The sequence below is a fragment of the Dermacentor andersoni genome, chromosome 11, assembly GCF_023375885.2.
Source record: "Dermacentor andersoni chromosome 11, qqDerAnde1_hic_scaffold, whole genome shotgun sequence".
NCBI lineage: Eukaryota > Metazoa > Arthropoda > Arachnida > Ixodida > Ixodidae > Dermacentor > Dermacentor andersoni.
Window position 1 is genome coordinate 43,581,600 of NC_092824.1, and position 288,358 is coordinate 43,869,957.

A 288,358-nucleotide genomic window follows, 5' to 3' on the forward strand; every position below is an offset into this window, starting at 1 on the left:
AATGGACTGTGTCATATTCTAAAAATGCCGAATAGTTGCAAGAACGTGTGCAAGTTTCAAAAACGCGTAATAAGTTTCAAGAACGTACACTCAACCACGACGGCCGAAATGGAAAAAAGGATTCTTCGCAATCCGCGATTTCACGCTGACGTATCGATCCTAAGGTTCTGGCTCGAAATTCAAAAATAAAAGTTTAGCCGTAATTTTTTCTTTTAATTATCGGCGAAATACCGCCAAATGAGCGATACTAGGGTTCTTCGAAAATACTTTATCAATCGAAACTGGTCCACAGTTTGGCCCTTTATGGTTGTCGCGATTACATGAGCCACATCTAGTGCGAAATCAACATGCTGCACTAAATTTTGGGGTACAGATTTGTGACAGGATATATGAGGACTAGTTATATGTCGTCTAAGGTGTTGCAACGTGCCTCAGGCGAAGAGCTTTATTGCTGTGCTACTGGAGGCCTGCTGCAATCTGGGTCATTTTCGTACTATAAAAACATTTATATTCTGTCGAAAACAATAGGAACGGGTCAAGTTTCGTCCACTTGTCGTTGTCTCTTAGTTACAAAAAGACTTCTTGCAAGTATATTCTAAAAGTAACAAGTTACATGTGATTCATTGCAGTTAGGTTAATGTTTGTCAAAAGGAACCCTGAAACGGTTTTTGCCCTACTCAATACAGCCTAGATATAGGGAGTGTCACTCAGAGAATGATTTCCAACAAGAAAATAATGTTTGCGTGATCTATTAAAACAGTTGCAGGTGAATAAACACTACTGCTCTCTCAAACCTGAAACCTCAACTTTCTTTTTGTGCGGCCATGGCTACGTCACGCCTTCTTCGTGCAAAAGGTCGTGAGGAGACGCGAGTGTATTATACCTTCGATGTATTCGAACCGAGTGTGTTCCGACGTCTCTTTCAGGCACAGTTTTTCTCATCGTATGACATCCTATGAACCAACATCGTATGAACGCACCGCTCCGATCTCGGATGCCACGTTGAAGTGATAGCGACCTCAAATTAATGTTTACGAGGAGCGCTCGCATTTTTGACAGCTTGCAATCTCTACTGTTTACGGCAAGTGCCATCGGACCCCTACAGTCGTAGCTCCAGCGCCGATTAGTCATCTCTAGCGGTCGCGCGACCACGTTTACAGGCAGCAACTGCAGCAGCAGCAAAGCAAGCATCATTGTAGGTAATGCGGATAGATAGCACGTCGGTTTGCTTTATTCTGGAACTCATATTGAGACAGAGAGCTGAGGTTCTCGACCTTAGCCGCTGTGGGTGCGTGTGCAAATCGCAAAACTTGGGAGTGCCGGCTGGTGCAGCAGTGTTTACAGCAATGCTGCTATCCGAGGGAGTAGCCGACTTTCTTCGAAGAGCCGGCGTGGTTCAGCGTTCCGGCCGTTGCTTTTCTGATATGCCGGAGATGCAATGTCCCGAACTCTGGACGCAGTAGGTTTGTCCAAGAAAGACCGCAATATGCCGGCTTTTCATGCAACATTGCAGCGGAACGCTAAATATATCAAATCATGCAGCAGCAGGCAGTCATTTCCGTGACCAATAAATTGCTTTCGAAAGATTTTTACGACCATCAGGGTACGGTTTGGTAAAAATAAGCCTACAGAAGCACAAAGTGCTTTCCTTGCCAAACTATGTGTAATATCTTATTAAGGAAATTGCTTACACGGTTGAAGTGCTCACAAGAACCCAATCGGTTTGACATAACGTGGAATGAAAAAGTGCAGGGATTGGTGTTGAGCTAATAACGCGTATTTTCAAGCGACATAAAAATGTGGGACAGTCGGAACTTTCATGTCTCGTTTAGCTAACCGTATATTGTCCAGCTAACGGTATATATAGGTCACCTTCTGCAGCGATACAACACTGGGATCTTCTGAGAAGGCTTGCTGTCGATACCTTGAGCAACGTCGGTTAAATGCTGCGGCAGGCTTCAGCTATCTTCTCCTGTAAGACTTCTGGAGTTGTCGTTTCTCTCATGCACAGGTGATCTCTAATATACCCCCACAAGAAAAAGTCAAGAGGGTTGACGTCGGGTGACCTTGCCGGCCACATGACAGGTCAGTTCTTCCCTATCCTTTGCCTTGGAAAGGTTGCGACATTGCGTCAATCTGGGCCAGTGGCATGTTGCAGCAGCAGTCTTCAGCCGGCCCTTCGAGGAACTTAGTTACATACCTCTTGCCGGTCAGAGTGTTGTTAAAAAATACTGGGCCAATGATTGTGCTGCAATATATTCCGCACCAATCTTTAAAAGACCACTGATATTGGTGGTGGGATCTTCCTAGCCAGTGGGGATTTTACTCACTCCAATAGTGTGAGTTGTGGATATTTACTTGGCACTTTCGGGCAAAGTTCGCCTCGTCAGTCCAGAGTACCTTGGTGAGAAAGTGAGAATCCTGCACCTCCCGAATCAAAATCCAATTCGCAATGTCGAATCTCTTTTGGAGGTACTTAGACTCCAGGCATTGATGCAACCGCAGTTGATAGGGGTGCAGTTCAGCTGTTTCCAAATCCTCCAGGTAGTTGGGTTGGACACACCGAGCTGTGCGCTCACACTACGCGTGCTAGCATGCGGATTAGCCGCCATTCAAGACAAAACGTTATAGCGAACCTCATTATTTATGACTGAAGCTCTCTGCCTCTTTCTTGTGAAGCTGCGGTTTGCTTCAGCCACTCGTAGGTATTGAATATTGTCATCGGCCTCGGTCGCGTACCCTGGTGCCTGCTTCGAAATATTCTTTCAGCGTGTCGTCTATGCCTGCCTGCAACTCCTACGGCAAGGATCATGTCTGTTTTTTCCTCGTTGGAAAAGAAGGCATCACGAAATTGCTCGCGCTTGAACAGCCGATGCACGATAGTCTGTTTATCGTGGTCTGAAACTACTACCAACCCCCGTAAGGCTCGGTTTCAAGAAACATGCGCGCTTCAAGCGGTCGTCGGACATCCTAACATTTTTTGTTCCTCTTTGTGTGAATTTTAAATCGCGCGAAGCGCGGGAAGTCGTTGTTTTCGTGCGTCCGTTGAGCTCACCCCCGCTCACCCTTCCCACTCGCTCAGCGACATAAAAAGTCGGATCGCAGTTCGTCATCTGCTTCGGTTCTCGTCCGAAGTATGAAGATGGGAAAGATAAGACAGAGAGGCTCGATGAGGCGGGCAACGAACGCAAGACGCAGGGAACCAGGGCAGCTTTCTTGTACACGTTCGAAAAGCCGACGTTCGATGTCGCCTCACGCGGCTGGACTAGATTGGCCTAGGCTTTTCGTACGTGTAGTACAGCATAGCGGCCCAGGTCAGCCAAGCACTTTGAGCATTAGTCAAGGATGGCTAAATCGAGGCATCGCATGTGTTGCGCGGCTGTGTGGTATTCTAACACCGGGAATCGCAGTGCTGCGAAGTTTTTCAGATTTATTTTTTCAGCAGGTATCCATTTTGCACGAATAGACCAGTTCTATGCAAGCCTCAGTGGACTGACATAGGAGCAGTGTCGCTTGATCGATTCGTCATGATGACAGCCCATCTGCATGCTGTAGGTAAAATACTTGGACTGAAGGGCTTGAGGGCGTGTTTGTTGGGCTATACATTTTGTGCACTCTTTGTCGACACATACAACCAAGGCTTATGTAAAGAAAGAAAAAAACGGCTGTGATATTTTATCAAATTTCAAGAGCAATGATGGCAAAATGGTGGACGCATGTAGTTTCTTATTGTGTTTTGATGCATCCTTATTAAGATATCATGCCGAAGAGGGTAAAGCTCTCTATTTTATCTGAATTTTGGAGCGTAGACGGTACCTTATGCATTGTTACCTTGTTGCTTTAGGTACAGCTTGGCTGTGCGGAAGTTTTCTAGGTCCTGTATTACAGACGAGACGCAATGTTATACGTTTTTCGGGCAAAAATGTATTTAATAATATCAGTAATACAACTGTAGAGTATTTAATGCTCATTAGGTGCGAAGTCGTAATACCCTTTGCCACGTAGAGTTCTTTTAAGTTTCTTTTTGTGAAATATTGGTTCCTTGCGTTGCAGTGCTGTCAAAATAATGTGCTAATACTCGCCGTGCTTTTCTGTATATATGAATATTACGCAAAGTATAACGACATGGAGATTACATTCCCTTCTAAGCGCCATAGAAATATGCTCCCTCATTCAGCCTGTAGTTCACATAATGAGAGCAATTATAGGCTACTTCCTGTTCGTGCAGTTGCATGTAGCCTGTTTAAATTTCTGTGGGTCCTTACGTGTGACACCGTCAATGAAATACATGTATCGTACTCTTACCTTCTTTCTGTAAGCCAAAAAATGTGTCGCCGTCATAACATACGTGATAGTCAAGTTCCGTGTGACCAGCCCGTGTTGGTTAATTTTCGCATTGGTTTGGATCTTCTGGAATCGATATTTGCTGATTATGTACAAGTTTCAGTTGTGAATGAAAATTGCTTCTGCAGATTGGCGATTTCACACTGGGCGTAGTTCAGCCTTTATCAAGCACGGAATATGTGAATAAGAACAATAACGTTATACTTTTACTTGTGTGGAGTTGTGTTGTGTTGAGAAATCGGCCAGCTTTAGTTGGTCCACTTCCAAACACGCTAACAAAATTTACTATTGATGGTTCCAGGAAGTTATTTTCTTCACACTACCCCCCCTCCCCTCCCTATATCTTTGGACTAGTTGAACTGTAGCCCTGAATTTTACCACGCGTAAGGAATTTCAAAGCGACTAGTTTCAGCAAATGACGAGATGTAATATATTACCTGCGAATATTGATACTTAACGACGGCTTGCTAAATGAATATTTTTCAATGTACTCGATTGGCACTGGTGTGTACGAGTGCTGCCCCAGGGCTTTAAAAGATGAACAGAAGCTTTCAAGGTAAACGCGACAGAAAAAGAAGCGTTTCGTAAACACGGCCCACTTCAGTGGGTTCTGCTCCACGTTTTGGCCGATGACACGTATGTCAGCCTATTGCTCGGTGAGCTCTCTTCTTTCTTCTTCTTTTTCCAGTTTCTGTTATTGACAGTTACGCCATTCTGACGTTCCCTGGGTACTTTCTTCATTACTGTTCATCCTGGCCTCATGAGTGCCCCTGGCACCTCAGAAAAACAAGCGACTAGCAAGTCGCCAGCCCAGTTCACTCCAAGCCTGCAATTGAACTGGATTCTGTCTCGTTGAAAACACCCCGCCATCTCACTTACCTATTTATTTCCACAACTTCGATATCGTTATCTCTATTGTTACGCCATATAAGCTAATTAGGGGATGTACCCGCTATCTGTACGTAAGCGTCAGGTAAAGGTACCTCTGGCACTGTGCGGTGTGCCAATCAGCACCATACGGGATATCTCGCGCAAACCTACACCCTTTGTCAAACGCTGCACTATTCCCGACCATTTTTATGTTTAGCATGTCCTCATTTAGCCCACCTGCTACTACTGCAAGGTTGCGTCCCTGTGCACTATGCGTGAGCTCTTTTCTAACTTGCTCCATGACCGAGCCCAATGTCTACTCAGGAAATGTCCCTACCGCAACTTTTTGTCGTCTCTCACCCGCGACACTATCGCCTCTGAACACCTAGTCAAATTTCATTCTGCAGTGATCATCACGTTTTCACTCCCTCCTGCTGTCCAGGCCTCTTCCTCTCTCTGCTGACATATTGTAGCTTGATATTGCAATATTTTTCAGCCAGAGGCAACCCTCGACAGGAGTGGTCACGTTTCATTAAAGGCGCTCCACGGCAATGCTTGAGAGCCTTAGCGACTGTGGCAGTCAAGGGGCAGCGCTGAACTGCGCTCCGTTGAGTGGATGGGGAGGAGTTCTTTGAGAGTACGGGGGTTAGTGTGCTTCTGCAATCGATGTACGTTTTGCGAGAACGCTGCAAAGTCTTAATTGAAAGTTAGTTTAGTGCGAGATTTTGAAGGCTCATCTGATATTCCAACGAGAGACTTCCCTCAATGATTAACTGCGATTAGCTCTGGAAGTGCGTAGTTACGCTGTGCCGTCATGAGTGGTGCACATTCTGAATATCCTCGATTTTTTTCTACCCGTAGATATATTCTCTTAAAATTTATGGCTCCAGAGCGTACGTGCGTTGCATTGTTGTTGCTGCTGCGTCACTGCATGGCTCATGCGATGCTTCGTATTCCGAAAGACGCCTTGTTGCCTTGCAGCGACCTATCTCCTCTTTTTTGTCATTCCTGTATAAGTTTAATATTTCTGCGTACAAAAAGATTAAGCCAATCAATATGAGATATTTAATAGCGCGATTTATTAGAAGGAAGAAGTGATAAAATGGCAACAATTTAATGAAGTAGTTGAATATTGATACAATTGCGGATGACTCAGTGAATGTGAACCATGTCGGCCCGCGAAACGCAGCCACCGAAAAAACATGCGAAGCACGCCTAGTAGTAATGAACTCACATCTTTTTTATCAACGTTGAACGCGACTACTGCGGCCACTTATATGTTGCCCACTAGGCATGGCGCAGCAGCAACACAAAAAAGGCAGCGCTGCTTGGGGGCGCTGCATTTTAGCAACTTTAACATTGTATCGCTCCTCCCCTCTTAACATATATGCTACGGGGAGTACTTGATCACTGGTTTTCGAGTTCTTGTGCTACGGTGCAACATTGGAGTGCAAGGCGCAGCCATGACAGGGTTGTACACGGCGCAGCTTCTTCCAGACACACTTCCCGGCGATTGTTCCTCACGTAGCACGTCAGGTGCTGCTGGGAGATGGCTGGTTCTTTCTCTTGAAGGACATCTGGAACTGCTGGAGAATGGATTTTCGGCTGGTCCAGTTCAGGAGAAGCTGCTGCTCCAACATAACGAACTGGCGCTGTCTGCGCAAGGCGCAAGTGATCATTGTGTCGGCTCCATGTCCAACCGTCTTGACAAAGGACATGGCCGACGGTGTATTGACATCCGAAACACTGGCAGGTACCTATGGTGTACATGTTGCGGAAGTTTCTCGCAGACACTTTATCTCCTGGTTGGAGTATTGGAGCCTGCCGGCACCCTCTGTCGGCATTCAACTTCGGTTTCATTTGTTTTAAAATCACCGATGCTTGCAGGCTAGGCCGCAGATTGTCAATCCACCGTCGGCCCATGTCCTTTGTCAAGACGGTTGGACATGGAGCCGACACAATGACCACTTGCGCCTTGCGCAGACAGCGCCATTTCGTTCTGTTGGAGCAGAAGCTCCTCCTGAACTGGTCCAGCCGCCCATCCATTCTCCAGCTGTCCCAGATGTCCTTCAAGAGAAAGAACCAGCCATCTCCCAGCAGCACCTGACGTGCTACATGAGGAACAATCGCCGGGAAGTGTGTCTGGAAGAAGCTGCGCCGTGTACAACCCTGTCATGGCTGCGCTTTGCACTCCAATGTTGCAACGTAGCACAAGATCTCGAAAACCAGTGATCAAGTACTCCCCGTAGCATATATGTTAAAAGGAGAGGAGCGACACAATGTTAAAGTTGCTGAAATGCAGCGCCCCCAAGCAGCGCTGCCTTTTTTGTGTTGCTGCTGCGCCATGTCTAGCGCACAATATATAAGTAATCGCAGGAGTCGCGTTCGACGTTGATAAAAAAGATATGAGTTCATTACTACTAGGCGTGCTTCGCCTGTTTTTTCGGTGGCTGCGTTTCGCGGGCCGACATGGTTCAGATTCGCTGAGCCATACGCAATTGTATCAATATTCAACTACTTCATCAATTTATTGCCATTTTATCACTTCTTCCTTCTAATAAATCGCGCTACTAAATATCTCATATTGATTGGCTTAGTCTTTTTGTACTCAGAAATATTAAAGTTATACAGGAATGACAAAAAAGAGGAGACAGCTCGTTGCAAGACAACAAGGCGTCTTGGGGAATGCGATGCAGGGCATGAGCCATGCATTGACGCAGCAGCAACAACAATGCAACGCACGTACCCTCTGGAGCCATAAATTTTGAAAGAATATATCTACGGGTAGAAAAAAAATAGAGGACATTCAGAATGTGCACCACTCATGACGGCACAGAGTAACTACGCACTTCCAGTGTCAATCGCAGTTTCTCGCTGAGGGAAGTCACTCTTTGGAATGTCTGATGTGCCTTCAAAATCTCGCACTAAACAAACTTTCAATTAAGACTTTGCAACGTTCTCGCAAAACGTACATCTCTTGCAGAAGCACATTAACTCCCGTACTCTCAAAGAAGTCCTCCCCATCTACTCAATGGAGCTGAGTTCAGCGCTGCCCCTTGACTGCCCCAGACGCTAAGGTTCTGAAGCATTGCCGTGGAGCGCCTTTAATGAAACGTGACCACTCCTTTCGAGGGGTGCCTCTGCCTGAAAAATATTGCAATATCAAGCTACAATATGTCAGCAGAGACAGGAAGAGGCCTGGACAGAAGGAGGGAGTGAAAACGTGATGATCACTGCAGAATGAAATCTGGCTAGGTGCTCAGAGGCGATTGTGTAGCGGGTAAGAGATGACAAAAAGTTGCGGCAGGGACATTTCCTGAGTAGACATTAGGCTCCCTCATGGAGGAAGTTAGAAAAAAGGTCACGCATAGGGAACAGGGAAGCAACCTTGCAGTAGTAGCAGGTGGGCTAAATGAGGACGTGCTAAACATAAAAATTGTCGGGAATAGTGCAGCGTTTGACAAAGGGTGTAGGTTTGCGTGAGATATCCCGTATGGTGCTGATTGGCACAAAGCATAGTGCCAGAGGTACCTTTACCTGACGCTAACGTACAAATAGCGGGTGCGTCCCCTAATGAGCTTATATGGCGTAATAGCAGAGAGAACGATATCGAAGTTGTGCAAATAAATAGGGAAGTGAGATGGCGGGGTGTTTTCAAGGAGACAGAATCCAGTTCAATAGCAGGCTTGGAGTGAACTGGGCTGGCAACCTGCTGGTCGTGCAATTGCCTTTCTGAGGTGCCAGAGGGCGCTCGCGAGGCCAGGATAAACAGTAATGAAGAAAGTACCCAGGGGAACGTCAGAATGGCGTAACTCTGCATAATAGAAGCGAGAAAAAGAAGAATGAAGAGAGCTCACAGAGCAATAGGCTGACATAGGTGACATTGGCCAAAGCGCGGAGAAGAACCCGCTGAAGTATGCCGTGTTTGCGAAAGGCTTATTTTCTGTCGCGTTTATCTTGGAAGCTTCTGTTTGTTTTTTATAGCCCTTGGGTAGCGCTCGTACATACTAGTGCCAAGCCAGTATAATCAAAAATATTTATTTAGCAAGCCGTCGTTAAGTATCAATATTCGCAGGTAATATATTACATTACGTCATTTCGTGAAACTAGTCGCTTTGAAATTCCTAACGCGTGGTTAAATTCAGGGCTACAGTTCAACTAGTCCAAAGATATAGGGAGGGAGGGGGGGTAGTGTGAAGAAAATACCTTCCTGACACCATCAATCGTAAATTTTTTAGCGTGTTGGGAAGTGGACCACCTAAAGCTGGCCGATTTCTCAGTGACCCAAAACTCAACACAAGTAAAAGTTTAGTGTTATTGTTTTTATTCACATATTCCATAGTGGAAAAAGGCTCACCTACGGCCGTGCGAAATCGCCAATCTGCAGAAGCAATTTTCATTCACAACTGAAACTTGTACATAATCAGCAAACATCAATTCTAGAAGATCCAAACCAATGCGAAAATTAAGCAACACGGGCTGGTCACACGGAACGTGACTATCACGTATGTTATGACGGCGACACATTTTGTGGCGTACAGAAAGAAGGTAAAGTTGGATACATGTATTTCATTGACAGTATCATATGTATAGACCCACATAATTTTAAACTGGCTACAAGCATCTGCACGAACAGGAAATAGCCTATAATTGCTCTCATTATTTGAACTACAAGCCTAATGAGGGAGCATATTTCCATAGCGCTTAGAATGGAATGTAATCTCCGTGTCGTTATACTTTGCTTAATATTGACGTATACAGAAAAGCACGGCGAGTTTTGGCACATTATTTTGACAGAACTGCGACGCAAGGAACCAACGATTCACAAAAAGAAATGGGGTTTATTGCAGCTCGTTCGGGGGATCGCAGGTAGCTCTAGATCACGAGTCCTAGCGCTTCGCATCAACAGCCCGAGCTCGTGTCCCGCGCCGCAGCGGTGGCAGTCCGCACAGTGCCACATGCATATTACCCACTACACTTAATAGAACTCTACGTTGAAAGGGGTAATACCACTTCGCACTAAATGAGCAATAAACACTCTATACCTGTATTACGGATATTATTAAATACATTTTTGCCGGCTAAACATATACCATTGCTTCTGGTCTGTTATATAGGTGCTCGAAAACTTGCACACCGCAAAGCTGTACCTAAAACAACAAGGTAACAGAGCATAAGGTACCGTCTACGCTCCAAAATCCAGATAAAACAGGGAGCTTTAACCTTCTTCGGCACGATATCTTAATAACGATGCATCAAAACGCAAGAAGAAATTACATGCGTCCATCATTTTGCCGTCATTGCTCTTGAAATTTGATAAAATATCACAGCTGTCTTTTTTTCTTTACTTAAGCCTTGGTTGTATGTATCGACAAAGAGTGCACAAAATGTATAGCCCAACAAACACGCCCTCAAGCCCTAAGTATTTTACCGACAGCACGCAGATGGGCTGCCGTCATGACGACACTGCTCCTAAGTCAGTCCACTGAGGCTTGCACAGAACTGGTCTATTCGTGCAAAATGTATACCTGCTTAAAAATAGTGAAATACTTGTGCTTACCAGCTCTCATTAATAAATCTGAAAAACTTCGCAGAACTGGAATTCCCGGTGTTAGAATACCAAACAGCCGCGCAACACATACGATGCCTCGATTTAGCCATCTTTGCCTAATGCTTGGCTGACCTGCTTCCGTGCATCTTCCAGTTGTTTGTTGCCCGCCTGATCGAGCCTCTCTGTCTTATCTTTACCATCTTCATAATTGGGACGACAACCAAAGCAGATGACGAAGTGCGATCCGACTTTTTATATTGCTGAGCGATATAAAAAAATCCTATTAAGGTATTCATTCTTTTTCGACCCACTGCCGCCCGATTCGTGGCCATACCCCGTAGTGGTTTGTGCTATAACTACAGGCACCAAACCAAACAAAACCAAGCGACTGACAAGTGTGAGCGGCGGTGTAGTCGACGGACGCACGAAGACGACGACTTCCCGCGCTTCGCGCGATTTTATATTCACAAGAAGAGGAATAAAAAATGTTAGAATGTCCGGCGATCGCTTGAAGCAGGCATGTTCGTTCAAACCGAAACTAGCATTCGCCTTACGGGGGTTGGTGGTAGTTCCAGACCACGATAAACAGACTATCGTGCATCGCCTGTTAAAGCGCGAGCAATTTCGTGATGCCTTTTTTTCCAACGAGGAAAAAGCAGACATTATCCTTGCCGTAGGAGTTGCAGGCGGGCATAGACGACACGCTGCAAGAATATTTCGAAGCTGGCACCCGGGCACGCGACCGACACCGATGACAACATACAATAGCTACGAGTGGCTGAAGGAAACCGCAGCTTCACAAGAACGAGGCAGAGAGCTTCAGTCATAAATAACGAGGTTCGCTATACCGTTTTGTCTTGAATGGCGGCTAACCCGCACGCTAGCACGCGTAGTGTGAGCGCACAGCTCGGTGTGTCCAACCCAACTGCCTGGAGGATTTCGAAAACAGCTGGACTGCACCCCTATCATCTGCGGTTGCATCAATGCCTGGACTCCAGGTACCTCCAAGAAAGATTCGACTTCGAATTGGATTTTGATTCGGGAGGAGCAGGATTCTCACTTTCCCACCAAGGTACTCTGGACTGACGAGGCGAACTTTTCCCGAAAGTGCCAAGTAAATATCTACAACGCACACTATTGGAGTGAGTAAAATCCCCACTGGCTAGGAAGATCCCACCACCAATATCAGCGGTCTTTTAAAGATTGGTGCGAAATATATCACAGCACAATCATTGGCCCAGTATTTTTTAACAACACTCTGACCGGCAAGAGGTATGTGAGTGAGTTCCTCAAACGGCCGGTTGAAGACTTCTGCTGCAACATGCCACTAGCCCAGATTGACGCAATGACGGAACCTTTCCAGGACAAAGGATAGGGAAGCACTGACCTGTCATGTGGCCGGCAAGGTCACCCGACGTCAACCTTCTTGACTTTTTCTTGTGGGGGTATATTAGAGATCACCTGTGCACGACAGAAACGACAATTCCAGAAGCCTCACAAGAGAAGATAACTGAAGCTTGCCGCATCATTTAACCGACGTTGCTCAAGGCAGCGGCAGGAAGCCTTCTCAGATGATCCCAGTGTTGTATCGCTGCAGAAGGTAGCCTATATATACGGTTAGGGGAACAATATACAGTTAGCTTAGCTAAGACACGCAAAAGCTTCGACTGTCCCTCATTTTTATGTCGCTTGAAAATACGCGTTATTTGCTCAACACCAATGCCTGCACTTTTTCATTCCACGTTATGTCAAATAGATTGGGTTCTTGTGAGTACTTCAACCGTGTAGGCATGAGCATAACAAGATATTACACATAGTTTGGCAAAGAAAGCACTTTGTGCTCCTGTAGGCTTATTTTTACCAAACCCTACTGTGATGGTCGTGAAAATCTTTGGAAAACAATTTGTTGGTCGCGAAAATGACTACATGTGGCTGCACATTTTCCATACATTTAGCGCTCCATTGTAATGTTGAATGAAAAGTCAGCATATTGCCGACTTTCTTGGACGAACCTACTGGATGCAGAGTTTGGGACATTGCTTCTCCGACATATCAGAAAAGCAACGGCCGGAACTCTGAAGCACGCCGGTTCTTCGAAGAAATTCGGCTACACCCTCGGATAGCAGCATTGCTGTAAACACTGCTACACTAGACGGCACTCCCAAGTTTTGCGATTTGCTCACGCACCTACAGCGGCTGAGGTCGAGAACCTGAGATCTCTGTGGCAATATGAGTATTCCAGAATAAAGCAAACCAACGTGTTATCTATCCGTGTTGCCTATAATGATGCTGGCATTGCTGCTGCTGCAGCAGCTCCCTGTAAACCTGTTCGCGCCACCGCTAGAGATGACTAATCGGCGCTGGAGCGACGACAGCAGGGGTCCTATGGAACTCGCCGTAAACTGTAGCGATTGCAAGCTGTCAAAAATGCGAGGTCACTATATCCACAACGTGGCATCCGAGATGGGAGCGGTGCGTTCATACGATGTTGCCAAAGCACATTAACAAGGCACAGTAACACTGTGCCTGAAAGAGATGTCGGAACGTACTCTGTTCGAATACATCGGAAGTAAAAAACACTCGCGTCACCTCACGACCTTTTGCACGAAGAGGCGTGACATGGCCATGGCTGCACAAAATGAAAGTTGAGTATTCAGAGGTTTGAGAGAGCAGTAATGTTTATTCACCTGCAACTTTTTAATTGATCACGCTAACATTATTTTCTTGTTCGAATCTTTCTCTGAGTAACACTCCCTATATCTAGGCTGTATTCATTAGGGCTTAAACCGTTTCAGGGTTCCTTTTGACAAAAATTGACCTAACTGCAATGAATCAAATGTAACTGGTTATTTTTAGAATATACTTGCAAGAAGTTTTTTTTTAACTAAGAGTCAACGAGAAGTGGGCGAAGCGTGACCCGTTCCTATTATTTTCTGCAGAATATAAATGTTTTTATTGTACGAAAGTGACCAAGATTGCAGCAGGCCTCCAGTAGCACAACAATAAAGCCCTTCGCCTGAGGCACGTTGCAGCACCTTAGACGACATATAACTAGCCATCATATATCCTGTCACCAATCTGTACCACCAAATTTAGTGCAGCATGTTGATTTGGAACTAGATGTGGCTCATGTAACGGCGAGAACCATAAAGGGCCAGTAAAGGCAAACTGTGGACCAGTTTCAATTGATAAAGTATTTTCGAAAAACACTAGTATCGCTCATTTGGTGGTATTTCGCCGATAAATAAAAGAAAAAATAACGGCTAAGCTTTTATTTTTGAATTTTGAGCGAGAACGTTAGGGCCGATACGTCAGCGTGAAATCGCGGATTGCGAAGAATCCTCTTTTCCATTTCGGCCGTCGTGGTTCAGTGTACGTTCGTGAAACTTGTACAAGTTCTTGCAACCGTTGGGTATTTTTAGAATATGACGCAGTCCATTCTGACTGATGCATGTTTTACTATGCCGCAACGCACATCCTTGCAACGGACAAATCTGTGCCGTCACGGAGTTCTGGTGCGAGAGTTCCAAGGCGGCGTCACCACCTGACTTTCGTCCTTGCTTCCTTCCTGCTGCATCTTCTTGTGGTAAGCATGAGCAGTCTGTTATAGCGGAAAGGTAATACACTAAGGCATCCCAAATTATTTTTTTCTTTGCGTCTTTTAACGCCTAGACTCCTTTCACACTTTTATTCCTTATTTTATCGTTCTATGTTTCGATCAGCCTTTGATGACCAGTGTCCTGAAGCAGTGCAAAAAAATTATCGAACTCCAAGCGCTCCATGTCAGAAAGGCCTTTATTGCTTGCCTCGCGAAGCAACTTGCAGCAGCCGGCGTTGTGTCTAAACCCTGGACGTGGCCCTGCTGCTGAACACTCTCTAACCAACGTCTAGTTAAGCGAAACCGCCAGGAAGAGAGGGAGATCCCTGGAATCTGGCAAAGTTCAAGAAGATGTCTTCGAGGGTGTTCTCGCCGACCAGGACGTGTTCAAGGGGGAAATTTTGCTGGAGTTGCCCCACCTTGATGAATAGCTCGCTCCAAGGTATTCGCTCCATCAGGTGGTAGCCGAGCAGATTCTGGACGGCAAAAGAAAAAAAAAAAAGAAAAACAGCCGTTCACGTACGACGTGCAGGCACCACGCACAACAATGAAACAGAAATGTTACCATTGGCATCGGAAGAAAAACGATAGGCTCTTAACCACGATGTGCAATAATTTCGTAAGACACCTACGTGATCCCATAGAAGGTGTCGGTGTTGTGCAGGACCATGTTCAAAAAAAGATAAAGACGGATTATTCCACACGAATATTACCAAGTGCATGTTCTTCAAAATTTTGATCAAAACCCACCAGTTGATGTCGTTTAGTCGGTCACAGTCAATAAAGTAATTAAAATTAGGTAACATACTCATTACCTGTTGTTCAAGTTGTCAAGACGTCAATCGAGCAGTTGCAGCTAATCGCTAGAAAGGTTACAATAGTGCGTTTTCAACAAGGTACACATGCCCTACACACAAAAAATATCACGTGCCCGCGTGCACGAGATTTTACATTAGCGGGCAGGTTTTTGTGGCAATTTGCAGAAAGCTACGGAGCGCGCAAAAAAGAGAGCGCTTCTAAAGAATTCCACCTATTCACATGCCTTAGCTTAAGCCGGAGAAGAAAAAACCCAAACACGTTGTTTTCAACAGGAAAATAATACATAACGTACCACTGAGTGCTAATTATGACCTATTTTCTGCTTTTATCTTCCTCGTCTGTGTAAATGCGAATCCATTACACGTGATTCTACAACCCATTCCAGTATCTGCTCCGAAAAACCAAGGAGACTGTCAAACGCGGTCCTACTGCTTGGCACAGTAACGGATGTGGAGAACATCTGCGCTCGTATCTTTCGCTTCAAGCCTACAGCAAGTTATCCGCGGTCATTGCGCTATCAAACAGTTTGAATTGGAAAGCAAAGGATTCACCTCAGGCCATCAAACATTCTGAATAGAAAAGCAAGCGATTTATCTCAGGTCATCAAACAGTCTGTATAAGATATCAAGTGATTAATCTCAGGCCATCAGACAGCCTCAACCGGAAAAGAAACAATTCATCTCAGGTCATCAAAGAACCTGAATAGGAAATAAAGCGATTCATATAAGGCCACGAAACCGTGTAATTAAGAGTGAAAACGATTGATCGCAAGCCATCAAACAGTCTGAAAAGGAAAGCAAGCAATCGAACACTCTGAACAGGAAATCTAGCGATTCATTCCCGGTAAACAAACACATTGATAAGGAAAGGGAGCGATTGATCTCAGACCATAAAACAGTCTGAACAGGAAAACAAGCGAATCCTTTAAAGCTCGCCGCTCAGGAAATTGAGTTTGGTACATTTATTTGATGTTGAAACACGATAATCGCTCGGAGTTGCTGGCGCGCCTTGGTTACAACAAGAGTGCATTGCCGTGCTCGGCCCCTCATTTCGCCTTGTTTCGATGGCCATTACGCAGCTCTACACTCCTGCGATTGATGTTGTTTAATTATGACAGGAACTGGAAAGATCGGTAATCATATTTAAGCACCTAACTAGATGTCATAAACGGAAAATTACTGGCAGTTTTCAGCAATACTCCAAACAACGTTTGCTGTTTTTTACCTTTGTAACAGAAATCATCTGTCTGTACACTTGGTACATCATGTATAAAAAGCCATGAGACATAACATAAGGTATCATTTGCTCTATGAGCCTCGGGAAATCAGTGTCCACATTGATTTTTTTCTGATAAGCGTGTATACGGCGCTGAACCTTCATGTGCTTACCTTGACATGTAATCTCATAGCATTATGCCTCGAGATAGACATATCCTCATACATTGTTACTCATTCTTGTAGAGGTAGAGATATATCTCAACTTCTGCACATACCAACCAACGGTTATCACGAGAAATAAAGTGGCAGTTAAAAGCTATCAAACAGAAATCTACAACATGTATGAGGAAATAGGTTAAACCACATTTGTGACCTGCCAAGCATGCATACATGCTGCCACGCAGGCTTATCGTAGCCACGGCGAAATTCACAAAGCTGTTTTCTTCGTAGTGCTAATACCATCAGCCGAATGCCTTCTGCTTATGTAGTGTCCAACATCACAATGTCGTGCTATCTGCGCTAACAAATAGAATTACTGCGTAAGAATGTTCTTATGTGGACGCACGACTTGGGCGCGTTGCAGGAACACTTTCAAGAATTTGCCATTACAAATGGTAAGGGCTTACAGAGAAAAAGGCAAATTGGTACATGAGAAATGCCCAAAGTGAAATGAAAAACTGGCTACCTACATATTAGGGCTCTGCGTATTGAAAGAGGCCGGAGCGAAATTACGGCCTAGAGGAATAATTTACAGAAAATGTCCTTGATTTGATGACAAACGCGTATTTCGTTCGGTAATGCGTAATAATGTCAGACGCGTGCCACTTTTCAGATTCACTATTCCCTATGTGCGACTCACGCGATGTATGGCGGCTTGACCTAAAATGAGTTCAAAACAACGCTTTTTGCGACAAAGTCGAGGGGACGCGACGTGTAGGTGGCACAGTTGCCTTAAGAGAAGATTTGTATAATTGTATAAATTGTTTTAGGAAGAGGTACACAAAGACTATCATACTTGCCATCGTGGTACGTAGCTCTTATCAGGCACTCTAAACATTACTGACAGAACAGATGCGCGCCAGATAAGCATGGCGGTTCTGCGAGATTTTATAATAAAACCAGGGTGCTTGGCCTGTTACCAGGGATATAGACCATAACCGCTCAAGCAGATAATGCCAGCTTAGCATACTGGTGACGAATTATCTATTAAACAATAAATCGGGGATACCGTGCCACTATCTGGTGCATCGTGCGTTGCCATACGGACACATACGTCTCAGATTACCATATATGGTGCGAGTGAAACTGATGAAGAAAACTCGTAGTAACGGACCGTTAACCAGGTACACCGAGCATCAAACATACCTACTGAAGTATGCTGACGAAGCGAACATATTTTTGACATCAATGGTTCTAATGAAAGCAGAGACTATGGTAAAAAAGTACTTCGGTAATTTGGCATTCACCTTCCAATAAAATACATTTTTGTTTACTTTATCGAAAACAAATTAGGTACGTTATTTCTAGGTCCAACAATTTTATTGATTTCTGTGCTATTGGTAAGCACTTCCAGAGCTCTAAAAGTACATAGTTGCCTTGATGGATATTTTTCGTATTTGGTACCACCAAAGCGTTTACTGGAACAGACACACGTAAAAAGATTTGCCTCTCTATCTGATAAAAGCTTTGGCTTTCTCTGCAAGGCTGCCAATCTGGCACCAGTGGAAATGATGTTGCAGATGTATTATGCACTTAATTACAATTTTTATCTTATTGCATGTTATTGGGGAAACCACCACTACTAACAAACAACAGAAACTGCTCATTCTCCACGAGAGAGCTTTAGGGCACCTTCATGCATGGTTATTATTGCAGACGAAAATATTTTTCCACGCAGCCGCTATATAGCTCGTATGAGTTGCATTAAGCGAATCAGGTCTTCTATTTTGGCTTGCTGCAGTAAATTAGCCCCAATAGGGTATAGACTAAAGACCACACGATTCCTAACGAATATCTTCTCCGGTCACAAATGCTAGTGGTCACTAAATTTCGTACTATAGCAGAGAAAAGGTAACATTTCTCTTTGTCGCAACTTTTATTAAAGTGGAAAGGAAGACAGTTTTGTGCTTGGAGTATATGAAATGCAGCTAAACACTAAAATATTACTTCAAATTTGTGTTTTTCATAGTACGATAGTACTGTAATGCTGCGAAAAAAAAAAGATTGAACAAGAAAACGACGATTTTCTCTGACGAGAGCGACTGGATTTTAACGGCTATCTACCCGATATATCAACCTTGTTAACTTTCATCGGTAAACTACCACGCGTAATCCACCACCGTTTTGATGGCGGCTGGATAACCTGACCACACTGAGCAGCTCATCAACCACCTGATCTTTGCCGAAGCCACCACCTTGCTGGACTACCTGCATCACCGCTGGTGGTTGATATGGGACGCGGTGAAGACAGAACCCACATGGTAAGAGCTCTAGCGGACGCTTCGTTACCACTTTCAGCGGCAGCTTCTTCAAGGCAAAGCCAGCCCCTGTTCCAGGCCTTCACTTTCGGAGTAAAATCCGCGAAGGATGTGGACGAGTGTCACAACCACTACAAACGGGTGAGCAACTACTACCATCGGGACGGAGAAAATCGGCTTTCAAACGCTGTTTTTATGAAGGGCCGCGGCGCTAATGAGGTTTCATTACCACGAATATACGCTTAAAGCGTGGGATTGCTTCGCGTCCAAAATAAGGAGCGTTTTGGAGGATTCCGTCACGAAGAAGAAAACAGAGCAGACGCTCCATCAAAGAGCGCAAGTTGCAGGCGACAGGTGCACCATGCGTATAGAAGTCATACTGAATCCCTGCAAAGATGCAATATCAGAGAAGGACAAAGTTGGCCACCTGTTCAAAGTAATCGCCAAAGATGTTTGCAATTTACTCATCAGCAAGGAGACCCTCAACTCAGTCGCCGACGTAATACGGCACTGACGCACTTTCGAGGCCCTCAAGTCGCGAAGCATCAGATCAGAATTTCGCCCGCTTCCAAACGATACAACTGTTGCCAGCGTAGGGGACTGCCCATCACTCGATGTCCCGTCGACTATCAGGCAGACCATGCGGGGGCAGCAGAGTCGACGCGTACAAATGACCGACGGCATATGTTTATGGGACGCTCAGCAGTTTTAGCGTCTCACACGTGCTCCTCTGCCCATTGCTGGAATAGGTGTGGAACACTAACACCTGAGGCCACCATTACGAATGCAGCGTAACTACCTCCAGGAGCTTAGTTACTTCCGTACTGCTGCATATCCGCCTCGTTACTCTGCTGTAAACCTGCAGCCAAACGAGCGATCTTATCGTCCTGACTGTCCGCCTATCCAGCTTTAGGTTTAGTCGGTTTAGTCGGCGTGATTGACAAAACGTGGGGCAGTGACCTTAAAATTTTCATACTTCCGGCGGTGACGTACGATGACATCAATAGAACAAAAATCAAATAATTAAAAGGTATCTTTGCGCACTGAACTTTCTCACAAAGCTTGTCCCGCCAGCGTTATCAGTTTCTTGATAAAGCGTAGCCGCTCGTCGGCTGGAAATGACTTATCATGCCACGAACGTTTACTCGCGACGAAGCAAACTCAGCGGTGATTGATCCCGGGCTTTTCAGACGCTTCCTAAAAGACAGTCATGGTTGTTTCTTCTTTTTTTTCTTTGTTTTTATAGCTGTGGAGCGAACTGGCTCGGATAATCGTCGGAAACACTTCGTAGCAGCTTTAGCTCGGGCCTAACTCCGATGTCGCCCATTCAAATACAGGTAAAACGCAGAAACGCTTTTCTGATATAACCACTGGGCCGGCTTTAATGAAATTTGTTGCAATTGAAAGAGGATGTTAAACTCTAGTGACTGTTGGAAGCGGCATTTTTTTTAATTAGTTCTGCATGTTTTAAAAGGAATTTTAAAAAATTGAGACGATTGAAAAAAAAAAAAAATCGAACCACGAAACTTATAAATTGGATACCCAGAATGGATATCCCAGTTCGGCTAACTGCATCCATGAGAGCATCGAAAGCTGGCAAAGTTGATATGTATATTTATATCTTTGGTGAGTTTGTTACGTTGTTTACAAGGGTTTCGCAAAAGTTATTTTCATAAATTAGTGGTACTTCTGAGAGACATGTACAATGTACCAATTTCCGTCCGCTTCAGATGTACATTTAGGTGCGATTGAAGAAATTGTGAGTTCTTTTTTGATTGCTGAGGTACAGATAGTGCCGTTTTCTAAAAATATGAGATTTTTACCAATCTTTAAAAAAAATTGTGACGATATGAAAAAGAATTTACAACAAATAGTAACTATATTTATTTCTTTATTTTAAATGCAACAAACCTCTTCGAATTTGGTGATGTGCTTGCCGAGGAAAACGATTTCTCAATTTCCATGTATTTAGATAGGAGGCCCGTCCTAAAGATTTTTCAACGTCGCGCAACGTCTGCGAGAGACACCGTCGTGCACGGCTTTTCATTTTCACCTACAGGTTTCCATGAGATACCCCGTATTATTTCCATAAGAGTTTTGCTTTCCGCACTGATGGGCTACCGTAGCAGCTGCAAATTGAGAAAATATCTGCTTAGATATTGAGATGGACGCATAACAACTTGGTTTTGCACTTTGGGGCAGCAGGTGTGACATAACAATTGTGCGAACTGTTTCTGTGTCGTCGTCCGTTAGCATGCTATGGCCGGAGATGCTCACAATATCACGTCACATTTACTGGTCATCGGGCCAGGTACGCCTTTGGACATGACATATACATTACTTTAGTTGTCAAAGCACTGAGCCGTCACGGTTATCCCAGTGTGTGAGAGATGACCACTGTTTATGACTATTGTGCAGTAATACATGCAGTATTTGTCTGTTCTTCATAATGTCTACCACGTGGCCGTTCTGATTTTATAATATAGCCGCGTTGCAGACTAGCAGATATCGAACGCCAAAAAGGCTGCTCACGTACTCAAAAGCACCGCGCACAACTCCTCACTCTTACTTTCATTCAAGAGTTGTGCGACTGTCGAGGACACCATTAAGGAATTTTGGCAGTTCGAGGAAGGGGACATTCGGCACATGCATCCTCATTGCGCGAAAATCGGTATCAGCCTTTGAATAATGACACCCTAGAGTGCATTGAAAATGACGTGATTGAGTCCGCGTCGCAAATTTCAGACCCATGCCTCAAACTAAACATCTCACTTTTGTGTGAAGTCGCCTGGGAGTTGCCGGGCGCTAGCATCGGCCATAAGACCTAATGCCATCACCATCATCAGCCAGGTTAAGCCCACTGCAGGGCAAAGGCCTCTCCCATATTTATTCAACTACCCCGGTCATGTACCAATTGTGGCCCTGTTGTTCCTGCAAACTTCTTAATCTCATCCGCCCACCTAACATTCTGCCGCCCCCTGCTACGCTTCCCTTCCCTTGGAAACCAGTCCGTAACCCTTAATGACCATCGGTTATCTTCCCGCCTCATTACATGTCCTACCCATGCCCATTTCTTTTTCTTGATTTCAACTAAGATGTCATTACCACGCGTTTGTTCCCTCACCCAATCTGCTCATTCTTCTTTCCATAGCTCGTTGCGTCGTCTTCAAATTAAGTAGAACCCTATTCGTAATCCTCCAGGTTTCTGCCCCGTAGGTGAGTACTGGTAAGACACAGCTGTTATACACTTTTCTCTTGATGGATAATGGAAACCTGCTGTTCATGATCTGAGAATGCCTGCCAAGGACACCCCAGCCCATTCTTATGCTTCTGATTATTTCAGTCTCATGATCCGCATCCGCGGTCACTACCTGTCCCAAGGACATGTATTCCCTTACCACTTCAAGTGCCTCGCTACCTATCGTAAATTGCTGTTCTCTTCCGAGACTGTTAAACATTACTTTAGTTTTCTGCAGATTAATTTTTAGGTCCACCCTTCTGCTTTGCCTCTCCAGGTCAGTGAGCCTGCATTACAATTGGTAGCCTGAGTTACTAAGCAAGGCAATATCATCAGCGAATCGCAAGTTACTAAGGTATTCTCCATTGACTCTTATCCCCAATTCTTCCGAATCCAGGTCTCTGAATGCCTCCTGTAAACGCACTGCGAATAGCATTAGAGAGATCGTATCTCCGTGCCTGACGCCTTTCTTTACTGGGATTTTGTTGCTTGCTTTATGGAGCACTACGGTGGCTGTGGAGCCGCTATAGGTATCTTTCAGTATGTTTAGGACCTATTGCACCTCTCTTCATTCTCGCCTTATTTCGTACAATCGGGTTTCAGTCGAACTCTTTCAAGAGCAAATTTATTTTTCCCAAAATTTGGCCACAGGGCCAACGTATGGTATGTCGTTTTTAACTTCAAGTTATCTTTAAGTTAGTGCTGTCCTGAGATTTCCATCGGTTTCACCTTTCCGAAGGTACCCGCATTTCTGTCCGCATCTGCTCATATTTTAGAGAGATTTTTGATAGACGTTGAATCCATAGCACGGCCATGCTGCTCATAATTTTTATTTTGTGAGGTCCTCTGCAAGCCTCTTTATTTTGCCGTTCATGAACTTCCTGCATTCACTATGAAGCAAAGCCATTTTGACGACTACATTCCCAAGGAAGTCAGCAATCGGGCAACGGCCAATGGATTGAAGCCATTGAATCAAATTTACCGTTGACAACCGTTTTTTCCCACTTCGACTATAACTATTGCATTACTTAATTAACTTCCCAGTGTAGAAGATTATGCGGATTCCACGCACTGTGCAAATCCATGTAAGCGAAGCTCGTTGTGCAGTTTTCTTATATTGAGGATATTTAGCGGTGATGGTGACTGCGAATGTCTCATTTCTTCAGCGTTTTCTACAATAGGAGAGTAGTGAGTTTATGTTAAACGTTATATTGCGTGTACCACTTATGTTTGCGTAGTACACAGAACATACCGCGAGACGTGCCGTGAGGCTTTGTTGCGCTCCTTTGTTTATAACCTATTAGAAAGTTGAGCATTGTCATTGCCTCAAAGGGCACATCGCCTCGCGGGAGAAGTGTTGTGCAGAATTATGGGGCTGTACGTGCTAAAACCAGAATCGGAATTTTAGGCACGCCGTAGTAGTGGACTCCAGAAAATTGGACCACCTGGGGCTCTTTACCATGCACCTAAATAAAAGTACACGGGCGTTTTTGCATCTCGCCCCCATCGAAACGCGGCCGCCGTGGCCGGGATGCGATGCCACCACCGCGTGCTAATGACGCTCTTTACGCCGCACTTTCGTCTTACGCGTGGTTGTGAACTGTAGTGAAGGGCACGAGGGTAACATGCTTGCCCCAAATAAACCATTCGCGATAAAATACGTTGGTGGCCTAGTCGGTTTGCATTCATGATATACTGTGTAAATGCGACTGAACGGTGACGTAGAAAGAAACAGATGCGCCAATCATGGATCCAAAACCACCAACGTCTTTTAAATATTTTAGCACTGTCTCTGGCTGTCTGTTTCATTTTACGTCCTCGTTTAGTCGCGCTTGCACATTCTATTTGGAATAACCCTTTGTTCGACGGTTGGACATATGTCAAAGGCCCACAATACGAACCACCTTCCAGTCGGTGTCAGCTTGAAAAGGGGGGAACTAAGATGAAACGTTTTCAAGCGGATAGGCTTTTAATTGTAATAAGGATATCTTTAATTGAAATTTCCTTCCTTTCCATGAGGTGAAAGCCGACTAATAAGCATTTAAATTTTATTGACCTTTAAGGCCTCCTGCTATTATAAGGTTGCTGCCTTTTCCAACGTCCTAAAATAAAATTTATTTTTTGAATAATAAATTATTGCGTTAAGTGTGTAAAGACGTCACACACACAAAAAAGAGCTAGTCCAGTTCCCAGTAATGACTAAATGAAAATGTAGCACGCCTATACTGTCACTTTGTAGTGATGCGAAAAACAAGGCAGTTCCAAAAGAGTGAGTTACGAATCTAACTCATTATAAGGCGAGCTTGCACTGGAAGAAAATAACGCACAGTAAATTGAACAGGCCTCAGGCATTGACACTCTGACACTTGCAGGTCTGGGCATAGCCTAACCCTGCACTGTTACAGCAGATCTATCCCGAAATTCAAACGTCACACACTTCTGCGCTTTGCTCAGACTTTGCCAACTTAGAACACGTGCACTGGCGGTGCCCCGGGTTACGATGCGATGGATGTGCTACGTCGTGCAAGTGGGAGACTGCCCTACGCAGTCCCAATTTTGAAGCCCAACTATGGGCAGTCCAACGGGCCTGCGACGTGGTGTTGATGCTAGGCCTTTCTGTCCCGATGTGTGCGCCGCCCCCCACGTGCTGGTGCACGGGCCGATGCCCCTCAATAAAGTTTTACCATCCATCCATCGTTTCATCATTCGAGTGTTCAGATTCGTAACCTCTAGATACGGAGTAAGTTGAGAAGTTATATGCGTAATGAACGAAGCTAGGTTAATTAACATTTCAATTATTCATCTTAGGTGGCTAAAGCTAATGAGCAGTTTGGAGCCCGCCCTCAAGTTTACCTAGCTGAGCAAAAAAATTTTTGATTGAAGATTTTTCTGTAAGTGCTATCCGAACAAATATTTTGCAATTAAATGCTTTCTGAAAGTGTGACTGATGCAGAAAAAGTGCTTCTGTAAACTCACAGAAATAACGACGCTTCAGGAAGGGACACAAAAGAGGAACCACACATTCACTGCGCTAAGAACTTGAAGCGTTGTTCTTTCAATGACAATAAACCAACAGTCAGTCAATCCTTGCAAACCAGTAAAGTCAGCCTGATCGCACCTAGGCTTTTGTGATGTCATTAAAGGTGTGGCTCCGTGAGAATGTTCCTTGTGGCCTGCCGGCTTGCGATTTTTATTGACGCTGTTTTTCAAAGGCAAGCAGTTGAATGTTTTTTGTCAATATAGCAGCGAGCGTGTGCCACCGAAAGCTTGCTTGGTTGCCGAAGCGATGCACGACGCAATGATGGTGCAGATTTAGCGCGTCGCTGGTATCAAGACAATGCGCTTCTGTCGAGGGAAGAAAGATGACGAAGTTGAACAGCTCGGCAGCTGCCCAGGGAGCCGTGCTATTGATGACGGTGCCATCGTGATAAAATCTGCGGCATCGATATTGATGGCTCAGGCTTTTTTTTGCGTTCATTTCGATTTCAGAAAGATATAATACTACAAATACAATGTGATTAGTTCTTGTCTCGTAGATTTGCATATAAATTAACTCTATATCCTATTCATTCCCGAGAGTAGCTATAAGCAGGTAAAGCTCACTCCCTCGCTAGCTAGCGCATACTCACAAACAGGGGCACGTGTATACACAGAGAGAGAGAGAGAGAGAGAGAGAGATGCGACACATATTCGCCCGCTAATACATTTGCATGCGCCCACGCATGCACATACGGATAAAAATGGACGCACGTATGTACACAGAACTACACACACACTCAAAGGCACGTATGCTCACACACGTACAGACTCACTAGTGCGCGCCCATATTCAAATACGCAGACACAAACATGCGTTCTCACGCAAATAAAGTGCACGTGCATGTAGACTACGTCTCCTTCCCTGCTGGCTCAAAAAAACATGCGCGTGCAAACAGACCGAATGACACTCACTCTGCGATTACCGTTCAAACTCCAGTTATTATATATCGCTTTACGGCTTAAATTTGGCGCTTCTTCAAGTCAATGTGCCCACTGCCCAGAGGATGCAATGCCATTTGCTCTGGTGGTACGAAACAACCGCCCATTCCAGACCGAAACACTGCTTTAACGCCCCACCGATGTTCCGACTAAGTGCGATAAATGCATATGTTCTTAGAGGGGACTACCCGCTCGGCGCAGACATTGAAGCTTGTTGATACTCGGCCGATATATTGAAATAGAATTTTCCAAAATCGCGCCCATTCAGTTACGCATGTTCATTGTCGTGAAGTTCTATGGAAAGGTGGAGTTGCAAGATCCAGAATTCCTGAACATGTCCATGCTACAAAGGAGGATAGTTTTTTTGAGCCTAGTGCATGCGCATGCTTGTTGCCATGTTGTCCAAGGAATAAAGTCTGATATTAAAAGCGGTGACTTAACAAACGAGCAACCCATTGCTACGTTTCAAAAATAAAAATAAATATATATTTCCAAGAGCACTCTTGGAAAAAGCAAACCCGAATGTTCAGTCTTGGGTTTCGGCCATCTGGGGTGAAACTATCGAACTCAGTCCTACGGGCCGCTAAAATGAAAACGTCGGGCAACACGACATCGAATAACTGCTAGCATGAAGCGGAATGATAGGTGCCGGCGATTAAACCACTCAACCAGGGGTTCCATCAGTACCGCAATGAGACGCTCGGGTTGTTATATATACCACGTGAATTTGCACAACTGTGTTTCAAAAATCGCCTGTGGGAACGGTGTTACGCCCAGTGTAGAGAGTTGAGATGGACACTAAGCGGAAGCTGAGTTTCCGGACAACATACGCTGTAGCGGCTGTTACAGTAGCAGCCATGCTTTTATCACAGCTGCCGTTTTTGTCTAAAAAATCGAGTACAAATTTTCCTCGTTTCCATAAGCTTCCATTGCTGAATCTTCAACCTCTCGGGGAACCAAATTCTTGCTTTCCACAGCGCGATCACGGCATTTGTCTTGTGTGGATTGTCGTCTAGAACATGTCTGTCACCTGCCTTTTTCAGTGATCGACCTGCAGCTTTAATTATTCGCGAAAAACTCACTCGTTTTATTTAAAACGCACTAGCTTTGTGCCGCGGCCGCTTGAGACGCTAGTTCGTAGGCGTCCAACAATAAATTAATTATGAAGAGCAACTGAGGAATATGGAAGAAATTAAATGGGCTGGGAGAGTGTTGAGGTATTTGTACCAAAAAACATTGATTCACACTGGAGGAAAAGAACTGGAAAGCTTACGAGCAAGTATGCGGCTGGTACGGTGAGTAGCACATCAACAAGCAACGTCAAGCGGAAAGTCAGAGAGGCTGAAATAATCTCATGGATGGCGCCAATGAAATAGAAACTTGCCGTGAGTAACTACTTAAGAGGCAAAAAGAAAATCAGGAAAGAAACAATTTATATTGACTCAAAGGGAAGCCTGCCGCAATTATGCGACGAATATGTACGACGAATATGTTACCCTGTTACTGCCTGTTCACGGGGAGGCGGGACTACTCAAGCTACCGTTATGCAGCTTTTATCCTGTAATCTCCACCGCTTACGTGCGTCAGTGTACTTATGAGGTAAAAAAAAAATTCAATATGTATCATTTCTGCCAGCCTTCATCTGTAAACTAAACAAGCATCATCGGTATATTTGTTCAGAAACCTTCCGTTTGTAAGGTGCTCCTAAACCCTTGTGAAGGAGAGCCGACACATCCGTCAGGCCTTTCATTCCTTAGCCCGGACTCCCTCCTTTGTAACAAAAGGCAATGAAGCTTCTCTGCATTAACGTCTGAGTGGTATAGCAACCAGCTAAGCATATCTGTTTCGTGCGAAAGATCAAAAAACGATAATTGGCGGTGCATCCATCCTTTGAAAAAGATTGACGATGTATTTGCTTTTGATTGGCATTGTTATGGTGTTCACACAATTTCAGTGCACCATCCGTCCGTCCGTCCGTCCGTCCGTCCGTCCATCCATCCATCCATCCATCCATCCATCCATCCATCCATCTATCCATCCATCCATCCATCTGTGCTGCTGTTTCCACGCTATCTATGCCCCTGGGTAGACCAGGAGCGGCGCATTCCTACATGCCCAGCGCTCCAGGCTGGCAGCAAAGAACTTCATTGAACGTCGGTACATACCCAGTCCCGCATCTACAGGGACCCATGATGGCGTGAAAGAGGTTCGTTGAAGAATGGCATGTGCACATTACAGCGTACTCAGTGACGCAAGTTTGTTCGGCGGTTGCTTTCGAACCCCACAGCTGCCCAAAGCGCTGTCTATTCAACAAGGGACTCCAATGCCTCAGGTATCCAGGAAAGTCGATCGTTCGGTCGGTCGGTCGGTCGGTCGGTCGGTCGGTCGGTCGGTCGGTCGGTCGGTCGGTCGGTCGGTCGGTCGGTCGGACGGACGGACGGACGGACGGACGGACGGACGGACGGACGGACGGACGGACGGACGGACGGACGGACGGACGGACAGACAGACAGACAGACAGACAGACAGACAGACAGACAGACAGACAGACAGACAGACAGACAGACAGACAGACAGACAGACAGACTGCGAAAAGTACGTAAGCACGCGAATTACTCTTAAGAACTTTAACGCATTAAATGTAGCGGAAATACGTAGAATGATATACGGATACATACAGACAGCGCAAATTGGATGGAGTTCCAAAACAACCGTAATAGCGCCTAAACCAGGATACCTTGTTGTCGTCCTTGAGCTGGGCTGTGGGGAAGACTTCTGCCACAGCTTTCTTGAGCTTGGGCGCGTCTGCCGCAGCCGTGTGCTTGAGCAGGAACTCGAGTCGGTAGCCCTGGCCGAACTTTTGGCGCAGGCGCTGCAGCGTGCCCAGACACATCGCTTGGCCGTTGACCATGATGGTGATCCGGTCGCATGAGAACTCGCATTCGTCCATACTGCAGATTGGCGAGAGTCGTGAGAAGCACTGTATTATACTAAACGTATATTCGCTAGAATTCAGAGGAAGATTGAGCTTGGGGCATACTCCAATGTTCTCTTTTCATATACACATACGAGGCAAAATGATTTTATGGTTTAATGCGATTTGATGAAATGAACGGTGTTGGAGAGAGGAAGCTCATCTCTACTGACTGCTGCTGGTCAAATTTTATTTTAGAGCGTATAACTCTTTTTAGAAAGAATCGCCAAGAATTAGTAAATTAAAACTACATGCATGGAACAAAGGTTGTAAACAGGGATAAGGTGCCTCAGAAAGACTGGCCAACGTTTCGATAGGAGGACCTATCTTCGTCAAAGGCGGCCTCGTCATCCTCGGCATGTTAGTTTTAAAGGGTTAATGCAGTGACGTCACGTGCGGGCGTTGTCGCTGGCGGCTGGTTTTAAAGGGAGAGATTTCAGAGGTAACGAGCGCTGTCGTCCGACGTCTGTGAGCTTCGTTCTCAAGACGAAGGGACAAGAGCGGGAGAGTGGGAACGCGAGGAGAAGAGAAAAGCAGAAAAAAAGAACAAGAAAGTGAAAGAACATTTTAAGAAAGACGGGGGCCAGGGGGTGCGCTGGGGAGGCGAGAGGTTAGGAGGCATTCCGGGGTGTCGTTGGGGGCATGTTCTTGTGGCATTAGAAGAGCCGGCCAGGCGGTCAGTTCACGAGTAACACTAAAGAAAAAAAAAACATGAGTTGAAAGAGTGACTTGAGTAGCATGGCAGCAATACGTCGAGTAATGTTGAAGTAGTTAAGATGGCGACGAGGAGTGTGCGGTGCTATGTATGGGCTGACTGAAAGGCAGCGGCATGGTCTTGCAAGGGCCATTGCCCCAGTCGCTCAACGTAGGTGTCACTACGGCGGCATCCACAAATGGCGATACCCTGGGTTGAGGTGCCAAAAAGGCATATTGACTTCGGTAGGTGTTGGTGAGGGTGTTTCAAAAATATATACAAAAAAGGGAAAAGAGAAGAGGGGGGGAACCGAAACCGGAATAACAAATAGGAGGGTGACGTGCGCAGAAGCAAGCGGGGGCAAGTGTACATGTACACTTGCACGCAGCATGATGTAGGGACAAACTGATTACTGCCTGTAAATACTTATTCCAGCCCGATTAACAGACATAAAAAATCAAGTTAAGCTTCATTTTATTTTAACGGCTATTTGCGCTTACAGTTGCTTGTTTACCCATGCCCTTCAGCCGCCGAAGCGCTGTCGAGACGTTGGGAAGGCGCTGTTTTAGCTGCATCGTCGTGAGCCTCAAGAACTGGAAACTTGCAGTGCCCTGATCCTCAGGCACAGACAATCGCAATTTTTTTACTCACACAGCCTTCCAGATCCGCTGCCTCTGCGTGCAGTTCCTCTGACTTCATATTTACGAAGTCTAGCGATAATAGATAAGTCCCCTAAATAAATATACTTAATAAATTCATGGCCCCAACACGATGGTTTGTCCACTGCGATCCTATAGCGGAGAAAATGACTTCATGTGCATATTATTTCACATACGTTCTGCAACTACCACGACAGCAAAGGTGGAAAGGTATGGGTAAACTTTATGCCTGCCAATAATCTGACTTGAAATTAATAATGAACGATTGCTAGGAAATGCGCCAAAATGAAAGTCAAAAGTAGCCAGAAAGTAGCAGAGAGCCAACCCATTCTTTCTGCCACCAGGCAGTCTCCTAAAGTAGCAATCTGGAGCAATGTAGCCACCAACGGCAACATTCTCCAGGATAGTCCGCGGCGCTCGTAAGTTGGTGCATACTCAACAGATGGAGATAGTAGTCAAGTATAGCCACGGAGGAAGCAAGCATTCACGCAGGAACTACTCTCGAGAGTTGTCTAATTATGCAGAAGTATTGCGCCACTTCCTCATCTCCACGTATACAGGTGTTATTATCAATGCCATCAAACTTGATTCGACCACTGTAAACCCTTATAAACCCTTATCGGTTGTTGTCAACCTTGCTGGATTGGACTAGACCCGACCCTTATTAGCTTTTATCGCTTGTTATCAACCTTATCTCACTCAATCCAAGTTTTCTCCTTATTATCTGTCTTTATCAACCCCGTCAGACACGATCCTACCCGTACAAGCTCTTATAGGTCCTTATCAAAATTATCGGACTTGATCCGACTTTTAAAAACCTTATCAGTACTACTTATTAACTTTATCCGAATCACTCCTACCATCCTAAACCTTTACCGAAATTTAGCGCCTTACACACCCACGTTAAACCATTATTGAGCGTCATAAGACGTATATACCCCCCCCCCCCCCCCGCCCCCTTCACTTCTTGTTTTCGGATATCAACTGATTTAGTGCTTATCTGTCTGTCTTGCGCGACGTGAAGTGCGTGAGCCCTTAGAAATTGGTAGCATGACGGTCTGTGTAGGAACGCCCCGACGAAACGCCGTTCTCGCGACCACCGATACGCGTCAGGAATTTGGCGTGTTTGAAATTCAATATTGGCAACATCGCAATTTTCCTGCTGTCTACAATGCTCCAAGTCAGCTCTATATGTAATCCCAGAGTTGGCTTTATTTACACGCTCACCAAACTTTTCAAGACAGCCTTCGCAGAAACTGCGGTCTTTTTTACATTCGTTTTAAAGCGAGAGTTTTAATGCCCCCCTTACTCCGAAAATCCAGGGTCGTCGGCGTTGCTCCTGCATTGACCATGTTTTGATGGTGGGCGAAAATGTTCCACTAATCACAGCGGGACGCGCACGCCGTGTACGCCATCCGGTTCCTTGCAGCGCCACCAGGTCGCACTGACTTCCGCACATCCGCGGAGGCGACCGCGCAAGCGCGCAGCGTGCGCATGCGTGAGACCACTCAAGGTAGACGAGGGGAAGGATTAGAATGGAAAGGAAATCAAGTAGCTCGACAGACAGTGTAATGTAGGTGCTAACGATAATGGAGGATGTCCAAGGCGAGTTTCTGAAACGGATCAAAGAGCTAGAAAATTAGCTCAACATGGAGCGAGACGCACCGAAGGCAGCAGAAGAAACACTTCGAACATTCGACGAAAAACTGAGCAGGGCCGACATCAGGAACGGAAATGGTAGGGACGATGGGACGCCGTTTCCCGGCGTGACCGAACAGGATTGGGAACAATGCGCGGGGAATGCGCGGAACGTACGGTGGCAGCAGCTAGAGAGAGCCTCACCTACCTTGAAGCGGCCACAAAAGAACAAGAGGAACGAACGGTGTCCGTGCCCCGTGTCAAACCTGAGTCAGAGTGGGCAGGAAAGAGCGCCTACCATGCGCACGCTTGACAATTCGTTCTGCTTCCTTGCTGTACAGATTCCCGTTCTTCTTGGCACGTGGCTATCTGCACCAGCCCGGGGATATGCCGACATCGCTGCAACATCACCGTGCTCTGTGGCAGCAAATTGGACCAAAGATTTTAACGCTCTCGACAACGTTATACTGCGACCAACGCCACCTTGCGGCCCCGGCACATCATCGGCGTCAACCGAACATAGAAAAGCCTGCGGTTCCAACGACTTCTTCAGTGGGCAGGAAAGAGTGACTACCATGCGCACGCTTGACAATCCGTTCTGCTTCCTTGCTGTACAGGTTGGTGACTGTCCTTCCTTGCACGCTAAACGTACCAGCAACATTTGTACGCTGCTCTTCACCTGCCCACTAGTGTTAGTTTCTACAGTATGTGATTGTATTCATCTTGTTAAACTTTTGATTTAGCAGGCGACATTGAGTCAAACCCGGGACCAACTGATACTAATCCAAATGCTGATGTGCTAGCTGCTATTGCTGCCCTGTCTGAAAAATCGGATGCCCGTCACAGTGAGTTGATGGATACTTTAACACAGCTTAAGGGGAACCAAGTTGAGCTAGAGCAGAAAGTATGCGACCTTACTAACAGGCTTGCGGCTGTCGAATCCCAGGTACTGTCGCTGGACAGTGAACATGTTCCTGCGCTCAACGATGCCATATCCGAAGCAGTTCATGCGGAGTCAGGTGCAATAAATTCACGATTAGACGACCTCGAGGATCGCTCCCGTCGAGATAACCTGATCTTTTTCGGTATCCCGGACACTAGCTCTGAAACATGGGCAGAGTCTAAAGAACACATTCGAAAAACTCTTCCAGAAAAGCTGGATCTATCTTTTCCCGACGAAGGTATTCGTCGTGCTCACAGCCTGGGCTCGTACGTCTCGGAGAAATGTCGACCCATTATAGTTAAATTCGGTTCTCCCGAATTAAGAGACAAGATTATGTCGCAACGTATAAAGTTCAAACATTCTAAAGTATCATTCAGTGAAGACTTCTCTCGCGCCATACGCCAGTCCCGCAAAAAGTTGGCTGATTTCGGTAAGGCTTCGGGAGAGAAGTATCTCTTCCGGTTCAACCGATTGTTCAACAAGAAAAAGTGCTACGTCTATTGTTCATGCACCAATCGTGTTTGTGAAGTAGATGTTGCCGAAAGTCGTTCCAGCGAGAACAGTGGCACATCTGTGTCGGCTTCCACGAATACTATCGGGAATGCCTCGTTTGCCGCTAGTACTTCATCGCTGTAGCTAACTGCTCGCCCGGTGGCTAAACCAATTTCCTCCCTTTTTTTCCAATGTGCGCAGTGTGCGTAGTAAACATGATGACCTGTCTTCAGTCATTGACTCGTGTTCAGCTGACGTTGTTATCTTGACTGAAACTTGGCTCTCGAGTGATATTGCAGACTATGAAATCTTTGAATGTGAAAGAGTTTTCAAATTTTTTCCCCGTAATCGCATCTCGCGTACTGGTGGCGGAGTGTTGATCGCTGTACGTGACGGCTTGAGTTGTTGTGGTATAGATATTGCTACTCGTTTGGAAATCGTGTGCACGCGTGTCACTCTCGGATATCGTGATCTCATTTTTTGTGTGTGCTATCGCGCCCCGAGTTCGCCCTTAACATTTAATTCAGATTTATATGACGTATTAAATGAGTTAATTGTCCGGTTCCCCTCATGGCCACTCTTCCTTCTTGGTGATTTCAATTTTCCGGCAATTAACTAGCATGACTCTCCTCCCTCATCTGACTGCTCATCTGAGTGCTCTCTCTTCATCAACCTCTGTATGGATTTTAATTTTAAGCAACTTGCCCTTCAGCCTACAACATCTACTGACCAATCTGCTAACATTCTTGACCTCCTTCTCACTACTACACCGCAGCTTGTTTCATGTTTCAGATATTTACCTGGTTTGAGTGATAATTGCCTCATTTATTTTGAACTGAGCGTATCTGTTCCTGCTACCAAAACCCCAAAAGTTATCCGAGACTATAAAAACGCTGACTTTGAATCTATAAACCGTGAACTAATGGATTTTGTCACTGACTTCATTCCAAGTGTCCACACGCGCAACATTGATGAAAATTGGACCTTATTCAAAGATAAAGTCAATCTTTTAATTAATGAATTGATCCCTCAGAAACGCATTATATCCAACTTTCATGCCCCGTGGTTTAACGCGCGTCTGCGGCGCCTACTGAACAAGAAAAAAAAGACTATTCCGGCGGGCGAAGGCAACTCAAACGGCCGAACGCTGGCATGCTTACGCCACCACTAAGACGAATTATAAACAAACTTCGTATGAAGCAAAACAAAATTTCTACCAGCACACGCTCACCCTCCTTCTTAGAGATGATCCGAGGAAATTTTGGAATGTGGTCAGCGGGAATAAGCCGAATACAATAGATCTTTGCGATGATCATAACACGCCAATACACCAGAGCGACTGCTGCAAAGTGTTAAATGATTTTTTTGCCTCCTGTTTTTCTTCTACCTTGCCGAATGTTTGTCCTCATCCTTGTACATCTGACTTTTTGCCCATGGATCCAATACTCATTGATTCGGTTGGTTTGACATGTTTGATTGAAAAACAGAAGATTTCATCTTGTTCAGGCGTCGACGGCATTACAACGAAGGTCTTGAAAAGTACATCTACCTGCTCATCATTGATTCGTTATGCAATCTTTGAACAGTCATTACAGAGTTGTACCATCCTTCCTGATTGGAAGGTGGGGAAGGTGGTTCCATTGCATAAATCCGGTAGTAAAGCTTCGATACTAAACTATCGGCCCATTTCATTAACCAGCGTTCCCTGTAAACTTCTTGAGCACATCATTTATTTTCATGTTATTGCCTTCCTAGAATCTCACAACTTTTTCACTTGATGTCAACATGGCTTCAGAAAATTGTTTTCGTGTGAGACACAGGTCCTATCTTTCACTAATGATTTATTTCGCGCTATGGATGCTAACGTTATTGTGGATTGCGTTTTTTTAGACTTTGCTAAGGCGTTTGACACTGTTTCTCATGATCTATTATTAATTAAACTCGGTGCTCTTAATATTACCGATCAGGTAATAGGCTGGATTAAATGTTTTCTTTCCAACCGTAGTCCATATGTCTCAGGTAATGATTATGACTCGCCTCTTGTTTCCGTAACTTCTGGAGTACCTCAAGGTTCTGTGTTAGGTCCTCTACTGTTTTTAATTTACATTAATGATCTTCCTGATAACGTTATCTCCCATATAAATCTTTTCGCAGATTACTGTGTGCTTTATCGTTCAATTACTAATCCCTCTGATGAAGCATGTTTGCAATCGGACTTAAACGCAATTTCTTCATGGTGCAGCGAATGGCTCATGACACTTAACACCACTAAGTGCAAACACCTGCGTATCTCCAGCCGTCCTCCTGAACACACCCCTCGCTATCTTCTTAATAACACTCCCTTATGATCTGTCTCGTCGTACAAATACCTGGGTATTCACTTAACACACAATCTGTCATGGAAAATGCACTTTACCTACGTATCTAACCAGGCTAACCGCACGCTCGCATTCCTACGGCGCCATTTCATAGCTTCTAACAGCGTCGTTAAGCTTCATCTATATAGGACGTTAATTAGACCTAAACTAGAATATGCTTACTCTATTTGGGATCCTAAACAGATAACCTTAATTAACGTTTGAGAGTCTGTTGAGAACCGCGCCGCCCATTTTATTGTTTCAAATTGTTCCCGAACAGCGAGCATATCTGCAATGAAATCTGCACTTGGTCTTCCCGTTCCTTCTCTGCGCCGTAAATATTTTCGCTTATGTCTTTTTCACGGGATTCATTATGCCAACCCTATTCTCAAACGTAAGTTACTCCTCTCTCCATCTTATATATCTTCACGCACTGACCACTACTTCAAGGTAGGAATACCGCAATGGCGAACTAGTTTTTGTATAAGTTCATTTATTCCTCGAACTGGAAATGACTGGAACCACCTCCCTGCCTTCATGGCTGCCATCACCGACGTCAACAAATTTAAGAAAACTGCCGCCGATTTGTATGGCCCCCCCCCCCTCTCTGTAATGCCACTGGCCCTGAGAATATTCAAATAAATAAATAAATAAATAAATAAATGAGAGAAAGATGGCAAAGAGATGCAAGAGACCTCCGCAGTAGGAAAGAGTGAAAATGTGATAACACCCGGTGACTCAAATCTGACTAGGTGCTCAGAGGCAATTGTGGAGACGGTGAAATGAGACAGTGAAGTAGCGGTAAGGATGTTTCCAGGGCGAACAATAACTTTGTCATTGAGCGAGCAAAACGAAACCTCGCAGAAATGCACACGGACGCAACCTTGTAATAGTAGCGACTGGGCTAAATGACGTCCCAGTGCTTGGCGAAGGAAGAAGTCGACTTGCGCTGTTGTCCCCTTAGGTTGAGATTGTGGTGTGTACGGAGCTGCGTGACCGTAACACACAGAGAGCGACTGCAGTCACTAATGAGGCGATATGGAGGGTGAGCCAAAAGAAAGATTTCCAGGTTGTAAAAGCCAACAGGGAAGTGATAAGGTAGGGTGGTTTCTAACGAGACGGAATCCACTTCTATCACATGCCTGAGCAAGTAGTGGGCTGGCGACTTGCTGGTCGCACAGTTGCTTTTTTATGGGTCCCACGGGCGTTCAGGAGGTCAGGAAAGAAGTAATGAAGAAGGTTCCCTAGGGTAACCTTAGACTTGCATGGCCGTAAATAATAGAAAGGGGAGGAAAAGAAGATAGAAGAAAGCTCGCCATGCTATAGGACACGTAAACGTGCAGGGCGGGAGAAGAAAAAATGTGATTAGAGATTCTGGAGCAGTTATATAGACAACAAATAGTCTTGCATGCGATAGCCAAAGTGCATCCGAGAGACTCAGAAAGGCCGTTATTCATTGAGAATTATATTTCAGGAAGGTTCGGCAGAACTAAATTGAAAAAAAAAAGAATGGGGTATCCGAATGGTCATACATTTGCGAGCCAAAGGGGAAAGAGTAAATTCAAACTGTCTAGAGCACATTAAGTTGTAAGCACAAATACTGGCAAAAATGCTTCGCTGGGCGTAACGTATTTATGGGCGAGAAAAATCGCAAAGAGAAGAACCAAGGGTTAGCTGGAACGCCTAAATGCCTAACGAGGAAGCAGCTCAGGGAGTAACCACAAACATATCATATTGAAATTGGGGCTAAGTATTGAAGAGAGCAACGAGCGAAGTGAAAATTTTAACGCTAAACAAGTAACCAATATAGTGACAAGAGTCGAGAAAGAACGTGGACAATGGCCAACCAAAGAGTCGAAAAATAGTGAAACACTAACTGTAAAGACGACAGAAATACAGAAAGAGAAGCAACAGGCTTGTTGGAAAGGAAAAATGAAAGCGAGAAGCTTGTAAAACCGTGAGACACGAGAAGCGATTGATGAATGACAGAATGAATCACGAGAGCACAGGCAGTCAAGAAGCGCTGTTGCCGCTAGATGGCGTAGACAAAAAATGGGAAATATACCGGCAGAGAAAAGATCCATGGTTCAAATACGGGTTCAAGCAAAGATACAATGCTAAAGTGAACGGTGGTTGTCAGAAATGCGTGAGAAAAAGGCCGCCCCTATAATATATCAGAACCCCATAAACTTACTAGGCACTAATTCTGGAACATCACAACAAATCCTAGACGAAGGCGGAAACCAACTGGAAGGGTTGCTGAATTAAATTACACCCTAAACACAGCAGCCGATTCATTCCAAAGCGGCTTTAAGAAAGTAGAGCATGAACGAGAATCAAAGGGAAAAGGAGCTCGTGCTGAAGAACTTAAACTGGACCAAAGCCGAATAGAAAAGGCAAGGCTCCGCTAAGTTGAATGACGACATGGTACGAACATGCGAAGAATGCCTGTTAATACTACTTGATAAAAACATAAAAAATGTGAGTGAGCAAGTCGCAGCGGCTGCCCCAGGTAACGGCGTTTGCTAAGAAAGACTGTAGGAGCACGCTAGCCGCGTCCCCGCTCTGCTGCAGCATCTGCTGCCTTGCTAACCATGGCCCCCGCCGATGTCCTCAGTGACGTTATACCTGCTGCCTTGAATCTCTGCGACGCAGATACGGTGACCGATCATGACTCTTGGTCCCGCATCGCTCCAGGAAGGTGGCTTCCCCATGCTCACACCGCGTTCGTACCTCTGTCAGCCGCGAGGTCCAACACGAGGAACCATTCTTTCTTGTTGCTGCCACATTCCCGGTGGCGACCAACAAGGAACCCTATAGGGCTCCTTTTTGTCAACCCTGTTAACCCTGTGTGTTGTGAACCTTGTTGTGAACCTTGTGAACCCGATGAGAGCGGCGAACGCGTGAGCCTGCTCCGGTCCCCATGAAAATGGCGTGTTCGTCTTTAGAAGATCTGTCAAAGGCCGAGCAACGTTTGTGAAGTTTTTTACGAAACGGTGAAAGTAAGAACACAGGCCAACGAAGCAGCGCATGTCAGAGGCAGAACGTGGCACAGGTAAACTGCGTATGGCGCGTATTTTTTCCGGACCTGGTCGGACACCGGGTGCGTGAACGATGTGTCCCAACACGGTGATCTGACGGCGCCCGAATTGACGCTTCGTGGTGTTCAGTTAAAGACCGGCTATTCGGATGACTGCGAGAATCGCAGTGAGTCGGGCAAGGTGGCTGCCGAACGTGGGAGAAAAAACAATAACGTCGTCAAACTAACAAAGACAGGTGGTCCATTTGTAGCCTCGCCGAAGAGAGTCCATCATACGTTCAAATGTCGCAAGAGCGTTGCAAAGGACAATGGGCATGATGTTGAGCTGATATAAGCCATTAGGCGTGATGAAGGCCGTCTTCTGGCAGTCTATTTCATCAACTGAAATCTGCCAGTAGCCCGATCAAGATCGATGGACGAGAAGTATTTAGCTCCGCGCAAGCAGTCTAAGGTGTCATCGATGCCTGGTAGTGGGTAGACGTCTTTTCGCGTGATCCTGTTTAAGTGGCAATAATTGACGCCAAAACGCCAGGCACCATCTTTTTTTTTTCACAAGGACGACATGCAAAGCCCAAGGGCTGGCTGATGGCTCGATGACGCCTTTGCGGGTCATTTTGTCCACTTCTAATTGGATGACTCGATGTTCAGCATGCGATGAACTATAGGGATGCCGGCGAATAGGATTCGTATCTCCCGTGTTTATACGGTGGTGAACAACAGATGTTTGGACTAATGACCTGTCGCTGAAATCAAAGATGTCACTGTACGATTCAAGCAGGAGTCGTTGTCCGTGGCCTGTGCAGAGGTGAGGGCAAGTGCAATTATTTTCGCGAAGTCATCCGTTAAGGAACCACAGCTGTCAGCTACAATTGGTGCTAGTAAGCCACTCTCGTCATTTAGACTCTCAATGTCAAATTCCGAACTACTAGAAACGCTGGCCAAGAACATGCCGGCCGGATGCACTTGAAGGCACAGGCTGAAATTAAGAAGCGGTAGAACGACGTCGTAATTAGCAACCGTGATCAACGTACGCGGAAATTCTACGTTCCGGTTCGAAAGCACGTCGATTATGGGGTGCAGCACATATTCACCGTCAGGAACCTGTGGCTGGCCGGTCAAAGTGACGTAACTGCCTCGGGTGACAGACGCATATATTGAAGCGAGCAGAAGCACGGTAAGGCGGCACTCGGAGCTTCGGCGAGTTGAGGCAGTTCTAACTGAAGAACACCATTCGCGCAGCTGATGAGAGCAGAATGAGTGGATAAAAAGTCTAATCCAAGGATGACGTCGTGAGGGAAGTTGTCGCTCACAGCAAAGAGAACAGAATTAGGGCGGCCGGCTATAATTAAACGCGCAGTACACATTCCAAGAACAACCAGCACGCCGCCGTTGGTCCGACGAAGCACTCGGGCAGCTGCTGGGGTGAGGACCTCCTTTAGACGTCTACCTAGGCTAGCACTCATCACAGATACGTGGGCTTCAGTGTCGACGAGTGCTTGGACAGGTACGCCGTCTATTTTGACGTGAATTACACTTCTTGTGGGCACAGACAGGATTTGCTGCAGTAGTCGGCAATGCAGCACCACCTCCGAGGGCCACATTTCCTAGTTTTCCGAAAGGGTGCGGCCTAAACCCACAGGAGACGAAAGGCGACGTGGCTTCGACGAACGGGAAGATGGGCGACGTGTTTGCGGTGAACGAGACTAGTGGCCGCGCGGCGATGGTGAGTGGCTGTACCACGTGTTCCGAGCACTGTTGGCGGCGCTGTTAGACTCGGCGGTGGGAGAAACATTGCGGGTATTTCTATCAAAACGGCTCAAGTTGGTCGGCGTGCGTGGTGTTGAGGGCCACGAGTTGCGACAGTGTCGGGCAACAAGACCATTGCGGTGACAGGTGAAACACATCGGCTGGTCGTCCGTAGTTCTCCGCTCAGTCGGGTTGCGACAACGTGGAAAGAAGCGTCGGGGTGGAGCGGAAATAGCTAAAGGGTGTTTGTTAGCTCTGGGATTGGCGACAGCACACACAGACTGCAAACCAATGTTTTCAAGCTCCTGGCAAACGATGGCTCGTACGAGGGGAATTGAAAATGCGGTAGCATCAGGGCTACGCGAACAGAAAGCTGCGGGCGCCATCGCATCCCGTTTACATCTAAAGATTCGCACCACGTCCTCTGATGGTGACGCATGCGGTGATCTTCACATGTCAACGTTGCGGCACTATTGTGAAGTCTGGCGAATGGCTGCAAGGCGCGTCAGCTTTTGGCCTGCTCGAATTGTCGGCCCTCTTTAATGATTGCGTCAACTGTAGAGCAGCTCTAGCACATGAACAGCAATGCCCTTAAGCACGTGCCCGACCTTCTCATCTTTCGTGATGTCGTTATCGGCCTTACAACAAAGTGCCAGCACTTCCTGGATGTAGGAGACATAGGACTCCGTGGGGAATTGGGCACGGGAGCCCAGCTCCTGCTTAACGGCAATATTACGGCCGGCTGGTCTGCCAAACAACTCTGTCAATTTCTCTTTGCGTTGGTCCAAGCAGGTTAGCTCCGCTTCATGGTTTTCGTACCACACCTTTGCCGTGCCTCTTTGGTAGAAAAACAGGTTAGTTTGCATAAGCGCAGGGTCCCATCTGTTGATTTTACTGACGCGTTCGTACATGGCCACCCACTCTTCAACGTCGGCGCCATCGGCCCCGCAGAAAGTTCCAGGATCCTTGGGTTGCACAACGTCAACAGAAGATGACAGCGACGTAGCTGGCGACGGTGACGTTGGAGGTGGCAACGACGTTGATCCCGCGTGCTCAGCATCATTCATGGTGCGGACGGTGATGCGACGTCCACATCGGAGCTCCGTTTTGTTACGTTTCGCCTACGACGCGCGGTATAACCGGCGTGGATGCAACGGGCGCCGGGGCTTCGTTCAAAGCGGCGGACATTTTGACCCGTTCAGCGCTGCCGCAACGCCTCCCGCCAAGTGCGTCCAGGCATGTTTCAATGCCACGTGTCTTCGTCTGTCCGTGTGTGTGTGTGTGTGCATGTTGGTGCCCACGCTTGTCAAAGCGCGGCAGCCGGGGAGAGGAGCTCCCCAACTGTGAAGCGAGGAGGTCTGACCGGCGCCGGCCCGGCGGATGCGTCACTTCTCGTCTCAACGTGTCCGTGCGTCGCCGTCACGTGGGCCTCAACCCGAGCCGTTCCTTCTTGCCCTCGACCCCGAGAGTTAAAAGCAGCTGCCCCCGGAAACCACGAGAGAGGCTCCGATTTCTTCCATCGAGTAACGTGGTCTCCCGTCTCTCCACTTCGGTCGACCTGACCGGCCGCTTTGTTGCGATGCTATAATAAACAAGTTGTTCTGTTAGCAGTCGGCTCATCCTTTGGCAGGACCTTCGGATGCTTCCAGCTGTGCCCGAGGCCGCCAGGCCAACGCTACCCTTGGGGCTTGCGACGCAGTTGCAACAACTGTTTACCAGCGGTGAGATCGCGACAATGGAGGCCAGCAGCGAAGATATGCGGTCGACTGTATGCTGAGCAGCACAACGACCACCCGGGAGCAGTGCAACGAGCCCTGTGTGATGACTGGTTGCCTGCAGCGGAACGACTGCGCTGAATTCTTGGCTGCGAGGTTTGGTGAGTGCGGGACTTTCTTCTTCTGAGTTCTGCCAGGCTTTTGTTAGTGTCAGAAACAGAGCTGGTAATTGTGGTTGTCGTTGCTGCCGGGTTGCAAGACAATAGTAGGCAGTAGAGAAAGCAGCATTCAGAGCAGCCATGGATTGGAAGTCGTTGCGCAAACCGAGATTGCTGGAGCTTGCAAGAGAGTTGCGTCTGGATGTCTCAGACAAACTCAGAAAACCAGAACTGCTAAGGGCTATTCTTGAGTGAGAAGCTGAGGATGACGAGCTGTCGGAATGCCTTGAGACCATTGAGGAGAGGGCAAAAAGACAGGAGCGCGAACGTAAAGAGCAAAAAGAGAAAGACGAGCGCGAACGTAAAGAGCAAAAAGAGAAAGACGAGCGCGAACGTAAAGAACAAAAAGATAAAGAGAAAGAAGAGCGCGACCGTCAACACGCTTTGGAAATGAAGCGTCTCGATGTAGAGATGGAACGCGCTCGTAATGCAAGTCAGGCACACGGTGCAGGAGAACGAGTATCGTTCAAAATGACTGACCTGATGCGGCCGTTTAAGCTTGGAGAGGACATTGGTTTGTTCCTGGTTAACTTTGAGCGAACGTGCGAGAAGCAGGGGTTCTCTCAGGAAACGTGGCCACAGCGCTTGCACACTTTGTTAGCCGGCGAGGCGGCCGACGTAGTCGCTCGCTTGAAGAGAGAGGAGGCAGAGGATTTCGACCAAGTGAAATCGAGTCTGCTAAAAAAGTACAGGCTTTCAGCGGTGGCGTTCCGTCGGAAGTTTCGGGAAAATGAGAAAGGCAGAAGTGAGTCATATACAGAGTTTGCCTACAGGCTTATGTCAAACGTGCAGGAGTGGCTCAACGAAGAGAAAGCGTTTGGTGGCCACGAGAAAGTTCTGCAGTGTTTCGGGCTGGAACAGTTTTATAGTCGGTTACCTGAGAACGTGCGGTAATGGGTCTTGGATAGGCCAGACGTTAGTACGGTGGCTAAAGCCGCCGAGCTAGCCGAGGAGTTTGTAACGCGTCGGGCTCGCGGAGCTAAGGACGGTCAAAAGGGTGAATTTGGCTCCAAGTTTGAGAGGCCGAAGTTCACGCCCATGAGAGCAACGGGGGACACAGGTAGTGCGGATGCGAGTGAAAGCAGTCCGACCGAACGTAAGGAGACGGCGGCAGCCGAAGCCGAACGCAGAAAGCGGTTCGAGACGAGGCAAGCGCGCGTGTTATACGTGCCTGAAGCCGGGTCACTTTTCGGCGTAGTGTCCACAAACAAAAACAGAAGTCGTGTTTTTGTCATTATGCAGCACTGGCGAGAACATGAAGCTTCTCGAGCCTTACATGCGAGACCTCCTCGTGAACGGGAAAGAGTGCCGAGTTATTCGTGATTGCGCAGCTACAATGGATGTAGTTCACCCCTCTTACGTAGAACCCGATATGTTCACGGGCGAGTGCGCATGGATCAAGCAAGCCGTGGAAGCTCATAGCGTGTGTCTGCCCGTAGCAAAAGTGCTTATTGAAGGACCTTTCGGAGCACTTGACCGCAGTGTCATCGATGCTGACCGCCCCCCCCCCACCCCCCAGTACCCGTACCTATTCTCGAACACGTGCGATCACCTCCTGCGCGAGAAGGGGCTTTTGTTTGGTGAGGCTAGCGTTCAGGCCTTAACCAGATCGAGAGTTCGGGAGCTCGCTGCAAAGGCGGTAGTTGCGGGGCCGACGTTGTCGAACAATGAGAAAGGGTCAGAGGCGCAGCAAGCTGATATTCAGAGCACGTCCGAACTGAATAAAATTGAGCCTGTAGTGTTGAAGGCACCAAATACTGGAGAGGAAATGCCCGACACGGGAAAGTTAGAAGAGCTATCTGCAGATTTGCTCATCGCGCCTACGTCAGATGGACTTAACTGGTTGCTAAAACTCAGCCGGTCACCTTTGATAGCCGAGCAAAAAAAGGATGGCAGCCTAGAAAACATGCGCTGCAATGTCAAGGAAAGTATCGCCAAGAAAAATGCTCGTTTTGTGGAAAGAAGTGGGGTCCTGTACCGGAGGTATCTACACCGCAGGGGAGTGGAGTTCGATCAGCTGATCGTGCCTCAGTGCTACCGTCAGGATCTGTTGCGCTTGTCGCATGGAGGTTCGTTGTCCGGACACCTTGGAGTTAAGAAGACTAAGGACCGTCTCTTGCAAGAGTACTGTTGGCCAGGGTGTTTTCGTGACGCAGAACACTTTGTGAGGACATGTGACACCTATCAGCGGGTGGGCAAACCAGGGCACAAATCGAGGGTGCCGTTGAAGTTGGTACCTATCATTACGGAGCCTTTTAGACGGCTCGTTATTGATACAGTGGGACCTCTGCCGGTAACAACCACGGGGTACACACGCATTTTGACTGTGATCTGCCCAGCGACAAAGTTCCCTGAAGCAGTGCCGCTTAAAGAACTCAGCTCAATTGAGATAGTCAATGTACTACTGTCCATATTTGCGCGAGTTGGTTTTTCTGCGGAAATCCAGTCAGATCAGGGCACAGTGTTTACTAGTGTTTTGACGACAGCCTTTCTCGAAAGGTGCGGGGTAAAGCTGTTACACAGCTCAGTGTACAAGCCACAGTCGAATTCCGTTGAGAAGCTCCCCCCCGTCATGAATCGGGTGTGGAGAGCATTGTGGTTTGAACAACAAACTGACTGGGAGCTGTGTCTGCCTGGGGTGATGTTTGCATTAAGGACCGCGCCGCAAGCGGCTACGTGGTTTTCGCCAGCTAGGCTGGTGTACGGTCGCTCGCTGTGGTCTCCGCTTCGCATGCTTCGAGACGGATCACTGCCCTCTCCAATGGCTGCAGACCATCTCTTCCAAAAATGGTCGCCTCCTGCGCTGGAGCCTCGCTTTGCAACAATATTCCTTTGAGGTGCGTTACAAAAAGGGGAGTCTCAACGGTAACGCCGATGGCTTAAGTCGAGGCCCCTAACGTAGGAATCAGCCTCAAACTTGTTTGTTACTGATGTTTTCTTCCTGAGGCAGGATTTTTAACATATTGCTTTTGTTTAGTGTTTCAAAGTGATGATGTGCTTCCTAGTGCAATTTTCCAATTTGTGGACGCGTTCTGATTGCTGCAAGACTACTGTAAGGAACTAGGCAGTAGCATAAAAGGGCAAAGAGCCTTGCAGGGCTTAGTGAGGGTTGTGTCGTGCTTGCTGACTGAGCGGTTGTGTTTCGGCGTAATTCTAACTCTTGCTGGGAACGAGAACAAAAATGGCAACTCTCCCGAAGTCACTTTGCAGTGTCCTGTGTGAACCTGAACGTGAGAACGAGGCCTTCTCTGTGTGCTGCGCTCAAGAAACGCCGAGGGACGACCGACTTCGGTTACCAGCATCATCGAGCGACATCCCTCCGGACAGCGGATGCAGTCCCCTGACCATCGGGATCTCCTTCTCCCGGCGGGGCGCTTTGTTACGTTTCGCCTACGACGCGCGGTATAGACGGCGCGGATGCAACGGACGCCGGGGCTTTGTTCAAAGCGGCGGACATTCTGGCCCGTTCAGCGCTGCCGCAACGCCTCCCGCCAAGCGCGTCCAGGCATGTTTCAATGCCGCGTGTCTTCGTGTGTGCGTGCGTGTGTGTGTGTGTGTGTGTGTGTGTGCATGTTGGTGCCCACGCTTGTCAAAGCGCGGCAGCCGGGGAGAGGAGCTCCCCAACTGTGAAGCGAGGAGGTCTGACCGGCGCCGGCCCGGCGGATGCGTCACTTCTCATCTCAACGTGTCCGTGCGTCGCCGTCACGTGCGCCTCAACCCGAGCCGTTCCTTCTTGCCCTCGACCCCGAAAGTATAAAAGCAGCTGCCCCCGGACGCCACGAGAGAGGCTCAAATTTCTTCCGTCGAGTAACGTGGTCTCCCGTCTCTCCACTTCGGTCGACCTGACTGGCCGCTCTTTTGCGATGCTATAATAAACAAGTTGTTCTGTTAGCAGTCGACTCATCCTTTGCCAGGACCTTCGGATGCTTCCAGCTCTGCCCCACGCCGCCAGGCCAACGCTACCCTTGGGGCTTGCGACCCAGATACAACAGTTTCCAGCCGTGGTACGCCACACCTCTCACCAATATGTTACGGGGATCTTGCGAATATATAAAAACTATATTTACAATATATATAGAGGATGAGTCAGAGTAGCTAATGGCTGACCACCAACAACAGGCAGCAGCCAGCGTCTCCAACCTTCTTCTTTCTCTCTGTTCTCTCATCCTTCCGTAAGAATATTGCTGGCGTGGCACTCTTCCGGCCTGCCCTAGCGAGCGCGTCCTTTTGCCGCACCTCCTGTCTCTAGATTGCCCAGTTGATTTCTGCCCTTCCTGGTGTGGTGGAGGTGCGGGCGGACAAGTGCCTGGATATCGTAGCCGTGTATGCGGATTATTCCGCTGCATGCAAAACTTGCTTGTTACGACGGAGCTGCCAGGAAGTGCAATTGTCGCTCCCCTCCCCATCCATCGACCACTCCCAGTACACGAGCTTCGCAAACTCGGTCGACAGGAACATTTCCGTCAGGAGTCATCATCATCATCATCAGCCTGGTTACGCCCACTGCAGGGCAAAGGCCTCTCCCATACTTCTCCAACAACCCCGGTCATGTACTAATTGAGGCCATGCCGTCCCTGCAAACTTCTTAATCTCATCCGCCCACCTATCTTTCTGCCGTCCCCTGCTACGTTTCCCTTCCCTTTGGATCCAGTCCGTAACCCTCAATGACCATCGGTTATCTTCCCTCCTCATTACATGTCCTGCCCATACCCATTTCTTTTTCTTGATTTCAACTAAGATGTCATTAACTCGCGTTTGTTCCCTCACCCAATCTGCTCTTTTCTTATCCCTTAACGTTAGACCTATCATTCTTCTTTCCATAGCTCGTTGTGTCGTCCTCAATTTGAGTAGAACCCTTTTCGTAAGCCTCCATGTTTCTACCCCGTAGGTGAGTACTGGTAAGACACAGCTATTATATACTTTTTTCTTGAGGGATAATGGCAACCTGCTGTTCATGATTTGGGAATGCCTGCCAAACGCACCCCAGCCCACTCTTATTCTTCTGATTATTTCCGTCTCATGATCCGGACCCGCCGTCACTACCTGCCCTAAGTAGATGTATTCCCTTACGACTTCCAGTGCCTCGCGGCCTATTGTAAATTGCTGTTCTCTCCCGAGACTGTTAAGCATTACTTTAGTTTTCTGCAAATTAATTTTTAGACCCACTCTTCTGCTTTGCCTCTCCAGGTCAGTGAGCATGCATTGCAATTGGTGCCCTGAGTTACTAAGCAAGGCAATATCATCAGCGAATCGCAAGTTACTAAGGTATTCTCCATTAACTTTTATCCCCAATTCTTCCCAATCTAGGTCTCTGAATACCTCCTGTAAACACGCTGTGAATAGCATTGGAGATACCGTATCTCCCTTCCTGACGCCTTTCTTTATTGGGATTTTGTTGCTTGCTTTATGGAGGACTACGGTGGCTGTGGAGCCGCTATAGATATTTTCCAGTATTTTTACATATGGCTCTTCTACACCCTGATTCCGTAATGCCTCCATGACTGCTGAGGTTTCGACTGAATCAAACGCTTTCTCGTAATCAATGAAAGCTATATATAATGGTTGGTTATATTCTGCACATTTCTCTATCACTTGATTGATAGTGTGAATATGGTCTATTGTTGAGCAGCCTTTACGGAATCCTGCCTGGTCCTTTGGTTGACAGAAGTCTAAGGTGTTCCTGATTCTATTTGCAATTACCTTAGTAAATACTTTGTAGGCAACGGACAGTAAGCTGATCGGTCTATAATTTTTGAAGTCTTTAGCGTCCCCTTTTTTATCGATTAAGAATATGTTGGCGTTCTTCCAAGATTCCGGTACGCTCGAGGTCATGAGGTATTCCGTATACAGGGTGGCCAGTTTCTCTAGAACAATCTGTCCACCATCCTTCAACAAATCTGCTTTTACCTGATCCTCCCCAGCTGCCTCCCCCTTTGCATATTTCCTAAGGCTTTCTTTACTTCTTCCGGCGTTACCTTCGCGATTTCGAATTCCTCTAGACTATTTTCTCTTCAATTATCGCCGTGGGTGCCACTGGTACTGTATAAATCTCTATAGAACTCCTTAGCCACTTGAACTATCTCATCCATATTAGTAATGATATTGCCGGCTTTGTCTCTTAACGCATACATCTGATTCTTGCCAATTCCTAGTTTCTTCTTCACTGTTTTTAGGCTTCCTCCGTTCCTGAGAGCATGTTCAATTCTATCCATATTATACTTCCTTATGTCAGCTGTCTTACGCTCGTTGATTAACTTCGAAAGTTCTGCTCAGTTCTATTCTAGCTGTAGGGTTAGATGCTTTCATACATTGGCGTTTCTTGATCAGATCTTTCGTCTCCTGCGATAGTTTGCTGGTATCCTGTCTAACGGAGTTACCACCGACTTCTATTGCACACTCCCTAATGATGCCCACAAGATTGTCGTTCATTGCTTCAACACTAAGGTCCTCTTCCTGAGTTAAAGCTGAATACCTGTTCTGTAGCTTGATCTGGAATTCCTCTATTTTCCCTCTTACCGCTAACTCATTGATCGGCTTCTTATGTACCAGTTTCTTCCGTTCCCTCCTCAGGTCTAGGCTAATTCGAGTTCTTACCATCCTGTGGTCACTGCAGCGCACCTTGCCGAGCACGGCCACATCTTTTATGATGCCAGGGTTAGCGCAGAGTATGAAGTCCATTTCATTTCTAGTCTCGCCGTTCGGGCTCCTCCACGTTCACTTTCGGCTATCCCGCTTGCGGAAGAAGGTATTCATTATCCTCATATTATTCTGTTCCGCAAACGCTACTATTAACTCTCCCCTGCTATTCCTAGTGCCTATGCCATATTCCCCCACTGCCTTGTCTCCAGCCTGCTTCTTGCCTACCTTGGCATTAAAGTCGCCCATTAGTATGGTGTATTTAGTTTTCATTCTACCCCTCGCCGATTCCACGTCTTCATAGAAGCTTTCGACTTCCTGGTCATCATGACTGGATGTAGGGGCGTAGACCTATACGGCCTTCAATTTGTACCTGTTATTAAGTTTCACAGCAAGACCTGCCACCCTCTTGTTAATGCTACAGAATTCCTGTATGTTACCAGCTATATTCTTATTAACCAGGAATCCGACTCCTAGTTCGCTTCTCTCCGCTAAGCCCCGGTAGCACAGGACGTGCCCGCTATTTAGCACTGTATATGCTTCTTTTGGCCTCCTAACTTCACTGAGCCCTATTATATCCCATTTACTGCCCTCTAATTCCTCCAATAGCAGTGCTAGACTCGCCTCACTAGATAACGTTCTAGCGCTAAACGTTGCCAGGTTCATATTCCAATGGCGGCCTGTCCGGAGCCAGTGATTCTTAGCACCCTCTGCTGCGTCGCAGGTCTGACCGCCGCCGTGGTCAGTTGCTTTGCAGCTGCTGGGGACTGAGGGCCGGGGTTTGATTGTTGTGTTCATAGGAGGTTGTGGCCAAGTACTGCACCAGGGTGGCGAATCCTGCTCTGGTGAGAGAGTGCGTTACCGTTTCTGGTCACCGGGATCAGGCCACACTCCAGGCCTGTTTGTGCAATTTTATCAACACGCGGACTTTTTTTTTAATCCGGTGGAAAATTGCCGGCACCGGGATTGGAACCACGGACCTCTGGCACGCGAGGCGTGTGTTCTACCTCTACCAAGGTGGTATTTAAATACCAAGTGGTATTTCGCGTGGCGGCCAAAGCCCCTCGTGAATGCATTCACCTGTACTGGATGCCGTTTCTTGCGAAGCCGTTTCGACCACGCCCACTTCAGTGCGTACACTGCGGATGCTATGGTCACACTGCTGCGGCCTGTGCTTTCCCGGAAAGGATCCTGCGCTGCGGTGGGCAACATTGGACAAACTCCTGCGAGCAGCGATAGCCTCGATGCTTTCGCTGCGGAGGACCCCAACCCGCAAACGCAACGCGTTGTGCGCGCTGCCAGGGGGAGCGCAAGGTACAAATATTGGAGGACACTTAAGCTTCGCCTTCAAGAGTGGAACGCGATAGCGTTATCGCACCCCGTTTTCGCCGCCTACTCATTCGCTCGGCATGCTCTTGAGTCACACAAAGACGAAACGTGCGCCTGAGCAAGCGGAACGAACCAAAGAGCTCGGTGTCTCGGAGGGAGAAACGATCTACGCGAACCAAACGTCGTCATCGGCATGGACAGCCGGGCCGCGACGCGCCATGAAGGCGGACGTGATTGTGGGGCTGACGCCTCGATGGGATCGTCCTCTATCTCGCTTGGGAACACCACGCAGACGCAAACTCCTCGCCAGCTGTACGGCACACATTGTAGAGGATGCTTTCCCCTCGGACACGCTACCGCGCAGCGATCACGTCAGAGGCGTCCCGCATCAGACGCTGCACCTAAATCGCGCTGTGAGCAGAAAGAGGAGGCGCGACACGCGGGCGAGTGGCGATCCAGCTGTCGGGGCGGCGCCGCACATTGCGAGGAGCGGGTATTCTGTGTTTGCCGCAAGAGGGCTCTGCGTGCGCGCCAAGCGCAGGAGAAATGTAGCGGAAACGTACTTCGCTACGCGTTTAACTGCGATTTCTGCAATTTACATGCTCATAATTACCGATATACACCGCAGTATAACTTTCTACGGCACGTTTCTAAGGCAACACCGCATTCACTAGAGGCGCTTTTGTCCCGCTATGAAGCATCGAACTCGTGGCTGAATAATAGCGTCTCCTCTCATACTCCGGAGGCCCTGGTTCAATTCCCACCCAGCCCATCTTTCAAGTCGTTTATATTTATAAATTGCCTTGTGCTCTTTTTGCTCACGGCCAACGCCACCGACGCCGACGACACTTGCTTTTCTGCGACACGAGCTCCTTAACGCTATCGCGTTAAAATCGGGTGTCTGCGGGCCCTGGTCATCTATTTTGACGAGCCCACAGTGCGGCTTGAGGCTTCTGAGACTACGGCTATTAGTTGCGCTGTTCTGCATTCCTACCCTACCCAAGCGTGACGGATAGCCATTGGCACTTGCGGGTCATCGGCTTCAGTATCCGAATCTTTCATCAAGCAATAAATAACCCTTGAATCACTGGATCTGGTGCCACGCCATCTCGCAACGTGAGCTATCTGAGAATCAGATGAAATAGGAAGGCTTACATCAAGCTGTCTTATGCCTCAGTGTCTGCGGCGCAAACCAAGGATGCCTCTACTCCGGCCTCTAGACCTACTGCCTGTCCTCAGCATCGGACAGCAGTCTAGACCGTGCCTTCCATTCTGGTAGCGATGACTCCACATGCTGCCGTGAAGAATTCGCCTGCAGATGCGGCAGTTCTAATGCCATCCCTTCAGGGAGAGATTCATAGCTTGAAGCTGCTCCTGCATTGTGCGATTGCCCTCCTACCGGAGGACAACGCCCTACGCGTCTTCTACTTTGCGACAGGTGGCCACGCCAAACAGAGTGGCCAACATGGCTAACCACCGGGGGAAATGCCGCCGCCAGCCGAAGGCGATACAGCGCACTCGTTGCGGCGGCAGCAAGCTGGCCCCTTGGAGCCTTTCCTACGAGGCGATTACGATCTACTTTCCGTGCAGGAAGTTAGTGTGCCGGCTGAGGCCGTTCGACTCCTCGGCTATATCGGGTACTCCAGTGTCAAGATGTGCTCCTTGGTCTCCTGCTCTGTAACCCTTTGCCTGGACGCCGGACATCCACACGCTTCCCCACGCTCAGCTGTCTAGTGCGCTGCTCTATTCGTCATGCCGAGATCCCTGCTGCTGACGTGATAGCGGACCAATGGTGTGCTATACGATGACTATGCGGCTTGGATCTACGGACACTACTTCGGCGAGCATTCATATGCACCCCTAGAGCCATTGGCACAATCGCTGCCTGTTGCGACTGTGTGTCCATCTAGGACAAACCCGCCGTGGTTGCTCAGTGGCTATGGTGTTGGGCTGCTGAGCACGAGGTCGCGGGATCGAATCCCGGCCACGGCGGCCGCATTTCGATGGGGGCGAAATGCGAAAACACCCGTGTGCTTAGATTTAGGTGCACGTTAAAGAACCCCAGGTGGTCAAAATTTCCGGAGTCCTCCACTACGGCGTGCCTCATAATCAGAAAGTGGTGTTGGCACGTAAAACCCCAAATATTATTATCTAGGACAAGAACACGTACTCTACGACGACTGCAATGCACATCATGCAGCCCGCGGTAACCGCAGCTACAACACCCGTGGCAACACTGTGGTAGGTGCTACACTTCAGGCCGACCTTGTCACCATAAACACCGAAGAAGATACTTGCGCAGGGGTACCCGCAGCTTCAACTTAAGAACTATCGTCCACCTAGGCATTACAGCAGAACGCTGTTGGTACATTTTTACCATGGCTCCTGACATCTGGGGGTCTGATCACCTTCCAATCTTGCTTACGCCCTCTTCCGCTCAATCCTACATGCCAAAGTCCTGTACATTGATCGAAGGGGATGCCTTCCCGCAGGTCTTCGCCAACAATTCCAGCGGAGAAATTCTGCGGGCTGTTCAAGACAGTATAGCAGCGGCCACTACCTGGGTGACTATACAGCCGTCACATCCACTACCGGACCTGCCGCTGCTTAATCTGTGGACCGCACGACGCCAAGCAGAGCGCCGCGCCCTCCAGGCCAACCGTCCTGAGCGCTGGACTGCCTTCTGCCGGATAGACGCCGCCATTCAACGTCAGGCCTACCTGAGGCGTCGGCAGATTTGGCAGAGTGTCTCCCCAACCATCCCAGATGTCGTCACAGTTCCAACCAGTGCCAATTTCTACGCTCGCTCCTGCAAGGTGCCACGATACACCAACCAATTCTGTTCGTCGCGATCACCTTGAGGACTGGCTAGATGGCTCTGACAGAACGACTATCGCACCACTTCAGATACCTGTCTTGGCGGATACCTGTCACCGGTGGACCGGGGCAGTCTCCAAACCAGAGCTTCCTGCTCCCTGCTGGGCCACCACCATTCCTGGACAAAGGAGCAGATTGCAGTCCTGTCTGCCAAGGTGCCCACCTCCCAAAGGCCCGTCTCCCTCACCTCAGCAGCCTGCAAGGTATTGGAGTCTGTAGCATTGGTGCGCCTCGAGTGGATCTCCCGAGCTCTCGACTTCCCCCAGGAACAACAGACTGCGTTCCGTCGTCACAGTGCACTGCTGACTCCATCGCGGACGTCGTATAATCCTTGCAGGATGTCACAGGTTCTTGCGAAGTAACACCATGGTGCTTTTTGATGTGGAAAGCACTTTTCATGACTTGCCCTACACGGTCATTGGGAGCTCTCTACATGTCTTGGTGTTACGGGAGGTCCGCGACGTTTCGCCATGGCATTTCTCACAAGGATGGGAAAGGCTGTGAGCTCCCAACGGGCAGTTGTTTCCGGAGTGCCGTGGAGATCTGTCCTTAGCCCCTTCCTTTTCAGCTTGCCTTTGCGATCTCGCCCTTCCGCCGTCCCAGCGGACTACAAAAATCGCGCTTCATCTCCGTGTATGTCGATTATGCAGCTCTATAGACGCAGGGTACCACTAGAAGCCCACCAGTCATTCGATTCGGTTCTGCCAGCAGCGAATCCTGGAGGAAGTTGTTTCTGTATTCTACTTCTATACAGTGGGCGTCTCCGTATCGTTAACGAAGACGAAGGCACTCCTCGTCTACCCCAGCGTGGTCATACGTCGCCGAGCAATCGAGTAGTCCGGCTGGTCCTTGGTGGCAGCCACATATGATGGAAACTGGCCGTCACCTACTTGGGCGTGTAGTTAGACCACCAACTCTGATTGAGTGTCAGTGGCCCAGGCGTTCTTCACCAAATGCTAAAAGTACAACAAGTGGTTCATCGTCTCCCGTTCCGCTGCACAGTATGCACGCAACACTAGGGTATCCATCTATACGCCACAGTGGTTATGTCCGGGATTGTTTATGCGCTCCGCTCGTGGTCCTACTACGTGCTCTCGTTCACCGCCTGCAGTTCCAGAACCGGAAAGCCTTCCGGATGATTCTTTGCTCGCCGAGGACCTTGGGCATCGCTGCCATGCTGCCATCCTAGCCGAGGCAAACACTTGGTAGCTGTCCCTACTGCTGCTAGAGCGTAGTCTCCATTACATTCACAGGCTACATCGTGCCCCATTGGCACGGTTTTGCTCTCGAGAATGCGATGCCGACCTCTCTCACGCATGGGCAGCTGTTGCGAGTTGTACGAGGACGTTGTCGGCCGTCCTCCTACGCTAGCTATCCGGCCACCTTCTCGGCACCATCAGCCACTGTAGGTTTCTACTATTCTGGAGGGCCTCTCGAAAAGGTTGTTCCCATCCCGTGCCTTGTACAAAGCTTCGATGTTTCTGATGAAGGACCAGCTCGACGAACATCTACACACCCAGCTCCGTCCTTGCAGACTCCGATACATGCAGCCTCCTGCGTGATACCTTCCCTTCGGCGCTCGGGAGTGTGCCGGCTGCCTTTCGCGACAAGCTCCACTGCTGCTGAGGCTGCAGGCTTCCTACTGGCTGCAAACCTGCTAGTACAGGACCCCCAGGATTCTCCGGTTTTGATCATCTTCGACTCGCAAACGGCGCTCCTGGCTCTTTATCGGCCGAACACCGCCGACCTTGGCGTTGCCCTCCTGGCGGAAAAGCTTCGCGCCCTTGTTTCGAGTGGCTTGAAGGTGTCGCTAGGGTGGGTGCCCTCTAACGTCGGCGTCCAAGACAACGAAGAGGCTGACACGCTGGAAAAGGCAGCACACCATGCCACTGTTCCAGTCGGCCCCGCTGTAGCTACTTTCTATTATGCAAGGTACACGTTGCAGCGGCACCTTACGGCGCTCCACACTGATTGGCGGGCCGCCAGCAGTCGCCCTTCCCGTCCGCTTGCTGTTCGCAACCTCGCAAGGCAGGAGCGATGTCTCCTGCTACGCCTACGGATCGGCCCCTCCTGAACGACATCCTGGAGGTAAAGCAAATGTATGACTCCATCCCCGGCCTGCTCCAAGCGCGGCGAGGGCGAAACCATTGACTACCTACTTCGTTTCTGCCCCACATTCCCTAAACAGAGGGCGTGCACTCTACGCGTCATTCCGGGGCCTGGGGCTCACTGCGGTCTCCGCAATGCAGCGACTGTTTCCCGGCTGGCCCCACGGCTCCGCCTTCAGGCACCTTGTCACGTTTCTGGAGGAAACGGGGCTGGCGTGCAAATTGGGAATGCGCCGCCTGCCTAACGCTGACAGCCAAGGGCTGTGTAATCGCCTCAACCTTCCCTTTTCTTTCTTCTTTATAGCCCCCTCCCGTTCCTCAAGGCGCTGGGTCACGCTCTCTAAAGGCACTGAGCACATGCTGGTGGGCTAGTTGGTTATACATGATTACAAAGAAGGCGCCAAATAAAACAACTACCTGGCGCTTACATGGTTGTCTCGTGTCTCCATCCTTCGTCTGTTGTTTTATTTGGCGCCTTCTTTGTAAACTCTCTAAAGGGCTGCCGAAAATAGCGCCCTTTTCTCTTCACAACCACATTCTCTCTCTAATACGTGTGTCACCGCGAGGGAAAAAGCGCCGGAAGAGGAAGGCGCCTGGTGGTGAAAAAGAAAATAGCCATGCTCTCTGTGATATACCAGGCATCACACCATCGAGATCAATGTATTATCGACGACCGCGTTCGCGGCATTTCCGTCTGTGTTTCGACGCCGCGGGGCTCGCTGTGCATGTTCGTGGCGTCCATATTAAAACATTCTTTGCGTAATGCACAAAATGGGAATAGCACCTATATACTTGTGCGTAACCGGTGTTCGCGAAGTCAAATGTCAATGTAAGATTTTTGTACTCCCAGTACAACAAAATCATATGGTTCAGACATATTCCCCTAGTGCAAATGCGGGGGTTTAGCCCAGTGGTCAAGGTATCCGGCTTCTGGGCGTGGCATCGTGAATTTGAAAGTCACCACTTCCAACGTCTGTCCTTTGGAATTTACTTCATTTTACACATTCCTTTCATCATATCGACTCACGCTACGTGACAAACGGGCGGACAGGTTGTCTCGTTGGGTAGGCAAAGAAATGTTTACGAATTCGAAATCGGAGCAGAGACCCTACCCTCTCCGCGAAGTAGGAGAAGATAGTGAAGGAAGTCACATTGTATTTTTTACTGCAGCAACCGCGCTTTTAGGGCACAATGGCGGTTTTATTATTGTGCTGTATGCCCATGCGTGCACTGCCCCGTAGGTCTCGTACCGTAGTAAAGGTGGTGTCTGTGTAGGATTGCGTTTGTCTCCGTGTTTTCTTCGGCTTTGTTGTCGCCGGATGGGACTGGAAAATGTAAAAAGCTTGAAAACAGCGTGCATACAACGCCGTACATCCCGCACTACACCACGGACGAAGGACGATTTGGGAATCAATTTGCAGTCTTAGGGGGATTCATGCTAAAGTGCCGTCACAGACTGATGCTGGTGTTCTTCAGAATATGTACGACAAATGCCTTGCAAATAAGTGACAACTGGACAGTGTTGCTGCTTTCGACAGCTGTCGATGCATTTGTGGCACGTAAGACAGCCCTGTGAAGTGGCGGTAAAGAAGCGGCTGCTGTGAGTAATTAAGAGACGAACCTTCCTTAGCTGGATATCTGCGTTTTCGTGGGACACAGGGAAGTGATGGTTATCGGATGCCGTTCAAGAGTGAACAAGGTTGATAGCGGAAAGTTGATGGTAGCACGAAGGCCCGGTCAACGCGCTAGGCGCACGCATATGCGCCTACTGTTAGGTAACGTGCGTAGCTTACCCCAGAACTCTGTTTCCATTGAAGCTTCACATACCGTGAGAACAATACACCTCAGGCTGCTATCACTGGGTGTAAACGCATGGCGACGTTCTCTACTGCTGGCCTCTTCTGCAGCACGCTGCCGCTCGTCACATCTCCGTGGTGCGGGCCGCCAAAAACACGTTCAATAAAGCAAACCATTTCCTATAACGTCACTACTAGCAAGCGTGTTTGTTCTCATAAAAAGCAAGAGGGCTAGTCATACCTCGCGATGTCCGTAAAGTCTGCTGCCGCGCATCCCCTGTGCATTGTCGCAGCGAAATGAGAATGCACATATTTATCTTCAGAGGAGCTGGCAAAAGTAGCGGGGGCGAAGGGGGGGAGGCCTCACAGTCAAACATGCGGAGTTGTCTATGAACTCCATTCAACGCTAGAGCCCGGTACTACGACGGCATAACTTATGCAATGGTATCATGATTGGTTCTGTTGGTCGGATCACTACGGCGCGCACACATCCGCGCAGCCTAGCGTGGTTGTGCGCCGAAAGCGAGAAATGTAAACAAGAGAGCAGGATCTGCGTCGACAAGAAGGCGGAGTAGCGCCAGCTTCCGGCGTCACTTAGTTTCACAAACAATGACATCAGGGTCTCTCCGCATTTATTCCTTCCTCTATGTTAATGCCGGAAGTTCGCTTTACTCCGCCATTTTGTCGGCGCAGTTTCTCTACTCTTTACATTTTTCGCCTTCACCGTGGATCTGCTTCAGGCTACCCGGACGAGCGCGCCACGTGGCGATTCCATCAACGAATCCAAACACGATGTACCATCGTCTTGTCGGCAGAGCATTGTGCTCTAGCGTTGGAAGAAGTTGACAGCGAACTTCGCAAATAAGACCATGTAGCCGGTCCCTGCTACTATTGGCGCATATTGTGAAAATGAATCTGCGCACTCTCCCTGCGCTACGAGATTACGCAGACGATGACCGGCAGCACACTTTACGCACGTGCATAATAATCCATCGACCTATGGCTAGCCCATCAGTAGTTTAAGTTAACAAGCACGCGTGTGAGTCCTGCCTTGAGGCATTGTTTCGGATTGTTGAACAAGTTCCAGGTGGTCGCACAACGCAGCGATATAACGAGCTACAGCGCTCGCCGTCGAGAGAACTCGGTTAGATGCATGACTGCGTCTTGAGGCGCGTTCTTCTCACGGTAAGTGAAGCTTCCCGAAACAAAAAAGACGCAGTTTCGCCTAAAAGACGAAGCATCGGTTGCGATATCAAATTAGTAGACAGTTGTACGAAATCAGGATACTAGTCTATAAACTCGTTGTCCTAAAATCTTGGAAACATTATCTCAATAACTGAATTAACAAGCATGGTGTCAGCGCGCACAGGCAAACATGAACACATTCCATTGGATGAGTGCGGACACTCCTTGTTAAAGCGCTGTTCTGAGCAAGCGCGGCAGCAGCAGCGAGCGAAGAGACTTTCGTGTGGTCTATCGCTTAAACGCAAGAGCGGCGTGAAAACAGCGTGCACAAAGGTGTGAGCCGTGTGCAGATCACCTCTAAGACACGACGCACGCGACCGCGCGAGAACAACTTTATTGAATCATAAATCTGAGTGGTGCCGTTCAAAGTACGCACTTGTTGGCCGAGCGAAAGCCGCGCTGTCTCCCCGCTTTCCTCCATCGTGCGGGAGGGAGCCGCGAGCGTCAGTTCTCCTTGCGCCCGGTCGCGAAATTCGCAGTTGCTGCCGGACCACTACGCCGCCCCCCCCTCCCTTCCATCTTCCCACAGTCGTTCACGCGACAGAAGACAGTGCGTTTCATCATCATCAGCCTGATTACGCCCACTGCAGGGCAAAGGCCTCTCCCATACTTCTCCAAGAACCCCGGTCATGTACTAATCGTGGCCACGTTGTCCGTGCAAACTTAAATTCTTCCGCCCTCCTAACTTTCTGCCACCCCCTGCTACGCTTCCCTTCCCTTGGAATCCAGTCCGTAAGCCTTAATGACCATCGTTTATCTTCCCTCATTGCATGTCCTGCCCAAGCCCATTTCTTTTTCTTGATTCCGACTAAGATGTCATTAACTCGCGTTTGTTCCCTCACACAATCTGCTCTTTTCTTATCCCTTAACATTACACCCATCATTCTTCTTTACAGAGCTCGTTGCGTCGTCCTCAATTTAAGTAGAACCCTTTTCGTAAACCTCCAGGTTTCTGCCCTGTACGTGAATACTGGTAAGATACAGCTCTTAGGCACTTTTCTCTGGAGGGATAATGGCAACCTGCTGCTCATGATCTGAGAATGCCTGCCAAACGCACCCCAGCCCAATCTTATTCTTCAGATTATTTCAGTCCCATGATCCGGATCCGCGGTCACTACGTGCCCTAAATAGATGTATTCCCTTACCACTTGCAGTGCCTCGCTACCTATTGTAAATTTCTGTGCTCTTCCGAGACTGTTAAACATTACTTTAGTTTTCTGCAGATTAATTTTTAGACCCACTCTTCTGCTTTGCCTCTCCAGGTCAGTGAGCATGCATAAGAATTGGTCCCCAGAGTTACTAAGCAAGGCAATATCATCAGCGAATCGCAAGTTACTCGGGTATTCTCCATTAACTTTTACCCCCAGTTCTTCCCAATCCAGGGCTCTGAATACCTCCTGTAAACACGCTGTGAATAGCATGTTTACAGGAGGTACTCGGAGCAAACAGTGCGTGTGCGCTCCGCTTTCTTCGTTTGCGCGCACCAGATTTAGCCGAGATCATCGGCTTTCCTCGCGTGGTTTGACTCCCACATACAGCATACGGCGCGCGGCGAATGTCATCGCTCTTGGACTTAATGTGGAAAATCAGGGCAACGGCGACGGCAAAAATTTGCCTGGAGTGTCCATATAATTGCTATCCTGATAAAATCTGTTGTAGCTCACGCGCAGTGGCCAACAGTGTATACGCGTACTACATGCGTGCTTCCAGCGCGTTGACAGGGCTCGCTAGGCGCGACCGACCATTAGCCGTTTTATGTGCGCGCAGACGTAGTTTTCTGTCGAGTCTTGTTCACCCTTACACCGCGTCCGCCTACGTTCTGTTCACTGCCACTCTATGGCGCATTGATGTATGCGGTAAGCAGGGTTCGCGCCTTTATTACTAACAACAGCGCCTTCTCGATCATCCTTGCGTACCACGAGTGCATCGCCAGCTGCCAAAAGCGGGTACGCTGCACAACTGTCATTGACCTGCAAGTCGTTTATCGTACGTTCTGAAGCACAGCGGTTTCAGTCCGTGATGGCACGACAGCACTGTATCCACCGAAGATAGCAAGAATACTCCCAGATCCTCCTTCGACAGTAGTGCGGTACGTGGTGTACAGCGTTGTATACGCGCTCGTTTCACGCTCTTTGCTTTTTCGAATGTCACCTGGCCAGAACAACAGCCGGCAAAGAACGGTCTAGCTAACACGGCGGCGCAAGACACGGGGACTAACCCAAACTTTGATATAGGGCGACTTTACCAGGGTACGAGATCTACGGAGAAGCACACACATGAGTCTAAGCCATCGTAACAAAACCGTCATTCTGCCCCGCAAGATGGCCGCTACAAGAAAAAATACCACGTGACCTTCTCCACACTACTGTTCTAGTGCGGAGACTTGGTAGGGCTTCTCCTCAGTTCCGTCCACCGTGAGTATCGCGCACCCTTGGTTGTTTCTTTCGAGGGATCTAGCGAGCTCTGTCGACGCGGCGGGCAAGCAACATGAACGACCCGGCATTTCGGCAGCAGGAACTTTCAGGTCGTTCAATACGCCGACCGCTCCAGTGTGAACGTGGCAAGAAAGCGAGTGCACTAAGAGTTACAGGCAGCAAAATTGGCAGGTTAATAATTTTTTTTAATAATAGTAAGAGGCGGGGGGCAGCAGTGCAACGATGTCTCGACTGATAAGCCTTAGCTATGATTACAAGTTGTTGCACAGCAGAATGGTGAGCGCTAGGTATCGCATACATTCCTATATTGTTTATATGTGAGGGCCGTACTGGTTACTGCCAATTGAAGCTTATTTTCTTCATTAGTTCATGCATACTGGGTGCGTGAACAAATAAAAGTGAAGTCAGTTTTCAAGTCCCTCTGTCGGTGTCATTCAAACCCACCCTAATCCTTCACGTTCTTAACAGATGTGACTGCCGGCATTAAAAGCCTAGTTATGTTGCCCTTAGGACGCAAAGTCTTCATATGTTTCAAAGCACACTTGCACGTAAGGTGAAATAAGCTCCAACATCAAACAAGCTAAATAACTGTTCGCGTAGCTGCTGAAGTGGTGAACCCTAGATGAATTTAAACATTTGCCCAAAGCAGCTTATAATCACGATACAGCTTCCACTTCAAGGTTCGACGTCATACTTGATTCTGTGTTATTTCGTTGACAAAAGCTAGCCAGCAAACTGAACCCTCCCAGCAAACTGATGGCTACCGGTGTGACAGGCCGACATTTTCTGAACATGTAGGCTTCTCGGAACGTTTCCCTACCAATTTACAGATACCTTGATTTATATACATTGAGCAGCACGCTCCAAAAACAGAGTGCAGTTTCCAAACGTCAGTATGATGCGACAATGAACACTTGTGAAACTTCAGGAAGAGTCATATTAACCTCCCACATAAATGTAAACAAATAAATTATGAAATCTAAATTGTTGACACTCACACTAATGAAAAACAGGTTTCTTTTCCTCTCAATGTCGCACATCTCGTGCTAGGCATTATGATGTTTGCAGAAATCACTCGATCAGAAAAGGTTCGAAAAACAGTTTCCTCTGTGCTCACACCTCAGCTTCATTCTGCACTGACTTCGTTTGCCTGCGACTAACAAATCGAGCACTCGTTTGCTCCTCGCTCGAATACAGTCATTTTCCCATTGGCTTCGCTGTGTGATAACATTGCCTACACTTTGGCAGCACTCACTTGTGTGACGTAAGTACGAAGGTAGTCTGCGTGCGTTTCTTGATCTCCGCGATGGCTCTGAAGATCTTGTTTCTGGACACGACATCCACCCCCGCGTATGGCTCGTCCAGAAACACGAACGGCTGCAGTCCCAGCAGAGCGGCACCGATGGACAACTTTCGGCGGTTGCCTCCGCTGGGGAATGGAGAAAAAGATTAAATTATGGGGTTTTCCGTTCCAAAACCACTTTCTGATTATAAGGCACGCTGTAGCGGGGGGCTACGGAAATTTGTAGCACCTGCGGTTCTTGAACGTGCACCTAAAGCTAAGTACAGGGGTGTTTTCGCAATTTCGCCTCTATCGAAATTGCGGCCGCCGTGGCCGGGGTTCGATCCCGCGACCACGTGCATTAGCAGCCCAACAATATAGCAACTAAGCAGCCACAACGGGTTAAGTAGAGCGGCACCAACCACTATGCATTACTGAAAAAGTGTAGAGGCGGAGGTAATGTTGGGGGCCTCTTTAAGGGACACTAGGGTAAATCGCTTATGTGCAGAGGGAGCGATGCGCTCACCTACCTCAGAAGCAGTGTGCGTGTTCCTAACCAAGCTGGGTATCGATAAAATGTTTATTGCTTATTCTGATCTAACGAGCGAATTTCCCTACTTCTGCTTAACAATTTCAAGTCAGTCAATAAGGATGCCTCGACATTAGACAGATTACAGATTTCTTTTGTCAACTTCAGTGGCGGAAATATTTGTTCGGACAATGTCAATGTGTTTGCATCCGCTTGAAACGATTTACAGTACTGCGGTATTGTACTTTGCTCATTAAGCACAGAGTCATGTGCTCTTTCTGCCTCTATGCTACCGCCATCGTTGAGGTGCACCATGTACGCTAACCTTGTGGCCAAGTGCTGGGTCCGCGCGCCAAATAACAGGTGAACCACTGCGCCGTCCTTATGCCTCTTCAACTGCCTCCTTGTAACTTACATGGGTTATTATTTGAGCTAGTTTGATTTTCATTTTAGATTGTGTGGTACAGCGCGAATTTGGGACAAGGGACACAAGAAAGCGCATGTCCTCGCCTTTTCTTGTGTCCTTTGGCCCTGATTCGCGCTGTACGACACAATCTAAAATGTCTCCTCGTATCGCGATGCCGCCCATATTTGTCAGTTTTCTGACAGAACCACCATGAGTTCCCAAACTTTTTGTGATGTTTCTAAATTACAGGCTCCCCAATCGGCCCAAAGTTCATTTGAACGCGGCACCGCATCCATCAAATATTTTCAACAAGCGTTTATGGCTAATAACAAACAGGGTATAGAAAGTGAAGACGAACGAAGGCCTACACACAAACACAAGCGCTATGTGCGCCTTCCTTGTCTTCATTTTCACGCGAGAACGTTAAGGAGCTCGTGTCGCAGAAAAGCCGGTGTCGTCGGCGTTGGTGTCGGTGGCGTTGGCCGTGAGCGAAAGATCCCGGAAAGCAGTTCATAAATAAAAACAACTTGCAAGATGGGCTGGGTGGGAATAGAACCATGGTCTTCAGAGTGTGAGGAGGAGACGCTACCACCCAGCCATGAGTTCGTTGGTTCAAACGGGACAAAAGCGCCTCTAGTGAATGCGGTGTGGCTTTAAAAACGTGCCGTAGAAAGTTATACTGCGGCGTATATCGGTTTGAGCATGTAAATTACAGAAGTCACAGTTAAGGGCGTAGCGAAGTAGGTTTCCGCTACATTTCTTCTGCGCGTGCCGCCCACGCAGAGCCCTCTTGCGGCAAACACAGAAGACCTCCTCCTCGCAATGTACGGCGCTGTCCCGATAGGTGGTGCGCTACTCGCCCCCTTCTCGCCTTCGTCTCGTTTCAGCGTATAGACGTCAGACTCTGGAGTTTTGCAAGACGCGTAGCGCCAACTGGCGGTGCGAAGAGGCAGTAATTGAGTAGTGCGAAGCCCGAATCCCTTGCTAAGTTGCAGCTAGCGGCTGCGAAACAACGATTTGACTAGATTATGGTCCATATTGCGAGCCTTTTGTGCATTTAACGCCCAGACAGAGAGCTATGAATTTCTCCGCTAGTAGGACGCGCCGCCGAACTGCCATAAAACGCTTGCTGGCTCACTCAGGCTCACTCGCCAGACAGATGGTGGAAGCGACGGCAACCTCGATAGATCCGCGCGCTACGAAGAAACGCCGCAATCGATGCTTCTGTAAATTGCCATGAACTTGAAGGACTGTATAACAAGGTTGAGTTTAACCGATTTCCATCGCGATCGCATGAAGGGCAAAGGCGAGCGCTGGGTACGGGCCGTTGAACGTGTTGGGTAATCAAATTACTTGCATTCCCCACAACACGGCGGCTCGCATGAGAAAGCGCCATAATGTTGTTCTGCTGTAATAGTGCTTCGTAGCCTTGACGGAGGACCGTGGCAACCAAGCGATAACTCAAGAATCTACTGCCGCCACTTCGTTGGCAACAGAAAAAAACAACGTTGCGAATCATCCTGCTGATGTAGCATCAATATTTTCCGTCCGCCTCTGCTTTACTCAAGTGGAAGGGAGAGATTCGCCAGGCCAGTTCAACCAAGCAATTTGTTTCGTTTATGAGTTTAAAATCCGGTTCTAGGGCATCGTTGTGTCGTGAGTTAATTTCTAGTTTCGGTATATTGTAAGTCCTGCGCCGGTACAACAAGCACGTTTCGCAATGTGCTGAGCCTGCTCGACTACGTTTTTGATATATGAGCAATAAAGTTGCTGTAAGAGCACTGTATGAGTAATTTCGAAGAAACGCACGTGTGTAAACAAAATGTTGCGTTTATTTACATATACTTGTGCGCATGTTTTGCTTAAGGCGTCTGCGAAAAGTTCAAAGGTACTGAGCGATGCTGTAGCTCCGGCGAGACAGAAAGATGCGGCGCGCAGGCATCGTAGAAAGCTTACTTTCGTTATTTTCGCACGCTGTACGTTTGCTGCCTTGGAAAAGGTTTTCTATTTCCTGCCCTGAAAAAGGCGATGGAAGGGTTTACTCTCTGTAAATAATTGCAAGAACAAACATTACGATAAAATGCAAAATGATACTTAAGTCTTGTGTTCAGGGCGTCTTCAATATGAACCAATTTGAAATGCTTAGATGTTTATGCTGATATTGCTAAACCAACCTGATGCTCTCTGCCCTCGCGAGTTGCAGCACGCCGAAATAACACCCGAGACTTCTTTTATATTGTACACGTACTTCGCCCTTTCCGAAGCGTGGTGAGGCGGACGAAGCTTTCCAGGTCCTTGGTTTTTAGGAAACCGTGCCTCAACACAACCGAAAGAGCAGGGTCCATTATGCATATGCAACTTCGCCTGCGGACAGCTCTTTTTGCACTACTCAGTTTGCGCCTAGGCTGCGATGGGGGCGCTGGTGACGGGTTTTTTCGCAGCGCCACCTGGGCAGAGTCTGAGGTCTATTGGGGCCGTGCGGGGACTGGTGCGAGGCGCGTCGCGGCCCGGCTGTCCGTGCCAATCACCACGTTTGGCTCGCGTAGATTGTTTCTCCCTCCGAGACACCGAGTTCTTTGGTTCGTTCCTTTTGCTCAGGCACACGTTTCGTTGCTGCGCCGAACGCTACGTTGCTCGGCGCTCACCGCGTGATTGGTGGGTGCAAAGTCCGACTCGGGGCGCCTCGTACGTGATCGCTGCGCCGTAGCGCATTGTCTTACACCCTTTGGCGGGTCGACGAGAACGCTGTCGCGTTCCACTCTTGAAGGCGAAGCTTAAGCGTCCTCCAATTTTTTCAGTCCATTGTTTGTTATTAGTCGCGAAACGACACAAGCTTGCCTGGTTTTCTAATCGGCTCGCTTAAGCTTTATTTTTACACGCAAGCATAACTGGCCAGCTCTTCAAATCGACTGTGTTTTTCTGAGACAACAAAGGAAACGAACGGTGAAAGCACCAGAAAGTCAAGAAAATCGTGCGCCTGGGTAGTACAAAGGAGCGCGCTAAGCTCGCGGTAAAGCACCGCCACCTAGAGAAACGCGCAGGTAACGTTCAGCGAAGTACAGATGGAGAAACGAGGCCAAGCGGAAGGTAGGCGATGCGCGCTGGGTAGACCTCCTCTGGCAGTTCTACTGGTTTTCTTTGCGATGCATAGGTGGTGGGTTTGTCTCGTGGTAACGTCGTCCTCGCGCGCCGTACACTGTGTGTTCGAGTGAAAGCGTGCGATCGTGAGGCGAAGGTGGCGGCTCAATCTCGCGTGCGCGCTGGGTGAAAGCGCGGCGTATTCCGTCGCGAGCATTGCGCCGTGACACCGGGTTGAAGGGACCGGGGGCGTATTACTTCGGCCGCGCATGATAGCGGGCGCTTTATGTTGAAAACAATCTGCTTTGGATGCACAAGTCTACGGCCCGTAGCTTTGCGTGTGCTGTGTTCTCACCGATGAGTTTGCGTTGAAGCGATAGAAGCACGAAGGTCACTTCGCTCGCTGCTGCTGCCGCGATTCCACAGCGCCAGCGTTTTGACAGTCGGTGTCCGCGGTGAATGTTTACAACGGGGGCGTTCTACTGCGGCGGCTGATGCGTCTGGCGCGGCTGCGCCAGCCCTGTATTGAACACGATTTGTGATGCTGACTGTATAGGCGTCAAGGCGCACCAGTGATCGATAGCGTCGTGTGCGCCACAGCACCCATACGCTTGCGCGTCACCGCCGTTCGCGAAGTGAAACATCACTTCTGGCGATAAGGCAGAACGCAACCGCTGTCTTGCACTTGGTTTTTAAAATTGAATATATTTACTGCTCTTTCACGAATTTTGTTATCCGATCGTTCACAATAATAGGACGCAACAAATTGTCAATGTCAGTGTCAATAGTCCAAATTTTTGAAGAAACCAAATGTGCCCTACTTGTCAATAGTCAATAGTCACTATTGTAAATAACACTATTTTTCGAGTAGTTTTCGATTTCAAACGCCAACTTCCTACAACAAAAGGAATATTCGCGCAGAAATACGATACAATTTATTCACGCGGGCATGCTATGTGCCTAAAAAGTGCCAAGTTATGTCCTTCGCGATCTGCGAAAATTGTCGTCTACGCGAACAAACTGTCATTTAATCCTAAAGTTCCACTCGCGTATTAAATAAAGCTTCGTAACAGAAACACACTAACCTAGCGAATACTAGGACGTGAGTATCGTTCTATATTTACTGCATCAACCGTCTTCTACTATCAGAAGGCAGTTCGACCAGTATACTATTCTACTCGTCTCGGCCCCATTAGATTCCCATTCAATTCTTTTTTGAAGAGTAGTACTCGCACACGCCTGATTGTAAGAATGCTAGCTACATAAATTCAATCGCCGTGCGCGAACCTGTACACGCCGCACTCCTTCGATGCGTGCTCGTCGAGGTCAACGACCGATATGATGCTGTTCACCATGGCCTTCAATTCGCTTTCAGGGATGCCTCGCAGTCGACCGACCAGGTACAGGTACTCGTACGCGTTCAGCCTGTCCAGTAGGCCTCCGAGCTGGAAGCAGTAGCTGACCTGCGACTGCCACTGCGTGGCAAGGGGACAAGGGAAATCAAAGTTATTTCCTCCTCAACGCCAAACAAATTAGAGGGCTGAGTACATAAAAAAAGAATGCAAAGAAATTGAAACAGACCAAAATACGTCCCAAACGAGTTCTAATCTGACACTGATGTGTCATCATCATCATCATCATCAGCCTAGTTACGCCCACTGCAGGGCAAAGGCCTCTCCCATACTTCTCCAACTACCCCGGTCATGTACTAATTCTGGCCATGTTGTCCCTGCAAACGTCTTAATGTCATCTGCCCACCTAACTTTCTGCCGCCCCCTGCTACGCTTCCCTTCCCTTGGAATCCAGTCCGTAGCTCTTAGTGACCATCGGTTATCTTCCCTCCTCATTACATGTCCGGCTCATGCCCATTTCTTTTTCTTGATTTCAACTAAGATGTCGTTTACCCGCGTTTGTTGCCTCACCCAATCTGCTCTTTTCTTATCCCTTAGCGTTACACCCATCATTCTTCTTTCCATAGCTCGTTGCGTCGTCCTCAATTTCAGCAGAACCCTTTTCGTAAGCCTCCAGGTTTCTGCCCCATATGTGAGTACTGGTAACACACAGCTGTTGTACACTTTCCTTTTGAGGGATAGTGGCAACCAACTGTTCATGATTTGAGAATGCCTGCCAAACGCACCCCAACCCATTCTTATTCTTCTGGTTATTTCAGTCTCATGATCCGGATCCGTGGTCACTACCTGCCCTAAGTAGATGTATTCCCTTACCACTTCCAGTGTTTCGCTACCTATCGTAAACTGCTGTTCTCTTCCGAGACTGTTAAGCAGTACTTTAGTTTTCTGCAGATTAATTTTCAGACCCACCCTTCTGCTTTGCCTCTCCAGGTCAGTGAGCATGCATTGCAATTGGTCTCCTGAGTTACTAAGCAAGGCAATATCATCAGCGAATCGCAAGTTGCTAAGGTATTCTCCATCAACTTTTATCCCCAATTCTTCCCACTCCAGGCCTCTGAATACCTCCTGTAAACATGCTGTGAATAGCGTTGGAGATATTGTATCTCCCTGTCTGTCGCCTTTCTTTATAGGGATTTTGTTGCTTTCTTTTTGGAGGACTACGGTGGCTGTGGAGCCGCTATAGATATCTTCCAGTATTTTTACATATGGCTCATCTACACCCTGATTCCGTAATGCCTCCATGACTGCTGAGGTTTCGACTGAATCAAACGCTTTCTCGTAATCAATGAAAGCTATAAATAAGGGTTGGTTATATTCTGCACATTTCTCTATCACTTGATTGATATTGTGAATATGGTCTATTGTTGAGTAGCCTTTACGGAATCCTGCCTGGTCCTTTGGTTGACAGAAGTCTAAGGTGTTCCTGATTCTATTTGCGATTACCTTAGTAAATACTTTGTAGGCAATGGACAGTAGGCTGATCGGTCTATAATTTTTCAAGTCTTTGGCGTCCCCTTTCTTATGGATTAGGATTATGTTAGCGTTCTTCCAAGATTCCGGTACGCTCGAGGTTATGAGGCACTGCGTATACAGGGTGGCCAGTTTCTCTAGAACAATCTGACCACCATCCTTCAACAAATCTGCTGTTACCTGATCCTCCCCAGCTGCCTTCCCCCTTTGCATAGCTCCTAAGGCTTTCTTTACTTCTTCTGGCGTTACCTGTGGGATTTCGAATTCCTCTAGGCTATTCTCTCTTCCACTATCGTCGTGGGTGCCACTGGTACTGTATAAATCTCTATAGAACTCCTCAGCCACTTGAACTATCTCATCCATATTAGTAACGATATTGCCGGCTTTGTCTCTTAACGCACACATCTGATTCTTGCCTATTCCAAGTTTCTTCTTCACTGTTTTTAGGCTTCCTCCGTTCCTGAGAGCCTGTTCAATTCTATCCATATTATAGTTCCTGATGTCCGCTGTCTTACGCTTGTTGATTAACTTAGAAAGTTCTGCCAGTTCTATTCTAGCTGTAGGATTAGAGGCTTTCATACATTGGCGTTTCTTGATCAGATCTTTCGTCTCCTGCGATAGCTTACTGGTTTCCTGTCTAACGGCGTTACCACCAACTTCTATTGCGCACTCCTTAATGATGCCCATGAGGTTGTCGTTCATTGCTTCAACACTAAGGTCCTCTTCCTGAGTTAAAGCCGAATACCTGTTCTGTAGTTTGATCCGGAATTCCTCTAGTTTCCCTCTTACCGCTAACTCATTGATTGGCTTCTTGTGTACCAGTTTCTTTCGTTCCCTCCTCAAGTCTAGGCTAATTCGAGTTCTTACCATCCTGTGGTCACTGCAGCGTACCTTGCCGAGCACGTCTACATTTTGAATGATGCCAGGGTTCGCGCAGAGTATGAAGTCGATTTCATTTCTAGTCTCTCCATTCGGGCTCCTCCACGTCCACTTTCGGCTAACCCGCTTGCGGAAAAAGGTATTCATTATCCGCATATTATTCTGTTCTGCAAACTCTACTAATAATTCTCCTCTGCTATTCCTAGAGCCTATGCCATATTCCCCCACTGACTTGTCTCCAGCCTGCTTCTTGCCTACCCTGGCATTGAAGTCGCCCATCAGTATAGTGTATTTTGTTTTGACTTTACTCATCGCCGATTCTACGTCTTCATAAAAGCTTTCGACTTCCTGGTCATCATGACTAGATGTAGGAGCGTAGACCTGTACAACCTTCATTTTGTACCTCTTATTAAGTTTCACAACAAGACATGCCACCCTCTCGTTAATGCTATAGAATTCCTGTATGTTACCAGCTATTTCCTTATTAATCAGGAATCCGACTCCTAGTTCCCGTCTCTCCGCTAAGCCTCGGTAACACAGTACATGCCCGCTTTTTAGCACTGTATATGCTTCTTTTGTCCTCCTAACCTCACTGAGCCCTATTATATCCCATTTACTACCCTCTAATTCCTCCAATAACACTGCTAGACTCGCCTCACTAGATAGCGTTCTAACGTTAAACGTTGCCAGGTTCAGATTCCAATGGCGGCCTGTCCGGAGCCAGGTATTCTTAGCACCCTCTGCAGCGTCACAGATCTGACCGCCGCCGTGGTCAGTTGCTTCGCGGCTGCTGGGGACTGAGGGCCGGGGTTCGATTGTTGTATTCATATAGGAGGTTGTGGCCAAGTACTGCACCAGGGTGGCCAATCCTGCTCTGGTGAGAGAGTGCGTTACCGGTTCTGGTCACCGGGATCAGGCCGCACTGCAGGCCTGTTTGTGGAATTTTCTCAACACACGGTTTTTTTTTTTATTTTCCGGTGGAGAATAGCGCGGCACCGGGATTGGAATCACGGTCCTCTTGCAGTGGAGACGGATACTCTACCGTCCCCGTAGGAGTTAAATTAAAAATTAATTTATGGGGTTGTACGTGACAAAACCACTTTCTGATTATGCACGCCGTAGTGGAGGACTCCGAAAATTTCGACCACCTGGGTTTTTTTAACGTGCACCTAATTCTAAGTACACGGGTGTTTTCGCATTTCGCCCCCATCGAAATGCGGCCGCCGTGGTCCCCAAGACAGCGAAGTAGTACGGACAGCTCGTACGTGACGTCGCAATTACAACTTACCACACTGTGCTGCTCCTGCAGCATGGCGGCTGCAATGACGTCAGTTCATCATATTGACTCCCAAAGTTAACCTGGGGGGGGGAGGGGGGTATTCTGTAAGAGTGCACCTAGTGGACTGTCCATTTAGGCCGCTGCTGATTCGACGCAGCTGTACGAGAGAGGAGGAGACGAGCGGCCCTAGCCAATCAGCAGCGGTCCAAGTGGACAGTCCACCTAGTCGACTCTTACAGAATACCCCCGCCCCCTGCTTCAATGTCATAGAGACGCTGCCAGAATGCTGGCTTCTATGCCAGATACACGGCTGAACCGGCAGAACGATCGTAGTAGACGCTAACAGATGCAGCTTCCCACCGTGCTGGTGGGAACAACATGGCGGCTAGGATGACGTTAGCGCAAACCATGGAGGCCTGGCGCTCATAGGACGTAAAGGACTTGTTCGCTCAGTCACGGTTCTGCTAAACTGAATCACGCCATGATCGCGCTCGATCGCAGCAGCATGCGTTCGAGCGCGGTCATGGCGTGCTGATCTCAGTGACGGCTCACACGCAGAATACGGTGCAGGAACACAGGTACCAAAGGTGACATCGTGCCGAATACTCGGAGTCATCATAAATCACAACATCAATGCCAACTCTAGCTTTACAGAATATAAACAAATTGCAGAAACCTCACGTACCTAATACGACGCATAATTAACAAAAAAAAAAAAACGGACGTGGACAAGGACAAGAAACACAACGCTTGACTGCAATCGTGTTATAGTAAGGCTCTCTACACCCTCCCGTTCCTAATGCTAAGATAAACACAAATTAGAAAACCGAAATCTTCACTCAACACCCTTCACAAGGCCGTCCTATGTCTACCAATATCAGCGCCTTCAACACACAGACGGGCCCCTTTCACACTCTCGCCGAACTAACAGAACAACACCGAGACAGACAAGTAGCGCGCTTGTCTTCTAAAGAACAAGGATGCAGCATCTTGATACCAGTAGGATTGCCCTCGTCCGTCCAGCTGACACAAGTTAATCAAAGCCCTCAGCCACACCGCAACGTTGCATTTCCACACATACCGACCAATATGGTGCCACACCTACATGTCTGCTTGACGTCAAGCACAAACAAAACTTCATTACAGAGACCGGAAATGTATCACGATATAGAGGGACACGGCAGGCTCTAAAATGGGGTTGCACGCGTATGCAATATATGAACCCTGGCAAACAGCACCGATCGCCCAAACAGCTGGGCCGCTTCCAACACTCCTAGCACAGCCACTCCAGAAATTCAGGCGAGATGTCATACAAGAAGCTTCTCTGCTCCTTAGCTCCAGCCTAACCAACATTTATATCGGCTCCAGTCTAGTCATTTGCAACATGCGATGCCGACTTCTGGAAACCAACCTACATACCATTCTAATAGAGTCCTGTAACCGCGACCAGAACATTACAATGACACTGAGTTGGGTACTTGGTCATGCTGGGATCTAGAGAAATGAGTTGCTTCATCAACGTGCCGGCGAAGTTAACCACAGTGCGCCCACGATTCCCTGGCCAATACAACGACAGCGGAAGACTTCACCATGTCCGAAGAGCAAATATCTGAACATCACAAGAACGTCAGCGAAAACTGCGTTATTTTATCCCAACCATACCTTTCACTGAACACGGAACAAGCACATCTCCTTCGCAAAGTTCATCCTAATCCTCTCCTCACCCCCTTAAAGCTCAGCAACTTCGCATGGCTAGCCCAGCGCACTGCCCCAAAAGTCCGCGAATATCAGATACAGAACACAATCTGCACTTATATAACACTGCCATTACCTTTCCTTATTTCCTTTAGCCTCCCCTCCTATCTAGAGTGATTGGCTTCAATCGAGCTCGACGGATTAACACGGGCCTCAGCGGCGCATGCGCACTTTTTTACTGTCCCTTAGTGGTGGCTTTAAATAAAGCTTTTTTCCTTCCTTCCTTGCAGTAGCACGGCGCCAGCTTTCACCCTAACCGGTTAAAGGCGCCCTGCTCTCGCCAGGGCCCTCGACCATCGCTTCGAGATCAGTGCCGCTAGTGGCCACCTGGTAGTCCGCCTCAGGAACATTCGGACTAAAGTCACGCTAACATGGTAGCAAACCAAGTGGATGGCGATGGCCAGCAGTGCCTCTCTGTTCGTAACGGCTATTTCTTGACTGTACACGGCGCGGATATTTTTTTCCTATGCGCAAATGTAATAAAAGGCAACTGCTCAAGCAGGAGGTCAGGATTGTGACGTAAAAGAAGGCTCGGTGTGCTGTGGTCTACTGCAGACTATGGAATATCGCACCCATAAGGGTGTTTTCTCGTGTCTCTAACAGACCCCTTTACACCCATAAGAAGATGTGTTCGGTCGAACTAGCACACCCATTTGAAGGATTTTTTTTTAATTTCACCCTTTGCCTCGGTGCTTGTGTTGCCTTATTGCACACTGTTTTATTTTAACAGAGGTGTATCTTATTCTGTCAGTTCCCAAGTGTTTCGGACATCCGCCAAAGTGATCCAGATGTGTCTTCCGACACTTATATAAAGTTATTACGCATTTGTAAAAAAGCACTGCCACGAAGTCTACATTTCAGCTGTCCACCGACAGATTCTCAGCCCATTGTGTTTCCTTTAGAGCACTCCAGTAACACCACTCCAGTAACACAAACACATAATGCAGCACTTTAAGAGTGCAGTAGCGCCTCTAGAAGCGTCTGACAGGTTGACGTCATGCTCTTCAAAAATGTAGATTATCAAAAAATCAGCACCAAGGCGAAACGAGTGGGGGAAGGCGAAAAGCAGGGTAGGAAATAAAAGGAATTTTACGGCACAATCCATCTATGATGACTGTCGGCAGTAATGCGATTAGCATTCAAGCAATCTAGCGACACATGGTATTGTGAACTCAGGTTTATTTATATTCTGTAGTATTCATTCATAGACATCCGTTATTTGGGCTACAAGCCACCTACACTATACCTTATGTCGGCTTACTTAACCACGAAAAAAGCATGCCAAAGGCGCTGTTGTTAATGACGGCATCACGACAACTCTATGACAACGGTGCATTGACGACGATCGAATGACGAACTATCATGATTAGTGATAAGAGCATAGAGTGAAACTTTTGTTTCTCACGCGGCACTTCCGGTTCTCCTCCTGAGACGACTGGAGACGAAATTTACTTAAATTACTGCACACCAAAGCACAGAATCGTGCTTCACCACGTGAGCACGACTGTCAAAATTCATGAAAACCCTTAAGTAGATATCGGAAGTAATGACGTCTTAAATGGCGTCACACACAAGAAGGAGTCGTGATATTTCATCGGCTATTTAATAGAACACAGTCGCCTTGCATAGACTGGAGATCTTCCTAGCAGAGTGAATGTGACGTCACTACCTGCTCGCTTGTTTCTCGTCTCCTGGCGCGCACCTGCTCGCTCCCTCGCTCGCTTGCTCGCAAAAGATGCGCGCGCGCGCGTTGCATGCTCTGACGTCAGCATTGGAGAGGGCGCATGTGGTGCGCTTTGTGCGCCGCTCGCTAGATGGCTCCGCCGCGCAAGGTGGCGCCCTCTGCTCTTCCTCGTTAAAGCCCCTTAAACTTCGTAAAGTAGTGCCACTCTTTGAAGAATGCCGTCTTCTCCTCGCGCGCTCTGGCCGAGGCCGACGCCGCGTCGCTATTGGCCAGTAGCATCATGTGGGCCCTCGCGCCGTGCATCAGCGCCATTTTTGCTCGAGAAGAGTCTACGGAGTGGCGAGGAGTGCATGTTGGAGCCGTTGCTACACGTGAGCAGAGTAGGCGGCGCCACGGTCGAGGAAGGAGCTTGAGAGAGAGGAGAAACGAGGAGGAGTGAAGGTGGAGGAGGAGAGTGTCACTACTTTACGAAGTTTAAGGGGTTTTATTCCTCGTCACCCTCCATTGCTCGTCGCGCGGACATCGCGCCAGGGGAAAGACGCTCGCTCGCTCAACCTAAACAACAAAAACGCCGAGGTGCGAGTGCCACTAAGAGAAACATATATAAAATATTTGCGTTGCCTACAACTTTCACTTATTTATTTATTTATTTATATAAATATATATTTATTTATTCACTTACAATACTTATGCGCTCCATCGAGAGCATGGCTGCTGGGCCATGCAGTCTATGTTCAAGTATTCAGTACGAAGGAATCAAGTATAAAACATGGTTAGAAACATACAGGCAGAACTGTTACTTGAAAAGTGCGATTAAAAAAGTACTATCATCCAAGCACGGTAATATAAAATGTACGCTGTGTTTAGGAATACAAATGCATGTTTCCACATAACAGTTAAGCAACATGATACGCAAACAAATAGCATTAAACATCACGTAAGTGACCAGCTACACATTAATGGAAATGAACGGAAATGGAACACTTAACGCGTCAATATATTATACAGTTGTGGGTAGAGATGCGCTAATTACGTTAAGACTTGACAGAGAAAAGAAACGATTTGAGAAGAAATCTCTAAGCTCTGAATTAGCAGGAAGAGTCTAAATTTAAAACAGTAATAAAAATTTATGCGTCCACATAACCGCTACTAACGAAAAAAAAGAAGGGGACGTCGAAATCGCGACAACGCAAAATTTGTGAGGATGACTCATGCGATTACAAATTATTTTATTGACACACTGCTGCTTCTACTTGCGAAGTAAATTTTGTTAACAATTCGATGTTGGTTACAGCAGGATCAATTCGACTCCACTCAGGTACTGCGAGAGGGAAGAAAGAGTACGTGCACGTCTCGTTGTTGCATGTGTATTGTGTTAAAGTCTATGCATGTTAATTACATGCTTTCTGAACCTTACGTACTTTCTGAGCTTCAGAAAATGAAATGTACCTCGACGCGTTTATCTTATACTTATTCTTTAGTAGCTGATAAAACAAATTCAGGTGAGCCTGTATTGCTCTCGTAGATAGCGTTCATATTCCAGACGGCGTTCGAAGATTAGTCGCAGAGTCTGCGCATTTATATTTATTGCGGATGAATCTCATAGCCTTTCTTTGGATTACCATTAATTTTTTATGTTAGTCATGGAATGGGGAAACCAGACTGTGTTTGCGTATTCGAGAATTGGCCTTACGAACGTCTTGTAGGCTAGTAGTAGGACTGATGTGTTGGAGAGCGCAAGGCTTCTTTTGAGGCAGGATAATTTGCGTAGTGGTCCTGCGGTGATATTTGTAATATGTTTATGCCACCTGAGGACTGAAGGCAATATAAGCCCTAGATATTTATCTTAGTCAATTTTAGTTAGCGGTGTGCGATTAATTTCATAAGTAATCTTTTGACGGCCTTGTTTTTCTTGTTACGCCGCGGTAACAGATGTTTTTACGTTTTCATTTTATTTCATTTAGTTTGTGGAAGTGCCAAAGAACAGCTATACGCTTTACCATTGGTACACTTGCATTACACAAAGAATATAAAGCAGAACAACAGAAAGGAAAATCTCGAACTACAGTACTACACAACGCCACAAAAAAAAAAAAAATTCGAATTAGTCAAGGACAGAAATCTTACAATGAGGAAATAGTAGAGCTGAATATATCAAGATCATGACGTATGGCATTGTCTTGGCTTACAACACGTGATATAGCGTTAGAGGTGCAAGAATAATTCACGTAGAAAATGTTAGGATTACGCAGGTTCTCGCGAGGCATATAGAATGTCACAGCTGACAGTAGCGTCCATTCACATCTGCAAATTACGGTAACAAATAGCTAGAGTATTGAGGGGCGTATTAGGTGCGATGTGGTCGCTATTATTAGTCATTTCGCTAGAAATATCGCACTCACCGGCGAACAGTATTGCAACCAATTTTCGCTCTGATGTGATTAATATAGTTCAGGAAGAATAATGGCCCAATAACGGAGCCTTGGGGAACTCAGGAAGCAACTGCAACAATGTTAGCATTTTTTCGCAGATTACAAATTGCGAAAGATTGGTTAGAAGTTATTTTATTCAAGCTGAAAGAAGCCTTTTGCAACAGAACTTTCGACATCAACAATGAATTCGCCATAGACAACCAAATGCGTCAGATAGGGCAAAATGATATCAGTCTGGCCACGCTGACAGAGTGCAAACGCAACATCGTGGACTAGTTCTGTCAGATGGATCACTGTTGATAAACCACTGTGAAAGCAATGTTGGTTGGCAGGCAAGAAGCCAATGTTCATTAGAAGAACCGTTATCTGGTTTAAGATTACGTGCTCTAGAACCTTACAGGACGTACTAGTTTAGGAAATCTGTAAAAATTTGAAATTTCGGTGATGTCCCTTCATTTAAGAACCGGCATTATTTTTGCAATTTTCAAATTGTTTGGTGTCCTTGCATTCGCAATTTGCGAAAAAATATGCAAATGCGTCTATTGCACTATTCCACATACTTCTTCAGAATGTCCTCAGGTATGTTGTCCAGACTGTCGCATTTTCGACGGTCAAGTCTAAGTAGAAGATGAAGTATTCCGCCGTTTGTGATGTCTAATTCGGCAAGGTTTACACCATGTGTAGTTCGAATATGGGAAATAATGTTAATGTCTACAGTAAATGTTGATAGAAAAAAATTATATGCATTGACCTTAGCAGTTTCTTCCACTGGGAGGTGGTGACACGCTTCTCCATAATTGGCGCGAAAGTGACTCCAGAACCTTCCGGTATGAAGACTAAGTAATTCTGCATTAAAGCGTCCCTCAAACACTTTTTGTCGATGTAGAGAAAGCCGTGTGAAGTGAAAATGGGCTCTTTCAAAAACACTTTGCCACAAAAAAGTACTTCAGGGCGCTCAGCAGCCTCGGAGTTATTGGCAGTTAAACAAGGCCTCACCTCTGCTCCCGTTCCTTCTTCAATGCCTTGCACTGCGAAAGTTACGCCGTAGTTGGACGGGCCTACAACGCTTCGCCTTCTAAATGTCACCGTAGTGCGCCGTTCGATCTTTCTTTTGGATATTAACGGAAACGCCACGGCTTCCGATTTTGGTGCCTACGACGCGCTAAACATTAGCCAAATGCGGTTGTCCTCAGAGAGCCAATTTGCGATTACCCAGTGAACTCTTGGCGGCACCCCGCGTCGGCTGCGGTATATACGCTACGTAGCCGACCAGAGCTACTAATAGCAGCCGTGGATTGTATTCCGCTTTATTACGGGAGAAAGCGTGCAGAAAACAATTAAAAGGCAGGCTTCTGTTGACAAGACGGCGTTTGAGAGAAAGGTGACTTTGCGATCCGCTTGCGAGCTCCACGAAGCGCGTACGACACCAAAAGTGGGCTTAGATGTTCGCAGCAGCGTATGCTACCGGAGACTATGTCATTTCACCAAGAGCGACGGGTGGTTCGGTGCCCCTTTAAAGTAATATTATTTTGCCTGTGTGGCTTCGAGCTTGAATTCCACGATGGCATTGAGAAGTTTCGTCACTCTGGATTCGTCACCTCCTTTAAGTTTGACGCTTCTACACAATCTTTTGCGACGGCACTTCGCCTGAATTACATCTCGGGTGATCCAGGGATCATTTTACAGCGCAGCTCTCAGGGGCTTGTTCCTGTCTTGAGCAACTGCGTCCCTCGGTGTACCTTGATGTCCCTGGACGTAACCGAGTCAATGAGCACAGCGAAGGATGAAACAGTGAAGGCGGAGTGCTGTGCGGATGAAAGATGGCGATAGCGAAGAAAGCGCGAGGACGATATCGGAGGAGGACGGCATGGCGAAAGCATGAGAAAACAAGCGTAGTGCTGCGCAAGGCGTGTTCTACGGCTATACTCAACACGATATGGAGCCAGAGCAAAGGGTGTCGTCCGTTCACCGATGACGCCATCGATAAGTCATGCGGCGAGCGCGTCCGCCGATACCATATGTAGAAAGAAAGCGTTGCATGAGCAGAAGGGCTTTAAACCGCGCCCACGTGTCATCAACGTGCTGCCTCTTGCGATTTACAGATTAGCGAACCAGTCGCGCCGCACACCGCTCCGTTCACAACGTGCCGCATGAGACAGATTCCCCACGCCAGCCAATGTATCACGACATGGAAACATGTATAGAACTGCACTCAAATTGGCGGCTGCTTGGTTTTACTAGGCGCGTAGTTTGTGAGGCCGCAAAGGACGATATATTTTACCATACGCCAAAGGGAATTTACTTCGGCAGAGACATAGGAACCCATAAGGAAAAGCAAATAGGAAAATGAGCAGTAATACCATCAAGTGGTAGCACGCATACTGGTACGTCATGGTCAGGTATGCCACGAATGACGCCAGTTCGTACATAATCATTTAGAAATGATAGCTGGCTAGTATTAGGGCAAGAATGCTTTCAGTAGTTGCCTGCGAGCGGCTTGGACGTGGAAGAACCTGATAAAGATTGAAAAGTTAACATGACATGAAATAGTGGATCCGAGGCTGTCGCCGAGTAGTACATAGCATTACATTTATTCTCACGAAAATTCAGATCACCCATGAGGGTGACGCGTGAACTTCGCACGTGGCGTTGCGTGTAGTCGTGAGTGGCTCTTATACAGCATGCCAATTTGCAAAATACCGCTTCAACGCCTTTTATTACATGGGGAATGGCAAAAGCAAAACATTTTTTTACTTATGACACCACTCCGCTCCTACGTGTAGGAGGATCCTTCCGAAAGATGGAGTAATTTGTTGCGGCGAACTCAGGATCAAGAATAACGGACGTGAGCCCCGTTTTTTTTATAGATGCTGCATCAAATTCGAAATCAATTATGAAGTTTTCATGTGCTTGGGTTTTATTGTCCAAGCTCCAGCATTTATGCATGACAACCATGTTGTAACGACGGCAGTGTGATGAGGACGGCATGAGCGCATCGGGATCACGACAAATGTATGACGCGACGATGATAGCGTGACAACCATATAACGACAACCGCATGGCGAAGCTTATATTATGTCCATGGTACGGCTACAATTGCATGGTGACGACCATACGGCAATGGATGCATGGCAGAAACTGTCCTTACAGGCAATGACAACGCTGGTATTGACAATGGTGGCATTATCGCGGTTCTAGGACAGCAGCATGTGATTGCGATAAAATCACGAAGAAACGATGTCGATAGAATCATGAAGGCCGCTATCGCGACGACGACATCAAAAACCATGGAAAGGCGTTTTTGAAGTGACGACTACGGTGAAATTACTGCGTGGTGACGGCGGCGTGAGTCAACTTCATGACGACGACCACGTGACGACGGCACGATGACAGTGGGTGGACGAAATTACAGCGACGAAAATGGAATGACCGCGAGGCATCCCCCCGACCGTATGACAAAGAATGCATGACCACCACTTTATCAAGGCAATGACGACGACGACGACGACGATGACGACGACATGAGAACTGTGTGACGAGAGTTTGGTTGACGAGTGCGTGGCGATGACGGCACGATAACTGCACGATGACAATGAGAGGGATAACGACGCGTGTACAAGAATGGTGGCGTAACGACTACGGCACGACGACAACCGGGTAACAAACCTGGAATTCCGACGACCAGAATGACATGACAACGACGGTAGTGCGACTGATGTGTAACAGCGTCTGTTTGAGAAAGACGCATTGACGAAGATGGCTTGGCGATGGCGCAGCAGTTACGATTGAATGGCGAGTGTCTTGTGATAATAAAATGACGAACAAATGATGTCGACAGAACGATGAAGGCTGTACGCCGACGTTGGAGTGACGACTATGGTATTAATTGATACTAAAGGGCTAGTTGGCGCGCCGTGATATTGAAGAAGCGCGCTTCATTCTGGCACGTTATGCACACATAAAAACGACATGTATACAGGCGCTGGACTTCGACTACAGCTTTCTCTGACAAAGCCCGCCGCCATTATTCCTTGAGCGGGAAACCAAAAAATGTGATTCTTGTTTTTACGTTGAGTTTTGTTCATGCGCCACTGCCGTCAGGGCACGTGTGCTTATTAAGGGACACTACAAAAGGCGGGTCTTTGAGCAATAGAGCAGTAGTTTCAGTCCAGCGCCTGTGTGTGTCCTATTTATATGCGCGCTACGTGTAATATTTAAGTGCGCTGCTTCAATATCATACCCATCGGATTGTTATTCTGGTGTAATGACGATGCTAAAAGGACTGCATGAAGGCGACGTTATGAAGACAGTGGAGTTACGACGGCGGCAGTGACGACAAAGGCATGACGACAGTCTGATGACGGAGTTAGGAGGAGGGCGACGAAACGACCACGAGCCACCCTTGCGACTCTATGGCAACGAATCCACGATGATTGTACGAAGGCGAAGGTGGAATGACAACAATGAAACAAACAAGATCAAGATAGCACCACGTCGACGAGCGTATACGTAGTGGCCCATGCAGACGGGTTTCGTTTAGCGTACTCAACTTATAGCGTACGCTATACGCTATAGTGTAGCGTACGCTAAGCAGCGCACGTTTTCTACAATCTTAGTTGACCAGCGTTATTTTTTGATCTCAGAGGCCATATGCCGTCGTTGCAGCTATTTCCCAACTGTAGCAAAAGGTGGCGGTAACATCATCAGTGCCGGTAACATGGCATTTTGGCAGAGCTCCAGAATGGCTTCAGAATAGGTAGGCGTTTGGATGATAACTTGTTTAATCTTACTCAGTGTATTGAAATATCAAAAACAGAAATCAGACCGTTGTATGTGGCCTTTTTAGACATTACGGGAGCCTACGACAACGTAGACCGCAACATTTTCTGGGATATTCTGGAAAGGGAAGGTTTAGGTAACGATTGTCTACAGATTTTGAGAGAGAATTACCTAGAAAATACCGCTTGCGTTGAATGGGAAGGGATGAGGACCGAGGAGAAAGTTCGTATCAGCAAGGGACTGAGGCAGAGGTGCGCTTTATCCCCGCTGCTGTTTATGATGTACATGGCGAGGATGGAGAGGGCGCGAGAAGGAAGTAAGGAAGTAGTAAGGAAGAGTAAGTAAGGAGTAAGTAGTAGGAGTAAGTAGGAGTATGTAAGTAGGAGTAAGCAAGTAAGTAGTAAGAAGTAGTTGGAAGTAGGGGTAAGTAAGGAGTAAGGAAGAATGAAGTGGGGTTTAATCTCTCATACAAACAGGCGTGTACAGTAATAGAGTAGCAACTCCCAGGTTTATTTTATACGGACGACATTGTGTTGCTAGCTAACAAGCAAAGTGATTTGCAACGTCTAGCTAATATCTGTGGAGAGGAAGGCAAAAATTTAGATTTGAAATTTAGTGTTATAAAATCATGTGTTATGGTATTCAATGAAAACAGTGAATAGACAATGGAGATACAGGGCCAAGAAATACCTCGCGTAACAGAATATAAATAACTTGGTATTTATACCAAAATATTTGGCACCTCCGGTACCGGAGGTGCCTGTGCGTGACAGTCACGTACAAAGGGCCGCAGTGGCTTCTAATGAGGCGATATGGAAAATGATCCGTGAATATGGCTTCGAGGTTGTCAATGTAAACCGGGAAGTGAGAAGGTGTGTTGGTTTTAAACGAGACGGGATCCACTTCAATTACGGGCGACTTGGTGGTCACGCTGTTGCTTTTTTAGGGGTCCCGCGGGCGCTCAGGAGGCCAGAGTAAGTAGTAATGAAGAAGGTCCCAAAGGGGAACCTCAGAAGGGCATCACCGTCAATAACAGAAAAAGGAGGAAAGCAAGAAGGAGAGCTGACCATGCAATAGGCTACATAAACATGCTGCGTGGCCGAAGAATGGAAAAGTGGGCTGAGATTCAAGAGCAGTTAAATAGCGAACAAATAGGGGTGTATGCGGTTACAGAAACGCACCTTAGAGACTCAAAAGAGCCGCCAGTTATTGAGAATTATGTTTGAAAAGGGTGCAACAGAAATAAATCGCCAAGAAAGGGAGGGCGAGTCGGAATGCTCATCCATCAAGGAGCCAAATGGACAAGAGTAAATTCAAAATGTCAAGAGCATCTCTGGTTATCAGGTACAATGCGTGGGAAAAAACCTTGGCTGGGCGTACTTATGTGTGGACCGGAAATAATTGCACAGAGAAGAACTAAAAGTTAGTGGAATGCATAAGCGCTGATATTAAGGGTTTCGGGAATGCTGCAGAAATTCTCCTATTAGGTGAGATGAATGCCCACATACAGGATTTAGATGGCTATACCGACAACTACGGGAAGTCAGTGCTATACCTTTGTGAGCAACATAACCTTGTTATCGTGAATACAGGGCCTATGTATGAAGGGCAGATCACGTGGGAAGTGGGAAACCGGCAATGAACCACTGATTACTGTCTGATGACAGAAGGAATTCATGATAAGTTGAGAGAAATGCTCATCGATGAGGAAGGGTTCAGCAGCATAGGGAGTGGCCATAGACGCATCATTTTGAAAATGGGACATGTAGTTGGGAAAGAGAGCAAGGAGCGCAGAATGGCCAGTCCAAATTTGAACGCTGAACAAATAGAAAATATAGTCGCTAGAGTCGAGGAAGAACTTGGCAAATGGCCAAGTAAAGAGTGGGAATATGGTGAGCTTCCAAGTGTAATAACGACAGAAATACGGAAAGAGAAACAACATATTCGGTGGAAAGGAAAAAAGAAACCGAGAAGCTGGTGGAACAGGGAGACACGAGAAGCGATCGCCGAACGACAGAAAGCATCTCGAGAGCACAGGCAGGCAAAGAAGGCGCAGTTACCGCAAGATGAAGTAACCAGTAAATATACCGGAAAAAAAGTCTATGGTTGAAATACTGGTGCGAGGAAAAGTAAAAGGTGAAAGTGAAAGTTGGTTGTCAGAAATACGTGAGAAAAAGAAGGCCGCAGCAAGAATATTTTGGAACCACATAAAATTATTGGGCAGGAAGTCAGCAACAATATAACAACATATCCTAGACGAAGGTGGAAAGAGACTGGAAGGAGAAGCGGCAATAAAGTACATCCGGAAAGTAACAGCCGAATCTTTCCAAGGCAATGACGAGGTTGTATTTGAAGAAAAAAAGGGCATGAAAACCCAAGTCGAAAAGGAGCTGGTGGTTACAAATTTCAACTGGAAGAAAGCGGAAGATAAAATTCCTAAGCGCACAGCCACAGGGCTAGACGAGGTCCCCGTTAGGCTGATTAATGAACTAGGACCAAAAAGTAAGGAAGCTCTGGCGAAAGCAGTGGCAAAAACTTTAAAAGATAGACGAATGCCAGACAGTTGGCGACAAAGTAGGATGAATTTAATCTAGAAAGGTAAGGGCGAGAAAAATAGAATTCACTGGTACAGACTGTTGACCATTACATCGGTGATATACAGGCTAGCAATGCAGGCAATCAAATTAAAGCCTCAAGCATGGGCAGTGAATACAGGCATTTCGGGAGAGCTTCAGAATAGCTTCAGAATAGGTAGGCGTTTGTATGATTTGTTTGTTCTTACCCAGTGCATTGAAATATGAAAAGTAGAAAACAGGCCGTTGTGTGTGATTTTGAGACATTACAGGAGCCTATGACAACGTAAAGCGCAACATTTTGTTTGATATTCTGGAAGGGGAGGGCTTAGGTGACGATTGTCTACAGCTTTTGCAAGGGATTTACCTAAAAAATACCGTTTGCATTGGATGGCAAGGGATGAGAAGCGAGGGGAAAGTTCATATCAACAAGGGACTGAGGCAGGGGTGCCCTTTATCCCCGTTGCTATTCATGATGTACATGGTGAGGATTGAGAGGGTGCTAGAAGGAAGTAATATCGGGTTGAATCTCTCGTACAAACAGGCGGGAAACGTACTAGAGCAGCAGCTCCCAGGTTTAATTTATGCGGACGACATTGTGTTGCTAGCTAACAAGCAAAGTGATTTGCAACGTCTGGCTAATATGTGTGGACAGGAAGGCAACAATTTAGGTTTCAAATTTAGTGTTAGAAAATCAGGTGTTATGGTATTCAATAAAAACAGTGAACAGACTGTGGAGATAGAGGGCCAGGAAATACCTCGGGTAACGGAATATAAATACCTTGGTATATGGATAAACGAAGTAAATATATATTTGGAAACACAGGAAAAAACAATAACAGTGAAGGGGAAGAGAAATTCAGCAATAATGAAGCACAGTGCGCTATGGGGATACAATAGGTACAAGGGCCTCCGAGGTATGCGGAAAAGTGTAATGGTTCCAGGACTTACTTTTGGAAATGCGGTTGTTTGCTTTAAATCAGGGGTACAATCAGGATTCGACGGGAACCAAAGTTTAGTGGGTCGCCTTGCATTGGGCGCTCACGGGAACACTATAAATGAAGCTGTGCAGGGTGATATGGGCTGGACTGGCTTTGAAGTTATGGAAGCTCGCCGTAAGATTGAGTATGAAGAACGGCTGAGGAATATGGAAGAAAGTGAATGGGCTGGGAGAGTGTTCACGTATCTTTACAGGAAAAACATTGATTCACAGTGGAGGAAAAGAACTAGGAAGCTTACCAGCAAGTATGCGGCCTGTAGGTTGGGCAACACAGCAACAAAGTAGGTCAAGAGGAAAGCCAGAGATGCTGAAATAATCTCATGGGTGGTGGCAATGGAAAAGAAACCTGCCATGAGTAACTACTTAAGAGGAAAAAAGAAATCACGAAAGAAACAATTTATGATAACTCCAAGGGAAGCTCATTACTTTTCGAAGCGAGAACTGGATGCCTTAGAACACGCACCTATAAAGCGAGGTATAAGAAGGAAGAAGAAGCATGTGCTTGCTACGGTAATGGTGGGGAAACTATGGAGCATGTTTTATTAGAATGTGAAGACGTCTACCCAGCGGTCGATTTAGGCAGCATTGGCCTCCTTGAAGCCCTTGGTTTCAGCGGGAACAGTGGTAAGGTAAACATGTCCGCAATAGGCATTAGTAAGAGGCGATTGGAGGATTGGTGGAAGAAAAGTAGGGAAACTACAAAGACGGAGGCGTACAGTATCACAGGTCGCAATAGGGGATCAGAGAATTCGGGTGTGGTAGTTCACAGTGTTTTCTTCTTCTTTTTTCATTGTTTAACGTTTAACCTACGTAGTACATTAGGCAGTATGATAGCAAGAGCTTGGTGGCGCAACCTACCGCCCTGTTCCAAAGGGAACGTTCAGAACATCCATCCATTTATCCATCCATCCATCCATCCATCCATCCATCCATCCATCCATGCATCCATCCATCCATCCATTTCTTTCGTTAGGCTTCGACTTGTTCAAAACGAGAAGCGATCTCGAAAACACCACGAGGTCATCCATAATGATCTGTCGTCGAAGTAGCCTGAGACTAAGGGAAAGCTGTTTACACAATCATTTGCTACGAACGAAGTGCATTTTACGAAAGCAACGCCAAATTCAATTCGAAGCGGGCAGCCGGGACCGCCGCCATGTTTCACGCAAACTCCGGAAACCACGCAAGAACGCTAACGCTAACTCGTTTGCGTTGCGTAAGCCCGATATACCCGCTATTTCGTTTAGCGTTCAGCGCATGCGCAGTGACCACCCGCTATTCTTTAGCGTACGCAATGGTATAGCGTACCCTATACTAAAAGTGTCTAAAGAAATCCTGGTTTCAGGAAGTAAAACCCCAGAATTAATTTTAATTAACTTGGGGTACTGAGCATGTGTAATAGAATATATACACACACACACACATATATATATATATATATATATATATATATATATATATATATATATATAAATGGATAGACAGATATTTCACGGTATGTCCTTCCACTTCACCATCGGGAATGGTAAGTACACGTACAGGGTTGACATACATAGCCTACTGTGACAATAAGGCGTACTCGAACAATGACTTGGCTCAAGCTACTGCAAAATAGACACTTATGGCTTTTAATACGTCAGAATTCTTATGGTACTTCACGCACTTCCCGTGGGCTGTCCATCTACATATCTATTTATCTATCTATCTGCCTCTATCTATCTACACACCCATCTATCCATCTTTCTATCTACGTATGTATGTGTGTTCATATCTAACCGTTTTCCCGCCCACCTGCCTCACTGGGTAGTCCGCGGTCGAATTGTTAGCGCATAGGGCTGCTTTGTTACGGTAACAGGGCCCGAAATCAACCATCGGAACAACTTGGATCGCTGAATATACGCCAATGTCTCCATACTTGTCACTCCTCCACGAACTTCCCTCATGCCGACATGGGTCACTGTAAATGCTAAAACTGGTGGGCACCACCATTATAAGAAACTCTCTGACGCCCACTTGGAGTACTGGGTTTGTGCCACTTGGTCTGTGCTGGTCTCCAATGAGCATATTCGCTGCCAACTTGGACCACTCAGTATGTGCTGCTCTCCATGAATGCCTTCCACGGCAAACTAGGCTGGCTAGGTATAGGTAACTGGGAATGTGGCACTCCACAATGACGAGAAATGATCCAATGAGCTTCCCCGATTCGGAGAGGAACCAAACCCACGTCACATGCGTTGTCAACGACAACAACCCAACGACGGCTTGCACCGACTGCGATAAAAATGCACAAGGTATGCGCTGCTCTTCAATGAACCTCTCGCCAAGTCGGACAACTGATTTTGTGCCACTGAAGTTGCGAGAAGCGAGAAAACAATTCTTAGCGTTCCGAGGCAGCTGCGTGCCAAGCTTATCGCCTCGGAGGTCATGCGTGGATTTCTCGGCAGTGCCAGTGGACAGCGCAGCGCGTCCAAAAAGAAACGCGAGAGAGGAGTCCGGTTCTGGCATGAGGCGTTTCTCAGTGTTCCTGTGCGCTATGTGTTTTGCAGCTCACGCGCAGGCATCACGGGTGGCGTTAGATGGCCCTGAGTGTTCCTAGGGAAGCGCGAAAGAGGAATCCCGCGGCAGCAGACGTCTCATGCAGAACTCGTTTCGACGGTGGCAATGCGTTGTTTCGCTAAATTGTCACGTAGTACCGTAGGCACCGAGGTCCAAGCTACGGATTTCCGTATCGGCGTCCTCGTCGAAGTGCGCAAGTACCGGTGGCGACTGCATGCGTTGTTCGTGTTCTTGAATACATCCGCCTGCGGAGTTTCCCACTTGAACTCAACATCACACTTAGACTCCTTAGAATGACGTTTGGCGTACCACCTACCTTCGCCCGCTCTGCTATCACAATGGAGGGGCGGGCCACTCCTACCGCCGAAGCCCATACCGCCGAAGCCCATATCGCGAGACGGGCCTAGGAGCGTTTGCCGTCCACGCGCCACGCCCGCAGCGTGGTGAGCGGCCACGTGATATGGCCGACTACATCACCCCAACGCAGTGGAGACTACAACGACTTTCCCGTTCACTGTCGCCAGGACGCCACCTGTCGCCGCTGCGCCGACCACATGCAGGCACAACCCGGGGCCGGTCCGTAAGTCCGTATGCGGAAAACTAGAAGCACACAGCGACGGAGGTGCGGTTTCTGTGCGTAGAAATGCCGAAGATCCTCCGCCACCGACGACAACGCCTCAATATCTTTATCTACGGCGCAGCAAGGACACGCTGCCATCCCGACGAAACCTTGAAGAATATGCGGACGAAAGAAGATCTGACGACGCGACTTTCCAGCCACAGGTGAACACAACGAAGCCGTTATCCGACGCCAAGGCCTAACTGCAACCATCGACCGCGGCGCGCACCTCCCGCTGAGGCCTCGCTGCCGCGGATGCGTGGAAGCAAGCGCCATCTGCTGCTGCCGCAAAGAAACCAGTGGCGCATGCGGAGAGCGCCTCCCGAGCTTTTGCTTACAGACACGGTGGAACCAAATATCACTGAGAAAAAAGTACTGCGATTGGAATGTTAAACATTGATAGTCAACGTGAGGAACTTGTAGCTATTTCGGCCCCGAGGTGGCGCTGCCAGCCGCAGTATTGAGGTGCTGTCTTGAAGGGAGGAACTTGCTGGAGTATGCGGTGTCTCATTCCGGAATTCGGCGAATCTCACCGGTGCGCACCGGGGTGTCCTGATGCGCCGTCTCATCCAACCGTCGTCGCCCCAGAGCATGCCGGTGCAAGTCTGCGCGATTTGCAGAATTTCCCCTAAAACGTAGCGGTTGTGACATCTTTCCGATTCCGCAATAAATACTGACGCATGCAGTCCGAAAAACACAGCCTAGGACATCTCTGTCTACTTCTCGGAAGAAACCTGCAATTAAGCGCTGATTTGGGTACCGCCAAACGGTGGTTAATAAAGCGCAAGACTTATTGGCCCGTTCCTGGGGCGAGCATCGGCGGCCGCGGTGTAGCCAAGCAAACGGGCACAGCGAAAGATGAAAGAGCGGACGTGGAGCGGGAGATCGAAGAGACGTGCCACGAACCGCGCAGGCCAATGAGAGCGGCCTGTTCAGTGGCGGGCGCGCGGGAACTGGTTGGGCGATTCGATGCGTTGTCTTATCTGGTCTCAGCCGGAGCGCTTATTTTGTACTATTGTCCGCTCGCGTAAGTTATATCTAGCGCATGTATGGTTTCCTTGGCTTGGTCTCATTCGCGCTTACTTCAACTGTCACGGCTTACGGTTGCTTTTTACAATGATGAGTCAGTCGCGCGACTCTTCGCTCCGTTTGCAACGTGCCGCACGACACGCGTTGTCCACGCCAGCCAATATATCGCGAAAATAAATACACGTACAGAGCTGCGCTCAAATTTTGCCTGAGTAAGCATCGTTATCTTTGACGAATATTTTTTTTCAAGCTCTGAATACGACGACTTGTAAATAGGGGTCGTCGACGTGTTAGAGATCAAGATTACAGCGAGCTGTAATCTGTCCTTAAACATCTTACTGTTTGCTAATTACCGTATTACCGAATCTGTGAACGCCATTCGCGAAGCTGCTAGCGACACTGGATGAGTTTTTAGTATCTACAATGCAAGTGAAAATTTCTTCCGGTCGCATGAATATTTTCCCGGAACCCGCCGTGGTTGCTTAGTGGCTATGTTGTTGGGCTGCTAAGCACGAGGTCGCGGGATCGAATCCCGGCCACGGCGGCCTCATTTCGATGAGGGCCAAATGCAAAAACACCCGTGTACTTAGATTTAGGTGCACGTTAAAGAACCCCAGGTGGTCCAAATCGCGGAGTCCCCGACTATGGCGTGCCTGATAATCAGAAAGTGGTTTTGGCACGTAAAACCCCATAATTTAAAATTTTCGCGGAAAGGAAATGGTCAAAACATTGCAAGTTAACGCTTATCGTCCTACCAACGCTTTAAATCAGCTGGTTAAGTAGTAAATATAAGTCACTGCAGTATTACCTCTGATAAAACTCTGCGCCGTCAGATGTAGCTGCGACAGTTGCTGCTGCCGTATACCTTTTCAATAAACTAGCCTCCAGCAAACGGCAATTTTTTTTTCTTGCAAACGCGCTAAAACTCTCTATTACAAGCACCCGCTCACCTTACGAACGTCTCCGCTGAGCTTGGCCACCAGGGTGCAGGCGTCGCCGTACGAGACGCTGATCAGCGCGGCCAGCATCTGAAACGTGGTGGTCTTGCCGGCGCCGTTCACGCCGAGCAGGCCGAAGCACTCGGAGGGCCGCAGCGCCATGTACATGCCCCGGACGGCGTGGAATTGGTAGTAGCGCTTGTGCAGACTCCACGCGAGGAGCGAGTGGCCTCCGAGCCCTTCTTGCTGCCGTGCAGCGTTGACGCGCCTCTTCTCCTCCTCGACGTCTTCCTCGGCGGGAAACTCCCTGGGCGCGAAGGAGTCTCCAAAACCCCGGTAGCCGGATGTCCGGAAGATCGCGATCGCCAGGAGTAGCAGGCCTTCGACTAGCACGATCAACAGCTCGTAGCCTATACCGTCGTAGCTAAATTCCAGCAGACTGGCGTGGCAATTTGTTAAAAATCCAGGCACTGTAAAACAGCAAAGTTTGAAGGCCAACTGCAACGAAGTTGCACATTCTGTAAAATTTGTTTTATAACCTGGTAGTGTGTGCCCATGAACCATACTTAGCGGAGCAGCAGGGCTGGTAACTCTATAGTGTTGTTTTCAGAGGCCTTTAAGCAACACCTATGCATACGACGCGTGTATTTGGCGGTTGTCGTTAGGCCGCGAATCTCAACGCTACGCCTCCAAGCTTTTTCAGCGCGCTCCTTCTGGCTCGCGTCACCACAAACCTGAGACCACGTCACCCAAAGAGACCAATCGAAGCACGCCCTTATCCGGACGTCTCTACGGCGAGCGGGCTCGTCGCGACACCTCACGACAGGTGCGCTATCTACGCTAGGGAGAGAACGCGTGCAGAAACAGCTACGCGCAAGTGTTGGAGTACGCCAGGGGCAGCACACTCTCAAGTTCAGCATATCGCCACAGAGGGCAAGAACTGCCGACCGCGTGGCATTGCTAACAAAACAAGCAAGTATACAGCCATTTGAAGTCTACCAGCTTGGACCCAATATTTCCTGATATAGGCGCCATTGTAAACCCAGTTCTAGTCTACAAGTTTTCTCCCACACACTTATCGAAGCGTTTTTATTACATGACAAAGAGTACAAGATCATCATTCCTAACTATACATTGTACTCTTTATTAGTAGCTGTATTGTTGTTGCTTTTTTTGCCACTCTAAACGCGAAACAGCGTTCAGCATCATCGACAACTTACATGAACTCTGATCTTGATTTACAATTTTTTACCGGTATGTTCCCGTGCGCGGCAGACACGGAATCCTTGGTTCGTGCGCTTAAACTGCATGCTTATTTTATGCTAAAACTAGTTTATCGCGCTTTGATACCTCGCGTAATTTCACTTAGGGAAACAAGACGCGTTGCGAAGGATGTAAGCCCGAAACCTAGGTTTCGATCGTGAGCCATGCGGAACACGTCCACATCGAAATTAAAGCCGGATTCCGCAGTCACTGACGACGGCAATAACCGGTGAGCCGTTTATCATCACTGCTTGAATCTTTATGTAATAGTCGTTTCGTTAATTTACAGGCGCACACAAGCTAACGAACTAGCTCCTGCATTACATATGGGCAGTCAAGACCCTCCATTGCTGTTTCCAAAACAAACCTTTAGCTGCGGTGCCGTCGCTATACGCACACACTAACGAAACAAAAAGCGATATAGGAACGCGCTTAACATTTTTCATCTTACTGTAGCCGTGGCTATAGGCGACTTCGTCGCGTTATCAATATACCTATTTTTTTTTTTCGAGTCCGCCAGCACCTTCCTTCGTAAAGAAAACAGAATAACCTTTTGGTAACTCGAAGTGAAGACACTGAATTGAATGTATTAAACAGATGCACACACGATAATTCACCCATATTTTGTGCTCATTGGTTCCAAGTGTTTTCGCTGCTTAGTTTGGTTTACCTTAGGACATTTATTTTTCCAGTAGTGAAGTGGTGCATCACATTCCTGCAGAAAAAGACTACAGCAGTTCTAATAGCTTCATGTCCCGCCAGCATTTGCTTGTGGGGCCAGCAGTGTGACCTGTTCTAGCCTACAAATAAGCGCAGAAATCGTCTCATGTGCGACCTTAATATTACTTCGCTGTTGATGTGCATTCTATTTAGGCAGTCATCAATTTTGTGGACATGGCAATATTTATTTAACATGCAGCTTCAGGACCCTATGATATACAGTGTACATTTGCATGTCATACAGTCACAAACCATTCCATACACAGGGTGTTCAAAATTAAGCTTTGTGGTATTCTTAAAATTAGGCACTGGAAGGCACGCGAAGACCACCGGCGCAAATGGCCATCAGTAGAGGCTCTTTCGTCTCCTGGTAATCAGAACGCGCCAGCTACGCGATGGCCAAGGCACCGTGGCACGCCGAAAAGCCAGCAGGGCGAGCACCGCACGTAGCAGCGCACTTGGCCCCTAAAAACTGCCCAGATGAAATTTTTCTTAGTAAAAAAAAAAGATATGTCCGCTTCCTCTTTGTGTAGCGCCACATTTGGTATTCCTTCGTAATTTACATGCGCTTCCGCTGCTTATTATCGTACCACTGTGGAAAGTACAGTCACCCTTCTAGAAGGTTGTTCTTTATTCTATGTTATGGGCTCGCACTCATGTTCTGCCATCGCACATTGGGGCGGACCAGCCTTGTGAAGCGATATTATCAGGGAGCGTACGTGTGAGCTCGGCTAGTCGCGGAGGTCCCGCCAAGGGGCCGTGCGCCTTGTCATGCGTCACTACCAGGTAGTGATAATGGCTGTGTTTCCTTTCTTTTCAATTTCGGCAATAAAATAGCTGGTGTTGCAAATATTGCGGGGCGCCACCGCTCGTATCTGAAACGTCAAACCAGGGTGCTTCAATAGACAGTATTGAAGGACCTTGATCAAGCTTAGCACGGAGGCCTCGATATTGTCGCGGGTGAAGTACACCTAGACTGGTCGGAATTAGCATCTTTACTAACAGCTGCTCAAAACTGGCCTGCTCATCTTTTCTCCTATCGCCCGCTTTCAAAGCACACAGGCTCGCACATGGAATGTGGCATTACTCCCTACCCCAAGGTAGCATCGTTCAGACGCTAAAAGAAACGTAGGAAAGTTATGAAGAAAGTTGTGGCTGAACAAATGAAACAAGCATAATAGGTCACATGTACGCCAGAGTAACAAGCACATGCAGAATAGCTGTAAAACAGTTGCAGAGTGACCTGCCGAACGTAAACCAAAATCTCTCCAGGGGTGGGTCACAAGGTGGGAAGCAAGGTTTCACCCTGGCGACATAAAGAACTTCAGGTTGGGGCTGATGACGGGAACCTCTTAATTTGCCTTCTGCAACAGCCTCATAGTTAACCTCGCTGAGTCGCCGCAGAACTATGTACGGACTATAGTACCAACGTAATAGCTTTTCCGAATGACCATGCTTTCGGAAAGGAGTCCACATCCAAACCACGTCGCCTGGATTGTACGTAACCTCTATGTGGCGAAGAGTGTAGCGGCGGGTGTCTACCGTTTGACGACACTGAAGCCGACATCGTGCATGCTGACGGGCCTCGTCCTTGCGCCATATTGACAAGTATATCTGTTTATCTTCCTGGGCTAAGATCAGCCCAGCTCAGAGCTGGGTTGAACAAATGTTATCGCTCAGCGCAGAAAGTGCCTGCACGCATCGGCACTTTAACGAATCTTATCCATTTTTCTCTATGTTGTCACCGACAATTATGTAATCTGATTGTATGCGCGACGCGAATTGTGTGCTACTATCTGGAAGACAGGTGGTCACCAGTAATTTCTCTGGAATATTCGATGACTCATCTATAAAAGCCGACGCGCTTCACCCGCTGATCAAATTTTCGACGATCGCCGACTGTGTTCGCCGCTATCCATGCGCTTTGAGTATATCCCGTTTTTCTTGAAACCGGTTCGCCCAATAAAGAGTTAGTGTCGCCAATTGCAATTTCGCTACTGTGTTCTTAACCACCACTACCACGTGAAATCTGGCGGAGGTGAGTTGCGTTCATGTACCAGATGAGCCCAATTAGCTGTGACCAAAGCCCGGAGCAGGAAGAAGCACCAACGTCGTTCCGGACTATCGAACACGCCGCAGGCTGAAACACCTGCCCTAACTAAACCTACCTGAGACAACCAAGCTTATTGTGGCCTAGTCTACAACCCCTGTGACAGCCCCAGGGTCCTTAATCGTGCTGCAACAGCCCAGGAAGCCACCGAACTCCCGTGGGCCATCGTTTCAAGACCCCGATAACTGGCTGCAAACATACGAAAGAGTCGCTGTCAACAACTGGAACGCTGATGACAAACTTTGGCATGTGTACATCGCCTTTGAAGACGCCATGGCTTTGTTACCGAGAGCCAACTCCGACTACGTGGAACCTGCTCTGCAACGGTACCCTGCATACCTTCAGGAGCGTCCTGTGCAAAGAGAGAGCCCAAGCTCTACTTAAACCTGCTTGCAACTGCAAAACAAGGACATCGCGATCCTTCTGCAGGAAATCACTCGCCCCTTCCGCCGCCCCGACCTTGACACTTCTGAAGAAAAGAAAGTTAGATTTTTGATGCGGGGCGTGAAAGAACAACTATTAGCCTAATTGATGCGCAACCCGCCCAAAACTGTCGCTGAGTTTCTTTCGAAGACCACAATAATCGAGAAGACGCTTGAAGTATGCACCAGGTAATATAACCGCCCTGCGCTAACAACAAACTGCGCCGAAGCTCAAGAGCTAGACGCCGATGACCTACGCGAGACGATCAGAACGGTCGTACAGGAAGAGCTGCAGAACTTGTGCCTAAGGTCGCAGTCCCAGGTGGCCTCGATCGCTGGCATAGTTAAGGAGCTTCAGCGGTACTGGCATCGCTGCCATCCCAGATGGAAGCGATGTCATACGCAGCCATTAGCCTTCGTCAAGGTCTCCTTTAGCGCGCGCGCCGGGGTCCCGAAACGCCGCAATTCAGTCGCCAACCGCCGCCGCTGCCAGCACACCTGCCCATCGCCAAGCGCAGCTACCCGAGAAAGCTGGACATTTGTCGCGCCACCGAACACCGCCCGCTATGCTATCACTGCGGGGCAGCCGGGCAAGTGTAACGCTCATGCCCATATATCACGACTTCGGACTGCGAGCGTTTGCCGTCTCTAAACAGCGCCTACAGCAGGGCGAATGACCACGTGATCTCGCCGACCACCTCACCGCCATCATCTGTCGCAGCAGCGACGACCATACACTGGTCCAGCCCGGGGCCGCTCCGTCAGCCCATATCCGGAAAACCAAGCAGCAAGGGATGGAAAGGCGGATGCTTTTCGACGAAATGGAGAAGGTCCTCCGCCACCGACGGTGACGCCGAAGAGACTATTTCGACGACATAACAACGACACGCGGCAATCCCGACGAAGACTAGAAGCGAAGAATGCACCGACGTGACAATGCGACGTACCAGCCACACGTCAACGCGACACAGCCGTGATCCGACGCCAAGATCTAACTTCAACATCAAACAACGAGCCACTGACCACGACGTGTTGCTGGACGGCCACACAGTCACCGCGTTAGTAGACACAGGAGCCGAGTAGCCCGTCATGAGTGGACCCTTCACCACCCAGTTGAAGAACGTCAAGACTGCGTGGAAGCCCTCATATACGGACCACTGGAGGACACCTAATAACTCCGACTGGAATCTGCACTGCGAGAATTACCACTCATATCTGGACCTACCCTGCTAGGTTCGTTATCTTCGAAAAGGGTTCACGAGACGTCATTCTCGGCATGAACTTCCTGAACCAACACGGCGCGTTCATTGACTTCAAGTCGAAGTCGATAATGCTATTCGAAGATCAAGCGATCCCGCCGAATAGTGCTCGTAGTGACCATGCCTTCAATGTGCTCGAAGATCAAGTCAACATCCCACCTCGCTCCAGCATTGTCGTTTCCGTTGGCACCGTAACACTCGCAGACGTAGAAGTCGTCATCGAGTGTGACCGACGTCTGCTGCTCAACCGCACAGTTTCGTAGCAACAGGAATCGCTCGACCGCACAGGGTAAGGTGAAAGTGGGGCTGACAAGCTTCAGCCAAAATTTCAAGCATGTCAACAAAGGCACGACAACCGCATACATCGAGGAAATTGTGGCTGCCAGCAACACATTTGTCCTTTAGGATTCTGCCGCATCTACCCCGACGACTATAGTTGCCGAGCCATACTTCCACATAAATCCAAGTAGCTCCACGAGTAAGCAGCTGCAGCTCAGCAGTCTTCTCCTACGATACAAAGACTGTTTTTCGACGTCATCGAGAACTACACAAATAGCAGTTGCAAAGCATCGCATAATAACCGAAGAGAGCGCTCGACCACACCACCAGACCCCTTACCGAGTTTGGACACGTGACGCGAAGCTAAAAGGCAAGTCGACAAAATACTGCACGACGACATCGCACAGCCGTCGGAAAGCCCGTGGGCACCTCCTGTAATCTAGAAGGAAAAGGACGGAACCCTAGGTTTCGGCGCCGATTATCGTCGACTCAACAAGATCACGAAGAAGGACGTATACGCCCTCCCACGGATCAACGACGCATTGGATCGATTCTGCAATGCTAAATTATTCTCGTCGATGGATCTCAAGACCATGCTAATGAAAAATATAAGCCGACGAGAGGGATCGCGAAAAGACCTTCCTCACGCCAGACAACCTGTATGAGTTCAAGGTCATGCCCTTCGAACTGTGCTTAACGCCTGCAGCGTTCTGGTGCGCGATGGACATGGTATTAGCAGGATTGAAGTGGCAACCCTGTCTTGTTTACTTGGATGACGTCGTCATGTTCGCCGAAAGACGATCACCTTAGACGGCTTGGGACAGTACTAGAGCCATCAAGTTATCAGGGCTCAATTTGAAGCGGAAAAAGTTCCACTTCGCTTAAGACGAGCGTCTATTTTCGGACCACGTCATCAGCAAATGTGGAGTCTTTGCCGTAAGTCTCTCTTCTCATTTGTCGTAGCTGCGGGAACTCTATGAAGAGGTGCACTTTCGCACAAGCTGCCTCGACAGCCACAAGGTTGCAGCATCAGAATACGCGGTCATACTTCATCGTGTACTTATGCGCTCACTCCCCGAAGATATCACCTATCTATGTCGTCACTGCAGAAGGACACTCAAGCCGTCTACGGCGCTGCTCCAAGGTCGAGACTACATGACGTGCGAAAGGTCATGAAGTCCCTGTAAGTGCAAGTCGAGAGCAGACAGCCAAGCCTCCCGTTCAAGGTCCCTACCAGAAAGCGTCCTCGCGAGAAACGTGCGATGCAAACCGTGTCTAACACCGCAGCTACGATGAGCATTAGCGCTGGCTGCAAGATCTGCATCGAATGGCCATACCTGCTATGTACTGTGCTATCACCGGGACCACGCCTATGGGACTGCCCGGTAACCTGTCACCCGTCGAAATTACACGCTGGCGAACTCGCAAGAATTGTCGTTTTAAACGCGGCTTAGGAGGACACGTTGCATGAAAGGACTACAATGCAGCGTGCTCATGTGGAAGTACTGCACGAAACACCAGTTTTCATATGGGCAAAATAGATATTTTCATATGGAACAAGAACATTTCCACATGGAAAGAAGACAGCAAGAGCCTATCTGCCGAGAGCAGTAATAAACTTGTCAAGCGGAACACAACTGAGTTACCGGTTGTACGCCTTCACCTTTCCTGATGCAAATGGCCACAGCGTGGGCATCCGGAACGCACAATTCCTCCTTGCTTCGGTTACTGCTTGACACCAGCTGCCAAAGAACGTTCATTTCAGGTGACTTGTCTAAAATGTTCGGCCTGGATTCCCTCGAGGCAGAAGGCCTCCTTGTGCAGACGTTTGGGGCTTCTAATTTTTCCCGCCATTGCAGCTGTCGAAGCGTCAGGCCCAAGTTACATAGTCGTTTCAACTCCCACGACATCGTGGTAGGCTCGTTGGAAGTACATGAAGTCTGCACCGTGAACACTACAGCCATCGGTAACGATTTCTCGGCACAGTTGGATGAACACAAATGCTTACCGCTGAGGAGCATAACTAGGAAGGAGCATCGACTAGATTGCTGGACAAGACGTCTACAAACAGAGGGAAAGCTGCACATCCGTACTAGCGACGCCCTTCTCGCGGCGCATTCTGCGTTGCATTTTTTTCCCTCCGCGGCTGATCTCATCATTTGAACTTCACCTGTCCTGCGGTGCAAGCCCACTGACAAACGGCGCAGCCATCTACATACGTTACCAGATCAAAGAAGGAAAGTTTAACGTTCAGCTGCTCATAAACAAGTGCAGATTGGGTGAGGGAACAAACGCGAGTGAATGACATCTTAGTTGAAATCAACAAAAAGAAATGGGCATGGGCAGCACATTTATTGAGGAGGGAAGATAACCGATGGTCATTAAGGGTTGCGGACTGGATTCCAAGGGAAGTGAAGCATGGCAGGGGGTGGCAGAAAGTTAGGTGGACAGATGGGATTAAGAAATTTGCAGGGGTAACATGGCCCCATTTAGCACATGACCAGGGTACTTGAAGAAGTATGGGAGATAGATTTGCCCTGCAGTGGGCGTAACCAGAACGATGATGATGATGATGGTAACGATGATGATTATAATGATTATGATGATAATGATGATGAAGAAGAAGCAATTGCGGGGTCGTACTGCCGAAAACTACCTCGTTGTCATACGTAGAGCTTCTTGTGTACTTGCTAGCTGTCATGCTGTGGAGCTATCTTGAGGAATTCCAGAAACATCGAGATGTTAGGATTTTTTGGAGGGACTCATCAATAGCCCGACATTGGATTGCAGCCGACGCTAATCAATGGGAGACTTTCGAAAAACCGTATTCTCGAAATACAACGCCTGACGTCGGTATATCCTTGGAGGCGCTGCAGGCCACGGCAATCCAGTAGATGCGCGCTGACGCGTGGAAAGAGCCTTGTCATTTCTGCTCGATACTCTCGAGGGCCAGTTCTTCGTTGTTGTGACAGCCTAATTCGCAATGGCCTGCGAAAATACGTTCTGCTCCTTTACCGGATGCCCTTTCTAGCGAAACCAGTAAAGTGAGATTAGCTTGCCCCGCGGCAGTAAGGGAACCTCCTCCGCTCCTACACGAGCCAGTGCTTGAGGCTGCAAGCTTTGAATGCATCCCCGTTTACTCCGACTAACGGGATGGCTCACGAAGTTTCTTGGGAACGCTTCACCCCAAAAGCCACTGAAGGCGCTGGAGTTGCGTCAGGTGGATATCTATGCATTGCGGCTTCCCCAGTACTACGCATTCGCGAGCGAAGTCCCGGCCCTAGAGTAATGATAGCAAGCTTCGAATGCTCGCAATGTGCCGACATTACAACCGTTTATAGACCATGACAGATTGCTTCATGTAGGAGGCCGGCTGCAGCAGGTTAGCTGGTAGGAGTTGAAGCGCCCGATCTTGCTTCCGGGGATCACTGACTCACCGAACTCTTGGTTGATACAGCACAACTACGACTATGACATGGTGGAGTTCAACTCACTCTCCTGGATCGTCAGAACCGCTTTTGGATCTTCAAGGGGCGTCAGAGGAAAGAATCAGGGAAGAAACAAAGGTTCTACGTAGTGGGAATTTAGTTCTTTGTGCCACTCTACTGCCGCGCTCAAGGACCGTCGACTTCCTAAGTTTACATCGTTGCCTATTCGTGTGCTGGGACGAGGGCAGTACACCTGCAGTGCGCCGCATATATTACAGCGCAAGCATTTTTCCAGACCTTCAGGGGATTTGCAGCAGGACGTATAACTGCTGCCATCGTGCACTCCAACAGCGCGAAAGCATTCCGTTGCGGCACCGAGCAGCTGTGCATTCTGTTCGAAGAGAAAATCCAGGAATAGGCCAGCTCTCGCTGAATCCAATGGCGCTTCATTGAAGAATGTGCGCAGCTGTTGGGAGTCCTTGGGGGGGGGGGGGGGGGCGTAATCCGGACAATTAACGATGCACCAAAACACTGCCTGGGGCGGGGCACTTCCACTTACAACGAGCTAATCGCCGTGCTTGCTGAAGTTGAGGCGGCAGTTCATTGTCGTCTGCTCGTTTAACTGTCGTGCGCTCAAATTTGATTCAGAAATCATTGAACGCGTCCAGAAGAAATATATCAGTTCGTCAAGCACGGTTATTGTCCTTCTGGATACGGACACAGATACTCTGAATGTCTAGGCGCACCGAGGGCCACTGGCTATAGCCCCACCAGGAGGGCCACCAGTGGAGGGCCACTGGTTATAGCGCAAACGAGTGCGCTATAACGTAAACGCTTCCGCGTAACCCGCGTTCACGAGATAAGACGTCAATGTAATTTGTAGCCTTCCGATGCACGCGGTCACGATTTTCGACCAGCCACTGCAATCTAAGCAGTGAGAAGCGGGCCAATCACAGACGTCGGCACCGCCCTGCTCATGAAGGTTATCTACATTCATTGAGCTAGCTCGGTCCCACCGAAACCCTTTTCACTTCAGCGTGCTGCTTGCCTGTTGTCAGCAAAATAGATTCCTTTAAAATCATGTCAAGCAAGGCAATGCTGTTCGCTTCGAAACCAAACAAAGGTGACCTCCTATAAAGAAGGAGATCGTATCATTGGCCTGCTGAAACAACGCTGCAGGTCCCCTACAGACGCTTGCCTCGGCGGTTACGTAACATTGCCGTCAGTAGACTGCAACAAAATAAATGGAATAGTTTTACATTACGGGGCCCCCATTATTAGCTATTTCAGAGTTCATTTCCTGGGTTCTGCAGAAGTCTGGATAATGATGCTTTAGGATTGACTTCCTCTTACAGACGCCTCCTCAGAATGGTTAGGATGCGTCCCTAAATATTTCTCTGCCACAGATTGTTTTGTCCACCAAGCTTGTATTTTCTGTGCATTATGTCTTGCACATCACTTTCTAAGTGTCTCTCTTTTAATATATCCGTGTGGCAGCACTCAGATCTTAGCGTTGTTCCTGTGCTCGTTATGTAAATGATTGATTGAATGATAGGTTCATTCGTATTAACTTGCTCGGCAGCTTAAGAATCTGCTTTTCTTTAATTCTAGTACATGACTCGGGCGTTGCTAGTGACCTGTATGTAATTCCTCTGTCGTCTACCAGGCAACTGCTTCCTATGTCTGCCAATTTTTTATGTATACTTAAAGTTCGTCCTTTCTTCTCTCTTCTACATATTAGGTACCTTGGCGCCACATTCCCAGCATTGCCACATTGCCACCCTTTCCCTCTTCCACAGGTTCTACTATTCGACGCTTAATCGACTACCTTACATTGTTCCCACAACGCGCCGGTCACGACACATTGGTAATCCCCAGCATGTAGCACAACAACATTCGCGCACAACTACATTTTCAGCCTCATTTTCCTACCGAGCATCTAAAGACAGGAATGGCCTTCCTAATGAAATCGCTACCATCGCCTGCTCTTCAGAATTTGCTCAAGATATAACAACTTTTTTTATTTAGAGAATTGAATGCAATATAACATTTGTTTGTAAATTGTTATCCCCACTGCTTACGTAACACCCCTACTATGGGGTCTTTAAGGAAATAAAATTAAATGAAATGAGAGACGGCGCCGAGCCGTAAAACTGGTTTGATTTCTAGTTAGTAGATGGCGCGACACCATTAACACCACTGATGCGTTGACGATGTAGAACGCTATAAAGGCCTAATTGTTTGCTGCATCATTAATATACTACCCCGCTCTAGCATGGTACGTGATGAGGGTAGCGAGCAAACTCCAAATAGACGCCGAGCAGACGCTGCGCCGCAGGTGGACGTTTATGATGGCGTTCGCCCTTGCTGCTTGCTAGGGAGGCTGCAAGGTAACTGCAGGGAAAGCATACAGGTGAAGCGAAGCACCGCTGTCGCATCCATGTAAACGACGCTTATGGCTATTGCGTCAAAACATTTTTCTATCAACCCACCTAACATGGAGCATGTACGGACAGGATGACAAGCAGACACTGAACAGACGACGCGGCGCGGATGGGCACATCTCGAGGGACATTCAGCTTTTCTTTCGGTTGAGAATTCGGTTAGCTTCTACAGTGCTGTAAGGAACTACTGAGATAGAGTATAGAGGCTACGTACTATGTTTTGATCGCAGCGCAAGTGATGCGCTGTGGCTGCGCATCGACGTAACATATTCCTCCGCGTCTACGATAGTAAATAGGTATAGATCTCTAGCGACTAATAATGTCATAGATCGTTCATGTTTTCTGATGTAGAAGCAGGTGACATAATTTTATGGCGGATTACATGGTGCGTGCTTAATATCTCTAACATATGACGCACCACTCTTTCGCTGCGGATTCGAACAGTGACAGAAGTATGTCTAGCTTTCGTAGCGTCGCCTGTTATGCATGGAACGGAGTATATAGTCTTTCAGCAACTCTTGATCATCTGAAATGTGTACATTTTCGTGTCAAGTTCTGTCTTGCTTGGATTACTGTTAGAGGGACATGTTCTAACCTATAAAGTCAAGGGTCTCACGAAAACTGGTCTCGTAGGTTAAGAGGAAGACTCATATGGGAAACAACAAAAATAAATTTTTTTCTTGCTGAACGAGCTTTCAGTTGTTATTTTTGTACGCGCTGCAGACCTCACTGACGAACGCGTACCCCATATCCCTTGGTAGGCCTGGCAGACAAATCGCTTTCTTTCATTCAATGTTACAACGTGATGAATCACAAGACAGGACATACTTGACATTATGGAAGCGTGTCCCAGCGCCACAGCACGATGAGATAGGCACGCGGAATTTCGAAGACTGCCACGGCCCATAAGAACTTTCCTAATAATCAGAAATAAAAAAGCGCGTGCTTATATTTTATAAGTAAATAGTTGTTATGTGACCCGCCTAATGTGCCAAGCACTAGGCGCGAGGGAAATTCCTAAAATTTTTTTAGTCTTTAGTGTTTAGGGGGAAACTGAAACGGTTTTCAATTTCCATGAATTTCCGGGGTTGGGAAGAAACGACCTAATAATTTACGGTTCTGAAGTTTTTTTCTTCGTTTTGTTAATAAAAGGGGTGGAAATCGCTTTCTAACCCCCTCCCCCCCCCGCGGACACACCCCCGTCGCTTCCCGGAGCGCCGAGTGAGGAGGCAGCCGGAAGAGAGAACCGCCGACAGTGTTGTCATTCCCGGGGATGACCCCTGGCTTGGAGATTGCTCAAATCCCTCACCGGCTGGAGAGCAAGCCTACAACCATCACGCCATCACGCTGGGTATCAGCGAAGAGGCCCTTGCGGAGCTCATCGCCGACCAGTTCACGCTGGCTGTACAACGAACTGCAGCCATACTGCCTGTAGGACAGCCTTCAGTCAGCTGCCTGCACAACCACCACCCGGGGTCGACGTCGAGCCAGGTTACGGCTATCTGCCAGGACCCGCTGACGCTATGCGACCTCCATGTGGCCCTGAAGAGGGGGAAGTGCCGCAGAACACCTGGAGACGACGGAGTGACGACCCAAATGCTCCGAAACCTGGCCGCCAGCGGGCAGCAGTGCCTGCTCGACTGCTACAACGACATCTGGTGGTCAGGCCAGGTGCCGGAGACATGGCGCACAGCCATCGTGGCCCCCATCCTGAAGGCTGGAAAGCCGGCTGGAAACGTGAGCTCCTACTAGCCTGTCTCCCTCACCTCCGCCACTTGCAAGGTGATGTAGGCAATTGCTCTTGTCCGACTGGACTGGGTGACCCGTGCTGATGGCTTTCTGACCGATGAGCAGACGGGGCTGCGGCGGCGCCGATGCAACGCGGACTCCATCGCGGATGTGGTCTCCAAACTGGAAGGGGCCAAGGCGTGCGGTGACACCCTGCTCCTGAAGCTTATCGACATCAAGGGGGCCTTCGACGGCCTGCTCCACCCAGTCGTTCAGCAGGCCCTGGACCTACTTGGCATCAACGGGAACTTGCGGCGGTTGATCTCGTCGTTCCTGCAGGAACGCACCTTCAGGGTACGAGTGGGCCGATCGAGGAGCTCCCCTGGGCTGGTGGCAGCGGGCGTCCCACAAGGGTCGGTGGTGAGCCCTTTCCTGTTCAACCTGGCCCTGGCCCGGCTTCCTGCTGCCCTGCCGATCGACCCCCACTACCCTGTGAATGCCCCCATCTACGCAGACGACATCCCCCTGTGGGTGTGAAGTCCCCCACACAGCCACCGCAGCGTGCGCTCGGCCCTGCAAAGAGCCCTCGACACCAACGCTGCTTACCAAAGCAGCATTGTCCTTGCCATATCGGCAAGGAGCACCCCAGAACAGCCGCCCGCCACACAGCTGCCCGGTTGCACCTGGGAGGCGTCCATTTACCCTGTAGCACGGCAGTGACGTACCTGGGGCTGCGCATTGATCACCGGCTGTGCTGGCTGCCTGCTGTCAAGACCCTGCATGTCCAGGTCCTCCGGGACCGCAAGGCAGTCTCCCCATTTCTTGCCCGAGGACAGGGCTGTACCACTGGTTGGGCTCTGGGGCTGTACGATGCAGCAGCCACCTCACGCCTGCGGTACGCCCTCTCATTCGTGGCACTACCACCTGCTCGTCTCAAGAATCTGGAGCTGCAGCATCGGGCCGCGATTAGGCTCTGCCTGGGCGCTCCCCGCAGCTCCCAAGTCGCTGCAACCTTGGGCGAGGCAGGAGCAAGACTCCTGTCACTCCTCCTCCTGCAACAAGGGCTACGCCATGTTGACCGCCTCCACCATGGCCCAGACGGCAGTGCCCTGCTGTCCCGACTGCGCTCCCGGCCCCATTAACAGGTGGGCAGACTCTGTGGGCTGTGCGAGGAGGTGATTGGGAGGCCTCCAGCGAACAATACACAGCTGCCTCCTCCCCATAGACCACCCATACCCACCACCACAGAGCTGCCCGGCGTTTTCAAACGGCGCTCCCCGACTTGTGCCCTTCAGCAGACGGCTGCCTCCCTCCTGCATGAGGACCACGGAGAACATCTGCAGACTTACGTTGACGGCTCGGCCCTGCAGAAGTTCCGATGCCTGGGGCTTCCTTCTGCACGGCAGGAAGACATCATCTTCCCTGGTCGCAACGAGCTACCTGCCCTCCTAAGTTTAGTCGAGTACCTCGACTCGTTGGGGCTCTCGGAGAGACTCGAATTTTCTGCAATGACGGATAGCCTGACGGCTATCCAAAGCACTCCAGGCTATTCTACCTGCCCCAACCAACTGGCCCCTGTTGGATCACCACCCCCTGGCCTTTCACCAGGTTACCATTCCTGCCAGACCCACTAGGCCCTACCTGCAGGACTGCTCAGCCGCTGCCGTTGCTTTAACCCCCTACTCTCCTATCTCCTTTGCTCCCACTATCCCCCCACCCCTGTTGACGCTGAGCCGTGCTCCCGCAAGGGCTGCAGAAAATATCGTCAACCTTTTCTTTTCCCTTCAAGAACCACTTTTCTCTTCCCGGGAACCGTGCTGCCGAACCGGCGTGCTGGCATGTGCTGGCATGTTTCTTTCCGTCCTGCGCTTTACTAAACGACGCTACGAGAGATCTGCCGCCGCTCACGTTTGTTTTCTTTTGCGATTTTCGTAAAATGTTCTTCCTTTCTGTACTACGTGAGTGCCTAGAGCCAAGGGCGCCCAACATGCCCTCGTTCTGTGTAGCACTCGGCTGCGCGAACACAGGCGGGCGAGACGATGTGGTGTTTCATATGTTCCCGATGGACAAGAAGCTTGCAGCTCAGTGGGTCCGCGTGGTGAGGAGAGATCATTTCGTGCCGACGAAATCAACTGTGCTGTGCTTGGACCGTTTCCGCGACAGTGATTATCATCGGAGCTTGACAACGATGCGTGCAATCGGTATTCCAGTTTAATCGGCGCGACTGAAGCCCGGCGTTGTTCCGTCTATATTCTCCCACAAAAGAAACACCTCGTCAACTCCTAGAGCGGCCTTCGCCAAGAGGAGAAAACGTCAGGTAAGGGTTTTAATGTGAGCACGGGCAATGTTTTAACAGGTGATCACCTGAGTGTCGAACAAACGGCCTTAGAGCGGCCTATGACGAAGCGAGGTGGAAGTACAGCCAGAAATATGCACATGCTTGCAAAGTGCTTGCCGTTTTCATTAGGTTTTGCCACTCCGCGTTGTCACGGAACACTGTACTACAGTCGTTTGTTCGGCGCTATTTTGATATGGTGAAATAACCGGCCGGGGGTATGCTTGCGCATTCAGTGATATTTGTTATTCGTCCTACCACGCGGTGCCCGCAGGTTTAGCTGTTCAGCATTCGTGTTCAAATCGCACGACATGAGGCGTTACGGTAATATTTTCATGCTCGCGTTAGAGTAGTTGAACTCGGTGTGTAAAAACTTCGTTCTGTAGATTTCGCACTCACAGCTTGCTACTAGAAGCGAAATGCCGCAAAAACGAGCGTCGGCACAGCCGCGCCCGTGGCAAGGTGAACGGGCTCAAATAATGAAGTAACGATGTGAGGTATTCAACTTGTCAGCGTTCGACGCGGTCTAGCCCAATACAGGCATCGCTGCTGGACAAAAAGTTTTCTTGCCCTTGTACCTAGAGAGCTAGCTATGCATCACGCATGGCGAAATTATTACTTGAATGTAATTATATTGCATTACTCATTACTGTCTTATTACGCTCATTGATTTGAATGACATTGCCAATTAACGCTTCAAAAAAGTAATGGTATTACTTTACGATTGCTTCCAAAACGTTTTCATGCATACAAGAAGCAAAAAGCAAAGTATAAAGGGACGCCAACCTTTCTTCAAGGTAACATACACTTGCCAACATTTCATACCCTCCTCCTCATGTTCCTCCACGACACCTCACCACACTACCAACCTTCTGGCGCAGTACACAGCTTACCGGTGCATATTTACCGCAAATAATGAATTACTTTAGCCATGAAATTAGACAAAATAATTGACATTACTATATCACTAGAGAACTAATCCATCACATAAATTACTGAAAAAGTATTTTACTTATTGTAAGTAATCTAACTGCTGTCATGTATGTTGATATGCTGAACTTCATGACATCCATGCCTTGCACTCCTTCAGGTACTAGCAGAGCTCCTTGAGAACCAAGCCCCTGAAGAACCTGTTCCACTACCATCACCAATCGAAGATTTTGAAGCAGCCAGTGTGACACAGGCAGATAATGTTGAAGAGTTTGAAGCAGCAATTGTGGCACAGGCAGCTGATGTTGAACAGAATTGCCCCGAAAGTTCAGACAAGAGCCTTCATGTTCTGATATAACCAGTAACATCTTGCACGCCGTCACAAGCAGACATAAAAAAAGTGCCACTTCATTTCACGTGGGACGCACACAAAGCCTCGGGGTGTTTCAGTCGGTAAGATCGTCTGACACTAATCTGCTTCTTTCTGCACATTGAAGCAATTCATGTTTTCATGAAGTTAATTTTATGAATAAGAATGTGCAGCACAGTTTTTAAGTAACAGCCTGAGCTGCAAATTAATTTGAAATGATTGGGTTCCTGGAAATTCTGTACACCTTATGAGAATAATGGTGGGATAATAATGGCATATGAAATAATACCATAAACGTTTCAAGAAGTGTTTTTTCTTTTCAGGTGTCCAGGTTGGCAACTTCATGGTAGATGTCGCTACTCAGGTGATGAATGTGGCAGAGCCATGTTATGAGAGTGACAGCCTAAGTGACAGTGAACCTGCTTCTGATCTCGACGACGATTACAGTCCTGACAATGACCCTTGCCACGAGTATGTTATGCTATTCTTACTGTTGGATAGCCTTTGAGATGTCTGCACTTTCTGCAGCCTGTGGTGTATGCCTAGTTGTGTAAATTACATGCAGCTCTCCTACAAGTTTTCAAATGATCTAAATATTTTCCATTCGTTGAAAATCTCATATTTCTCTCTCAGGCCCGACACCTGTGCTGACTCTTCGCAAGAGGGTAAAATTTTAGTTTAAAAAAGGCACCTGACAGCATTGTTTCAAGTCTGCCACGCATGCCTTGCTCCTTGCACATACAGTCTTCGCTGTGAAGGGACACTTGCAGAGGTGTGTGCTCAGTGTCCACTGGGACACCAGCTATGCTGGAGGAATCAAGACGTTGTAAACCAGCAGCCAGTGCTAAAACTGAAGCTTTCTGCTGCCATTTTGTTTTCGGGCAATAACCCTGCTGCAACTTTGAGGATGCTGGCTTCTATAGGTGATGAAGTTGTTACCGACAGGACCTTCTTCAACATCCAGCGTATTCACCTTTGGCCGGCAGTTGACAAAGTAGGGAAGCATGTTGAAAAATGATGCGTATTTTATTATTTGCACTGCATTTTCTCACTACTTTGAAATATACTTCCTGGATGGTTGGAGGAAACAACAAGAGCAGCTATTCGAAAATTTCCGTGGCCAAGAAATGGAGCTTGCAAGGGATGGGCGGGCTGACTCCCCTGGCTTCAGTGCCAAATTTGGCACATACTCTTTGACGGATGTTGCAAAAGTGCTCCACGTAGAGCTTGTCCAGCTTTGTTTTAACTTTTTCTAGCGTTCTTAAAAGACTTCACAAGGCCTACATACCACTAAATGTTGTGCTGCTGCAGTGGTTCCTGCTGCTTGAGTTTATTTTGCGTACCAACATGTTCTCTCAGAGGGTTAAAATATTTTTATAATTACAGTCAAATGTGGTAGGCGGCAGCTGCCACATGGAACAGGAGGGTCTTAAGCGCAGCCTTCAGTTCCTAGAAACCCATAGTATCTCTGTGAAGACTCTTGTGACTGACCAGCATGCTCAGATCAAGGCCTATATGCGAAGAGAAAAACCAGAAATCAGGCATGAGTTTGATGTCTGGCATTTCGTAAAAGGTATCTTGAAGCAACACATTTATATGCTGGGTTGAAAATATTGGCGCTTGCTATATGTATTGTTATAAAATATGGACACTGAATGTCTGACTTTGCATTGTGCATTTCAGGTGTCTCCTAAATGTGACTGCCATTTCAAAGGGACATGACTGCAAAGAACTGCAGCCATGGGTGAAGTCAATTCAAAATCATTTGTATTGGGCAGTCGCAACCAGCCATTCCCACCGCAAGCAGATTGTTGCCCAGTGGTTGTCACTACTAAATCATATTAAGGATGTGCACATACACAGAAGTACAGTATTCCCAGCATGTCTACATGAGGAAACTGAACGCCGGAAGTGGCTCAGTGAGAGTAAGTACTATCAGTGAAAATGTAGGGAAATCATACGTTACTCAAAACCATTGCAAAGCTTTGCATGTGTATTTTGTGTCTAAGCGTGTAAAGGAGGTTTATGGTATCTTAGTCATTGTATAATGTAATAGCAGTGTGCGAAAAAATCTTGGGTCTGTCCAATTTTGTTCTTTGCCATTGTTAGCTCATATTGTGCAGGTATCCTTTGCTCAGTTCACTATTTGTGGTCTACTATTTCTGCCTCAACTGAAACGACAGCTGATTCAGAAGTTGTCGTAGCAGCTAGCACAGTATTCCTTGCATAAATGTGGTGATCTTTTGCATGTACACGTTCATATACTATTAGGCTCATGCCACTTTAGTGCAACATAGGCATTTCTTGTTAGTGAGGTTTCATTAAGACTGTCTAACTTCCATGGCTCAACTTAGGACTGGTTTGTCATGTGTCTAAATGAGAAAGTGTGTGTGCCATATTTTTCAGACTTTAAGGCATTTGAAAACTCCAAGCAATTGCGGCTTCAAAGCCGCTCTTATTGGACATGCCCAAGCTATCAACATCGCATCAGACCAACGGTCTTGAAAGTTTTCATGGACTTTTGATACATTTTGCTCTAAAGTATTGCCAGTACTCATACCTTGGAATGACGGCAAGGTAAGCCTCATTATTTTCAGCCTGCATTTACCTTCTTATGCAACCTACCAAGATGCAAGTGATCATTGTACTTTTGCACATGCTCACTTGCTGCAGTATGATGGACATTATCAAGGCAGGAGCATCGTTTATTAAATACATATGTTTGGTACAGGCTCGTATTCACATGGTTTCTCGATCACCAACAATGTTGTGGAAGCAACCAGCTTTACGCTACAAATTTCTACTCGGGAGATATTGAGCACACAAGGGTAGGGATGACAGGCTTGCTATGGCATACATTCTTCGACTGCCTAGTCAAATAAACTTCAAGTAAAAATGATTACATTGTCAACCAGCACCCCAAATGAAAAAAAGACTTTCAGATCTACTCACGACGTACACACTCATCGTCTCTACATACTGTGCTAGTCACTGAAGCAAATGTGTTATTACATGGGGGCGGGGGGCAGTATAGAGCCTACCACGCCCTACTATGTGACTCATGCATTGTTCCCAAAACAGACATTCTAAATGATTACAGGTGTACACGTAATTCACACATACCTGCTATTACTGTGTATTTGACCATAGTCCATCATTTCAGAACCCAGCTAGCCGCCTTGCACCACAATGAAAACAGTGAAAGAGGCCAAGCATGCAGAGTTGATGGTAAAGCCAAGTTGAATGTAAAATATCCAAAGGCTACAGGGGGCAAGGGAATTGCTTGCCCTGTAAAGGAACGGACAGTTCACAGCAGGTGAAAGTTATTTTACTTGTGCGTATTAACACCACTACTTCATGGTAACATCAAATGCTTTCCCAGAATATGTGAAGATGCTTTTGGACCTCGTGATGTTGAAGGCAAGAAACTCGCCATCACGGTTCACGAAAACTCGGCTCCCGAAGACCCCGCTACCATTGGGCAGCCAGTTTCCTCAAGTTTACAAGGAAGATGCTGTGAGACGGAGGAGAACAAGGTTCAGTAAGTAACGTCGAGAGCTCATTCACTGAGAACAGAAAAATGGGCTTTGCGTGTTGGTGCAATTGCCTGATGCATTGTAATAAAACATATTCCCAGCCTGCAAATCTCCCTACTAAACTTACTGCCGTGCTTGCAGCAATTACGCAGAAGTCCAGTGACTTTGTAGCCATTTCTTTCTGGTCTCATTTATTTACCTCTGCAAACTTACTCTAATTTGAGACATCTCTTCAGGTACTATGTGTAGTCAGAGAGCAAAGACGAAATATCAAGCAACATTGTGGGCACCTACCTAAACTGAATGATGCTTACTGGTATAGTGTGTCAATCTGCAATTTTACTTGACAATTTACACTGAGTTTAGCAAATGCTCCATATTGATGTTTGCATAGGAACAATGTTATTCCTCACTTGTATTTAAAAAAGCATAACTACATAGTGCGTTAGTGCCAGCAAAGTTTATCTTTTTACATGGCAGTAACACTATGGGTGCCGGAGGGAGAAACCTTTCAGCTGCTGTTAGTACACATACTCCTACAGATCACATAATAATTTGAAGGTTCAAGAAATGATTTCATATCTTGCGGATTTAAGTACAGTGAAAAAAGGGTTGCACTCTGATGAATACATAATGGCAATGGAAAAAATTTCATGAAATGCTCCTTGGAAACACGCAAAACAATTAAAATTGAGAAAAACTAACTTGCTGCATATTATATAGCATTTCATTAATACATTAGCACATCTATGTGCACTCACCTAAATGGAATCCCAGAAATGTTTGAAGCCTGTATACGAGCCAGTTCTGGACGGGTATTTCTTGCGGACAACTTCAAGCACACAGCTTGGCAGAATTCGACGGTTGTTCTTTCCTAACCTTTTCCATACTAGCCAGAGAAACTGGCGGTATGCTGTATACCTCAACTGCCTGTAAAAATTTGCTTTTATATCACTCTTTTTCCATTGGCTATATCATTTTCACACCTGTTTGTAAACTTCTTGCCTTGTCCAGCCGGTTCGACCTCTTTCTGGGCAAGTGCCACTTCCAGTACTGCCCTGCTGAGGCACACAGTCCTGAATAGTCTTGAAATTCTTACGCACTGCGTGCGCTTCTGTTTATTCCTAATCTCTTGCACCTCCTGGCAGCACAAGCCGTTCTCTTCAGCTTCCATCAATGCGCAGCACATGCAGGCGTACCTAGTTTAATGAAAGCCTGATTAGGTCCACATTGACGCACTAGAAAAATGCGAACACATTCAGCCATGAACGTCTGGTAACACAGTTTTAGCGTAGCCGGATAGCCTTACGACAAATGCAGATACGCGCTGTTGCTAGCGTCGCTATACTCCGTTTCATACATCAGGTGCAGCGCAATGGAGGCTAGAGATACTTCTTGCAGTGGCTGTGTTCGCACTTAGAAAGACTTCGGTGTTTCTTGACCCGATTTTTGTGAAAATCTTTGTTATATAAACTCAGTTCTTAATGAAAAAAAAAAGAATTTACCCATAGAAACAATCCGTGTACTTATACGGCTGCTAACACGTTGTTTTAAATCAATTTGTTTTCCGGTATTTTTTAATTGCAGCCCGTCGCGGCAGCTTCACGTGCATGCTCGCGCGAGCAAACGCCGCTGGCACGCTGCGAAGCATAGACGGAAACGCGCGGAGTAATAAATTTTGGTGACCGGACTTCTTGCGTAGCTTCCAGAGCGTTGCACCCTAGGTATGAAATGGAGTATAGGCTTGCCTAACGATATTCGACGTACGGTTGCAGTTACCGTAAGGTTACCGTGTTTACCACACGGCGGTGCTAAAACTGCCTGATATCTGTATGTCAACACTAGCATACAGCACGCATGCCCATTCTTGATGAAGCCACAATCGCAAAGTCGTCGAACCATAGTATGAATATTGCACATTTAATCCCCCTGGCCATCTCTGGATGTGTATGATAAGCAATTTCCATGACTGTACCTCGCAGCACTATATGTGCGCGCTTTGAAACGCGGCACTTATGTTCGCGATCGCGTATAAACACACTAAAAACCACATGACTTTAGACAAGTAGCGGCAAGGTGCTTGACATCCCGGAATCGCACCCGTGTTTACAATCTATTGAGAAGTTAGTGCTTCGGCATTCTTCCACCAGCAAGTTCCCAGTAACACTTTAGCGCGGTTTTTCTGCCGTCATTGGAACGTGGAGCTACATGAAAAAAAAAAAACATACGTACTAGCTAAGATTTCCAACGCGTGAGAAGGTGCACACATCGCTCTTGCTGTTGGCACACTCAACATGTCGTTGCTGCCGTTGCCGCCATCATTTTTTGTATCGGCTGTCGGTTCGAACATGTACGGCGAAAATACAAGCCGTCCAAGACAGCGAGGACGTTCCATAATGCTTACAACTCAGCTGTGAAGCCAGAACAGAACAGCGTGCTGCGCTCTGAAACGGCGGCGCCGACCGGCAATCCCCGTGAATGACGTCACAGCGGTCCCGACCAATCACGGGCAACAGCGGCGTTCGCGCGATGCCCTGAGGCGCTGGTGCCTGTTTTCTTGCGAAAAACTGCCGCTTGCATTTGTTTCCGTCCTTTTTTAACGCGATATTCGTGTTCAGTTGATTCAAAATTGTGGAACCCCGCCGGGAACTCATTTTTTTTCGAAAAGTGTTTCAGCTTCCCTTTAAGGCATGGCGTCCGTGGTCAAACCGTAGAACGCGGTGCCGAACTGACTAGTCACCACCTTTCATTTACTTTATATATATATATATATATATATATATATATATATATATATATATATATACATACATATACATATATCGAGCACATACTCTGGGGCACTTAGTGTCGCAACTTGGCCGTAAACGGCCAGGAACACAAAAGGCAAAGTGGGAGGAAGACCAGAAGAAACTTGTGGCTTTAAAACAATATATTTCTAGATTCCGAGGGAAGAGGCCTTTTTGGCTTCCATATTCTATTTCCTCCTTCGTTATTATTAAACATTGTGTTCGCTGACACAATATAGGTGAATTATCGATATTATTTGCGGCATCTCTAGTTAACCAGGGGTGCTATGCAGGATGCGCCGAGTTTGGCGAAACTCGGGATCTTCACGAGCTCTGGCGACACCCCAAGATGAAAACACAAATGGTACCGAGACACAGTTTATCTTTCGACAAGCCTCCAGTTTCATTGGTTTATCTAGATTCACTCTGGGTGGCTATCATTCCTTGGGCGTTTACTTCTGGGCAGTCGACAAACTGGGGCTCACGTGATCATACCGTCGGTGCATGGTCGTGCCTTCTTTCACTTGTTATCGTTCCACCGAGTGCATTACATGCAAAAGCAAATTACGAAACAAATGCATTTAGTACAATATTATTAGTAACATGAACTTGGTTTAGAAGCATCTTAAAGCTTGCAAGATGTACACTGAATGTGTATTAAACTAATTTGTAATTTAGCACGCTTCGCATTTCACCACGAGGGAACGCTGTGGTGGCGTCATCATATCCATTTGCCGGTCGAGCATGGCGGGTAAACATAGGCCCAGTGTAAACAAACTCGTACAACGAGCTTGGAGTGCGCGACGTAGTGATCAGGCTCGACGATGACCACTATTTCTTGGATAGTTCTGTTCCTCCGTGAGCAATCTTTCCGTGCACCCTGTAAGACTTCCAATAGCTTCGGCGATTTTACAGATCGTAACGCGCACCTACTGTTCACGGCGCAATGCTTAAGAAATAACTTGTCCGGTGCTGCTTTTGCGAGTGCGTTGAGTTCCTCCACTCTGCGTGATTGCGAGCGTCACGAATATTACATAGTGTGTGCAAAAGGAAGACAGCCTATATAGCTACGATGCGACAAGGAGGCGGTGCCGACGATGGATCTCGATACCAACACAGTGAAGGAGACATCGACAAATTGCAGATAAGTATATTTCTACTGTTTCATATTAAGCATAATAATAGTGCACGGATTAAGTCACTTTCGTAGTAACGAACTGAATGTCCTGCAGTTTAAAAATGGCATTGAGAGCCAATGAGTGTTCTTGCTTTTACATGTACGCGGGCCCGCGAAAATATGGAAAAGATAAAGGTAACCTTCACTAACTTAGTGATATAACAGAAGTTCATCAGTGACATTCAGCCCCCAGAATCTATGGAATAGTATCTTTATCCAGGTGAAATATCAATAGCAGGTACTGATATAAAGCAGGAAACTAATACAAAAATTTCACGGGTTGAATAGCACATGGAAGACATTACCGAATCGTGATCGCCACGTTACCGATATCATTGAAAAAAGTTTAGATTCATTGCATTCTACCGGTTATGCAATATGGGACATAAACATGGAGGTTAACAAAGAAACTTGAGAAGTCCAGGACTGCGCAGAAAGCAAAGTAACAAAAATTGTTGGAGATAGCATTCAGGCAGGAACACAGTGGCGTAGTAAACCGTGGCAACTGATATGCTAGTTTAGATTAAGAAAAAAAATGGAATTGGCAGGTAGGCCATGCACGTCTTCAATCGCTTGTTGCCAATTCATAACAGGTGATTACATAAGCGTGACAGAATGGATGTCAAGGAGAGAGAACTGCAGCCGAGGATGGTAGAAAATTGTGTAATGGGAGAAAAATATGATGTTTGTAGGCATAGGATGCAATCAGCTCGTATAAGACGGGATGTAGGGTGAGGCTTTTGTTTTGCAGTGAACAAAAATAGGTTTCTGGTGCTGACAGTAGAGACTGGTGAAGGTGCGGGTACACCTCAGCTGCTGGCACACTAATCAACACGACAATTGGCTCAGAAAAAGACAACCCCAGTTATGTAAAATAAAGCAACGTCCGAGCACGTTGTTTTATTATGCATACTACACTAAATGCTTCCATAGTAAAGGGCACTTAGTACCAATAGTGCAACAAGCATTTTTCTTTGTAAATAATAGTTTACATGCGGTTGATTCATTGCAATAATCCACTTTCTTTTGCAGTAAAATATTCTGCTGCTGGAGGCACTAAACAGCCTGGTGGCAGTAGGCGAGTGCAGGAACGTGCTCTTGAGAGTGTGACATAGGTCCAGAGGGCTGCTCTGTAACAGTAGTATCGGTGCCCTCACTGCCCTCCAGTTGAGCCCCCAGAAGACACCTTATAAAGGAGCTTTTAGTTTATTGCTTTGTTTATTATTCAAAAACATTAATAAAATTATTGCAGTAAACATTGTGCTGTGCATATTAGGACACTTGTAACATGCACTTGGTGTCTCTTCAAAATGGACAAAAACGTAAGACAACCTGTGCTACTCATGGACCATGTAAATGAAAAATATACTAATGCAGCATACACGTTATTGTGCTGTTTCTTCTTTTATGTGCAAGAATAGAGTGCTTGTTCATTAGCCACAAGTTGAATGGTGTGTGTAATTCACAATGAAAAGACAGGAAACAGCAGGAGCTTAATAATGCTATCACCTATAGACTGTGCATATGACTGCAACACTCCCCGATTCAAACGTGCCACTACATGCGTATTCAATCGCATATTCTTTAACAATGTCATATATTTGCATGTACTAATTTTCACACAGCTTAAGCCCTTGCATAGCTCACTTTTGATGTATCATTTCATTGGCCAAATAATTATACACTTTGTCCTTTTGTGTTGTATGAAAAGCGGCATCTTCTACAGTCGGATACAACTTCAGAAGACGAGAGAGGCCCCGCCCAGATGACCAAAGCGCAGCAGCCGATTGCCTCCACGTCTAAAGAAATAGTCCCTCTCCAACGAGCGGGTATTAGTGCGCCAGGCGGCACGACGTCAGTCTAGAGTGCGTGCCCATTGGTGAAGGCTTGTGTTCACTTGCCTTTAAAGTGCAGATTCCGCGGCCTCCTAAAGTTGTATCCGACTATAGAATCACGTAATGCCGTGCACCAGTTGCATAGACTTTAGCAACGTGATAGCACACAGTGATCAGGAACAGAAATCTATAAAGGCATCCAAGCAAAGCTGGCTGGCCATGCTTCCATTATGAGGGGCTGTGAAAAGGCATCGCCAAATATTCCCACGACGTCCTTGAAAAATAGATGGGGTTTGGGACTTTTTTAGAATCAAAAACAGATTACAGTGAATGCTGTGTACCGCGTTAAAACAAACTGAGCTTGGTTATGTGCACAGCATGTAATGGAAGCTTGTGCTTCACATAGGAAACAAACTGCTCCGTCCAGTACAATTGTCGAGTTCGGTGTGGCACCAATTATGTCATTAGTGTCAACATACAAATTATTTTTGTATGACGGTTCTTTCAATCAGTGCTTGTATTACATGAGCAGGTGGATTTGAAAGCAAAGCTTTGTTTGCAAACCTTCAGACTTCCATAATTGTGTGGCAAGGCACTGGCACGGTGACGAATAGCTCACACTTCCTCGGTCCTGCACCAAAGAGGCCCAATGCTCTATTTGAAGTTGGATCGCGCAAAAATTCGACAGTACACAAAGAAGAGTAACACACACAGCAGAGCGTTCTGCTGTATGTATTTCTCTTCTTTGTGTCCCGTCGAATTGTTCTGCAATTCAACTTCAAGATTCTATACCAATACGACAAGTCTTCAACCTCACCAATGCTCTAGTTATTAAGCCACAATGGCGCACATCTTTGAAATGGCCCAACACGAATTAGCTCTCCAACAAATCACCACAAGCATAAAATTTTGCTGCACAGGTGTATGCACGTGCCATATTCTGTACCACTAAACTCGCAGGAAGCAAAGGGGCAAGCATTAGCCAGCCTTACTGCTGCCGTTACCATCATCGTCATGACACGAATGGAAAGACAGTGCCAAGTTTCAGTAAAGGGAGTGTCGGAGAGAAAGCGAGGCCTACAATAAAAATAGCGGTTGCAAGACGTGTTCAATGCCAAAATATGCTGCATGTCGCTCATCCTACTTTGGCACTGCCGCAAGCTTTTACTCGTTTGAGCATATAATGTTTTCTGTAATGATTGCTCTAAAGCTGTCTATTTGCTCTGCAATTCTTATTTTTATCATGGTAGGTTAAACACCCACTTTTCGTTGGCATCTGCACCACATTTCTCCCTATGTGTAATTTTGCCTTGGTGGTTCACGGCATCTTTACTCACACCGAGGTCTGTAGAGCATTGGATCTGCATTGTTCTACTGCTTAGGAATTAGAGCCCCATTATGAAACGAAAATATATGATTTATCCATCCAGTTTAACTCTCCCCCCCCCCCAAAGAAAAAAAACATACACTGAACCTCTGGCGCATGCATCAACAGTGAACAGAACAATCTGAAGTATTTTCTTCATCCAAGCCAGCATACTAAGACTCTCAATGCATATTCACTTCGCCACAAATGCATAGGCACAACCGGCTTGGCGCAACATCCGCATCTCGTACTGCAACAAATTGTGCAATGCCTCGCTGACGCATGACCAAATTCAGCCTTATGCATATTAAGCAACTTCACCAATGAAGAACCCCAAGTTCTCTATGAGATTAGCATTCATACGTTAACCTCTTTCCCAAGAAAGTGAGCCATATAGAAGGCACCCTGACAGACAAGTTTAACAATGGGCAGAAAGTCAGCAACCAGCGAAAAAGTATCATAAGCAGCCGCATGTGAGATGTCGGTAACACAAAATTTAAGTCGGCGACACAGAAGTGACATATTTGGCAATATGGCGTGTCTAGACATTGCTTCAATGCTAATTACAGTAAGCTGACATTGCAGACGCCTTAATTCCTACGTACTTTCCTTTGACACACCCGACTACGTTCGTAATGTTACCGCGAAGTAGAAAGCATTCTTCTATATATGCCCGCTCAGCCGCAGTCTTCGGGAAAGCTAGCCGCCGCTTACGCACTGCCGCATGATAAGCGCGTCAGACATTTCCGGAAAAGCGGCTAACAGTAGTTTGATGACGTCCAATGTAACGCTCGGCGCCGACGCTTCCCTGAAAACTCCCAGTCCCTAGAAACGCAGGGCGCAGAGGACTTGCTCTACGACGGTGAGCTAATGAAGCCCGCCACGCTGTCTCCGCAGACGAGAGTCTTCGCCTAGGTCGTCACACAGCCAGCGCACTGATGTCTTAGACATGCGAAAATGACGCTGAAACTCCACGTCGGTCGTGTAGGTGAACGGGTCCAGACGGCTATACGAACGCTTGCTGCCGCTGGATGCAATGACACAGGCTACTGCTGCCGCCGCCATGTTCCCGAGTTGAATTCGGAGGGGGTTTCGCGATGTACGAGCTTAGCACGAGTTCGCCTGTCAATCAAAAACTAGAGGTCACGCCCCGCGCGAGGCATGTAACTCTTGTGCGCGCACCCACCACCGTTCGGCCACGCCCAACTTATCTTCCGGCAACAGCGACGCGGTGTCGAGCTGAGAGGCATCAACTATCTTGACCGCCGACATCAAACACGCACAACGCAGTGTCATCGGTGATGTACTGAGCCACACTATCAAAAACAAAGCGTTGACTATCGCTGGCTTATGCATACATATCGGGCTGCGATGGCCCCACAACACGGTTTCGTTGCCTGCATTGTGGCGACGTAGCGCACAGTAAATAATTATCGGCACGTCACTGTAGCTGCTTGCAAGGCGTCGATGCGCCGAGGGGACGAAGATGCTGAGGAGTGCGTATCGCAGCAGTCGTTTGAGATGGCTGCTCTGTCATCGGTGGTGTATCGGAGCCACAGCGTCGTAAACACGATCAGCGTCTGAGAATCGCTCGATTTTCTAGACCCAGTTCAATGGCATTTCTTCGTCACAAGCACTGCGTACTCAACATTTCCAACACCTTCCTCCGTTCGAAGTTTCATTTCATAACTGCACACAAGAGCCCCCCCCCCTGACAAAATGCGATTGCTGCGGTGTCGTTACGATATCGATCTGCGATCGCTGCTGGCTCCAGCAGAGGTAATCCGCAATCACCTTGGACTGTACAAAACACTCAAATACTGTGTACATGCGCTCAGAGGCACTTTCACTGGGCAAGCGATGACAAGCGATTAATTGTGTCGCTGGGAAGCACACACTTCTTCGCAATGTGTCGCAGAGGCTTCGCGCGCAAAGGTAAACTGGTACATTTTCACTGAACTGCGTCACTACGGGCCCTAAAATTACGTACCGCCATTTTGCAGCGACAGCCGTTGCTCCCGTACATGCTCCCTTAATTATGACTAATGTGTTGTTTTTAGTTGATAAAGCGGGAGCCTTAATATCCTAGTGAAACGCCTGCGATGAACAGCCGTATCGCGGCGCTGCGTTTCTGTTCCCCTAATAGTGGAAGAGCAGTCATGACCCTCCATGGGCCATGAGTGACTTTATTGAGGATAGCACTGCAGCGCCCCTAGGCGACTTCTCACCATAGGAACTCCCTCGTGCGTGTGACCCTCTTGTACCCGCTTCTAAGCTTTCGCCTCACTGTCGCCACTCGCGGCAAGAAATGCAAAATTTAGCAATTTGCTCGATCTCCGTTTGTCATCAGAAATTTGTAGCATTCAAAACGAAAAATAGATACTTAAAGAAATAAAAATGTTCGTTATTTTATTCGTTGTATTTTAAAGTATTCGTATGAGTGAAAGTGTAGGTGCAAGAATGTGCCGCATCTACCCTGTTCGCATTCTATGGAGGATAGAAAGATAGTGCACGAAAGAGGAGGCACGCCCTTGACGCGCCCGTGAAAGGCGTGGCATGCGGCTCACGGCAAGTGTACAGACAGACAGCGGGACAGTCACGGTATTGCTAAGTTGAGATAATCCGTTGATAACAATACGCGGCGCTGGCGCGTTTCGTTGTGCAGCCTGCTGCGCTTGAAACGTGGAAACAGCGTGCCGCGCAGGGTGCGCTCATGTCATACGCGGCTTTTTGCCTACATATTTTTTTGCCTGCAGCTTTTGCGCGTTACGCGCTATCTCCGTTCACTGACTGCCGTCGAGCAAACTCGGGTGAAACTCGGGTGAACGAGAAACTCGGCGCATCCTGCATAGCACCTCAGGTGTGGAAAGCACCTTTCGGAGGAAAGAAAGTATGTATAGTCTATGAGACTTGGCTTAGAAAAGTATATGCTTTTGCTGAAAAAGCTGTTTTGTAAAAGAAAGAAATAGTTGTCCCCACGTTCCCCACTAAAATAATAAACTTCTCGTTACACCCAGCTGAACATGACGACTGAAGCGCCGAAGTATGCAGGGCTTCTTAAAATTACCGATGAAGGGCTGCACACTACACCCTACTGTCAAGCAGCCAGAAAGGGTTTGTCTGCGTAAAGAGGAAAAATATATATACTGCACCATGCTTTTCGTCAAGGGCACCAAATGGCTGCAGCAGCTTGCACTGCTCGCTCTGGGTTATGTCGTTCCACACCTTGACGAGCATGGACAGCAGCGCATAAGGACCAAAGAGAATCGCCACGTAGTCCACGGTGTTTGATAATGTCAGCCCCCAAATAATGGCTCTCGCTATTACAGTCGCTGCACCTGGAAACCAAAGAGGCGCCACAGGATTGTGAAGTTCGCTTGAGAATGAAATCCCGGAGGATCCACCGAAATATCTAGCGCAAGGGAAAGTAAGATTAGCTTGTCAGTATCAGTAGTTAGGCATATGCGGCACAATGAGGCAGGCATGACCCCGGAGATTACAGCGGGCAATCTCGGAGGCGACGTAGTAGGCGAATTCAGTACTGGGGAACGCCGCAAAGTGGGCCAAGTGTCATGACCTGGAATGCGTTCGTGCATTGAAAGTTAGGTAAAAATGACCTATTTGACCGGGGGTCAGACGATGACGCTACTTCTAAAATACGGCGATTTCTTTCTTTATAAGCCGCATAGGTTTCTGTCCTGGTTTTCTGTGGCCTGTCGGGGACGCGGTAATTTGCTACCATTCGCTTTACGCGTGACTTCGCTCGGCTCAGCTGGAAGCAAGGCTAGCCTTCGAAACCTATTTACGAGGCACAGACGTTGTGGTATCAATCACCAGAAAAAGATTTGGCAAGGGTCACTTGTCGTTTTGCCCATTTCGATGCTCTTTGTTTACTGTGCACGCATCCCGCTCACACCCAGGTCCATGAAGTGGCGTTTATTGTAGCGCACCTGTAACCGACCACGTTTAGACCAATTCTGTCGAGCCGTACCTTATTAACCTATCCCATGATAGCTTTGCGCCACCATTTACACGAATACAATGTTCTCTGAGTGTCCCTGCATATGCTCCCAGAGAGAGGAGAGTTTCACCTCCGTTTTTCTTACGCCGCTCACACCGCTACTCGCCAAGTGCCATCACGTGGCCTATCGTGATGTCAGATATTCTACCACGCTGCAGAAAAGCCAACTTAACGGAGGCGACGCCGACTTTTCGTGGCCTTCAGCGCTATCAACGTCGCAATCCACAGCTTCCGCAAACGAATGACATGAATGACATTTCGTGACATAAATAGTATGACGTGACACGAATAACATGCACGCATGACGTATCGTATGACATAAATGATGTGACGTCATGAATGACGCAAAACGTAATGACATCACATGACACGCGTGGTATGAAAAGAATGGCATTGCATGGATAGCATGATACGCAAAGATGACATGTATGGCATGCACGCATGACATTAGGTGCTGGGCGGTATCGAACATACAAGTATCTTAGATACTATCTCAGATCCTAAATCCTTCTTCGCGCCTAAACAGACACTCGGAACAATGGTATGTGCCACGGCCACGCACAAACTACGGCTTTCAATCTTTAAGGTATTGCTTGTCGAAGACATTAAATAAATTCAAGATTTCTTAAGAAAACGTTTGCACACTCTCTAACACTTCTGTTTTAATCATGCTGTGTTAAATATGTTTACAGTTAAATTTCGCTTTTCGTAAAATATGTTTTCTGTGGATATCAAGTTTTCTCATGTGACACCGACGTTGAAATGTATCTTTCTTTTGTTGCCATGCTGCCTTAGTGAACCCGGGACGTGGGGCTAGTCAAGCTTTTTTTAATGCAGCTTTCTTTTTTCCTCGTTCCAACCACTCACCTGAAACTCCATGTATGTGGTAAATGAGTAAACAAGAAATGAACTTGAACGTCACGACCATACACGACTCAACATGGCACGACGCCTTGCCCGAAGCGGCACCGCTTTGGATCTGTCAAATTGCCGTCCTGCACTTTTTCGTACCATCGATCCCAACCTGCACGACGTTTTGAGTCGGCCAATGATGCTTCGACAACAAAGTATTGGCGACAGCGTTGTTTCCAAGATCCATTCTCGATATCTTGGCCCATTAGGCCTAACATAGGCGGCTGTAGACCGTTTCATTGGCGAGGAGGTACGTAGCCTCGAACAAGCACGCAGTGGCGCCCTCTTTCGCGAACTGGTATGTTCGAATGGCCGTTTCTGCCAGCAGCAGCTTCGAAGGGTAGCGGTGTCATTGTGAATTAGTTCGGTTCTTGCATGTTTCATCTCTTATTGCTGCGATTTCGAACGACTCAGCGGCAATGGGTTACTATTATGCTTATTCGACTGCAAAAAATATTTCTCGGAAGCGAATGTGAACTCCATCTTCAGCCGCGGTGACTCCGTGGAGTCCAGCATTGCCGGCGTAAACAGAAAGCAGCAGAAGCCCTCAACTTCGTCCGGTGTATGTTCAATCTTTTTTTTTTTTTTAGTCAGCGCCCGGCGACTAACTCGGCACACATAATCAAACTGGGACTGAAACGAAACGTGCGTAACCGAGTCGCTGACCTATAGTGCCAATGGACGATGTAAACCGTTTCTTCGTACACGCACTATAAAGTTATTCTGTTCAAATGTGTTCTAAGATGATCATTCTTAGCCACCAACGTTCAGGTGAAGGTTGAGCAGGGACGTATTACGAAATATTAGATACCAACGAAGAGAAGGAACGTGTGTTGTTTGTCGTTCAGTAACGAAAAGCGTACCTATCACGTACCACCCGCCTGTAGTTCGCAAGAGCTTTCCCATGCTTCCGAATTTTGGAACCAGGCTGTCTGGCCGACGCCGCCCAACGCATGCTGCATTACTTGTTGCCGCGCGCCTGTTGCAGTAGTGAAGTTGTTCCGTTTTCAGCTCTCTCGAGTCGGCGAGGTGGCCTTGCACAGGCACCACTAGACACCCGCGAGTAAGCATATTCTTAATGCGTCGCGTGCGTCTGGTTCATCACGCTATATTCGCGGCCACTGTCGCCAGGTATTTTATCGACTACTCCATGTTAACTGCCTATCCGGTGGAGTTTATTTCACAGTTCTTTTTTAAAGCGTCGCTTTCTTTGCCTTTTGTCTCAGCTTTCCGGGCGCTGCTGCTGCTGTTGTGGTCTAGGGGCCTTGTAACGTAAAACTATTCCAATCTGTATTTATTGCGATCTCCTGAGGCCAAATTTACACTAGCACGGACGCAAGCATAGGGCAGTAACACGCAGCGTTGTTTGAAAAGCTCAATCAAAGTCGGTTCTACTTCAGAGGATGTCACTTTCTTTTGCTTTCAAAGCGAATAGCATTGACTATATTGAGCAGTTTTTCTTATCTGATTGGCTGAGACGAGGCGAGGAGCTCGCCTCGTGGAGGGAGTACCGATGGGGCCGGGCTGGGCCGAGCGAGCACAGTGAAAATAGATAACCGGATGAGGAGGTTGGTGCGGGCTTCTTCGACAGGCCCGCTTCCCCTTACTTAGCTTACGGTGGCTGGGCGAAAATCGCGGCGGCGCGCAACGGAAGGTTAGAAATGCCGCCAAAATTTATCCTCAGCAAAGACGAATTGGCAGGGCGATATCGCATACGTGCCGAAAGGTCTCAGTAATGTCATACTGCGAAGCAATTTTTTTTTGTACTCAAATAAATCCACGCTTCATGGCAGCTTCGAGCAGTGAGCGCGACAGCGGTCGGCGGACGGCCATCTCCTATTCCTTTCGTGAAGGGGCAGTCTCCGGCTATTCAGGAAAAAAATTTAGTTCTTTTCGGCATATTAATGCATCTTTAACGCGTACACGTCACTTTGACGCGGTGAGTTTTCGCAGTTTTGTGACATCGCGTGCCAGGCAGGTGAAGTGGGTGCAGCCCGAAAACTTTTGACCAATAATCCGAGGGTTAATGGCTAAAAGGAGTCGAATCAGGAGTAACAACTTTGTTTTGTTCGGTGCACTGATGCATAATTAGTGTGTACGCGTCATATCAGATGGGGAGCCATCGCGGTTTTCGTGACGTCGCGTGACATGCGAAGGGGGGGAGGGGGGTTGAGAAAAGTTTTTGACCAACCTGAAGGGCTGATTGAAAATTCGGAAAAGAAAAGTTTGGAATAGCTTTACGTTGCAGCACCGCAAGTCACCTTCACGCGGTTATTTTTTGTGGCTTTCTGACGTGGCGAGACATGCAGGCGAAGTAGGCGCAGCGCGTCGACGTTTGTCCAACAGCAATTGGTCAAAAGGCACCTATTTTACTAAGGGCAAGAAAAAGGCGTCGAATCAAAAAATATTTATGTGAAGTTCATTCAATAGTATTCGTTGACCACATAAATGAAATGGAGCGTTTTTGTGGTTTTAGTGACGTCACGTGACAGACAGGTACGGTGGGGCGTGGGTAGAAAATTTTTCGAGGAATCAAGGAGGGCTGACTGCAGAATTGGAATAGAAATTTTTAGAACAGGTTTACGTGATAACACCCTAGCTTGCGCATGCCTCTGGTTTTCATGCAACATCTCCAGATGACGCTCGCCTCCGCGCATCCCGACCGGCACCCGCGCGGTTGTGCGTTTCGCAGATTGTGCGTATTAAAGCGACAGCGTTAAGGAGCTCGTGTCGCAGAAAAGCCGGTATCGTCGGTGTCGGCGTTGTTGGCCGTGAGCAAAATATCCCAGAAGGCAATTCATAAATAAAAACAACTTGCAAGATGGGCTGCGTGGGAATCAAACCAGGGTCTCCGGAGTGTGAGGCGGAGACGCTACCACTCAGCCATGAGTTCGATCGTTCAGAGCGGGCCAAAACGCCTCTAGTGAATGCTGTGTTGCCTTACAAACGTGCCGTAGAAAGCTAAACTGCTGAGTATATCGGTAATTATAAGCATGTAAATTACAGAAGTCGCTGTTAAACACGTAGTAAAGTACGTTTCCGCTACATTTCTTCTGCGCTTTCCGCACATGCAGAGCCATCTTGCGGCAAACACAGAAGACCCCCTCCTCTCAATGTACGGTGCTGCCCCGACAGGTGGCACGGCACGCGCGCATTGGGGCTGTGCGGGGACCGGTGCGAGGCGGGTCGCGGCCCGGACTCCCTCTCCCCTGAAGACGCTTCGCCGTGCCCCCTCACGGATTGCAGAAGCAAGCGTCCATCCTTTCTTTAGATCGCTATCTATCTCTCTGCCCATGCCGATCACGATGTTTGGCTGGCGTAGATCGTTTCCCCCTCCGAAACACCGAGTTCTTTGGTTCGTTCCGCTTGCTCAGGCGCACGTTTAGTTGCAGCGCCGAACGCTGTGTTGCTAGACGCTCAGCGCGTGATTGGTGGGTGCAAAGTCCGATGCGGCGCGCCTCGTAAGTGATAGCTGCGCCGTATACGCACTGTCTTACACCCCTTGGCGGGTCGACGGGAACGCTGTCGAGTTCCACTCTTGAAGGCGAAGCTTAAGCGTCCTCCAATTTTTGCGCGTGCGGGGCTTGATTTCCTATGCGAGAAAAATGCAGGTGCTGGGCTGTGGAGGTTGTATACTGGGCTGTGATAGCGTAAATATTAGAGCCCATAGGTATTGTAGATTATTGTAGATAGCTTGAAGAGAGAGCTTAGAGCTGGCGTCTCTGCCGGTAGTGTTGGTGATGCAGCACGCTGTCCTGCCACGTCCGTATGTCGAATGTCCGAACGCTCCTTTCCAGCACTAGAATGCGCAGCAGCAGTCCCCTTGCTGACTAGACGTTGAGAAAATGTTCCTCTGTATATTTCTGCCGTGATACGATGTGCCATGTGAGACAATGATAATGGTCAACCCTATCAATGATTATGAACAACGACGCACAACGCCTCAAGCAAACACGCCTCCCTGTGTGTTCAGTGGACTACGCAGACAAACAGCGGTGGTGCCCGCAAGGTATCGCTTAACATCTACTCACCACTGTCATATTGGACTAAACGCTGCAAAAATTGCACATTCGCCGGCAACATTATCGCTAATTATCGTGAATCAAAACAAACAGCTGAGAAGAGGTTTATTGGCGGCTCCTAAGGCAAAAGCGCAGCGACTGGGAACGGCGAGACAGCCCGAAGCACTGTCCAAAAAAGGAGACAGTAATCAACAGCGCGAGCCGAGCCGAGCCGCGCGTTGGCGATGTGTCTGTGCCGCGAGGCGCGTCTTCTTCTTCACAATCTCCCCCCGGACAAAAAGAGCCATCCTGGCGCCTTAAGAATCAGGAGGCAGAGGGTCGTGGTAGGGCTTGAGACGCGAGACGTGGACAATGTCACGTCCACGCCGGCGCAAGTCTTCAGGTGGTGACAGTGGCTCAATTAGAAAATTCACCGGAGATGTTTGCTCCAAGACTCGGTAAGGCCCTTCGAATTTTGGGACGAGTTTCGAGGAAAGCCCCGGAGTCTGGAAAGGCACAGACAACCACACAAGAACGCCTGGAGCGTAGGTGGTGTTCGGAAGCGTGTCGGTGCGGTTTTCTTTCTGGCGCTGCTGTTGCTCGGCCGTAAAGGAGCGCGCTAGCTGGCGCCACTCTTCGGCCTGTCGGGCCACGTCGGACCCAGGTAGACACTCGGAGGCGTCAGAACGGTATGGAAGGAGCGTGTCGATGATATGCGTAGGCTGGCGGCCATACAGGAGGAAGAAAGGTGAAAATCCCGTAGTGGCCTGGATCGCGGTGTTGTACGCGAACGTGATGAATGGAAGGATGCGGTCCCAGTTACCATGATCAGATGCCACGTACATCGACAGCATGTCACCAAGTGTGCGGTTAAATCGCTCTGTGAGTCCGTTAGTCTGGGGATGGTATGCCGTGCTTGTCCGATGAATAATACGGCATTCCGAGAGCAAACTTTTGACGACTTCGGAGAGGAAGGCGTGACCTCGATCGCTGAGGAGTTCTCGAGGTGCGCCGTGTCGAAGCACGAAGCGATGTAGAACGAAAAAGGCTACATCCCGTGCCGTAGCACTTGGTAAAGCAGCAGTTTCGGCGTAGCGTGTCAAGTGGTCAACAGCAACTACGATCCACCGATTGCCGTCTGGCGTCATAGGAAGCGGGCCGTACAGGTCGATGCCGACGCGATCGAAGGGTGTGGCAGGGCACGGGAGCGGCTGCAAGGCACCAGACGGGCGTAAAGGCGGCGATTTGCGGCGTTGACAGTCAAGACAGCACCGAACAAACTTTTGTACAAAATTGTACATGCCGCGCCAGTAGTAACGGTGGCGAATTCGTTCGTACGTCTTGAAGACTCCGGCGTGGCCACACTGTGGATCGTTGTGGAAAGCGGCACATATTTGTGACCTTAAGCTGCGGGGAATCACCAGAAGCCACCGACGGCCTTCAGTAGAGTAATTGCGTCGGTGGAGCAGCTGGTCACGAATGGCAAAATGAACTGCTTGGCGTCGGAGGGTTCGGGATACAGGGATGGTCGATGATCCAGAAAGATAGTCGAAAAGAGAAGCGATCCACGGGTCACGACGTTGTGCGGTGGCAAAGGAGTCCATGTCGAGAGAAGACATGGAGTGTGCGGAAGTTGTTCCGCAGGCCGAGTCTGGAGGTAAAGGTGAACGAGACAGGGCGTCGGCGTCGGAGTGTGTTCGCCCACTGCGGTATACGACGCGAATATCGTACTCCTGGATGCGTAATGCCCAAGGGCTAGGCGGCCAGTGGGATCTTTCAAGTTGGCAAGCCAACAAAGCGCGTGGTGATCTGTGACCAAGTCGAATGGGCGCCCGTACAGGTATGGTCGGAACTTGCCAAGTGCCCATACTAAGGCCAAGCACTCTTTTTCGGTCACGCTGTAATTGGCCTCAGGCTTCGTCAGCGTGCGACTCGCATAGGCGACTACGTATTCGGGGTAGCCCGGCTTTCGTTGGGCGAGGACGGCGCCGAGGCCGACCCCGCTGGCATCTGTATGTACTTCAGTTGCAGCTGACGGGTCGAAATGGCGAAGAATAGGTGGGGAGATGAGAAGACGACGCAGCGTCGCAAAGGCGGAGTCACATGCAGGGGACCAGGAGGAGAGGGTGGTGTCACCGCGCAAAAGCTGAGTCAATGGCGCCATGATAGATGCGAAATTCCGAACAAAGCGCCGGAAATATGAGCATAGGCCCACAAAGCTCCGAAGTTCTTTGATGGTCTGAGGCTTCGGAAACTCAGCGACTGCTCGAAGTTTTGCAGGATCGGGTAGAACGCCGTGCTTGGACACAACGTGGCCTAAAATGGTTAGCTCTCGCGCGGCGAAGCGGCACTTCTTGAGCTTGAGTTGGAGGCCAGCGTTCGTTAGACAGGTCAAAACAAGTCTGAGGCGGAGCAGGTGAGTCGGAAAATCAGGCGAGAGAACCACGACATCGTCGAGGTTACACAGACATATGGACCACTTGAGGCCACGCAGCGTGTTGTCCATGAGTCATTCAAAGGTGGCAGGGGCGTTACAAAGCCCGAACGGCATTACGTTAAATTCATATAAGCCGTCAGGCGTAATGAATGCGGTTTTCTGGCGATCGGCTGCAGCCATCGGTACCTGCCAGTACCCCGAACGCAAGTCAAGGGACGAGAAGAATTCTGCTCCCTGAAGACTGTCGAGGGCGTCGTCGATGCGCGGCAGAGGATAGACGTCTTTGCGCGTTACCTTATTTAGCCGACGGTAGTCGACGCAAAAGCGAATAGGCCCGTCCTTCTTGCGAACGAGAACGACAGGCGATGCCCAGGGACTGTGCGAAGGTTGAATAACGTCACGGCGCAGCATATCTTCGACTTGGGTGGTAATGACACGACGCTCTTCGGCCGAGACGCGGTAGGGTCGTTGACGTAACGGGTGATGTGAACCGGTGTCAATGTAGTGCTGCACTTCCGACGTGCGGCCCAAGTGAGGTTGTGAAACCTCGAATGAACTTCTAAAGTGATGCAGCAGATCAAGAATGTCGGCGCGTTAGGCAGGTGTGAGGGTATCGGCGATGGCACTCGAGAATGCATCCTTGGACGTCTCTTCAAGCGCGGAAATCGAAGACGACTGGCCGGAGTCGACATCCAAAGGGTCTCCGGGGACGTCAACCAAAGACGAAGAGTCGAGGAGTTCCCCGATGCCAAGGCATTCACCAACGAGCAATGTAATAGGCGCACAGAGGGGATTGCAAAAGTATATATTGCTACAGCCGCCAGCCATGTCAAGTGTTGCGAAGGGTAGTCGGAGAGATTTACGGCTCATGAAGACGTCGGAAGGTGTGAAGAGGACCGTTGCATCAGTTATGGCATCGCAAGAGACGGGTACGAGAGCGAAGGAGCCAGGTGGAATATCTGTGTCCTCGCGCACGGTAAGTTTAGAAGGGCGGTCACAATCTTCGTGCAAGGGTGCGTCACAAGGGGAAAATTCAACTTCGGCGCGTGCGCAGTCGATCACGGCTTTATGACGGGATAAGAGGTCCCATCCGAGGATGACGCCATGCGAGCAGGTGGGAAGAACAGTGCACTCGACGATGTAAACAATGCCGTGAATAAGCACACGTACAGTACAGGCTGCGTGCGGAGTGACGTGCTGCGCGCTTGCCGTACGAAGCGACAGTCCAGAAAGTGGCGTGGTCACCTTGCGCAGCGAACGGCACAGTTTGGCGGCTATCACAGAAACGGCAGCGCCGGTATCCACAAGAGCGAATGCAGGAACACCTTCTACACTAATTTCGACCACGTTAGCAGGACAGGCGCGAGGACTTAGACAGTTCGAATGGGGCGCAGTTCTTGCCTCGTGAACTGCGACGTTCAGTTTTCCTGGTCAGGTGGTGCGGGTCGCCGACGCATTGGGGAGAGCGAGCGTCGGCGAGGGGATGGCGAGCGACGCGAAGGAAATTCTGGAAGGTCAGCACGAGCATACGGTTGGGGGGGAGGAGTGGCGTATTGGCGAAAGGGCTGGCTGCCGTACTGGAAGGGCCGAGAGGCGTCGCCGAACGCTTGAGGCCGACGTCGGCAATATCGGGCGACGTGCCCAGGAGTGCAGCAAGAATAGCAGATGTGACGATTATCAGGCGTCCTCCAAGGATTAGCTCTCGGTGCGGTCCAAGATGCAGCATGGGCTTCCGGTGGCACCGGTTGGGAATGGGTCGCGAAAGACGCAGGCGGAGGCCTGCGTCTATCGCCACGCAGGCAGTACGCAGGCAGAGGCCTGCGTACTGCCTGAGCGTACGTAAGAGGCGCGGCTACAGGCAGGACTGGCTGCGCATAGGTGGGAGGGGTCGCGACAGGCTGCACTACCAGAGCAGAGTTGAGATTCGTGGCTGCAGGCGGCTGATGGTGTGCGGAAGGGACAACTTGTGTGACCTCTTCGGAGATGAGAGTGCGGAGCGTGTTTGGAAGACGGGAGGTGGGCTCCTGAGTGAAGGGGACTAAAGAAAGTTGGCGGGCAACTTCCTCACGCACGAAGTCCTTGACCCGTTGAAGTAATTTGCATGGGTCGTACCTGCTGTCAAGGCTTGCCACCAAGTCGTCGCTGCCCAGAGCACGCCGAGTCGAAGCGCGTTGCTTCCGTAACTCATCATAACTTTGGCATAGGCTGACGACTTCGGACACAGTGCGCGGATTCCTGGCTAGAAGCATCTGGAAAGCGCCGTCATCGATGCCCTTCAGTATATGGTGAATTCGCTCAGCTTCGGGTATTGCCGCGTTGACTCGTTTAGACAGGTCCACGACGTCTTCAATGTAGCTCGTGAATGTTTCTGCCGTCTGCTGTGCTCGGGCGCGCAAGCGTTGTTCAGCGCGCAGTTTGCGAACAGCGGGTCGGCCGAACACTTCTGTAAAGGTTGTCTTGAAGATTGACCATGTGGGTAAGTCACTTTCGTGGTTGTGAAACCAGAGTTAGGCAACACCAGCCAGATAAAAGATGACGTGGGTTAACTTCGCTGGATCATCCCACTTGTTGTGCGCGCTCACCCGCTCATATGACGCCAACCAGTCTTCTACGTCTTCGTCGTCTGCACCGCTGAAGATCTTGGGGTCGCGTTGTCGTGCAACGCCGGTGCAAGTGACGGACTGTGGCGTCGGCGCCGTTTGGGATGAGCTGTCGGTCATGGCGGGCGATAGCGTTCTTGATCGCAGCTCCAGGGTTACAAGCGACGGGGTTTGAGTCCCAGCACCTCCACCAATTGAGAAGAGGTTTATTGGCGGCTCCTAAGGCAAAAGCGCAGCGACCGGGAACGGCGAGACAGCCCGAAGCAGTGTCCGAAAAAGGCGACAGTAATCAACAGCGCGAGCGGAGCTGAGCCGCGCGTTGGCGATGTGTCTGTGCCGCGAGGCGCGTCTTCTTCTTCACACAGCATACAAAGCATTGCTTACATCGATACCCAAAGTGCGTGGGATCCACATAATATTTTAATGGTGGATGTCCTCGCGCCAGGTAAAAAGTGCTTCGAAAATTGTGCCGGGAAAATTTTAGGGGCATCTCAATTCAGTTATCTGAATTGAGATATACGCTGGAGCGCTACAGAGCCCGACACACAGAAAAATCTCCATTTCTTGTTCTCGTACATTTGTCTGCTTGGATAAATTGTCGGGCTACTTACTTCGTGGAAGCGTAATCCCCTAGCATGCCAACAACTAAAGCTATGACTTGTGGTAATTGAGGGCGGCCTTCTTGGCTTCTACTCACTGTGGTGCTAAGGTGCTATTCTGTCAACGCTATTTTGTAGTGATGCCTCTTTCTGTCCTAATGCCTCTTCGAAATAAATATAAATCGAAAAAGGCATCACTACAAAATAGCCCTGGGCATCGGCGACTTCGGACACGTTGTCGAATTCACCACCTTCGCAGGTCTGAATGGCCCAGGGAGCTGCTAATTGCCTCTCGATAGCTGAAAATGCCGTCATTGTAGAGTTCGACAGTATAAGGGAATTTGCCGATGTCTAAAATAGCACCCCTGGCTTCGTTAAAACCCCGAAAACGAAGAATCTCACCGATGGTCATCTCCTTCATTACAGATAAGAAAGACAATGGAAAACTCGCCTGACGTCTCTAGCGAAACAGAATCACAGGCAAGGTGCCATCTACACCACCTGATGATGATGGTGATTGTGTTTTTACGTCACAAGAACCAGTTCTGGTGACAGAACGCCGAACACTTTATGGAATGAGATGACAATGTATGGTTCATGAAGTCGAGCATGTAACATGCCAGTAAAGCGGCCGAAAATTGGTCATCGTCCAATTACGACATATTGTCATGTGAGGTAATGGCGGCATTTTGAGACAATTAGAGAGGTCGTAGCAGCCATCTCGGCCTATCAGAGAACACAACATAAGAAATGACAATAATGCGGGATTCCAGAATAATAACGTGGCCTGCCTTATCAGCCGCCTAGTTTTTCTTGGCTTGTACGCGGCCACTTTCTCTCATTATGGAGATTCAACGCACTCCTCCTCCGCTGTGGGAGACCGAATATTGAGACACTCCAAGGCCACCTAGATAGCACAAGGTCTCTACACTCTGTTTTGTGATGTGACGCTGATAGGGCGGACTGCCATAGAATCTAATAGGAATGCTGCTGAGAAAGCCGCGTTGATTTTGTGGCTCCCGCTGTCGTCACACCGGGCTTGGTAATCAAAATTTCGGCCTAGCAGCATGACGTCATAAAGCAGAGTACATGCCCTGGGACGTCTAGGTGGTGTTCCGCACCCTAGCCTTCATAACCATGCCTCTACCGCAGCTCCTTTTTTCTTCTGACACCTGTCGATGACAGGAGTAGCCGGGCAGCACAGATAAGCGCCAACCAGCAGGAACGGTTCTTTAGCACGTCCTTTCTTTGCTCGACATTGGAATCCTTCACCTTGTGGCAAAAAAAAAATCAAGCAAAAAACATGCTCTCGTGCATCCCCTTTTCGGTCAGAATCACCAGACAAAGGAAGCTGATAAAGTCGTACGGAGATGACAGCGCTATCTGCTTGCCAGCGCAAGCTGAGAAGCAACTCTGCCTTGCCAGCGTGCTTCTGTTGGTGGCATCAGATATCTCGAAAGTGCCCAGTAATGTACGAGGTCTGTTAGAAAAGTATCCGACCTTTGGCTGAGCAAAAAAAAACTGGCATAACTGGAGCGTTGGAAACCTAATCACCCTCAAAGTAGTCTCCTTGGTACTCCACACACTTCTCCCAGCGGTGCTGCCGTTGTTGGAAGCATTGCGAGAAGGCCTCTTTCGGAATGATGTTTAGCTCAGCTGTCGTTGCAGCCATAATGTCCTCTCTTGTCTGAAATCGCGCTCCTTTCAATGGCCTCTGGATTTTGGCAAACAGCCAGAACTACAGGAGTCTGGTTTCCCCCCCCCCCCCAAAAAAAAGATCTGAATCAAGTGCGAAGAGTGTGCAGAAGCATTGTCGTGATGGATGGGCCAATTTCCTGTTGACCACAACTCCGGTCTCTTGCGCAGCACAGTATCACGTTAGGCGACGGAGTACAACCCTGTAGTACCTCTTTGATGATTCTTTGACCATGTGGCGCGTACGCGTGGTGCACCACACCACGGGAGTCAAAGAAAGCAGTCAGCATCACTTTGACGTTGCTGCGCACTTGGCAGGCCTTCTTTAGTCTTGGTGACGTGGAATGTCTCCACTGTGACGACTGGGACTTGGGTTTCGGGTTGTACCCGTACACCCAAGACTCGACACCAGTGATTATGGTGTTCATGGAGTCGGGGTCACTGTTTGTGGAATCCAGCATGTCCTGTGAGACTTCAAGACGAAGTTGCTTTTGCTACACCGTGAGCAGCTTCGACCATGAATTTCGCCGCAACTCTTTATGGCCAAATCTTCGGTCATAATGGAATGTGCAGGAAAAGTGCTGATGCTCACCTCTTCAGCAATTTCTCGGACAGTGACACGACGGTCCCGCATCACCACAGGGTTCACTTCGCCAGTGACCTGGTCATTTCGGCATGTTGATGGTTGACCGGAGCGCGGCTCGCTCTCCAACGATGTGCGGCCGTCTTTCAACCAGCTGTACCACTCCTTAATCTGTGTGCTGCTCATAGCATCGTCACCGAAAGCTGTCTGAATCTTCCGAATGGTTTCCGCTTGGCTGCCGCCCAGTTTCTGACAAAATTTGATGCAGTAGCTCTGCTCCAGTCTCTCCACCATTTTCCTTGCCATAAAAAACAGATAAGAGCACTGCGCACTAGCTCACTCAAACGCTGCATCCCAGCGAATGACGCTATCCGTAGGCGGGAAAAAAGTTCGCGCATGTGCACGAAGGTTCAAGGTGGGCTGATGCAAGCGCGCTTGTTTCATATCCATCAGGTGTTCGCAAAAACATAGGGTCGGATACTTTTCTAACAGAACTCGTATACCCATCCACAGCGCACATCTCCCACGCTCTAGAATCCCTTGTCAGGGGCGCAACTTGTCGAGTCATGTACCGTGTGCTATTAACGCTTCAACGCGGACACCGTCGCTCAGAATTTGTGTTCATAAAGTCACTGTTTTAACGTCTAATTGAACGGGTCTAGAAGTGGACTGTTGGGCTGCTAAACAAAATGATGTCAGACCTTCGCAGACTGCGTCCGCTACTTTTTATGTTTGAATATCACATCAAGACAAATAAATAGCAGTGCTGAAATATTTTGCACACAACTTATACATGTGTCATTCATCTTCTGATCCAATGTTTAATAAATCGAAATCAGTACAGACGCGCATAAAAGAACGCTAACAAACATTTACTGTGACATTTTTTTATAATTTAACGTTCTGACCGGGGTCTAGTTTTGAGTTTTTCTCAGCTCTTGATAAAGGTGGGACCGCGGCCGTAATGTTCTACGCGTTTGTTTTTTGTTTTGCTACGTGCGACTGCACTTTTGATAACTTATACAGTACGGTATTGGATGAAGTATTTGCTTGATATATATATATATATATATATATATATTGCAACGGGGATGTTCGCCTAGCAGAAGGGTAACTAGATATAGGTTGTAGCGCTAGGCGTAAACCGGTCGGCGCTATATCGTAACGGGGAAGCCAGCGCTTCTCGTCGTCTTCTCTTGCACCAGCACACCAGCACCATGCCCACTGCCCAGTACCTTCAGTACAATCACTCCCCGCCGAAAGAGTAGCCATCCTGGCGACTTAAGGACAGGAGAACACAGGGGGGTCATGGCACTGCTTGAGCCAGGAGACGTGGACAATTTCCTGGCCCCGACGACACTGGTCGGAAGGCGGTTCGAGTGGCTCGATGAGGTAGTTGACCGCGGATGTTTTTTTCAGTACCCGATAAGGACCGTGGTACTTGGAGAGCAGCTTGGAGGAAAGGCCTGGAGGAGTAGAGGGCACCCACAACCAGACCAGCGAGCCAGGCGCAAAGCACGGAGCCGTATTGGATGAATCGTTGCGAAGCTTTTGGCGCCACTGGTCCTGGGATGTGAACGAACGAGCGAGCTGGCGACATTCTTCGGCGTAAGAAGCCGCTCTAGAAACAGTCGTCCACTCCGAAGCATCTGGCCGGTAAGGTAGAATCGTGTCCATAGTGCATGAAGGTTCGTGTCCGTAAAGGAAAAAGAAAGGGGAGAACCCAGTGGTGCTTTGCGTGGCGGTATTGTAAGCGTAGGTGACGAAAGGTAGAATGCGATCCCAATTCGAGTGGTCAGATGAAGCATACATGGCCATCATGTCACCAAGGGTGCGGTTGAAACGTTCTGTCATCCCATTAGTTTGAAGATGATATGCTGTGGTAGTGCGGTGAATGATGCGACACTCCTTTAGCAATGCTGAAAGGACGTCAGAGAGAAAAACGCGACCGCGGTCGCTCAGTAATTCTCGAGGTGCTCCATGGCGTAAAATCAGATTGTGAAGGATAAAACTGGCGACGTCTTTTGCTGTGGCAGATGCTAGGGCTGAAGTTTCAGCGTACCGCGTGAGGTGGTCGATAGCAACGATAACCCAGCTGTTGCCGCTGGGAGTGTTGGGAAGCGGACCGTATAGGTCAATGCCGACGCGGTCGAACGCGCGCGCGGGGCATGGTAAAGGTTGCAAGGGGCCGGTGGCATGTTGAGGTGGCGTCCTGCGTCGTTGGCATATGGGGCATGACCGGACGTACTGGCGAACGAAGCGGTACATACCGCGCCAGTAGTACCGAAGCTGGAGGCGAGAGTATGTCTTTAATACACCAGCGTGGCCGCATTGTGGGTCGTCGTGGAACGTGGCGCAGATGTCGGAGCGGAGGAACGGGGTATAACAAGCAACCACTTACGGCCGCTGGAATTGTAGTTGCGGCGGTACAGCAGGTTATTCCGAATGATGAAGTCCGTGGCTTAGCGACGAAGCGTCCGAGAGATCGGTGCTGGCGACTGGCTGGACAGGAAGTCAATAAGTGAAGAGATCCATGGGTCTTTGCGCTGCTCTGATGGCAAGTCGCAAATGTTGAGGGCGCAGGCACAGCAGGTAGAAATAGACAAGTGGACAGGACCAGAGGGCAGGGGTGACCGGGATAGAGCATCTGCGTCTGAATGCTTTCGGCCTGAGCGATAAACAACACGGATGTCGTACTCTTGTAGGCGCAATGCCCAACGGGCAAGCCGACCAGTTGGATCTTTTAGTGAAGATAACCAGCATAGGGCTTGGTGGTCGGTCACGATGTCAAATGGACGCCCGTACACATAAGGCCGAAATTTGCCGATAGCCCAAATGATGGCCAGACAGTCCTTCTCAGTGACCGAGTAGTTCGCCTCGGCTTTGGTAAGGGTGCGGCTGGCATACGCGACGACGTACTCTTCGAAGCCATCCTTGCGTTGTGCAAGAACAGCGCCGAGCCCGACACCACTAGCGTCCGTATGGATCTCCGTTGGAGCAGAGGGATCGAAGTGTCGCAGTACTGGAGGCGAGGTGAGAACGCGTCGTAGTTCTTGGAATGCGTCGTCGCACGCCGGGGACCAGGCTGGTAGGTCAGAACGGCCGGTGAGAAGCTGCGTCGAGGGGGCGATGATAGAGGCAAAGTTACGGACGAAGCGTCGGAAATATGAGCACAGGCCGATGAAGCTGCGAAGCTCTTTCATGGTGGTTGGTTTAGGGAACTCGCATACGGCGCTAAGTTTTGTGGGGTCCGGAAGGATACCGTCTTTTGAAACTACATGGCCGAGAATAGTAAGCGTACGAGCGCCGAAGTGGCATTTCTTCAAATTTAGTTGCAGTCCTGCAGTGGAGAGGCGCGCAAGTACCTGCTCAAGGCGGTTGAGGTGCGACGCAAAGTCGGTGGAAAAAACCACAATATCATCTAAATAACAGAGGTACGTTTTCCACTTCAGCCCTCGAAGAATGGTGTCCATCATTCGCTCGAAAGTGGCAGGCGCGTTGCAGAGGCCGAACGGCATGACAGTGAATTCATATAGCCCATCAGGCGTTACGAAGGCTGTCTTTTCACGATCGGCGTCTGCCATTGGCACTTGCCAGTACCCGGAGCGCAAATCGAGCGACGAAAGGAATTCCGCTCCCTGCAGACAGTCCAAGGCATCGTCGATGTGCGGCAGAGGATAGACATCCTTGCGCGTTATTCGGTTAAGGCGGCGATAGTCGACGCAGAACCGAATGGAGCCATCTTTTTTTTTAACGAGGACAATCGGAGATGCCCAGGGACTGTTAGAGGGCTGGATGATGCTACGCTCCAGCATGTCGTCAACGTGCTGGTCGATGATACGGCGTTCAGCAGCCGACACACGACAGGGACGCTGGCGCAATGGCGTTTGTTGACCGGTGTCGATACGGTGAACGACTGCGGACGCTCGACCCAAGGATGGTTGGTCAATGTCAAATGAGGAACGAAAACGTTGGAGGAGTTTGATAATTTCTGTTTGCTGCGCAGGTGTGAGTTCTGCGTCGACGGCGCGAGCGAAGACGTCTACAGGGGCATCAGTCGCGGCGGGATTAGTGACGGAACAAATCGGAAGTGATGCCGTATCGCCAAACATGGTGGCCGGAAGAACGCTATCGAAAGCTTCAGCGGTACCCAGGCACTCGCCGCGGAGTAGGGATGATGGGCAGGCGGACGGATTGCGCACGTAAAGGGCAGCAGAACCGTCGCAAAAAGTGACGACAGCAAACGGAAGCAGAAAGTTCCGGCGGCGCGCACAAGTGGCCGACGGTGTAAAGAGAACAGATGAGTTCGCAGCAGAGTTACAGGACACAGGAACCAGAGTGGCGGAGAAAGGTGCGATATCGATGTCAGAGGCGGCAACAACTTTAGGAGAAGAATGGTCGTCAAGGTCGCAGCACGGCACTGATAACGTAAGTTCGGCACGAGCGCAGTCGATAAGAGCTTGATTGACAGATAGGAAATTCCATCCAAGAATAACGTCGTGTGAGGAACGAGGTAGGACGACAAATTCTATAGCATACATAACGCTTTGAATGACAACCCGGGCTGTGCACGACGCTGAAGGCTGAATGCGATGCGAGGTTGCCGTACGCAGAGAAAGAGAGGTAAGGGAAATGGTCACTTTGTTCAAATTGCGGCAAAGCTTCTCACTAATAATAGAAACGGCGGCTCCGATGTCGATAAGTGCGTGTACGGTGACGCCGTCTACGGACAGTTCAATTTCGTTCGCCGGGCTAGAATGAGGCCTTGAAATGTTCGACGTAAGCGCAGTTCTTGTCTCTGGAACTGCGACTGTTAGTTTTCCTCTCGGGCTGGGCTGGGTCGGCGAACCATCGGGGAAATGGATCGGCGACGTGGGGAAGGTGACCGGCGTGGATCGAAAGGGAGGCGACTGTAAGATGAGTCCGGAGGAAGGCTAGATGGGTCCTGACGCGGAAGTCGAGCAGGCCTGTAGCTTGAGGCGCCCCCACTTGCAGGTAAACGGGAGCTGCGACGGCGGCAGAATCGTGCTACGTGGCCCAGAAAATGGCAGAAATAGCATATTGGCCGGTTGTCAGATGTACGCCACGGGTTGACGACAGGGGCTCCAGCGGCCGAGTAAGGGACGACCATCGGGCGTGAAGGTGGCGGCGGCACATGGAAGGTGCCAGTGGCCCGGTAGGCATCAGGAGCCGGAGGAGCGTAAGGCCGGGCGACAACGTCAGCGTAAGTTAGCGGTCCAGCTGCAGGCTGCGGAGGAGGGGCAGATGGCAGCGCCGCGGCAACTTGTGTCTGAATGACGTGGCGAAGCGAGGGAGCCAAGGTTGTCGACGGCTCGGGTATGCTGTTCGCCAGAGAGAGTTGGCGTGCAACTTCCTGACGGATGAACTGCTTTATCTGCGGCATTAAAGCAGAGATGTCGGCAGCGTCGCGGCCGAAATCCAACGGAGATAGATCCGTGGTGTCCTGCTGAGCAGCGCGCGTTGATGCACGCTGCTTGCGCAGCTCGTCGTAGTGCTGACAGAGCTGTACGACCTCGGCAATCGTCCGCGGCCACTTCGCGACGAGCATCTGGAAGGCTTGGTCATCGATGCCTTTCATGACGTGCTTAATCTTGTCAGCTTCGTCCATAGATGAGTTGACGCGCTTGCATAGCGAGAGCACGTCTTCAATATAACTAGTGAAGGTCTCCTCCTGGCGTTGAACTCGACCACGCAAGCGCTGCTCAGCGCGAAGCCGGCGAACGGTGGGACGGCCGAAGACCTCTGCCAAAGTTGCCGTGAAAGCCGACCAGGTGGTAAAATCGGCTTCATGATTGCGGAACCATAGGTTTGCCACGTCGGTCAAGTAAAAGATGACATTTGTGAGCTTATCGCGGTCGTCCCACTTATTATAAGCGCTTACACGGTCATATTCGGCGAGCCAGTCTTCCACGTCGTGGTCGTCTGTGCCGCTAAATATAGCCGGATCGCGCTGCCGGATGACGCCAGAACAGACGATGGCGGGAGGCACGGGAGCAGCAGCCTGGGACGGTCCCGGTTCATCCATTGCAACAGCTGGTGGTAGCGTTCGGCTGCGGAGTTCCAGGATGTCGAAGAGAAACCCAGCAGCTCCACCAAATGCAACGGGGGTGTTCGCCTAGCAGAAGGGTAACTAGATATAGGTTGTAGCGCTAGGCGTAAACAGGTCGGCGCTACATCGTAACGGGGAAGCCAGCACTTCTCGTCTTCTTCTCTTGCACCAGCACACCAGCACCATACCCACTGCCCAGTACCTTCAGTACAATATATATATATATATATATATATATAGTTGCGTGGAGCAGAGGGGTTTAAAATATATTTACAGGGTACTGAGAACGCGTTCTGTGGCAAAGAAGGTGGAAAAGGTCCCACGCGACATCAGCGTGCGTCATCTTCTGTACTGTACTCCGCTTCGTCTCTGGCAGTGCTTCGTGACATGACCCCCGGCGGCGAAGGCCCAATTCTGGTGCTTGATAGATCGTCCAAGTAGTATCGCTTGAGGCAGGTAACGCGAACGTCATCGGTCAAAGGTCGAGACTTGGTGGAATCGAGAGGCGTGGTTTCGTGTGATGTCGGTCACTTGGTGCAAATCATGGTGCAGGCCACCAGAATAGGCGAAATCAACTTTTTGCAAAGGCCAACTCGCCGTGATGGTGTCCAACGAAGGTGAAGGACCATAACATCAGGATTAAAGTGGACATTGGGGCAGCGGCCATCATAGAAGCGTCGTTGCTTTTCCTGTGAAGCGTTAAGGCGCAGGCGGGTAATAAGGCGTGCCTCTACAGCTCTGAAGATGGCGTCACGGGCGTATTCTAACGATGTGTCAAGAAGGCCAGGAAGGAGCATGTCAAATGGCTGCGTAGGGTTTCTTCCGTACAAAAGATCGAATGGAGAAAAACCCGTATTCATGTGGGAAGGATGTACAGGCAAATGTTTTAACAAGCACGTATTGGGTAGTTCTATTCAGATGGTCTGTGATGCCATATTAAGGGGGGTGGTACACCGTTGTGAGCTTGTGTTTTAGAGCAAAGGAGTGCAATAGGTACTGGACAACTTTTGATAGGAAATCGCGGCCCTGGTCTGTGGGGAGCTGTTGAGAAACACCGCGGTGACTTATAAGGTATTCGAGGACAAAGTCTGAGACGTCGGTATTTCCCCTGGTCGGAGGGGCCCGAATGATCGCGTGCCAGGTCATGTAGTCGGTAGCGACTGCCATCCACTTATTTCCGTATGCATATAGCGAGACAGGGCCAACAACGTCAGAACCAACCCTAAAGAATGGCGTCAATGGTACGTCAAGGAAGGCGGGGAGCTGGCTATACTGCAGGTTTCTTGTTGCGCAGGCATTGTTCACAGCAAAGGACGAAACGACACGTGGCACGGTATGCCAAACACCGTCATATGTCCTAGCGGCCCGGAGGTGACCCCGAGAAGGAACACCATGTAGCTGCCCGAAGAGTGTTCGTAGCATATGTGAGGAAATAACCAAGACCAGTACCGTCAAAGTGCATGTTGATGATGATGATGATGTTTGAGGTTTAATGGCGCAAGGGCCAGGTATGGCCAAAGAGCGCCATGCTAGTGGTAATGAATATGTCGTGGTCTGATGGGCTCTGTGAGTTTAATGTGACGTGGCTGTAAAGGGGCCTAAAAGAGTTTGTGTAAATTGCATAAAAATTACACGTAATAAAATATGGCAATGATTAATGACATGTACTATGATCACTAAAATGCATTAAAAAATGATGCATTATATAAAATATGCGAGATCCTAAAATTGTCTAAGAGCACTACTGCCTCGCCAGAGCCCTTGAAACGCAAGGGCCGAGAGGCATGCGCCATACGAAATAGTTATCACAGCGGCATCCTCTGGAGAGAGGAGACGCTATGAACGTATAGGGCTAATTACATGTAACACAACCTCTTTCAGGAAGTCTAGGACTGCGTTAGTGTCAAAGAGCGGTTCTGGGCCGAGTAACGTTACAGGATGAAGGGGAATGTGCTGCCGATATGCTAACGGAAAATGTTTCTTTCTGTGAGATTCGGCTTTTCGACACTCCAGGAGGATATGGAGGACGGTCAGCCTCTCACCGCATCTCCCACAGGTTGGGGGCTCATTTCCAGTGAGTAAAAAATTGTGGGTGCCAAATGTGTGTCCTATTCTCAGACGACAGAATAGTACATCTGTTCGGCGTGATATTGTTGCAGAAGGCCAGAACCCTAATTGTGGCTTTATTGCGTGCAGTTTATTACTTGTTTCCATGTCCCACGAGCGTTGCCAGTAGTCTCGCAGTTTTCTGCGCAAGAAGGGCCTCAGAGCTGTGACAGGGACTTCAGCGGTAGGATTTACAGAATACGATGCAATTGATGTGGCCATCTGGTCCGCCAGAACATTGCCTTCGATGCCCCTATGCCCCGGCACCCAGCATATGATGACACGCTGGTTACATATATACGTTTTACATAGGACGGAATATAGTTCATTGATTACTGGGTTTTTGTGCTTAGAAAATGACATTAAGGCCTTCAAAGCACTTAGGGAGTCCGTATTTATAACTGATTTCTGCAGTTTCGATTTCTTTATATAATTTACAGCTGACAACAGTGCGTAGGCCTCAGCCGTAAAGATACTAGTTTCCGGATGCAGACTTCGATGCGTCTGTGTAGAACTCCGCGCAGGAGTACTTGTACTGGAGTTCCAGGAAATGCATTCGGATTTCGATATCTGGGGCTTCCTTTGTAACTTGTAGGAAAGATATATCACATTGTACCAGCTGCCACTCCCAAGGAGGTAGCAGCTTGGCTGGATGCATTAGACGAAGCTCGAAGAGTGGGACATGCATTTCTTCACTAAGCTCCCTCACATGCAGCGATAAAGGTTGTTTTACGGAGGAACGATTGCGAAAGAGTGTAGAATATGTCATATCGTTAACGGTATTAAAACACGGATGTTGAGGATTAGAATGCACTTTCAGAAAATATGTTTGGCTGATGTATGTTCTATGCAGATGAAGTGACCACTCATTTGATTCTACGTATAAACTTTCAATGGGACTTGTTCTGAAAGCGCCCGTGGCTAAGCGGATTCCTAGATGGTGGACCGGATCTAGCATCTTTAGCGTGCTCGGGGCGGCAGAATGATTGATCACGGCACCATAATCTAATCGTGACCGAATCAGGCTCTCATAGAGATTCATTAGGCACGTCCTGTCACTACCCCACGTGGTCTTCGATAGAAGTTTCATTAGGTTCATTGTTTTCAGACATTTTTCTTTAAGATGATTAATGTGTGGGATGAAATTGAGTCTGTTGTCCAGTATAACACCTAGAAATTTGTGTTCTTTGTCTACAGGTATCTGTTGTCCACACAGTTCTAAGCAAGGATCCGGAACCAGGCCTCTCTTTCTTGTAAACAGAACACAAGAACTCTTGTGAGGATTGATATTAAATCCTTTTTTCTCTGCCCACTGTGACACCTTCTTCAAACCATGCTGTACCTGTTTCTCGCAGACTGTGAGGTTGCAGGATTTGAAACCTATTTGTATATCGTCTACATTCACGGAATAGAAAATAGCTGGTAGTAAAGATGCACGAAGCGTGTTCATCTTTACGACAAAGAGCGTGCAGCTGAGTACGCCACCCTGGGGTACCCCAGTTTGCTGTATAAATGTACGCGAACGTGCAAGACCTATTTTCACTCGAAATGTACGGTTCTCTAGGTAGCTCTCTATAGTATTTAACATATTGCCGCGGATACCTAGCGCGGAAAGATCGCGCAGGATTCCGTACCGCCAGGTTGTGTCGTACGCTTTTTCCATATCCAGAAATACAGATAAGAAAGATTGCTTGTGCACGAAGGCATCGCGAATGCTCGCTTCGATGCGCACGAGATGGTCGGCTGTAGATTGCCCTTCCCTAAAACCGCATTGAAATGGGTCAAGTATTTTACTAGACTCTAGGAGATGTATCAGACAGCGATTGATCATTTTTTTGAAAAGCTGACAGAGGCAGCTTGTAAGCGCCTCTGTCTATGGGACGGTAGCTAGTGAGCAATGAAGTGTTTTTACCATGCTTCAAAACAGGGATCACAATAGCCTCCTTCCGCTTCGATGGGAGATAACCAGCAGCCCAGATAGCATTGAGAAGTGTAAGTAGCGTGATTTGTGTGTCGGAGTGCAGGTGCTTAAGCATATCATACATGATTCTATCGGGGCCCGGTGCAGAGCTCCGACATACTGACAAGGAGGCTTTAAGTTCAGCAATGGTAAAAGGGCGATTATAAGGATCGTTTGGCGTGCATTTCCGATTCAGAGGCTTGAGTTCTTCTATTTCTTTATATTTAAGGAAGTTCTCTGAATAGTGAGTGGAGCTAGACACGCGCTCGAAGTGTTCACCCAGAGTATCAGCCTGGTCTTGCAGGGTATTGCCTTGTGTGTTTACCAAATGGAGGGAGTACGTTTGTCGCCCTCTTATGCTATTTACCCTGTTCCAGACTTTGGCGTCATCTGTATACGTGTTGATACCCGATAAAAACTTCTGCCAACTGTATTTTCTGGCCTGTCGGCGGGTTTGCCTGCCTTGTGATTTTACTTTTTTAAAGTTGATAAGATTCTCCGCAGCGGGGCAAGCGCGTAGCAACCCGCACGCTTTGTTTTGTTTTTTTCGAGCGATCCTACAATCGTCGTTCCACCACGGTACACGCCGTTTACACGCCAATCCATTTACTGCATATATGCATTTAGATGCGGCATCTATAATGAAGGCTGTAAAATACTGTACAGCAGCATCAATTCCTAAAGAAGACATGTCATTCCATGAGATGCTAGTGAGAGTTCGGAACTTCTCCCAGTCGGCTGTATCGATCTTCCACCTAGGAGCCTGTGGTAGATATTCGTTTTCTTTATATGTTCTCAGCAGTATGGGGAAGTGGTCGCTCCCGTAAGCATTGTTCATAACTTCCCACTCGAGTTCAGGCAGTATACACGGGGAAACTAGGCTGAGGTCAATTGATGAAAATGTTCTGTTTGCGAGAGAATAATGTGTGGGTGCCTTCTTATTCAGCAGGCATGCACCAGGAGAGAAAAGGAGCTGTTCAACAAGACGACCTCGCGCATCTATACGAGAGTCGCCCCACAGGCAGTTGTGCGCATTGAAATCCCCAAGTACAACATAAGGTTATGGCAATTCATCTATGAAGGACTGAAATTCATGTTTGCTTAGTTTGTAGTGTGGGGGTATATAAAGCGAGCAAATAGTGATAAGTTTGCTTAGCAAAACAACTCGAACCGCCACTGCTTCAAGGGCCGTTCGTAGCTGTATATGTTGACATGCTATGCTCTTTTGAATTACAATTGCAACACCTCCCGATGATGCGATTGCATCATCGCGATCTTTGCAAAAAGTAACGTGCTGTCGGAGAAAGTTTGTGTGTTGGGATTTTAGGTGTGTTTCCTGTAGACACAGCACTTTTGGATTGTGTTTGTGGATAGTCTCTTGCACATCATCAAAGTTCCTGAGAAGACCTCTGACGTTCCATTGAATTATTTGTGTATCGATATTGGACGTCAATAGGTGCTGTGTGCACAGAAACAGAAGTAGTGATTATGTAAATTACAGAGATTAAATTACAGAGCCCTTTCGAGGCGCTGTAACGGGAGTTCTGCCCTTTCTGGAGCGTTCGAGGGAGCCTCGGCGCTCCTTAGGCGCTTGGTGCGCCTTTAGGACAGGTGTTGTGTCCATTGCCTCTAGTGAGGCTCCGGACACGTGCTCTTGCGAGCGAGAAGTTTTCAGGGGGAGTCTCGCTTTGGAGGGCAAGACTCCTGCGCCCACCAGCCCGGAGGTCGATGGGGCTCCCTGAGGGATTTGGCTGCGCCGGCTGTTGCCAGCGCTGGAAGGGGCCGGGGGGGTTGGAGCAGCCTCGGCTGCGCCCACCTTCGGGGTCGATGGCCCCGTTTGCTGAGTAGGCGTAGCAGCGCTAGCTGCAACCACTGTGGAGGCAGATGCCGTAACTGCCGATTGACTGCCTGTGGGTCGGACAGCCGCCGGAGGCCGTTGTGACGCTGCCCCCTGACGCGCCACTTCGGCAAAGCTTTTCTTTGGCAGGTATGCTACCCGCCTGCGTGCCTCTTTGAACGATATGTTTTCCTTAACTTTTATTGTGACTATGTCTTTCTCTTTTTTCCAGGACGGGCACGACCGCGAGTATGCGGCGTGCTCGCCTTCACAGTTTACACAATGGAGAGTGTTCTCGCAAGCTTCAGAATTATGTTCGTGGGCACTGCACTTCGCACAGGTTTGACGGCCTCGGCAGCTCTGCGAACTGTGGTCGAAGCGTTGGCATTTGAAGCATCTAAGGGGATTTGGCACATATGGCCTAACACGGAGCTTGACGTACCCGGCCTCTACAGACTCGGGCAGAATACTTGAGCCGAAAGTCAATATAAGGTGTTTGGTCTTGATTTCTTTGCTGTCACGCCTGATCTTTATTCTTTTAACATTGATAACATTCTGGTCACTGAAGCCCTTCAAGAGTTCATCCTCAGTGAGCTCCAGCAAGTCATCGGCCGAGACAACACCGCGGCTTGTGTTCATGGTATGGTGCGGGGTTACTGTTAGTTGGGTCTCTCCAAATGACACCAGTTTCGGCAGCTTCTCATACTGCTTCTGATCTTGGAGCTCCAAAAGGAGATCACCACGTGACATTCTCGACACCTTATAACCTGTACCGAAAACTTCGGTTAAAGACTTGGAAGCAAGGAACGGTGAAATGGATCGCACTAGTTTGTCTGGCTTTTCTGAGTGAATCACGTGCAATCGAGAAAAGTTGTGGACTTGTCGTCCGAAAAATTGAAAGAGATCTTCGGTGCGCCCTCGTTTCTGAGGGCGATCAGGAAGTTTGGGGAACACGAAATATATAAAAATTCGGCAAGAGCGCCGACTGCCCACCACGGAGCCTAACGAGGGGACGCGGCAGAGCTTGCATGCAAGTCTGCACGACGCCAGCCGTACGCCGCCACTATAACCAAATATGGCGTACCCAAGGTTGGATAGCCACACAGGGTTAACCCTTGCCGCCAAGAAGAAGGAAGTAAATAGAAGAGAGATGGAGACAGGAAAGGTGGAAGGTAAGGAAAAGACGAAAGTTGTAGGGAGAGAGAGAGAGCCAGGAAAAGGCAACTACCAATTTCCCCCGGGTGGGTCAGTCCGGAGGTGCCGTCTATGTGAAGCAGAGGCCAAAGGGGTGTGTTGCCTCCGCCGGGGGGCCTTAAAGGTCCAAACACCCAGCATCAGCTCAACCCCCAGGATCCCCCTTTCCCCAGACACGGCTAAGCCGCGCACGGTTACACGCGGGACGGTCCAACCCTCGTGTGCTCGGGTCCGTGGTGTCGCAACACACCAAACGCCTGCTGACGCAGACGCCCCTGCGGGGTCAAAGTGCACGTTATAACACTACAAGATGCCATCCTGCAATACAAACGTACGCACAGAAGGGGAAGATGTCTGAGAGGTCAGCCGGAGAATGACGTCTCGCTAGCAGTGGTCATGGTGTTGCTCATCTCCGATGTTCTCAAACGCAGTAAGCGACAGCAGGCAGGTGTACCCGCAGCTGTCGGAAAGCTCTGGTGGGTCTACTAGATGGCGCGACAAGCAATCGGCGTCTTCGCGCAATGGGCAGCTTTATGCATGAGCAATCTTGGAGACGTAGATCCCACCTACCGAAACGTCCAGTAGGATCCTTTAGGAATAAAGGCCACCATAATGCATCATGGTCGCTGATAACATTGAATGGCCGGCCGTACACGTGCGGGCGAAGTTTTCCCACTGCCCGAACGCGGGCAAGGTACACGCGTTCAGTGATGGAGTAATTGCGTTCTGCTTGAGACAAAAATCGGACGTCGCGCAACATTTCCCGCTTCCGGAAAGTGCTTTTGGCGCTCAAAACCCTATAAATTAATTTAGAAGTTTCTGTTGTAAAGTAAATATATACATACTCAAGGAGTGCTTGCGAATTGTCGCGTGGTTGACGAGATGATTCCGGAGCCCATTCTTATTCTTCTGATTATTTTACTCTCATGATCTGGATCAGCAGTCACTACCTGTCCTAAGTAGATGTATTCTCTTACCACTTCCAGTGCCTCGCTACCTATCGTAAACTGCTGTTCCCTTCCGAGACTGTTAAACATTGCAGAAAACTAAAGTAATGTTTAACAGTCTCGGAAGGGAACAGCAGTTTACGATAGGTAGCGAGGCACTGGAAGTGGTAAGAGAATACATCTACTTAGGACAGGTAGTGACTGCTGATCCAGATCATGAGAGTAAAATAATCAGAAGAATAAGAATGGGCTCCGGAATCATCTCGTCAACCACGCGACAATTCGCAAGCACTCCTTGAGTATGTATATATATACTTTACAACAGAAACTTCTAAATTAATTTATAGGGTTTTGAGCGCCAAAAGCACTTTATCGTTTTGAGGCATGCCGCAGTGGAGGACTCCGTAAATTTCAACCACCTCAGGCTCTTTAACGTGCACCGAAATCTCAGTACACGGGTGTTTTCGCATTTGGCTCCTATCGAAATGCGGCCGCCGTGGCCGGCATTCGATCCCTCGACCTCGTGCACAGCAGCCAAACACCATAGGCACTGAGCAACCGTGGCGGGTGACGGAAACTTCTGTGGGCCCACTAGATATGTAGTACGTATGCTGCATATTTAGAGAACAGTAAGCTTATAGCAATAAAAACAACGCAAAATAATAAAACTCACAAAATGTGGATAAATATGTATGCACAGGGAACTCTTCTTCTGTGTATGTCTACATAAGATACAGGGTTTTATGAATAGGGCCACATAACGGCTGCATAAAGGCGGGACACATGAAGGAAACATCAAAGCAGTGGCCAAATTTCAACATCTAGGATACATAAAGCATGGTAACAAAGGATACATAAAGGACGGACACATGCAGAAAACATAGAAGCAGCGGCCAAATTTCAACATGCAAGAAACATAAAGAATGTTTCCACGGGTGATCTCCAGGAAACATAGAGTAAACATATGAGACATGCCCATCTTCATGAGGGATGGCGAGGCAGCGTTTATACCTCCACGCTTTATTCAGCAGAGCCGCGTGCTGAACTTGACCACGCTCGCCATGATGATGGATGTATACAGATGAAGAGGATGACGGGTGAAAGTAATGCAGTACTTACGCCACGCGCGTAAACGTCCAACCGGGCCGTTGGTTATGGCGATGAACGGCGTAGGGAAGGCATTGAAAGCGAAGAACGCACAATTCTAGCGGTACGGCAGCGGCTGTCGGAAGGCAAGACAACGGGAGTGACGCGATATTTCACTGGCGAAGTTTGCTCCGGAACAATGCAGGGTCAGATAAAACGGGATTGAAACTTTTCGCATAAGCCACGCGCCTTGAACTGGGTGCACAGTAACACTTCGCCTCCAGGGTGGAAAAAAACGACACGGTGGGATGTGTAGTAGCGAGTTTTTCGATCTTATCCACCGGCGTCGGTATCAAGGCGATAGCGGAGGCGACATCGGGGATTGCGCGAAATGAATTTGTGTCGACGAGGGTGCCAGGGCATCAAAGAAGGAGTCGTCCATGAGAGTAATCAATTGATGGCCGCACACGAGGCAAAATGGCGAATACCCCGTAGTCCGTTGCGCTGCGGTGTTTCCAAGATTACATTATGGGGTTTTTTGTGCCAAAACCACGGCCTGGCTGTGACGCACGCCGCAGTGGGGGCTCCGGTAATTTGGACCACCTCGGGTTCTTGAGCGGGCACCTGAATTTAACTACATGGGTCTTCTGCGCGAAACAAAAGCAGCCCCTTCCAGAGTGAGCACAGGGCGGCTAACTAGCAGTCGTCCGGAAGTGTTGCCATGTATGCATCGCCTATACCACAAGCGGAAAAAGGTAGCCAGCAGGCACAATACGCCCATCGTTTATTCCATCCCGCGCAACGTGGCAGGGCTTTGCCCCAGAATCTCTTCTCAAAAGATGAAAGAACCCGGAGGTTGCGGAAAAAAGCACGTTCGTGGGTATGTGAGATGCGCGGTCGGCGTTGTCTAGGAGATTCCGCTACCTTGTTGAAAGTCGTAAGTTGGGCAAACCGGGCATTGTGCAATTAAAAATAAAGGTAATGCGCATATACCTGCACATTGTCAAGCTTGCATGTGTGTTCCAGATTTCCGAAAAGTAAACATCTTGGGTAAAATCCAAGATAGCCCTGCCTAGGAGCTTGTGCAAGCTCTCTATATATCTCTTAGAGAGAAGGCTTGCGTAAGTAACACAAATATTTCTAGCATACTCCTGTTGAAGACTTGGACCGAGAAAAAGCTGCCTTTGTCCCACCGGACGGCCTCTTTCAGTTCAAAGTTATACCTTTTGGACTGCGTCACGCCCCAGCAACCTTCCAGCGCATGATGGACTCAGCTTCGCAATTACAAACGGTCCGTCTGCCTCTGCTACCTAGAAAACATCATTAGGTTTTCCCCATTGTTTGAAAGTCACCTTACTTGTTTGGCGACCATTGTAGCTGTCTTTCGTCGGGCGGGACTCCAGATCAACTCCAAGAAGTGTAATTTTGGCCGACAACGAATCGCTGTGGTTGGTCATCTTGTAACTGCTACAGGTGTCCCACCTGACCCTGACAAGCTTAGCGCTGTCAAGAACTTCCCGGTGCCCTCTTCTACTAAAGATGTTCGGAGCTTTGTGGGATTATGTTCGTACTTCCGCCGCTTTTACACAATTTCGTCATCACAGCCCGACGCCTAACCGACCTTTTTAAGAAGGACGTCCCCTTCTCGTGGGGCACCGACCAAGCGGCTGCATTCTTGGCACTGACCAACTTGCTCCTTTCGCCGCTTATCAAGCCTTGCTTCGACCCATCCGCGACTACTGAAGTTCGCGCACCCGCTAGTTGGCATGGGATTGGCGCCTTCCTCGTGTGCACGACAAAACACGTGTTCTTGCATACGCCAGCCGCCTTCTCTCCACGTCTGAACGGAACTATTCGATCGCAAAACACGGATGACTTGCGTTGGTTCGGGCTGTCGCGAAATTTCGGCCGCGCATTGTCGGTTCTTACACACCACTACGCTTTTTGTTGGCTGTCATCGTTCAAGGCCCCAACTGGTAGCCTTGGTCACTGGGCTTTCAGACTACAGGAGTATACACTTGACGTATTTTATAAATCTGGCAGGCTACATAGCGATGCCGATTGTCTTTCACACCATCCGGTGAACCCTGCTAGCCTCGCTGGCTATGACTATTATTCCTGTGTGCTCGACATAACCGATTTGCGCGACATCTGCACCGAACAGCGCCGGGATGAATTATAAAGTCACCATTCAGCTACTCTCGTCCACAAATTCCGACCCTTCTCTACGTCAGTATGTCCTACACAATGAAGTTCTATACCATCGGAAGATTAAACCTGACGGGCTGGAATTTTGGCTAGTTCTTCCTCGATAACAGCGTGCCACTATTCTTCGCTACACATCAGCGCCTCACGCACCTACGACCGCGTGAGACATTGGTTCTTTTGGCCAGGTTTCTATCGTTCTGTGCGCCGATACTTTGCTGCCTGCGACCGCTGTCAGCGGCACAAACGTCGTGCGCTTCCACGGGCTGGCCTGCTTCAGCCGGTGAACATTCCATCGGAGACCTTCTTTGCACGGACCCTTCCCTACATCCGCATCAGGCAACAACTGCATTGCCGTCGCAACCGACTATACGACCTATGTCATCACGTGTGCCATGCTTTGTAGCTGCGCTACAGACCTTGTAGGCATTCTGCTCGGTGACCTCATTCTCTGATCCGGGTCCACGCGCCAGCTTCTTACGGATCGTGGCCGCTTTTTCCTATCGAAGGCCATTGACGAAATTCTCCGTAGCTGCTCTACTGAACATCGCCTTATGACAGCCTATCATCCACAGACCAACGGTCTTAGCGAGCGCCTCAACCGAACTCTCATGGACATGCTGTCTATGTACGTCGCTACGGATCACCACGATTGGGACGCCACCAGGCCTACCCTACGTTACTTTTGCCAACAACTCGTCCCGGCAGGACGACGCCGGCTATTCGCCGGTCTTTTTCCAGTACGGGCGCAACCCTGCGTTGCCCTTCGAGACGCTCCTTCCTTTTGATCCCTCCGTGCCCACCATATATGCTCAGTGCATCATCTCTCGAGCCAGAATAGCTCGCCAGGTTGCTCACACTAGGCTATCTCCGTCGCAGGACTCCCAGAACGAGCGCTATGATAACCGGCACCGCTAAGTTGTGTACCCTCCTGAATCTTTTGTCCTACTCTGGACGTCGTCTCTACGCCAAGGCCTGTGCGAGAAGCTCCTCCCTCGCTACACTGGACCGTATACAAGCTTCTCCGCAAGCTCAACAACATTGACTACCTCATCTCTCCACTCCAACATCGCCCGTCTTCTTTTACGTCTACTACTAAATGTTTTCCATGTGCCGCGACTAAAACCCTACTTCACCAATAGTGCTGACTGATTTTAGAACGCACCGTGACGGCCCTCATTCCGCCGGGGGTGATGTTACGAGGAATCGCGTACATGAACATACCGTTAAGGGACAACTTCGCGCCGCGAAGAGAAAGACAGGACATGCCGCGTGAGATGCTGTCAGCCAAAATATGTATTCTGTTTGGAATTATATATATTTTTTTCACACCTTAGCTGGACCACACATTTGCCTGAACGGGTCGTGCTTTGTATATGTGTACTGTGACACTGTGTTACTTTTCACAAGTTGCCGCTCTTCTGTCTTCCTTCTGGGCCCCTTCTCTATTGTGCCCTCCCCACCGCCCCGCGCCACCCAATTCAACTTGCCCTCTCTCCCGCTACAACGGCGGCACGCGCTCTGGTGCTGCGCAGCGACCGTTTTCTCCCTCATTGCCTCGGGTCAACGGGAACCTAGCTTGCCGCTCCTCTCCGCCCCCTTCCACTCTCCGACTTATGCCTCCCTCCTCCTGTGTGTTTCTTTTTCTTCTTTTTTTCTTTTTTTTCTAACTGACGTCCTTGCCCTACATACACGGACTCGACTTGCATCGTTGCCAATAAGGCCCCTTTAAAACTGCCATAGCGCCGAGGGAAAGTCAATCACATTCACAATTGTCTCTTTCGGTTTGGTGTATCTGAGAACGACCCGGCATCCGGTCTGGTGTCTTGACTATCAGCGCCGAACTGCCATTTTCTTGTAAACCCTGATGCAAATCGATCCACCGGTCGAAACTGATGATATTAAAATGAAATATTTGTTCTGTTTACCTTGTTGCACCGCTCAAGTTCATTATCTCTGTCTCTCTCTCTCTCTCTCTCTCGCTATATATATATATATATATATATATATATATATATATATATATATATATATATATATGTATGTATATATGTGTGTGTGTGTGTGTTATAGCATAATTCAGCTGTTATGTAAATAGATGAACCTTCATAAAGCGCCCCTTCGTATGTTTGCAGCACAACGCTCACGGAATCGATAGAGATATCTTGTCAACTATCAGGCACTTTTATTAAGTACTGCGCAGAGAAAGACTACTCGGAAGGACATGCGTTGTACGTCCCCGCAATCAAGTTCAGGTAGTCCAAGCTATTGCGCCACAATTTAAAGAAAGAGCGTTCTGCGCTGGCATGCGAGCGGAACAAAGGGGCAGCTTTACTGAAATATTTCGTACGCTTTTGTTAGCAAAGGAAAGCCGCCCAGCAAAAAGCATGCGTTCAACCATTGAAACCTTTAGTGTATTCTACAATGGAGTCTTGGCATTTCGACCTTGAATATAAAAAATGAAGCACTGATTGAACTAGGCACTCTATCTGTAGGCACTGATTGAACTAGGCACTCTAATTTAGATTTCTTTGAGTTGTTACTAGCAATATGCTGTCTGTTTCATCCACAGTTTTGCTGCATGGTATCTCCAGTGTAAGCTATTTTGCACCCTTAAGCATGCCTAAGGGTGTGAATCCTTTTATACCTCACACCCTTAAACCTTTGTGGGTATGAGGGCTTGAGTCGTAGACCAATTTACAGTATCGTGCAGTGATGGTGTAAATGGTCTATGGTAAATGGTGTAAATGGTTACACAAATGGCGTAAATTAGACTAGAATGTGGGTCACCCAACTCTGTAGCAGCTGGAGTGGTTTCACTGTTGCAATAACAAATCCAAGCATTTATCGCGTGTACCATTAGACAAATTCAAACGCGTACATGTTGAAACTGGTTTCAACTTTGCGCTTCCATTTGTAACGGGAGCTAGATTCAAGCTTTAAATCCTGCTCATTTGCAACTGCAGCATACTTAGAAGCCGACTACAGAGCGGATAACATTGCAATGCCATGCCATGACGCATAACCGGCGTTATGATCAGTTATCTTTTATTCCTGTTCGTGTTTCAATTTGCTTTGACGGCACGTAGCGGCTTCCGCAACGCACTTCTTTGCTTTCCCTCTGCGCTTAAGCACATGTTGACTCAGTTGAAACAGTTAACCCACAATCTTTTTTTTTCATCAGAATGTGTAGGGGCTTCAGAGGATATGTCATTAAATGTCACCCCCGACCTGTAGATACTGGTGCTGCTTACCTCCAACGAAGAAGGTAATAAAAATCCGACCCACTGCAGAGCCTGCGGTCTCTGTGGCATCCGCTGTCACGTAGCCATACCCAATTGCTAGAGGCCCAGCGGACAAGAAAGTGAACACGAAGAAGCCTATAGAAAGAAAAGAATATACAATATATTTGCACGGGCGTAAAACCATGACACAAAACTCGTTATCATCACACATCATCAGCACCCGTCTTTTGCGGCTTACCAACCTCATCTCGCAGCACCAATGACCTTTTGGGCACTGTAGAAGTGAAATATTCTGAACCAACTCGATTTATTTTTCTCCTTAAGGTCAGTTTCAACAGAATTTTCCAGGTGTGAAAATCAAGGTTGCAATTATTAATGAGACACGTTGGGCTTTTGACAGGTAAATATTGCAGCTAGTCATGCGTTGGTATCGGGGCTCCATGTGGGGGAATCCCAAGGACCGACTTGCTCTGTGCAATAATAATAATAATAATAATAATAATAATAATAATAATAATAATAATAATAATAATAATAATAATAATAATAATAATAATAATAATAATAATAATTGTAATAATGTATACTGCCCTCAAAAATGCAAAGCAACATAAGTAGGCCGGTCTAAGCCTCAGTTGGCTTGTAGGACCGTGCCTATCAATATGATGCACATGACGAAAAAGCAAATACATAAATTCATGAGACATGTAGAATAAAGAAATGAAAGCCATAAAAAAATAGGAAAGAACAGGATAACATTTGGTTATTCTGCTTAAACAAAGGAAGTTCAAGTAAGCATTATGATGCGAAAATGTTCTGGACGTTATTTTCACCACAGCTGCTTTAATTTTTTAATAATAATTATAATAAGAATAATAATAAATGCAGTTCCCATCAAAAAGGATGGAGGATGCTGCAGGTAAAAGCTGCACGAACAAATGGCAGCTTGACCGGGGTTCGCAGACCCCCCCCCGCTTCCGAGGTGGCAGTAAAAAAAAAAACAGGTTACAAGAAGGATATCAATAGCAAAACCTAGATAGGCACAGATATGCGCTCAAGGACTGCACACAAATAGCAGACAATGAGAAAGTTTAGATGCCTTGTACATAGTGTTGCCGTATTTCAGTTTTAGTTGTTTTTAAAATGTCAGCGGTACTTGTAATTATTCGGGAGAGTGGGCAGGGTGAAGGACTGCGTGCAACCATAGGCACGCAGTCCCGAAAGTGTCCGCAAAGAGCGCCCAGAACGTACCGGCCGAGCGCAACGGGTAGGAGTTGAAAGCGTAGTGGATGGCGCACCACAGCATGCTGAACAGGGCGTGGTGAAGGAAGTCGAAGACAAAGTGGGCGAAGATGAACCCGGCCCCCGAGATTCCCGTCATGAGCTGCACGTCTCGGGCTCCGCTCAGCCGCTCGGCCACCGGGAACGAGGAGTACGCGGCGAAGGCCAACGAGTAGGTGAGGGCGAAGAACACCATCCACTCTAACCAGGCGATGAAGCGTGAGACAAAAACGGCCACAAGCTTTTGCACATCGCCCGATGGCAGGTAAGCGATGGTGACGTCGATCAGCGCCGTCGGCTGCGCCGTCAGAGCTCGCAGCCGAGCCGTGTCCACCAGGTTGACCACGATGGGAAGTGTGACGGCGCTCGTAGGGTTGGCCATCATTCGTATGCTGCGTGGACACGAGTTCAGATGTGTGGTCAGGCACGACCCAAGGAATCGGGGGGCGGGGGGCTCACCCCCCCGAAATTAAGACACATACTCCTCCCCCTTTCCGGCCTACACCACCACTTCTCACACACATGCATAAAGCGCCATCAAATCAATGTTCAGAGATGACAGCCATTCGGCGGTCAACATTTTGCTGCCTTTTTCAGTCCTTTTCGATCGCTGTAATTATCGGCGTCTCCTGAAATGTGAAGCCCAGTTTCCGCACCAATTCGGAGCCCGCGCGATTAATTCGAGAGGCACTCAGCTGTCACCGTCTATTCAAAGGTCACGCGCATCGTTGTTGTTTCTTTAGTTCAACCTTCTTCGTTTAGACTGATCCAGGGACCAGGAAAGAGATTCGGTTCGTGGTCAGCTGGTCTGTATGCACGTGGAACGAGTTGCGGCAAGGGATAACGTCAATTACGTTTAAGTTTTACTTTTGCTTCAATATTTCCACGAGTAACGGCTACCGTGACGCTGTCGGATTCTCACAACCATATGGCCGTGATATGGGTTAAATAAGGTGGAAAATAAAATAATGCGGCACAGCGTCCATCATCAAATCCTGCAATAACCCTTAAACTCATAGGCAATATGAATGTCACCCGTTAACTCGTTTGGTTTTTGCCTAATTGTACAGCTATTTCGTGCAAAATTGGCAACTGGAAACAAGAGTCGCAAGGATTTGAGAAATTAAGCGATCTACTAAGGGAGAGAGCCAAGGCAACAGCCAAACAGGAAGGAAACGCGAAAATGAACAAAATTAACCATTGTTTATAAAAATATTTATGGATGAACGTCTTATTTAAAATCGAAATTGAGAAAACGCCGCCGGAAGTGGAGGTGAACCCCGTATGTTTTGAACGACGCTTCTACAGTTATCATTCGAACCGCCTAACGTAGCCACTTCTCCGCTGTGCTTGTGTAGGGGTTTTTCTAACAATCCGCGGTGGGCGCAGTATGTCTATTATCGCAGATTCCTGCGCCATACGTGGTTGTACGCGACTGGCGGCCACGCATCGTTACGCAACTTCATGAGTTTCAGTTTCAGTTTCATGAGTATGACGGATACAGCAGTGAAATGAACTGCAGCGCAGACTTTTGAAGAATGAAATTCAGACTCCATGCATTTTGCTAAGGTCTGTTGCACACCTCATTGGTTCCGCCGATGAAGACTCTTCAGGAACAGCAGACGCTCTGGAGGTATCAAGTACGACGCCATTTTCAAAAGGCCGCATGACAACGATTTTGTTTGCTTCTGTGATTGGCTGGCGGAGTAAACAAACTCCGCGCGGTCATTGTGCTTTGTTATTTGCACAATGATTGTTATTTGTGCTTTGTTACTGCTGTTATTTTTAAGTTCTATTCTACTAAAACAACCTTTATTTTACACTTTCACTTTTTTACTTTTTTCTTGGCAGTGTTCTTCCTGCGCTTCTTTGCTGCGCGGGTCCATTTGACGTGGTTCTTTGTTTGCCAAGTAAAGGAGAGGTGTATCGCACAGGCGTACCTGTAAAATACATCTTATTTAATTTCTCTTTTCTGGGTTTACGCTTTTTTATGGCGAATGGTGGGCGTTATTCACAATTGTACTAGTAAAGGTACTCCCCCCCCCTCATTTGCATAGAAAAGTTACCTTGGTTTGCCCCCCCGAAAAAATATCCTGGGTACGTGTGTGCATGTGGTATAGAAAAGGTCGCCTCTGCGATGTACAGTTTTGCTTCCGCAATTGTTTTCAGTGCATGCGCTTAGCAAAAGCATAGCAATCGAGATGTGTTTCTGTTGATTGCAAGAAGTAAAGGTTGTTAGAGATGTCTAGCGCCATTCTATCGACTTTCAGCAAACTGCCGCCCGCCGTCTCATCTAGGTGACGGTGAGATGAAATTGCTCGCTCGAGAACATATGGGGTGTCTCTATTTTTTTTATGCTGCACCAAATTGTTTAATAATTGACTGTGGATTACAGCACATTTCTAACCCTTGGTATTTATTACTCGTTGAGGCGGCCATTACTTCTACTTGAAATCAAACATTCTTAAATCAATAATTAACATACAGACTACAATTTTCTTCTTTTGTTATAATAATATTCATCATCATCATAAGTATCATTATCATCAGCCTGGTTACGCCCACTGCAGGGCAAAGGCCTCTCCCGTACTTCTCCAACTACACCGGTCATGTACTAATTGTGGCCATGTTGTCCCTGCAATCTTCTTAGTCTCATCCGCCCACCCTAACTTTCTGCCACCCCCTGCCACGCTTCCTTTCATTTGGAATCTAGTCCGTAACGCTTAATTACCACCGGTTATCTTCCCTCCCCATTACATATCCTGCCCATGCCCATTTCTTTTTATTGATTTCAACCAAGATGTCATTAAATCCCGTTAGTTCCCTCACCCAAGATGCTCTTTTCTTATCCCTTAACGTTACAACCATCCTTCGTCTTTCCATAGCTCGTTGCGTCGTCCTCAATTTAAATAGAACCCTTTTCGTAAGCCTCCAGGTTTCCTCCCCGAACGTGAGTACTGGTAAGACACAGCTGTTATACACTTTTCTCTTGAGGCATAATGGCAACCTGCTGTTCATGATCTGAGAATGCTTGCCAAACGCACCCCAACCCATTCTCATTCTTCTCATTATTTCAGTTTCATGATCCGGATCCGCGGTCACTACCTTTCCTAAGTAGACGTATTCCCTTACCACTTCCTGTGCCTCGCTACCTATCGTAAACTGCTGTTCTCTTCCCGAGACTGTTAAACTTTTCTTTAGTTTTCTGGAGATCAATATTTAGACCCACCCTTTTGCTTTGCCTCACTTACATTGCTTACATTATTTACATTGCTCACGTATTATTGCGATATCAATTACATGGACACTTCAGGCGCATTTTTGCCGTCGTCGTGGTGTTCCCTATAAACTCCAGACACGATAACAGCGTCGCCGCACTCCGTACACTGTATGTGCGAGTAAAAAACCTGCGAGGCTTTTTTACAATTTTACACGACAATCGCGGCTCAGTCTGGCGCGCGCGACGGAGGAAGGCAAGGCTGCTTGAAAGCGATCTGCGACATGCGCAAAGTGCGGGCCCGCGCCGTCCTCATCTTCACTCCGATCTGCGATGTGGACAAGTACGCCACGCCGAGTGTCGGCAGCTTCTAATGCGCTGTGCCTTCGACGTTTAGTTCGCGTTGAAGCGAGAGACAGCACAAAAAAGTCAATTCTCTCGCTGCTGCTGCCACGTTTCCTCATTCCACCGTCCTGACAGCGAGTTTTTGCGGTCATCGAGCGAGATTTTTTCTTGTTTACTTGTGCGCGACTGACACCGTAATTGTCAACTAGGTTAGTAAGTGAACGTTTGCAAGTTTGTACGGCCGATAACACTAATATCTTCACTTTGTAGAGCTATTTACTAATTTGCTATCGCAATCGATAGTTCGCCTTTCGGACGAGTCTGCCACTTTTTTAACGAATAATAGGAATATGCAAAGCACAGCCACTTGGAACGAATCGTCATGACTACGCCAGGATCGACATATTATAGAGCTTTAGAAATGGGGACTCAAGACTCTGGGTCCGAGTTGTGTAGGCTGCTCAGAGTTTTAGACGAGCAGCTGAGTTTCGGAAATAGGTCAGATAGAGACAGCGTTTGGTCGCGCGCGCGCGACGCCGTAGTACAGAAAAAGTTGCTTGAACGCAAAAAAAAAAAATAATTTTTTTAGTGATATGAAAAGGAACAGAGTAATTTTGAGCAAAAACGACAAACAATAAAATGTAATAAGCGTAATCACTCCGTTAGCACAAGTTAGCTATGCTGTTTAAAATTAAAAAATTAAATTATGGGGTTTTACGTGCCAGAACCACTTTCTGAATATGAGGCACGCCGTAGTGGAGGACTCCGAAAATTTCGACCGCCTGGGGTTCTTTAACGTGCACTGGAATCTAAGTACACGGGTGGTCTCGCATTTCGATCCCTTCGAAATGCGGCCGCTGTGGCCGTGATTCGATCCCGCGACCTCGTGCTCAGCAGCCCAACACCATAGGCACTGAGCACATGCTGTTTTAGACCCAACGCGGCTTCGGGAGCCTCGCTAGTCTCCGATTTTCGGGTCTTGAGTCAACGCGAACGCAAGAACTTAACACTGGCTTGGGCTCTGCGCATGCATACTTCCAGCCCACAAGTTTTCGGGGTTGCCAAGGCGCTTGGGTCCCCAATTCTAAAATTCTCTATTAACTTCCAAAAGGTCTGGCAAGATGCGTTGGCGTTGAAGTTATTTTTTTTTAAAGAAAACGCTGTTTAATATGCACTAAAACAAAAGAGTAACTGGACAGCCAATGCATCTCTTGGGACACATGGAAAATCAATAGCTCCAAACTGAAGTAGTCCTGGGTTGTGGATTCAAATGGGCCGTAATGTAACTCATTGAAATCTAATTGGCCGTAATTATCGTAATTGTTCAAATAAGCATTTTGATTTCTCCGAAGTGTAATGGCCGCATAATCAAGTAATTTAAATCAAGGTTTAGAACTGTGCTATCTACCACAGACAATATTTAAAAATTTGGTCCAACTGAAAAAACACGCTTCATTGTTCCGCGTGTAAAAAAAAAAAAAAACGCACGCACAGTTTCTGCTTTCATGCATGATCTGCGGAGTCATCACGCTGCTTTTCGCTGCTGTAGGTGAAGCAAGGGCTTCACGGCAGTGTAGGCAACATGCTCAGCTTGTTTCTTTTTTTTCGACAATTAGCTTTTTCAACAATTAGTTTTTAAAAAAAAATCCGGATTGCAAACAGAGGCGAACGTGGATGACCTTTTGCATCTCCTCGCCGAGTGTCCATTCCGAGCACCCCGCCGCGCTGCGCGCAACCGTGGTGCTCGGACGCGCGCGCTCAGCAGCAATACTAAAGAATCGTTAGCACGTTAGCATGATTCCGCCAAAGAGGGCAATATTTCCCTCGGATGTTCCTTTGTCCGTTGCCATTGCCGTGGTATTCCCTTACCACTTCCAGTGCCTCGCTACCTATCGTAAACTGCTGCTCCCTTCCGAGACTGTTAAACATTACTTTAGTTTTCTGCAGATTAAATTTTAGTCCCACCCTGGAAGTGGTAAGGGAATACATCTACTTAGGACAGGTAGTGACTGCTGATCCGAATCATAAGAGTGAAATAATCAGAAGAATAAGAATGGGCTGGGGTGCGTTTGGCAGGCATTCGCAGATCATGAACAGCAGGTTGCCATTATCCCGCAAGAGAAAAGTGTATAACAGTTGTGTCTTACCAGTACTCACGTACGGGGCAGAAACCTGGAGGCTTACGAAAAGGGTTCTACTTAAGTTGAGGACGACGTAACGAGCTATGGAAAGTAGAATGATGGGTGTTACGTTAAGAAATAAGAAGAGAGCAGATTGGGTGAGGGAATAAATGCGAGGTAATGAAACCTTAGTTGAAATCAAGAAAAGAAATGGGCATGGGCAGGGCATGTAATGAGGAGGGAAGATAACCGGTGGTTATTAAGGGTTACAGACTGGATTCCAAGAGAATGGAAGCGTAGCAGGGGGCGGCAGAAAGTTAGGTGGACGGATGAGATTAAGAAGTTTGCAGGGCCAAAATGACCACAATTATTACATGACCGGGGTAGTTGGAGAAGTATGGGAGAGGCCTTTGCCCTGCAGTGAGCGTAACCAGGCTGATGATGATGATTGTTGTGGTGCGGTACATTGCGTACAGCGTTGCATGCGCGTTCATTTCATGAACTTTAGTTCCTCGTGTCCCACTTGGCCACAGCGAAGTCCGGGAGAGCATTGTCCAGCTAACGCAGCGCAACAAATACACGGAGACCAACGTGAACCTGCCCGGACAGCGCCTTTGCCACGGTACGAAACCTACGGAGCAACACGTGTGAGCGCACAGAACCAAAACAAAGCCTCCATTGTGGCCCGAAAGGCGTGGCCGCCATGTCAAAGAAATAAAAAATCTGAAAAAAAGAGCCGAACCTACTACGTCATTTCCTCCACACTTTTCTCCTAGCGCGCGGAGGGGGTAGGGCCTCTCCTCAGTTTCCTTCCTCCATGTTTACAGTCGTGCTTCAGCGCGATTTTCGCTTGAGAAAAGTGCCGCCTCCTCCTCGCGCGCTCTGACCGAGGTCGGCGCCGCATCGCTATTGGCCTAATAGCATCACGTGGGCCCTCGCGCCGGCTTTCTTTGTTTACACTCGTGCTCCAGCACCATTTTCGCTTGAGAAGAATGCCGCCTCCTATTCGCGCGCTCTGGCCGAGGCCGACGCTGCATCGCTACTGGCCTAATAGCATCACGTGGGCCCTCGCGCCGGCTTCGTTAGTTCAGAGTCGTGCTCCAGCGCCATTTCGCTTGAGAAGCGTCTACGGAGTGAGGAGGAATGCATGTGGGCGCCGTTGCTACGCTCGAGTGGTGTAGGAGGCGTAGCGGCGAGGAGGGAGCGTGAAAGAGAGGGATGCGGGGCCGTCTTCTCCGAGCGTTGGGCGGGAGCTTCAGGCTTTGTTTGAGTCGTCGTCGCCAAGCGACTTCTGACCACCCCGCGGATATCGCCCGGCGAACTGCTTCACTGGGGGGGGGGGATCCGGCACGGAACATGCGTCGCACCGCCGACACAGACAGACAGAAAAACTTTATTCATAGCAAGTGAGTTTGGACTCCTCTGGGTCCCTGGACCACCGCACGGTCCCGCACTACGTCGGAACGTTCATGCTCCTTTTGTTCATGACGTCGGTAGCCCGAGCCACCGCAGTAACCTGCGATGTCGGGTCCGTAGACGAGAGCAGGACCTCCCAGTCCTCGCAGCTTGAGATGGCGGGCTGTCTCTTCGGGGGAGGATCGGCAGGGCAGCCAAAAAGGATGTGGGAGAGTGTGGCGTGAGGGTCTCCGCATAGGGAGCATGTAGGGGAGATGCCACAGTAGTGGGATAGCAGCTGAGGGGATGGGAGAGAGCGGGTCTGGAGGCGCCTCCAGAGGATCTGTTGGGAGTGCGTCAGGGAGGGGTGGGGAGGAGGGTAAGTCCGACGGTCCAAACGAGGTATTTTCTTGAGCTCCGCAAAGCTGTGTACCCGCTCCCTCGAGAAACCCGGATCGAGGCTGTCCTGAGCCCGGCAAATTAAACCTCGGGCCAATTTATCGGCAGCCTCGTTTCCGGGGTTCCCAGAGTGAGCCGGCAACCACCGGAGCTCAACCCTGCGTGGTAAATTCTGGGTGGGGATGTTCAACAAGTTCCCGGCAGGGTTGTGAATTCTGCCTCTGGCAAAGTTGGACAAAGCAGTCTTTGAATCGCTAAAGATGTATTCAGCACCCGAAAGGGCAAGGGCTAAGAGGATGGCGGTCTCCTTTGCTTTCTCAGGTGTAGAGCCCGAGGGAAGATAGTGAGTTAGGGGTCGGGGTAAGGTTGGGTTGTAAGCAACTGCTACAGCTTCATGCGTTGTACATGCGGCGTGTACCCAGATGGCTTTCTCGACTTGTCCGTAATACTTGTGGAGGGCATATGCGCGAACTACGCGGCGAGAGATGTGATACTGGAAATGGACGTTTCGTGGAAGGGGTTTCACTACAAGGGGTGTATGAATGTGCCGAGGAATGACCATAAGGGTTGACTGATTAGCGGGTATGTTGATGCGAAGGGGGGCGAGGATATGGCGGCCAGTGGCGCTCGCGGCAAGTCCTAAATACTGCGTCTGAAGGTGCGCCTCAACTAGTTCAGGAAGCGTGTTATGCATGCCTAGTGCAAGGAGTTTGGCTGTGCTAGTACTGCGAGGCAGGTTGAGGGCTGCCTTAGTTGCAAGGCGGATCATGGCGTTCACGCGCTCGGTTTCCGTGCAGTTCAGCTTGAGATATGGAGTGGCGTACAGAATGCGGCTAAGCGTAAAAGCATGTACAACTTTCATGTTGTCTGCTTCGTCTAAACGTTTTTGCAGGGAAGATACGCGGCGTAGAAGCTGCAACACTGATTGCGTGGAGGCCTTGAATGTTTTAAGGGTATGGTCATTGCGTCCGGAATCCTGCAGGTAGAGACCAAGGATGCGCAGGGTGGGAGTGATGGGGATAGGGGATCCTTGTAAAGGGATTTGGATGGGTGAGTTAGCGGCAGATTTTGGTCTAATTAAGAGGAGCGCGGACTTAGAGGGGGAACATTCGAGTCCGATAGATGATACGTGAGCGGAGATCGTGTCGACTGCTAATTGTAGAGTTTCCTCAATTTCCCCGTCTGAGCCACGAGTGGTCCATGCGGTAATATCATCAGCGTACAGAGTATGTCTTAGGTGTGGGATGAGATTGAGCTTCTGGGTTAAGGGGATGAGAGCAATGTTAAATAGAAGTGGGGAGAGGACCGCGCCTTGCGGAGTTCCAAATTCACCGAGTGTATAAGAGGGTGTGCTGAGCTGATCAATGTGCAAGGAGGCAGTGCGGCCAGAGAGGAAGGCGCGAACGTAGTTGTAAGTCTTAGGGCCTACCTGTAGTTCCTGCAGTTTCCGTAACATTGCAGCGTGTCGAATTCTGTCAAATGCCTTAATGAGGTCAACCGCCACGATGGCTTTAGTAAGATGGGGGATGGTATCATCAAGCACATCGTGCGTAATTTGAAGTAGGGCATCCTGCGCAGATAGATGCGCACGAAAGCCGACCATACTGTGGGGGAAAAGGTGATTTTCTTTTATGTACGTTGTCAGTCGGGCAAGGATTATGTGCTCAAAGGTCTTGCCGAGGCAAGATGTAAGAGAAATGGGGCGGATGTTCTCAAAGGTGATCGGCTTGTGGGGTTTGGGGATAAATATAATTTTTCCATGCTTCCAAGAGGCAGGGAGGGTACCTGCCTCCCAGCACTCGTTACAGTAGGTAACGACTTGAGATATGGAGACATCATCAAGATTTCGGATGGCAGCATTCGTAATTTGATCTTCCCCGGGTGTGGTATTGCGCAATTTCAATAGGGCTGCGCGAAATTCAGATTCTGTAATAGGAGCGTCAAGCTGTGGTTGGGGTGAGCGCGTGTACTCGGGATGTTTGCAAGGAGGACCTGGGGTGGTATATGTACATGTCATCTGCGCGAGGAAGGCGTCGGTGTCCTGCCGATGGTTATGAGTGAGGCGGCGAATGCTAACACGCGTCTGAGTTTTAGATTGCGTGGGATCAAGCATATGGCGTAACAGGTGCCAAGTGCGGGTTTTGGAGACATTGAATCGGAGACCGTCACAAACCTGAGCCCAGTTAGTTTTGCAAAGAGTGGCACTATGGTGATCTATTTGGGATTGAAGCTGGGTGAGTATGAGTTTTAGTTTCCTGTTGTGCTTTTGAGTTCTCCCCCTTCGCGTTATGTTCTCTTGAGCTTTAAGAAGGTGGGCGAGCTTACTGTCGATAACGGGGGTGTCCGGGGTAGTATCGAGCATTTGGGTATGTTGGCGAATGTCTTTCTGTAACTGAGTAGTCCAGGTGTCTAGGTCGAAGGGGCCCTTTGCTGGCTGCGCTTGCCTAAATTTACGGAGCTGATCCCAATTAGTGTGCGTAGCGGTAAAGTTGCGCTGAGGTCGGCGATAGTTCACTGCTATGCGAATCAGGTGGTGGTCGCTGCCTAGCGTGGCTTGCGTTCTTTCGCACTCTAGGTGAGCCAAGTTTCTACCAATTGTGAGGCCTGGGCTAGTATCGGCAGTAACACTGTTACCAACCCGCGTAGGTAGGCTAAAATCATTAAAGATGGTCAGGTGAAGTAATAGCGTATTATTGTATAAAACTGTGCCTCTGTGGTTGGTGCGTCGATAGCCCCAGTCCACGTGAGCGCAGTTAGTCACCGGCAACCAGTAGGGGGTTTGATCCGGCCATTTGGGTTACGGATTGGAGGAGTGGAGCAAGTAGGTGAATCGGCTGTCGTGGGAGAAGATAGCACTCAAGCATGAACAGGGGAGATTGTGCAGGGGTGTGGGGTAAAATTTCGATGAAGGTGTGAGCAATAGAGGAGGTAACGTCGTGCTCCGCGTAATGCAAGGTGTTACAGACGTATGTAACCACCTGAGGAAGATCAGTGGAGTCAGAAGGGTTAACAGCGTATCCTGGCAGTTGCCTGCAAACATTGGTATCTTGGATAGTGATAATGCCTGGTGGGGACAAAGAATTGGCGATAATCTGCTGCAGAGGGTTGCGCTTTCGCCGAAAGCCACTGCAATTCCATTGAATAATTTGTAAGGAGTTATGGTGCCTCGGAGGAGCCATGTTGAAGGGTGGCGGGGCGAAGGAGGAGTGCAGAAGGTGGGACTGCGGGAGGAGAGGCCGCTGAGAGTCCAGACATAAGGTAAGCTAAGCGCTCCTCAACCTTGGCCATGATGCTAGATATGACCCTATTTATTATACCGGTAATGGTAGCTTGACTCATAGTCTGGCAATGTGCAGTGACCTGCGCAGTAATGCACTCTGTGAACTTGGATTTTAGGTTTTAGGCGAGGTCCTGAAATTTGGCTTCCAGGTCTATAGGTTGGACTGGGCTCTCATCAGGCCTCCTCTTTTTCTGAGGAGGTTGGCCGGACTGGGTGGATGAGGAAGATGGGGATGGTGGAGTGGGGGGTAGAGCAGGGGTGGAGGTAGAGAGGGCTACCTTGAGCTGCCTTACCTCATCCCGCAGAGGCTTCACGTCCGAGTCCTCGGAGGTCATGATGTTCGTCTTGGCAACCTTGGAAGCCCATGTAGAGGTAGACGGGCGGGTCGTGCTAAGCGGGGGAAAGTCCTTCTTGGTAGGGAACTTTAACTTATGAGGCGGTGGGCTAAGTCGTTTGGTGCCGGCATTTCTTGCCTTGCACGAGCCGGTGCCCGTGAGGTGCTGCCCCCCACAGAGAATGCAGATCGGGATGCAGGAAGGAACATCTTGCGGCTCATGCTTGTCCCCGCACCGCGGGCAGAGACCCCTCTTGGGGTGAGAGCACACGTCGTATCTGTGGCCCGGTCGACGACAGTTTGTGCACGCGTCTGGACTTCCCTTTTACGTCGTGCATCTATGCACTACACTCATGTAGCGTATGGTGTGAGGGACTGGGCCATGCGCGAATGCGATCAATACGGAAAGGGTCCTACCCATTCTGCGGGCTGCGATGATATCAGCTTCCGGGTTGCGAGTCTGGAGGTCTTGTAGCATCTCTTCCGGTGTTTCCGCCAATTAGGCTAGCGAGATGACTCCGTGCGCAGCAGCGGGCGGCGGTGCGATGTAGGCGGAGACAGGGTAACTGGTTTCTTGAAGGACCATTTCCTTGAGTTGGACGAGGTGAAGGGCCGTTGACTCGTGAGGCGTAGCGACCGTGAAGGTATTATTCGTCGGGTGAATCCGGAGGTGAAACTCTCCTAGGTTTCGGTCAGCGGCGGTGACTCGCAGAGCTTTCATGAGTGTCTGCGCCATGGCTCCGTTCAAAGCGAGGTCTCCTCTTGGTCGGAAGACTACCCTTATAGTGCCGGGAGGGAGTGAAGCAAGTTGCTTATTCGCAATGCGATTGCGTGCGTCACGCGCAGCTGTTGTTTTTGAGCACGGTATGTCGGCTTGAAGGTCGTAGGGGCAGTGTCGGCCGGAGCACCGACGGCGGGTGCGGCAGGCTTATCTCGAACAGGGGCTGCATGAGGAGGCACAACCAGCGTTTCCGGGCTTGGTTTACCTCCCTCGTACGCGCGCAGTATCGTGGTCCACTCACTGCGTCTGAACGTTGTCGGGTCGAGGTCTTCGCCTTGCGATTGCACCTCCATGGCTGTTGGGGGTGGGTGCGCTACCAGTGATTGGCCTAGCCTCTAGCGAGGCAAGACCCAGTGCGGCGGCTGGCCAGCAGCAGACTTTCCGACATCGATATGGTCCAAAAAAGGTTCGGATGTAGGTTTAGCGGTCGGCAGCGGCGCAAACGGAGCGGATTCGTGCGTATTCCGTGGTGACTCGCACCGCCGAGATGAAGGTAGCGACCGCGTTCGCGCCCTGTCCGTTTGTGCTTCGAGGTTGCGCATGTTCGCGGCGTCTCTTTGCATGTCCAGCACATGCGCTTTTCCTGTGGCACAACAGGCGTCGCACAGTCGAACGATGCGTGTCTACCCCAGCCTAATCACAGTCATCTATAGCAAGCGACCTAGGCACACACGTCAAACCTGGCTTAACAATGACTGTATACCTAAATACAATAATTACAGCTAAATCATACGTTAACCAAGCGAAACGAAGACTTAACCAGGCAAAACCAAGCTTTCGCTGTGCATATCCAGGGTTAGCTGAGGTAAGCAGCAGCCAATCTTTAATTGTTGCTAATAAGGTGTTTAAGTTTTGTCTTTTGCAGCCAAAACTAACGTAAATGAATATGCGGGACTCTTTTCAGAAGGGCTCTCATTTTTGCGCACTTTCCCTCCGTAGCCTTCCCTTCATAGCCATAGAAGTTGTCCGCGAGTATAATAACTTCTGTCTAGCGCAAAGACACTGAACTCTCGTGAAACAGTTGAGGGCAGCGTAAATGTTTTGCATGAGGTGATGTGAGTTTCACCACTACAAATGTAATAGTGTAAAATTGTGACTGGCGCCACAACGCCTTCGGGAAATTATACGAAGAAGGAAGAACGTCCGCTGGGTATAGAGATGTTTGCCTTATCGGAAAGCTCTTCAATGTAGAGCAGATGGTGATAAATCATGAAGCAATACATAAAAGAAGAGAAGAAACACGGCGACATGGGACGGAAGAAAAATAGTAGAATCTGTAGCAGCATCGACGTCGAGGAAGATGAGGGCAACGGCTGCTGGCTAGGGACAGGCCATTGTCTACGAAGCCAAGCGGGCGCGTTGCTCAGATCACGCGCGGCTCGCTCGAGGCCCAGGGGAGATTGATCCATTGAGGAATATCCGTAAGCAAGGGCCTTCTGCTGAGTAAAAATATACTGTTTATTGTGGCTCATCGCTATGACTGATTTGCAAGCCACAAGATTTGTGCTCACAGACACGAGACATGGCAGACGACAACCGCAACGCTTCCAATGATCAGCGTGAAACCACCGTCACGGATGACAATGATCGAACAACCCCTGCCCCACAGAGCAACGTGGCTGCTCTTGCGCTAAGTTACCCCAATACTGGCCAGAAGACCCCTAACTTTGGATCGCTCAAGTAAACAGCCAGTTCGCCATCGCACGAGTCACGTGCCAGACCCAAAAATTTAACCATCTCCTATCCTCGCTGCCACTCGAGATTACCACTGAGTTTCGAGACTTGATCCTTCCACTCCCAGCGACAGACCCTTTAAACATCCTTACGAATGACCATCAAATTCAAAAGACTCGGAACTGCGACGGCTGCAGCAGCTTCTTCAAGCTGAAGAGCTTGGGGATCGCAAACCTTCGCAGCTGTTGTGCTGTTTTCAACAGCTCCTTGGGCACAAGGCAACCATATTCGACCAATATTTGCTTTGAGAATCGTTGAACCATGCAGACCATGCATCAGAACTATGGTTCTGGCGACTTCTAGCAGTTTGTCCGTGCCTCAGCTCACCCACCTTGCCGACTCCGTCATCGACGCATCAGGTCCCGCGGTTTCCCTCGTGGAACGTTCAGATGCATCCAGTGTGCCACCTTCGCCCTCCCTGCAAAGCCTGCGGGATCAATTCCCCGCGGAGATCTGGAAACTGTCCGACTAGATCGCCGCTCTATCTACTCGACGGGCGGCCGCTCTTCCTTGTGCAACCGCTCGCCTTCCTCATCACGGCAAGGCACATGGTGAGATCTTCATACCTTCAGTAACGCAGCGCTAAAGTGCACGGCACCCTGTAGTTTTCAGCGAAACTCCTCGCAGCACCACTAGAAGCGGTGAGTGAGGCTGGGGCTGAAGTCAGCCGCCTATTCTACGTGGCTCACAATACCATAGGCTTGCGTTTTCTCGTCGATGCTGGTGCGGAAGTAAGTGTCATCCGATCTTCAGTTGCGATTCGCAAGCGCCGGCAAGTCCAATCAAGACTAAAAGCTACCAATAAGACCCCCAATGCCACCTATGGGCTACAAGCACGATCCCTCAACATCGGCCTTCCGCAGGACATTCCAATTGATTTTTAAAATTGCTGATTTTGCCTACCCCGTCTTCGGTGTGGGTTTTCTCTGCCACTACACTGCTTTAGTTGACATGCACCGTAAACACCTCGTTGATGCTACGACACACCTTTCTGTGTTGGATAGAGTCTCGCGAGTGCCACTTCTAACGGTCAACAGCTTATTGCCGACGTCATGCTACATGAAATTTGTTGAGCAATTATCACCTCTTCTTCGACCGGCCAACTTCCTTTTGCAGTTGACACATGACGTCACTCACCATATCATTAAACCATCCCGCGCTTCCATGCTCACGCTCGTCGTTTACCACCTAATCGCTGCAAGAACGTACGCAGCGAATTAGAACACATGCCTGAACGCGGTATCCTGCAGCCTTCCTCGAGCCCTTGCCAATCCCCACTGCACATGGTGCCAGCTCCTGGAGACTGGCGGTCGTGCGGAGATTACCGTATGCTCAACAATGCTACTGTGTACGAGACCATTACCTACTTCCGCACATTGCAGGTTTCTCTGCACCACTGCATGGAGCAACAATATTCTCGAAGATCGACCTGGTGAAGGCTTACCATCAAGTTGAGCAGAGTAACTGGTTGTGCTTGTTAGACATAATGAAAGACTACAGCGTGGGAGCCGTCGGAGACAAAGGAGGCACACGAATTACGCAGACACAGTGCTGACTTTCAACAAATATGTTTATTTTGCAGGTGCACAGCTAGTTTTCAAGCGAACACTAGGCAAAAAAACAAGATCGAACATGCGCACAGCACTTGATTATACCGATATCGCATCCTGGTATTTCAATCAAGTTAGGTCAGCTCTTTTTCCCACACGGCTATCGAGTGAAAACTGACACAGTTATTTCCCGCACATGAAATTGCGGCGGTCTGGATAATTTCGCAAGTCTTGATTTGCTCCTAGGTATAATCTTGCGTTGGTTGAAGAAAGGTTCACCGACATTCGCAACAATGCACGCCTAGATGACTTTGAATCGTGTTGCTAACACTGTTGTGGCGTTCCCTTAGCCAATCGTTTTCTAAGCACTGGAAAAATAATTTTTTTTGGAAAGTAAGCGGTGTTTCTGTTCACTTTGTGTGCCTCTTTTGTCTCCGTCAGTTGCTACGCTGTACTTATCACCAAATTCCTGTAAAACCAGCGGATATTCACAAGAGGGCAACCGGCATGCTATTTCGGCTCTTGGAATGCATGCCCATGCCTTTCTGCCTTCGCAATGCTGCACACATTCTTCAACGATTCATCGACACAGTGACAAGACGACTGTCTGTTTCGCGTACCTTGACTATTTGCTTGCTTTAGTCGCGACCCAGAACAACACATTCAACACCTGGGCCAACTCTTTCAACGGCTAGCCGAATTCGGCCTTATCACCAATAAGGTGAAATGCGAGTTCGACGCGCTCGGAATGGACTTCATCGGTCATCGTGTCGACAAGGATAGCATCCGTCCCTTGCCATTAAAAGTCCAGGCTATAAAAGATTTTCTTCAGCCATCTTCCATCCTCAAACTACGCGGCTTTCTCGACCACGTGAATTCTACAACCGCTCCATCCATCACTGCGGCGCCTTTCTCCTGACCCTAACGGACATACTCCAGGGCAACAAATCGGAAACTGAACTGACCTGCTCCTCAGACGCACTTAACGGTTATGATACTATTGTTAGATACGGGACATTCTCCTGAGCCTCCTTCGTGGTCCCCAGACCACATCGAATTGCGCCACACCTAAGTAAGGAACGCAGAAGCAGATCTACTACGTTCCCGAGGCGCAGCACGTCCAACCAAGTTGGCGTCCCTCACCTCGTGCGCCGCATCTGGAGCTATTCACTGCTTGACTCTTCCCGAAAGTGTAGCGAGAGCCTGGCCCTGTTCCAGGTAATGTGGGTCCCGAGGCAAGACGGCTGTAGTGCACCGTGAAGCCCTGGCAGCAATTCCCCCATCCGCCTTTGTGACGGCAGTTGCAGACCGGGAAGGCAATACCGGAGACAAGTAATCCTTCGGACAATTGGAGCCCAAGGAGTGACCCTCGGAGCCGAATGTGACGTACACTCGCACGGGCGCCTACCATTGGTCGAGAATGACGACAGCGGAGCGGGCTCGCCGATTGGCCGAACGGGACGTGACTTCGAGACACCGAAGGGGTTAAAAGCCACAGACCGGGAGCAGCAGGGGAGCATTCCTACATTTATCTCTTTCGAGCTTCTTGCCACGGGCCGCAGCGTCCGAGTTGGTGCCTGCCCGTAATGACTTTATGACTGTCAATTTCTTTGTACTCTCACTGTAAATAATGTAAACAAACCTCCAGTTTTTATCTCAAAGTCCTCCTCAACCTCGGCCATCTCCCGCACCCAACGGCAAGGTCCAAAATCTGGGGGACAGCAATAGGGATTGTCCTCCAGATCCAACAACTGGTGGCAGCGCTAGGGATGAACCTTCGTCCAAAGAGATCCAACAACTGGTGGCAGCGCTAGGGATGAACCTTCGTCCAAAGAGATCCAAGAACTGGTGGCAGCGCTACGGATGAACCTTCGTCAAGAGAAATCCTAAGGAACTGGGAACAGCGAAGAAGAAAGAGCCTTCGACCCAGAGAGTCCTGAGGAACCCGGAACAGAGAAGAAAGAGCCTTCGTCCGAAGGAGTCCCGAGGAACTTGGAACAGCGAAGAAGAGAGAGCCTTCGTCCAAAGTTGTCCTGAGGAACTGGGGAGAGCGAGGAAGAGCGAGCCTTCGACCCCGAGAGTCCTGAGGAACCGGGAAGAGCGGACCGATGAACGAGATGGCAGGGTGCTGCAGCCGTAAGTGAGCGCGTGGTTTTTTTTCCTTTTGATTCGCCAGACTTCAAATGCTGTGTTTATTTTGATAGCCTTAGGAAGCGGGAATTTGTTGCATGTTGTGTGTTTGCAGAAATTAATTAAGGAAAACAGTTCTAACCACCAGTCGGGGCAGCTGCCATGGATCTTAGAAGGTTGACGAGGTTAGACTTGTTATTGGTGCGCGACGATTTGGGAGTCGAGGCGGACGAACAGATGAAAAAGCCAGCTATCATAAAGGCGATTCAAGATAGTGGCAATGATTATGAAAGCATTAAGATTGCTTGGGAGCTGATACAAAAACCACCGGAGCGTGAGCGTCATGAACGTGAGCGTGAGTATCGAGAACGGAAGAGTGAGCATAAGCGTCAAGAACTTGAGCGTTAGCGTCAAGAACTTAAGAGTAAGTGCGAACGTCAAGAACGTCAGCGTGAGCGTCAAGAACGTGAGAATGAATGTGAACGTGAGTATCAAGAACGTAAACGTGAGCGTGAGCAAAAGTACGAGAGAGAAGGCAGCATTGATCAAACAGATACAATATTTTGAGCAGATAAAGGCACAAAGACAACGACTGTCTGAAAATTCTGTAGGTAGTACAGAGCAAAGGAATGAGGAAGTATCTAGCGGATTATCACCAAAAGCCTACGAGAAAAGTAGTGCCTGTGAGATTAGCGGACCATTCATAGGCGAGCGGAATGGTCTAGCCGCTAACGATGCCTTAGTAGCAACAGAGGCCGTTAAAAGTCGTAGTGAAAGCGGCGCGGTGCTCGGCCAACAGAGCACTGCAGAGACAGCTAGGCCAGCTGTCAATGAATTGGCACAGTCACCACGCATGTGCGTCGCATGTAGCGTTAACGAGGTAGTTAACGAAGCACATATTAGTGCTGACCCGACATACGCGAGCACCGAGGTCGAGTCAGATCTGCGGGCAGAAGGGAAGTGTCAGCTGAACGATGCAGTTGAGGGCAGTACGAAAGATTTCGAGCTCCGTAGCTCAAGGGAAGACAACTGCATGGTTCAGGGATCGGTGCAGCTCTCCGCCAGTCTAGGTTGCCAAGAGAGCAATGATTTAGTTGTTAATCATTCAGACTGTGCGGGTAGGAGACCGATCCGGGCCGACGAGATGTGTACCGGACAACACGAGGCGCGAGAAGGCGGCATGAGAAGGAGTTCAAAGAGAAAGCGCCGTAGCGCGGTAAAGACCGAGAGACGCTGACTAATGTAGCGCCGCCAAAGAAAGCGATAGACGCAAAACGGCAGGGCGCGAGGAAAAGAAAGATGTGGTGGTCGTTGACGATGTTGGCGTATTAGACACATTCGAGCCACCGGTCAAAGAGAGACCGAAAATCATATTCTGCACAGACGCGGGTTCCTCGTCGTTCCGTCGTTCTTTTCGGAGTGCAGCATGTAGTGCGAAGGAGCACAAGGTGGCAAGACGAGACGAGTTGGTACGGAGTCGTGACGCGGTCAGTCGAGATCGTGACGAAAGCATGGCGCCAGGACGCAAATTGGCAGGAGACTATGACGCTTTGAAGGAGCTGATTGTGTGTCGGCCCTTTTGTTGTTCCTCGGTAGCCAGAGTAGCTTTCAAACCGCGACCACCTTGAGTACGGCTCAAAAGTATGAGTCAGTTGCAAACGCTTGAAACGGGAGGCCAAGAGAGCTTCCGTAGAAGGAAATCGTGTTGTTTTGTTTTATTTGTGAGCATTTGAAAATTTCGCGATTTAAGTTTCTTTGAATATGTAAAAGTATGAGCTTTGTTTGTGCTTGTGTTCGAGAAGCTCCGAGATTGGAAAGATGCGTGTTATGTAAACATTATTTAGTTTCGCGAGGTGTTCACTAATGCGTAGACAGGCTTTCTTTTTTTGTGTATGAGTTACCTTAGTGTCAAGGTTATCGGTGAGAGGCGTATGGTAACGCGCATGTGTATTAGTTAACCATCTTTTTTTATAAGTGTTTTTAAATTTTCTAAGGTTAAGCGCGTAGATTTTCAGTAAGTGCATAATTTGCACTGAGAAGCATTCTTATTTTCATTAGCGCGCGTCCTGTGCGGACGGAAGGAAGCAGAATGTTTGACTGGGTTGCTCGTGTGTGATGAGGGCAGCCGAATCCTGACTTCTCTAATACGCGTGCGTGGAACGAGTTATTAGGAGACGCATTTTTTGAACGGTTCTGCGGAGTGCGTAAAATACGCAAATTAAGTTCTTGCTTAGGTTACGTGACCTGTAGGGACTAAAGGAAGAAACGTGAGTAAGCGTAATGAGAGGTTTGCTTACGACGCAAGTACGCGTTCTGAATAGTGACCACAAGGCTAGCGCCCTTGTGATTACGTACTTGTGAAGTTGGCCAGAGTGTTCAGTGGCAACAGTACGTGAGATAAGTACGCCACTGCGGTAGGGTGAGAACAGGCTGTTCGCGAAATTAGGCCACTTATGTTATGCTCGTCTGTTTTCATTATTTGTTTGCAATGACAACGACCATTTGTTTTGCAAGAATAATAACACTCTGGTCTTGTCGGCATTCGGGGAGATATGGATAGCAGTTTTGAAAAGTGGTTCGAACTGCTTTGTCAAAATTGGGGAAATAAAAGATCAAGGTTAATTTTGACCTAGTAATAGCCTGGCGAGTTAGGGGTGAAGAGCCCGCGCTTACACGTGGTGACGCGCTATGTTGTTTTGTTTGTTTGACGTACGTTCTCCAAGGTCCAGCATCCCGAAGTTCGTCACACGAGGCTCGACACCAGTACCCTACATGTTCTTTCAGCGTTCCTCACGGCCAGCAATTTGAGTTCACCGGCCATTCCAAACTTCCGGGGCGAGGAGGAGCTGTTAGGTACGGGACCTTTTCCTGAGCCTCCTTCGAGTTCACCAGACCACGTCGAATCGCGCCACACCTAAGTAAGGGACCCAGAAGCAGATTTACCACGTTCTCGAGACACAGCCCGTCCAAACAAGTTGGCGTCCCCCACCTCGTGCGCCGCATCTGGAGCTATTCACTGCTTGACTCTTCCCGAAAGTGTAGCGAGAGCCTGGCACTGTTCCAGGTACGTGGGTCCTGAGGCAAGACGGCTGTAATGCACCGTGAAGCACTGGCAGCAATCCCCCATCCGCCTTTGTGACGGCAGTTGCAGACCGGGAAGGCAATACCGGGGAAAAGTAATCCCTCGGACAAATGGAGCCCAAGGAGTGACGCTCTGAGCCGAATGTGACGTACACTCGCACGGGCGCCTACCATTGGCCAAAAATGACGGCACCTGAGTGGGCCCGCCGATTCGCCGAACGAGACGTGACTTCGAGACACCGAAGGGTTTCAAAGCCAGAGACCGGGAGCAGCAGGGGAGCATTCCTTCTTTCATCTCTTTCGAGCTTCTTGCCACGGGCCGCAGCGTCCGAGTTGCTGCCGGCTCGTAATGACTTTATGACTGTCAAGTTCTTTGTACTCTCACTGTAAATAATGTAAATGAACCTCCAGTTTTCATCTCAAGGTCCCCCCGAACCTCGGCCATCTCCCACACCCAACGGCAAGGTCCAAGATCTGGGAGACAGCAATAGGGATTGTCATCCAGATCCAACGCCATCAAGGTTAAGCTGTCTCAGGCAACCCTTCTCGTCCATCCGAGACCAGGAGCCCCACTTTGCCGCATGAGTGATTCGTCCTATGCTGCAGTGGAAGCGGTGCTTCAACAATTCGTGGATAATGTCTGGCAACCCCTTGCCTTCTTTTCGCAGAAGCTCTCACCCACGGAGACCTGCTGCGGCACATTCGCGAGGGAGCTCCTCGGAGTGTACATGGCTGTACGTCTCTTCAGACACTTCATGGAGGGCCGAGACCTTGACATTAAGACAAACCACAAACCTTTTACTTTCGCCGGCCGGTCAAATTCTATTAAGTTTTCACCACGGGAAACAAGCCTTCTCGCCTACATCGCGGAGTTCACGATGGATATATGTTCCGTGCACGGAAAGGACAATGCCGCAGCGGACGCGCGCTCGCGCTGTGCCTCTTCATCACTGCAGACAACAACCCGATTAGATCGACTTCTGCGCACTTGCTGCCCAGCAACAACACAACACAGAGATAACTGCGCTTCGTGGAAAACCTGGCGCCTCACATATGCGCAAAGTCCGCTTTCCACCTTGTGCCGTCCCCATCCTTTGTGATGTCTCCACGTGCAACCCCCGTCCAGTCGTTACACTGAATTACCGGGTAACGTTTTCGAATCCCTTCGTAAGATATCTCACCCTGGAATCCGGACCACGCAACATCTGGTGACAAAACATTTTGTCTGGAGGGGCATCACCAAGGATGTGTGTGCCTGGGCAAGTGGTTGTCATTTATGCCAACAATCGAAGGTTCATCAACACACAAAGGCAGCTTTCGGCTCGTTTACTCCACCATCTTAACGATTACACAAGGTACGCATTGACACTTTGGGGCCATGGACGCCCTCAAACGGGAACATCTACGTCCTAACCTGCACAGATCGCCTTACCCAATAGCCAGCTTTCCTTCTCCCTGACGTCCATACTGAAACTACGGCAAACACGTTGGACTTCGCGATACAGTGTACCATCTACTATTACAACTGATAGAGGACGCCAGTTTGAATCGACACTATTCGATAACCTCCCGACGCTCCTAGGCATACGCACAAGGGCATATCGCCCCATGGCCAATGGTCTTGAACGTTTTACCTCTACATCAAGACTTCACTCTGAGGGCAGCCTGACCCCACTCACTGGTCCGCATGTCACATGTCACTGGTTATGCTGAGTATTCGGGCTACACTGAAGTAGTATCTGCGCTGTACGCCTGCCGAGATACTTTTTGGAGCAGCACTACGCCTTCCGGGGGAGTTCTTCTACCCTACCCTTTCATCGCGATGCTCACCAGGCTGGGAACTTTAATCTGAAGACTTTGTGCTCCTGAACTACGCTGCCAGCGCCGTAGCCCATCGCATATTCCCAGCGCTGGCGACGACCATCTCGCTTTGGACGCTGCTATCACCCACACTAAGGCGTTTAGCACTGCCTTGAAACATGTTTTTCCATGCGAAAGCATCAAATGTTCCATTGAACGAAAAAGCCAGTGTCTGTAGCAGTGAAACGGCACCTAAATTATCACTGGATACGGTGCGACGCTATGTGCGCGTCTCGACGAAGCAGAACGAGCGAGGAAAGGGCACACCTGCTTGGCTTTGGCGCGCCAGGTGTTGCGTGAAAGGAGAGGACATCTCCGGGGGGCAACGCCACGTCAGCCTCGCTCACGGAAGCCTTTGTTATCCGCACAAGCTCTCCCTGCGTTCTAACTATGCCTCGGCAATACCCATGAAGACATACATATATAAAAAAGGAAATAAATTCGAAACGAAGAACGGCGGTAGGGTGTTTCAAATCTACGACTTCTGGCCTCTACTCGGTTCCAAAGCCGATCTGACTTACCCACTGGGCGAAACGTGGTCCTACGCCTTAGCTTTAGCACGTCGTACTACTTGTACCAAAGTTTCTATGCGAAGCCCGGCATCACGAAAACGGTGACGTCATAACCACCGCGGCTTACTCGGGAGCGTCCCCATTAGATTCTATGGCAGTTGGGCGAGGTAGTGTGATGCCATGGATCGACGTTCACCGGCCTTGTTCTATCGAGGATGTGTTGGCCAAGTGTCTCAACGCGCTGGCTTTCCCGCGTGGAGAACCAGTTGGGCGCAGCTCTAAGGACCACACAGTGGCTTTTAAGTCGACATTACTGCTTTCGCATTCACAACTCATAAGAGGTGCTTAGGTGACTTTGGATCTATCGCTATTCATGTATCTTTTGAAACCATTTGCACATGTATAACCATTTTTTTCTGCAATGGCCTAGAGCACTGAAACTATGTGTGATAAATTAAAAAAAAAATGTAATCCTGCACACTCGTCACTAAAGTTCCAGAGCTGCTGTTTCGATGTCTCATAGATGCGCGCTCGCAGGCTGCGTCACACTATCTATCGCCTGTTAGGTTTAAAAAAAATGCTTTCCTAATCTCGCGCCGTATTTCAAAAAGCCAAATGGCAGCAGATACGAAGTCAAGCTTCCCTAGCATGACTAGAACGTATATCAACGCTTGTCGAACACAGGTGACGAATGCGTAAGGTATATGATGCTGGGATTGGAACTGTCTCATGTGTCAAGCGCCCGGTTCTGCGTATAAAAGGAAAGATTCGTGGATAAACGAGGAGCTGTTGGTCAGTGTTGGCAAGTTCTTGTGCGTCGTCCCTGTGCCCTTGTAAGCTCATCCTTCGTAAACCTGTGCGTTCATTCTGGTTTGCGCTGTGTGAATCCATACCGACTAGAACGAGTCGAAGTACTTGTGCTCAAACCGGAATAAAGGTTAGTCCTTCCTGCGGTTCAAACGATGTTCGTTACATGGTTTCGCCATTATTTCCCCTTTTCCGCCGTAATAAGCATGATGCAACGAAACCTAGTACCAAACACAGCACCGCAAGTGGGAGGGCTGCGTCGAGAACGACGCCACCTGTCTCGGTACAAGACGGAGCCTTGTACAGCGCTTTTAGGCTTCGTGCGTCACGCAAGATCGCATTGAGATTTGTAATTTTGTTTTTTCCTAGTCTTTTCCTACTGTGCCTTAGGGACGCCTTCATCTAAAAAAAATAAAAGTGCTGTAACCGTATTCGACGGCATAAATCGGGTCAACATACTCACGCATTCTGTTTGAATTCCACGATCATGGCGTACTCGGTGATGTAATCTGAGAAGTCTTGCTCGATGATTTCGTGGAGCTCCTCCCGCACGCCTTTTGTGGTGGTGAGCACGCGGCCGCCTTGTGATTCCACGAGTACCCGCAGGTTTCGACTTATGTCTGTGGCCGGTGACTCACCAACCAACACGGTGGATCCCGGGAAATGGACGTCCATATTTACTGCGATGTCGACGGTCCCGCCTTGGCTCTGGCTCTGCACCAACTGACGGCTTGTCTGCCCCTCTCCGGAACTCCACGTGAACAACACCAGCAATAAGAGTGGCACAAGCCCAAACGCTACGAGGAGATCCCAGCTCCGCAAGAGGCTCAGAAGCCGCTTTCTGAAGAGGGCACAGAACGATCTGGCCATCGCGCGCCGTTTCGTGATTGGTTTGCAGACACCTTCGATGTCTTTTCCTGCGAGTTGGGAGCGGTATTCACTCATTCATTGGTTCATTCACTAATTTCAAGTACCGTAAGTATAATTGACACGCCAGAGAAGAGTGGTTTGTACGAGACAATTTGCCAGACATTTCACAGTTCCAGCTTTTGCAGTATTAGGTATGATAGAAAAAAAATTGCAATTTATGTGCAGGCGTCTACATGTACAAGCTAAAATATAAAACAATGTTCATTTCTGTGCTGTACAGTGTCAGCTAGGACATTCAAGAACGCGTGGTGGTTTAGAGTAGTTGCAGCTGATGCGGTCGCTGATTCGACTCGTCGGATGCGCGTGGCAGGTAAGAATTAGAAAATGAAGGAGCCTGGATCCCGACTTTATTACCGTGATCTAGTATATGAAAAACGTACTCATGAGGACGGATTACCCACCTACGTAAATCAATGGCATAGTACAACACGAAAAAGGCTTAGACGAGATAATGCGCTGTAGTGTACGCTAAACGTGTGTCATATTACGGTGAGACTTTATTAAATAGAGATACATACTGGTAGTGCGATCACTGTTAAATAGTATAACACGAATAGGGTCATTCGAAACATTTCAAGTGAAACCAATACATTAATTGACTATGGAAGCTCCTATTGTATTTAGTCTTTGTCAGAACTTGGAAGCATTTTCTGAAGCAACAAAACTTGAACTTGAGTGGATTAAGCTCACAAATCCTGATCACCATTTCACATCACAGAAAATGAAAACAGCTTTTTCCCAGGCATATTTTGCAATGGAGAGTACATTTGTAAAAATAAGACTGATATGATAACCTAGTAAAAATCGATTAGTACAGTAAATACTTAATTCTTAATTTATTTACTGATCTATTTTTGACTAAAGTCTGTTTATTGCATATAAAAACACTAGTATGGGCTCAATATTTGGTTTACAGCCCCTAAGTAAGAGTTTTGCAGCATCAACTGTAGCATATCAAAAATGACACGGTGTGCTTCCTGGTGTTAAACTGGCTTGAAATAAATACCAGTCCAATGGTACAATTTGAAGAATTTCAGATAAGAGCTTTATACCCTTAAAACGTTTCAGCACAAACATACAGCAACACAAGAACATATTTCGACATTAGTTCCATTGACTGTATTGGTTACGACAAACATTCCGGTAAACTACATAAATTTTGGGAATGCAACAAAATTGTGTAATGAAGAGCACCTGGGTCAGTATGCGTGCGTCGCTAACGTGGCTTGCTAATTCGAAATGAAAGCCGTACAACCCCCCAGAAAGTGCGAAAAGCATCCTCTAAGAAGCAACTGCCTTAAGGACGCCGGAAAAGGTTCAGTTTCTCTTATATTGCCGAGTGCCCCTCGCGTTTTAAGAATATGCGTTTTAGAGGCATCAAACCTCTTCGGTCGCTCTTCTGGATGTGGTATGGACTAGCTGATCGATGGCCCTTGCGTATGTTTCTACGAATGGCAAGATGTAGCCAATTGATGGATCTTTTGCTACCACCGTCACGGTCTCGTACAACGTACCATGTTGGTGGCTAAGGGGGCCCACTCCTATTCCACAGAATTTTCAGCAGATATATCTTGGAAAAGATGGCACGTTGCAAAATTTACAGCGATTGTAGGTCGCAGCCATCTTTTCACAGGTACAGCGACGGGCCGAAAGAGCGGTCGAGATAGCGTTCAACCTGTTCTTATGGCTCGCTCTCCGCCAGTGCCGTTTTGCAACGATGTCATCGTCAGGTGCCCTGTCATGAGACGCGCCGTCCCCGTCCGGGCAGCGCCGGCAAATGATGACTGAACTACAGATTGGGAACGGTTGCCCTAAACGTGGGTGCGTCAGTTAGGAAATTCTAAACTGCATTAGAAATCGGGGAAAAGGGCTACCAAGTTTTTTAGAGCCACTATACTCAATTTCCGGTTTCAACGTTTTAGATTTTACTAGGCGTAAAAAAAATTACGTTCCTTTCGGCACGCCATCTAGCAAAACCTTACCGGCAGAAGTCTATCTCTGAGGATAGCGACGAGGAGTGGTCTAGCATTTGTATTGTCAGGTGCACCGAGCATTAGAAAGACAGAAACACTACAAGAAAAAACACAAAGATAACATTTTCATGTCGCGATGTTTTGTTTGAAGAAAGTAAAGCAACACACTTGATGGCACGCTATGACTGACGAATGGCGAATTAAAAATCGCATGACCGAAATGGATTAGTGACATCTGCCGGACCCATGTAGATTTCCTGAGAGGGCAGCTCGACGTGCTGATGGCGTTGGTTGCATTTCTAATGAGAGCTTTAAAAATTGCAGATATCTTGCAGTAGGACGTCCAATTCATGCTGCACCTGAGACCTTTTCGGCTCACATATACAGGCAGCCTCCATAAGCCTCTGTCTTTCAGATTTCTCTAGAAACATATTTCGCAGTACGTTCTCTGTAGAAGATTCAAAGTTATCCAGGTTCCATGACTGTCGTACACCGCTGTTAGTCTGCCTCCTCTTTGTCTTGGCTTTGAAAACTTCAATTAGCTGGAGATCACACTTTCGCCGGCCGGAGTGTTTTGATAAGTAGAACTAGCGGCTGGCGTTGCCTTCTTTGCGCATGCCTACCCACGGTATCAAGCCTCCCTGCTTGGGCACTGTGCCCACCGCGCACATTCCAGGGTATACGCAATGCATAGGTTGCAAGTGCTTGCATGCGGCGGCATTATTAGCCCACCTCCCCTACTTCGGTGCTGATGCTTCTTGCTAGCCTCGATCGATTTGCTTCGAGTGTACTTCACAGTTGCATATCCTAGCGACAAAACGGAGATCCCGCACTCTCATAGTTGACAATCAAAATCAGTTTTGCGCCTAAAATAGAAGCCTATGCAATCGCGCCATTGTTCAATCGCAGTGAGATGCTGAATTACATTCTGCAGTGCCAGCGCGGCAAAATATGGCAACGGTTGGGAGGCCGTGTTTAGGGAAGTTTTCCTTGTGTTATCCTAGAGTGCGGGCGCTGTGATTCGGGTCGTGTGTGATAAAATTACAGACAGAAGAGTTGTGTGAGTTGGAGAACTGAAACCGAAAGTGATTTCAAATGCACACCAAGCAACTCGGATACACGACTTTATCGGCTATGGTCATTAATTCAAACCTGAAAGTACGCTAATGAGTTGGCTCTCTAATCGAGTTCGACGGGCTGAACAGTAGATACTTCGGCAAATCAACAACGAGCTCAAGGCCTGTGAACTGATCCGGCACAGAGTCCGATTACAGCAATTCAGTATCTTTAGCCGGAAAGAATACTGACAGATAGAGAATGGTGATGGACTACAGCCGTTTGAACATGGAAACTGTGTGAGGCCGCTTTACACTAGCAGTAATATACAATGTGTTGGATCACCTTGATCGGATAAACTTGTTCACCGGGCTGGACATGGCACTTGATAAATTTGACATTCCTCTGGTTGAGCCGAGCATGCAGAAACCAGTATTCAACACGCTACACGGATACTTTGAACCAAAGCACATGGTATTTGGTTTAAATATTGATCTACCTGCTTGCCGAAAAATGATTGCCAACGTACTTTACCATGTGAGTGCAGCGTGGTAACTTGATTTAGACAATTTACTTGTTCTGCCCCAACATTTGGGGTCCACGCGAAAACACCAAAACATGAATTTCATCTCCAAGACAAGATTGGCACTGTCCCTCCGAATGTAAATTTGAAAAAAATGAGGTGGAGTATCGTAATTTCTGCTCACGATTAACGCAAACCGGGTATCTGAAAGTTAGCAGCACGCACAGAACTGCCATTACCAACTAATGTAAACAGGCTGCGAAATGTGCTTAGGCCGGTGAGCTTCTTCAGGCAACTTGTGCCGGGCTATGTCATATTACTAACCGCCTAAACCATCTTCTCAAGGCTCAAGCAAACTCGAACTCGTGAGGATATGCCCACCATGCTTTACACTAGCTGAAAAGCAAACTTTTGTCACAGCCCATTTCAGAGCTCTTCGATCCAAAGCATGAGACTGATGTCAATACTGATGCGAGTAGTAACAGAATAGCTCGTATGCTCGTATAGAAGATTCGATACAAATCCGCGGCATCTAGTGTACTACGTAAATCGGCGAGCCAGCGAAGTAGAACAGACGTAAATTTAAGTCAGCTTATACGTGGGCCAGTTGCGTGGGCCGTGGGGAGGATGCGATAGTTTGTGTTCTGGTTGGGGTTCACTAGAGTGCAAAGTTGCATTGTTACAGTTCCCTTGGGCACTAGAAATGTTGCGAAACCATTAGTTGCGGGGAGGTCTGAGCAACTAAACAGCGTGTCGAAACTATTAAGCAACAATGAGGCGCCCAAGTGGCTCATGTGGACGCTCCGAGTTGTGCGGCAGTCGAAGCGCATAAACAGACTTCTCCAAAAAAGTTTGAACGGGCGAGACACACTGAATTGTGCAGTATCCTAGTTGATCCATCATCATCATCATCACCATCAGTCTATTTTCATAGTCATTGCAGGACGAAGGCATCTCTCAGTGACCTGTAATTTCGCCTGTCTTGCGCTAGCCGACTCCCAATTGTGCCTGCAAGATTCCTAATTGGAACACCCCACCTCACTTTCTCCCCTGGTCTGCACTAGGCCAATAGAAAAAAAGCGGCCGTTATCCAAATGCTAGACTTTCAACTGCGCCAAAGGATTGCTATACTGCGAAAGCCACTAGCCAAATGATAACCAGCGACACATGGCGCGCACTTCAAGCTAAAAAATTCACTCCTCTACTATAAATACCAGGATGGTGGTGCAAAAAAGATAACTGTTTGCACTGATAGGGAGCATGGCAATATAGAAAGTGGAGAAAGTAGAAAGTAGGGAGCTTGAGAAAGTTTATCGTAGTAAGGCACCATGACTTTGGGAGACGTTTTGCTTAGGGTCTGTTCGTCGCACGCATCAGACATAAGTTTTGGCTAACAAAAATGACGGCCTATGTAAAGCAGCATGTAGGGCAGTAATTAGAATACCTATTCCTCAAGACTCGAGGCGGCAAGGTTCAGGGATATCACCACCAAACTGTGCCAGAGCAGAGACGATTCAGTATCGTTCAGTTGAACCAATTAGGGCCATTCGTCAAGAACTGCTTCAGGAACGGAGTGTTCTTAGTCATAGTTCACGTTTGCGTGGTTACTCCTGCACAGAGGTAATGTTCCGGTAGGCATTTATTTGCGTTTAAGAAGATCCTCGCAGAATAATCTCTGACCGCTGTTCATGCTTCATTTCTGAACTTTTCGAAGAGTTTCGTGTTTCGCGGGGAGTAAAGAGCACATTCGCACCAATACCTCGACCTGCATATAGGCAGGTAGCACGCATTAACAGAGTTTTATTACCTGTGACATCGAGTGCCATGGAATACACGACGCATCGTAATTAGGATGCTCCCTTGCGCAAGGCTAAGTTTAATCCTAATTCTTCACGAAGCCAGACAACAGCAAGATCAGGTTTCGAGCCACGCTTCGTATATGTGCCAGAACATAGTCGACTAGCCGACGTGAGTATTCGACTGAATCATGAGCCGGTAAACTTGCAACGTCTGCGAGAAGCCGGGAAAGCTATCCGACAAGCACTATGTAAGGCTGGAAAGCAGTACGGTAGCGAAAAAGGCCCAGCAATAAGGTACGTTCTGGGTGATTTGGTAGTTGTGAGACGGCTATTCGTGTGCGCTTGAGCTTTTTGTTGTTTTCTAGGTACTTCCTGCAGACCCTAATGGACTCAGAAAGTTCAATTTTTTGCTTATAAAGCCTGTTTGCATTGCATGACAAGTACGCAGAAGCCAACTGGAGTTATTTCGCAGCGTAGCTAAGGACAAAGTCAACATTGATGATCCCCGCATCTGTTCGATTGCTCTAAAACTACCTGGGCGAACACAAAGCAGGAGAAGGTGAATGAGACGAATATATCTCAAAGATTATATTACTGACTGACTGAGGACAGCCAGTAGGCTCGAATGGCTGAGCGTTAGCGTAAGGTGGTGCTGTTGAATGCTATAATTGTTATCAAGTACAAACTTCGAAGCAGTTGGCGCACAAGGCTGCGTTGTGTGTATAACAGGCACATGATCGCGATATGTTTGTTTTTTATTCTACACGTTTACAAATTCAACGAACGTTCCCTGACCGCCCGTGTCAAGCAGTAGCTGAACTAACGCAGAATGATGCTTTTCGAACTACCACTCAGTGACTGTTTGCATGATGACAGTTGCTGATCTAGTAGTGCTAGCAGGGCACCTGTCACTACTGAATTGACAGTTCTTGTAACCTCATGCTTGACACGTGAATCATAGTTCCCCTGAGACGGGTGTAGCTGTCTTTATTCCATGTAGTGCAAAGTGCTGAAAGGTGATGTTCGGAGCAGTATATGCAATTAAGCCACTGCGTGCTGAGCAGTTACATGCGAGGTGCCCCTCTTGCTGCATTTACAGCTCTGCTTCCTAGTCAATTAGCATCATATTTCGTCGGCGGAGAATACGACGTAACAGCTGTTTTATTTCTAATCTGGCGGATACCACAATAGTGGTAGCCGATTGCTGAAAATCCTGGGTCCAAATCTAAAGCTAGTGGTACCTCTCATGGTAGAGACGGCTGGCTACGTACGTGTCCCAAGGGTGTGTTTATCAGTAAGGACTTTGAATGATAAGTCTGGTTCTCTTTTCTGCTATCTGCTTCTCTACTTTTTACCACGTGATTTCGTTACACGAAATCACGTGGTAATGTTTATCATACTCTTTGTGTGTTTCATGATGTAGTGCCTGATTGGTCGACAAGCCTATTGTGCAGGGACGAATAAATTGAGTGCTGACGGCGAAAGTAATACTTGAGATGAAAAATAATTTCATACCTTCTACTTCGTGTTCCCGTTCTTTCCCGCCTGGTGCCCAGTCCAAGTTTATCCTGTAAAAACAAAAAAAACAGGACAACCATGCGGCGCTAATACCACTGGGGTAAATCTGCATATTCATAAAACGGAACCTTTTGATCCTTTTGAAGGAGTTAGTTGTCTCGTTTTCCAATTCTGTAATTGCCTGGCTTGCGTGCTCTAAAATGAAAGAAAAATGCCACATTTTGCACTGCTCAAGTAAACGCCTAGGGCTTATGATGCCTGCAGAACGTGGCTATGAAATGTGGAAGAACTTTCATATAATCCGCACATAATTATATTACACTGTCTGTTAAAGAGGGAGAGCAAAAATATTAGTTTTCTTGATATTCACGACCATATTACACATGTGATGACTTGATACTGCTATGAGCCAGTTGTCTTCCGGATGTAGAACAAGCAGCTAAATTGTAGGGCTGACAAGAGGAGGACGAAGTTATGTCTATCACCCGCTATATTTCTTGTTGTTGTCCCACTTTTAGCCTCCTTTTCCACAGCGTAAAAACACTTCCCCGCATGAGGCCACTAGTTTTTCGCCCTCTTCCCTCTGACACGCTCGCAGCCCTACTTTACCCATGGACACCCTGGTTCCTTCTTATGGGTACCCGCCGGGTGAGTGTGCTCGAAAGACTATTGTCCGTGCCGAGGATGCACATCAACTTGCTAGGAATTGATTTTCTGAGTCCCATAACTACACCCGCAGTCTCGGTGCAACGGCCACCGCAGTCCCATCCACTTTTGCTCCTGGATTGCTCGTCCTTCTGTGGCCCCAGCACCACGTGCGTGGCTATCCGAAAAACTGCTCTTTCAGCACACCGTTCATTTCGGGCGAGCCGCCATCCTAGTGACCATTGTTACTTATGAAATCGCTCCACTGCTGCCTTCATCACCACCTGCTTATCCCCGTCCGGACATTGTACACGTTGTCCGTCCCACGCCTTATCATATCGAGGAGACCCTCAATACCTTTTCTGTGAGCTTTTTTTTTTCATGCACTCTCCGATCACCTACACAGAGTCGGTGCTTTCGCTGATGGAGAGTAGCGCTATGAGCCAGTTGTCCTTCGGACGTAGGAGATGGTAAAATGTAGCGCTTACATGAGGTCAAGACGAAGGGAGGTCTATCGACAGCCATATTTGTTGATGCTGCCCTGCTTTTATCCTCCTTGTACATTGTGTAAATAAACCCTCTCGTCTGCAGATCTCGCTGTAACACTATCATTGTCCATTAAAACATGGCTTTCAGTCGCCCAGCCCTCATTGTCAAGGCGCTGAAACTTTCAGCTGCTTAAACACCACGAGTGCCTACTGATAATAGGAATCTCGACGCGTAAATACTACTCGCTAGCTAAAGCTCAACATTGAATCTCTTCAAACTAAAAGAAGAAACCGAAGCTCCAAGTACCCAGTGACCTTCTTTAATTCATATTCTGAACTACTTAACATAATAATGTTATTGTAAAATTGATAAATTAGTGCATGTTTGTCGTTTTCACTGCCATTGTATTTTCTTTCTTTTCCATATTACTTTTTGTTTGCGCCGTACTATTGGCTAGGCTCATCATTTCTAACGACAAGGTGGAGTTCTGTGCTCGTGTACTTCGGGTGATCCTCTTTGTTTTCTGTAAAGACTCACTGCGGCTCAATTGAAAGGAGCCCTGTCAAGCTGCTCTGCAGCAGCTTCTTATCTCACTCCTCTTGCAGAGCCAAACATGAAATAAAGTTGTCGTGTGATATCCATGCCTACCTATAAGATTGCCGCAATAATGAATTGTAATGCAGTGAAACCTACTTCAGGTAAACGTCCTTCATCGAGGCAACGTTCACACCGATGCTTGCAATGCCAAGTCGTTTGAGGGAACTTTCTAGCGCCTTGAACATTGCAGGGAATGCCTTGTTGTCCAAAGTGCCCAGTGCGATGGACACCTCTGCCTGCTTGTCGTCGTCGACGATTGCTGCAGGTGCAGCATGGCGGACGATGTTCATGATGTCATTGAGCTTGAATGCATTCGCTACCTTGGTGAACGTCAGCTTGTATCCGACGCCTGCGTGCAATAAAAAACACAGTCAGGGACGAGTAGTCGTTACATGGCTCGTACACACGAACATGGTTTCAACTGTGAAATTGGCCTGGTATAGTTGCGGAGCTTATTCTAATGAGCACGAGGTTGATGACGTAACTTCCTGTTCACTAGGAGATGTTTGACGAAGCTCTTTTACGTAAATAGGTGCATTTCAGAAGAAATAAATTGGCCAGCCGACAAAAAGTAGGTGAGACACGCTATTGGTTGCACAATTATTAGCTCCAGCGAAGAAATAAAGATCTGCACGGCTATCATTTTAAGGAGGATAAATAGCCCAAAATGTTTATTTCTTATCTAAAGGTGCGACATGCACCAAGAATAAGCAAAACCAACGAAAAGAAAAAAATAGTTGGCGGGAATATCTTAGCAATAGAAGGGCACGCCAGGCTAATTCAATTCAAACGAAGCCACCAAGGGCTTCCTTTGGTACACGTACAGGCAACTATTATCCTATTATCACATGTGATCCATAGACGTACTATTGCGCTCAGTATGAGCTACAACAGAAAAACACGTAGTAAAGTACTCGCATGTTGTATATCATGCTGAGCGCGGTAGAACATTGCATCTGTATTGCAGTGCATTGCGTGTGTGATGCCACTGCAGCCGCAGATCTTGCGGAGGTATGTCTGCTCTGACCCTAGTTTCAAAAGAAGGCGAGTTTTTGTTTGTTTGCTTGCTTGCTTGTTTGTTTTGCATTTGTTTGCTCGTTTGCTCGTTTGTTTGTTTGTTTGTTCTCTGTCACTGACTCATATCCACTATGGAGGACTTGCCAATATGCGGAGGGAATTGGAAGGCGATTATCCGAGAACACTTTGGCGCGGCAAACTTCGTCTGCTTTGTCCCGTGTTTCTGCTTTTAATCAAGAAATGATGCTTGATGCACATAATTCAGTGTTGGCCGAACACATTTAGCCAAAACTTCGGTTTTAATACCGAAGCTCAGCAAAAAAAAAAATATTCAGGTATATCAGTTGTAGCCGAAGCTCATTCATAAAAAGCTTCAGGAAAGTAGTCTAAATTGGAAAAAAAAAATGACTTTTTGCCTAATGCTTGGGAGCGTTTGCGGAACGACCGACATTCTTCGAAGCCTAGGTCATGAACCGCACGCAATGTATACAGGTGATTCAATTCTGGCACCCGCAAATACATTTCTTCCCTCAACGACGCAGCGAACCCTCTCGCCCTAAGCGCGCGCAGCACGCCGCCGCACTCTCCGCCACCTATGACCACCCTCTCCACAACTCTCTGCCACCTATGACCACCCTCTCCACAGCAGGAGGTGGAGAGGGTGTAGAACGGCAACGCACTGAGGTACGAAACGTCGGTAGTAATTTACAAGGCCAAGGAACTCGCGGAGCTGGCGCTTAGTGGTGGGTCGTGTAAACTTCTCGACAGCTTTAACCTTGTCTGGATGAGGTTGAATGCCAGAGCTTGAAACAACATGGACAAGAAAAGTCAGCTTCTCGGCACCCAGCTCGAACTTGTCCGTGTTCACCAGGATGCCATGCTCCGCCATGCGCTGAAACACGGATCGCAGGTGCGCCTCATGCTCGTCCGGTGAAGTGCTTGCGATGAGTAGGTCGTCGAGGTATGCATGGCAGAAGTCGAGGCCATGCAAAACGCCGTTAATAAAACGCTGGAATGTATGTCCCGAGTTTTGCAGGCAGAACGGCATGCGTAGGAACTCGAACAGGCTGAAGGGCGTGGTTATCGCCATCTTCGATACATCCTCTGCAGCCACGGGGATCTGCTGGTACGCCCGCACGAGGTCGACCTTGGAGAAAATCGCCGCACCATGTAGGCTGGACGTGACATCATGAATGCGAGGTACCGGATAGCGGTTGGGCACGGTTGCTTGATTCAGGGCTCGATAGTCGCCGCAGGGTCGCCATTCTCCTGGTGTATACTTCGGCACCATGTGCAGTGGAGACGCCCACGGACTAGCGGACGGGCGGATTATGCCGAGCTCGAGCATGTGGTCGAATTCCTGTCGAGCTGCTTGCAGCTTTTGCGGGGACAGGCGACGTGGGCGTGCGTAAACTGGTGGGCCTGTGGTGACAATGTGGTGGCATACATTGTGTTCGACCGCCGCGCTGGCCTGTGGTGGCTGCGTCAGTTCGGGGAAATCGCCGAGGATGCCGGTGAAACGTGTAGCGCCAGGCGGTGCTACGAACGTGGGGATGAGGGGTGGATGCCTGGATGGCTTCCCGAGCACTTCTGCTTGTGACATGGGGTCCTGTAAACGCCGGTTGCGGACATCGACAAGCAGTCCGAAGTTGCGCAAAAAGGCCGCTCTCAGGATGGCAAATTTTACGTCAGCCACGACGAAAATCCACCGAAACGTCCTCTTGAGGCCCAGGTCCAGCGAGAGGGAGCGTTGCCCGTACGTCGGTATCGTCGTATTGTTGAGAGCTTCCAACGGTGCTGCGCACGGCCGTTTGCGGTCGGCTGGCGACGCCGGCACGACACTAACTTCCGCCCCTGTGTCGACTAGAAAACAAGCACCTCTTTCCCGATCGGTCAGGAAGAAAACCGATGGGTGACTGTCCGGGGGGGCGGGGGCACTGGTCAGCCTCAGTGCTGGCCCGGGGCGTTTCCCGAATTTTCACAGGGCGACACACAGTTCCGTGCAGCGTTGCCGAATTTGCGGTGGTACCAGCACACCCTACGTTGTTGTGGTTGTGATGCGGTACGCTGTCGTGGTCGCTGGTTTCCGCTCGAGTGCAGCGCTGCCATGGTGTCTGCGAGGCGAGTAATTTCCTCTCGCATCTCTTGCAAGGAATTGGCGGACGGTGCGTCTGCGTGCACCGACGCGACTGTGGGCACGGCGACAGCCATGAGTTTGTCGGCGAGCTCGGCCATCTTGGCAAGGTCTGTCTCGCCCGACGCCGTGAGGCCTATCCGTACACTTGTGGGAAGCCCTTGCAGGAACAGTTCCCGCACTAAACGACCGTCGCTTGCTGTCGCGTCGCCGGCCAGTTGTTGCATGTGGCGTAGCAACTGGCTGGATCGGCGGTCGCCAAGTTCGGCCTCCCGCAGTAGCTGTTGGAGACGCTCGGGCTCTGTCGGTGTTACACGGCGAATCAATGTCTCTTTTAGCGTCTGGTAGGCGTTCTCTGCGGGTGGCGTTAGCAGTAGGTCCCGCACCTCGCTGGCCGTCGCAGGCGGGAGGTTGCCCACGACGTGGTGGTATTTGGTGCTATCAGCAGTGATGCGGCGTGCAGCGAACTGCGACTCAACTTGCACGAACCAAAGTTCCGGGTCGCCAGTCCAAAACGGAGGTAGCTTGGCATCAAGTACGGCTACCGTGGGTCTGTCGGCGTCGCCTGGCTGGTTCATGGCGATCACGTCCGGGTCACCAATTATTGGCACGCGCGAGGAAAGCAGAGACGAGGCGTGGGGCTTGGAGTCTCGGTGCCAACTGATCTTTATTCTTTGTGCGCTGGGCGTCTGTCGCCGGCCGGCTGGCTACGGTCGTCTGCGGTCGGCTCTGTTCCGCGCTGGCAGCACCGCGGCTTATCCGCGGCATTCTAGTTTTCACTACACACTCAACCACGAGGGCGTTCTCGTTAAAAACAAATTACAAAACAAACGCAGAGTGTACCTCCAACGCGAAGCGACCCTGCTGGAATTCGCACAAAGAGTAAGCAAAAGGGCTAAGCTCGGTGAAGAACAACACCCATCTTTGACATTGCAATTGTCGCGGCTCTTCTCGGCAACATTGACATTCAATGAAGGCCACCAGGGTTATCGACCTTGAGGAATGAGGCACGCAACCTACCTATTCAGTGTGTCAAACACACGCTGCCCAAGAGGCACGCACGCCATCCTGACAGGCGCACCACTGGCAACCATCCTAAATACCCTCACGAACTCTGTAATCGATCGTGTCCTTATGAAGATTGTGCTTGAAGGAAATGGTAAGTACAGTCTCTACGTTCTCAGCATATCTATCGCTCCAAAAGAAGTTAGGCCGCCTAGACCAGGTCCTTCGCTAGATGAAACAGCTAGCAAACACTAATTGCCTACTCATCCTAGGTCACTTCAACGCCACGCATGCCGTGTGGGGCTACACCAGAAACACGGCCATAGGCAAAATTTTCCTTTCTATGAAACGTTACAGTATCATCAACTCGCCATCCTCACTAATTCGCAACATTCTACCAAAATGGGCGACAGCATGAGTCAAGAGACGTACCCTGACTTAGCACTGACCGACCAACTGCGCACAATGGCTTCAATGCAATATGAGACGATGGCCAGTAATCTCCGAGTACTTCATACCCCAATACGTGCAAGAAACTTCTAAAACAGAAAATGCGCCATGGAAGCAAATGAACAACTTGTCGCAAAACTTGACAGACCTATCATTATCATCGCAACCATGGCAGGGGCATGACATAACCTTCCAGTGGCTCCTGGGGCACTGCAATACCAGCGGAATGACACAACAATGAAGCCACCCAATTTCCACATAAAAGTGGTCGATGTGTTTTGATCCTGCTTTCGTCAGCTGATGCTATGGCTGGGCTGCCCTGTATGTCCCGTTAACGTACATTGATCCTGTGCAACTCGCATGTTTCTACCCTAAGTAGCATACCTTCTTTGCCTCCAGATACACAGCTGCATCTACCTCTTGGATTACCGCCGTTTACAGTTCTCGCTTACTGTTGCATTTACACAGACCTGTACCTTCCTTATTGAAAAGGCTAACAGCCCCACGTGCGACACATGCAGCCGATCAGACGCTCACACACACAAGCAAGTGATGTGCATAGCTCTGTATCAATTGTACGTACCGAACAAAAAGTTCTAGGCCAGTGCTCCCAACAAACAAACACCATTTATCAGCGCTATTTAGGTTCCTGTGGTCTGCAGGCCTTCGCCATAAACATTAGGAGCGCCACCTGTTACCGTTCTTTTGATAGTTGCTGTCTTACCCCTTCCCTCCGCGCAGGGTAGCTAACAAGAACAAGCTTTGCATAACTTCCCTAGTTTTCCAAGCATCTTCTTTCTCTCCCACGCTATTAATTTGGAACCAAAAACCTATTACAATTGTCAGCCTTCAGACATGACCGTCTGGCCACCTGAGTTATCACCGTCGAATTTGAGGAAAAGATCAAATGTATCCAAGACCCCATTTATGAACACTCGAAACTTATCGAACACCGATAATTCAGCAGTTGATACACACTTTCTGCATCATTGGAGACCCCGACACTGTCTGGTCAAATGATGACGCTGACAGAAATACAGCAGGCGTTCCAAGGTCTGCATCGCAGCCCTTACCGCCACCACTGAGAAATTCGCCGATCATCACCCACGACAAAACTGGGGTCTGGGGTGTATTCCTCCGCGGCGTACTGTTGGCTCAGTCAACGTTGTGTGGCACTTTCTCAATGCCATCCAAACAAGCGGCAGAGCCAGCACACCATGCAGCTAATTTTTCAACCAAAACCGACTATCAGTTTCCCCCAAAATATTAAGAAGTACACAGGAAGTGCATAGAGCCTTCGTATTGTGACGTCTTTTTCCTTTCTTTTCTTCATGCTACATTTTTCCGTTCTGTACAAACTATTATACCTTTCGTCAATGCTCTTCAGTGGGTCTGTGAAGTATTATGAATGAATAAATAAGGAAGTCGAGCCACAGCTGTGAAAACGCTCCGGAATATAGGAGCTCTGGGAATAAGACACTCGAAATGCCCTTCACTTCCCATGAACTTATGCGAGCTACCCAAAAACTCTACTCACAGTATGACGCCTGGCGACGATTAAATCACCAGTAATTTGCCCCTGAACATTGACGGCGACTCTTTGCTAGCTTTACCTTCACCTTCCCAACAAAAATTGGCAAACGGGATGCTTACCGACTGAGTGGAAACGCGTTAAAATAGTGCTAATGCCCAAACCGGCTAAAATCCGGCTAACAAACCTACGTCCCATATCACTGACAGCTTACTTGGAATAGCTCTTCGAGCACATTGTTCATGAAAGCCTATAGGATCAGCATCACTTAGAGGACCAACATCTATTCCAAGACACTATGTTTGGTTTCCAGCCAAGCCTTTCCAAACAAGATGTTCTACTCCAACTAGAGTAGGAAGTCCTCGACCATGATAGAATGAATAGTAGAAAAACAATTCTCGCCTTCTTTTTCTTAAGGAACCTTTTCACATTGTTGCACTCCATATCATTATAGAGAGCAAATAGCTGGGTTCACACGACAAAACCGATCCCGTAATCAGTATCAGTCCGCAGGCAAGAGTGATACTGCTTAGCTGCAACGACTCGCGCCGCAAGCAGATCGTCAGTGCCTTAGTGTATGAGGCGTGATTCAGTGGCATTCAACATCATGCTCGTACAATTACAAAACCGCTGGTACGTCCCATCTTGTATATCCATCTTAAACAACATCAATTTTGGAGCCACACAATCACTATCACTATCGCCAGATTAGGCGACACCAACTATACAACCATTATCGGCATTGACAAATTGCAGACACCACCTCCCCTCACACACAGTACGGACACATTGCTAGACGCAGTGCTCTCATTACTGAAATTCAGCGCTACCATGGCGGCACTCCCCTCCTTGCTTAGTGTCATACGAGGCATCAAAGACACCCTACATACGGATTAAAGTACGTACAACATGCAGCCAAAAAGGTATAGAACTAGACAGAACGCAGATGTTTTCAAGGCGTTCCATGAGCTTCTATTGCTAACGTGCAAAATGTGAGGGAAAGCAAGCCTGATACAGACCGATGTTACATTCCCCACAAGCACCACACGTATCCCCCGGGTGAGCAAGCTCGGTATTCATGGCATCAAAATAGAAACTGATAGTGGAGCTGGCATTGCTCAGCAACGCCTACCACACTCCACCATTCGTTCCACCACTCCAGTTCTTCGTGTGGTCAGACGCATCACCGACAGGAAGCATGGTCGTAAGTACAATGACATCCTACGACTGATACAGCCACTCATTATCAGTTGCCTCCAATGGCCCACTCTTTATCTCCTACTGAGGAGAGTACAATTTGAGGCTCTCGATAATCTCTAAGAACAGCCTACGACCAACTGCTTGGACGGCCAACCTGAAGGTTACGATTAGAAGCACTTACAGTTCCCAATACTGCCACAGAATGCATAGATGCTTACCTTGGTAATCAGCTGTAAAGGTTACAACGACTAGCCACCGGGTGACACACCTTTCAGATATTACGACGTACCCTACACACTCCTCAATTCCTTCTCATGATTGTACCTCGCCTCAGCCGTTTAATTCACATGCCACCCATCCCCAAAAGCATGCCCTCCACTTGTCATGCTGATTGAAGACAAGCTAGGACACGAGGTTTGACCCTCCAACACGGAGGCCACTTTAGCCCCCTAAACGTGGATGCTCTTGCAATTCGTCCACTCTCTGCGCAGCCTCTGAGCGGGGTATACGGCGAGGAAAAATAAATTACTGCAGCCATGGTACAACATACTTTCATTGCGGAAGCGGAGGAAACTGCCATTGCGCTACCTACAGCGCTTCAGCCGCAATAGGACTGCGTCATCATTTTCTCGTACTCCCGAGAAGCATGACGCAACCACGTCAGCGATATTTCTTACAAAGCTCGCCACGTATTTCACTCACTACAACCAACAACCGCCACAATCATTCTCCTGTGGATTATGGCCTACCATTCTCTACGTTGCAATCAGCAGGCACACACCTGTACCATAGCGCACGCGAATGTGGCACTGTGCAGTGCCCCCCTAGTGCACACCGATCTCGCACTGTACAAAGAGACTCTGGCTGAGACTTACCTAGAGCCTTAACCACTTACCAACACTCACCCCGTATATCACTATTCCTTAACTCGCTATACGGTACCAGCCCTGCACAATACACTCACTCCCGAAGATGCTGCTTCCTGGCAAACACTCTAAGCCATGACCTAATTACTCGCATCCTAAGCTATGCCATGCTATCTACCCCACACTATTCCCATATAGATCTCCTCACAGTAAAGAGTACGCCTCCTTATCTCACACAGCTGGGGTATGTGCACATACAGCCAGCTTCCCGGTCTTCAACCCCACCAATGGGAAACCGCCGACCGGCTCAGACCCGCTCGATTAGCTGCGGCTGGTATGACGGGAAGAGCAGTCAGTTGCTGCTGCAGGGCTTGTGGAATAAGGAGCCTGCAAACCGGCGAGTGAACAGGCACGAGCAGCTTCAACGCTCGTTCTTTTTTTTTTAATAAATGTCCTGTGCTACTACTACGACTACTAGCTCGCCAAGCGAAACATCGCCCGATCCACGACAGAGTTAACGGATATGCAATGGCGTGAGGCCTTTATTAACGAGTTACATCTGCTACCAAATTTTATTTCCCCACCCGTTAAACCATGTCCCAGCCAGCCATCTGTGTTCCATGAATGTGTATGCAACGTGATGTTTTAAACATTGGACACATGCGTTAGTAGGATAGCTGTTAGACGGTGAAACGCGCTCAGACGAGAAAGAAACAAGTACGTGCGTCAATATCTAGATTTACTCAAACAATACCAATACGTATAATAAATTATCTAAGTCCCATCCAGAGCTTGTTGCCGTAAAGTTGCAAGGATATACCCGCTGGATTATGTGAGCTCTAATAGATGCTCACTATATGCATGCAGAAGTCCGCAGAATATCTAGTGTGCATTTTTGAGTTCCCACTAACGCGTTATACTTGGAGTTGCCATATCAGATTTGCTATCAAGGACGAATTCAATGTAATGCTCGCAGTAGTCGCCGTGGGGCAAACTACCGCACAAGGTCAGGTACATCGCGCGCACACTAGTGCACATGCCCACCACAAGGAGGCGCAGTGCACTCATCCTAGCGAAAATGCCACCCGGCACACTGAGCATAATGAATTAGCAAAAGCTGCAAAATTAAATCGCAGCAGGATGTAGGAAGACTACATGTATACATGGGATGCAAACGTGACCGTTTCAACCTATATTCTGAACAGGCTGAAACATAATACTCGCTTCGGGAAACTGGAAGAAGAAACTGGAAGAAAAAAGGAATGGTTGTCATTCCATACCTCTATAAAATTTCACATCACCTAAAGAAGATAGGATCTCGCTATGACGGCAAAGTCGTGTTCCCGGCTCCCCAAAAAGCTTGAAAGATTTTGCAGGAAAAGCTGCCCAATTAAGAATGAGGAACCAAAATGCATGATAAAGCATCAAAACGAGTTCGTTGCATGCAAATAAGGTGTAGTACATCGGGTTTCCTTGTCGTGCGGCAAGTGTTATAGCGGTCAAACCAGCCGATGCGTAAACGAGTGGCTAGCAGAACATCGCGGCAAGGTAAAGCAAGGCATCGAAGGCCGCATGGCAGAACACTGCAAGTCAAGCAATGGTTCTTACCCTATCTTTAACAGATGCACGATATTATTTTCTCCCAATGATCGCTTAACCAGGGAAATCGTTGAGGCCAGAGAAATTCCTACGGCATGATCAGATTTGTGTTAGTGCCCTCTCTGTAGCATTAGGTCATAAGGAAGTGAGGTTTCTGGAGGTATGACAGCGACAACGTTTGGTGTCGGCGGCACATGTGGTTATGCAGTTTTGCACGTGGCTTTCTTTGTTTTATTCGCATCCTGTTTTTTTCTGATTGTGGAAGCGTTTATATATGGCGCTATCACAATAAAAGCCCGTTGAAGTTTGCGCATGTTGGGTGTCCCTTCTTCGTTCGACGTCCAGTCTTTGTGCGCGCAAATGTTTAACAAGAACCACGTACAACCAACTCGCCCAAAACGTAACTCTATTCAAAAAACCTATGTGGCGAGGGGGCACCATCTATGTGGAGTCTAATAAAATTATTTTCGTCATGGTTGTTACACGTATTAGACGCCACGTGATCAGTCGCGCCACGCGAGACAGCCACGGGCTATATACTGTGCTTCGGAATAACAAAAATCTGAAACTTTTTGGCGAGCCTTCACTGTCGAATGAGGACCTATGGTCCCATCGTTTACTTCTGCAAAATTTAAGTACCACTTTCAGTGAGAATGGAATTTCAAACGCAATAAATCTCGGGAAATCTTCGACGACTTTGTTGCAAAAAATTTCCCTACGAAACTTTGCGTACACCCTTCCCCTCCACCCAAATACGGCACCCTAAATAAATCTTCGAGAAAACCTAAAATGAAGGCACCAGGAATGACGTAGTGCGTATGTCTATACGATGGAACTATGTAATGTACATAAAGACTAATTCTAAAGTTGAATTAACGTCAATAAGACATCGCCTACTTGATATTTCAAAGATAAACTTTATACTTGCAAAATAAATGTTAGTAGAACGTCGATTAGGTTTCATGTGGAGACGTGGTAGAAATATCTGTACCTTCCCGGTGATAGGATATCAGTGGCTTACTGGGGTGGTCTAACGTTGTTGTCAGTATGCAAAGCTTGATGGCATGGCGCCAATAGCGGCATAGTATACAAGCAAGCATGAATATAAAATCCCTTACCACCTCGACCGTTCGTTGTCTGAATCATACCCAGCTGTGCCTGCCGACTTCTTTTGCATCCAGGACTGATTGTGTAGGCATACTAGGTGTTCCTGCGTTCTGCCATTTACCTGTCACAAGATTAGTTAGCCTGATTCACGCATCTAGAAAATCGAAGACGGGGTAGTCTGCGCCTTCCGTTGTATACAAATATTTCTCCCTAATTTAGTATATTTCAAAAGATGAGATAATTTATGCTAACTGAGACGGATTTCTGAAATGTCCCTTTAATGTTGGTCTCGTTTTCACGTTCTGGGCGACACGCACAGGTGGCTATTATTTGAAATGATACCGTAGGTCTCGGTGCTCCTTCATGTGGAAAAAGCGATATCTTGAATAGAAGAAACTCCGCCTCAAACCTAGAGAAATGTACTACATAAACAACTCCCAGACGTGTGGCAGGAGCAGTTAAGAACATGGCGCTGCGTTTATGTGCGGTCGTTAGTTTACAACAAGCCACCGGAAAATTACCAAGCCCATCGTTACGCTTGTCTGGGTACCCACAAAAGTTATTTTATACAGCTTGATCGTGTCCCATAAAAACGGGGTACGACCATGTTCCCGACAGTGGGCGTTTCTTTATCTGCCGTACTGTATGTCACACTTTCCTTTAACTGCAGTCTGTTTCCATGCGCGCACCTCATATACGAATAGCTGGGCCGCCATGAAACAGCCGGTAACATTAAATATTGGCACTATTAACTGTGGCTTCATAAGCTTACCACATGCACTTTTGAGAAAAGCCGTCGATCCACTGCAAACAACCACACCAGAAGCCATGATGATTATCTGGTCTGCGATGGCGTCAGCTTCCTCCATGTCGTGAGAAGAGATTAGAAGGGTTTTCTCCTTGCCTATGTTCTGCAATGTATCCCACACGATCCGCCTCGTCTCCGGATCCAGGCCTGCGGTTGGCTCGTCGAGAATCAGTACCTGGGAATAAATCCGGTTTCACGTCGTCCCACACCCACCAGACCTGGCTGGATAGCTGTAGGCAATCGCTGCGCTTAAGTTTAGATACGCAGTGCTCCGAACAGACACTGAAGGAAAATAATCAGAAGGGTTATATTGATAGAATATTCGTCTAGAAGTGTGTGATCGTTTTCTGAGGGTCAATACGAGTCTTTTTGTGCACAAAATTGCCACCGAAGTTTGCCCTGCTACTCGTCAGTTTCAGTCGCTCACACTAATATATACAAGCCGAGGAACACCCCACGTCACCGCCCTATCCAAAAATGCTCGCGTCGCAGGAACGGCGTCATATTCAAAAACATTCCTGCTTTCGCCACTTTCTCGCATCGAAAAAAAGAAGTTCACCGACGATTACGATACTCCCTAATGCAAATTTGAGCGCAACTCTATACGTGCATTTTTTTCACAGTATAGTGGCTTGTGCGGACCATCTGCCTCGTGCGGCACGTTGCAAAAGGAGCAAAGTCTGGCGCGACGGTCTCGCTCAACGGCAAATCTCGAGTGGCAGCGCGTGGGCGAGATTCACAGCGGCTGCCGCAGGAAGAACTCCGCTCACGCAGGGCTTTGCTTCCATACAATGATGTCGGTGACGTCATCGACTAAAAGACCACGCGCGCTACTCTGGCGCCATCTCGTAGCCATCGCCGCCGCAAAGCCCTTATTGCACGGCACTACGCTTTTCTTATCATGCCTTTCGCCAAACCCTCCTCCTCCGCTTTTCGCCTCATGGTTCAGTTGCACCCTTCTCCTCCGCTTTCCTCCTCCTGCTCTCTTCGTTATCGTTTTCTTTCATTTTAGAGCTGCGCTCTAAAGCTGTTCTCGCTGCGATGACGATTTGTCACCACAGAAGCCTGATCTTTCAATATAGCTCCACTATATTGCTTGAATATAGTCGAGAAGCTTGAATTGCACTCTAAATCGACAAAGGGCTCAATCCAGTAAGCCTTCAGGCTTATAATTTCTACATTTCAGATGTAGACAGTACATTAACATGTCCAATAAATCATAAGCGATAACCTGCGACAACCCTCTTATGGTAGCAGCAAGAATAAATAAATGTTTTGTTGGACTTGTTAATTGTACTCTCTATGTCTTTCTTGGCTTAATACTTTGCTGGCTTCATATTAATGTGATTAGAGAAAACTGAGTCCCTCAGCTGTCCTTTAATACTGCGGAATTTACCTTCTAATACCACGATATGAATATGAGGCTTTCCATATAGGGGGAATTGCGAGAATTTTGACCACCTTGGGGTCCTTGAAGTTGTGTCCAAATCTAAGTACACGAACATTTTATCATGTCGGCTCCATAGAACCGCGGCTGGCAATACAACCAGCGGCTCCGTGCTTAGCAGCGCAACGACACATTCTTGCCGAACGTACCTCTGGATCAGAAACAAGAGTCATCGCTATGCTCAGCCTTCGCTTCATGCCGCCACTGAGCTGGCTGGGCATGTGGAACACCTTGTCTTCCAGCCCGACCACACGCAGTGTCTCCTGGATTGAACTCATGAGCCGGTCATGGTGTCCTTTCTTAAGCTGCGAAACAAGTGAAAGAATATACGGTGAGCTGTTTAAATGGTCATTTCCTGAAATGTGTAAATCTGGCAGAACCAGACTGCCGCTGAACGTTGACGTCAATGCGACTAGCGTTCAAGCAATGTGGCGACAGAAGTGATGGCCAATGCCGAAACGTCTAAGCAGCCGGGCTATTTTGCCGCGTTTCATACTGCACACATTGCGCCATCCAGTGAGGCTGCCGTAAAGCTTCCGTATGACGCGCATTCATTTCCGCAGAATATGAGACAAATTTGGAGGATGATTTTTGCCATTGTAGAGTGGCCCATATATCCAGTGGCACATGTTGAGTTACCCAAGTTCAAGTCCAAGATGTTCATTGCGCAGTGTCATACACCTACTAGCACATACGCAGTGACCCAAATTAGTATCAAAGAGCTTCACTGAATAACAGTACAGACTGAGTTGCACAAGCTCAGGGCTCTAAGGAGGAGTAAAAAAGGTTTATGGAAGAGCGTTACACACTAGGTGCCACGTGCCTGGTGCCGTATCTCCGGTGGCCAACATCGCCATCAAAGACGTTCGTTGAATAGCGGCATATCGACACACAACGTAATACGATGATTCGTTTCGAACCATGTTCCCGTAGCGCAGCAGCCCCATGCGCTACTCATTCGACCAAGGACTGCTCAGTTTTCCAAGTCGGCGCAAATACGGTTCTTGCTGTAGGTTGAGAGTTGTGCCCCAGAGTGTGAGTGGAGTTCGCTAGAAATGCTAATCGTATTATTGGGCACAATAATAAGTAATACTATAAGAACTAATAATAACTACGAGAATTAATAATAAAATCGTCATAATAAGCAACAAACACTCCTAGAACAGTAAAAATCTTGCCACGTATGGAGACTTGGTGAGACGGAAATGACGAAAAAGCACGAATGCAATAAAACGAAGAACATAAAGCACACACAGATAGGAGGAGGGGGGGGGGGAGGCTGCTTTCAAGCCTTCGCTAAAATTTGCCGACAGCTTCTGCATTTTGAAACACTCTACTCGGGTCAAGCCGGCTTTTCATCCCTCTAAAGGCGACTGAATTTCACTTTAATGAACCGACAGCTGAACTTGTATAGTCCTGAGGCTTGAGGCGCAGACAATTTTTCATCTGTAAAGAAAGATTGAATTGCGCTCAAATTTACCAAGAGCTCAAGCTGGCAAATCTTGAGACTTGCGGTCTAGCCATTTCTGTACCGCAAGGAACGATACAATTGGACTGAAGTGAACCAAATGATCAAGCTGCAAGGTCTTGAGACTTGAAGTGTAGTTAGTTCTTTATCCGCAAGGAAATCACACTCACATGAACCAAAAGCTCAAACTGGCAAGACTTTGAGGTCTTGCCAATGCTTTATTCAAAGAAATATTGAATTGCACTCTAAGTCAACCAGAGGCTTAATCCAGTAATAATTAAGGCTTTGTATTGCGTCAAAATGGACCTAACATGCGACATTGCATTCAAACATATGATGTCGCGGTCATTTACGCGCGCTGTCGTGGCAAAAAATGTAATTCGATCTTCCCTGCCTCCAATAAAATAATGAGCCATATCCGGATAAATAGATAAAAACAAAGTTACGAAAGAATATTTTTCTAGCCTAAAGAGACGTTTCTTGCACATTGACCCTAAATCAAACTACTCTATTTAGCAGTGCGTGAGGCTGCGAGAACAAGGAGAGGCAGACTTTTTGGGTGAGGTAACCTTGATTAAGCACTTTGTGGAGGATAGTTACGCTAGAGCAACGAACCCAACTAGTCTTTGCAGCACAGGCACCTCGTAGCGAAGCGTAGAACATGGAGATACGCATATTAAGTGAGTCAGCGCTGTCTGAAATGGAGTGTTAACTACACAAGCGATTGATATTTTTCGAAGATATTAACCCTGTAAATAAACCTAGCAATTTCGATGAACAAATGGTACGTGAACTATGCCGGCTTCAACTCCACCATTAGAACACGCGTTCTAAAGTGAATAATTACGGTTATTTAAATTGATGTTATTTAGCTAGAATCACTGGACCATTGTTTTTGCAAGTACAATCCTATCATAAGAAGCCAACAAACAGTCTCACCTAGGACAGCATAGGGGAATTTTTCGACCGCTTCTAATTGAATTGATGGAATGATCACAAAATGGAAAGTAAAGTGGATTAAAATGCAACTCGTGGTCAGGTGAAGTACAAACGCACGTCTCCGCTTTACGTGTGCGACGCTCTTATCAATTGAGCTAGCGTGACGCCCTTTTCCCATCCGGTTTCTTGTGTACTTGTGCCTGTCTACGAACACCAAGCCTGGGACTGCTAGCTCGGGCGACCACTCGTGGTATTTTCGGCAGACGTAGAACGTCCTTTCGGCGAAGACGCACGAGGTGCTTAGGCGCGGGAATCGATATACAGTTACTTTAGTTAAATGTCATTTTATCACTCAGTTTGTGCGCTCATGACGTGGCGCCACCTCCTCCCCATCGGCTTCGCTGCCACGTGTGCAATGACGCACGCAATAGGCACGCCTTTTGTCAGCTAAAACCGCGAAGGCGCAATGGCCTCTCGGAACCGTGCTTGTCTCGCACCTTGAAGGTGCGGTATGCACTTCCACCCCGATCCAAAATGTACCACATTTTCTTTTCAAAGCCATCAATTTACTTTGTCTACGCGAAATTGCCTGAGAAATTACACGTCAACTCAGGCATTTCTGACGCGTGTTTACTCTTACTGCCGTCGGCCATTTCCGACAACATTGCTCGGTGAAGCCGCCGTCCACGACGAAGCCGAATTTTCGCGTACGGGGGCATTTAATAATTTTCAACTTAAACGGGGCCCCTCGGCTTCCTTTGTTCCTCGCCCGTTACTTAACGAAGGCGTCGAATCCGGCAGGTGTTATCCCTTCAGGTAGCATGTGTTGGTTTACTGACCTGTTGCCTTAACCCGAACAATTAGGGTAGATGTGACGCGTGCGGCAGAAGGGCTGTTCCACATCCGCCGCAAATGTTTGAGAGTGCGCGTATGCTACTATGCCTTCCTTGGCTTATTGTTGGATGGCTTATATATATATATATATATATATATATATATATATATTGTCACGTGGTGGTGACGTTGAATAACACAGTAGCAATACTGTGAACGACAAAACAAACTTTTATTGGGCGAACCTGTGCCCACAAAACAGGCTACACTTATAGCACAACAATAGCGGCGAACACGCTCGGCGATCGTCGAAAATCTGATCAGCGGGTCAAGTGCGTCGGCTTTTATACAGCAGTCATCGAATGTTCCAGACTAATCGTTGGGACCCGCGTGCCTTCCACAAAGTTCTACAACATTCGAGTCACGCGATGAAATCAGATAACACAATAATAATAATAATATTTGGGGTTTTACGTGCCAAAACCACTTTCTGATTATGAGGCACGCCGTAGTGGAGGAGTCCAGAAATTTTGACCACCTGGGGTTCTTTAACGTGCACCTAAATCTAAGCACACGGGTGTTTTCGCATTTCGCCCCCATCGAAATGCGGCCGCCGTGGCCGGGATTCGATCCCGCGACCTCGTGCTCAGCAGCCCAACACCATAGCCACTGAGCAACCACGGCGGGTTCAGATAACACAAGGTTCGGCGACAACAGACAGCGGATAGAAGCATCGGTAACTTTCCAGAAACTTCGGATACATGCAGACGCGTCCCGCGCTGTGCGATAACATTTGTTAGGCGGCGAAACGTGGTCGGCTGATAAAGATAAGCACACGTGTCAATATACATAATTTAGTTATATATTAAGGGTAGGCGAATATTTCATGTTTTGGATGCAAATCGAATATCACACTAACTACTCACATTCAAAAGAGAACAATTTTGTATTTTCTAATGTAATCTATCCAAACATTTCGCGCAACTCGATTGGTAATGTTTCCTTTCTGTTTTTCGTCTGCTAAACACACATTTGCACAATATTTGATGTGGAACTACGACAACTGTTTTTGCGAAGCAATCCACAAACAAAATCGGTACTGCAATTTTTTTTTTTAGTTTCGCTGCTGAAGCCTGTATGACACCCTGTGAGTTTTGTTGGTAGTCTGTCATTTTGTGTTTTTGGCACTCTAGCCATGTAGCAATTTTACCTTTTACGGAGCCACTAGTAACTTTTTCCCTGCAACGGGTCCTTTTAAACGCGTTTCTGGCACACTAGTACTCCGACTTTCTTCTTTTTCCACATTTCAGATCTTTTTTTTTTTAACAACCACTTATTTAATGTGTTTGGTAAGCTAATCCCACATCACTCATTCATTTACGGAAAGCTTGTTTTAAATCCGGCTTCAAAGATACTGAGAAGGTATTCCTGCAGTTCATTTTTCATGACAATTTGTGATACTGTATTTCACACTGACTCCTCCTTCCTGTGCGCTCCACACTATTTGGTAAAGGCGTAATATTCCTGTCGTACATATGTTCGTCTGGCGTTTGACTATTCTATATTCATGCCGGTATTCAATTCTTTCTATTCGTACGCGGTTCGTACTCGAAAAAGCTTTAGACTTCTTTTTCGAGGTAATCACTGAATGAGTACGCTGCCCCTTGTACTTTTCCGCAAAACTCAAGTTAACTTGCAGATTTCTTTCCATGCCCCACAAGTTTTCCGGCAAAGCGGCAGCATGGGAATATTTTTTTTGCTAACCCGTCTAAACCTGAAGGAACTGTTTCCGAAAACCTCGCACCTGTTCGACACGGGGCATTTTGTGCCCCGTAGGTGAACGTGATTCCATGAAAAACCTTGAACTCGAACCCGAGTCGCCCAAAAAAATGTGTTTTTACCGGCCGCTACCTTGGCGACCACATTTTGCGTTTCCGAGCCAGTGTACCGTAATAGTTTGTTTCGTTGAAACTAAGCTTTCTCTTAATCGACAGTGGAAAGAGGTGGCACAGGTTTCGGTAGTGCCGGTTATTTCTAACGTATAATCACAGCAAAAGGCACGTACCGATCCAAAGTAGAGAAGGTTTTCGACGCAAGTCATGTCTTCGAAAAAGATGTCTGTCTGCTGACAAAAGCTGACCCGCTGGCGCACCTGCTCACGCTGGCTGGCAACGTTGTAGCCGCATACTCTGACTGCACCACTTGTTGGGGCCAGCATTCCTTTGGAATTCAAAGAAATCGATCAACAATCACTGCGTTTCAAAGCTAGGACACAACAGCTTCACTGTCTTGCTGACGGTGAAGACCAATCTCGCTTAATTCCGCGGAAACAGCACCACTTGTAGATTTATGTAAGCCTTATCTCACTGGGTATGGTCCTTAAAGCTATTCCCGTCATGCTTAGTACTGCTTCCATACCAAAGTTTCTGTATACCTAGGTAACGTCCCTATAAAAAAAAAAATTGGACTCAAATCCAATAACCCCATATAACAAATGAGTACCACATAAAGCCCGTATGTTTCAATCAATCAATCAAATTAATCAAATCAAGTTTATTTCAACATACAACTGATGCTGAGGACCATGGACAAAAAGCCAGCAAGGCTTGACGTGGTCCATGGCCCCGTTTTACAGGCAGCAACAAATGCAACAAAGGATTAGCACGGTTAAGTACAATAGTAATTGGAAAAATAATACTTCCACACTAATAACTGCGAAACATTAATCATGATAACCATGAGTAAGTATAGGAAAACGCAAAAAAGTAAAGCTTACATGATGCGTAATTCTCATAAATACAGCTAATCATGAAATACATCACAACATACACAAGAGATAATAAAACAAGTGCAGCACTATCTACATCGCTATTACGGCACAATTTAGAAAAATATTTCATACAGTAAGATATACAGAAGGATTCGATACGCACAATAAAAAACTGATTATACAAGAATTGAACCTGTTCAAAGAACATTCATACGTCTATGTACATATTCGCATCTAGATATATGTTTATCCTAGCACAGAAATAAGCCTTACTTTATGTTTGCCTTGTTTAATTGATAGGGTAATCGAAAAGGTAGCATTTGATAAGTATAACTTGTTCTAGGCCTTGGTAGTTCCTATATTTTAGAACTCCTTGTACTGACCGCCTTATGTTTTGCTATTAAGTTGGAAATACGTTTTAGGGTGTCGTTGTTTCTTTTAATACTGGTCATATAATTTCGTAGTAACATATTTTCATAAATGTTAGGCATTGACAGCAAATTGAGCTTTTCAAATAGAGGACTAGTATGTGTTAAGTAAGCGACATCGAGTATACAACGTACAGCATGTTTTCTGTATTCTATGCAGTACATTGATATTAGACAGCGTTGTAGTGCCCCAGACAAGGTGGCAATAGTTTATATGTGGTAAGAACAACGATTTGTACAAAATAAGTTCAATACTTTCTGGAAGAAAAAAACGCAACTTGCATAGTATTCCAGTCACTCGAGAGAGCTTACCAATTACCATTTCCACGTGAGTATTCCACGACAAATGTTGCTCAAATATAACTCCAAGACACTTAATGGAAGGAACAATAGGCAACATGGAGTTCTTAAGCTGCAAAACGGTACTAGAGTCAATATTTTGGTTTTTCGGCCTAAAAAGTACAGCCTTTGTTTTATTAACATTTCTTGTTAACGAGTTCGCGATACTCCGAGATGATAATTTTGACAGCACCTCCTTGGCTTTAATTATGAGATCTTTAGCATTTTTTTTGGTTACAAGAATTGTAATGTCGTCAGAATATGCAATAAATTTTACGTCTTTGTCAATAGTTACTAGATCATCAATATAGATACAAAAACACAAGGGGCCTAAAATGCTGCCCTGTGGTACTCCTGCGATAAGTGGTTTCAAATCGGACGCGTAACTGTTTATAACTACGTGTTGAATGCAGTGTTGGAGATATGATTTTATTAACTTCAAAAAAAAAAACGCCTCGGAAACTATAATAGTTAAATGTTTTTAGTAGGGTAGCATGAATAATGCAGTCGAACGCCTTTGAGTAGTCAAAAAAAGTACCTAATGTACATAGCTGACGTTCGAAAGAATCTAATATAATTTCCTTTTGTGTTAGAAGGGCAGTTTCAGTAGATTGACCTCTCGTAAATCCAAATTGCATGTTTGTTATTAATTTATGCTTAGTTGTAAAGGATGTAATGCGGCTGTGAATTAATTTTTCCAGAGGTTTTGAAAAAATTGGCAAGACGAATATTGGTCTATAGTTAGTTGAATCGCTTTTATCGCCGCCCTTGTGTACCACTATAACATTAGCAACCTGGGGGCGTTTTGGAAAAGTACCATCAGATAAAACAAGGTTATAAATGTGTGTCAACGCCGGAGTGATTGCATCTAGTACGAACTTAGCAGGCCCAATTTCAAAACAATCGGCATCGCAACATTTACTATTTCTTATAGATAAGAAAGTGTCGATTATTTCCCTATCTGTCGTAGGAGCCAAATATGCAGATTGGCTGGTCCTTGTAGTTAGATATTGCGAACAATTTGGACCGTGAGAACTCTTTGCTAAATTGGTAAAATACTTGTTGAAAGATTCGGCCAGTTCCTTTTCTGATATTGCATTGCCATTAATTGTAATTTCTCTAATAGTCTCATTACAACTGCTTCGTCCAAGAACTGTGTTCATACGCTTCCAAACAATATGTCTTTTTTCATAACATCAACAACATCCTCCTCGCGCATGCACTCACACAAGCAAACATGAACGAAGACACTAATACAGGCGAAATTACTTTTACATATTATTTGAATTAAACAAATCATATGTTATTCGAAATGAAAGTGGATGAAAAAAATCGGGTCGCAGCTGGGGAACGATCCCACGTCTTCGCATTACGCGTGCGATGCTCTACCAATTGAACTACCGCGGCGCAGTTTTCCCATCCACTTTCCGGGGCATTTATGTGTTACTGCCAGGACTATTTTCCCTCTTGCCGCTAACTCATTGATCGGCTCCTTAAGTACCAGTTTCTTCCGTTCCCTCCTCAAGAGGAATTCCGGATCAACCTACAGAACAGGTAGTCGGCTTGAACTCAGGAAGAGGACCATACTGTTGAAGCAATGAACGACAATCTTATGGGCATCATTAAGGAGTGCGCAATAGAAGTCGGTGGTAACGCCGTTAAACAGGAAACCAGTAAGCTATCGCAGGAGACAAAAGGTCTGATTAAGAAACGCCAATCTATGAAAACCTCTAACCCTACAGCTAGAATAGAACTGGCAGAACGTTCCAAGTTAATCAACACGCGTAAGATAGCTTACATAAGGAAGTATGACATGGATATAGTTGAGCACGCTCTCAAGAACGGAGGACGCCTAAAAGCAGTGAAGAAGAAACTAGGAATAGGCAAGAATCAGATGTGTGCGTTAAGAGCCAAAGCCGGCAATATCATTACTAATATGGATAAGGCAGTTCAAGCGGCTCAGGAGTTCTACCGAGATTTACACAGTACCAGTGGCACCCACGAAGATAACGGAAGACGGAATAGTCTAGAGAAATATTGACATGCCACAAGTAACGCCGGAAGAAGTAAAGAAAGCCTTGGGAGCTATGCAAAGGGCAAAGGCCGCTGGGGAGGATGAGGTTACAGCAGACTTAATGAAGGACGGAGGGTAGATTATTATAGAAAAATTGCCCCCCCTGTATACGCAATGCCTCATGACCTCGAGAGCACCGAAATCTTTAAAGAACGCCAACATAATCTTAATCCATGAGACAGCGGACGCCAAGGACTTGAAAAATTATAGACTGATACACTTATGGTGCATTGTCTACAAAGTATTTACTAAGGTAATCACATATAGAATCAGGAGCACCTTAGACTTCATTCAAGCAAAGGACCAGGGAGGATTTCGTAAACGCTAAACCACAAAAGACCATATTCGCACTATCAATCAGATGACAGAGAAATTTGCGGATTATAACCAACCCTTATATATAGCTTTCATTGATTACGAGAAAGCGTTTGATTCAGTCGAAACCTCAGCAGTCATGCAGGCATTACGGAATCAGGGTGTAGACGAGCCGTATGTAAAAATACTCAAAGATATCTGTAGCAGTTCCACAGCCACCCTAGTCCTCCCTAAACAAAGTAACAAAATCCCAATAAAGAAAGGCATCAGGCAGGGAGATACAATTTTTCCAATGCTATTCACAGCGTGTCTACAGGAGGTATTCAGAGACCTGAATTGGGAAGAATTGGGGATAAGAGTTAATGGAATATACCTTAGAAACTTGTGATTCGCTGATGATATTGCCTTGCTTAGTAACTCAGGGGACCGATTGCAATGCATGCTCACAGACCTGGACAGGCAAAGCAGAAATGTGGGTCTAAAAATTAATCTGCAGAAAACTAAAGTAATGTTTAACAGTCTCGGAAGAGAGCAGCGGTTTACGATAGGTAGGGAGACACTGGAAGTGGTAAAGGAATACATCTACTTAGGGCAGGTAGTGAATGCGCATTCGGATCATGTGACTGAAATAATCAGAAGAATAAGAATAGACTGAAGTGCATTTGGCAGCCATTATCAGATCATGAACAGCAGGTTGCCATTATGCTTCAAGAAAAAAGTGTATAACAACTGTGTCTTACCAGTACTCACCTACCGGGCAGAAACCTGGAGGCTTATGAAAACGGTTCTACTTAAGTTGAGGACGACGTAACGAGCTATGGAAAGTAGAATGATGGGTGTTACGTTAAGAAATAAGAAGAGAGCAGATTGGGTGAGGGAATAAACGCGAGTTAATGAAACCTTAGTTGAAATAAAGAAAACGATATGGGCATGGGCAGGGCATGTAATGAGTAGCGAAGATAACCGGTGGTCATTAGGGGTTACAGACTGGATTCCGAGAGAATGGAAGCGTAGCAGGGGGCGGCAGAAAGTTAGGTGGACGGATGAGATTAAGAAGTTTGCTGGGCCAACATGACCACAATTACCATATGAGCGGGGTAGTTGGAGAAGTATGGGAGAGGCCTTTGCCCTGCAGTGGGCGTAGCCAGGCTGATGATGATGATGACTAGAACTAACCCTGGGAGTGTTCGCCAGCGCCACCACTTACAAACTCTGGCGGCGCATGTGGAATCCCTTCTGCCGAAGGCATCACGAGCACGTGATCTTTTTGAGTGAAGGCTATAAACCCACACATGCTACCTGAAGGCATCGATGTTGCCGGATCTGAAACCTTCGTTATACGTAACGACTAATGATCCGCATTATACATAACGAGGATCAACACAACCAAACTATCGTTATACATAACGAGGGTCTCGAATCCGGCAACCTTGATGCCTTCAGGTAGCGTGTGTAGCTTTATTGACCAGTTGCATTCACCCAAAAAGATCACGTACTGGTGATGCCTGTGGCAGAAAGGAGATTTCTGCGTGGTGGCCTTGGCTAACACTCCCAAGGTTCGTTGTAGTAGTTTATCATAAATATCCAAGAAAGTGAATGGCGAAACGGTGCCGCTTTAGCTCAATTGGTTGAGCATCGCACGCGTAATGCCAAGACATGGGATCGTTCCCCACCTGCGGCAAGTTGTTTTGGCATCCACTTTCATTTCCATTAATTTTTCGTTTCTTTAATTCGATCAGTAAGTACGATGAATTTTACCGATGTTGTGCTTGGTGTCATGGTTTGTAGTCTTCTTATGAGATATATATAGGCTTGCCCACCAGCCGAAACGTCAGGGAAATATACTGTGCTAATTCAACGTGCGTCGTACTTTTTTTTCTTCATTTTACTGCCGGGGCCAACGTGATTACTTCAGCCACAAGTATATATATAGTTATATACATGAGGGTTGATCCAGAAATAAGGTTTCCATCAGTTTTCAAAACAGACAACATTGTTTATTCTCAGAAATTTACATCATTGGAAAGATCGTACTTTGCTCTATTTTTCTACATATACGCCGTCATTTTCTGCGCAATTTTGCAGACGCTGCTCCAATTTCTGTATCCCAATGTCGTAGAACTCAGCCGCTAACCCATCGAGGAAGCGTTTAACCTCTTCTTTGACTTCCTCGTCGGTCCGAAATCGTTGGCCGCTCAAATGTTACTTTAACTTGGTAAACAAGCGATAATCAGTAGACGCGGGGTCTGGATTGTACGGTGGGTGAGGCACGACAGTCCACCCAAAGCTTGTCCTGGGCATGCAAGGCAGTCTGGGCAGACGATGAACTGCAACCCAGAGTCTCGACTGTGGCGGAGCTGGAGCCGGTGAAGCCGGAGAGACAAGATGCGATGGCCTCGTCGCCTTTGGGCAAGATCACAGCTTTGTGCCAGACTTCAGCGACTCGTCTCGCGGACATAGCCGCCGCCACGCGCACGGGTCGCGAGCGCGCGCAGCCCCTGGCCATGACGGCTCACGTTAAGCGTTCCAAAGCTTAGCGACCGCCATGCTGGGAAATATGTCACCGATTTTCTGGATGGTTTGGCACTTTACGGGACGTTTTCAGGCGTGTCGGAGGTTGAATTGCTCTAACGAAACCTGTCTGTTGCCCTTCGAGGCAGCGTGGCACAGTGGCTGCACCTGCAGCCTGCGTTCCAGTGCGGGGACCAATTCGTCGCGGCGTTTCTAGCGGAGTTCCTATCGGTAGACTACAACTACCGCATACGACGCGAGCTGAACGCCCGAACGCAACACCAAGATGAGCGTTTGCGATAATATGTTCGGGCCATGCAGAATCTGTTTCGACACGCTGTTCCCAGCGCCACCGAATCAACTAGGGTCTCACATCCTTTGCGACGGTGCCACCCTCGCTTCAGGCCATATCTTTTTCGTCATTCGTTTTCCTCCCTAGAGTAATTTGCCGCCTTCATCCAGCAAATCATGCAGACGCTCTTTTGGGAGCAACCCTACACTCCGCCACCACCAGCCAATGTTGCCCTTGAGCCAGCCTGTACCTGGAGGGAGACAAACACGGGGACAGTACCGTGGTACGGTCCTCGTCTAGGAACTTCCGAGGCGGCCCGGATAGAGAAGTCGGTTCTCTTGGCCCCATTAGCGAAACTGTCGGGGATGGCGGAGGCCCTGCCTGACTAGGGATGCCCACTACGACTTCCCGCCACCACCACCCCGGTCCACTCCCTGAGGTAGGGGAGCGAAATCCTCGAAACACCGGAGGTTGCGCTCGTGCCGCTTATAGGCCACAGGCACCGAGAGAGTACAGGGAAGATGCATACAAGGCTGGCTCATACTACAGCTGTGGTCAGCGTGGACACTGACAGCATGAGCGTGCAATGACGCCCTCGACTCCTCATGTTTCCACCCCGGAAGCGACTGCGGCCCGTGGAAGTAACGAGTTTTGGAACATCGCTCAAGGCCGAAATTACCGAGAGTGAGCAAACTCCCCTTCACCTTTGCCGCATAGATCGCACTAGCTCTGCTAGGTCTTCTCTTGTGCGATATATCATGGTACATGTTGTAGACACGGAGATATCCGCACTCCTAGATGCAGGGGGCAGCATCTCTCATTGGAGATGACATCTTTCAATTGTGCCAGACACGTAAAGTGCAACTCGCACAATCTAATACGCACTTGAGAGTTGCTAACGGAGCGGCAAGAACAGCACGAGCTACGGTACGTCTCAAGCTCTCTCTCAAGATGAAGATGGGGTGAATCTCAGCACAACGCATTTAGAACATTGTCCAGTGCGATCACTAAGACCACAGCACTAAAGCTCGCCTACTTAAACAAGCCGTTTGGGCAACATACAGACGCTACCGACTATGTTCTAGGAGCTGCGTTACTACAAGAATTCGAAGATGACTTGCGCCCAGTTGCGTTCACAAGTCAAACTCTAACACCCATAGAAAAAATACACTGTAACTGAGCGCGAATGCTTTGCCATTGTATTCGCGCTTAAAAACATTCACAAGTACTTGGACGGTGGCTCTTTGGCTGTCGAAACAGACCACAGGGCGCTTGATATGTCAGAGTCCATTTAATCTAGTAGGCCGCCTTGCTCGTTGGATATTAACGATGCAAGAGTGTCATTTTACCTTCGAACATCACACTGGCGCACAAAACAAAGTTGCTGATGCGCTCTCACGTGCGCCTTTGCCCAAGCCTTCTTCCTCCCAGGAGCCACCTTCTATCGTTGCTGCTGTCGACGCGCACCCACCACTGGGTGCCTTGGTCAGCAGGAAGCGCCTCCTCGAAGCACAACACAATGACGGCCTCTGCCGGCGTGACCTCGCACAGATATGTGGCTCTAGCGCGCAAGCGTCTACCACCGGTGAATTCGATCCTTATGTATTCGCTGACGAGGCCCTACTGCTTCGCTCCTTTCCACAAGCTAACCAGGATGACGGTAACTCCCCCTTTCGCGTACCGATCCCGAAAAGTCGAAGAACACCCTTAATTAATTCCTCGACTTAGCTTTGGCTGCAGTCACAGTTCTGCCAGCAAGACTTACGATAGGTTATGTCAGACTGCTACTTGGCTAGGCATGCAACAGGATGTTTTACGATATGCACGAACCTCTTGGATTTGTCAATGAGTGAAACCGCGTGGTGGTCTTCCACCGGCCTCGATGCAGTCAGTTCTTAGTCAAAGCCCCTGCCAAATTGTCGCATGTGACATAATGGACCCTTTCCCCCGTACTCCGCGGGCAAGCGCTATTTATTAGTGGTTACCGACCACTTTACGAAGTGGGTTGCACTCACTGATTTTACGTACCACTTGGCACTCTCGATGTCTTCTCGCGTTATGATTTCCCACGACAACTGATTACCGACAACGCCACCTACTTCACGAGTAAGTGGTGTTGTCCACCTATACATGTACATTAGGAGTAAGTGGTAGCACTCCTCTTCATTCCAGATTAGAGGTAGAAATCTGATTCGACATGTCTTTCCCGCCATACATTTATCGCTCATCAACGTTCACAAAATTTTGAACACAGTAGGTGGCTTTGCCCGAAATACGATAACTCCAAAGCAGCGACCACTACCAGAAGACGTCCCTAGCAAACGCGGAGCTAATGCAGGCCCTGCAACCCGAAAATTCCGTGAAGTTAAATTGAGCGTCGCAGCTGCCCTGAGCGGACGCCAGCAACTTCATCGACATACCTTGGTGGCAGCGCAGACAGGTCACACGGAACAGCTGCCGAGTTGGCAGGAGACGTCGCGAGGAGAGGCAGCTTCGCTGTATGCTTTACCAAGTGCCAGTGCGGTGACGTCACGAAGAAGCTACCCTTCAACCCTTCAGTTGTTAGACAAGGTGACACCAACTGCCCCTTCCAGTGGTCGCTCTGAATTTATACCTGCTCAAAGCTCTCGCGGCCTAATTTTCGAGTCCTTAAATTGCATTCAAAGCATGAATTTCCAACGACGCCGAGTGTCCAACGAGACGGAAAACCCAATGAGTCGCATGACTGGCGGGACAATATGATGAACGAGCATGCATGAGAAATCGCAGATTCGGACAAATTCAGGGAAGGTGCCATAAAGCCCCGCAGGCTAACTAAAATGCATGAAAATTCTTTGACTTGGTACATCCAGAAGCGGCAGGGACATCCGGTAGTTGGGAAGCTACATACAAATGCTTTAATAAGTGAACCCTAGCGTGAATGTTCTAGAGAAGCAATGAGAAAGGAAGCAGAGGTTATCGAATTGATACGACCTAAATTGGCACTGCAAAGACAAGCGAGAGAATTTCTATGCCACGCAGGTGCACCAAGCGGGTTGTGGAGCAGGCTTTTTTTTTTTTTTTCGGAGGGGGGGTGCGCATTGAACTACTTTATTTGACGCCTATGGTCAGTGTTGTAGACAGTAATTTATTTCAACTTTTCTTATTTCTGTGCTAGTAGGGTGAGTTCCGCAGCTTACCTGTCAGGATGCTCATCAAAGTAGTCTTGCCAGCTCCGTTGTGGCCAAGAAGCACTGTGATTCTCGTCTCGTACACTTTCAAATTAACGCCATTCAGTGCTGGCTTGTAACCATAAACCTGTTGAAAGGGCAGCAACGAAACGAAAGCTTCAATTTTTTCATACTAAACTCGCAGACAACTTTCTGTGGCTATAAAAGGAAAGCTACAAAGGTAAAGCGCACACTAGTGACAGCGATTCCCAAAGTAGTCCCGTGTTTTAATCCATGCTAGTTTAGGCTGGGGAAGAGAAATATGAATATCTTATTAGCAACAGTTAAATAAGACAGAACACACCATTGAGTGTGAAGGTTTACTTAATTTGAGGCTTCTTCCTTCCGCGTCTGAGGGAACGGAAAACCGTTTCACGTGGAAGCAGCGTCAATTCAGCGTCTATTCCGAGCAACCAAAAGCACTGCCAAACTCTGCCGGACTACTTCGCGTGGTAACATATGCGCAGAAGCTCCGCCCCCCGTAGCTGTCCGCGAGTATACGCTCCTCGATATGTGCTTTTCAGTGGACGCTGACACGATATCATTGCACAACGACAGAACGACAGCTCGGGAAAGTTCCTGCCTCTTAAATATTCTTCCCACGGTGTGCAGTTTAGTTTTTTTTCTTTTAAGTACAAAATGCTTTTAGTTCCCGTTGTCGGTGACCTTCAAGTGACCCTGACCCAAAAGCCAGAGCCGTTATCCGGGCACGTTGCGAGAACAGAACGAGATCATGCGGGCGACCAGTGAAAACTTAAGAAAATGTGGTCTTTGGCTCCCAACCCTCTGTGCAGGACAGCAGTACTTAGGCTAGTTACTGCCCCAACAGGTTACAAAAATATTGCTTCCGGGTTCTTCCAAATGTTTTTTCAGGCTATCACTCAAGCTGTAATTTCTAGTACGCTGAAATTTTATTTGTCCTTTCCAATAGCGACGTTCAAAATGCAGATAAAGGGCACTATTAACTTGATTGTAATCTTTTGGCGCTGAGGCAGAGTTGCCTGTGCTCTTTTTCAATGCCAGAGGTCCGTGATGTACCAGTTACTGGGAAAACGACGCAAATGTGTTATTGAAAGCAGTGCTGCACTGATTGGAAGGAACAGGGGCATTGCAGAGGGTTAGTTGAATGTGCTTTGCTTTTAGTACCGGTAAAAACGCTTCAAAACTTTCGTGGGTTAGACCGCAGTAACAAAGGCAGTGCTCTATCGAAGAATGTTTTCTTGACCAGTGAAATCGCACCATTGTAATCGATATCAATGCGTCGGTACTGAGACTACCGAAGCGCATGATTTGTGAACACTGCGCATCGAGACAGCCGCTTCTTGTTGCTGTGCAGGCGATTTGAGAGTTATTACAGCGACTGCTTTACTACTCCAGGTATAAACCCAGAAAACGTCTGGCTCCGTAAACCTGACCGTCAAGCTCAGCCAAGGTCAAACTGGGACTTAGCCGGCCGCAACTGTGGCAGCTACGTAGGCCGCGGGAGCGCCCATATCTTGAACGTGATCTGCGACGTCGACAAAGTGCGCCGAGTGCTGGTGGCTTCGGATGCGCTGTGGCTTCGACGCTTGGTTCGCGTTGAAGCGAGACGCAGCATGGAGGTCCATTCGCTCGCTGCTGCTGCCGTGCCGAGTAGCGTCTGTGTGTTGTCTGGTAGTGCAATTGTAGAAGCGGTAGTTCCTGACGTCGCCGAACAGTGTCTGCGTCCTTTGCCAAATCAAGTAAAATCATGCTCTCGCTCCACAAACTTGGTGTAACCGCCTTCGACCACGGCAGTCTTTTGAACCAAGGTGAGCGAAGGTTTTAAGGACTCTCTTTTTCGGCATATAAGAATCGATTAAATATGGCATCTTGTACTTGTATGCATATTCCAGTCATCAACAGCTCGTTCAACAAAGTTAGCGAAGTGTTCTGGCAAAAATGCACACAGTTCATTTGTCATGGAATCAAAGTGAGCTTTGAAGTAGTTTAGAATAATTTTGTAACTTTTCTTAATTAAAACATGCGCCCACAATGTGAAATGAAGTTATCGCGTGATTGCTTACTCCTGGCAATTATGTTTGTGGCGAGGCAAGGCCAGGTGTAGTGGTAACAACAAGGTTGTTCGCAACTGTTGGGCTAAGACGTGTAAGGCATATGAATAAGCTGTGCGTGGTTAAATTCATGACAAAGATTCAAAAATTCAGTACACTCTGCCGTGTTGTGCTCCACAGTTATCGGATCACTGGCCCATAAAACATGGAAGTCGGAATACCCCCAAAACAAATAATGGCATGTTAGGCTACCTCATAATTATCTGGCTAATTACATCGTGCAGCTCACTACAGAAAGAAGGAGCAGATGTAGGTCTATAACAAGCGCACAAGACCATTTCACCACTAGACGTAATCACCCAGATACAATCAACTTCCAAGCATAAAGCAACTGGAATGGTTTGAGGAACTGGTGCATTACTAATAACAATCTTAACTCCGCCACCCGAACGAACATCGCGACTATACCTGTACGTGTTGTAAGTCTTTTCGCAATCGAATATTTACTTGTCTTTCACCGCAGCCGATAGCCAAGTTTCTGCGAAAATAACAACGTCGGCTGAGCAAGAATCATTCATGGACGATAGTGTCACACGCTTCTTTAACATACTACGGGCATTTGTAAAGAACATAGATGTTTTGTTTCCTTTCGGTTGAACCTCAGATAGTTATGAAGAATGTGGACGAGTGTTATATACAGTCATGGCGCTGCTGTCGTACACACACTCATTTCGGTAGGTATGGGTGGTCTCAGGTGTTCGTGCACTGGCAAGTGCAGTTCGCAAAAACGTTCGGCGGCGACGCAGTACGCATAGGTCATTTTGTGTATTATAAGCCTGTTAGCGGGAAGGGAACAGGTATGGCCGCTAGATATGGTGTAGGAATGCTTTTTCTTGATTTACGTATAGCCCTGCAGACGCCTACACGTAAATAGGCGCTAGCATTCCTTAGTTTAAACTTTTTTTGCGACGGGATGCTTTCTTTGACCTTCAAGGACGAAATTTTGCCTTTTATTAGAAGGGTTTTACTTGCTACGAATGATCCCAGTTTGTGCGCTCGACAGTCTGCATGGTCCTTCAGATCCATGCCAAAATACTGGGACAAGAGATGACGAACGTGGGTATTGGACTTTCGCCATGCTTCCGTGGGGGGTGAGACCCCGTAGAATAGCAGGCTATCACGTCTCGATCAGTCCTCGATATCGTCAAGGAGGGAATTCAGCGCACGTTTTCAATTTTCACCGTTTCCGAAGCAGCAGCTGAAACTTCCACAGAGACCTGTTCGGATACTGCGGCCGCAGCAGTCTCCGAGACCGTTGTCTTAACCGCCTTTGCCTCTGCCTCGGAGACTGCGCTTGTAATTACATCCGAAACCGCCTTTCAAACTGCCTACCAGACTAACGATTCAACAGACGATTCCACTGCAGTAATTCTAGCTGTTAGTTCAAAGGCAGTATCGGCAAGCACGTCTTGATTTTTTTTAAGTCACCAAGAAGATCCATTACCATGGTATGACGGCGTCAGATTTCGTATTAAGAGTTCTTGAGACATTAAGTAATTCAGTGTGCCGTTTTTCGGGGTCTTCGGGTGGCGACCCGGGGTCAGTCTCAACGTCTCTGCTGAGCAGGAGCGTTTTCACGACAAATGCGCGCAGATCACAAACTGCGAGCCTGCTTGGAAAGAAATATTTCTCCTGCACCACTCATGTCCTACCTTGGTCAGATTGTCGGTGGCGATTACAGCCTTGTTGCCAGGCGGCATATCCTCAAATCGGTGGGCGTCTTGCTTGACTGTCATTTTTTCGGTTGCGGCTACAGCGCCTTCGCTTTTCCAATAGCTGGGCTGTAAACGTGAAGCACACGACAGACACATAGCTCATGCGACTTCAAATAGAAATAAATCTAACCCACATGGAACATAAAAAAAAGGCAATCGGCTAAATTTAATTCGGCCAGCGTACGTTCGCAAGTTTTTGAACGAATGATCCAAAAGAGCAAATTAACGGGGTAAAACTGCTCAATAAGCTGTTATAGTGGCTAAACATGTTGACTTCGATCAGTGGCCCAAAGGCCGCAAACCTCGTGGGTGCTCCTTAAAGGCTGTTTCACATGGCGCGATTTTCAGTCAGCGACACAGCGAATTCCGTCGCTCAGCGACCGCCGCGACGTCGTGGGCTCTCCGCGACGAGATTCCAACAAGTTGGTCGCGCCGTCGCTCAGTCGCAGCGATCGGCGCGATGTGGGAGGGGCAATGTGTGTTTCACCGCGCGTTGGTAGCTCTGTGGAGCAACGTCGCGCGTCAGTTCTAGCTATGTTTACGGTGTACCCACCAGCGTTTGCGGCTTAGGAGCTTCATACATTTTTTTTTCTTTCGCTTACACAATTCGTTTGAAAGGAGAAGCTGCACTATCCAGATCGGGAGGACGCCGCTTCAACATGAGGCACGTACCCACTTGATCGCCGCCGTCGTCAACCGCTTCATCCCTACAAACCGCGCCAGCTGCTTATATACATGCACACTCAACAGTAGTTTGTTCTTCTGCAAAAGCAAATACTCATCCAGGAAAAAAAGTTACGGCTCCCATGGTAACAACGAAACTAGAGTGTACCACACAGAACCATCCCACCGACGCCGCGCAAGCCGCACCGCACGGTCATACTTGCGGTGTAGAGCAGCGCCTCACTCACCGTATCTGCAAGCTGTCGTGTCTCAACGCCTTTAAACGTTAAAAATGGTGTACCTATTCCATTATCGAATAAAACTAGGAAAATTCGAACATTTGACCAGTTTCCATGTTGTTTTTGTTTAACGATGTAGGTATGGATACTTTGTGAGCAGGAGGCAGCCCTGCGCATCGCTGCGACGGATATCGCGCTGCCATAATCGCATGTGAAAGCTGTGAGCGAAAATCGCTCTGCGACGTGCGCGGCAGAACGATTTTTTTTCGCCCCAATCGCGCCATGTGAAACAGCCTTAAATCGTCAAAAGGGTGACCGGACCGGGCACGGCGCAAGTTGCTTTCCCTGCAAGACAGGGCGCCACCGTCACTGTCGTCCCATGGGTGACTAGTGCTGCAGTCTGGTGAATTTCTAATGTGTCAAAACTTTTAGTAAGTCAAGCGCGAGAGTTGGGGCACTGGTAGGAGGCCGAATAATTCAAAGCGACCTGTTTTCGAATAAGAACGAAACGACCTTTCTTCCCATGGTGTCTCGCCGAAACATTTCAGGGAATTTTAATTGAGCAATAATTAGAGTTCACCGAGGTCCAATTACGTGGGGTGAATTGTGTAGAATATAATTCCGAGCTCTGTCCTGCTTCTATCATTCTAGAAACCAATACGCCCATACTAAACTTGTCGAACAATTTTCCTCATTTTTCTGTGACACTCTCTCCAAACTGTCATAAGAAGCCAACAAGCACTGACACGAAAGACAACTTAGGGGAAATTACTTGTGCTTAATAAATGAAATTTATGGTAACGAAAGTGGATGAAAAAGCAACTTGCCGCAGGTGGGGTAGGATCCCACAACCGTCGCTTGGTTGTCGCATGGTTGTGGATGCAAAGGTTCTGGGATCGTTCCCCACCTGCGGCAAGTGCTTTTTTCATGCGCTTTCATGTCCATTTATTTATCGTTTCTTTGTTTAATTAACTAAGCACAAGTAATTTCTCCTATGTTGTGCTTGGTATTAGTGTTTGTTGACTTCTTATTATATGACTAATAAAAATCGGGCACCACGGTTAACCCCCTTTCTTTTCGTCTCTCCGTACTATGACCTTCTCCTGCAATCTCCCTGCTACCCGGTCGCATTAAGTAAAAACTACTAAATACATTCATAATTGTTTCACATGAGTACGTGTAATGCCGCTGGAAGCCAATTGAACTGGGTCGTTTCTAAACGAGCACTAAGTAAAGCATTACCTTAGGCACTTAATAAATAGCGGGCACCTCAAGTTACTTGGCAGCAATATCTAGTGGTCGTTTTTCAATGGTGAGCAGACGGCAGGGTCTGTAATCATGTCAACGCGGCAGCATTAGTCACATGTTCCTAAATATGCGTCGCTGGCTTCACGAGTCAAAAATAGAAACGGGGATATTCAGGACGTATTGAAAACACGAGGGGCGGGCTTAGCCTTCATTTTCAACCTCACCGCACTTCCGCGAGCCTTCCAGATATGTCTTAAATATAAGCTCTTAAGGCACGTCTACATGTGCTCCAAGGAACATATCCCCAGCAGTCAATCATCACAACGTGTTCCCCATGGAAATTCACTGGAACTAAGTTTACCCATAGTTTTCACTTGAACGGCTCTTTTCGGCTTTGGAAGCGATCTGAAGCGAACGATTGCGTGTCATTTGCTTGTAACTGTCCCTAAGTTTAGATTGCATCCTATTGAAAGCAGAACGCAATTTGGAAACAGAAAGACGCTGCGGCAGCATCATCGCCTCAAAGATACTATTTTGTCAGGTCCCGAAACAAACTTTGCGTTCCAGCTTCCTCGCTCTGTCGCCTTAGATACAGTTTCGCATAGTTGCTCAAAGAAAAAGAAATGAATGTTTACGTGCGTTAAGATGATTGTCAAAGTACGCAATGATCTGTACCATAAGGCAGAACATCGGGCTTTGTCGATTATCGGTGCTCCAGGGAAGAACTTTCGAGAGGTACCATGCCATGAACGCCATGACAACATCGCAGATAACCATGAATGCCCAAAGTTCCCCAATCGTGACATTATCTTTGCCGAGCACTCTCCTGGTCACGAGGGACCATGATGCGCCTCCTGCAATATCCAAAGTTTTAAAAATAATTAGCTCTTTTTCGAACTATGCAGACGCGCAGGTAATGTTTCATGCTTTAATGCATCCCTCTGCTGCATGTGGACTTTTCTTTTTTTTTAAAGAGCCCTGTTCTCTCTACCCTGCTCATGAGCACTGTAACATCTTTCATGACGTATATCCGCATCTGTCACTTTACGACAGATTTGTTGCTTATCTCATTGTGAACGGAGGAGCGAATATGCGGACGCTTCGAATAATAAATTCTCGAATCGAATATGAATCGAATAGTGGAAACTATTTCACAGGCACTCGAAACTTTCATTATTCGTATACGACTACTAACTTCACGTAGGAAGAACTGAATGGAATTCTGGAGTTTTACATACCAAAAACAGTATTTAATTATGAGGGACACCGTAGTTTTGGACTCCGGATAATATTTTCACCTCCAGGGGATCTTTAACGCGCTCCCATAGCAGGGGACACCGGTGCTATTGCATTTCTCCCCCATCGAAAAGCGGCCGCCGCGGCCGGGATTTGAACCCGCGACCTCTTGCTTAGCAACGCAACCCCACAGCCGCTAAGCCACCGCGGCAGGTCACTTAGAAAGAAGCTTTAGCTCGGAAGCTTTTATTTAAATAAGCGGTAATGGAAAATTTATTTCCAACTTATGGACAGGAAGGTTTGTTGCGAACTTTTTTCTTTTTAACAATGCCGTTAATTCCTCGCTCAGTTTCTCATTTATTTAATTTTTACAAACACCATCAATTCCTGAAGCGGCATAGTGGGAGTGGCGACTCAGACTATAACATGTAAAGCACACAGATTGTAAACCCAAAGTTAAAAGTAAAGCAGAGTGCATGTCGTCAAAATGCCAGTGCTGAGGCTTTTGCACTAGGAGGAAGATCTAAAGCAACGGTTCACCGATAGCTTTTTGCGAATACTTTCACAGCATAGAACTGAGGCTATACAAACCTTCATAGTCTCGGGCGATGCAGAAAATCCTCAGTAAAGAGTAAAGAGCACTGGTCGGCATAAGACATGCGAGAAGCTTGTCCGTTCTTGAGTACATGAAATACTCGGGCAATGACACAGCCCCCGTCACGTCTGACATCAGTGATGGAGCCACGAATGCTATCAGAATAGCGATTATTAACGCCATCCAACCTGTAAACAATGCAATGAGTAATTGTCGTACTTCTCTTAGCGCGAGGCCAATGGTTACACTACAAATATGCAAGTCCCTCCTTGAATAAAAATGTCCTGAACGCAAACTTTACAATTTACATTATAACAACGTCTTTACAGGCTCAAGCAAAATTTTCCATACCACGGCATGAAACTATGAAAAGTTTCTCAGACGCAGCTTCGTAACATGAGATAATTTAGGTAAAATACATTAGTATAACACACATACGTAGGATGTAGAACTTCATTTCAGCCCACATGTGCAAGCTGCGAAGAAAGAAAATTTGACAGTGCACTATTGCTATTGAGAATATCACTAACGACTGCACATTTAAACTGTATCCCAGACTTCAGAAACCATACACGTCAGCGATGAACTCGTCATTCTTATAAGTGCGCCGCGGGTTCAATATAACAATGGGTGGCATTCGCCGCATACCGCACTTACAACGAATTGCTTCAAGAATCTTTAATCTTGTGCTTACCTCGCACTCACTCAAGTCAAGTGAAATACACTTTTATTTTCTAGAAGCAACTGAATTGACTCGATCTCACGCTCTGCCTGAACGACGTTTTGAAAGCATCCCTTCTTTTTAATTTCTTTATTAGTAGCAATTAGTTATTTCTTTAAAAACGAAGAGTAGCTTTTTCTAGTGCCCACGAAATCAGTCATTGAATTCGAAGAAAATGACCGTGTGGTCAATGTGCTTTCCGCTGCTCTTCCGATACTCTGTTTCACATTGCCCCGCATTTGCAATCAAAGCCTGCCCAGAGGGGCAAGTGCGACGGCAATGATTCTCCTCAATATGCATATCGAATGCTACACACTCAAACATCGCTCCTGCCCGTCAGATCCACTGTCGTTGGAAATTTTGAGAGGTGGTGAAGTGTGATGGTGCCTTTAATGCTGGAAGCATACTTGGCTCAGGTCATTCAGGGGGAGACCGGAGACAACACTGTTGACAACACTTTGTATTTCTTGCGTCTGCTTCTTTCCTCTGAGGTGGTCCTGAAAAAACTAAGGTCCAGTATCCCTGTCCCCGAGTATGGCGCACCGCACATTCACACACCGCCGAACCTGGCGATTCCGTTGCCGCAGCCACTATGGATTATTTTGTTACCAATAATGGGCGTTGTGAACACTCATGGTGCCATTCTGGCAAAACCGAACCTCCTCTGACCAGATTACTCCTTTGTAAGAACTCCTATTCATCATCAAATTTGATCAGGCCGAAGTTGCAGAAGTCAATCCGCTTTTCAAGATCTACCTCACTTAAATCCTGGTGAAGGCAAACAGGGTATAGATGGAAGCTATGCTTTCTCATCACATTTGCGACTGTTCCGAATCTGCACCCGCACTCGTCGACAATCTTTTGGATGCTGAGTTCTGGCACGAGCGTTACGTACGAGAGAACGCCTATTTTGAGGACTTCATCGATCTTTTTTTCTAGTCTATTTATAATGGTAGTATGATCCTGTTGTGCGGAAGTGCTGAAACATGTTTGTGAAGGTTGGCCTAAGTTGAAGGGGACTCTGTAAGTGGCAAGCCGCGTGCAGCTAGCAAAATCTTGCCATTCGTCGCAGTCATTGCAAGTACCGCGTCTATTTTTTTACGTGGAATACCTCGACCGGGTCGAAGCAGCCATGTCAGCACAATGGGTCGCAATATGGTTGTTCAAGCGAAGCTCGTATTGGCACACAAGTTTCGGTGGTAATGTAGTCACGAAAAGAAAAAAATAACTTGCTCCCATAGCAGAGCACTAGCGAGAAAGCGCATACAAAAGTGCGGTGTGATTGGTTGCGCACTCACGCCACGTGCGCCATCAATCAGAGCCATCTTGCTTCCGCCGGGAGGGAAAGGACGGGAAATGGTTTCACGCGCGCTCCACTGTTCTTGTGCAGTAGCGAGCTAATTGCAAAATGCTCGAAGAAATTTAATTCCAAATATATTCACGTATGTCTCCTGGCCTGCTTGATTAAGAAATACCTCCATGACTGCTTATATCCCTACTGAACCAGATGTCCTTTCATTACTTGTGAAAAGCCTGTGAAGGTGGGGATTGCGCTCCACAACTTTCTCAATTATCTGATTTAATGATATGGGCGTGGTTCATTGTATAATATCCTTTCCGGAAGCCAGTGTGCTCTCTTGGTTTATTGAAGTCAATCGTTGACCTCATTCTACTGAACCGGTATTGAACAATGAAATGCAAATTCTGCAGTTTTTCGGGCCAATACAAAGATCTTATTATAAGGGACGCCGCAGTTACTTCGACCGCCTGAGGTTTGTTAGCACGCACAGAAGGCGTCGATCGAACATCGATCAGACAAGCGGTGTACTTGGGTGCCCCACCTTTCGGGTTACAGCCATTCACGTTTATTTCTGTTCCAAGCGAACTAACCGAAACAAAATCGTTATCAACCTTCACCCTGTACAAGCACATATACACTACTATGGTTAAGTGCCGGTGCATGTTTTGCTCTCAATGCAGTTTGTTGTGAGTGTTCGACATCTATCTGTGCGAACACTCTTTTACGGCATTCAGTTGCAGTGTACACATTTGTGTGCCCGATTACTTTTGCCATTTATATCCCCGATTGTGGCAAGAAAAAACGAGCGCACTAGCCTCGGGTGAAATGAGATTTGTAGGTATATACCGTGTGGCTTCACTGCACTCGACGGACCGGGTTCCTCAGAACCGCAACGCCGCTGACACTAGACAGTTTTAGGACTGCGCCATCACGATACGTACGCAGCACGCAAGCGCTTTGCGGAACGTAGCAGTGCTTGTCACGTCAGGGCTTTTAGTACTGGGAAATGCCGAAGTACGTAAGCGGACGAGCGTCCTTAGACGCCGGGCGCGTCGAAGCACGTCGGCCGCGTCTGCCACTGCGTCGAACCATCGGTCCAGCTATAGACGCCGTTGTTCTCGCGCCCTCCCAAACAAAAGAGAATCGCGAGAGCAGCACGGAAGGCTCCCACGCAAGAATCGTATGCACGCAAGAATCGTATGCGTGCGTACGCGGCGGCCGCGTAAGGATCCCGTACCGTTCGTGTTCCGTTCTGCACATGCGCACTTTGCAGAACGTAGCGATCTTACGAACGCAACGTACGCAAGATTAAACTGTCGAATAAGAGCTTCGGCCAACGTCGACGGTGATGAAACTGTCATGAAACTGTTTCATGATGAACGCCACTGCCGTGACGGTTATGTGACGAGGCGTTGCAAGGTTGCGAATGAGGCTCAGACGTAAGCTTATTTACCTGGAGGTGTAATAGTAAAAAATAAACTTGAAGGGCGCTTAAGTTTTTCGCCTTCAAGGGTGGACCACGATAACGTTATCACACCTCGTTCGCAACGCCCACTCATTCACTCGGCATGCTCTTGATTCACAGAAAGACGAAACGTGCGCCTGAGCAAGCGGAACGAACCAAAGAACTTGGTGTCTCGGAGGGAGAAACGATATACGCGAGCGAAACGTCATGATCGGCACGGACAGCCGGGCCGCGACGTGCCACGAAGGCGGACGCGATCATGGGGCTGACACCTCGATGGGATCGTCGTCTATCTCGCTTGGGAGCACCACGCTGACGCATGACTCCTCGCCAGCAGCACGGCACACATCGCAGGGGACGCTTTCCCACCGGACGGGCTGCGGCACAGCGATCACGTCAGTGGCGTCCCGCATCGTATGCTGCTCCTAGGAATCGCGCTGTGAGCGGAAAGAGAAGCCGCGTCGCCTTAACACGAGGGTTCGAGGGACGCACGCTGGAAGTTGGAATGGGACAGAGCGAGAAAACTTTATACCCCTGACACACGGGCAAAACTAAAGTCCTTTCCAGTAAACCCCTTTTGCTACTCTGAAGGACCTTTTGCAGAAAGGAGTTGCGCCGATGACACACGGCACCGCACTGAACTTCTTTAGGTAGTTCCTCAGATGAACGCCGCAAGAAAAATAGCGCTGGCTGTTAAAGCCACAAGAGAGAAAACATTCTTAAAAAGCTGCGTATTTAATTACACTTAGCTACTGTAGAACCTAAAAATATATTTTTTTCATTGTTGATGGCTAATAATGCCTATAGTCGTTTATTTTATTCGCGTTTTTGCTTTGTTAGCAGCCATTTAACCTGGTCCAGCAACTATGTGCAGCCGGTGTTTTGCTGTGCGTGCTGTTTATTCTGGTGATGCCCACGTTTCTGTCGTCCTTTTTCACGTCTTTGTCGTCCCTCCCGTTGTGCGCGCAGGCGTAACGCGTTTTATTCAATAGCTTATTCCAACAACTGTGGTTTCTTCTGGGTATTTCCTGCGGGCGCTGATTGTGCAGTCTCCATCTCGCGACGTGAACACACCACATGCGTGCAGCAAACGACGACGACACTGCCGGAATTCAACATGGCGGCACTAGCGACGTTATGCGGGCGTTTGAGAGTATAGCTAGAGGAAATCTTCACTATTCGACAAATTGTATTACCGCTAACAATTAAAACATTTTCGCAAGTTAAAAAAAATACCTATGGGCACCTTAGTTGGGTGGCAGGTTTCCTTCTATTGACGAGTTGTGCACGCTGTGTGCGAGAGTAACTCCTTTTCCGCTAGAAAAGTAGTTGCGCGATCTCCTTCCCCGAAAAGGAACTTTGCCGTAAAGGAGATACTCCTTTGTCGTGTGTCACTGCACTTGAACGCCTTTCCGGTAGATGTCCCCTTACCTAAAGGACTTTAGAGTGCCCGTGTGTCAGGGGTATTAGTATAGCGTAAAGCAGCAAACGCAAAGAGTTAGCGTTAGCGTTGCGTGCACCACACTGCGCATGCGCTATACGTAAACGCTGCTGGAGCTCTTACGTACGTACGCTATTTTCAGGATTTAGCGTTGAACGCTAACGCACGCAAAGGGAGCCTTACGTACGGCAAGATGGCGGCGCCAGTCGAAGTGAGAGCAGCCCGCTTCGGATCTATCGAGTCGTCTGCCTGCACTGCTAGGCTCTATCCTTCCCCACTAATGCTCGTGTTCGCCTTACATTTGTGTGATGATGCTTCGGCAGCGGCGCACAGGTGACAAATGGGCGTTGTTTACGATATACGTCCTCGATTAGCCGGGCAGTAGGCTTAACTAGAGGGTTTGCTAATGTTTTCTCATGTTTGCTGTATCCGCCTCGAGATGGCGCCCAAGTGTATTTCGCTCGTTCGCTTGGTGTAAAGCCGCATGTGAAGCCGATGCATGTCATGTTTTCCGCGGCAAAACACAGTAGTGTGGTCGGTGCTGTGGTCACAATGCGTGTGCGTTTTACCAACGACGACGATATGAACCTCGTGGAGGAGGTTTTCGCCTTGAACCCATTCGGATGGACGTCAGGGTGGGCGTCCGTTGCGAAAAATTGGAAAGAAGTGGGAAATCCGCTTTCTGGAAGCGAAATTGCCGGCGAAACGTCCCCTCCGGTATAGCTTCGACGTTGAGTGGATCTTGAGGACACGTATAACCTGCGCGGTCGCTCTCATTCCCGAAGCATGAGGGCGTCTATGTCATCCCAACTTAAAAAGGACACGTAATATGGGTCCCACAGAACACTCGATCGCGGCATGCCAAGATTAATCGGTGTGTTTCGCGACTCTGGACAAAACAACGCTCAAACCAAACACCTACATGCGTAATTAACGCAGCGACTGTGGCTTTCGATAAGCTTGACTTAGGGACACACTTGCGGATTCGGCATTGGATAAGTTCGAAATTTCGTGTGGATTTGGCTTTCCAATACTTTGTGTTTTTACATCTAGATGGCACTGTATTTGTTTGCGTTAACGTTAACGCTTTTCTCCGTTCCGCTATTCTAAAACACTACCTTGTGCCGCGCAGTGCAGTCTTTCCTTGCGTTAGCGTTGCGTCGCACGCTAACGCTAACGCAACGATTTTACGCTATACTAAAGCTCTCTATTAAACGCAAGGGTACTGGCCCCAATGCGCTAAAACGAGACGAAGGGGAGAAGCGGGCTAGTGGCGCGCCACCAGTCGGGGCAGCGCCGTACTTTGCGAGGAGGGAGTCTTCTGTGTTTGCCGCAAGATGGCACTGCGTTTTCGCCAAGCGCAGAAGAAATGTAGCTGAAACTTACTTCGCTACGCGTTTAACTGCGACTTCTCTAATTTACATGCTCATAATTACCGATATACTCCGCAGTATATTGTTACGAGAAGCTGAAGCCGAATACTATTTACACTTTATTTACAGGTAAGCTCACGGATGCCAAAATGGCGACGCTATATCAAAACCGGCACATACGTCGTCTTCGTCCTCCTCAGTGAAGCCGCACAGTGGCGGCTGTTCCGTAGCATCACCCCCGGCTGTAGAAGCACCGTCCCGGTGCTTAATCTACACATCCGCGGTGAAAGGTGTGTGGTAGGGTTTTAGTCTTGCCACGTGAACGATGTTACTTGCAGCTGATGATGACGCTGAGAGATCGGCGGGGATGATTTCATACGTGACATCGGTCACTTGGCGTACCACATGGTAAGGGCGTGTGTAGCGCGACAGCAGCTTTTCGGAAAGGCCCACACGGCGAACGGGTGACCAGAGAAGCAGCAGAGAACCCGGAGAAAAGTGCACGTCACGATGGTGGCAAGCATAGAGGCAGGCACGTACACAGGATTTTTTTTCGGGGGGGGGGGCCCACCACCTCCACCACCACCACCACCACCACCACCACCACCACCATCATCATCATCATCATCATCATCATCATCATCAGCCTGTTTTATGTCCACTGCAGGACGAAGGCCTCTCCCTGCGATCTCCAGTTACCCCTGTCCTGCGCCAACCGATTCCAACTAGCGCCCGCGAATTTCCTAATTTCATCGCTCCACCTAGTGTTTTGTTGTCCTCGATTGCGTTTCCCTTCTCTTGGTACCCATTCTGTAACCCTAATGGTCCAACGGTTATCTAACCAGCGCCTTACATGACCTGCCCAGCTACATTTTTTTCTCTTGATGTCAATTAGAATATCGTCTATACCCGTTCGCTCTCTGATCGAAACCGCTCCCTTTCTCTCTTAACGTTATCCCTAGCAATCTTCGTTCGATCGCTTTTTGCGCGGTCCTTAACTTGCTCTCAAGTCTCTGCCCCATATGTCAGCACTGGCAAAATGCACTGATTGCACACCTTACTTTTCAATAATAATGGTAAGCTTCCAGTCAGGAGCTGGCAATGTCTGCCGTATGCGATCCAACCTATTTTTATTCTTCTGTGAATTTCCTTCTCATGATCAGGGTTCCCTGTGACTAATTGACCTAGGTAAACGTACTCCTTCACAGTCTCTAGTGGCCGACTGGCGATCCTGATCTCTTGTTCCTTTGCCCGGCTATTTATCATTATCTTCATCTTCTGCATATTAATATTCAACCACACTCTTACACTCTGTCTGTTAAGGTATCCAATCATTTGTTGTAACTCGTCTGCATTGTTGTTGAATAGAACAATGTCACCTGCAAACCGGAGGTTGCTGAGGTATTTGCCGTTGATCTTTACTCCTAAGCCTTCCCAGTTTAATAGCTTGAATTCTTCTAAGCACGCAGTGAATAGCTTTGGAGAAATTGTGTCTCCCTGTCTGACGCCTTTCTCTATAGGTATCTCCCTGCTTTTATTGTGTAGAATTAAGGTAGCTGTAGAACCTCTGTAGATATTCTTACGCAAAGGACGAGTTAGTAAGACGAGAAACTATTTACATATTATATTTACAACAACGGTTGCAGCGCTGACCGGTTAGATTCACAGCGCGAACCCAGTTCGTTCTTCCTGCTCTTTTCTGGAGTGATGGCGCCTACGCGCCTCGTTCAAACAAACAAATACCACACGCATGTAGCAATATTTTCCAAGCTTTTTACGTAAGCGTTCTGTACTCCTTGATTACGTAGTGCCTCTACGATTGCTGGTATCTCTACTGAATCAAATGCCTTTTCGTTATCTATATAAGCCACATAGAGAGGCTTATTGTACTCTGCAGATTTCGCGATAACCTGATTGATGACATGGATGTGATCCATTGTAAAGTATCTCTTCCTGAAGCCAGCCTGTTCTCTTGATTGACAAAATCCAGTGTTGCCCTTATTCTATTGGAGAATATTTTGGTAAATATTTTATATAATACTGGGAGCAAGCTAATGGTCCCATAATTTTTCAATTCTTTAACGTCTCCTTGTTTGTGGATTAGTATAATGTCTGCATTCTTCCAGTTTTCTGGGACCCTTGCAGTCAATAGACACTTCGTATAAAGAGCCGCCAGTTTTCCAAGCATTATGTCTCCTCCATCTTTGATTAAATCGACTGTTATTCCACCTTCTCCTCCTGCTCTTCATCGTTTCATGTCTTGCAGGGCCCTTCTGACCTCATCGCTAGTTATAGGAGAGTTTCTGTATCCTGTTCATTACTGTTTCTAAGTGAGGTATCGTGACTCCTCTGGGTAATGTATACAGGTCAGCTTAGAATTTTTCCGCTGCTTTTACTATATCTTCGAGATTGCTGATTGTATTATCCTTCTTATCTTTTAGTGCATACATCATGGTTTGTCCTATGCCAGGTTTCTTTTTTAGTGATTTCAGACTGCGTTCATTTTTTACGGCTTCTACAGCCTTTCTCATGTTATAGTTTCGAATATCAGTTATTTTCGCCTTTTTGATCAGTTTTGACAGTTCCGCGAATTGCGTAACGCTGTACGGCCGCCAGTCCCATACTACCACGTAGAGCGCAGGGCTCTGCGATTCTAGACGTACTGTGCTCACCGCGGAAGGTTAGAAAAACACCCGCATAAGCACAGCAGAGAAGTGGCTAGATGAGGCGGTTCGACCGATAACTGTAGAAGCGTCATTCAAAACAAGTAATTGTCCTACACTTCCGGCGGCGTTTTCTCTACTTCCTTTTTAAATGAAAAGATGTTGATCCATAAATATTCTCATAAACAACGGTTAACTTTTTTATTCGCTTTTGCTCGCAGTTTGGTTGTTGCCTTGGCTCTCTCCCTTAGTAGATCGCTTAATTTCTCAACTCCTTGCGATTTCTGTTTCCAGTTGCCAATTTTGCACGAAAAGTGCTATACAATTAGGAAAGAAGAGACGAGGTAACGGGCGACAGTCATCTTGCTTATGGGTTTAAGGGTTATTGCAGGGTTTCATGATGGACGCTCTTTCACATTATTTTATTTCCCACCTTATCTAACCCATATCACGTGTATATGGTTCCGGGCATCTGCCAGCGTCGCGGCGAGTCGTAACTCAAGGAAATATTGAAGCAAAGGGATAAGTTAAACGCAATTGGCGTTTTCTCCGGCCGCAACTCGTTTCATGAGAGTACAGACCAGCTTAGTAACAGCCGCATCCCTCTCCTGGTCCCAGGATCAGCCTAAACAAAGAAGGTTGAACTAACAAAAGCAACAGCTATGCGCGTGACGGTTGAATAGATGGTGACAACTGAACGCATCTCGAGTTAATCGTGCGGGTGCGGAATCTATGAGAAAACTGTCTTTCACATTACAAGAGATGCCGATAACTACCGCCATCTAAAAGGAGTGAAAAAGGCAGCATAATGCTGACCGATGAACAGCTGCCAAGTCTCAACATTGATCTGGCGGCGCTTTAGGAATGTGTGAGGAGTGGTGGCGTGGGTTGGCGGGGGGGGCGGGAGGGTATGCCACTTGATTTCGGGGGGGCCCGGGCCCCCCCGGGCCCCCCCCTTGGTACGTGCCTGCATAGAGGCATCTCTGATGTTCCTGCGAGGCCTCGAGACGGGTGCGGGCGAGCTGGCGCGCGTGGTCGGCGTGTGCGATCGCGTCGCGGGCGTATTCAGTGGCGGAACGTGGGGCCGAGGGCAGCAAAGTGTCCAAGGGCAACACGGGTTCTCGGCCATATAGGAGATAGAATGGTGAATAACCGGCGGTGTCGTGACGCGATGAATTATACGCGAACGTCACATATGGTAAGTGAAGATCCCAGTCGTGGTGGTCGGTCGCAACGTACTTGGAAAGCATGTCGGTGATGGTTCGATTGAGGCGCTCCGTGAGGCCGTTGGTCTGGGGGTGGTAGGACGTGCTGAACTTGTGCTTTGTCGAGCAGGAGCGGAGTATGTCCTCGACGACTGCCGACAGAAAGCTGCGGCCACGGTCAGTGAGTAATTGGCGCGGAGCACCGTGCACTAAAATGAGGTCATAGAGCAGAAAGTCAGCAACGTCAGTAGCACAACTTGTCGGGAGGGCTCTGGTGATTGCGTACCGCGTAGCATAATCGGTAGCGACGGCGACCCATTTATTTCCGGAGCCCGAGAGAGGAAACGGTCCAAGCAGGTCTAGACCAACACGGAAAAAGGGTTCCGGTGGGATGTCGATCGGCTGCAGATATCCAGCTGGAGTTGTGGAGGGCTTCTTCCGGCGCTGACAGGGCTCACAAGCGGCAACGTAGCGCCGCACGGAGCGCGCGAGACCCGGCCTCAAGAATCGACGGCGTACACGGTCGTATGTGCGCGAGACGCCCAAGTGTCCAGCCACGGGAGCGTCGTGAAGTTGTTGGAGGACAGTCGAACGCAGCTGTGATGGAATTACGAGCAGAAGGTCATGGCCGTGTGGATCGAGATGGCGGCGGTATAATGTCCCCTCCTTAAGGAGAAACATCCGGAGAGAGGCGTCGCCAGGAGTTGACTCCAGACGGTCGATGAGGGCGCGTAATGAAGGATCGCGCCGTTGCTCGTTGCCGATTTGAAGCAACTGGGACACAGAGAAAACGCAAGCGATGGCGTCCGCATCAGCCGGTTTGTCGACGGGGTAGCGGGACAAACAATCGGCATCCTGGTGCAAGCGTCCCGTCTTATATACCACGGAGAAGGTATATTCTTGCAGGCGTAACGCCCAGCGAGCGAGTCGTCCCATGGGGTCCTTGAGCGAGGATAGCCAGCAGAGAGCGTGGTGATCAGTGATGACACAGAAGGGGCGTCCGTACAAGTATGGACGAAATTTCGCAACAGCCCACACAAGAGCGAGGCACTCGCGCTCTGTGATTGAATAATTGCGCTCGGCGGCTGATAGAAGTCGGCTGGCGTAGGCTATAACGCGATCATGTCCACGCTGGCGCTGTGCTAGCACTGCTCCCATGCCGTGACCACTGGCATCAGTTCGAACTTCCGTTGAGGCAGACGGGTCAAAGTGGGCCAAAATTGGAGGCGTGGTAAGGAGAGTAGTCAGCTGCGAGAAAGATGAGGCATGGTCAACACCCCAAGAAAAAGGGGCGTCTTTCTTCAAGAGGTCGGTAAGGGGACGTGCGATGGCCGCAAAATCCTTCACAAAGTGTCGGAAATAAGAGCACAGCCCTACGAAACTACGAACGTCCTTGGTAGATTTCGGAACAGGAAAATTCGTAACGGCGCGAATTTTGTCCGGATCGGGTCGCACGCCTCTGGCGTCTACGACTTCAACGATTTTCACGACTTCAACTGGAGGCCGGCTCGGCGGAACACGTCAAAAATCGCTGAAAGACGGTCTAGATGCGTGTCGAATGTGGGCGAATAAACTATAACGTCGTCCAGATAGCACAAACAGGTGGACCACTTGAACCCCTGAAGCAAAGAGTCCATCATTCGTTCGAAGGTGGCGGGCGCGTTACAGAGACCGAAAGGCATCACCTTGAACTGATAAAGGCCGTCAGGGGTAACAAATGGAGTCTTCTCTCGGTCCATGTCATCGACGGATATCTGCCAGTAGCCGGACCGTAAGTCGATAGAAGAAAAATAGGTGGCACCGTACAGGCAGTCGAGAGCGTCATCAATACGTGGCAAAGGGTACACGTCCTTTTTTGTGATTTTGTTCAGGTGGCGATAATCTACGCAAAAGCGCCACGTTCCATCCTTCTTTTTGACAAGTACGACGGGAGATGCCCAGGGACTACAGGAAGGCTCGATAAGGTCCTTTGCAAGCATCTTTGTGACTTCCTGTTGGATAACAGCTCGTTCTGACGCAGAAACACGGTATGGACGTCGGTGAATAGGGTTCGCATCGCCAGTATTTATGCGATGGGTCACGACGGACGTTTGACCTAAGGGTCTGTTGTCAAAGTCAAAAATGTCACGATAGCCTTCAAGAACACGGCAAAGAGCTTGAGCTTGAGCAGGTGTAAGGTCAGAGGAGACCATCTTCTTAATGTCTACATCAGTACCGTGCGATGACGTCACGGTATGGGCTGAGCTGTAACGATCTTCCACTGTGAATGGCTCGACCTCATCATATAGCCAAGGAGATCCCCTGAGGCAGAACTTGCGCGGATAGCGCGAAATGGACAAGTGGAAGGCAGGTGCGGTTGCCAGTAATTTTCAGCACAGCGTGCGGCACGGTCACACCATGTGTAAGCATAACGGCCGGAATTGGTGCGGCCACGTAATTGCCGTCAGGTACAGCTGGAGAGGACAAGTCGACGTGGGTCACAGAGTGAGGTGGTAGGCGAATAAAATCTATGCAGCTCAGATGGCTTGGAGGCGGGTCCACAGGGTCGGCAAGGAGAGGCTATTCAAGGCGAAGTGAGCCGGCGGAACAGTCAATCAGGGCAGAATGATGGGCAAGAAAATCCAGACCGAGAATGAGTTCGTGAGGGCAATGCTCGATGACGGTGAAGAGAACGACGGTGTGTCTCTCAGCAATGGTGAGTCAGGCAGAACACATGCCAACAATAGCGACAGTCCCTCCGTCGGCGACTTGTACAACTCGGTTCGGGGCAGGCGTCAGAACTTTCTTGAGCCGACGGCGAAGAGCAGCACTCATAGTGGACACATGCGCCCCGGTGTCAGTCAACGCGCACACAGGAACATTGTCGACGAAAACGTCCAAAAGATTCTTGTGCGTGGGTAAGGTGCAGCGAGGATTTTGTGCCAATGTCGTCAATGCAGCTTCACCTCCAGAAGCTGCACTGTCTAGTTTTCCGGTCGGGGGTGAGGCGAGTAGGTCGGAGAAGGAGCACGGCGTGACGGGGGCGAGCGAGATTGGCGGCGGGAGGGAGAAGGCGAGCGGGAGTAGCGGGGTCGTGGCAAAGGTGTCGCAGGGTCAGATGATGGAGCGGGCATAGAAGGGGCGAAGGAAAATGATGCGGTATAGGGGCGAGGGGGTTAATCAGGATAATAGCGCGTCGGAGAAGTCCAGCGGCTGCGGCAGTGGCGAGCGACATGTCCAATGCGTCGGCAGTTAAAACAAATCGGCTTGTCGTCCACGGTTCGCCATTCCGAGGGGTTGCACTGTCCATAAGAGGAGTAAGAAGAGCGCGGTGGGGACGTACGTGGAGACAAAGGTTCCGAGCGTACGGGACGAATGGATTGCATGCCGACGTTGGACAACTCTTGACGGACGACGGCCTGGATCAAGGAGATTGACACCGGAGAATGTTCAGGTAACCGGAATGAAGGAGCCGCCGGTTGTGCCGCTTCGACCTCACGACGAATGATACGGGTCAAGTTGTCACATCGCGACGGCTGGTGGAAGAGGTCGTCACAGGATGACGTAGCAGCTGTGTTGGGAAATCGCGTGATGTGCTGGGATACCCGGCGGCTTTTAGCATGCTCGAGACGGCGGCACTCCTTGAGGATGGTATCGATGCTGGTGACGTTCGTAAACACCAGTAAATTGAAGGCGTCGTCAGCAATGCCTTTGAGGACGTGATTAACCTTATCCTCCTCAGTCATGTGCGGGTCAGCCTTGGCACAAAGGGCCAACACGTCGAGAATGTACGACACGTAGGACTCGGTCGACCTCTGCACACGTGTGGCAAGGGCTTTCTTGGCGTTGACTTGTCGACCAAACGGATTGCCAAAAAGGTCGCGTAGCTTGTCTTTGAAGAGATCCCAGCTCGAGATCTCCTCTTCGTGAGTCTGGAACCACGCCAATGGAGCTCCGTCGAGGTAGAAAAGTACGTTGGCAAGCATAACAGTCGGATCCCACCTGTGACTGGTGCTGACCCGTTCGTATAAGCGGAGCCAGTCGTCAACATCAGGACTGCCGACTCCGTTGAAAACACCAGGATCCCGAGGTGGGGAAACTTGTATAGGCCTGCAGCCCCCAGGTCGGGGCTGCAGGCGGAGACGCTTGCGCAGATGAAGTGCCGCCAGCAGGAGCCGAAGTTGCATTGTCGCCGTTGCGACCGCTGCGAAGCTCCATGACGGGTACGGGGAACGTCCACCTCCACCAAATTAATGTTACGTGAAGCTGAAGCCGAATACTATTTACAACTTATTTACAGGTAAGCTCACGGAGGCAAAAATGGCGACGCTATATCAAAACCGGCACACACGTCGTCTTCGTCCTCCTCAGTGCAGCCACACTGTGGCGGCTGTTCCGTAGCAATATCTTTCTGCGGCACGTTTCTAAGGCAACACCGCATTCACTAGAGGCGATTTTGTCCCGCTTTGAAACATCGAACTCATGGCTGAGTGGTAGCGTCTCCATCTCACACTCCGGAGACCCTGGCTCGATTCCCACCCAGCCCATCTTACAAGTTGTTTTTATTTATGAATTGCCTTCCGCCATTTTTCGCTCACGGCCAACGCCGCCAACGCCGACGACACCGGCTTTTCTGCGATACGAGCTCCTTAATGCTATTGCGTTAAAGATTTGCGCAGACATTGAATGCGTTGTACTTTTACATGGTCATTTGCGATAGCCAGATGGACAGCCATCCAAGCGTTCGCCACGGACAGTGGCATTAAGGCCCAACCACACGAAGCACGGGATACGCGTCTCACTACGCGTGCACGTAAGCGTACGCGTCTGCGTGCGCGTACGCTGGTGATGAAGGGAAGGGCGGCCAGCAACACGATACGCACGGACGTGCGTGCTTCGCTGCGCGTAGCACAGGGCTGACAGACCAGCGATGGCGGAAACGTTCGTCTTTGGTTTTGAGAAAAGTTTGTCCTTAATTGCATTATGGCCAGCGACGTTCATTTAATTTATCAACGTTAGAGCTAGTACATTGTTTTTAAGTTGATGGATGCACGCCATTTTTATCTACACATCATTATGACAAGAAAAGCTACATCAAGATCAACATCACGCGCGATAGCATCTGCTTGCCCACGACTGCAGCTGACATCTGCGCGCGACCACACACGATGTTGCTGTCGAGCTTTTGCTGAGCCGCTTGCTTCGCCGGCATCAGCGTTCTCTTCCCGCAATGTACCCCATGAGAAAGAAGCTTTTGCTGCGGCTGCTCTTGCAAAGCAAACGTCTGCGGCGACGTTGGAGGGTCCGGCCAGTCTTTCAACTGAGTAAAGAAGGACTTTACGGCTGTGAGTAACTTATTTCCTTTCGATGATCTACAGTGGTAGAACTAGTAGCCAGTGTTTGGACATGGGGACTTATCTTTGTCGGGACAGCAATTACTTAGCGATTTTAAGTGCGCGGATATAGGTGACATAAGTGAAATCCGCCGTGGTTGCTCAGTGGCTGTGGTGTTCGTATGCTGAGCACGAGGTCGCGGGATCGAATCCCGGCGACGGCGGCCGCATTTCGATGGGGGCGAAATACGAAAACACCCGGGTACTTAGATTTAGGTGCACGTTAAAGATCCCCATGTGGTCCAAATTTCCGGAGTCCCCCACTACGGCGTGCCTCATAATCAGAAAGTGGTTTTGGCACGTAAAACCCCATAATTTACCTTTTTTAAATTAAAGGGTTAAAGTAGCAATTCGGGGATCGTACTCGCAGCGCGCGAACGCCCAATTCGCAGAACAGCCGAACAGCATCGCGTCGTCGGTACAACGTTCGTCCAGGTTGACAGCACCGATCGAAACGATAACGTGACGTACGCGAACAGAGGGAACGACAAGAGCAGGGTGTAGTTCGGAAAGCGCGAAAGCATAGGCGAACATCGGGCTGATTAGCCGCCGGAAGCACACAGATCGTATACTGGATACGTGGTGACGACACCTCACGTTTCAACAGCCATCTGTCTAACCCGTGTATGCAGTACAAGATACCGTCACTAATTCTTCAGCTTCAGAGGGGAAGAAGCACTTGATTCTATTTAACAGACCATCTGTAATACTAATTTGGAGCTTCCTTCATTATTAACCGTAGACTATACTGTTTATACAGATCTTGTGTAGCGCCCTCTTGCACAAAATTTGTAAGGATTAAGTTTTGTAATACATTTTCTGCTATTCGATATTTATTTCATATCCAGCTTATTTTTTCTTCATTTCATTTGATATTCGATTCTAAATCTCCTTTTCGGTATTACCACACCACTACAAAAAGTTAAGGACTGCTAGTTATATTGGTGCCACTAGTATAGCACATAGATTCAAGAACACTTTTTTTACACTTGTTGATTGTCATATGTGAAGCTTGTGGATGAGATACAATTTCCTATATTTACTCTCTGAGAAGTGTGACTGTAGAATACGAAGTGGAATGCAATTAAATTGTGACCTGGCAGGTTTAGATGCTGTGCAGCTAATTTCAGAAGTTTCTTGGCAGTGGCCGCACGATGTTTCTTTAATCTACCGTTGACTGGCTCTCCTGTTTTGCTGACACACTGTTTGTATTCAAGCATATAAAGAAAGCAGGGGGTAAAGTTAATCATGGCTAGTGGCTAAGCGTGTCTGTCAGTGAAAAGTGTACAGCTCCTGGTACCTGCGCATGTATGCGGGCAGGGCACGGTCCTTCTGCCAGGTAATAATGCACAATTTTTTTACAGATGCAACGGATACGTCAGGATGACCACGGATTTTTCTACTGGTTCTTTCGCAAGACGCTACAGCTCTTTTACAAGCTATTGAGCTTTGTTGAGAAACCCCTGGAGAAACCCCTGGAGCCTGGAGAAACAATTGCTTTAGCATTGAGGTTTGTAAAGGATAGTTGCCCCTAGAGTAACAATGTGCGATTGCAGGAATACAGAAGAACATCGTTTCTTTGTAATTTAATGTATAATTTATTTTATATTATTTACATAAAACTTCCCGCCGCCTTTCGGCAGCTAAATCAGGAAGGGGTCACAAAACATTGAAGCAAAAAAAAGAAAGAATGAAACGACAGACGATGAGTGTGCATAAAGAATACTAATACATAATCTAGTTCATTATACAAAACAAAATATTTATGAACTCACAAACAAATAAATATGGGACACAAAATGCTGATACATAACGAGAAATAGTAATGAAGGTAGTGACAATGTGCGTGAAATGAAATACCAGAAAAAAATCATCACATGACCACAGAGACAAAGTTTCAACTTAGTGCATCACCAGTGTAGCAGTTACGGCTAACTTAATAAAAAAACTGCCATCGAATGGCATCGCACGAAAGCTACCTTAGTGCCTTTGACCTTGCGCAACCTGTGAAACATGTACTGAGGAATGCTTGTACATGTAGTATTAAACAAAGGTAGTAGCTAACCTACACAAATGAATTTTGATCGTATGTCACCCAAAAAGGGCCCCCATTGCCATGGAGATCATTGTCAAGAGAAGTCATGACATCATAATTAGTAAGCAAACAATTGAGACATGGGTACTACGTTTTTTTCAACTTGCATTCAAGCCACTTGGCATCCGGGCAAGACCGAAAAGACGTTGCCTTGGCTTACTGTGTGGGGATTGAGGTGGCTAGACTCTGCAGTGGTGTGTAAGTCGTATTGTGGCAATCGTGTCTACAATGTATTAAACAGCTGCAGAATAGCACGACAGCCACAGAAATTCCTTACGTTTTGTTCAGCTTAAGAATTTCTTTAAAACTCACATGCTGTTCACGGCTCCCATCAGGTAGCCTTGCTTCCTGCCAGAGAAGCAGGGTCATACGTATAAATTTCTCATTTACACACTGCCTTCAATGTCACTGATTACGTACAAACACTTTGGCCAAACATCCAATGCAGAACATGCGAAACCGACCCTGGGACTGAGCCACGCAACACAAAAAAATGCAAGGAATTTGGCTTGTGGATGGTAGTTGTGGGAGAGGTAGAGGTTGTCTATGTTGGCATTGAACCTCGCCTCCTGACTATATGGTGGCAAGACTTTTTCCTTTCTGCTACCTCTTCTAATAATAATAAAACAATTTGAAGAATGCTAGCGCTGCTAGAACGCCCCGACAGGCTTTACAACTTGCAGCATTTAACCGAAATTTTCAATGGGGGACTGGTTGAAGGTCCATTACATTTCTTTTTATTTACAGGCCTGTACAGGCATCTCTAGATGCATGCACAAACTCTACATGCACAGGTGGTAAACCGAAAAAGGCTCATTGCTGCAAGACAGGCTGAATGAGTAAAGACAGATGAAAGGTATAGACATCTGTCTTGCAACAAAAAACCTTTAGTTGCAAGTCAGTGCTTGTTTCTGTATCGTAGGTGGGTTGCTAAAACAAGTTCACACATCTCTACAGCAGCAATGGCCAACCAACCAGGCCCACAGATATGAACTTTATGAAATTCTTGAATAATACCGCACAAAATTATGGATACAACCCAATGTAATATGAACAAAAACAAAGAGCTGAGGGGCTTTGATATGACAACAACAAACAAGGAAACGTAGTAAAGCATAAAGGAAAATAACTGTCGTTTTAATTGTAATGTCGACATCACAAGGAGGAGGGAAATGAAAGTGGACAAAATATAACTTGCCACTGGTGGGAGCTAAACCCAAAGCCAATTGAGCTGGAGGCTATTCCACCATCAATTTCCTAAAATGTTTATGTGTACTAGATTAGACTCTTGGAGTGTTCTTACACGAGTAACACTGGCTAACACTACCAGGGTGAGATCTAGTACATGCATATACAGGCTCAAGAAAGTTTGCAGAGGGATAGCCATTGCTGCAGCTCTACCGGTAAAGCAATGCAAGCATAATTCAAAGGTTGTGGGTTCGTCTCCCATCAATGGGAAGTTACCTTTTCGTTCACTTTCATTTTCCTCCTTATTTCTCCATTTCAATATAAGGTAAATAAATTCATAAATGATTCCCTTTTGTTTCATTGTCTCTTTGCTTCATTATACAAAAAGTACATATTAAAAAACATTAACCTTTGAATTACTTTACTACTTGCATCAATTTAATTTTCATATCGAGATGCTTATCCTCACTGACCTCTCTCATGTGTTTGAGCAGAGACACGGCAAAAGTTTGAGGTCGTCCTGTGGGTTGCATCTTTTGATTGCACTTGAAACATTGCCTAATTCCTCTAATATTACCTGACTCTCATCTTTCTCTTTCCTTTTCCTCCCTCTTGATTTCGCTTCAGAAGCAATGCTTCCCAACGTACTCAGCCTGCGACTGCGTGCTGAAGCCAGCGATGCTTGTGACTGCGGCCAGCTGTGGTATGCCTGAGAAGCCTCAGGAAGCAGAACTTGAAACATCGGGGATTCAAGAGATTCCAAAATGTCCTGAGACTGGACAGGCTCATGCGACGCCGAAGACAGAGTCGATGCTGGCGCTTGTGGCTCTTCACTTGACGGTGATGGCACTTCAAGTGTCGCCTGATCGGAAAACTGGCACATTTTTCGCTAAGATGTCTGCCTAACTTCCCTCCTCACTTGATGGGGGCACTGGTGGAAGGTTGGCGGACATCCTGCATGTGAGCGTAATAAGGTTTGCGCATATTGTCAATGTGTAAATAATGTGCCAGTCTGAATGGAAAAATATATGAAGGCTCAAATCCGTCCACACTTGTTTTAATGTGTGATTTTATTAGAGAACGCCGAAGGTCTGAGTCAGTTTTGTAGGGACAAATGTGGCTTGCCTACACAACCAGAATGAACAGTTTCTGCGTGCGCTTAAGTGTAGCTTTTGTATATTTTCCTGATTTTGCTTCTGATGCATTTAAGCAGTTCTTATGGGATCTGCATGCCTAAAGCCAAGTGATAACTTCTACTCAAAACAGTGCATGATATTTGGAATGTTTCAGTTTTGAAATAATTAGAAGTGAGCATTCCACTACATTTAATCAGTAATAGCACTTAATAAATTTCATGTTGAAAGACCTATGCTTGCACTTTCTACAAATAGAGTAGTAGTATTGTTAGGTATTGCTTTAGCATAAAGCTCTCTCCTGTTCCAGTTTTTCTACTTGAAACGTTCTTGGCTTGTAACTTTATTTTCCTTTCATTTGTTTTTAATCTTCATCTCATCTTAAACTGTTTTTGTTACCTAAATGTATGTCTAAACACAGTGTGAAGCTGTGTACGTAGTAGGCAGTGCATTAGTGGTTTGTATTTAGGAAGTTACGTATAATCATGCTTGTCATCTTGCCATCTGCCTTTAAAGTGTTTTTTGGCCCAGTAAAGCTGATCTTAGCGAGCAAACGCTTCGAGAATGTTCCTTATGGCTAAGCTTGTTTTGCCTCTTATCTGGACTTTCCCACCGCTGCTGCTACTCTCTTGCCAAATAGCTTACCGAATGTCTCATACTGATATTAAGCAGTCGTTGAACCATTGTCATCCCAGCTCACTACTGGCTGCTGTCTTGCACGAATGACCAGTACCGGACATAGTGCAAATACCGAATATAATAATGTAACTAGATCGCGCTTTTCGCATGTAACATTTCAATAATCATTTTTTGCATAGTGAAAATGTGTTTAACTGGATCATCTAGTCTTTCCTTCGAAATTTTGCTAAGCAGGAACAGTGCTCTCCACAAACATCGTGAAAGCTTCGCTTAAACCAGTAACCAGAGCACTTGGGATCTGCAGAATAACCACAGGCTGATAATTAGCTAAGGACACTGCTGAGCAGACACAAAAACAAGCATTATTAATTACACAGCTGACAATGTCGTCAGTACTATGGCGCATTTATTCCTACAGCATGATGGCACTGAATGAATCCTTTAGCAAGCTAGGTAAAATTTGAGGGTCTGTGACAAAGCACAGATTTGCAGGCTGCTGGCAAGCAACAAAATGCAAAATTAAAGCTGTTCATTGCAGTGCCCAAGGCACACGTGAATATAGCAATATCCAATACTCGGTTAAATACTGCCTGTTGGCTTGCATGCTGCCTTCTAGGTTTAGTGGTCAGAATCAGAGGAAACTACTTTCATCTTTTGTGTTTTGTTTTAGTGTGTGCATCACGCAAGTCCGTTTTATTCATATTGCTAGATTGTATGTGATATTCTCTGTATTCTTTCTTATGCTATTTGTCTAGTTTTTATGTGCTATTTTACTTGTTACTTTGTACCTGTATTTCTGCTTTCTCTGCTCTCTATGCAATGCCAAACTGACTCTGTGGATACCGAAATAAATAAATACACAAAGCAATCCTTGTACTGCCTACATGTCCCCTTACCGGATCACATTTAACGAAATATGCGATAATGGGAACAGCGATGCCGCACAAATCTTTTACCGCGAATTCGACCGAGCTGAATATAATGCATACTGCGAGTCTATTTACTTGTGTAAGCACAATTTCGAGTCAATCCCCATAAATGCGGCGCATTGCCACCTATAATACAAACATACGGCATCGCCGGTCGACGTTGGTAAAGGGAAAGCACAAGAATCCCGTGTTTAATTTTCAACACGTAGGCTAAGATGGAAACTTCAAAATCACTTACGGTCTGCACTCCATTGTGTGGCGTAGCAACCTCATCTGGTCGAAAAACTGCCAGATGACGTCGTTCTGAACGTCGTCTGGCACGGCGCGGCTCTCTTCTTTCTGAAGCGTCTTCCAGGGCACCGAAATTTATTCCCCAAGGACTTCCATCACTTATGCAGCGCTGTGATAACGTCATCTGCACAGATGAAACGCGTTTTCGACATCTGCGAGTCGGCTGGTGAGAGGGGCAGCATATACCGGTTCCATGCATGCTTTCGACCGCGATCGAGCGCGATCAAATTTCTCGATCACGATCGGTTCTACGCAGATTGCGCAGTACAGGCAATCGTGATCACAAAATCCGATCCCGATCGGGCTGGATCACGATTGAAACTTCGACCACTCACCTGTTGCGTTGGGCATGACGGTCCACGAGCACCTCGTCATGCGCGTGTTCTGGTGGCGCTTGTGTTTCGCCTGCCACCAAAGCGCAGGTCGAGCCTCAACGCAGGCGATCAGCGCTCCGTTGTTGATCGCCTCCATAGCCTCTGTGCTCTAGCAACACGAAACCAGCAGCTACTCCCGACGTCTCCGTACGAGTCTGAAACTTCAACAACCTTTCCGAACCGCCGGAAGTGTACATGCCGCCCACGTGACGTCGGTGCACAAGCTTCCACTTCTGTCGCGTACGCTCAAAATGGCGCCCAAGATCAAGACCTCCTTGACGCGCGCGATTCCTGCACTTCTGGCCTCTCCAGACGCGTAGGACAGGCGCGCACGGCCTCGCAGACGCGTGACGCGTAGCCAGGCGCGCACGATTCACCGCGTGTGGTTGGGCCTTTAGAGCCGGAACGTGAATTTTCTTTCCTACGCCGTATGCTGCAGCACTATGAGCAGAATCTGAGGGAAAAATTACGCCGGAATCTTTAGTGCCTTTTGTCATTCCAATGAATGGGACTAAAATTACAATTCCTCTAGCGTGAAACTAGCGTGAACAACTATTGAATCTTGGCAAAAGAAATTAGCGGCAGCGCCTAAAAAATTTTAATGACTGCCATATTCGGCGATCATAAATACCGGCATGCTTTGATAGTCGCAGCTTACGACGGCACTGAAATTGCGCTCACCTTTCGGGAATACCCACGTGATGAGTATAATAAGCATGCTGAATTGAATCTGAAACATGATGAACGATATGATCACCACACCCAGGTCCATTCCTTCGGCGTACTCATGTCCTTGGTATGGTACCAGAAACATAATTGAGATAGCAAAGAAACTCTCGATAAGGCCAATAATGAAAGCCGTGAGGAAGTGGCCCCAGAAGAATTCGGCGCCAGTTAATCCCATTACACACTGGTGTTCCTGCAAAAGAAAACTGCGACTAATAAAGATCCCAATGAAGCGCTTCATATGGTTGGAATTCTCTATTTGGGGCTCTTTCCTGTACATTTCATTCCGTCCAATCTATGCACTATCTAAAAATTTTAATCTAATACTTTTAAAGGGTGCATGAATAAAAACCAAGACTAAAGAAAAGATGCAGCAGAAACAAATAATATTGATACTGGCCGCTCCCAAAAAAAGACTCATAAGTGCTTCGGTGCTTCAGGAAAGTTGCCGTTTCATAACTTTGAAATTCAGTGAATGTCTCATGTGTAGATGAGTGACGACTGTATTAATGATATGATAGAAATGCTTAAGGAATGGAAATAAAATTGCGAGCTGAATTGTTTAATGCTCAGCCTTCGGCGATGCGCACAACGTCAAAAACGCATGCAAACGTTTTAATCAGGAACCACAATCAACAAGTGTTTTCCTTTGTATATAGATGCAAGCAGAAAAATTTTTACCTGGCGCACGATTTTAGCTGTATATAATTGGCCTGAACCATTTCAACCCTCGACTTCTGGCAAAGAAATACTGCCTTATTTTTTGGAGCCAGAGATGTGAATTGGATGCCATTTCCCGACGAATCTGGGTGACCGTCCTTACATTACCATCGTTTTATGATTAGAGGCCTTATAGGTATCCGTGGGTTTTTAACAACTTTTATAAACACCGCGTGAGGACACACACGGAATTACCAGGCCTAGAAATTTATTCCTATAATTTGAACTCTTTCGTCCCGAGAATGCGAATATTTTTCAGTTATTAACAGTGGCTACATGATGGTGTATATTGGCTGTAAGAAAGTTGTGCTACACTAACGTAGTTGCTGAGCCAGTTGAAACACATTAAGCTGGTTTTAATCTAGTACGGACAAAACTGAAACGAAAAATTCAGCGAAACATTTCTACTCTTTCCACAGTTCTGGCTATCCCCTTGTTTTTCTCCCTAGCAAATAACATAAGGATAGGGCTTAAGCGTCCTCCAAATATGGAACATTTGTTCGGTTGTTGAACACTATAATGAAGTCCTGTGGTAGCCTTTAGGCGGGTGTTTAATACTTGTGAGTTTCTTTAGGCATAGAACTATAGTCTTGCGCACGACAGGCGAAATTGCCGGTATCTGACGGAACTGCTTGCAGAAACGGTCGGCTGTTCTGGCCGTTTCTGCTGTGTGGCGCCCTCTGTCACGTGTCTCTTCCAGATGTGTTTGCGAACGGCTACGTATAACAGTAAAACAAAACAAGCACAACTGCCACGATTTCTGCCGGAAGTTCCAGGTATAACAACATAACTGGCAGGCAGAACTGCCAGAACTTTTGGCAGAAGGAGCCACGAAATAAGCCACAGGCGTTGACCATCGTGTAGGAGTTGTTATTGAAATGTGCCACGCTTTGACTTGAACATGCAGGCGTGTGAGTAGCGTAAGCTAAGACCTTCGAAAGAGCGCACGGATTGTACCGATGCTGAGCAAACCATGCCTTTCGGATGAAAAAGATATGATTCCCGAATTCATTCACTTGCGCATGACCATGAATTAAACACGAGTAAGTCCTAACAAACATTACTCACCGAATAAACAAATACTCGCACACATTTACAAAATATCATTTCCACACCCAGTGCTGCAGTAGTTCTTTTTTCCCTTAGTGACAAGAGAACAAAATCCTCATCTTAGAGCCTTTGCTAATATCTACTCGCCGGAAATAATTTTGACCAGCCATATAGCATAAAACGGCGCGGACATGTTTTATATTAGATTTTTTTTTTGTCTGCGTATGTCCTATCTTTCTATTAAATGCATACCTGCCTGCACTTGTAATATTTATTTTCGAGAATCGCAGCATGTAATAATAAACTAATACGAAATAAGTATATACCTATATGAGCACGATGTTGCTTTTGCAACATTGTCGTACAGAATACTGTTTCTTGTTCTAGTGATTAATTGTGCATTTCTAAGCATGTATTGCACTGCTTTATTTCATGTATTTTAGGCCACGGTAGGCTTCGATGGGTGGCGGGGGGGGGGGGGGGGAGCGGGCAGCCAGATAAGCTGCACTGCGACGCTTATTTTAAAGCGAATGGCATTATTTGCCTACTTCAGCCGTTTTGACCCTATCTATCAAACCTCTTACGCGGCCCCAGCTGACAAGGTTGTTTACCTGCGTGTACCACTAGGTATGTGCTGCTGGTCAAGATGCGTTGTGGCCTTTCCGTTGTTGTTAGTAGCTTCGTGATAAGCTGCTCTCATCGCCCCGTCCTTGTCACTCCTTCTCTCTCGACACACTAGTACAAGTTACCTAATAGCGGAGTCATTCGGTATGCGCTCGTAGTAATGATGACTTCGTGGTCGTTGAATCGCTGTAATTCTAGTTTTGTCATCCGACACTCGTCATACCACCGTCCTCCTACTATCCTCGTCATGCAGACCTCATGCATTCGTTATCACTGCGCCATAGCGATGCGGTCGTGGCTGTTCAATCGTGGCCATTCCAACTTCGTGAACTGACACTTCATGGTGCCGTCGTCACCCCTTTTACCCATTGGGCCAAGTTGTACATTTGCTTGGGCCGACGGCCGTGATAATGCCATCGTCGTCGTTCCAACTTTGCCTTCCGTCCCTTGTCATGCCGTTGCAGTCACGCCATCGTGATCACGCAACCTTCGTCATGTCGTCGTGGTCACGTGGTCGCTTTATCATCGTCATCACTTCAGCAGCGTAATTTCATTGTCGCCATGCTGTGGTCGTAATAGCGCCTTCCCCGTTCCATTCACGCCTATCTTTCTTCATTTTATTTCACCACACTCTCGTCCTTCACTCGCAGTTATGCCTGCCTTTTCATGCCCTCGTCGTCAGGCAACCGTTATCGTGCCTCCATTGTCATACCGTCGTCGTAAAGCCGTCGTGGCCACGCCGCCATCACTGTCACTCCAGCTTCGTCATCCGACTCTCGTATTGCCGTCTTCCTCACACCATCGTAGTCATACAGGTTTCGTGATAGAATCACCGTCAGCACATTGTCATCACACACTCGTCGTCATTTCACTGTCCTCATTATGTTGACATGCCATCATCGTCACTGCATCACCGTCATACAGTCGTGACCATGCATTAGTTGTCACACCGTCTGCGGGATGCCGGCACAGTTCGAGAGGTGCGCCGTCACGAACCTCTCCAAGGATATGGCAAGAGCTTATCGCAGCTATTTGGGAGAGTCCTCCAGGAGCCTCATTTCCAGCCCTCTTAATGTACCGTACGTTGGTTGTAATGGATACTTGGATAATTGACGAAGCTCCCAAGCGACGTACTTCGAGGAATTAGTTCGAAGCACGTAGACGATCTTGTGATCCCTGAGAACATGAAACTTTTGGCCTTCTAAAGAGTGTCGGAAGCGTTGGGTGGTGGCGTAGATGGCGAGAGTCTCGCGGCCGAAGACTCTGTAGCTTATCTCGGCAGGTTAAAGATTTTGCGAAAAATATCCCACAGGAGGCCACTCTAAGTCAATGAGTTGCTGAAGCACAAGTCCGATGGGCACGCTTGAAGTATCTACTGCGATTCGAGTCGGACCGTGAGCTCTGGGATGCGTGAGTAGCACCGCATCTGTGACGGCTTTCTTTGCGGCCGCGAAGGCGGCTGTGGCTTCTGAAGTCCAGAGAATCGTCTCAGACGGGATGCTTTTTTTTTCGCGAAGAAAACTGTGTCATTGCACGAGCGTCACACAATGAGGTATGAAAACGCCTCTATAAATAGACGAGCCCCAAACACTCGCGCAACTTGCGTAGTTTTGTCGGCTGCCAAAAATTTTGCACTCTTTGAACATGAGATGGCATCACACGGATTCCCAACGGAAAGGTGCGATGGCCTACGATATGCGGCTCCGACGTCCCAAACGCACATTTCTTGGCATTCAGGCAGACGACATATTGCTGCAGGCGTTGGACTTATTCATGCAGCTAGCACTCGTGTTCTGCCCGAGTAGCGCTGGCGACAAGCATATGATCCATCTAGTCGAGTGCAGTTGGGAGACCACGCGTCAACTCTGTAATAAACCGCTGGAAAAGTTTGAGCAGCGTTGCGGAGTCTAAAAGATATTCGCAAGTATTCAAACAGACCAAATGGAGCTGTGATGGCCGTCTTAATGTCTGCGGGCTTTATGTGTGTTTGATGGCATGCTTTAACAAGGTTCACTTTTCTGAAGATATTGCAGCCAGCTAGCTCAGACGCAAGATACTGGATCTGAGATAGCGAGTAGCTGTGGTGGACGGTGTGGGAGTTGAGGGCGCGGAAGTCCCAGCCAGGACGCCAGCCTCCTGAGTCCTTCGGTACAAGATGCAGTGGCAAACCCGAACAGCTGGATGAAGGGCATCCCAGCACAAGCATGTGGTGAAATTATCACTTGACCATTTGCAATCGTCCGCGTCGCTTATTTGGCGACGCGGTCGCCATGCTTAGGTAGCTGGGTAAGGTTGGAGGGTTTCGTGATATCAGGGAACACAATGAGCAGTTGCTCAAATGTGGAACTTGGGATGAGTTAGCGTACGCCAGTGCGCGCGAAGTCGCCGAGCAGGCCTTAGGCGAAGAGATGGGTTGCGCTGTTATTAAGGTGATGACGTCTAATGCTAACACACAAGTCGTATTGTTAGAGAAAGTCAGATTCAATGATGGCCTCGACGACCTCGGCTGTTATTACCACGCACTGCAACGTGCGATGCAGGCCCAGGCCAACAGTCAACGAACTGCGGCCGTACGTGGCCATCGCTGAAGAGTTGCCGGCACGTAGTGTTCGTCCTGTGGACCTAGAGCGCTGATCCGCGTTGTTTGGAGGTGGCCCACTTATTATGTCTCCCGCGTCCAAGATGAACTTCGTCACGGAGTTTCGGCTCATAAACATAAACATGCTATCAGGTGAAGCCGCGAGGTCACATGCACCGTCAGTGATGTCGTTGGCCGTTTTCCCACTAGCTACATTACGAAGTAGTTTTTTTTTCATTCTGCTGGAACACCGTGTTGTACCAGCACATCGGAAAAGTACTCGATTGACGTGAGGAGTCGTTACGCGGATAACGACGCCTTGGGCGTGGAGAGTTCTGGCAAGGTTACGGCCTTTGCAGAGCGCCTATCTTAGCAGCGAGTTGGTATAGGCTTTCCTCTAAGCTCGAAACAGCAGAAATGTCGAGGGTCTTCAAGGCAGCAGTTACAGATGGAAAGTCAACCTCATAGACGTTGTCAACTAACGCAGAAAGACGATATATACAACTCTTCCGCAGCAGCTATGACGAGGCGGACGTACTAAGGCATGCACTACAGCAGGAGCAACTCCTTGAGCAAGGTGCCGTGTATGTTGATGTCCTTGTAACCCAAAAGCCACCGTACACTGCTGAGCAGCTGTGAAGGCACCAGTCACCGAGCTGTTCATGGGTGAGGAGCTGCTGGAGACGCAGAGGCTTGGAAGGCATTGTGCGTTCCAAAATCTTCTACTTTGAGTCGTTGGTAGGTTGGTCGGTAGTGGTTGGTAGCGGCTCCGCATTAAAATCGGCCACCTCTTACACCACGTGTGATGACAAGGTTGAGAAGCGGTGGTAGTACCGCGTGACCTCCGAGGTAATGCGGTGGATATGCAACTTTGCCTCCACCTGATCTAACCGCACTTATGTGGTATTTCGGCAAGGCGGCTGCACGCGGTTTTGGAAGCTCCACGTCCGCCTGGCTTGCGCGGGGGGCGATTGGAAGGTCGCTTGCCCGTGCACGGCCGAATGAGCTCATGTCTCGTTCCTGAGTCACTACTCAAAGAATGGCATATCAGAACAAAACGCCTAACCCCAAAACCTCACTCTCAGCCATGTCGTGGTCATGCGTACCGGCAAACTGCGCATCTTTATTCTCTTTTTACTGATACGATTGCTAATCCTGCGGGCCTCCACAAGCTGTCGAATGTTGGCAGAAGTGTATTTCTGGGAGCTCCAGCTAGTATAAGGTTCTTTACATTGGTAGCATCATCACTAAATAAACCTATTTGCAGCTTCAAAATGAAGGTCAAATCATTTGTACAGACTTGTTCTATGACAAGTTTTGCTTTGTAAAGTTTTTTGAAGCTTGACGCCACCTGATGGAACGTTTTCTTCTTCCTTTAATAGTTATCTTTTGTTGCTATTCTTGTCGGCTGTTTCAGACGGTAGACCCCGCGCTATCTTAATCGTGAACGCTGCTATAAACTTCATTTTCTGAACTGGAAACAACGAAACAGCACATTCTTTGGAAAAAGCTATAACGTGACGCCAAATTTGCCCTTTCCTAAGCAAATAAATCTCCCCCTTTCCTAAGTCAGCGCACAAATGCACGGTGCTATTCATACTTTCCTCGTTGAGCCTCCCGAATGTCTGTCTTCATCGCGCAAATGTCATGTGCGCAAATAATGAAAAGATTCTATTTAGTTAGAAAGGTTCTGCGGAATTTGTTTTTGAAGGAAGAAATTCAATGTCGACATATGATTTCTTAAATGTGATATTCGAACAGTTTATTCTATTCATTTTAAAGACAACGACAATTCAGTTTCCAATCATGAAATTCGAAAACTTGTATTTATATTTGAGTTTGTGGTGTTTCTATTTATGACAAAGTGTTATGCAATGATCTACGTAATAAATGATTGGATCAAAAAGCGTTTCGCATCGCTCTGCATCATATTGGATGTCTTAATTAGTTCCAAATACTACAGTCGTTATTACTGCTCTCAGTAAGAGCGTAAAAATGCGCCATAGCCGCAGAACACATACAAACACAAGATGTGCATAAATGCACGCTATGGGAGCATAAAATGGTATTTAAAAATTTATTCACGAACACTTAGCGGCGTTGATTACTTCGCATTCTTTCGAACTTGCAAATTTTTAGCTTCGCTTCATTATTGAAAGGTCGTTTTTTCTCGAATATTTCTATTCGAAACATAATTATTATTTCAACGCCTTTGTGACCTGTGATTATGCAACCAAATTATTTGCGCATAGAGCATGATATCTGGTGCAGATTTCAGCTATTTGCACTTAAACCGTTCAATGTTTCTTTTTCTTTTTGACAGTAAAACAACTATGGTCGGTGAAAAATCAAAGACTCAGTGCAAGCTCCACCAACCAAAACGCATTGCATCTGCCTTTCACTTCTGAAAGAGATCCGAGCCAGCACGAATCCACCCAAAGATTGATGACCGTGCTTTGCTGGTGCAAACGGTGGCCCAATTGGAAATTGAAAGCTTGTTATATAAAGTTAACATATTACTTTTGGCTAAACATTGATGTCAGGATCGCCTACAAAGTTTGTCAAGACGTTCCTGTGACACGCCAATACAAGTGACACAAAGAGAGAGGTCTGTACGGAGAAAACAGCCTTTTTAAACACGCAAAACCACTTGACGTCACAAAACATAGTGAAGTTAGTTGGCTTGCACATCTATGCAAATTGTGGATGGCTTGAATCATGTGCGCACAACTTTTATTTTTGGGTTGTCACCGGCTGCAGGGACGCCAGCCTTGGGGTAACATAGATTGAGAGCCCTGTACAACGCATGCTAATAAAAGTCGGGAACCACTTGTGCTTACCGCCGTGCCACTTGTAAACTCCTGCTGTATTGCGTTTATCCGTCGAATCATAGGAAGAACGAACGTAAAATAAGTAACCAAATAGAGGGTCCACAAGTAAGGCGCCGTTTCGAGGCCCTCAAACACCCAACCGGGCATGACATCAATGCTAACCTGCGTAAGACAGAAACAATCAAAAGTTAGCGCTGCATTCGATAGAGGAATGTCACTGGCCATAAGATGTAGGTGGTATGGTCGCTCTTATCTTAATGCAACGCAAAATTGGGAAACAAACAAAAATCTGTGTCTGGCCGCAAGAGTACTTGTGGCACCAAATGTATACTGGCGACGTCAAATGTATGCAATATCATATGCTACTTTCTTTCATAATAAGACTGGTTTATCAAAATCGAATTGAGCACATATTAGATATAGCAAAGGGGCCCCGAAACGCCTGTTCTTGAAGAGTCATAAGCGCCTTTTAAAGTTAGGGGTGCCTTCCGGAGAGTACGCTAACGAAAAATTCGTTTGCAGAAAGCCCTAGTACGAGTGTAAATACTACGTGCGCAATGATTACCTCTGTCGTTGCCCTGACCATCCTCCGTCTCGAAAGAGGGGGTCAATAGCAATAGCGATACCCCACTTACTGCGCTACGTGTCAGTTTCAGTTTTTTTTTTCTCAAAGAGCCAAATCCAACAACTGAAACTGGGCTAAATTTATGAGTAATATAACGCATACACAGGCGCGCTTCATTTTCAAAACATTTTAAATAAAATAGGTCAATTCTCGGTTGGAATGCCGACTGAATAAAGCAGTGACCAATGAAAGATTAGTTAAATACCAGACCTGTTCGAATCCGCGCGAGCCAGATCCGCCTAACCAATGGCTGTGCTCCACGAACACCTCGTGAGAGGCCTTCAACGGAGCCCGCTGCCGACTGTCCGAAACAGTGCGCCTGGTTCTATGAAGAAACATGGGTTCCACACATCGAGCCGTCGTTCTCTCTAGGTACACTCGTCACTATACTCATGCAAGAGAGGATGGTGCCGAAGAAAGAACATTTAGGGTTTTTAGTACGTCGCACAAATATTGCCAAATCGTTCATACAATGCCATTTATACTTTTTCTGGGCAGCCAAGGCAGGCACCAAAAGGAATGTTCGAATCAAGGTAAGCCCATTACTGCGTGGCATATCTAACAATGCCGAATCTAAATTTTACTACTGAATGCCGACTGTAGTAGGCTTCTTGCATTTTAACTACAATGCTGCTTTGAGATGCTCTATGGCACGAGCACTCTGACAAAAGGTTTCCTGCAGTAGGCTTGACCATACCGTCAGTAGCAAACAGTTGCCTGTTTTTCCCTCCCGCTTAAATTGAATATGGTTCGTTACAAGAAAACTCCCGATATGGATTCGACATTTTCTTTCCGCGCAAACTGAAAGGTGCTGTTTGCTACCCATAATTCCGGTCGCCCTTACTATAGCAACGTCACCCTAATAGATAATGTACGTGCCGCTGGATTTTCTCCTGCCGCCTCGAATTGTGGGGCAGAATCTTTTAGGCCCTAATCTCTACGGCAATCGCACAAGCCCGCTGGTTCAAGCGAAGCGTAGGCGTGTGCTCTTGCGTGCAATTATGTCAACAGCGCTCAAATCACCCGGCGGTGGATGTCCCACTCCACGCGTGGCACTGTTTCTCACTGTGCGCCCTGTGAGTGGCGCTTCCCTTACCGCTGTGCTGAAACCCCTCAATGTTCAAAAAGCTGCGCCCACCGTTTCCCTCCTCCTTCGTTTCACTTCCCCGTTCGGTACGGCCAGCGCGGCCTCGACAGTGGCAGTGGCCTTCGAGCCCTGCGGAGTAGTTTTTGAAGCGAGACTTTGGTTCGTCGGTCGGTAACTGGTCTTAGTAACGCCGCGCTGTAATTGCGCAAAAGAATAGAGGAAAGGGCCATAATTTAAGGCGTAAATCGTCAGCTCGTTGATTGTTCGTGTTCCTGAAGCACGCTGCATGTGCATGTGGTGTGGTCAAACAAACGCGTGAGAACCAGAGTTTCGAGTTTTGACTGCGTCAAAGTATGTGAACGCGGTTTCGTGGGTTCGTTTACGTACCTGCACGATACTTTTGTTCGACAGGCGCGCGAAATATTCCGACCGTTTGGGGCCAGCATTGCCTAGCAACTGGGCCGCTTCTTCTCTGCACCTTTCATGGATGTGCGTAGCTGACACACGAGTTCTGGCGGTCAAGGGCCACGTTTTCACAGCTAGACGGTATTGATAACGCGAACAACGTACCGGTAGTTCTCGCAGCACATGAAATCGTTTCCTATTTATTTATTACAGTGCAGGATGTTGGAATTCGATAACGATAATGAACTTGATTGGAAAACCGGGCAGTGGTTCCGAAAACAATTATCACCCCTCCCCCCCCCCCCCTCTTAGCACCAGCAACACTTTTGTTGAAGAGCTAATTTTATATCTGTATGCGGCGTCGTCTGTATTATTTTGCGTTGTATGTTTTCGTAGTGAATGCGGTGTCTCTATAACTAGAACACCATATACACAGAAAACGATTCTCGGCTTTTACGTGCCAAAACCACGATCTAATTATGAGGCACGCCGTAGTGGGGACGCCGGATTAACTTTGACAACCGGGGTACGTTTGACGCGCCGCATCCTAGTGCACGCGACACGGGCGTTTTTGCATTTTGCCTCCATCGAAATGCGGCCGCCACGGCACCGATTTGATCCCGCGACCTCGTGCTTCGCAGCGCTACACCAAAGGCGCTAAGCCCCTGCGGCGGGTATACAGACAAATTGAGCAATAGAGTTGTATGACCGAACAGTCCTCGAATGGCTTTCATAAAGGTGCTTATCACAGTCTCCCAGACGAGGAAAGTATACAGCACAAATTCACACAGTCCACTGAGCTGTGGCTCGCACAAGGAATGAAACCCGTAAGAAAAAGGATTAATTATTAAAGTGAATTACAACAGATGCATTAATCTTTGTCGCGGTGCGGGTATGCAAACTTATATAACTGCTCTACGCGGCGGTTCCACGGAAACTCCGTCCGCACTCCATGATAAAAAGCCACGAAATTATTTGTCGCAAGAGATTAAAGGCAACGTACAGTACATATCATGCATGCGATACCCATTTACTTAATTTAACGCATAAAAAAGATATTGTTAAACAGTAAAATTGTTAATCCTTATAAAGTGGCCTGTGGTCCTTTGCGAGTTTTCCCTGATATGATAATCCTGGACACAAAACGTGGGAGTAGGGCTGCTCATCCCTCCAATACCAAGGACGCGTCCGGCAGCAGCCGGGATCGAGGTGAATTGCAAGAGGTCCGTGGGCAGATTTCTCGATGGCGTTCCGCAATTCTCCTCGCACAGACGCGGTATGTTTCAGAAGTTGCCGGCGACTTTTCTCGCTGCTGGGTCCTTTGTCGTTGTGACAATAGACGAGATTTTTTACAGGTACTGCTCCAGAAAGGCACATGTAACCGCTAACGGAGGCCTTAGGAGAGCACCTCAGATTATAATAAAGCGGGTGGGGCAGGGAAAGTTCGCATATAAAATTGGCTGTCCGAAACGGCGGACAGCCGATATTATACCCTCACCCCCCCTGGCATACACAGGCCTCCGCGAGTCAGAACCCAAGGACCAGCCCTGGTCCTAGCTTCTGTGTTCCCGTTGCCGCTTTGTTGTCTTGGAGACGTTGTCAATAATACGAAATAATGGCACATTGTTACTACTAGTAAATGCAATCTGTTAAAGAAACGCAATCACGCCCAGCCACCAACTTCTGACGGAGCGCTACCGAGCTCCTGCAAAGAATGACGGGACGCCAACAAGGAATTTACCGGCCCATGTACTGTACCATCAAAGTGCTCGTTAAACATCCCAAGGTGACTAAATAAAGTTACCCGGAGCCATTTACTACGACCTCCGTCATAGCCTTCCACATACCAAATCAATAGATTCGGGTGTTGTTTGAAGCTAAACGACCGCATTCGTAAGCTTTGATGAGCCTTGCAAGAGAGTCGAGGACGTGCTACCTTCTGGTGGAGCTGAGAAAAAAAGAATGCTTGAATAAAGTCGCTTTTTTGTCGCCCACCAGCTGCAGATGCGAGCGCCTTCGTGGCGAAACAAAAATCTTACGATACAAAGTGAGCACATTCGAAAAGTCAACGTAGGCGCACTGAAAGCTGCGCACAGCATACGCAAGCACATTTTTTAAAAAGCAGACGTAAACTATGGTCAAGAGAAGATGTAATAAAAAACTGTGGGCACTTCACAACGCTGTCCGTTTTTTGCAACGTCCTTGAAGTCAGCCTGCCCGACGCTATGCGTCCACGCTTTTCTTCGTTGTGCGTAGCGCTCGCCGGATGGTAACAGAAAAGCATGTTGCACTCGCCATGTCGGTTGCGGCAACCGAAGGCGCAGCAGAACGGCATTACAATGACGTTCTCGTCCCTAACACATTTGATTTGGTCCGCTAACGCACTCGATCAATTCATTTGCGCTTACTTTCACTTCGCTTTATTTACAACACAAAGTTGAGGGTCCTCCAGGCAAAAAAATTGTCATAGACAACTCGATGGGACGAGCCGCCGTGCATTACTTCTAGGTACCACCGGTACCTCTTCATGGCGGTACAATACCACCGCTAAAATTGGCAACACCGTGCCGTTATTACTGCTGCGTTATTCTGCACCATTACGAGTCGGCATCTTCGTCGCATTGGGTCGGAAAGGAAGGTCGGAGCGCGTTTGAACGAAAAAAAATACACAAAAGCGCCCCGCGTACTCTCACGTGACACGGACTGGCCAAGGAGGGAGCAGAGGAGGCTGGGGCGACTGGAGATGGCGAGGAGTGAACGCACGGGAGAGCGGGGTGGTGGAAAGATCTAAAGCCCCTCAAAATTCGTAAAGTAGCGACACTCTCCTCCTCCGCCTTCCCCCCTCCTCGTTTCTCCTCTCTTTCACGCTACCTCCACGACCGTGGAGCCACCGACACTGTTCAAGCGTAGCAAGGGCGCCAACATGCGCTCTTCGCCACTCCGTAGACGCTTCGTGAGCAAAAATGGCGCTGAAGCAAGGCGCGAGGGCCCACGTGATCCTATTAGGCCAATAGCGACGCGGCGGCGGCCTCGGCCAGAGCGCACGAGGAGGAGCGGCATTCTTCAAAGCGTGGCACTACATTACGAAGCTTAAGGGGCTTTCGAAAGATCTAAGAATGGCGCTGTTTTTAAAAGATTAAAGGGTTTTACACAGTACGCGGGAGCCAGCGGGTAGTTCGGGAGCCACTTCACCAAGGACCAGTTCGGAGCCCCGTCCAGCGCCTGCGACCCCGTATCGTCGCAAAGGCTGATAATCTCAAATGACAGCGTCAGCATCTTCGACCAGAGGGGCAACGCGTGTCAACGACAGCGTCTCCGAACACTACCTACCACGAGGGAAGTATTCCAGAACGCTCCATTGAAAACCGCGCCGCCTTGGATTACCCCTTGGTACCACCGGTACGTCCTCATGGTGGCACCGTACCACCGGTAAAATTGGTAACACCTGTACGGATATTACCGCTGCGTTATCCACACCATCACGAGCACGCACGCACATTGGTTAACCGGGTAATAAAGGAGGCCATTCTGAAGGACAGAGTAGTCTTTCTATTGCTTATTGTAAGCGAACACATAATGTGCAACCGTTTATTTTCTGGGCCCTTCATTTACGCAATTTGGTGGTTATAAAATATTGCAAAATTTAAGGAACACAAATTGCCGCAGAAACAGTCTCACAATGAACATAGATGGTAATGCGTTAGCATTGAATCATTATAGCGGCACAACGTATTACCACTGTCGAAACTGGTTATGTATCTGGCGCGTATACTGCAGCGGCACTCCTCCCTCGCCGTCCCTTAGAACACACTGCGCCATCTAACGCCGCCACCGCGAAACCTGCGGATATCCTCCGAAATACATGGTGCGCTGGTGCATCAGAACGCTGTGGAAATGCGTCGTGCGGCAACCGGATCCCTATCTAGCGCTTCTTTCTGGTACTGCTGAGAAGTCCGGACGTGGCGTCCAAAACGAAAAACGCGGCTAACTGTAGCCTGCCAACGCAGAAAACAGCTCTCTCGAATGCAGCACACTCAGTGGCACAGACTCAGTGACTGAAATTGGCGAGAAGTTTATTGAACAGCGCCGCATACCCAGTGCATTCAAGGCGCAGTCTGCTAATGCGTCGGGTTGCTGTCCATGAAGAATCCGTGGGACGTGGGTTTGACTGCTCTAAGCATCCGGGAATTTTCAGGGATATCGTTCGCACTTGTAAATCGGCGCATTCCTCGTTGCACACACCTAGCTGCCCAGGTTGGCATGAAAGATGGTTATTGAAGAGCAGCACGCACCTACTGGTGTGTGCGGCTCTTCAGCACACACCAGTAGCCGCACACACATACTAAAGGACGCAAGTTCGCATAAAAGAGGTTGATTCGAGACAAGCACAGACCGAGTGCATACTCATGGCTCCACGTCAACGTCAACGAGATTCTTCGAACAGCGGTATCTAGTCCCGGACCTTACAGTGACCCATATCGGCGTGAAAATATTCGTTGAAGAGAGGCACTTATGTGCGCATTACCACGTACTCAGTGAGCCAAATGGATCCGATAATTGATTTCGAATCAGGTTACTTCAGCACAGCAGTCCGATGGACCTTTCTCATTCGTCCACGGACTACCTATTGATCCAGGTATGCAGTAAAAAGGTTAGATGCAAGCAAACATGAACAGAAACGTTCTTGAAGTAACCTATGAATGGCTAAAACAACAAAATTTATAAAGATTAGTGCAATATTGCAAGGTGGGCGGCGCCCATAGTTCAATATGGCATACCGCTGGCCGATATCTTGGTCTTGGGCAAAAAACAGTGCTGGTATTGAGAAATCCAGCTTATCAGCTGGGCCTCCCATTCTCGACGTATGGTGCGGTGATGGGTGGTATCGGTGGGTTGCGTCCACACTCCCATAGCAAGTGGTAGAGGCCATTGAATTCCAACCAGAAGGTGCAGTTGTAGCTGTAGCTCGAGGGATAGATGGCGTGCAGCAGAATACCGTGCAGGTATGTGCGGGTCTGTAGTTTCCAGTACATCAACGCCTCTTCTCTGGTCCTCTTGCAGAACGACATGTTGCTGGGCTATGGTGCTTATTTAATTTGGTCATGTAGAGCAAGGGCACAACAAAGATGAGAAGCACAGAAAGCATGTGATGTGTTCTGTGTGTCATTTTGTGGTTGTACCATTGCGCTGCATCATACCATTGGGGTGGTCAGCTTGAGGGGCGGGGATAGGTAGGCCCTCTTATCCCGCCTGTAGTGGTTCAGGTTGTCTGTATTTTTTCGCGACACCTTCGAGCGTTTCGAGCGGAGCTCTTGAAAGAAACGGGCTATCCCGGTGGTGACAGCCACGACATTACTCGATGACCGGCAGGAAGCACCTGAGGTGTTTTCCGACGCTGGCAGGGATCACAGGCAGCAACATAGCGTCGAACGGAGCGAGCGAGACCAGGCCAATAGAAGCGGCGGCGGACGCGGTCTTACGTGCGGGTTACCCCAAAATGCCCTGCAGTTGGTGCGTCATGCATCTCAAAGAGCACAGTCTGTGGTAGCTGTTTTGGCACGACAAGAAGAAGATCAGAGCCGGCAGGGAGGAAGTTCGTTCGATACAGACTGCCTCCCTGGAGGACATATCGGTGAACGGATGCGTCGGTAGGTGTAGAGCGCAGACGCTCGATAAGTGCTCGCAGCGATAGGTCTCGGTACTGCTCATCTGTGATGTTACCGAAGGCAGACACAGAGAAAATGCCGTTGGCGCTGCTACTGTCGGCGTCGTCAGGCTCGTCGACCGGGTAGCGAGACAGGCAGTCAGCGTCCTTGTGTAGTCGGCCAGATTTATAGGTGACAGTATACGAATAATCTTGGAGGCATAAGGCCCAGCGACCAAGTCTTCCTGTAGGATCTTTCAATGAGCATAACCAGCAAAGCGCGTGATGGTCTGTGACAACGGAAAAGGGTCGGCCATGCAGGTATGGGCGGAATTTAGCAACCGCCCAAACTAGGGCCAGACACTCACTCTTAGTGATGGAATAGTTGCGCTCCGTGGGTGAGAGGAGCCTTCTGGCGTAAGCGATAACACGGTCGTGGCCACGCTGGCGTTGTGCCAGTACTGCGCCAATTCCGTGACTGGCATCAGTACGGACTTCGGTAGGCGCAGAAACATCGAAATAGGCCAGAACGGGAGGCGTTGTGAGAATGTCGATTAGATGTGAGAATGCAGAGGCCTCCTTATCGCCCCACTGAAAATGGGCGTCTTTTTTCAAAAGCTCGGTTAGTGGTCGTGCTATGGCGGCGAAATTTCTCACGAAACGGCGGAAGTACGAACAAAGGCCGTTGAAGCTGCGCACATCCTTGACACACTTCGGAACAGGGAAGTGCGCAACAGCATGGATCTTGCCTGGGTCCGGTTGCACTGCGTTCGCGTCAACGAGATGTCCAAGGACGGTAATCTGGCGACGGCCGAATTTACACTTCGATGCATTGAGTTGCAGACTGGCTCGACGAAAAGCGTCCAGGACTGCTGAGAGGCGCTAGAGGTGCGTAGCGAACGTGGGGGAGAATACAATAACGTCGTCCAAGTAGCACAGGCACGTGGACCATTTGAAACTGTGAAGAAGGGAGTCCATCATGCGTTCAAAAGTGGCAGGGCCGTTACATAGAGTGAACGGCATCACTTTGAATTGATAGAGACCGTCGGGTGTTACAAAAGCAGTCTTCTCGCGGTCGAGATCGTCCACGGCAATATGCCAGTAGCCGGAGCGAAGGTCGATAGAGGAGAAATAGCGAGCACCGTGGAGGCAGTCAAGGGCGTCATCAATCCGAGGTAGGCGATACACGTCCTTTTTGGTAACCATGTTAAGGTGCCGATAGTCCACGCAAAAGCGCCATGAGCCATCCTTCTTCTTGACCAGTACAACAGGGGACGCCCATGGACTATATGATGGTTAAATAATGTTCTTGGCAAGCATTTTGCGAACTTCTGCGTGAATAACTTGACGCTCAGCTGGTGACACTCGATACGGGTGGCGATGAATAGGAGGGGCATCGCCGGTATTATAGCGATGTTTGACAGCTGTAGTTTGGGCCAAAGGACGATCGTTAAAGTGAAAAATATCGTGGTAGGAAAACAGAACGCGGTAGAGTTCACGAGCGCGCTCGGACGGCAAGTCGGGTGCAATCATTTTCTATAAGTCAGCGATGGTACAATTTGCCGACTGCGATGGTAGAGGAGTATCGGATGAAGTGTCGTCTACTGCACTGGATGCTACTGAGTGATCCTCCAATAAGCAAAGCTGGGCCAGAGACATCCCGCGTGGCAGCACTTGTGTCGTCAAGCCAAAGTCGACCACTGCCAGGCAGACGCAATTCGCCGTAATAGATAAAACTGTATGAGGTACTGTGATCCCGTGTGTAAGGAGGACGTCTTACATAGGAGCCGCAATGTAGTGACCGTCGGGGATTGGTGGGGATGACACTAGGTCAACGTAGGTCAGTGGCGAAGGTGGCAAGCGAACGAATTCGACGGAAGTGAGGCGACTGGGGTGTGGTTCAGCTGGATTCAGAACAGGCAGGTAAAGGCGGAGAGTACAGGCGGAACAATCGATGAGAGCAGAATGTGCGGAGAGGAAGTCTAAGCCGAGGATGATGTCGTGGGGACAGTGGGCGATGACTGTGAATAGCACGATTGTTGAGCGATCGGCGAAGGAGACGCGGGCGGTACACATACCAATTACGGGGGCTGTTCCACCATCGGCGACACGGACAACAGGCGTCGTGGCGAGCGTGATAATTTTCTTGAGCCGGTTACGATGGTCAGCGCTCATTACGGACAAATGCGCCCCAGTGTCTATGATTGCAGACAAAGAAACACCGTCGAATGGCGCGTCAAGAAGGTTCAGATGAGTGGGCAACGTCAGTAGAGGATTTGGCGGCGTAGGGAGCAATGCAGCGTCACCTCGAGGCGCTGCATCGTCTAGTTTTCCGGCTGGGAGCGGCGTCCGAAGGGAGTCGGCGAATAAGAGCGACGGGAATGGGGAGAGCGAGATTGTCGTTGTTGAGGCGAAGGCGAACGAGAATAGGAGCGGTTCGGTGCAGGAGAATCAGCGGCGGCGTTATCGGAGCGTGCGGCATAGGGACGAGAAGGGCCAACGGGGGGACGAGAGTAGGCAGTGTAAGTGGACCGGGTCGGGGAACTCCAGCGATTGCGACAGTGCCGAGCAATGTGCGCGATTCGATGGCAGTGGAAACAAATGGGCTTGTCGTCAGCATTGCGCCATTCAGATGGGTGCGGAAACGTGGTGGGTAAGAAGATACAGGACGGGGCGGAATCGAAGAAGCCGGGCGGGTATCTGGACGATGGGCCGAGCAGACGGTGTCAAGACCCATGTTTTCGAACTCTTGGCGGACAGCTGCCTGGACCAGTGAGACCGTGACTGCAGATGTGTTGGTGGGACTGGAGTCGAAGGCAGCCGGATAGGCGGCCTCGATCTCACGCCGGACGATCCTGGTAACGTCGGCAGTGTTGTTGGGACTAGGAGTGTCGGCCCAGGAAGATGTCGCTGGGGTGTCGGGCAGACGGGCAAACTGCTGGTCAATACGTCGGCTTTTAGCGAGTTGCAGGCGGCGGCACTCTTCTATAACAGCATCCACCGTCGATAGGTTGTTCCAAACGAGCAAGTTGAAGGCGTCATCGGCAATGCCTTTGAGGATGTGGGCAACCTTGTCTGACTCAGTCATGTGGGTGTCAACTTTGCGGCACAGAGCCAATATTTAGCGATCAATATCTTTTTATTTAAATAGGAAGTAGAGGAAACGCCACCGGGAGCGGAGAATAATTCCGCGTGTTTTGAATGACGCTTCTACAGTTATCAGTCGAGCCGCCTGATGTAGCCACTTCTCTGCTGTGCTAATGTGGGTGTTTATCTAACCTTCCGCGGCGGGCGCAATATGTCTAGAACCGCAGCGTCCTGCGCTCTACGCGGTGGTACGGGACTGCTGACCACGCATCATTACGCAACTTCCCAAATATTAACGCGAGTCGGTTTTGCCAGTTAGTAGAGCTGTAAACGAGAGTTGCAAAAGAACTGTGATTGTTCGACAAATATGTCTTTTTCTATAATTCTTCCACAGCTAATTAAAAAGGCGCTATTAGAAATCTTTATTTTACACTGTCGCTTGTTTTATTCTTCTTGGAAGCGTTCTCCCTGCGCTTCTTTCATGCAGGAGTCCACTTGATGTGGTTCCTTGTTTGCCAAGAAAGGGAGAGGTATATCTCACAGGCGCACCTGTGAGATACACCTCATTTCGGTTCTCTTTTGCGGGTTTACGGGTTTTTATGTTTAACGGGTGGGCATTATTCACATTTGTGCTGGTAAACGTACCTCCTACACCCCTCATTTGCATGGAAAGTTACTTTAGGTTGCCCCCAATAGTAGCCTGCAATAGTGCGCAGCTCACTTAACATTAGACGCTTAACGCAAACAGTGGTGCGAGTGATTTGCGGTAGCTCCACTCTGTGCGTCTACAAAATTCGTCCCAGAAGTTTCAGGGGCCCTTTAAAGAAGCCCCTATGCAGGTTAAAGTACCCCAGGCCCCCGCTACAGCGTGCCTCATAATCAATTAGTGGTCTAGGCACTTAAAATTCCGGAATTCATTTTAAGTTCACAAGGCAGAAACCGGCGCAAAATAAAGCGGAGAGGACTTTTTCCGGCTCAAGTGGGCCGCACGACGCAAGCACAAAATCGCGAAGTTTGGTTGCCGCGGACATGCCCATAGTCCCCTATTTGCCACCGATTGAAGCCGCGAAATTGTAAGGTTTTACAGTTATCAGCTCAAGGGAATATCTGAGGCACACAAACCTGCTTATAAAACAACGAATATCCAACAGTTTCACGAATGTTGCAATGGACTGAGTAGTCGAGCACTTGCACTGCAATTTATATAACATACGGTTGGTCGCCAGAGCACGCGAACAATAGCCCTATACGTTATTTCGATCTTAAAATTTGAAATACTGCGCACTTTCGTCACTCACCTTTTCATTCATTGGCCTCTGCGGATAGCGTTTACTCTGTTGCCTTAAGTGTGCCTGCTCTATTATATACTGGTACTTTATGGCTGTATCTGAAAGTAGAAGACAGTTCCCAATTATGAACAGTTTTGAACATAGAATCATCTTTCGCTCGGCCTACAGCCGACTTCTATGTCGTCCAAGAAATTACTGACGCTTTGCCAGTGTTCCTGCTTTTGTCGGAGTAAATAAGCAGAAGTCGCAGTTTCAAACCAAAAGGCGGAGCATCGATTGCGATAGCAAATTAGTAGACAGGTATGCGAAATAAGGATGTTAGTTTTATCGGCCATGAAGACTTGTAAACATTCGCATACTAATTAACAAGCATGCTGTCCTGCGCACATAAGAAAACATGAAGAGACCTCACTCGATTACTGCAGAAACTCGCTCTCAAAACGCTGGAGTGTGAAAGCGAGGCCGCAGCAGCGAGCGTATTGGCCTTCATGCTACCTTTCGCTTCAACAAAAACTAAACGGCGTAAACACAGCGCACGGTGGACGTTGTGCCCGTCGCAGTTTGCTCTCACGATAGGACCTGCGCGGCCGCGCCATATAAAACCCCTTACACTTCGTAAAGTAGCGACAATCTCCTCCTCCGCCTTCACTCGTTCTCGTCTCTCCTCTCTTTCACGCTCCCTCCTCGACCATGGCGCCACCTACACTGCTCGAGCGTAGCAACGGCGCCAACATGTGCTCCTCGCCACTCCTTAGACGCTTCTCGAGCAAAAGTGACGATGATGCACGGCGCGAGGGCCCACGTGATGCTATCATGCCAATAGCGACGTGGCGTCGGCCTCGACCAAAGCGCGCGAGGAGGAAGCGGCATTCTTCAAAGCGTGCCCCTAGAATACAGAACCTAGTTTAAAGGAAACTGTACCTTCTGCAGTGGTTCGAAAATAAGCAGCGGCAGAGCATGGAACTTACTTAGGTGGACGCCAGATGGCGCTACTCAACTGGAAGCGGAGATACGAGAAGCGATCGGCGAACGACAGAAAGTATCTCGAGAGCACAGGCACGCAAAGAAGGCGCGCTTGCCACATGATGAAGTAACCAGTAAATGGGAAATACACCGGGAGAGAAAGTCTATGATTCAAATACTGGTGGAATAAAAATTAAAAGTTGAAAGTGAACGTTGGTTATCAGAAATACGTGAGAAAATGAAGGCCACACCTAGAGTATCTCGGAATCACATAAAATTATTAGGTAGGAAGTCAACAACAATACAACATATCCTAGACGAAGATGAAAACAGACTGGAAGGAAAAGCGGCAATAAATTACATCCAAAAAGTAACAGCCGAATCGTTCCAAGGCGATGAAGAGGTTGTACTTGAAGAAAAAAACGAGCATGAAAGAGACCCAATTGGATAAGGAGCTGGTGTTGACAAATTTAAACTCGAAGAAAGCGGAAGAGAAAGTTTGTAAGCGCACAGCCACAGGGCTTGACGAGGTTCCCGTTAGGCTGATAAAGGAACTAGGACCAAAAAGTAAGGAAGCTCTGGTGAAGGCAGCGGAAAAAACTTTAAAATATAGACGAATACCACACAGTTGGCGGCAAAGTAGAATGAATTTAAGTTATAAAGGTAAGGGGGAGAAAGACAGAATTCACTCGTATAGACCGTTGACCATTACATCGGTAATGTACAGGCTAGCAATGCAGGCAATCAAATTAAGCCGTCAAGCATGCGCAGAGAATAATGGCATTTTGGGAGAGCTTCAGAATGGCTTCAGAATAGGTAGGCGTTTGGATGATAACTTGTTTGTTCTTACTCAGTGTATTGAAATATCAAAAACAGAAAGCAAGCCGTTGTATGTGGGCTTTATAGACGTTACAGGAGCCTAGGAAAATGTAGACCGCAACATTTTGTGGGATATTCTGGAAGGGGAAGGCTTAGGTAACGATTGTCTGCAGCTTTTGAGAGAGATTTACCTAGAAAATAGCGTTTGCGTTGAATGGGAAGGGATGAGGAGCGAGGAGAAAGTTCATATCAACAAGGGACTGAGGCAGGAGTGCCCTTCATCCCAGCTACTGTTTATGATGTACATGGTGAGGATGGAGAGGGCGCTAGTAGGAAGTAATATCGGGTTTAATCTCTCATACAAACAGGCGGGTACAGTAATAGAGCAGCAAGTCCCAGGTTTATATTAAGCGGTCGACATTGTGTTGCTAGCTAACAAGAAAAGTGATTTGCAATGTCTTGCTAATATCTGTGGACAGAAAGGCAAAAATTTAGGTTTGAAATTCAGTGTTAGGAAATAAGGTGTTTTGGTATTCAATGGAAACAGTGAACAGACAGTGGAGGTACAAGGCCATTAAATACCTCGGGTAACAGAATATAAATACCTTAGTATATGGATAAACGAAGGCAATGGATATATGGAAACACAGGAAAAAAGCATAACAGTAAAGGGGAAGAGGAATACAGCCCTAATGAAGCACAGAGCGCTATGGGGATACAATAGGTACGAGGGCCTCCGAGGTATGTGGAAAGGTGTAATGGTTCCAGTACTTGCTTTTGAAAATGCGATTCTTCGCTATTAATCAGGGGTACAATCAGAACTCGACGGGAACCAAAGGTCAGTGTGTCGCCTCGCATTGGGCGCTCACGGGAAGACTACAAATGAAGCTGTGCAGGGTGATATGGGCTGGACTAGTTTTGCAGTGAGGGAAGCTCGCAGTGAAATTTAGTATGAAGAACGGCTGAGGAATATGGAAGAAAGTTAATGGGCTGGGAGAGTGTTCAGGTGTGTGTACATGAATAACATTGATTCACAGTGGAGGAAAAGAACTAGGAAGCTTACCAGCAAGTATGCGGCCTGTAGGGTGGGCAACACAGCAACAAAGAAGGTCAAGCGGAAAGTCAGAAAGGCTGAATTGATCTCATGGGTGGCGGCAATGGAAAAGAAACCTGCCATGAGTAACTAGTTAAGAGGGAAAAACGAAATCAGGAAAGAACCCATTTATGATAACTCAAAGGGAAGCTCATTACTTTTCGAAGCGAGAACGGGATGCCTTAGAACACGCCCCTATAAAGCGAGATATAAGAAGGAAGAAGAAGCATATGCTTGCTGCGGTAAAGCCAGGGAAACTACGGAGCATGTTTTATTAGAATGTGAAGACGTCTACCCAGCGTTCGATTTAGGCATCTCTGGCCACCTTGAAGCCCTTGGGTTCAGAGGTAGCAGTGGTAAAGCAAACATGTCCGCAATAGACATTAGTAAGATGCGATCGGAGGATTGGTGGAAGAAAAGCAGGGAAACGACAAAAGACGGAGATGTACAAAAGCACAGTTCGCAATAGGGGATCAGAAAATTTGGGCGTAGTAGTTCATAGTGTCTTTTTTTTTCTTTTTCCATTGTTTAACTTAGGTAGGATATTAGGCAGTACAGCACCAAGAGCTTGGTGGCGCAACCCACCGCCCCGTTCCGAAGGGAACGCTCATAACACACACACACACACACACACACACACACACACACACACACACACACACACACACACACACACACACGTCCGTCCGTCCGTCCGTCCGTCCGTCCATCCATCCATCCATCCATCCATCCATCCATCCATCCATCCATCCATCCATCCATCCATCCATCCATCCATCCATCCATCCATCCATCCGGAGTTTGTTTGGATCTTGTGGATAATGGACGTGCTATACGGGGCTCTGTGGCGGCGACGAAATCATAAGTTCTTATGCATGCTTTTAGCTTGCTTCTGTTTTTATTTGCTGATTTTTTGCCTTTAAATAGTAATTGGGTGGTTTTCTTTGTCTTTCCTTTTTTTGTCTCTGGTATTTCGGGTGCGCAGGTGTGCTTCGTGTACATTTGGTTTTGCAGGATGGTTAGAGCGTCCTTTCGTGTCACGCGCAGCCAGGTGGGACGTTGAGTGTTTGCAGTCTTTAAATGGTAGCTTGGAAGTGGCAAGACGAATGGCTATTAGTGGTTTTAGTGTGCGTGTTTTGGTAGGAAAGTGGGAGCGTGGCCGCGTGGTTGAGCGCGTGCGAGAGCGTGTCATAGCTTCGGTCTCCGCTGCATTGATTGTTTTTGAAACAGTGGTGAAAGTTGAAAGTTGCTTTGCGACATTTTGAGGATTTGGATCCTGTGCGTATCGGTTTTTGCTAAAAGGCACGCACTCTGCGTTGATATAGTCTTATAGTATTCGCATCAGTAGTAGCATTATTATAGACTTGTATTATTTGCAGAAAGCCGTGCAATACATGGCGAGAAAGACGGGAAAGCAAGCACTGCGCGGGGGGGAGGGGGGGGGTCCCTCACAGCAGATGAGGAGACAGACGAGAATGGAGAGGGCATCGAATCAACCGGCACACAATGTGATGTCGATACTACCCTGCAGAAAACGGACGCTTGTAAATGGGCTGGGAGGGCGGGCACTGAGTTCTGTCATTGAGCTAGCAAAAGAAAAGCTCGCAGAAAATGCCCAAGTGCGCAACCTTGTCATAATGGCAGGTGGGCTAAATGACGTCCTAAATAGGAAAGGAACTGGACTAGCCCCGCGCTTGGCGAAGGGGGTGGGCGACTTGTGCGGGCTATCCTCTCAGGTGCAGATCGTGGTGTGCACGGTGCCGGAGGCGCCTGTACGTGACAGCCACGTACAAACAGCCGTAGTGGCTGCGAATGAGGCAATATGGAAAATGAGCCGAGAGAAAGGCTTCGAGGTTGTCGAAGTAAACAGGGAAGTGAGAAGTTGTGGCAGTTTTAAACGAGACGGGATCCACTTCAATTACAGGCTGGCAAGAGAAGTGGGCCGGTGGCTTGGTGGTCGCGCTGTTGCTTTTTAGGGGGCCCACGGGCGCTCAGGAGGCCAGAGCAGATAGTAATGAAGAAGGTCCCCTAGGGGAACCTCAGAAGAGCATCACCGTTGATAAGAGGAAAAGGAGGAAAGCAAGAAAAAGAGCTCGCCATGGAATAGGCTACATAAACATGCAGGGCGGCAGAAGAAAGGAAAAGTGGGCAGAGATTGAGGAGCAGTTACATAGAGAACAAACAGGGGTGTATGCGGCTATAGAAACGCACCTTAGAGACTCAGAAGAGCCGCCACTTATTGAGAATTATGTTTGGGAAGGGTGCAACAGAACTAAGTCAGAAAGAAATGGAGGGGGAGTCGGAATGCTCATCCATCAGGGAGCCAAATGGAAAAGAGTAAATTCCAAATGTCAAGAGCATATTTGGTTATCAGGTACAATGAGTGGGAAAAAAACTTGGCTGGGCGTTACGTATTCGTGGACCGGAAATAATTGCACAGAGAAGAATAAAGAGTTAGTGGAATGCATAAGCGCTGATATTAAGGGTTTCGGGAATGGTGCTCAAATTGTCTTATTAGGCGACATGAATAACCCAAATACAGGATTTAGATGGCCATACCGACAACAATGGGAAATCAATGCTAGATCTTTGTGAGCAACATAACTTCGTTATCGTTACCACAGGGCCTAAGTGTGAAGGGCAGATCACGTGGGAAGTGGGAAACGGGCAATTGACCATTGATTACTGTCTGATGACAGAAGGAATTCATGACAAGTTGAGAGAAATGGTCATTGATGAGGAACGGCATAGCAGCATAGGGAGTGGCCATAAGCGCATCATTTTGAAAATGGGATATGTAGTTGGGAAAGAGAGCAAGGAGCGCAAAATGACCAGTCCAAATTAGAATGCTGAACAAATAGGAAATATAGTTACTAGTGTAGAGGAAGAACTTGGCAAATGTCCAAGAGTGGCAATAGGGCGAGCTTCTAAGTGTAATAACGACAGAAATACGGAAAGAGAAACAACATCTTCGTTGGAAAGAAAGAAAGAAACCGAAAAGCTTCTGGAACAGGGAGATACGAGAAGCGATCGCCGAACGACAGAAAGCATCTTGGGAGCACAGGCAGGTAAAGAATGGGCAGTTCTCGCAGGGCGAAGTAAGCAGTAAATGGGAAATATACTGGGAGAAAATGTCTATGGTTTAAATACTCGTGCAAGCAAAATAAAAAGGTGAAAGTGAACGTTGGTTGTCAGAAATACGTGAGAAAAAGAAGGCGCATCTAGAATATTTTGGAACCACATAAAACTACCAGACAGGAAGTCAACAACAATACAACATATCCTAGACGAAGGTGGAAACAGACTGGAAGGAGAAGCGCCAATAAATTACATCGAAAAAGTAACAGCCGAATCTTTCCAACGCAATGACGAGGTTATATTTGAAGAAAAAAAAGAAGATGAAAGAGAACCAAGTGGAAAAGGAGCTGGTGTTGACAAATTTCAACAGGAAGCGCACAGCTACGGGGTAGCCGAGGTTCCCGTTAGGCTGATTAATGAACTAGCACAAAAAAGTAAGGAAGCTCTGGTGAAAGCAGTGAAAAAAACGTTAAAAGGTAGACGAATAGCAGACAGTTGGCTACAAAGTAGAATAAATTTAATTTATAAAGGTAAGGAGGAGAAAGATAGAATTCACTCGTATGGACCGTTGACCATTACATCGGTAATATACAGGGTAGCAATGCAGGCAATCAAATTAAAGCTTCAAGCATGGGCAGAGAATACTGGCATTTTGGGAGAACTTCAGAATGGCTTCACAATAGGTAGGCGTTTGGATGATAACCTATTTGTCCTTACTCAGTCTATTGAAATATCAAAAGTAGAAAGCAGACCGTTATATGTGGCCCTTTTACACATTACGGGAGCCTATGACAACGTAGACCGCAAATGTTGTGGGATATTCTGGAAGGGGAAGGCTTAGGTGATGACTGCCTACATCTTTTGAGAGATTTACCTAGAAAATACCATTTGCGTTGAATGGGAAGGGATGAGGAGCGAGGAGAAAGTTCACATCAACAAGCGACTGAGGCAGGGGTGCCCTTTATCTCCGCTGCTGTTTATGATGTACATAGTGAGGATTACAGGGCCAGGAAATACCTCGGGTAAAGGAATATAAATATCTTGGTATATGGATAAACGAAGGCAATAGATATATGGAAACACAGGAAAAACACAATAAGAGTGAAGGGAAAGAGAAATACAGCCATAATGAAGCGCAGAGTGCTATGCGGATACAATAGGTACGAGGTCCTCCGAGGTATGTGGAAAGGTGTAATGGTTCCATGGCTTACTTTTCGAAATGCGGTTGTTTGCTAGAAATCAGGGGTGCAATCAGGACTCGACGGGAACAAAAGTTCAGTGGGTCGCCTCGCATTGGGCGCTCACGCGAAGACTACAAATGAAGCTCTGCAGGGTGATACGGGCTCGACTACTTTTGAAGTGAGGGAAGCTCGCAGAAAAATTGAGTATGAAAAACGGTTGAGGAATATGGAAGAAAGTTAATAGGCTGGGAGCGTGTTCAAGTATCTGTACAGGAAAAACATTGATTCACAGCGGAGGAAAAGAACTAGGAAGCTTACCAGGAAGTATGCGGCATGTAGGGCGGGCAACACAGCAACAAAGAAGGTCAAGCGGAAAGTCAGAGAGGCTGAAATAATCTCATTCGTAGCGGCAATGGAAAAAAAAAACCTGCGATGAGTAACTACTTAAGAGGAAAAAACGAAATCCGGAAAAAAACAATTTATTGTAACTCAAATGGCAGCTCATTGCATTTCGAAGCGAGATGGGGATGCCTTAGAACACGCACCTATAAAGCGAGATATAAGACGGAAGAAGAAGCATGTGCTTGGTGCGGTAAAGCTAGGGAGACTATGGATCATGTTTTATTAGAATGTGAGGATGTCTACCCAGCGGTCGATTTAGGCGACACTGGCCTCTTTGAAGCACTTGGGTTCAGCGAGAGCAGTTGAAAAGTAAACATGTCCGCAATAGGGATTAGTAAGAGGTGATTAGAGGATTGATGGAAGAAAAGTAGGGAAACAACAAAAAAGCCGAAGCGTACAAAAGCACAGTTCGAAATAGGGGATCAGAAAGCTTGGGTGGGGTAGTTCATAGTGTTTTTTTTATTGTTTAACCCAGGTAGGACATTAGGCAGTATCATAGTAAGAGCTTGGTGGCGCAACCCACCGCCCCGTTCCGAAGGGGACGCTCATAACATCCATCCATCCATCCGGAAGTGTTTTTTAGAGCAAAATCCAACATCTCCGTTTTTAGCCACTTTTGCAGACCTTTCCACCCATGTGGCTATCAACTTCACGCATGTCGAGCCATGTAAGCAGTAAACAGCGGTGAACCATATCTAAAACTGAACCATATCCATCTGGCTGCACAGGCTACTGTAGCCTGAAAAAGACGTCAAAACCTTATAGTGTCTATATTGTGCTAGATGCCTTCGGAATTGTGAAGCCTGCGGCGTGTCAGTGTTCAGCTATTTTAAGCGGTACAGGGAGTCACAGTGTCCCATCATTACAGCTGCTTGCTATGTTGAAGGAAAAGAACTACAAGGAGCCTGCCGCTGAAGTTGCCTGCACTGAACTGCAGAAGTAGTGCCGGCATGCCACGAAGTGCCCATTTGCACTGCTTCCGCTTGAGTTCATTCATAGGTCGAGGGTCCGCAGGACGAACTTTCCGAACCAATAAACACGCGTACGTGTGACGCCAGGAAAAAATGCACCCCTATTTGAAGATGTCGTCTGGAAAACGAGAGCTCCCGGTGCTGAACTTTCACAGCTGATTCAGCCTTTTTCGCGGAGGCTGCAAAGTCTTTATGAGATTCTGTATGTGTAGCGTTGGACCGACTTCTGTGGGCAATCTTCTCCACTTCCTGAAGCGTCTGGTTCCGCACAGGTTTCGAGTGATGGATGGATGGACGGATGGACGGACGGACGGACGGATGGACGGACGGACGGACGGATGGATGGATGGATGGATGGATGGATGGATGGATGGATGGATGGATGGATGGATGGAGGGATGGACGGATGGACGGATGGATGGATGGACGGATGGATGGATGGATGTTACGAGCGTCCCCTTTGGAACGGGGTGGTGGGGTGCGCCACCAAGCTCTTGCTATTATACTGCCTAATGTCCTACCTAGGTTGAACAAGGAAAACGAAAAAAACCCTACGAACTCCCACAGCCAAATTTTCTGATGCCCTATTGCAAACTTTGCTTTTGTACGTCTCCATTTTTTGTCGTTTCCCTACTTTTCTTGCACCAATCCTTCACCGCCTCCTACTAATCCATATTGTGGACATGATTACTTTTCCACTGCTCTCGCTGAACCCAAAGGCTTCAAGGAGGCCAGTGGTGCCTAAATCGACCGCTGGGCAGATGTCTTCAAATTCTAATAAAACATGCTCCACAGTTTCCCTAGCTTTACCGCAGCAAGCACATGCTTCTTCTCCCTTCTTATATCTCGCTTTATAGGTGCGTGTTCTAAGGCATCCCGATCTCGCTTCGAAATGCAATTAGCTTCCCTTTGAGTCATCATAAATTGTTCCTTTCCTGATTTCGTTTTTTCCTCTTAAGTAGTTACTTATGGTAGGTTTCTTTTCCATTGCCACCCATGAGATTATTTCAGCTTCTCTGACTTTCCGCTTGACGTCTGTGTTCCTGTGTAGCCCACCCTACAGGCCGCATACCTGCTGGTAATCTTCCTAGCTCTTTTCCGCCACTGTGAATCAATGTTTTTCCTGTGCAGATACCTCAACACTATCCCAGCCCGTTAACTTTCTTCCATATTCCTCAGTCGCTATTCATGCTCAATTTTACTGGGAGCTACGGTTTGCTAAACAGTGCGCGCCATATGGCGCACAACAAGCGAAGCTGCAGCGCTCTGCGTGCGAGATTACGTGGTTAGAAAGCGAGTTTGGTTTCTCGGCTTCTGCCTGGCCTCTGCCGCGGCAACCGCCTGTGTTCACTGGGGCAAAAATAACTGAATACGTCATCCGTCCCTTCCTGTTTTCGTACATGACATGGACCTACGATTTCTCGAAGCGTACCATTCAATCTGATCGCGTGTGGAAGTATATGCCTTCTAAAACTACCATTATTCGCCAGACTCATCGAAGCCATGCACCGAAGGAAGCATACGTTAAATATGTATATTCGAAGGCTGCTGAAGCCAGCGCGGGACTGATGCGAGCGACGTGCACTCCTTCAACAAAGAGCGGAGTGCACGTGAAGCCAAAACACTCTGCCGATGTATCGCCGAGTGTCCACACTTGGCTTCGCAGACTGGCCACGCGCAGCGACCACCGTGCAAGGCGGCTCGCTTTATTGGCTCTTTGCGGCCGACGGAGTATAGAGAGAACCAACTCTATGTTCTGCAGTGAAGAGGAATGCCCGGCGCTGCAGCCACATCGCCAGTCGTCCGGGAGGCGCGAGCTGGAGATTGCCTGAGCTGCTCTGGTTGAGACACGCTGCCTGCTGCTCTCTTGTACTGTATTCATATTAGAATGCATTTAACCGTGAAATAATTGTCTAGAAGCTAAAATAATCACGAAAATAAACGCTTTGTGACTCGCGGCGTTTACATTGCTAGCGCCGTCGGCTGTGCTTCGACAGCCGGGAGCTAGGCCTACCGGCTGGAGCGATCGGCGGCTGAAGACGTATAGTCGTCGCGCCGAGGGTGATGCTCCACTTAGGAGAGTTTACCATACTAATATGGCCCATCTGCAACAAAGTAAAGTTTCACAGAGCTGTTTGTCTTATTACGAAGGTCCTTGTTTGCTTACGGTAAATACGGGGAAGTCTTCAAGGGCGCGCCGTTCTTTCGACTGCATCCACTAACTGCCACCGATGAACACGGTAGGCCTTGCTCGCTGGCCGTGTCGGTGCTCTCGCCGGTTACGAAGAAGCTTCTGCTAGCAATTCAACGCAGAGTTCTTTTGCGAGCTCTTTAACGCCTCCTTGAATACATTTGAGAATCTTGCACCGTCGCAGAAAAGAGCAAACCTCGCCCGGAGGTCGCTGAGCGCTTCCCGAAGGCGAAACCAACATGCCCTCGGCTGGTGTGCTTCGGCCACTGCAGTGACATAGTGCTGGGCACCAATTGCCATATGAGGCGCACATTCGGCATCCCCTTATAATATTTCTTATTATTACATGTCAGCGACAACTGAGTGACACCACTGCGCTTTCGCAAGCTCTGTCCGTCATCGTCTATTTCGAGTTTACGACATTTCCGGCAAAATGCGGCTGCGTTTAAGGGCATCTTGAAACTTGCAGGCCTAAATAACCTCGCGGCGCTGCCAAATGACCGCTCAGCAGCCGCAAGTAGCGCGATGAGAACCAGCTCTGCGAGGAGCGAGCAAGTTGTGTGCTGTGATGGCATCTCCGGCCGTCGCTTATCCATGCGGCTTTCCTCGCTCGATAGCTCTTCTCGGACAAAACGTAGAATAAAATCGTGCTCCATTTGCCAGTGAAACAATTTGTACACAATACGCAACACAGCTAGCAGGTCTTTTCACGAAAATACCGCGATCGGGACCACCACAAACCGGCGTCTCCAGGCGCGTTAGGGCTGCGTTCCTTGTTCGTCTGCTTCTCATATCTAACCATGTAGAGGGCGCTCGTTACACCCATGTTCGCGCATGCGCAACAGTATTTTCTCAAACCGTGAATTCTACCACCAGAAACTATAGAGGCTAGAAAGGCTCTGCTAGTGCCGGGAGCGGGCGCCCTTTCCTGAGGCGCCGGAGTAACCAGTTTGGATGCTTGGCGTTCGAAGAGGGCGCTGCGCTCCTGTGGCGGGATACTGACGCCAGCAGAAGGAATGCAGACACAAGTCGTCGTGAGTTTGGGTTAGCACGTGCACCGACGCAGTTCATTTTGTTCCAGCCTTTATGTTGGCACCGTAATGTCACCGCTTAGTGCGATGCGACGTGCTGAAATTCTGTGCCTTGAACATGGATTCACTAACTCTTAATGTAACGCCACCCGTTACCCGCTCGCACATTCATCCAAATGCGCTCGTTTGAAAAAAATGCGCGTGAACTTAGCCCTCCAGCTATTAGCGAGGAAGTACTAAAGGGGATTTTTTTCTATAAAGTTCATGTGTACAGGCCCTTTAGAACAACTGAGCCGACAAAAACCTTCTGAAGCTTATAGAAAGGTCAATATTTATGATGACTTCAAAAAAACCATCTAAACGCCTCCGACCCAACTCTCCAAGTGCAAAGCTTCTTGAAGAGTTCAATGCATTTCTTGCAGAATGGGAAGATTATGCTGCCAAGCATGGTGGTGGATTTCTTAAACCAGGAACTGCCCTTGGTCTGCGTGTAACCATAAAAAGCACTCTGTCCCTTTTAGACTGCTTAAGTAGCTCACAACGCTTCAAGTACTTGTTAACAGCTAATCTTAGTCAGGACAAAACGGAAACTATGTTTGGTGTCGTAAGGCAATCCTTTGGTAGTAACGACCTTCCTTCACCTGAGCAGTTATTAATTAAAATAAACAGCTGGTCATTCAACAGTCTCGCAAGGCCTCCTAAAAAGTGAACTCGCCAGGAGGCTTTGCAACCGCACTCTCAAAGCCATCTGATGTTGGAAAACGAAAGGCTGGCCATCAAACAGAAATAATTGATGAGATATTGGATGATGGCAATTTAAAAATTTTTTTCACGGCCAGGCTGTGACTCTCGCCTTTGTATTTCGCCCCTACAAGCAGACTGTGATGAAAATTCCATACTAATAAGGCAGTTTGATCATGTGGGCTTGATCTGCCCTTTCAAAGCTGTTGAGGAGTTTGTTTTTAAAGTTGAGGATACATTTACTGCGTATTTCAGCAGGAATAAGCTTCATGCTGAAAGCATGGTCTGCTTTCTGCATTTCGTTCAGGAAGGGAAGCTTAAAGAAGTGGGTCGCATGCAGTTAGCATGTGCGGAGGCTGACAACAAGCCTTAATAAAATTCTGTGCACTGACGAGGCTGAACTTTTTGCAAAAGCAAAGAACATGGAACGGAACACACAAAGAGAAAAGCAGAAGCTCCTGAAAATGAGGCGAAGCCAGTAGAACGACAGTCGCGAAAATGCTGCCCGCTTTTGTACATACCTACCTTCGTTGTGCAATAAAACAAAAACAAAAAACTTCTAACATAGGTTTTGAAAGCGCTCCCCATACAGCGTTTTTGCGGACCATAGTGTGAAATTTCGTAAAGCTACAATAAACTATAGGCACAGAATGCATTCAATTTCCTCTCCACGTTTGTGGGCTGATTGGCGTCGCATCTCCCGTTGAAAAAAAGTGCCAAGCCCATTTTATTACGGCTGCTTGCGTAGATTCCGTCACTCTGGTTAAAATGGCAGCACAACAGAGATGAAGACAAGGCACATAGAAACACATGATAAGTGCACCGCCTCGTTTCTGTGTCTCTTCATCTCAGTTAGACTGCCGTCATAACCACCTATTGGCGAACTAGCCCGAAACAAAGTTTTATTTCGCCGCTCGTCGCGATAGGCGTGCTCGATGATTTTGTAAGGTTGACTGGCCCTCATAGATTATTGCATGCTGGTTTTCTGAACTTGCAACTCGGGGGAAAGCGCCGGTCACTTACGAGCGCCCGCTGAAAAACGCGGCGGAGCGCGCAAACGCAACCCCTCAGCGAGCTCTGGCACCATCTGCCGGAGCATAGCAAAGTATTTCACGTTGGCTCGCGCCTTCACGACACTAGGATAACATTCTAGCCTGTATACCAGAAACACTATATTTGTCGGCGACGTCACAAAAACCACCTCGGCATGAAGTGTTCAAGGAGTGGCAACCTCGGCACGGTGAGCCCCAGAGCTTTGCTGCCCGCCAATTGGCATTCCTTAAGGCACGAACGCTTGTTGACGACGTCCTGATGAAAACCACGTCATTGCTTAGAAAATTATGAGGAAAATAACAAGCACATCTTTGAGGTGGAGCAGTGCTAAATATGGGAGAAGTGATAGCGCGCACATAATTCTGATTTCAAATTGCCTTTATGGGCACCAGCTGACTCATATTTAAGCACTCGCAGCTCAATGTTCAAGCCAATGTGCATGCGAACAATGTAATGCAGTGCTTCGTTTTTTTTTTCTCACCAGTTGAGCTGAGATATCAGTTATTAAGGATAATTACTGCCAGAATCACTTCTACTTTGACACTTTTATTCATAACAAGGACGTCCTTGAAAAAAATTGCACTTGTCAATATAGCAGCAGCACATACTGTAAGCCTCCTGCAGGAAAATCACGATTTCTTTCTATATTAGCATGAGAAACTTCCAATCGTCGTTTTCCTTCATTCTGGTCCTGCCGAACACAACGGATGCAAAGAAAATGCGAAGAGGCGGCTGGCGGCAGGTTGCCGATGGTCCTTGCTTGAACTGCGAAACACAATGGGATAACCGGTTGTCAGCGGCGGGTGCCTCTCGCGGTGACGGCGTCGAGATGAGACTGGGGCGCATGAGATGAGACACTGCCCGCTTATACCCGACACACGGAGCGGTGATTATAGCCAGCAATTCGGGACGCGTTAGCAACCCTGGTCGCCCTGGTAACTAGATGTACGTGCGAGCCTGCTGGCACTGAACAAACGCGGAGGGCGCATAACGACGCGATTAGCACCCCTTTGCACACAAAGCTGACCCCTGAAAGAGTTACAGGCGATGCTTCACCACGTCCATCTCTTGCGGTGGTTTTGACCGCGAGAGCTAAGAGGACCGTGGCCGCCGCTGGCTACTGACGTGCGTGGGTTGTGCGTCTCAACGACACAGAACGCGCGAATGCATAGCCATTATTCACTGCGCGCACCATGTCCATTGCGACCGTTGTGGGAACCCCTTTCTGAGACCCCGGCCAAGTGACCGTCATGGGAAGCTCTCGTGGTGATTAAACACTAGTGGGAGTGTTTAATCACCGGGTACGCGAGCCTGAAGTGTGGCAGTGACAGCTTTGGTTGACGTGTGTCCCACAATTACTACGCTATCGGCTTTTCCAAAGGTCGTACGCAGTTAAGAGTCTGTTACGGGGCGACACAGCATATTTCAATCATCCTGCAAACTTATTTCGCAGGTGCTTCCTGCTTAATGCTATTTTATGGTGTCAATTGTATTGGGCCCTGTTGCTTTGCGAGGACTACGACTGCTATACGCCTGTGGTCCTTTCCCTTGTTGCGGTTCTTGAATGTTGGTTATAGGGACAGGAGCAAATAAATTAGGCTGTGATAAAAGAAAGCGTGCAAAGTCAAGGCTTGTCATATGGTCGCGGTGCAACCAAGATAGGAGGTGAGGTCGCGTATAAGAAAGCTTGTTTTACTAGTGGAGTCTAGATAGAACTTCTTTGTCTTCTAATCTCCACTAGGCCCATGCACGAGAGGAAGCCTACTAAAGCGCCCATCGTTGTCTTTGTCGTCGACATAGAAGAGACGCGGCATTCGCCTCCTCCTAAATAGAACCATCTCCCCGATGCTAGACGTGACTGGTGTGAAGTTCTTCGCACAGCCACTCGCTGATGTGTGGTATCATATGTACTACGTGTACAAATGCGGATGATAAGCTAGGCGTTGATATCACCCAAATAACGGCCCAACAACTGAGAGACTTGTATGTGCAGGATTTATAAATTTCTGTTTAAGTGTACATCCTCTCGTCTAGTATGCATATAAAGTGTGTATGCATATACGGGTATATAATTGCATGTGTGTATATATATATATATATATATATATATATATATATATGTGTGTATATTATGTTCAGCGGCGTCTTCTTGTTTCTTTTCTACTCACGACGAGAACCACACAAGCTACCCTAAGTAGTTTTCATTTAGTCACCAGTGGGTCTGTATGGATATGGGTGTGCATGTGCATATGCGAGTATGTGGGTTCATGAGAGTGTATGTAGAGATATATATATGTATGATGCATATGTGTTTGCATGTATGCTGTTGGCAAATAATCTGTAGGGGGGGCTGCGGGCCTCGTCAAGCTGCCTCTACTGGAGCAGCTTTTACTTGCAGCCTCCTCCATCAAGTATATGGAAATAAAGCTATTCTATTCTATTCTAAATGCAGGCTGGTGCTGACGTTGCCCCGTAGCACAGGGGCTATCTCGTAGGTGACGTCACTAAGGCGTCGTAGCGCTCGATACTATACAAAGTATAGTCTGTATAGATTCTTGTAACGTCCCTGTCTTCGGATGCGCGTCCAAACCCAGACTCTGTCGCCTGTTTCGTAGGTTACTGGTCTATGACGAGAATTGTAGCGGCCTGTCTCGTATTCCTACTGTCGGCAGAACCGAGCGCGTGGAGCTGTCTAGGTTATTCGGCGCGTTGTTTAAATGCATCTGCATCCGTGTACGCGCCATCGCATTCGTGTGGGCTCATTGCATGCAACATCGTCTGTACTTCTCGTCCGTGAACAAGGCTGAACGGAGTCATCCATGTTGTTTCTTTCTTGGCACCGTTGCAGGCAAAAGTTATATAAGGCAAGATCTCGTTACAATTTTTGTGTTCGACATCCAAATACACGGAAAGCATGTCTTCAAGCCTTTTGCTTAGGCACTCTGTGAGTCCGTTAGTTTGTGGATGGTAGGCTGTTGTCTTGCGTTGAGTCGTTCCACTGGGCATCAGGACATTACCTAAACGCGTTGTCGTGAATGCGGATCTTTTGTATCTGATTACGATGGTTGGTGCAACATGTCTCAACAAAACCTTTTCAATGAAAAATCGGGCCACCTCTGCTGCTGTGCCTCGCGAGAGAACCTTTCTTTCGGTGCAGCAAGTCAGATAATCAATCGCAGCAATAACCCACTTGTTTCCTACATGAGATGCCGGAAGTGGGTTCAAAAGTTTCATTCCGCTCTCGTCATATGGTGTGCATCGGACCTGAGCCGGTTTTGGCAGGCCGGCTGGTTTTCTTGGAGGCGACTTGCGCCTCCGGCAATTGAGCCAAGTCCGTACGTGATGTTTCACGGCCATGGCGAGTCTTGCCAGTTGTACCTTTGTCATACTCTGTTCAGCGTCCGCGTGTAGCCTAAGTGGCCAGAAGTTACCTCATTGTGACATGCTGGGAATACTTCAGTCCGAAGGGGTACAGGAACAACGAGTAAATATCTGCCACCGATGGGTGAAAAGTTCTATTTGTAGAGAACATCGTTGCGCAAACAAAACGATTACAATCATCTTAAAAAAATTCTAGCAGCCTTGGGAGTTCATCCGTTTAAAAAATCAATAAGGGTAAGGTACTCAAGGCCATCACGTTGTTGGTATGCAGCGGCGGTCGTATCAAGAAAACCGAGGAATGGCGTTCCGTCTTCCTGGAATGAAGCAGTCGACTGTATCGGTCACCGCGACAAACAATCAGCGTCAGTGTGCCTTTTCGCCGAATTGAAGATCGACCGTCGTGTGGAACTCTTGTAGCCTGAGGCTCCAGCGCGTTAGTCGCCCGGGAGGATCTTTTAGGCTTGTTTTCAGCCAGCAGAGCGGATGGTGATCACTGATAACTTTGAAAGGGTGGCCGTACAAACATGAGGGGAATTTCATAACCGGCCATAGCAAGACATTCCTTCTCAGTTGTCGAGTAATTGGCTTCTTTGCGGGAGAGCGTTCTGCTTGCATTGGCAATCACCCTTTCAGCCACTTCCTGCAACTGCACCAGCAGTGCTTTCAGGCCCATATTTTGCTGGTATATGTGTCAAGCGTCGTAGGGCCTGCTTCGTCAAAATGGGCAAGTACTAAAGGTGTTTGTAGCCGTTGCCTCAGCTCATTAAATGCAGTTTTCTGTGCGTCGCGCAGCACAAATGCCACGTCGTCTCTCGTGATGTGAGCAGATGGCGAAACAATGCTTGCAAAATCTGCGATAAACCGACAATACTCACAGAGGCCCAGAAAGTTTCTGGCAGCTTATTTATCGCACGATATCAGGAACTCTGCAACGGCCGCACTTTTCTCAGGATCATGACGGCCGTGTAATGTTTTCAAGCATTTTCGACACTTTCGCAACCTCGCTCTGCCAACTCTGCTGGGGATCCGTTTTAGCGGCATTCTTAACCTTTCGTGTATGCCGCCGACATTTTCGAACATCCACCTCAAGCCAAGTAAGGGAAAGCGCACCAATTGCAGACTCTGGCACCACCCTCTTCATCCGGTTATCGATTTTCAGTGCACTGGCTCGGCCCCATCTAATCCCTCTCCACTTGAGCGTGCTCCTTGCCTCTTGTCAGGCAATTAGACAAGGCAAGCCAATCACGGTAGGGAATGTTATTCGTTCTTAAAACAAAGTGACCTCATATCGACGAGGAGAACGTTTGATTTGTCTGTTCAGACAACCCTACGGGTCACCGCCCGATGCTTGCGTCTGCGGTAACGCAAATTTGACGTCAGGAGATTGGAATAAAAAGATATTGCAATAGTTTTACGTTATAGAGCACCAGCCATGGTACTTGGTGTATTGTGCACCAGTCCGGCGTACAACTATTTCACGCTGCGCATGATGTAGCGTAACAACTTATCACCAGTCATATTTGGCTCGGCTCTACGATACAGAAGGGCCATGTCCTCGGCGAACATTGCAACGGTTTGTTGGCTTTCTGAACCCGTAACTCAATCAGCTGCTGGGCCCGGCCCTGTCGGTGGACACTCCCAAAGGTGTCAAGGAGCTGCTGGCGGATGTCACTCCAGCTCGATAGACAGCCATATCGAGTTTCCTACGACGTACGAGCGCTATCGCCAAGATTAAAATAAAAATTGGTGAGCTTTTGTTTTGAACTCCACTCACTGATCTCGGCGACACGCTCCAACTGGTAAAGCCAGTCTTCAAAGCCGCCACCGTGAAAACGATCCGGAATCCTTGGTTGAATAAGGTTTACCTGTCTCAGGTTGGACGAAAGGACGCTTTCGGGATCCTGTGGCGCACTGACGTCGGCCATGGGC

At 48.0% G+C, this 288,358-nt stretch overlaps 4 protein-coding genes across 4 annotated transcripts; 1 reads left to right on the forward strand and 3 right to left on the reverse strand.

Moving 5' to 3' along the window:
- Positions 1-14,524: 14,524 nt before the first annotated feature.
- Positions 14,525-96,299, reverse strand: LOC126518170 (phospholipid-transporting ATPase ABCA3-like). Its single transcript, XM_050168016.2, has 6 exons — positions 96,232-96,299; positions 90,706-91,132; positions 67,576-67,763; positions 62,249-62,422; positions 28,829-29,042; positions 14,525-14,839 (listed from the first exon to the last, which is right to left on the reverse strand). The coding sequence occupies exons 1-6, from the start codon at positions 96,297-96,299 to the stop codon at positions 14,657-14,659; spliced, it is 1,254 nt and encodes a 417-aa protein (XP_050023973.1). The 3' UTR covers positions 14,525-14,656.
- A 13,095-nt stretch (positions 96,300-109,394) lies between these two features.
- LOC126518171 (uncharacterized) lies at positions 109,395-111,301 on the forward strand. The gene is made up of 4 exons (XM_050168017.2): positions 109,395-109,569; positions 109,679-109,906; positions 110,405-110,558; positions 111,145-111,301. Exons 1-4 carry the CDS (start codon positions 109,395-109,397, stop codon positions 111,299-111,301), a joined length of 714 nt encoding a protein of 237 aa, XP_050023974.2.
- A 151-nt stretch (positions 111,302-111,452) lies between these two features.
- LOC129381616 (uncharacterized) lies at positions 111,453-181,921 on the reverse strand. Its single transcript, XM_055064626.2, has 4 exons — positions 181,472-181,921; positions 157,434-157,855; positions 121,837-122,022; positions 111,453-111,547 (listed from the first exon to the last, which is right to left on the reverse strand). Exons 1-4 carry the CDS (start codon positions 181,876-181,878, stop codon positions 111,453-111,455), a joined length of 1,110 nt encoding a protein of 369 aa, XP_054920601.1. The 5' UTR covers positions 181,879-181,921.
- Positions 181,922-193,502: 11,581 nt separating this feature from the next.
- On the reverse strand, positions 193,503-194,267 carry LOC140213981 (uncharacterized). The gene has a single exon (XM_072285184.1). It carries the CDS (start codon positions 194,265-194,267, stop codon positions 193,503-193,505), a length of 765 nt encoding a protein of 254 aa, XP_072141285.1.
- Between the last annotated feature and the right edge of the window lie 94,091 nt (positions 194,268-288,358).

Coding starts and splice junctions, on each gene's coding strand:
- LOC126518170 (XM_050168016.2), bottom strand. CDS start 96,299: ATGACGGGCTACTCGGCTCCTGTGTCTACTAACGCGGTGACTGTGTGG. Junction 91,133..96,231: donor CCGTCCAGCAACACGTCGTG/GTCAGTGGCTCG, acceptor TTGCCACGCCAG/TCTGCTGGAATTTAGCTACG. Junction 67,764..90,705: donor TCAGCGGAGACGTTCGTAAG/GTGAGCGGGTGC, acceptor CTTGCCACGCAG/TGGCAGTCGCAGGTCAGCTA.
- LOC126518171 (XM_050168017.2), top strand. CDS start 109,395: ATGGAACAGGAGGGTCTTAAGCGCAGCCTTCAGTTCCTAGAAACCCAT. Junction 109,570..109,678: donor AAAAGGTATCTTGAAGCAAC/ACATTTATATGC, acceptor GTCTCCTAAATG/TGACTGCCATTTCAAAGGGA. Junction 110,559..111,144: donor TACCTTGGAATGACGGCAAG/GTAAGCCTCATT, acceptor CCATCATTTCAG/AACCCAGCTAGCCGCCTTGC.
- LOC129381616 (XM_055064626.2), bottom strand. CDS start 181,878: ATGGCCAGATCGTTCTGTGCCCTCTTCAGAAAGCGGCTTCTGAGCCTC. Junction 157,856..181,471: donor GTGGAATTCAAACAGAATGC/GTGAGTATGTTG, acceptor GTGTCCACGCAG/CATACGAATGATGGCCAACC. Junction 111,548..121,836: donor TGCCCTTGACGAAAAGCATG/GTGCAGTATATA, acceptor TTCTGTTCTCAG/TGAATGAGCTCTCGACGTTA.
- LOC140213981 (XM_072285184.1), bottom strand. CDS start 194,267: ATGAACCAGCCAGGCGACGCCGACAGACCCACGGTAGCCGTACTTGAT.